The sequence below is a fragment of the Ranitomeya variabilis genome, chromosome 2, assembly GCF_051348905.1.
Source record: "Ranitomeya variabilis isolate aRanVar5 chromosome 2, aRanVar5.hap1, whole genome shotgun sequence".
NCBI classification, from domain to species: Eukaryota; Metazoa; Chordata; class Amphibia; order Anura; family Dendrobatidae; genus Ranitomeya; species Ranitomeya variabilis.
In genome coordinates this window covers 233459222-233747579 of record NC_135233.1, presented here as the reverse complement: position 1 = coordinate 233747579, position 288358 = coordinate 233459222, and the positions used below count along the sequence as shown (strand labels likewise).

The following is a 288358-nucleotide window of genomic DNA, read 5'->3' as shown; positions in this document are numbered from 1 at the left end:
AATGATTCAAAAACTGATATTGTAAATAGTTTGCACCTTCTTAAAGGTGCTCTCTACTGGTTTTATACAAGAAAAGGACTCTTTGCGAAGATACTGTTTTTGAAGACATTACCGGAGTCCTTATTGCGAACAGACTTGCAGCTTGAGAAGTTGCACTACCTCATAGAGACTTGGTCCCCTCTTAAAGGGGATGTTCATTGATAGTACTTAGAGAATGACGATGCTCTAAAAGGAAAAGTAATAATGCTGATATGTGAAAGTTAAATGTAGCTAACTAGTTGATTGTAAGAAATGTTTAATAATGTTAATAGAAGAACGAGGACAGGAAGTGAACCCGTACGGGGTTAGTTAGTGAGTCCTCCTAGGAGCCATACAGAAATGGCTCAGTGATCCTGAATTGAAAGAAAAATGATATGTTCTATATTGTGTATAGTAGTGGAAGGACAGTAGGCCCGGGCGGAAAGGGGCGGTCCTGTACAGAAAGGAGAGGCAGTAGGTCTGGAGCAGTTAGGACAGGCGGTCCTGCAGACGTAAAGAAGGAGAATGCATAAAAGTTGATTAGCCTTATAATGTGATTATAAGAAGGTCTTTAGTGGATTTAGCGAGAACGTCCTTAAAGGCAATGTTAAATTATTGTTCAAAGATTTTGCACTTAGTAGAATACCCGGTTGGGTAAGAAAAGTTATTCATAGTAAGTTAGTTAAAGTATTTAACTATGTTTGTAACGTTCAAGTGTCCTCACCTCCCATAAAGGAAAACTCTGTTAAAAAGTTTACTTGTACTTGCATTTTCAAAATTGTATGTCTTTTTGCTGACATGTATTGTTGTTTTCTTCCCAGTCCAGGAGTACTGGATTTAACCGGGGGGGAGTGCAGCGCCCCAGAGTCCTGGTCGTTGCAGTACTGTGGCTCCGCCGCTAAGGGGGGCTATGGTACGTCTGATGGCACTGAAGGAGTTCATCTGACCAGGTATCACAGACACCAATACATTTCCCAGTCTGGCCTCCAGGGGGAGCTAAGGGTACTATTCATTAGGCCACTCCTCACAGTCTGGTAAAACTGGGGGTTAGATAGGAAGTTAGAGAGAAAGCTGACTGGGTTGGAACCAGGCAACACCTTGTGGCAGAGGGTGTTGTAGGGGAAGATTCAGAGGGGTCCCTGTCAGGGGTGGGATCCTGACAGAGGCCTAGCAACCAAAGAGAACGTTACGGGACCGCGCCTGCACGATATAGCGGCGGTACCCCAAGAAAGGACAAGAAGCGAGGTTTATTGTGCTGAGTGAGAAACGAGATCAACGCAACAAGGAGAATACCAGTAGGAGTCGTGCTGTAAGACGAGGCAACATCCTATTGAGGCGCATAACCGGTGGCCGGAACGCCGAGGAAGTATAGAGCTCCAAGCCAAACTTCAAACCTACGGCAGGACAGTCAGTTACAGGCGGGCTGTCTCACCCAGACCCAGGAAGACACAGGGGGGTAACAACAGGAGTGGGGCGACGCTGGAGTCCCGGAAGAGCTCCGAGCCTCCCCGTCATACGGGTGCGTCCTAACCGTAAGATCAGGGGGACGTAGAGGGAGAACATCAGATTGAGTTGTGAGGGAACACGAGAAACAGACACAACAGTTGTGGGGTACTATCCCGTAAGCACAGCAGGGGAGGACCACAACACAAGCGCAGGAAGGTAGGCACAAATTTCCACCTGCAAAGGGAACTCTGGAGGTGCCATCGGACCGGCCAGACTTGCGCAGCCCTGTTAACCGTATTCCGGATTGAGGACTCAGAAGCCTTCAGTAAAGAGGTAAAGAGACTGCAACCTGGTGTCCTCGTTATTGACCGCGACCGGCACTACACCGCACCATAACATCAGCACCATACCACCACCTTTCACTGTGCACCCCTCAGCAGGGTCACGGACCGGGTCTAGCCACCGTGACAACCCCAGAGCAGAGACTCAAGAGGCCCGGTACCGGGTACCCCTCGGCCCTGCGGCAGTGGGGGCGCTACAAAGGCAGCGGAAAGCGGTCCGCCCGGTGATCCGGTGGGATCAAAAAGACATTGGTTTGTGGCTGCAGGTAATGGGGCCCACAAAATTCGGTCATTCCTTTCAAGGGGGGGCCGGAAAAATGCCGGCCAGTCCGCAGGGCAAAGCAGTTCTTCAGGATCAGGTAGTCAGTCTGGCCAATCGAGCCAAAAGCACGGCTTGTGCTGGCAGTTCAACGACGGCCAGTGCAAATTTGGGGCCACCTGTAAGTTCAAGCACGCTTGCTCGATTTGCAGTGGATCCTCCCATGTTGCCGCGATGTGCTTCAAGGAAAAGTCTAAGCCCGATGGCAATTCAAAAGGGGGTGACGCCAGTGAGGTTGGACGCAATGGCCCCCTTTCTAAATAGGTTTCCGGATAGGCCGAAAGCGGAGTTGTTGTTTTTAGGTTTTCGTGAGGGTTTTCGGATACCTGCCCCTACTTTCGCTATTCCGCAAGTTTTGAGGAACTTGAGATCGGCAGTGTTGCACGCGGCTGTGGTGTCGGAAAAGTTGAACAAGGAAGTGGCGATGGGTAGGATGTCCGGTCCTTTCCCTATTCCACCCCTTGATGATTTGGTTATTTCCCCGTTGGGTGTGGTTCCGAAGAAGGAGCCTAATAAGTTTAGGCTAATCCAACATTTGTCTTACCCTAGGGGGCGGTCTGTGAATGACGGAATAGATCCGGAGCTTTGCTCTGTGGCTTACACGTCTTTTGACGAGGCTACACGCTTGGTACGTAGCTGTGGTAGGGGCGCATTGTTGGCTAAGACCGACATCGAGTCGGCTTTTCGGTTACTTCCTGTTCACCCGGATAGCGTGAGACTGTTGGGTTGTTATTGGGACCAGGGGTTTTATGTTGACAGATGTTTGCCGATGGGCTGTTTGTTGTCTTGCTCTTACTTTGAGGCTTTCAGTTCTTTTCTGGAATGGGTCGTTCGGGATGTGTCTGGTTTGGACTCAATCATCCATTATTTGGATGATTTTTTGTGCATCGGGCCTGCTCAGTCCGGTTGTTGTGAAATAGCCTTACAGACAGTAATTTGGGTGGCTGAGCGGTTTGGCGTTCCTTTGGCGCCTGGAAAAACCGAAGGGCCCAGTACATGTATTTCATTTCTGGGCATTGTCATTGATTCTGTTGCATGGGAGTTTCGGTTACCTGAGGACAAGGTGGTTCGAGCGATTCGCTTTAAGAAGTTGCCCTTGCGGGAAGTTCAGTCCCTTCTTGGCAAATTGAACTTTGCGTGCAGAATTATCCCAATGGGGAGGGTGTTTTCTCGGAGGCTGGCGGGTGCTACAGCAGGGGTCAAGGACCCCATCATTTCGTGCGCTTGTCTGGCGAGCACAAAGCTGATCTCGAAGTGTGGGATAGTTTCTTGGCACAGTACAATGGCCGATCGTTGCTGATGGAGGAGGTGGTGGGCAACTCTGACTTGGATTTATTCACGGAATGCGTCGGGTGGGGTCGGTTTTGGTGCCTTTTTTGGCGGGCGGTGGTGTGCCTCCAGGTGGCCAGATGACTGGTTCGGTGCCAGCTTGGTTAAAAACGTGACTTTGTTGGAAATTTTTCCTGTTTTGGTTGCCGTTTATTTGTGGAAGGAAGATTTGCGCAATCTTCAGCTTGCTTGAAAGAGTTGGTGTGAAGCTCAGTGAGATTTGTACATCGGGCTTTGAGGTGGCAGTTTTCCGTTTAGCATTTTCCCTGGCATTCTTTGGTGCGTTGCGGGTCGGTGAGATCGTGTCTCCTAACACGTACAGGCAAGGGGGGCTCTTGGCTACGGACGTGGTGCTTACTGAAAGTGGTTTGCAATTTTGGCTGCGTAGGTCAAAGACGGACCAGGATGGTAGAGGTAAACGTGTGGTTTTGGGTGCTGTTGTGGGATCGCTCATGTGTCCCGTCAGTTGCTGGCAGGTTTTTAATGGTTTTCAGCCGCCTAGGGATGGACCTTTGTTGTGTCACGACGATGGGTCCTTTTGTCTAAGTTTCAGTTCGTGGCGGTACTTAGGAAGGCGCTGGGGGAGATGGGTCTGGATGCTTCTCATTTTGCGTCTCACTCCTTCCGTATTGGGGCCACGACTGAGGTGGCTTTGGGAGGTTTAGCATCGGAGGTTGTGCGACGGATTGGGAGATGGGAGTCGGGGCGTTACAGGAGCTATGTTAGACCCTAAAGCTTGGGTGGGGTTGTTTACGTTGTTTTGTTTTGTGGTACAGTTGTGGAATTTAAGTTGTTTGTATTTTCAGGTTCCAATCCCCTGTTGGTCTGGATCGTCGGCCACTCGTATGTGTATTGGGGCGCGAGACGTGCAGACGTTCGGCGTGACGGTCGTCAGCTCGGGTTTTCCTAAGAGGTGGCCGTGGTCAGGTGGTTGGGTTTTCGGGGATTGGGCTGGAACGGGGTTATGCGGGAAGTGCATAACGGTGCTCGTTTGGACAGACCTCCGGATATTTTGGTCCTACATGTTGGAGGAAATGATTTAGGGGTCCGCCCTTGTCGGGAGCTGATCCGGGATATCAAGCACTACCTTCTTAGGTTATGGGTGTCTGTCATGATTCCCAATGGCAGGGACATGGGCAAAAACGGACTAGCTCTAGGAAGATGGTATCTCAGGTAACCACGATGCTGAACCTAACACGCAAATAGAAGTAGCCAGGGGGTGTGCCTACGTTGTATCCCTAGACACCTCGCGCCAGCCGAAGAGCTAACTACCCCTAGAAGAGGAATACACAGACCTGGCTTGCCTCCAGGGAAACCCCAAAAGTTATAGTAGCCCCCCACATGTAATAACGGTTAGGCAAGAGGAAAACACAAACGCAGTATGAATATAGTTTCAGCAAAGTGAGGCCCTCTGACTAGATAGATGAAAATACAAAAGAGGACTTCGCGGTTACCTCAAAACCCTAAGCAGCCATCCTGAAACTACCTTGACTCCGTTATCAACTCATGACACCGGAGTAGTAATTTCAGATCACTAGAGCTTCCAGCAGCACAAGAAATATAAATGCATGCTGGACAAAACAAACACAAAAAAAGCCAAAGATTCAACTTAGCTGAATTGCAGACTTGGAGCAGGTAGCAAGCAACAGAGATGCTCTGGTAACATTGATTGCCGGCACTAGAGTGACTGAGAAGCCAGACTAAATAGGAAACTCCCAATTTCCTGATGAAAACAGGTGCACTGGAAACACAAGACCAAAGTCAACCAGTACCACCAGTAGCCACCAGAGGGAGCCCAAAAACAGAATTCACAACAGTACCCCCCCCCTTAAGGAGGGGGCACCGAACCCTCATGAGAACCACCAGGGCGATCTGGATGCGCCCTATGAAAGGCGCGAACCAAATCAGAGGCATGAACATCAGAGGCAGTCACCCAAGAATTATCCTCCTGACCGTATCCCTTCCATTTAACCAGATATTGAAGTCTCCGTCTGGAAATACGAGAGTCCAAAATCTTCTCCACAACATACTCCAATTCACCCTCCACCAGCACAGGAGCAGGAGGCTCAACAGAAGGAACAACCGGTACCTCGTACCTCCGCAACAACGACCTATGGAAGACATTATGAATGGTGAAAGATGCTGGAAGGTCCAAACGAAAAGATACAGGATTAAGAATCTCCAAAATCTTATAAGGACCTATGAACCGAGGTTTGAACTTAGGAGAAGAGACCTTCATAGGGACAAAGCGAGAAGACAACCACACCAAGTCTCCAACACGGAGATGATGACCCACACGACGATGACGATTAGCAAACTGCTGAGTCTTCTCCTGAGAAAACTTCAAATTGTCCACCACATGACTCCAAATCCGGTGCAGTCTATCCACCACAGAATCCACTCCAGGACAATCCGAAGACTCCACCTGACCAGACGAAAAACGAGGGTGAAACCCTGAATTGCAAAAGAAAGGAGAAACCAGAGTAGCAGAACTGGCCCGATTATTGAGGGCAAACTCTGCCAACGGCAAAAAGGCGACCCAATCATCCTGATCAGCAGACACAAAACACCTCAAATACGTCTCCAAGGTCTGATTAGTTCGCTCCGTCTGGCCATTAGTCTGAGGATGGAACGCAGATGAAAAAGACAAATCAATGCCCATCCTGGCACAGAACGCTCGCCAGAACCTAGACACAAATTGAGATCCTCTGTCAGACACGATGTTTTCCGGGATACCATGTAAGCGAACCACATTCTGAAAAAATAAAGGAACCAACTCCGATGAAGAAGGCAATTTGGGCAAGGGTACCAAATGAACCATCTTAGAAAAACGGTCACACACCACCCAAATGACAGACATTTTCTGAGAAACCGGGAGATCCGAGATAAAGTCCATAGAGATGTGCGTCCATGGCCTCTTCGGAATAGGCAAGGACAACAACAATCCACTAGCCCGAGAACAGCAAGGCTTGGCCCGAGCACAAACATCACAAGACTGTACAAAGGTACGCACATCCCGAGACAGGGAAGGCCACCAGAAGGACCTGGCCACCAAATCTCTGGTACCAAAAATTCCAGGGTGGCCCGCCAACACAGAAGAATGAACCTCTGAGATGACTCTACTGGTCCACTCATCTGGAACAAACAATCTCCCAGACGGACAACGATCAGGCTTATCAGTCTGAAACTCCTGCAAAGCACGTCGCAAGTCTGGGGAGACAGCAGACAAAATCACTCCATCCTTAAGGATACCCGTAGGCTCAGAATCACCAGAGGAGTCAGGCTCAAAACTCCTAGAAAGAGCATCTGCCTTCACATTTTTCGAGCCCGGCAAGTATGAAACCACAAAATTAAACCGAGAGAAAAACAATGACCAGCGCGCCTGTCTAGGATTCAGACGCCTGGCGGACTCAAGGTAAATCAGATTCTTGTGATCAGTCAAGACCACCACCTAATGTCTAGCACCCTCAAGCCAATGACGCCACTCCTCAAATGCCCACTTCATAGCCAAGAGCTCCCGATTACCGACATCATAATTTCGCTCGGCGGGCGAAAACTTTCGAGAGAAGAATGCACATGGTCTCATCACTGAGCAATCGGGACTTTTCTGCGACAAAACCGCCCCCACTCCAATCTCGGAAGCATCAACCTCAACCTGAAAAGGGAGCGAAACATCAGGCTGGCGCAACACAGGGGCAGAAGAAAAGCGGCGCTTAAGTTCCCGAAAAGCCTCCACAGCTGCAGAGGACCAATTGGCAACATCAGCACCCTTCTTAGTCAAATCAGTCAGAGGTTTAGCAACACTTGAAAACCCAGTTATAAATCGACGATAGAAATTAGCAAAGCCCAAGAACTTCTGAAGACTCTTCAGGGAAGTAGGCTGCGTCCAATCACAAATAGCCCGAACCTTGACAGGATCCATCTCAACAGAAGAAGGGGAAAAAATATACCCCAAAAAGGAGATCTTCTGAACCCCAAAGATACATTTTGAGCCCTTTACAAACAGAGAATTGGACCGCAAAACCTGAAAAACCTTCCTAACCTGTTGAACATGCGACTCCCAGTCATCCGAAAAAATCAAAATATCATCCAAATACACAATCATAAATGTATCCAGGTATTTACGGAAAATATCGTGCATAAAGGACTGAAAGACTGAAGGAGCATTAGAAAGACCAAAAGGAATTACCAAATACTCAAAATGGCCCTCGGGCGTATTAAATGCAGTTTTCCACTCATCTCCCTGCCTAATCCGCACCAAATTATACGCACCCCGAAGATCAACCTTAGAGAACCACTTTGCCCCTTTAATACGAGCAAATAAATCAGTCAATAGTGGCAAAGGATACTGGTATTTGACTGTAATCTTATTCAACAGGTGATAATCAATACAGGGTCTCAGGTAGCCATCTTTTTTACCCACGAAAAAAAAAACCTGCTCCTAAAGGGGATGAGGATGGACGGATATGTCCCTTTTCCAAGGACTCCTTAATATACTCTCGCATAGCAGCATGCTCAGGCACAGATAGATTGAACAAACGACCCTTGGGAAACTTGCTGCCCGGAATCAAGTCTATAGCACAATCGCAATCCCGGTGAGGGGGGAGAGAACTAAGTTTAGGCTCCTCAAAAACATCACAATAATCAGACAAAAATGCCGGAATTTCAGAGGGAGTAGATGAAGCAATGGAAACCAAAGGTACTTCCCCATGAGCCCCCTGACATCCCCAACATAACACAGACATTGTTTTCCAGTCAAGGACTGGATTATGAGTTTGCAACCATGGCAATCCAAGCACTAAGACATCATGCAAGTTATGCAACACAAGGAAGCGAATCACCTCCCGATGGTCAGGAGTCATACACATAGTCACTTGTGTCCAGAATTGTGGTTTATTCCTAGCCAAAGGTGTGGAGTCGATACCCTTCAGAGGGATAGGAACTTCCAAAGGCTCTAGGCTAAACCCACAACGTCTGGCAAAGGACCAATCCATAAGACTCAAGGAAGCGCCAGAATCCACATAGGCATCCACGGTAATAGATGATAATGAACAGATCAAAGTTACAGACAAAATAAACTTAGACTGTAAGGTGCCAATTGCAAAAGACTTATCAACCTTTTTTGTGCGTTTAGAGCATGCTGATATAACATGAGCAGAATCACCACAGTAGAAGCACAACCCATTTTTACGCCTATAATTCTGCCGTTCACTTCTGGACAGAATTCTATCACATTGCATAATCTCTGGTGCCTGCTCAGAAGACACCGCCAAATGGTGCACAGGTTTGCGCTCCCGTAAACGCCGATCAATCTGAATAGCCATAGTCATGGATTCATTCAGACCTGTGGGCGTAGGAAACCCCACCATGACATCTTTAACGGCGTCAGAGAGACCTTCTCTGAAATTCGCCGCCAGGGCGCACTCATTCCACTGAGTAAGCACAGACCATTTTCGAAATTTTTGACAATATATTTCAGCTTCATCATGCCCTTGAGAGAGGGCTATCAAGGCCTTTTCAGCCTGAATCTCCAAATTAGGTTCCTCATAGAGCAACCCTAGTGCCAGAAAAAACGCATCCACATTAAGCAGCGCAGGATCCCCTGGTGCCAATGCAAATGCCCAATTCTGGGGGTCACCCCGCAACAAGGAAATAACAATTTTAACCTGCTGAGTGGGGTCTCCAGCGGAGCGAGATCTCAGAGAAAGATACAATTTACCATTGTGCTTAAAATTCAAAAAGCGAGATCTATCTCCAGAAAAGAACTCAGGTATAGGGATCTTGGGTTCAGACATAGGAGCATGTATAACATAGTCTTGGATATTTTGAACCTTAGAGGCAAGAGTATTAAGATTTGAAGCTAAACCCTGGATATCCATTTCTCAACAACAGAGGTTTGAGCCATTCAGGGGTTAAGAGGAGAGGAAAAAAAAAACAGCAGATTGCAATTATGGCTAGACAGAACCTCTGAGTAAAAAAAAAAAAAAAAAAAAAGTGTCAGAAACTTCTTTTTTCTCTCCTTCTTTAGCCAATACCTTTAATACATTATGGCCGGCAATTCTGTCATGATTCCCAATGGCAGGGACATGGGCAAAAACGGACTAGCTCTAGGAAGATGGTATCTCAGGTAACCGCGATGCTGAACCTAACACGCAAATAGAAGTAGCCAGGGGGTGTGCCTACGTTGTATCCCTAGACACCTCGCGCCAGCCGAAGAGCTAACTACCCCTAGAAGAGGAATACACAGACCTGGCTTGCCTCCAGGGAAACCCCAAAAGTTATAGTAGCCCCCCACATGTAATAACGGTTAGGCAAGAGGAAAACACAAACGCAGTATGAATATAGTTTCAGCAAAGTGAGGCCCTCTGACTAGATAGATGAAAATACAAAAGAGGACTTCGCGGTTACCTCAAAACCCTAAGCAGCCATCCTGAAACTACCTTGACTCCGTTATCAACTCATGACACCGGAGTAGTAATTTCAGATCACTAGAGCTTCCAGCAGCACAAGAAATATAAATGCATGCTGGACAAAACAAACACAAAAAAAGCCAAAGATTCAACTTAGCTGAATTGCAGACTTGGAGCAGGTAGCAAGCAACAGAGATGCTCTGGTAACATTGATTGCCGGCACTAGAGTGACTGAGAAGCCAGACTAAATAGGAAACTCCCAATTTCCTGATGAAAACAGGTGCACTGGAAACACAAGACCAAAGTCAACCAGTACCACCAGTAGCCACCAGAGGGAGCCCAAAAACAGAATTCACAACAGGTGTCCTTTAGGTACTTGCTGGTAGTATGGTCGGATATTGTCCCGAGGAGGTGTTGGAGGCACGCCAGATCGGTGGATAAGGTTAATAAAGTTAGGATTAAGGTTAATTGGGCGGTTTCTAAGTTTGTGGTCAGGAATGGAGGTTTGTTTGTCCGTCACCTTGAACTTGAACAGGGTGGGGATGATTTTCTCTTGGGTGATGGTGTTCACCTGAACACTGTGGGCATCGATTTGTGGGCCCTGGGTTTGCAAAACGGTATTGAAAGGGCCATATCGGTGAAGTGTGGGGGGTCTCGGGTATTTGAGGTGAGCAAATACCCTCGTTGTGGCGGTGGGAGGGGTCCTTGGAGTTGGTGATAAATTGGCCTGGGGGATCCGTCGGGGTACGGATCCTTCAGTTGGTGTAAACTTTGGTTTCAGGTCTGGTGGTTCGGGAGGGGGGATCTGTTATGACCCCAATGGCGAGGGTCTCAGAGAAACAAGTAAGTCTGCGACGTACAAAAATCCAGCTCATAGGGCAGTGGTAACTGGGTTGACCATATATCTACTCCTAACGCCAACACTAGCAGTAGCCGGGGAACATGCCTACGTTGGTCGCTAGATGTCTCGCGCCAGCCGGAGGACTAACTACCCCTAGAAGAGGAAAACAAAGACCTCTCTTGCCTCCAGAGAATAGACCCCAAAAGTAGGATAGAAGCCTCCCACAAATAATAACGGTGAGGTAAGAGGAAATGACAAACACAGAGATGAACTAGATTTTAGCAAAGAGAGGCCCACTTACTAATAGCAGAATATAGTAAGATAACTTATATGGTCAACAAAACCCCTATCAAAATCCACGCTGGAGATTCAAGAACCCCCGAACCGTCTAACGGCCCGGGGGGAGAACACCAGCCACCCTAGAGCTTCCAGCAAGGTCAGGAAACAGATTATACACAAGCTGGACAAAAATGCAAACAAAAACAAATAGCAAAAAGCAAGAAAGCGGACTTAGCTTAATCAAACAGGAACCAGGATCAGTAGACAAGAGCACTACAGATTAGCTCTGATATCAACGTTGCCAGGCATTGAACTGAAGGTCCAGGGAGCTTATATAGCAACACCCCTGACCTAACGACCCAGGTGAGCATACAAGGGATGAATGACATACCCAGAGTCAAATCACTAGTAGCCACTAGAGGGAGCCAAAAGGTAAATTCACAACAGGGATCTTGGCAACGGTGGGCGGGATCCCCAGGTTTGAATCCATTTATAATCCAAGTTCTGAGTCTGTCGTTATTTGGTGAGGGGTCATCCGGCAACAAATGCCGGAATTCAAAATATAAAGGCGGCGTAATTCCTTCTAGGGATCGACTAATAGCAATGTCATGTTGAACGTGCAAATGTTAAAAAAGGGCATGTCAGCATGTTTTGCCCGCAGTCATACGGCAGACGAAAACGCGCTGACATGTGCATAGATGACTGTGTCTAAGTTTGTCAGTGTCTCCGGGACATGTGAAAACTTTCATCACACATACCGGACACACTGACATGTGAAAGAGCCCTAATGACATTCAACTCAAAAATTAGTTACTTATCGCAAGGTGATGAGCAGCCTTTCCTCAGCAGAGATGGCCTTCCTCATAAAAGTGTCATGCAGTGTGAGATGGGGCGAAACTATTGCCAGAAGTCGGTCGAACGCCGGGATGGGTAGACGGCAGAATTATATGAACTTTTCAGGGTATCTGAAAATGTAAAAAGAAAACAAATGGTTATGTAACATCATAACATTTGTTGAAAAACATAATTTGTCTTTTCATGTATTTCAACTTACTTCCTCAAATCATCAGGACATAAAAGTGGCCCTTTTGTGTACGTTCGGTGACAAGCGGTGCACCCAGAGTCTTTTCCGTAAACGTCTTCTCTCCTGCTGCTGCTGCCTCTAAAATGAAAAAAAATATATATTTTTTTTTATAACACAACACTGTGAAAAATAATTTTAAAAAAATTAAAAAAATAGATGTCGGTAAGGCGCTGCAGAATATGTTTAGCGCAAAAAAAAAAAATGCACTTCAGCTTACCTGCTGTCTATGATTATTCAAGATTTGCAGCAGCAACCCCAGCATAAGTATCCAGTGCGGCCTGCGGAGCTGTATCTGCGGCATGCTTTGGTTACTTCCACTTATTTTTATGTTGGCACAACATGGAGGATGAAAGAAGAAGGGGTTGGACAAGGAAATGACATCATTTTTTTTTTTTTTGTTCCTGAAGTTTGTCAAGTTGCAAAAGCTTTATTTATGTCAAAAACGCAGACAATCTGCAGAGAAAACCGCACTGAAAACCGCACTGAAAACCGCACTGAAAACCGCACTAAAAACGCACAAAAAACGCACCTGCGTTTTCTGCCAAGAGCTGTGGATTTAGTGCAGAAAAATCCGCAGGCAAATCTGCAATGTGTGCACATAGCCTAGTCCCTGAAACCACCAGGACTCGAAAACACAGATTTTGCTTCATTGTCAAACAACCGGCAACAAAAACAATATATGCAATCTCCAACCGTGGAGTAAACAAGCCAGTCTCGTAAAACCTTTATTCCAGTACCCATCAACCTGTAGTAATGGGTAGAAGCGAAGCGTCTCTTTGAACCATCCGAAAAGTCTGTGAGCAGGAAATTTTCCAATCTCACTTGTTTGGGGCCCCTTTTTATTGCCTGGCATCTCAGCACATCAGAAATTATATCAGGCCATTCAGCTGGATCATCGGTTAGTTCTGGCCGAGGTTCAGAAAGACTGAGGAGTTGCTGATGTGAAGAATCTTCAATTTCTTCAGTAATTTCATCAGTGCTGGAAAATGCTTCCACAGAGACACTCGAACTTGGTTGAATTCCTGATGTAGTGCAACTGGTTGACTCTCCACTGTCCTTTTGTGTAGACTTCCTAAAAAAGTGATCAATGGTAGTGAGCTTCTTAACTTTCTCTTCCAATAACTGTTTCTCTTTTCTTTTCTGACTTCCAGACTTGTGCTTCTTGGATGGAGGTTCCTGTTCATCTGAAAGTTCTTTGGCTTGATCACTACTTTCCATTTTGGCCTAAAAATGCTGTGAAATCAAGAGCATTTTCTGATGTCAACTTTATGATCTTTATAGCAACTATCGGCCATGAGCATTAACCGGGCCTCTCGTGTGGCTGATAACTGCAGCATGTTAAGGTCTCAGATGATTGTTGCTATTTATGCAACTATAAAAGGAAGTAGGGATTGACTGCAATTTTCCCAAACAGGAAGATAAGCAGTTGGGGGTCGAGACCAATGATTGCAGTAAGGCCGGAGTCCCACTTGCGAGAGCGATGCGCGAGTCTTTCAATGCATCACATCATGGAAAATAAGTCCTGATAGTGGCGTTTCGGCACTGTGTCACTCTTGGGAGTAGGTGACATGTAGATCCTGTGCTTAGCAGGTGGCTAACTCTGGTTATCTAAGGTCCACAGGTCTCAAGCTCAGGGTATCAGTACCTGTAATATTAGAGGCAAATCAACATTGATAAATGTACCATACACTAGTAGAAACTGTCCTGAGAAGTGCACCCTTTACAAAAACGGTGACCCGCCAAACCATCTATTTATTCCATGTTGAACCTGCAAATATTCCTTCATTGACTGTAATCGACGCTTTCTCCTGCTATACAGGGGATTCACACAGCTGTTTATAGACTGGTCAGAGAGCAGGCCTCCCAGTCCCTTCCCCCCTCCATAACAGGAGGTTTACACACTGTCAGCCTCCGGGTAGAGCTACGAGTGGCTGTGCGGCCCCAATGAGGACATCAGGTTCGTCCTTCTTTCAACATTTTATGTATAATACTCACATTCCCTGATTCATGACTTGTAACTACTGCATGATTATTAGTTTTTGATTATAGGCTACAATGACAAGATGGGCCGTTAGCTAGACAAAAAGCATTTTGTGGTGCGGTAACTGCTCAGCCTCACCTGATCAAAGTGTGAGAAAGCACAACTAGAAAGGCTTAGAAACACTGGGTCCAGCTATTGGTGCTCCGCTGATTGGCAAAACCAATGTTGAAATCGAAATGGTGTAGCGAGGTGGCTATGCTGCGCTGCCAACGTCTCAATAAATAAGGATGTCCAGAATCGAAACCTACTTCTTCATCAAGAGAAACACAAATTCTACATATTCTACTAATTTAAATCTATTCTGGACTTCATTCATTGAGGCGCCAGAGCACAGCCCACCCCACGTAGTATATAACACAGCCCATGTAGTATATAACACAGCACGCGCAGTATATAACACAGCCCACGCAATATATAACACAGCCCATGCAGTATATAACACAGCCCATGCAGTATATAACACAGCCCATGTATTATATAACACAGCACGTGCAATATATAACACAGCCCACGTAGTATATAACACAGCCCATGTAGTATATAACACAGCCCACATAGTATATAACATAGCCCATGCAGTATATAGCACAGCCCATGCAGTATATGGCACAACCCATGCAGTATATAACACAGCCCACGCAGTATATAGCACAGCCCACGCAGTATATAACACAGCCATGCAGTATATAACACAGCAAACGTAGTATATAACACAGCCCACGCAGTATATAGCACAGCCCACGTAGTATATAACACAGCCCACGCAGTATATAACACAGCCACGCAGTATATAACACAGCCACGCAGTATATAACACAGCCCATGCAGTATATAACACAGCCCACACAGTATATAACACAGTGTCAGGACTCTGAACATTTTTTTATTACCTTTTTGTGCATTACTGCCCTTTTCCAAGATGGCGTCTTTGGTCTCACGTGCACTGTGTCTTCCTGCTATAAAACTCCACCCCAGCCTTCAGTCTGTGCTAGGGTATTCTGCCTTGCATCCAGCTCCTGACCTCTGGTGACTCCCTGGCTATATACCTGCTCCTGTGAACCTGTGGGGTTATCATGCTACTCCTGCTCTGCAAGAACCTGAGACTATTACCCAGACCTCCCAGGTTGAGCTAAGATATTATTTGAACTGCCTTATAAGCATATCTATCTGTGTTTTGGACTAAGCAAGGACTTATTCGTGTCAACTATCCTCAAGAATGATTGTGCTTCATAGACTTTCTGCGTGATTGCATTTTCCTCTGAAGTTTCCTATAGACTGCTGAGCTGCATTTGATATTTGCACCAAGTGTTGTGGACTTGAATTTCTCTCTGCACCTGTTTGAATCACCGTGTGATAATATAGACTTTACCACTTATAAAACTGTGTCCTGTAGTTGTCTTGTTCCACGCTAAGAGTCTCCTGAGTTATCCCTATAATTATTACAGGATACTCTAGCCTAAAAAAAAAAAGGAGACTGCTGGAACAATGACTGCAGAAAGCAGACTAGAGCAGGTGTTTTCCATAATTAGATCACTGCAGAAAGATGTGGAAGGTCTGCAAAAGAAGTTTGGAAGCTTTGAACACAATCAACAAGTGTTTGGGCAAACTTTGCAGGACTTAAGCACCCGCATGGCAGCCCAGGAAAATAAACTTGCTGGCATAGAGTCCCAGTATAGACGGGCTTTTCAGGACATAAGCACGCAAATAGCTGCACAAGCGACTTTTCCCTCTGGGCAACCGCCACCAGCTAGGCCACCTAAGTTGCCCCCATTCAGATTTAATAGTGATCGCGACAAATTTCATGGCTTTGTGAATCAATGTATGCTATATTTTGATGTGCATGCTGACCGTTTTCCTAATGATAGATCCAAAGTATTGTGTGTAATAATGCTGCTGACCGCACGAGCGCTCACCTGGGCAAATCCGATGATTGAGTCTCGTGGCCCACGGTTAAATAACTTGGATGATTTCTTGGCCACTATGGCATTAATGTTTGATGATCCTAATCGCCGTGCAACCGCTGAATCTGCTTTATTGTCTTTACGCCAGGCAAAACGTTCTGTTATTGAGTATGCTACTGAATTCAGGAGATTAGCGGTAGATACCAATTGGGACAGTTATGCACAATTGCCTATTTTTAAAAGGGGTCTGTCTAGTATTGTAAAAGATGAACTAGCTCGCTCTGAGTCACCACAAGAGCTAGAGACATTTATACAGCATTGTGTGCGCATTGACATTCGCCTTACTGAGCGTAGGCAGAAGAAGTTTGCTGCATATAAGCGTATTTCTAACTTTTCCCTTCCTTCCAAAGAGCCTGCAGGTAAAACATCTCGAGAGGTGGAGGAGGTGCCCATGCAAATTGATTCCGTTCAGAGGCGCGAGATCAATGAGCGCTGGGAGCATCGCCTTCGTGAAAGTCTATGTTTCTACTGCGGGCAGTTTGACCACTTCTTGATCAATTGTCCTAAGTGTCCTAGACCTAACAAGGTGCTAGCAGCAGTAGGGGAGTATGACAACTGTGATGATGAATCTGACATCTCTGAATGTAGCCTGCCTTTAAACGCTGTATTCCATTCACTTTCTATGACTTCACCCTCCAAGGAGCTTAAGGAAAAGAACTCTCACTGTTCTCTCCCTATTAAGATCCTGTGTTCAGGACAGTGGATTTCCAGTGCAGCTATGATTGACTCTGGTGCAGGTGGCAATTTCATGGATATTGCATTTGCCAAGGAACATGGTATTGAAATTCAGCAAAAAGTCTCTCCAATTACCATGGAAACAGTGGATTGGTCACCTTTAATCTCTGGGCCTGTGGATCAGGAGACCGTACCCCTTGAAATTTTGTTGGAGCCTAATCATCAGGAGCAACTTTCTTTCTTGCTAATTTCTTCTCCTCATTTTCCTGTGATTTTAGGCATTCCTTGGTTGCGTTCTCAGAACCCAATTATCAACTGGGAGACCAAGGAGATTATCTTTCCAACAAGGAGCAACTCAGCGTTAACAGAAGCTGTCCCTGAGTCCACGGCTACGGAACCACATGTACAGGTATTTTCTTTACCTCCAGCATATAAAGATTTCTCTGACATCTGTGACAAGAAGAATGCAGATCAGCTTCCTCCACACAGGCATTATGACTGTCCCATTGAGTTGCTTCCTGGGGCAGCTATTCCTTTTGGTAACATATACCCTTTGGCGGCACCTGAGCTTCAAGCCTTAAAGGAGTATATTGATGAAAATCTGGCCAAAGGCTTCATACGTCCTTCCTCACCAGCAGGGGCACCTATCTTTTTTGTAAAGAAGAAGGATGGGACCCTGAGACCCTGTGTTGACTATCGGGAACTCAATAAGGTAACCCTACAAAACCGTTACCCTTTGCCTCTGATTCCCGAATTACTGGAAAGAGTCCACCATGCTACGGTGTTCTCTAAACTGGATCTTCGTGGGGCTTATAATTTGGTGCCTATTCGTCCAGGGGATGAGTGGAAGACAGCATTCAGATGCCGGCCGGTAAGGACACTTTGAATCTCTTGTGATGCCCTCCGGGCTTTGTAACTCCCCTGCAACAATTCAACACCTTGTTAATGACATTTTCATAGATTTGTTGGACCAGTTTGTAGTGATCTATTTGGACGATATACTAATCATTTCTGACTCTCTACAGGAACATGTCAAAACTGTTTTAAGACGTCTGAAAGAGAACCATCTGTATATTAAGCCGAGTTCCATCGTTCTGAGATACAGTTCTTAGGTTATATCATCTCTCCCCAGGGGCTGAACATGGAATCTGGTAAGATTGAGGCTATCCTTGACTGGCCGGTACCCAAGAACGTTAAGGAGGTCCAACGTTTTATTGGTTTTGCAAATTTCTACAGACGCTTCATTCAAAATTTTTCTGATATTGTCCATCCCATTACTTCCTTGACAAAGTAGGAAAATCCCTTTAAGTGGTCATCACAGGCTCAAGAAGCTTTTGATCGGCTTAAGACCTGTTTCACATCAGCACCGCTGTTGATACACCCAGATCCAACACTTTCTTTCATTGTGGAGGTGGACGCTTCTGATAATGCTTTGGGGGCTATTCTCTCCCAAAGAACTGCAGAGAAGGGTCTGCTACATCCTTGTGCTTTCTTTTCCTGTAGACTAACCTCAGCAGAGAAGAATTATGACGTGGGAGACAAGGAATTGCTGGCTATTATTGCGGCTTTCAAAGAATGGAGGCATCATCTGCAAGGAGCTGCACAACAGATCATAGTGCTAACTGACCATCGCAATTTAGAGTTCCTTAGATCCGCTAGATGCCTTTCTCCTCGTCAGGCTCGTTGGAACTTATTTTTAAATCAATTTAACTTTGTTATCTCGTAAGGTCCAGGTTCTCGTAATGGGAAGGCTGATGCTTTACCCCAAATCCATGCTGCGGATTCCGTACCTGGAGCCCCATCCAAGACCATTCTATCTGATGCCAATTTCATCGGAGTTATCCATGATCAGGACTTGTGGAAGGAGTGCAGGGAGGCCTATGACAGTGATGTATTTCTGGCCAACCCACCTGTGGATATTAATCTTGTCTTTAAGGGTGGCATGTGGTTCAGAGATCGACGTATCTACGTCCCTGAGGTCGTCCGTCTGCAGATCCTCAAGTTGGTACATGACTCCAAGTTGGCTGGTCACAGGGGGGTACAGAAGACACAAGAGTTTCTGAGCCGATTCTTCTGGTGGCCAACTTGCCTGAAGGATACCAAGGACTATGTTCTCTCTTGCGAGGTATGTGCTCGTTACAAGACTCCTCATGTGGCACCTACGGGTCTTCTACAACCATTACCTGTTCAGTCCCGCCCTTGGGGGTCTATATCAATGGACTTTATTGTGGAGCTGCCTACATCGGGGGGCATGAATACAATCATGGTGGTAGTTGATCGCCTGACTAAAGCCTCTCATTTTGTTCCGTGCACCAGCCTCCCCTCAGCTAAAGATACAGTGAACTTGGTTATACAGAATGTCTTTCGGTTGCATGGGGTTCTGGATGAGATCATCTCTGACCGTGGAGTGCAGTTCACTTCAAGATTCTGGAAGGGGTTTTGCTCTGCACTCAATATTAATGTCTGTCTCTCTTCCGCTTACCATCCCCAGACAAATGGTCAGACTGAGCGTACCAACCAGACGCTGGAACAATATCTAAGATGCTATGTCAGCCATCTCCAGGATGATTGGTTGGAGTTGCTGCCGTTAGCCAAATTTTCATATAACAATTCTCAGAGCGCCTCCACTAAATTTACACCTTTCTTTGCCAATCTGGGTTATCATCTGTGTATCTTACCTAGGTCTCCAATTAATTCTCCGGTTCTGGCAGTGGAGGAAAGGCTGACTGCGATGAGGCAAAATCTGGAGGTTCTGAAGGAATCCCTGACCACAGCTCAAGATTGTTATAAGAGATCGGCTCAAAGATTCCGTAAACCTGCACCCATGTTCAAGGTAGGAGATTCCGTGTGGTTATCAACTAAGAATCTGAAGTTAAACGTTCCTTCACAAAAACTTGGACAGAAATTCATTGGCCCTTTTAAGATCAACGGTATTGTGAGCTCTGTGGCCTGCCGGCTGAAGCTGCCTAGGACTATGAAGGTACACCCAGTTTTCCATGTATCTTTACTAAAGCCTGTATCTCCTAATACCTTCCAGGGACGTGTTGTGCCACCTCCGCAGCCTGTGGTGATTGATGGGCAAGAACAATTTGTGGTGGAGGAAATTGCTGATTCCAGGATTCGCAGGAATCGGCTCCAATATCTAATAAGATGGCAGGGATATCCCCCTGAGGAAGACTCTTGGGAACCTGTGGAAAACATCAATGCCCAACAGAAGATTTCTCGTTTTCATCAGAGATTCCCTGAGAAACCAGGTCCAGGATCGTCCTGAGGCCGCTTCTAAGGAGGGAGTAATGTCAGAACATTTTTTATTACCTTTTTGTGCATTACTGCCCTTTTCCAAGATGGCATCTTTGGTCTCACGTGCACTGTGTCTTCCTGCTATAAAACTCCACCCCAGCCTTCAGTCTGTGCTAGAGTATTCTGCCTTGCATCCAGCTCCTGACCTCTGGTGACTCCCTGGCTATATACCTGCTCCTGTGAACCTGTGGGGTTATCCTGCTACTCTGCTCTGAGTTCCTGCTGCATACACCAGTTCCAGTAATCCTCCTTCATCTGCTGCTCGTGTTTACTTCCATCTGCATTTGCTGGACATGTAAGCCTTTTGCTGCTCTGCAAGAACCTGAGACTATTACCCAGACCTCCCTGGTTGAGCTAAGATATTATTTGAACTGCCTTATAAGCATATCTATCCGTGTTTTGGACTAAGCAAGGACTTATTCGTGTCAAGTATCCTCAAGAATAATTGTGCTTCATAGACTTTCTGCGTGATTGCATTTTCCTCTGAAGTTTCCTATAGACTGCTGAGCTGCATTTGATATTTGCACCAAGTGTTGTGGACTTGAGTTTCTCTCTGCACCTGTTTGAATCACCGTGTGATAATATAGACTTTACCACTTATAAAACTGTGTCCTTTAGTTGTCTTGTTCCACACTAAGAGTCTCCTGAGATATCCCCTTTAATTATTACACACAGCCCACGCAGTATATAGCACAGCCCACATAGTATATAACACAGCCCATGCAGTATACAGCCCAGCCCTCGTAGTATATAACACAGCCCACGTAGTATACAGCACAGCGCATGTAGTTTAGCACAGCCCCGTGACGTAGTATATAACACCGCCCACGTAGTATATAACACAGCCAGTCATTTAGTATATACAGTAGTCTATGACTACAAGTCCCAGCATCGCTAACATACCATATTGTAGCACAAGTCCCAAACAGTACTGTCTGTCTTGCAAGTTGCAGAGACCATGATCCACTCCCACCGCCACCTGTACGGGTCGTACCTTGTCCTCAGGAGTCGGCTCCCAGGCTCAGCAGGCTGCATCCCCCCGCCCCAGCAATGCGTTGGGACTGAAGACTCACTCACTCACTGCTTCACGCGGCGCCGATGCCCCCGTTGTGGACACAGGGACAGGGTACATGCACCGACCGACCGTGCACCTGACTGCAGCTGCTGCTCGTCTTCTGCTTGGCACTCCCGCTGGACCTGTCCTGGACGGTGGACGTGGAATGGATGATCTTCTCTGAGCTCTTGCCTTTTAGGATGACGAGCTCTAGTCTCACCCGACTGGAAGTGACAGGACAGATGACCGCCGGCCCGGAAGTGACTCTTTTCGTATCCATGGTGACAGCAGAGGTGAGTATTGCAGCTGCGCAGCGCCAGCGAAACCCTCAGAGAGCTCTGGGATGATGGATGTGCTCCGCCAGGCTCCGAGTCCTGGCTGGGAGAGGGATTTGAATGACTGTCACCATGTAAGAGTCACATACAGCAGGGATGTAGTCCGGCTGCGGGGCCCCCAGGAGCGCATGTGTGTGTACAGTACTTGTACGTTACTACCATAAATGGGCCCCCCCGTCTCGCCAGGGCCCCGGCACTTGCCTGGGTGCGGCGGGTGCTGACGCCGGCCCTGCCCAAAGCACACATCCAAACGTACACAGGAATGGTTGAAAAATAAAAAACTGACCATTTTAGAATGGCCAGCAATGTGTCCTGACCTCAATACCATTGAAAATATTTGGCATGAGCTAAAATCTGCTCAAACATTGGGGAAAAAGAACCAAGCAAACATTCAAGAGCTCGAAAAAACTGCCAAGGGAGAGTAAGAGAAAATATCATCCGAGAAGTGCAAGAAGCTTATTGATGACTACAAGAAATGTTTGGAGGCTGTTATCAATGCCAAAGGGTGTGCAACCAAGTATTTATTGTTGCACATCTGTTTATTCTGTTTCTTCATTGAAATTGCAACATGTAACTTAAAAAAATAATGTTTTATTGTTGTATTACTTTGGACCACTATCTAAAGAATCCTGAGGATATAACTATGGCACATTTCCATTTATTTCTGAATATATTATACAGTCTATTAAAAAAATGAAGGGGTGCCAGTAATGGTGGCCGGCACTGTAAGATATGCACAGTTGTGTTTAAAACAGCAAGGCATGCATCTAACAGGCATTTAAAGGGGATGTGCATTATTAGAAAAACATGACTGCCTTCATCCAGAAACAGTGCCACAGCTGTAAACAGGTTGCGTCTGGTATTACAATTGATTCACTTCAATACAGCAAAGTTGCAATACCAGACACAACCCCTAGTGGAGTGTTTTGCTGTTTTTGGAAGAAATTCTTGAAAATCCTCATGTCTAGGGTTGCACATGGTTCTCTGCATACTTCTAGCACACGTATGAGGCTCATCTGGGGAGAAGCTGCTTCCTAAGGGTATGTGTCCACGGTCAGGAAACGCTGCTTGTTTGACGCTGCGCAGAGCTGCAGCGTCAAACAAGCAGCGTCCAGATGTTCCAGCATAGTGGAGGGGATTTTATGAAATCCCGTCTCCACTATGCGTGGAAACCCGCACGCGGCGGCCCTGCGACTACGGACATGCTGCGGGTCTTTTCAGATCGCAGCATGTCCGTACACCTTGCGGGGACGCAGTGTCCCTGCAAGGCATATCACAGGGCGCTATGGGAGAGAGCGATCATCCCGGATGTGAAGAGTTAACACATCCGGCATGATCGCGTCCCAGAAAGGGGGCGGGGCTTAGCGCCAAGCGGATTCGCCGCTGCGGCGATACCGCCGGCCATCCTGACCGTGGAAACATACCCTAAGGCTATGTGCACACGTCAGGATTTTGTCAGGATTTTGTCAGGATTTTTCCTCAGGATTTGTAGCCAAAACCAGGAGTGGAACAATTAGAGGAAAAGTATAATAGAAACATATGCACCACTTCTGCATTTATCACCCACTCCTGGTTTTGGCTACAAAACCTGATGAAAAAGCCTGACAAAATCCTGACGTGTGCACATAGCCTTAATGTTACAGCATATTTTCTCTACATAACTAGAAATTAGTTGCTAACAGCTTGCCAACTTTTAAAGGGGTTGTCCAGGACTTTGAGGGTATGTGCACATGCTGCGGATTCTGTTGCGGATCCGCAGCGGATTTCCCAAAGTTTACAGTAGCATGTAAACCTATGGGAAAAAAAAACCGCTGTGCACATGCTGCGGAAAATTCCGCGCGGAAACGCAGCGGATTATTTTCCACAGCATGTCACTTCTTTCTGCGGAATCCGCAGCGGTTTTCAACCAGCACCAATAGGAAAGTGCTGTTGAAAACCCGCAGAGGAATCTGCAGAAGAAACCGCAGGAAAATCCGCAGTGAAAACCGCAGTGGTTTTGCACTGCGGATTTTCCAAATCCGCTGCGGAAAAATCCGCAGCAGAATCCGCAACGTGGGCACATACCCTCACACTGATGGCTTATGAATAGGCCATCAATGTCTGATCGGAGGGGTGCGACACCCAGTATCCCAGCCAATTAGCTCTTCCCTGTGTTGGCGGCGGTTGGAACTGTTGCAGAGCTTCATCGTATATATAGCGGCAGTGGCCGGGTACTGCACATCCACACCCACACCCTAATGATTTGAATAGGGGACAGATGTGCAGTAAGCAGATGTGGCCACTATACAGTCAACTGAGGCATGCCGTGCAGCTCCGTAACCGAGCAGTTCTGGCAGCAACCAACACCGGATACAGCTGATCGGCGGCAGTGGGGGGGGTGCCAGGTGTTGCACCCACACCGATCAGACATTAATGACCTATTCTAAGGATAAGCCATCAATGTTAAAGCCTTGGAAAACCCCTTTAGGGCATGTTCACACGATGCGGTTTTCGCTGCGGATCCGCAGCGGATTTGCAGCTGCGGATCCGCATCCTTTTTCCATGCAGGGTACAGTACAATGTTACCCTATGGAAAAAGAAAACCGCTGTTCCCACGTTCCTTTTTTCCGCTGGAAAATCCGCGCTGATTTTCTGCGGGAAAAAAAGAAGTACCATGTCAATTCTTTCTGCGGATTACGCTGCAGGTTTCCACCTGCACCAATAGGAATATGCAGCTGGAAACCCGCAGTGGAATCCGCAGTAGAAAAAGGACTGAAAACCGCAGTGAAAACCACCGCAGGTTTTGCAATGCGGTTTTCCCAAATCAGGACCTGAAAATTCCGCAGCGAAAAAAGGATTGTGTGAACATAGCCTAAATGGCCACACAGTTTACCACTAATTGCTTGGCTGCCACTTTTTCAAAATCCAATGGAGCCCAGAAAATAGCAGCAAAATATGGGCACTACCAATAAAGCATTTGTCATAGTATCCCAATTCTTTCCTGAAGCCCAATTATATTTAGCAGTTTCCCCATTATTATGTCCCCTATAGTCTTCTAAAATCGCCCCTTTAGACACTTTAGAGACAAGGGTGGACAAAAGGACATGGAAGCTGCTAAACAGCTGATGAAGGAAGGGCCCAAATATTCTGCTTTATGGGGCCACAAGTCCCTTACTGTGCTAATAATGCCCAGACGTTCTAATCTGTGATACCACATAAACATGTCTGGTGTATTCTACTAGATGTAGTCATCATTCTCACCATTGTCAGGCTGCCAGCCAAAACCTGTATTACTGGTCTATAATCGGCTTATTATTATTATGTTATAACTCTAGGGCAAAAACACTGAGAATTCAGATTTCACCTTGTTTATTCTGTCCCCAAAAAACACACTCAAATTCTTCCCTACCTAAGGTAACACCTTGTGGAGAATAACGAAAAGTTTTTCAACTGTCTTATAGATTTTGTTTTTCAATTCCTCTGAATGGGGACCGAAAGAAACAGAAATCCTCGACAGACCTGATATCACCAGCAGCACACATTCCTACACTGTTCTGACAGTTTGTTACAATGTATCACAACAAGTTCAGAGCATTATTTAGACTGGCTGCAACTGTAACAAACTCACAGCTGTTAGTATATTACACCTGTTCTGTTTGCTGTGAAAGAACAGGAACACTCTCTACATGCACTTTCTGTAACCAGATCAGATGTGATACTATTCGCAAAAATGAGGTAGCTACAATTGTATCCAGACTATACAAGTATCAGAAGCTGGCAGCAGCACCAAATCCTCTCCTTCCCAATTATTTGGCAAGCCATCAGTGCAGATGCAACTTTATTTTCACTTCCTACTTCAGAGGATTTGGTACAATGTATCCAGTCCAAGCAATCCAGTGAGAACTGAGGCTGCCGTCACACTAGCAGTATTTGGTCAGTATTTTACATCAGTATTTAGCCAAAATCAGGAGTGGGTGATAAATGCAGAAGTGGTGCATATGTTTCTATTATACTTTTCCTCTATTTGTTCCACTCCTGGTTTTGGCTTACAAATACTGATGTAAAATACTGACCAAATACTGCTAGTGTGACGGCAGCCTAAGGCTGAGCACAGCAGCTGTGCATCCTTCCCCCACCCCAGTTTCCCACAATGTATCAGTGCTGACTGTTTTGAAAACAGAGGATTGTTTACAGTAGACTGGATACAACTGTAACACACCCTCAGCATTGGGTAAGATCCAATCAGGACGGGATGTCTCTCATTACGTGGACTACAGGTCTCAGCAAACATGGCATCTAAGGTCTTACCAGTGAATGGCGGCTGCCTGCAGCAGGGGGGCAGGACCTACCCAGCAAGATAACTACTCGCCTCCTACCACAGGAGCAGCTCAGATCTGTGGCTGACTACACACCAGGATCAGGTAAGATCCAGCTGCTGACCCTAAACCATGTCATACTCCATACAACTGCTGTCTGTATGTGCCGACTCTCCCTCACTGTCAGCTCTGTGGCTGTCTTTCCTTTCTACCATTTTCTGTTTATTCTTATTTTCTGTATTATATGCTCAGCACTACTACCCTCATTCTGCATGCTGGATGTATCACTTCATTGCTGTCTTTTTTAGGGTCCATATAATGGTTTTCTAATTTTTTTTCTCCCCCTTATTTTGTATATAGTTGTAATATTCCCTGTATTACATTTCCTGTCCTTCAGAATGCCTATGTCCTAATTCCACATAATAATTATAATAATAATCCTTCTAAAATGTAATCCTACTGAGGCCACATTCACATGTTCAGTATTTGGTCAGTATTTTACATCAGTATTTGTAAGCCAAAAAAAGGAGTGGGTGATAAATTCAGAAGTGATGCATGAGTTTCTGTTACACTTTTCCTCTGATTGTTCCACTCCTGGTTTGGCTCACAAATACTGATTTAAAATACTGAATGTGTGAACATGGCCTTAAAGAGACTCTTGTCGGCACAAATGACTGTTGAAGTTCAGGGGCTCGGTGCACCCTTGTCAAGCATTTAAACACATCTTCCCACCTGCTTGGTTTCTATCTGACGCCACCCTTTTCTGGCTCTATAAAGCCCAAGCTGTCAATCAAAGAAGAGGCAGGGTGGAGAAAGTGGAAAATAAGCAAGTGGAAAGGGGCATTTATATTATTGGGCCCGCCATGATGCACCAAGTGGCGGTATTTAGTTTGGACAGTCATTCTGTCCTGACAGAGTCCCTTTAAAGAGACTTTGTCAGCACAGAATGACTTTTCAAAGCAACTACAGGTGCTCAGCAATTCATGGCAGAGACAATCCTTTAAATATATTTTCCCACCTGCTTGGTTTCCATTTATCTCTGTTTCCCTCTGTCCCTATAAAGCCGGAGCTGTCAATCAAAGAAGAGGGGGTGGAGATTGAAAGAAAAAAAGCAGGTGGGACAGTGTATATATAAATGATTGGCCCTGCCATGATGCACTGAGCAGCTGGACATAGTTTGAACACTCATCATGGGTTGACAAAGTCCCTTTAAATTGGACCTGTCAGGAGGGCAAAAGTGGCAAATTTGTGTTCTTTTTTGCTAATTTTTATGGTTTCGGCCAAAGGGGTGTGGCTCACAGGGGTATAATGAAGGGCAGCCTAAAGATACACCTCTAGAGCATTCTGTGAGCCTTGCCCCTTTGGAAAGACCATACAAAGTAGCACTAAATAATAAGGACCATATCTCTAGAACTGTATGGTGAATTTAAGAAAAACAAAGACCAGCATACATGGGGCAGCAGTGGGAATAAATAAGAGCAAAACTGGCCACTTTTGAACTGATGATATTCTTTAACAAAGGTCTAGAGAAGTAATGCTGAGCATGTCTAAGTTGCAGATGGTCTTTCCCTTAGGAAATAATTAGTGATGAGCAAATATACTCGTTGCTCGAGATTTCCCGAGCACGCTCGGGTGTCCTCTGAGTATTTTTTAGCACTCGGAGATTTAGTTTTTAGAGCGCAACTGAATGATTTACATCTGTTAGCCAGCTTGATTACATGTGGGGGTTGCCTGGTTGCTAGAGAATCCCCACATGTAATCAAGCTGGCTAACAGATGTAAATCATTCAGCTGAGGCAATGAAAACGAAATCTCCGAGCACTTACAAATACTCGGCGGACACCCGAGCGTGCTCCGGAAATCTCGAGCAACAAGTATACTCACTCATTACTAGAAATAATGCCTAAACTCAGGGCGGTATTTAGAGTTTCTGCTGCCCTAGGCACTTTTAGCGCTGCCTCCCCCATTGGTGAGTATGACACTATCGGCAGTGACTTTGGCAAGAATTGCTGTTGTGAAAGTAGCCTTTTGCAGCAGATCGGGCAGTTTTTTTCGCATCTGCCGTGTAACGGATCACTTACGGCAACACTGCGTTTGGCTTCATTCATTCCCTATGGGATTTGCAGCACTTGCTGTGATCTGGCAAATGCGGTACCATACCTCCCAACTCTTGAAGGGAAAAAGGCATAAAGGTTGCGGCGCACGTACGCCGCGGCAAATTTTAGGCCACGCCTCTGACCACACCCATTTCACAACTAGTCACACCTATATCCAAATCCCAACCACACCCATTTAGCACTGCTGATCACACTGTTTCATATACAATAATTATCACCCCAAAAAAAATATGGCCACACAATGCTCCATACTGTATAATGACCCCTCATGATGTTCAATACTGTATAATGGCCCCACATGATGCTCAATACTGTATAATTGCCACACATGATGCTCCATACTGTATAATGACCACACAGTGCTCCATACTGTATAATGACCGTACATGATGCTCAATACTGTATAATGGCCACACATGAAGATCCATACTGTATAATGACTGCACATGATGCTCCATACTGTATAATGACCCCACATGATGCTCAATACTGTATAATTGCCACACATGATGCTCAATACTGTATAATGGCCACACACGATGCTCCATACTTTATAATGGCCACACATGATGCTCCATACTGTATAATGACCACACAGTGCTCCATACTGTATAATGACCGTACATGATGCTCAATACTGTATAATGGCCACACATGATGCTCCATACTGTATAATGACCACACATGATGCTCCATACTGTATAATGGCCACACATGATGCGCCATGCTGTATAATGGCCACACAGTGCTCCATACTGTATAATGACCACACATGATGCTCCATACTGTATAATGACCCCACATGATGCTCCATACTGTATAATGACCACACAGTGCTCCATACTGTATAATGACCGTACATGATGCTCAATACTGTATAATGGCCACACATGAAGATCCATACTGTATAATGACTGCACATGATGCTCCATACTGTATAATGACCCCACATGATGCTCAATACTGTATAATTGCCACACATGATGCTCAATACTGTATAATGGCCACACACGATGCTCCATACTTTATAATGGCCACACATGATTGTCATGATCTCTGCAGGCAGAGATCATAGCAAGCCTATAGAGGGACAAGCTCTCGGAAGATGGAACTATACTGACCATGAACTAAGCCTGCCGCGCAACTAGAAATAGCCAGGTAGCATTTCCTATTTATCGCTAGATGCCCAGCTCTGGCCTAAGACCTAAATAGCTAGCAAAGGGAAATATAAGACCTGGCTCACCTCTAGAGAAATATTCCAAAGAAGACAGTAGCCCCCCACATATAATGACGGTGAGTTCAGATGAAACAACAAACGCAGCAGGAAAATAGTCTTAGCAAATTTGAGGTCCGCTTACTAGATAGCAGAAGACAGATAGTATACTTTCATGGTCAGCAGAAAAACACTAACAAAACACCATCCAGAGATTACCTTAAACTCTGGCATTAACTCATAACGCCAGAGTAGCAATCCCTGATCAACGAGAGCTTTCCAGACACAGTAACAAAACTTCAGCTGTGAACTGGAACAAATAGGCAAAACAAAACATGGACAAAAGTCCAACTTATCTAGTAGCTGTCTAGAAGCAGGAACAAGCACTGAGAGGCATCAGATAACATTGTTGACCGGCAAGAAACCACCAGAGAAATGAGCTTAAATAGCGACACCCACTACTGATGGAACCAGGTGAAACAGGAAAGAGGATGACAAGTCCAATTCCACAAGCGGCCACCGGGGGAGCCCAGAATCCAAATTCACAACAGTACCCCCCCCTCAAGGAGGGGGCACCGAACCCTCACCAGATCCACCAGGGCGACCAGGATGAGCCCTATGGAAGGCACGAACAAGATCAGAAGCATGAACATCAGATGCATTGACCCAAGAATTATCCTCCTGGCCGTAACCCTTCCAGTTGACCAGATACTGGAGTTTCCGTCTGGAAACACGAGAGTCCAAAATTTTCTCCACAACGTACTCCAACTCACCCTCAACCAACACCGGAGCAGGAGGCTCAACTGAAGGTACAACAGGTACCTCATACCTGCGCAATAACGACCGATGAAAAACGTTATGAATGGAAAAGGACGCAGGGAGGTCCAAACGGAAAGAAACAGGATTAAGAATCTCCAATATTCTATAAGGGCCGATGAACCGAGGTTTAAACTTAGGAGAAGAGACCCTCATAGGGACAAAACGAGAAGACAACCACACTAAATCTCCAACACAAAGCCGAGAACCAACACGACGACGACGGTTGGCAAAACGCTGAGTCTTCTCCTGGGACAACTTCAAATTGTCCATAACCTGCCCCCAGATGTGATGCAATCTCTCCACCACCGCATCCACTCCAGGACAATCCGAGGATTCCACCTGACCGGAGGAAAATCGAGGGTGAAACCCCGAATTACAGAAAAACGGGGACACCAAGGTGGAAGAACTGGCCCGATTATTGAGGGCGAACTCTGCCAATGGCAAAAAAGCAACCCAATCATCCTGGTCAGCAGAGACAAAACACCTCAGATATGTCTCAAGGGTCTGATTAGTCCGCTCGGTCTGGCCATTAGTCTGAGGGTGAAAAGCAGATGAAAAAGACAAATCTATGCCCATCCTAGCACAGAATGCCCGCCAAAATCTAGACACAAATTGGGTACCTCTGTCAGAAACAATATTCTCAGGAATACCGTGCAATCGGACAACATTCTGAAAAAACAGAGGAACCAACTCAGAAGAAGAAGGCAACTTGGGCAGAGGAACCAAATGGACCATTTTAGAGAAACGGTCACAGACCACCCAGATGACAGACATCTTCTGGGAAACAGGCAGATCTGAAATAAAATCCATCGAGATGTGTGTCCAAGGCCTCTTAGGAATAGGCAAGGGCAACAGCAGTCCGCTAGCCCGAGAACTACAAGACTTGGCCCGAGCACAAACGTCACATGACTGCACAAAGACTCGCACATCTCGTGACAGGGAAGGCCACCAGAAGGATCTTGCCACCAAATCCCTGGTACCAAAAATTCCGGGATGACCTGCCAATGCAGAAGAATGTACCTCAGAGATGACTCTGCTGGTCCAATCATCCGGAACAAACAGTCTATCAGGCGGACAACGATCCGGTCTATCCGCCTGAAACTCTTGCAAGGACCGCCGCAGATCAGGAGAAACGGCCGACAAAATTACTCCCTCCCTAAGGATACCTGTGGGTTCAGAATTACCAGGAGAGTCCGGGTCAAAACTCCTAGAAAGGGCATCTGCCTTAACATTCTTAGAACCCGGTAGGTATGACACCACAAAATTAAAGCGAGAAAAAAATAAAGACCAGCGCGCCTGTCTAGGATTCAGGCGTCTGGCAGTCTCAAGATAAATCAAATTTTTGTGGTCAGTCAATACCACCACCTGATGCCTAGCCCCCTCGAGCCAATGGCGCCACTCCTCAAACGCCCACTTCATGGCCAAAAGCTCCCGATTCCCAACATCATAATTCCGCTCTGCGGGCGAAAATTTGCGAGAAAAGAAGGCACAAGGCCTAATGACGGAGCAGTCGGAACCTTTCTGCGACAACACTGCCCCAGCTCCGATCTCCGAAGCGTCAACCTCAACCTGAAAAGGCAGATTCACATCAGGCTGACGCAACACAGGGGCAGAGGCAAAACGGCGCTTAAGCTCCTGAAAGGCCTCTACAGCATGAGGGGACCAATTAGCAACATCAGCGCCTTGTCTGGTCAAATCAGTCAGTGGTTTAACGACATCCGAAAAACCAGCAATAAATCGGCGGTAAAAGTTGGCAAAGCCCAAAAATCTCTGAAGACCCTTAAGAGAGGAGGGCTGAGTCCAGTCACAAATAGCTTGCACCTTGACGGGATCCATCTCAATGGAAGAGGGAGAAAAAATATACCCCAAAAAGGAAATTTTCTGGACCCCAAAAACGCACTTAGACCCCTTAACACATAAAGAATTAGACCGCAGAACCTGAAAAACTCTCCTGACCTGCTGGACATGAGAGTCCCAGTCATCAGAAAAAATCAGAATATCATCCAGATATATTATCATAAATTTATCCAGAAAATCGCGGAAAACATCATGCATAAAAGACTGGAAAACTGAAGGGGCATTAGAAAGACCAAAAGGCATGACCAAATACTCAAAGTGGCCCTCGGGCGTATTAAATGCGGTCTTCCACTCATCCCCCTGCCTGATCCGCACCAAATTATACGCCCCACGAAGATCAATTTTAGAGAACCACTTAGCACCCTCTATACGAGCAAACAAATCAGTAAGCAATGGCAATGGGTATTGATACTTAACAGTGATCTTATTCAGAAGCCGATAATCAATACATGGTCTCAAAGAGCCGTCTTTTTTTGAGACAAAGAAAAACCCAGCTCCCAAGGGAGAAGAAGATGGACGAATATGTCCCTTTTCCAAAGACTCCTTTATATATTCCCGCATAGCAGCATGTTCCGGCACAGACAAATTAAACAAACGACCCTTTGGATATTTACAACCCGGTATCAAATCTATGGCACAATCGCACTCACGGTGCGGAGGTAACGACCCAAGCTTGGGTTCGTCAAAGACGTCTTGATAATCAGAGAGGAACTCAGGGACTTCAGAGGGAATGGACGACGAAATAGAAACCAAAGGTACGTCCCCATGAATACCCTTACATCCCCAGCTCAACACAGACATTGCTCTCCAGTCCAAGACTGGGTTGTGAGACTGCAACCATGGCAATCCCAGTACCAAATCGTCATGTAAATTATACAGCACCAGGAAACGAATAATCTCCTGGTGATCAGGATTGATACGCATGGTTACTTGTGTCCAGTATTGTGGTTTATTATTAGCCAATGGGGTGGAGTCAATCCCCTTCAGAGGAATAAGAGTCTCCAAAGGCTCTAAATCAAAACCACAACGATTGGCAAAGGACCAATCCATAAGACTCAGAGCGGCGCCAGAGTCAACATAGGCGTCCGTGGCAATGGATGACAAAGAGCAAATCAGGGTTACAGACAAAATAAACTTAGACTGAATGGTGCCAATGGAAACAGACTTATCAAGCTTCTTTGTACGCCTAGAGCATGCTGATATAACATGAGTAGAATCCCCACAATAGAAACACAATCCATTCTTCCGTCTAAAATTCTGTCGCTCGCTCCTGGACAGAATTCTATCACACTGCATACTTTCTGGCGTCTTTTCCATAGACACCGCCAGATGGTGCACCGGTTTGCGCTCCCGCAGACGCCTATCAATCTGAATAGCCATAGTCATGGACTCATTCAGACCTGCAGGCAAAGGGAACCCCACCATAACATCCTTAACGGCATCAGAGAGACCTTCTCTGAAAGTTGACGCCAAGGCGCACTCATTCCACTGAGTAAGCACAGACCATTTACGGAATTTTTGGCAGAAAACTTCAGCTTCGTCTTGCCCCTGAGATAGTGCCATCAAAGTTTTTTCTGCCTGAAGTTCCAAATGAGGTTCCTCATAAAGCAAGCCCAAGGCCAGAAAAAACGCATCCACATCGCGTAACGCAGGATCCCCTGCTGGCAATGAGAAGGCCCAATCTTGAGGGTCACCCCTGAGCAAGGAAATCACAATCCTAACCTGCTGAGCAGGGTCTCCAGCTGAACGAGACTTCAGGGACAAATAAAGCTTACAATTATTTCGGAAATTCTGGAAGCTAGCTCTATTCCCTGTGAAGAACTCCGGCAAAGGAATTCTCGGCTCAGATACCGGAGCATGTACCACAAAATCTTGTAAATTTTGTACTTTCGTGACGAGATTATTCAAACCCGCAGTTACACTCTGGAGATCCATTATTGTCAGGTGCACACAGAGCATACAGAGATTAGGAGGAGAGAGAGAAAAAAGACTGCAGCAAGGCAGACTGGAGGGGAAAAAAAAAAAAAAAAAAAAATTCCAGCAGACTTCTTATAACTCTCCTTTCTCAACCTGGGTCTTTAACACTTTATGGCCGGTCAAACTGTCATGATCTCTGCAGGCAGAGATCATAGCAAGCCTATAGAGGGACAAGCTCTCGGAAGATGGAACTATACTGACCATGAACTAAGCCTGCCGCGCAACTAGAAATAGCCAGGTAGCATTTCCTATTTATCGCTAGATGCCCAGCTCTGGCCTAAGACCTAAATAGCTAGCAAAGGGAAATATAAGACCTGGCTCACCTCTAGAGAAATATTCCAAAGAAGACAGTAGCCCCCCACATATAATGACGGTGAGTTCAGATGAAACAACAAACGCAGCAGGAAAATAGTCTTAGCAAATTTGAGGTCCGCTTACTAGATAGCAGAAGACAGATAGTATACTTTCATGGTCAGCAGAAAAACACTAACAAAACACCATCCAGAGATTACCTTAAACTCTGGCATTAACTCATAACGCCAGAGTAGCAATCCCTGATCAACGAGAGCTTTCCAGACACAGTAACAAAACTTCAGCTGTGAACTGGAACAAATAGGCAAAACAAAACATGGACAAAAGTCCAACTTATCTAGTAGCTGTCTAGAAGCAGGAACAAGCACTGAGAGGCATCAGATAACATTGTTGACCGGCAAGAAACCACCAGAGAAATGAGCTTAAATAGCGACACCCACTACTGATGGAACCAGGTGAAACAGGAAAGAGGATGACAAGTCCAATTCCACAAGCGGCCACCGGGGGAGCCCAGAATCCAAATTCACAACACATGATGCTCCATACTGTATAATGACCACACAGTGCTCCATACTGTATAATGACCGTACATGATGCTCAATACTGTATAATGGCCACACATGATGCTCCATACTGTATAATGACCACACATGATGCTCCATACTGTATAATGGCCACACATGATGCGCCATACTGTATAATGGCCACACAGTGCTCCATACTGTATAATGACCACACATGATGCTCCATACTGTATAATGACCCCACATGATGTTCAATACTGTATAATGGCCCCACATGATGCTCCATACTTTATAAGGGCCACATATGATGCTACATGCATACTGTATAATGGCCCACCCCCCCTCCCATCCTGTATGCATGGCTCATCTCCCCCTCCCTGTATGCATGGGTGGCTCAGGCTCATCTCCCATCCCCCCCTGTATGCGTGGCTCATCTTCCCCTCCCTCCCTGTATGCATGGCTGGCTCTGGCTCATCTCCCATCCCCCCCTGTATGCGCGGCTCATCTCCCCCTCCCTGTATGCATGGGTGGCTCTGGCTCATCTCCCATCCCCCCCCTGTATGCGTGGCTCATCTCCCCCTCCCTGTATGCATGGGTGGTTCAGGCTCATCTCCCATCCCCCCCTGTATGCGTGGCTCATCTCCCCCTCCCTGTATGCATGGGTGGCTCTGGCTCATCTCCCATCCCCCCCTGAATGCGTGGCTCATCTCCCCCTCCCTGTATGCATGGGTGGCTCAGGCTCATCTCCCATCCCCCCCTGTATGCGTGGCTCATCTCCCCCTCCCTCCCTGTATGTATGGGTGGCACTGGCTCATCTCCCATCCCCCCCCTGTATGCGTGGCTCATCTCCCCCTCCCTGTATGCATGGGTGGCTCAGGCTCATCTCCCATCCCCCCTGTATGTGTGGCTCATCTCCCCCTCCCTCCCTGTATGCATGGGTGGCTCTGGCTCATCTCCCATCCCCCCCCCTGTATGCGTGGCTCATCTCCCCCTCCCTGTATGCATGGGTGGCTAAGGCTCGTCATCTCCCATCCCCTGTAGGCTGTATGCGTGGCTCATCTCCCCCTCCCTGGCTGTATGCGTGGCTTATCTCCCCCTCCCTCCCTGTATGCATGGGTGGCTGGCTCATCTCCCATCCCCCCCTATGCGTGGCTCATCTGTTGTGAATTTGCTTTTTGCTCCCTCTAGTGGTTACTAGTTTTTTGACTCTGGTTTTTCTGTCATTCCTTTTATCCGCACCTGGGTCGTTAGTTAGGGGTGTTGCTATATAAGCTCCCTGGACCTTCAGTTCTATGCCTGGCAACGTAGTTATCAGAGCTAGTCTGCTGTGCTCTTGTCTACTGATCCTGGTTCCAGTTATATCAGCTAAGTCTGCCTTTTGCTTTTTGCTATTTGTTTTGGTTTTGTATTTTTGTCCAGCTTGTTCCAAAACTATATCCTGACCTTTGCTGGAAGCTCTAGGGGGGCTGGTGTTCTCCCCCCGGACCGTTAGACGGTTCGGGGGTTCTTGAATTTCCAGTGTGGATTTTGATAGGGTTTTTGTTGACCATATAAGTTACCTTTCTTTATTCTGCTATCAGTAAGCGGGCCTCTCTGTGCTAAACCTGGTTCATTTCTGTGTTTGTCATTACTGTTATGACCCCAATGGCGAGGGTCTCAGAGGAACGTGGAAGTCTGCAGAATACAAAAATCCAGCTCATAGGGCAGTGGTAACTGGGTTGACCATATATCTACTCCTAACGCCAACACTAGAAGTAGCCGGGGATCATTCCTACGTTGATTCTAGATGACACGCGCCAGCCGGAGAATCTAGCTACCCCTAGTAGAGGAAAACAAAGACCTTTCTTGCCTCCAGAGAAGGGGACCCCAAAGCTGGATAGAAGCCCCCCACAAATAATGACGGTGAGGTAAGAGGAAATGACAAACACAGAAATGAACCAGGTTTAGCACAGAGAGGCCCGCTTACTGATAGCAGAATAAAGAAAGGTAACTTATATGGTCAACAAAAACCCTATCAAAATCCACACTGGAAATTCAAGAACCCCCGAACCGTCTAACGGTCCGGGGGGAGAACACCAGCCCCCCTAGAGCTTCCAGCAAAGGTCAGGATATAGTTTTGGAACAAGCTGGACAAAAATACAAAACCAAAACAAATAGCAAAAAGCAAAAGGCAGACTTAGCTGATATAACTGGAACCAGGATCAGTAGACAAGAGCACAGCAGACTAGCTCTGATAACTACGTTGCCAGGCATAGAACTGAAGGTCCAGGGAGCTTATATAGCAACACCCCTAACTAACGACCCAGGTGCGGATAAAAGGAATGACAGAAAAACCAGAGTCAAAAAACTAGTAACCACTAGAGGGAGCAAAAAGCAAATTCACAACACTCATCTCCCTCTCCCTGGCTGTATGCGTGGCTCATCACCCCCCCCTCCCTCCCTGTATGCATAGGTGGCTGGCTCATCTCCCATCCCCCCCTGTAGGCTGTATGCGTGGCTCATCTACCCCTCCCTGGCTGTATGCGTGGCTCATCCCCCCCCCCTCCCTGTATGCATGGGTGGCTGGCTCATCTCCCATCCCCCCCATGCGTGGCTCATCTCCCCCCCCTCTGTATGCATGGGTGCGGGCGGCTCAGACTCGTCATCTCCCATCCCCCCCCGCCCCCCCCCAATGCGTGGCTCATCGGCTGCCCCGCCGCTCCCCATCCACGGTCCTGCTTCATCCTCCCCAGCTCCCCTCGTCCTCCCTGGCTGACGGCTGTCATCATCATACTCACCTCACACAGCGCAGAAGAACGGAATCCCGGCCGGCTCCACCTCTGTCCCGACTCCCAGCGGCGGCGCAGGACCCTCGTCCTGTGTGAGCGCCGCGGTCAGGTGGTACCGCTCATTAAGTTCATGAATATGCATGCATATTCATGAACCTTAATCAGCGGTACCATGTGACCGCTCACACAGGACGAGGCGAGGGCGTGCAGTCACTGAGAGCAGACCAGGCATCGCTGGAGCAGGTGAGGTGAGTATGATTGTATCATGATGTCTTCAAGGGGGCAATGGGGCAGCGGCGGGCGGGGAGGGGTTGCTGGGGGTGACCCCGGCCGGACCGGACTCTATTAAAAAAAACAAAAACAAACACATACCTGCTCAGGTGCCGCCCCCCCCGCGTCGCCCCGCCCTAGGCACATGCCCTCAAGTGCCTAGTGGCAAATACGGCCCTGCCTAAACTACTTCACCAGATGTACAGGTGCTTCTCACAAAATTAGAATATCATCAAAAAGTTAATGTATTTCAGTTCTTCAATACAAAAAGTGAATCTCCTATATTCTATAGAGTCATTACAAATAGAGTGATCTATTTCATTTGTTTATTTATGTTAATGTTGATGATTATGGCTTACAGCCAATTAAAACCCAAAAGTCATTATCTCAGTAAATTAGAATACTTTATAACACCAGCTTGAAAAATGAAATGATTTTTAAATCTGAAAATGTTGGCTTACTGAAATGTATGTTCAGTAAATGCACTCAATACTTGGCCGGGGCTCCTTTTGCATCAATTACTGCATCAATGCTGTGTAGCTTGGAATCTTGCCTTGCGCAGGCGTGTACTATGGAGGACAGAAAATGAACTTCAATCCCATATTGCAGCCAGCGAGTAAGGAAAGGGTGAATCAAACACCCGAAAACCCCGCCCCTATGGCTAAAGAGTGTTCCCTCCAAATTCAGGTGACAGTGTCCCTTTAAGAGAAATTAATATTCTGAATATTAATTTCTCTTAAGTATTGGCACACGTGACCGCCGCCCAGGCAGGAAGCAGTATAGAAGAACTGAAATAAATTAACTTTTTGATATTCTAATTTTGTGAGAAGCATCTGTATATGATGGATACAAATGTTCCTTTATCTCTACATAGGCCTAGTCTATAAATCAAGTACAACTTCACTACTTATATACTGTGGACACAATTCTTAGTGCCTATAATTATGATTATTATTCTGACTCATGGGTATGTAGAACGCAGTGGTGCCTGGATAGACCTATTCTTTTGGGCGCTTCCGTATTGACCTGTACTCACGTTCATACCGATTTATCAGATAGCTTAACTCAGCCACGTTCTCATGTAAGAAGACTCCAGGAAAAGAAGATTGCTTTAACTGAAATTCTTGTATTATGATGAAAGCAGCAGGTAAAAAGGAATATTCAACAGAGGACATGTAGTAGGATACATACAGATGGAGGAATGATGACAAAATGGAGAATAAGGGCGTGAACAAACATACATCACAGGACTACAGTGAGAGAGTTGGGACAAAATACAGGGAAAGGCAAACTTCTGCCTAGAAAGAGGGATTGAACACAAGCAATGCAAACATTGAATGATTTCTCAAGTCGTGAGACATGACAATTATGTTCCCAGGTTATGATAGATGCAGCTCATATCTATCCTGCATCATTAGGTCAGACTCTATGCCCTGTACAACTTCTTTACTTCTATGTGATGGATATACTGTAACTCTTAATATCTATGCTTTATCATACAGGCATAGGTATTATGTAGTAGTTGTAGCTGCAGTTTCAGCATTGCACTTATCTATTGCTTTCTGCACACTTTAGTAAAGGTACCTTCACACGAAACGACTTTGTAACGATATCGCTAGCGATCCGTGACGTTGCAGCGTCCTCGCTAGCGATATCGTTTAGTTTGACACGCAGCAGCGATCAGGATCCTGCTGTGATGTCGCTGGTCGCTGAATAAAGTCCAGAACTTTATTTGGTCGTCCGATCGCCGTGTATCGTTGTGTTTGAAAGCAAAAGCAACGATACCAGCGATGTTTTACACTGGTAACCAGGGTAAACATCGGGTTACCAAGCGCACGGCCGCGCTTAGTAACCCGATGTTTACCCTGGTTACCAGCGTAAAAGTAAAAAAAACAAACAGTACATGCTCACCTGCGCGTCCCCCAGCGTCTGCTTCCTGACACTTACTGAGCGCCGGCCCTAAAGTGAAAGTGAAAGCACAGCGGTGACGTCACCGCTGTGCTGTTAGGGCCGGAGCTCAGTCAGTGTCAGGAAGCAGAGGCTGGGGGACGCGCAGGTGAGTATGTACTGTTTGTTTTTTTTACTTTTACGCTGGTAACCAGGGTAAACATCGGGTTACTAAGCGCGGCCCTGCGCTTAGCAACCCGATGTTTACCCTGGTTACCCGGGGACCTCGGCATCGTTGGTCGCTGGAGAGCGGTCTGTGTGACAGCTCCCCAGCGATCAAACAGCGAAGCTGCAGCGATCGGCATCGTTGTCGCTATCGCTGCAGCGTCGCTTCGTGTGAAGGTACCTTAAGATAGATCTGTATTTTGCATGTAAGTAGGGAAGTGCACAGTACAACTTCTCTGGATCAATAATTAACCTTGCACATATTATTCTATTATCTTGACAAGACACTTGCTTATTGTCCACACTCCTATATATCACTTCCGTCTCCCAGCAATGGAAACTGACTCCTTTAATTAGTAGAAAGCTGCAAGAGTATTTTTAGAACTTGATGTGTATATCCCATGTCATAAATGATAGATAAAGTAGTTTTCACAATAGCCAATCAGGATGCAGCTCTCACTTTGCTATGGCAGGTGACTATGAAAAAGCAGCAACCATATTGGTTGCCAGGGAGAACTTACTTTTTCTTTGTAGTTTATTAAAAGGTTATAAAATGCAAGGGATATTCCAGTCCAAGACAGTTTTCCATTCACTTACCCACTGCTGGGACCCCCACTGACTGTCAGTTAAGGGAACTTGAGTCTCCAGTCAAAAGTCTTATAGAAACATAGTTACCCTTTATGAGAAGCAGCGCTGCAGTATAAAGCAGTGGAACCCCTCATCTCAGAGATTTTAGAATTATGTGGATTATGGCAAGCACCCAGTCAGACTACAGCTCTTACAATGAAATTGGGACTGGTTGCTATGAAGAAGACCTCGCATTTAGGAGTTTCAGATGTTACTTTTTCATTCTCCTAATAGACCTGGAATCCAATTTGTGATAACCAAGATGGCCACCATTAAAGCTGTCACAGGCAGTGTCACCCAGCTTTCGTGTACTCATCTGATCATATGGTGGCCCATTGGAGGGACAATAATCAGATGTAATCTGTGGGAAAGCGTGAAAGTGTTGAGTTTCCCTGCAGCACCCCCATAGGTGAAATGGAGTATTACATGGTGTCTGTATAATGATGGGTGGTAACTACTGTGGAAGCCATAGAACAGCCCTGATATTTTTATACTTCCCATAATTCTCTCTGCAGGATATATCGCCGGTAGATGATATCGCCCTAAGATTGGCAGTAGATGATGCCTCCCATACAGTCCAAGATTCTGCTCATCCAAGATGAAGAGGAAAGTGCAGACTCCCTCCAGCTCGTCTCTAAGGCGACATGTTATTACCATAGCCTTAGCCCGAGGTGCTTGTTGGCAGTGGTGATGGCGGCCATATTGGTCATTGTGTTTATGGTGATGTTGCTCCTATGGAATTACAAGTGCATTGTGATCGATCACCTCTGCCAGGGAATTAAAGAGTTGGAGACCCCAATATTTACCAATGACTAAATCATGGACAGAAGGAAATCCATTTTACAGCGTGTCAACGTCTGAGGAGTAAAGGATCTGAAATGACAGCAGCTGCTCTAAAGCTGGACAGCAAATCTGTGTCTGACAGCTGACAGCTCTGATTCTGGGCCAGTATTTCCATGAGGAAGGAAAATTAGAGGCTGCCAGACCCTATTGATGCCGCTTTTCGGGGGGGGTTAACAAATAACTCTTGACGGATAAAATCCTATCTTTCTGAATCTTTGAGAAATGTAAAGAATTAGGAAAACACGGCTGATTTATTTCCAAAACATCCCCCTCACTATAGGTTGTGTGTGATACCACATCTCAGCCCCCTTAGCAATTCCAGATACAACCTGTGAACAGATGTGGCGCTGTGTTTGGAAGAAAGCACCTAGGTTTTTCTAATCCTGGACCACCCCTTTTGATGGCAAGATAACTTAAGAATTCGGCTGTTTCCTTCCTGCAGTCACGTGACCTACCTGTTCAGCACTAAGTGTGTGTCTTCAGAGATCCCACCATGAATCTGAATTTCAGGCCTGAAAAAAGAATAAAACTTCATATAATTAAAAAAGAAGAACAACGAGTGGAAGCTACAGACCTGGAAAGATATTCAAAACTCACTGCAGATTAAATTTGCGAATATATTATGGAAACGTAGAGTGTTCCTTTAAATCACTAATGTAGTCCTGGAACACGGCGGAAAGGGGAAGTCAGATTTTACGCAATTAAAATGATTCCATTTTCAACGTTTGTGTCCTTTTGTGGTCTGTCCAATGAGAAGGAATAGAAGTCTAGCGCCACTTATCTCTGGAGGACTGAGCATTACAAATCCCCCCTATCCAGTCAATGTCTCTCTTACAGCAGCGGAGATCATAGAAATTCGATCCCTTTGCTGACTATACACTTTAGTTCACCAGCTGGGTCAGATGTGCATAGGAGACAAGCGGCTGCCAACACATCTGGTGCCGCATATCTCTGGGGAAAGCAACTGAAACCCTTCAGCTTTATTTGGCTTTTGATGCAAGGATTTGGTGGGGGTCTTCAAGCCTTTAGAGACATTAAATTGCTAGATTTACAGAAATAGATCCTGCTTCTACAAAAGCCATAAACATCTTGTATGATCTTTTCAACAGTGTTGCTGACACCTGATTTTCATACACCTGCAGAGAGAAATAATGTTCTGCAATGATTATTTTCTGAATATATCTACCGTATATATTAGTTGGAACTCTGATAATGATACAGAGCACCAAACCATCTCCAGAGTAAATGATAAAGTTCTGCCTGCAGCCACCACTAGAAGGAGCTCAGGAGCTTACTGCAGACTGTTATCAGTGACTGCAATGTACAGACAGTAAGAATGAGGCTCCCCCTAGTGGTGCCTGCTGAAAAAAAATCTTATCATGTATCCCTGTAGATAAGGAGCTCCCCCTAGTGGTGGCTGCAAACAGAATCTTATGTATCTCTGTATACAGGGAGCTCCCCCTAGTGGTGGCTGCAGACAGAATCTTATGTATCTCTGTATACAGGGAGCTCCCCCTAGTGGTGGCTGCAGACAGAATCTTATATATCTCTGTATACAGGGAGCTCCCCCTAGTGGTGGCTGCAGACAGAATCTTATGTATCTCTGTATACAGGGAGCTCCCCTAGTGGTGACTGCAGACAGAATCTAATTATGTATCTCTTCATGCAGAGAGCTCCCGCTAGTGGTGGCTGCAGACAGACACTCTTATCCTGTATCTCTGTAAGCAGGGAGCATTCCCTAGTGGTGGCTGCAGACAGACAGAATCATATCCTGTATCTCTGTATACAGAGAGCTCCCCATAGTGGTGGCTGCAGACAGAATCTTACAATATTTCTCCATATGCAGAGAGCTCCCCCTAGTGGTGGCTGCAGTTAGACACTCATAGCCTGTATCTCTGTATACAGGGAGCTCCCCCTAGTGGTGGCTGCAGGCAGAGTCTTATCATGTGTTATAACAAAAGAGAAAAAAAATGTAACAAAACCAGCTCACCTACTAGGCATTTGTTGTGGGGAAGCCCGGATAACGTGCAGTCTTCACGTGAGGCAATAGAACAAATAGAGGAGAAAATCCAGCTTCCAAAAATATCAAAATTTATTGAAGATAAAATCCAAGATCCAAAAACATGGTTCACAGGAGAAGAAATGGCAGCATGCTACATGTTTCGAACAATAAGTTTTGAAAAAGAACTTATTGTTCGAAACATGTAGCATGCTGCCATTTCTTCTCCTGTGAACCATGTTTTTGGATCTTGGATTTTATCTTCAATAAATTTTGATATTTTTGGAAGCTGGATTTTCTCCTCTATTTGTTCTATTCTCTTATCATGTGTCTCTGTATTCAAGGATCTCCTCCTAGTGGAGAATGCAGTCACATGTTTATATTATTTCTGCAGAGGATTTGAAGCTCCATTTTAGAAAAATGGAGGCATTGAAGTTAGATGTTAAAAACATTCACCTGTAATTGGCATTTTTACAGTGCTATGCATGATAGAGGTTTATGACCCTATTACATGTGCTCAGTGGAGCCAGCAGAATACAACAGATGGTGTTATAAATCTGGTCATGGAGCTGATGGAAAAAAAACTCTATGGTGACAACAGAAATAGGAATTTAATTGGTGGAAATTTACTGTAAATTCAAGTCATTATCTAAGCTGCTATGATATAGCAAATATCATATAATTACAGTTGTGCTCAAAAATTTACATACCCGAGCAGAATTTTTGCTTTCTTTTCCATTTTTCAGAGAATATGAATGATAACACCAAAACATTTTCTCCAGTCATGGTTAGTGGTTGGGTGAAGCTATTTATTGTCAAACTACTGTGTTTTTTCTTTTTAAATCATAATGACAACCCAAAACATCCAAATGAGCCTGATCGAAAGTTTACATACCCTGGTGATTTTGGCCTGATAACATGCGCAGAAGTTGACACAAATGGGTTTGAATGGCTATTAAAGGTAACATCCTCACTTGTGACCTGTTTGCTTGTAACCAGTGTGTGTGAATAAGAGCTGAGTGAGTTTCTGGGATCCAGACAGACTCTTGCATCTTTCATCCAGCCACTGACGTTTCTGGACTGTGAGTCATGGGGAAAGCAAAAGAATTGTCAACGGATCTACGGGAAAAGGTAGTTGAACTGTATAAAACAGGAAAGGGATACAAAAAGATATCCAAGGAATTGGTAATGCCAGTCTTCAGCGTTCAAACTGTGATTAACAGATGGCAAATCAGGGGATCTGTAAAAACAAAACCACGGTCAAGTAGACCAACAAAAATGTCATCCACAACTGTCAGGAAAATTGTTCGGGATGCAAAGAAAAACCCACAAATAACATCAGGTGAAATACGTGGACTCTTTGAAAACTAGCGCTGTGGCTGTTTCAATAAGCACAATAAGGAGGCACTTGAAGAAAAATAGGCTAAATGGTCTCATCTCCAAAAGAAAGCCATTACTGCGCAAATGCTACAAAGTATCTCGCCTACAATACGCAAAACAGCACAGCGAAAAGCCTCAAATCTTCTGGAACAAGGTAATTTGGAGTGATGAGACCAAAATTGAACTTTTTGGCCACAACTATAAACGTTCATTTGGAGAGAGGTCAACAAGGCCTATGATGAAAGGAACACCATTCCTACTGTAAAGCACGGAGGTGGGTCGCTGATGTTTAGGGGTGTGTGAACTATATAGGCACAGAAAACTTGATCAAAGTTGAAGGAAAGATGAATGCAGCATTTTATTATTTTTACTTATTTATATAGCACCGTTAATTCTATTGTGCTATACATGAGAAGGGGTTACATACAAATTACAGATATCGCTTACAGTAAACAAACTAACAAACACAGACTGATACAGAGGGGTGATGACCCTGCCCTTGCGGGCTTACATTCTACAGGATGGTGTGGAAGGAGACAATAGGTTGAGGGTTACAGCAGCTCTGATGTTGGTGAGGTGGTAGCTTTGGTAGTGGTGAGGAGGCAGCAGGGTCAGTGCAGGCTGTAGGCTTTCCTGAAGAGGTGGGTTTTCAGGCTCCGTCTGAAGGATCCGAATGTGTTTGATAGTCGGAAGTGTTGAGGCAGAGAATTCCAGAGGATGGGGAATATTCGGGAGAAGTCTTGGAGGCGGTTGGATGAGGAGTGAATAAGTGTGGAGGAGAGAAGGAGGTCTTGGGTGGACCAGAGATTACGTGACTGAAGATATCGGGAGATTAGTTCAGAGATCTATGGAGAAGACAGGTTATGGATGGCCTTGTAGGTCAGTATTAGTAATTTGAACTGGATACGCTGAGGGAATGGGAGCCAGTGAAGAGATTTGCAGAGGGGGAAGCGGAGGAGTAGAGAGGAGAGAGATGAATTAGTTGGGCATCAGAGTTAAGGATGGACTGGAGAGGTGCAAGGGTGAAGCAGGGAGGCCACAGAAAAGGATGTTGCAGTAGTCGAGGCGGGAGATGATGAAGGCATGCACAAGCATTTTAGTAGATTGAGGGTTGAGCAAAGGACGGGTTCTGGAGATATTTTTGAGCTGGAGGCGACAGCAGGTGGAAAGAGCTTGGATATGCAGTATGAAGGGCAGGGCAGAGTCAAAGGTTACTCCAAGGCAGCGGATTTCCGGTATGGGGGTAAGCGTGATGTCGTTAATTGCGATAGATAGGTCAGGTAAGGAAGATCTATGAGATGAAGGAAAGATGATAAGTTCAGATTTGTCCACATTGAGTTTGAGGAAGCGAGAGGAGAAGAGAAGGATATGGCTGATAGACACTCTGGGATTCTGGACAGCAGAGAGGTGAAGTCTGGGCCAGAGAGATAGATCTGAGTGTCATCAGCATAAAGGTGGTACTGGAATCCATGGGACTTTATGAGTTGTCCCAGGCCAAGTGTATAGATTGAGAAGAGTAAGGGCCCTAGAACAGAGCCTTGGGGGACTCCAGAGAGGGTGGGATGAGGAAGTAGTGTGGGAATGCGAGACGCTGAATGTGCGGTTGGAAAGGTATGAGGAGATCCAAGATAGGGCGAGGTCTTTGATGCAAAAGGAGGAGAGGATCTGTAGTAGCAGGCAGTGGTCAATTGTGTTGAAAGCAGAGACAGGTCTAGAAGGAGGAGTATAGAGTATTGTCCGTTAGCTTTGGCCGTAAGTGGGTCGTTAGTAATTTTGGTCAGGGTAGTCTCAGTGGAATTATAGGGACGTAAACCAGATTGTAGATTGTCAAAGAGCAAGTTAGATGAGAGGTGGGAGGAAAGTTTAGCATGGACGTGCTGCCCCAGGAGTTTGGAAGCGATAGGGAACAGCGGTATTGGGCAATAGCTGGACATAGCGGTTGGGTCTAGGGTTGGCGTTTTAAGGATAGGCATGACTGTGGCATGTTTAAAAGCAGATGGGAAGGCACCAGAAGTTAGTTATAGGTTGAAGAGATGGGTTAGGGATGGGATAAGTATGGTGGTGAGTTTGGGGAGGAGGTGGGATGGGGTCTTATGCACAAGTGGTGAGGTGTGATTTGGAGAGGAGACAATTAAGCTCCCCTTCAGTGATGTTGGACAGGGAAGTTATGGGGTTTGGGCATTGGTCTGGTATACAAAGGGGTTGTGGAGGTTGAACAATAAAGACTTGCCTTGTTTGGTCGATCTAATTTTTGAAGTGTGTGGCAAAGTCCTCAGCAGAGATGAGGGAGGTTGGAGGGGGCAGTGTGGGGGGCGGAGGACGGAGTTAAAGGTTATGAATAACTGTTTGGGGTTGGAGGATAGGGAGGATATAAGGTTTGTGAAGTAGGCCTGTTTAGCAGAGGTGAGAGCAGATTTGAAAGCGAGTGCTGCCTGTTTGAATGTAGTGAAATCATCTTGCGAATTTGTTTTCTTCCAATGCCGCTCTGCAACCCTGGACACTTGCCGGAGCTTTTTAGTGATGATATTGTTCCAGGGTTGCCTATTGATATGTTGCATTCTTCCATGAACAAGAGGGGCAACCATGTCAATAGCTAATGTGCGTTATCAGCAAATACTGGAGGCAAACTTGCACTAATCAGCCCAGAAGCTGCACGTGGGAAGTACTTGGACGTTCCAACATGACAACGATCCAAAAAACAAGGCCAAATCAACCTGACATTGGCTACAGCAGAACAAAGTGAAGGCTCTGGAGTGGCCATCTTAGTCTCCTGACCTCAATATTATTGAGCCACTCTGGGGAGATCTCAAGAGCGCAGTTCAGGCTAGACAGCCCAGGAATTTACAGGAACTGGAGGCTTTTTGCCAATAATAATAATAATTTTATTTATATAACGCCAACATATTCCGCAGCGCTTTACAAATTATAGAGGAGATTTGTACAGACAATAGACATTACAGCGTAACAAAATCACAGTTCAAAATAGATACCAAGAGGAGTGAGGGCCCTGCTCGCAAGCTTACAATCTATAGGATAAAGGGAGACACGAGAGGTGCCGAGAAGAGTGAGCAGCTTTACCGTCTGAGAAAATAAAGAACCTCATCCAAAACTACCACAAAAGACTTCAAGCTGTCATTGATGTTAGAGGGGACAATACACGGTATTAACAAATGGGGTATGTAAACTTTTGATCAAGGTCATTTGGATGTTTTGGGTTGTCATTATGATTTAAAAAGAGAAAACACAGTAGTTTGACAATAAATGACTTCACCTAACCACTAACCATGAGTGGAGAAAAAGTTTTGGTGTTATCATTCATATTCTCTGAAAAAAGGCCAAGAAAGCAAAAATTCTGCTGGGGTATGTAAACTTTTGAGCACAATTGTATGCTCTGCTATGGAGCCACTGCTTCCCTATAATATGTTGTACAGTCAGGTCTCAAATATTTCTAGTATTTGAATCCTAAATCTGGGGAAATTAACAACAAGCAATCAGAAATTGGAAGGAAAGCTGCAGTGTAAAGCATAGGGAAAGTCATCATCCACGTCACTTCATTCCTTTATTCCATTTCTTTTATGTAACATCGCTTTTCTATCTATATACTGGAACCCCCCAATTTCTAGGAAGCATGAATAAAATAGAGGGGTTCTATTATCCATGAACCTCGAGACGGGAAGCAATGGGTTAAGGCTGGAATAAGTTACAGTCAGTATCTCATTGCAACTATTTTCACACATGCATGGAAGGTTTAGAAACAAACATGTCAGATTCCGGCACAGTGCTGAGCTGGACAGGGTTCAGCAGGGAAGGTATTTAGGACAGGCATATCATACTGGGCTGGAAGCAGGGGCCAGCTGAGGACAGCGCAACATCGATACACTGTATGACTACATATACAGGCAATATTAAGCTCGTTACTGCAGCAAAGACATACAGCAGGTGAAAGATGGGGGAGTCAGCAAGGATCCTTATTCAGGGTCTTCCCCATGTGTAGATGCCTAAAATGTGGCATGGAGGGAGCTCGATCGTCACTGGCAATTAGCAAGGGTTCATGATGGCACAACCTTGATTTTGGAGGGGTTTGTTGTGTATGATTAACACAAATAGCTGTGTTTATTAAATTTTTCTGGATGATGATAATCTATGCAACATATCCTGGTTCTTTCCAGAAAGTTCTGAAATAATTGCACCATACAGTACTGAAATAATAGTAACATATAGTGCCAACATAATAGTACTATAGAGTACTAAGATAATATTACTATATGGTGATAACCTAATAGTACTACATGTTGCTAACATAATAGTACCATACAGTTCCCAAATAAAAGTACCATGCAGTGCTAAGAATGAATACCACAGAGTGCTGAAATAGTAGTACCGAACAGTGCCAAAATGATAGTACTATACAGAGCTATAAAAGCAGCACCATACAGTTCTCAAATAACAGTACAACAAATAGAACACTTTCCAGCTGATTCTTGGTTAAAATGTTTCAAAAACTTTTATTCCATATTGTAAAAATTGGCACTTACAATAAATCCAAGCAGGCTGTAGTTTCCTATACATTTCAGATTAAAAAATAATCCTCAATCATGGATGATGATTAAGAACATTTTTTAGGCCGGAGTCACACTACCATAGAATACGGACGAGTGCTATGCGAGAAAACCTCACACACACTCGGCCCAGTGTAAATCTATGGGGCAGCTCACATCACCGTATTTATTCTCATGCGTATTCTACGTGCGTGTAAAATCGCAACATGCTGCGATTGTACGCGTATATCGCCCGAGACTCGCTAATGCAAGCCTATGGGTGGGAGGAAAAAATGGACACCACATGGTCCATCAGTGTGACTTGCGAGAGATACGCAACCATTTTCCTCATTTCAGCCCATTGAGCTATTAAATTTAATGGGGAAAATCAGTGAGAAATGTAAAGCCATATACATGCCATATGGATACATAGGTGCGAGAAAATCGCATCATCGCATTGCAAACGCATTACACATGGATGACCATACGGAGATCATTTGTGCGATTCTCAGCAGGGAGACTCAGACCGCTTTTTTTATATGTACATCATGCTGGGATTTTCTACTTGTTATGCTGTCTTTGGCCACAAGGGGTAGGAGTGCCATTTCTGTGCTGAGAATCATTGAAAGCCTCAGCCAAGGTGAGCTGGACAACTCCTGTTTGCATTTGACTAAGGCTACTTTCACACTAGCGTTAACTGCAAACCGTCTCAAATCGTCTTTTTTGCAGAAAAAACGGATGCGTCAAAAAAGTGAAAAACGTATGCAACGCATACAGCATTTCGACGGATCCGTCGCAAATCCGCTAAACGTTTCCGTCGAAATACTGGATGCGTTTCATACGTTGCATCCGTATTTACGACGGATCCGTTTTTAAAATGGGAGGCTCCCAAATTTGATTGGCTACTGGAAAATATGGAAAACTATATAGTTACTGTTTTTACAGCCCATCTTTGTGGGTTTTAGTTTTGTGGCAGCGATGGAAGGTGTTCTTGGGAGGATTGCTAGTTTGGTTACCGACGTTATCTTTGAGACGAATCGCCTGGATATCATAGAGCGGGAGAAGGAGGCGGCAGCGGAAAGATGGAGGATGCTTCTGCAGCAACGGAGACGGAGGCGACTCTGGATACATCCGATTAATCAACTACGGATGACCCGGGGTGTCCAGTCCACTCTGTACCTGGAGTTGCGGCACAATCCAGACAAATTTTACAATTACGTGCGGATGAGGATGGAAAATTTTGACTTTTTGCTTGAAAAACTGGAGGATGTCATCCGAAGGCAGGACACAAGGATGAGGCTTGCCATCACACCGGCGGAGCGGCTGATGGTGACCCTGCGGTAAGCCTCTTTTTTTTGTCATTGCTCATATTTAATGTTACATTACATGCTACAGACAATACTGCGCTGACATATTGCGCACTATTTTCTGCAGCATGTAATTTTTGTTTTGTTTGTGGCCATTCCACTGTTTTTTTTTAATGTCATTGCTCATATTGAATGTCCTATAACAGACTGCAGAAAATACTGCGCTGAAATATTGCGTTGCATTTTCTGCAGTTTTTTTTTTTTTTAGGGGGGGGGTTTGTTGACATGCAACTGCTTTTTTTTCTGTCATTGGTCATTTTTAATGTTATATTACATGCTGCAGACAATACTGCGCTGACATATTGCCAGTGGCGTAGGAAGGGGGGTGCGGGGGGGGGCGGGCCGCCCCGGGCGGCACAATGCGGGGGGTGGCACAATGCGGGGGTGAGGTCGTCAGTCTGGCGTATCTAGGGGGGGGGGGGGCAGCCGGGGCATGCGCCCCGGCCGGGCGCAGCCGGCAGGGGGGCGCAGTCGGGCCGCCTAAAGCGGCGGTCCGCAGTGTCCCCCCCGGCGGCTGCATTCTGCCGCCCCCGCACTGGGAGTCGGCTGTTCGCTGTGCCGACTGTCAAGCTGACAGCCGGCACAGAGAAGCTGCGGCGCGCCGGCTCCCAGTGTTCAATTGTACTGCATCTGAGATGCGAGTACAATTGAAGCTCTGACTGCCGGGTCAGAGCGACGCCAGCAACGTGATCAGGTCATGTGATCACGCTGCTGATGTCACTCACCTGCGCGGCAGAAGCAGAGCAGGAGACACAGAGCGGTGCTAAGTGCTCCAGTGGAGCTGAAGACACCGAAGGTGCAGGGGGGGATTTACTGTGAGTGGGGATGGGGGGGGGGATATATTGTGGGGGGATTTACTGTGAGTGGGGATGGGGGGGGATTTACTGTGAGTGGGGATTTACTGTGAGTGGGGATGGGGGGGGGGGATATATTGTGGGGGGATTTACTGTGAGTGGGGATGGGGGGGGGATTTACTGTGAGTGGGGATGGGGGGGATATATTGTGGGGGGGATTTTATGTGAGTGGGGATGGGGGGCATATATTGTGGGGGGATTTACTGTGAGTGGGAATGGGGGGCATTTTATGTGAGTGGGGATGGGGGGCATATATTGTGGGGGGATTTACTGTGAGTGGGAATGGGGGGGATATATTGTGGGGGGATTTACTGTGAGTGGGGATGGGGGGATTTACTGTGAGTGGGGATGGGGGGGATATATTGTGGGGGGATTTACTGTGAGTGGGAATGGGGGGCATATATTGTGGGGGGATTTACTGTGAGTGGGGATGGGGGGGATATATTGTGGGGGGATTTACTGTGAGTGGGAATGGGGGGCATATATTGTGGGGGGATTTACTGTGAGTGGGGATGGGGGGGATTTACTGTGAGTGGGGATGGGGGGGATATATTGTGGGGGGATTTTATGTGAGTGGGGATGGGGGGCATATATTGTGGGGGGGATTTACTGTGAGTGGGAATGGGGGGGATATATTGTGGGGGGATTTACTGTGAGTGGGGATGGGGGGCATATATTGTGGGGGGATTTACTGTGAGTGGGGATGGGGGGCATATATTGTGGGGGGATTTACTGTGAGTGGGGATGGGGGGCATATATTGTGGGGGGATTTACTGTGAGTGGGGATGGGGGCATATATTGTGGGGGGATTTACTGTGAGTGGGGATGGGGGGCATATATTGTGGGGGGATTTACTGTGAGTGGGGATGGGGGGCATATATTGTGGGGGGGATTTAATGTGAGTGGGGATGGGGGGCATATATTGTGGGGGGATTTAATGTGAGTGGGGATGGGGGATATATTGTGGGGGGATTTAATGTGAGTGGGGGTGGGGGGATATATTATTGGATGGGGGATATTTAATATGGGTGGAGATGGGATTTATTGTGGGGGGAGATTTAATGTGAGTAGGGAGGGGGGATTTATTGTGGGGGGGGATTTAATGTGAGTAGGGAGGGGGGATTTATTGTTGGGGGAGATTTAATATGAGTGGAGATGGGGGGATTTATTGTGGGGGGAGATTTAATGTGAGTGGAGATGGGGGTATTTATTGTGTGTGGGGAGAATTGGAGTGGAGATGGGGGATTGAATGTGTGTGGGAGGAGATTTGTCATGGGGATGGGGGGATTTAATGTGTGGGGGAGATCTAAGGACACAAAATGAAGAGCAAAGGGGGAGATGGGGGGGCATATATGAGGAAACAGTATGGGGGGATGGGTGCAGACAGTTTGGGGTCAAACGGGGGAATGTATGCGGACACAGTATGAGTAGCGATGTGAAAAACTTATGTGGACAGAGTACGGGGAGTGAGGGTGTTGGGATGTGTGCATGCGTAGCATGGGGGACAGTGTAAGGGCACAGCCAGGAGGGGACAGTATACCAAGGAGGGGGAGTGTGATGAGAGAGTACAGTTTAAATACTGGGCCCTATAGGGGGGACTCAGTGTGAGAGGACAGTGTGAAGAGGGGTCCGGTATAGAAAGGGGAGGTCAGTGTGAAGAGCATGTACCATAAGAGGGACAGTGTGGGGGTCATATTTTATGCAGACAATATAGTGAGGGGCAATTTTTTATTCAGGAGCATTATAATGACACTTGTATCTTTAAGGGCGTCATGTGGAGATTTTCTGCAAAAGAGCAGAGAAGATGGAAGTCTGCAGAGACGGCTGTGGATGAGAAAACTCATCATGGGGTCTGGACAAGATGAAGAAAAGAAGGAGAACGACTCCAGAGACGACATCATCTATAAGGTACCTGGATGTAAAGGTTATGTGTGATACTGACTAACTCATGTTTTTATTTATGTTAGGAGCATTAAAGGGGATGTCCAGGTTTGTGATGAGTCTGCAGTCATTCTTTGTGACTGCAGACTTCTGAATTCTCCCAGTGCGCCCTGCACACTGTCAGGATTCTCTCGTGCCGGCGATTTACATACATGCAGTCACGTGCTGACTAGACATGTGTGGCCTCACTCAATGAAAACGAACTGAGCGAGGCCGGGCACGTCTAGTCGGAATGTGGTCAGAAGTATACAAATCACATACTTGTGCTGACATGACCGTCCACCGGCAAGGGAGAATCCTAAAAGTATGCAGTGCATTCGATGTGAGAATTCAGAAGCTGCGATGTCAGGATTCAGCTCTGCAGGTTCCAGTCGTCGTCACATGGACACTTCACTCATATGCGGCTTTCATACTCATGGTCCTGTAACAACAAGCTTCTCTTCTGCTTCTCTCAGTTTTTACTGAACATTGGGAGCTTAAGGGAGAGGAGCTCGTCGGTACATGACTAAGGCTACTTTCACACTAGCGTCGGGAAAGACCCGTCGCTGTGCGTCGGGCCGACGTTCCCGACGCTAGCGTGGTCTCCGCCGCACAACGGGGGCAGCGGATGTATTTTTCCAACGCATCCGCTGCCCCATTGTGAGGTGCGGGGAGGTGGGGGTGGAGTTCCGGCCGCGCATGCGCGGTCGGAAAAAGCGGACCGTCGTGAGCAAAAAACGTTACATGTAACGTTTTTTTTCTCACGACGGTCCGCTACCACACGCCCAAGCGTCGCAAAACGGACGCGACGTTTGGCAATGCGTTGCAAATGCGTCGCTAATGTTAGTCTATGACGAAAAAACGTATCCAGCAAGAACTTTTGCTGGATGCGTATTTTCGGCAAAACGACGCATTTGCGACGTATTGCAGTTAACGCTAGTGTGAAAGTAGCCTAAGTGTGCAAATCGCATACATTCTGGGGGGGGCGCCAAACTCGGGAACAGCCCCGGGCGGCAAAAGCTCTAGCTACGCCCCTGCATATTGCACACTATTTTCTGCAGCATGTAATTTTTGTTTTGTTTGCGGCCATTCATGCAGGTTTTATTGTGTGTCCCGTCCTAAAAAAAAATTTCACAGTGCCATTTATTGAAACTTGTTGGTCTGTGCAATTTTTTCTAACATTTTTTTTTTTTTTTTTTTTAAAGTTTCCTAGCTACGGGTGAATCTATGACTTCGCTCCATTACCAATTCCGGCTGGGCATTTCCACTATTTCAGGAATAGTGAAGGAGACATGTCGGGCTATTTGGACCACTTTGCAACCAGAGTATATCCCCCAACCATCCATGGACATCTGGTTGAGAAGTGCAGAATAGTTTCAGCAAATTTGCCATTTCCCAAATTGTGTGGGTGCAGTTGACGGGAAACACATAAGGATTGCGAAACCGGCAGGAACAGGATCGGAGTACTATAATTACAAGAAGTACTTCTCCATCGTCCTTATGGCTATTGCAGACGCCAACTGCAAGTTCCTTGCCGTGGACATAGGAGCGTATGGACGGTCCAACGATTCGCAAGTTTTTAAAAACTCTCCAATGGGTCGTTGCCTGTATGGAGAGAGCTACGATTTCCCGTCAGCCAGACCACTGCCAGGAACAAGTGAACCAGCCCTGGAATATGTCTGTGTAGGTGATGAAGCCTTTCAACTCTCGCCGCACCTACTGAAACCGTATAGTAGCCGGAACTTAACCCGTACCAAGCGGGTCTTTAATTACCGGCTTACTAGAGCACGAAGAGTAGTGGAGTGTTCTTTTGGTATATTGACGGCGAAGTGGCGAGTTCTGCTGACGGCAATCAAACTGAAAAACACAACTATAGATGAGGTAGTTAAAGCCTGTGTGGTGCTCCACAACTTTGTCCTTTCAAAGGAGCCCGTTTCCTTGGATGACAAAGAATTGGAGACAACCTTGTGGGACTACCACAGCAGCTCGGTTCGCTCCACAGGTTCTGTTACAAGGATGAGGGACCAGTTTGCCGATTATTTTATGTCACCTGTCGGGCGGATCCCATGGCAAGACATCATTGTGTGACCTGTTTTCCATGTGTTTTGTTTATGTAAAAAATGTTTCCCCCCAAAAAAAAAACAACAAAAAAAAACAAAAAACCCAAAAGCGTGGTTTTCTTGCTACTAAAACCAATATTTTATACCTTTCACACGTCTGGTGTTTATTTTTATTTTACCTTTTTAGTTACCATATTACCTTAATAAATCCACACACACACAAAGAGTAGAATTTTAATCAGACAGAATTTTATTTGAACTCTTTTTTTAAATTGTTTTTTTTTTCTTTGCAAAAAAACATATTTGTTATTATCAAATTTTTTTTTTTTTTAAATTTTCAAATTATTTTTAAAAAATTTAACATTTGAACATAAAACTTATAAAGCTGATAAATGGCAAATGAGCTTTAATGGGGATAAATGTAAGGTCATGCACTTGGGTAGAAGTAATAAGATGTATAACTATGTGCTTAATTCTAAAACTCTGGGTAAAACTGTCAATGAAAAAGACCTGGGTGTATGGGTGGATGACAAACTCATATTCAGTGGCCAGTGTCAGGCAGCTGCTACAAAGGCAAATAAAATAATGGGATGTATTAAAAGAGGCATAGATGCTCATAAGGAGAACATAATTTTACCTCTATACACGTCACTAGTTCGACCACACTTAGAATACTGTGCACAGTTCTGGTCTCCGGTGTATAAGAAAGACATAGCTGAACTGGAGCGGGTGCAGAGAAGAGCAACCAAGGTTATTAGAGGACTGGGGGGTCTGCAATACCAAGATAGGTTATTACACTTGGGGCTATTTAGTTTGGAAAAACGAAGGCTAAGGGGTGATCTTATGTTAATGTATAAATATGAGGGGACAGTACAAAGACCTTTCTGATGATCTTTTTAATCATAGACCTGAGACAGGGACAAGGGGGCATCCTCTACGTCTGGAGGAAAAAAGGTTTAAGCATAATAATAGACGCGGATTCTTTACTGTAAGAGCAGTGAGACTATGGAACTCTCTGCCGTATGATGTTGTAATGAGTGATTCACTGCTAAAATTTAAGAGGGGACTGGATACCTTCCTGGAAAAGTATAATGTTACAGGGTATATATATTAGATTCTTTGATAGGGCGTTGATCCAGGGAACTAGTCTGATTGCCGTATGTGGGGTCGGGAAGGAATTTTTTTCCCCATGGTGGAGCTTACTCTTACCACATGGGTTTTTTTTGCCTTCCCCTGGATCAACATGTTAGGGCATGTTAGGTTAGGCTATGGGTTGAACTAGATGGACTTACAGTCTTCCTTCAACCTTAATAACTATGTTACTATGTTATAAATCTTCAAAGTGTGGGGTGGAGATACGAAGGGAGGAGGGGCTGGAAGGTTGGACCACGTCGATAGGTGGGGAAACCCTACTTGGTTGGGGTGCAGTGGAAGGGGGGGTAAAACCAGGAGGCTGACCAGAGGGGGGTGGTGTTGGGGTAGGGGGAATACTTACTGGGGAAGATAAGCTGGGCAAGGAAGAAAACATTGGGGAAGGAATTTGGTTTGGGGGCCGGGATGGGTATGGGGACTGGGTTGGGTGTTGGGACTGGGTTGGGTATTGGGACTGGCGTGGGTATTGGGACTGGGTTTGGTAATGGGGCTGGGTTTGGTAATGGGGCTGGTGTGGGGATTGGGGCTGGGTTTGGTTATGGGGCTGGTGTGGGGATTGGGGCTGGGTTTGGTATTGGGGCTGGTGTGGGGATTGGGGCTGGGTTTGGTAATGGGGGGTATGGTGTGGAAATGGGGCCTGGGGTGGGGCATGGTGTGGAAATGGGGCATGGGGTGGGGCCTGGGGTGGAATTGTAGTGGATGTGTGGGTAGATTGGGGTTCGTTAAGGGCCTTCAGTAGAGCATTATGGCAGGTATTCATTACCCGCATTTGTTGCTCAAAAGAAAGCTTTTCCATGCTCCTGAGCATGGATTTAAAAAAAAGATTAGCCGGAGACTGACTTACATCTGAATGCAGCCTATCCAAGCGACTGCTGGTTTCATGGCTTGTTTCACTGATGCGGGATTGCACCATGTTGAAACCAGCAGTCACTTGCTCTCCCAAAATTTTGAAAGAGCCTTGAAAGGATGCATTCAGATGTAAGAATTCAGGAGCATAGCTCCTTTCCTGACCCCTCTGTCGCTGCCGCCACGAACCTAATGGTGGTCTAGAGGTGGCAGGATCAGAGGGGTGGGGTAAAGGGAACGCTATCTGTTCAGCATCAGATGCGAGCAATGAAGGCTGCAATAATGCTCCACTGCTTGGGGCGGATGAAGTGGAGGGGACAGAGGGGTCAGAGGAGGGGTCAGTGGTGTGGGGTCTACCGACGTGGCCCTCAGTGGCGGACTCAGGAGGGATCGCTCCAGAGGGCGCAGAGGAAGATGCAGGCGCCCGGTGGCTGGAGAAGGTGCTGTGAAAGAAAAAACAAAAGAAATTAATATATTGATATGAAAAAGCCCTGACTGAAACCAAACTAAGTTAGACAGGTTAACATGGTTATTAGTGGACTGTAGAATACTTACACTCTACTCAGCATGGTTCGCCTCAGGAAGGAGAGGGCCTGGCCGTGTTTATATCTGCTCCTCTTCCTTCCTGCTGAGCCACTCTGGGCCTGCATTTCCCTCTTAAAGCGATCCCTCAGTGACCGCCACCGCTTCCTAACCTTTCCACCTGTGAAGACAAGACTAAAAAGAAAAAAAAAAAAAAAAATTGGTAAATGCAATACATTACAGTCAGCTCAATACATCACTGAAAAGTGAATACTTACATAGTTTGCTCTGCTGCTGTGGATGAAGGTCCTCCCACCTTGGAAAGATGTTATGACACACTTCGTCCCAGAGCCGACGGGTTACACCGCTATCGGCATGGCTGCGGTCAGCCATGTTCCACAGCGGCTCCCGCTCGCGAACCTCCTCGATGAGACTGTCGATGTCAATGTCATCATCAAACACCTCTGCGGGAGCACGCTGTGAAGCCTGTGCAAAAAAAAAGAAGAAGAAAAACAAACAAATTAGTACACTGAAACACTAAAGTACCAATAGAATCCCCCTAAAAAAAAAAACTCACTGATGGCCGACCGCGGCGACGATTACGCCGACTCTGGGAGCGGCTGGGAGAACCTTCACAATTTGCTGACTGATCAGCAGCAGCAGCAGCAGCAGGAGACTGAAATAAAGGAAACAAATTCTCTGTAATGTAGGCATGTTTTCGGTGTTTAGTTATGTATGAAAATCTGTTTTGTGTATGGTGCAGTGTGATGTGTGAAGCAACTGTTTCACCACTACTTACACTTGGTTCCTCCTCCACTTGCATCTCTCCACCTGTCTCGCCCCCTTCTGACAGCTCCTCATCTGATTCAGCTTCCTGTTTAAACATAATTTATGCATGTAGTGATCAACAAAACATGTAAATTAAAAAACCCAAAAAAGAAAAAAAAAAAAATTTTTGGGTTAACTTACCGATACACGCTGTTGCTGTGGAGGAGGGCTGTCAGAAGAGGACATTGTTGCGTGCCAGGCGGCGGCTGTGGTCCTGGTGTCTCTGTAAGTTAAAAGACACTTGCAATCTGCTCTACACATTGAAGTAGCAGATTTGGGGTCTTCAAAACTTACTTTTAAAGATTGGTGGCTGTGGTCCTGGTGGGCTGGTCCTTGTTGGGACTAGAGGCGGCGGCTTGCTGCGGCTGTGGTCCTGGTGTATCTGTAATAAGTATAATGGATTTATAGTTAGACCACCCCCTGAACTAGGTAATGTTTAAGATAAACACCCTGCTGAATTGATGTGAGAAATGGTCATTAAAGGTGAACACCAAAACCCCAAAACAGGTGCACGTTATACCATTCATTTCCATGTCCCAAAAAAAATATTTTTAAATGTGAACCCACCATGTAAAAATATATTTACCACATTTTATTTTCAAAAATCACCTCCCCCAAAAAACCTTTAAAGTATAACCTTTATTAAAAAATGAGATGTCAACCAACTCTTTATTGCATGTGTAACCATTGGTACATACACCAGTTTTAAATTAACCTTTCTGAAATGATACTACGGACATTTTTTTAACAAACATTTTATTATTCTTTTTTTTTTTCTCATCACAATTGGGAGCTGAAATGCTCTTTATTTTAAATACAAGTACGGTACATCAACTGCGAATGGTTTCAACAGAAAATCAACACTTTTAAATAGAAAAAAAAAAAAAAAAAACACACACACATTCAAACCACAAGCTGCAGACTAGACTTTGCAAAAATACATCCGATTTAAAAAAAATAAATAAATAAATAAAATAAGATAAAAAAAAAAAAAATACACACATTTAAACCACATGCTGCACAGACCACTATACTTAGTAAATACATCAGAAAAAGGCAATTAACCAATTAGGCATGGACAAATGCACATGCAATCAACAAGATGCACACAAACATGCCTGGTATGTGTCCACGTTCATGATTGCATCAGGATTTGATAAGGATTTTCCATCAGTATTTGTAATCCAAAACCAGGAGTGTAACAATCAGAGGAAAAGTATAATAGAAACATATGTACCACTTCTGCATTTATCACCCACTCCTGGTTTTGGCTTACAAATACTGATGAAAAATCCTGACCAAATCCTGATGCATTCCTGAACGTGGACACATACCCTCCCACATGAACAGGCATAAGATTGGCGAAGGCATAATAAGGTGCAGGCACATGAAGACATACATACAAAAGCACACAGCCGTACAAAAATACACACACACACACACACACACACACACACACACACACACACACACACACACACACACGCACATAAGCTTTATGCAAATACACATATTTACAACAAAGGCAGAAAGGTGGACCCAATCAGAAGACGCATACGCACACACATTACACACACACACACATTACACACACACACGTAAAAAAGGCTGACAATCCTCCAGCTGGAGCTGCAGGTCTTCACAGTGGCTGGCATCAGGGTGGATCTGGACTCTAGCATGGCACTGGCTGTTGCAGGACGATGACAGGCCTCAGGTTCTCTTCAGGTTTTAAGCTCTTGCTGTAGTCAGTACCTCATACATACACACACAAATGCACAGGCACACAGATGCACACAAAAATTGCAATACTCACACTGGCTCTATGGTGGCTGGAGTCTTGTGGCAGGCTCCTGCGGCAGGCTCCTGTGGCAGGCTGGGGTCTTGTGGCTGGCTGGGGTCTTGTGGCTGGCTGGCTCTTGCTGGCAGGCTTCTTTCCTTCGCTGGATCTTGCTGGCATATGTGGGGTTGAAGGCCCAGGCCAGGTTTATATAGATTTGGGGGTGTCTGGCCAATTGGCAACAAAATCCAGCTTCTGAGCATGCTCAGTGTAAAAAAATGTATTGCAGCGCTGCAGTGCGTCGTACGACGTGTCCCGACACATCCGTCGCTCACAGGCTTCCATTGTAGCCAACGACGTATGCCGCAGGATGCGACGCGACACGTTTTTTAGGCGGAGGCAAAAAACGTTACAATCAACGTTTTTTGCCGACGACGTGTCGCCAAATTTCGACGCATACGTCGTACGACGTACACGACGTATGCCAATCCGTCGCAATACGTCGCCAATACAAGTCTATGGGGAAAAAATGCATCCTGCAAACACTTTTGCAGGATGCGTTTTTTCTGAAAAAAGACGATTTGAGACGGTTTGCAGTTAACGCTAGTGTGAACGTAGCCTTAAATAACAGTACAATAGCAACCTGAAATAAAAGTAGCATACAGAGCTAAGAAAAATTCTAAACAGTGCCAAAAATAATATAAAAACAGAACTGTACCACGATAACAGTGCCAATATAATATTATTACAAAATACCCAAATAATATTTCATTGCAAAAATAACAGTACAATAGATTGCTGAAATAATAGTACCATACAGTGTTAAAAATGTTTATATATATATATATTACTACATAATATTATCAGTGTCCAAATAATGGTAATATTCACTGGTATGGTAACAGTATCACACAGTGCTGAAATAATAGTATTATAGGGGGCCAAACAGTGCCATGCTAAACTGAGATAACTATGCCATACAGTACTGAAATAACAGTACCTTACAGTGTTGAAATAATAGTACAAAACTTTGCTGAAAAAACAGTGCCATAACGTGCCAAGATAATGGGACTGCACTGTGCTGAAAAATTCCACATAGTTCCAAAATAATAGTATTATACAATGCTAAGGTAACAGCACAGTACTAGGCTAAAGTGGCATTAAAATATATTGTAAAAAATAATACTAAACAGTGTCAAAATAATAGTACCATACTGTGCTGAAATGTACCATGCAGTGCTAAAATAATAATACTATACAGTGCTACAGGTAAGGTAAAGGTACAGGTAAGAGTACCATACTGTGCTGAAATAACAGTGCCATACCAGGCTGAAATAACCGTACCATACACTACCACTCCCATAGGCATCTGAAATAGCGATCAGCAGCCAACTAAGCCATGTCATGCAATCCAGAAGTCTTTGACATGTAAGTGTGTCGTGTTTGCTTCCTTTCTCTCTTTTTATATACTTTTGACAGTATTGTAAGGCTGTGTGCACACGTTGCGGATTTTTCACGTTTTTTCGCGTTTTTTTGCTATAAAAATGCATACATTATGCATCCCATCATTTAGAATGCATTACGCAATTTTTGTGCACATGATGCGTTTTTTTCCGCTAAAAAAAGCATCGCGGTAAAAAACACAGCATGTTCATTATTTTTGTGGATTTTTTGCGGATTTCCCAGTATATCATTGCATTGGGAAAAAAATGCAAAAAATCCGCAAAAAAAAAACGAGCGAAAAACGCGAAAAAAAACGCATGCGGATTTCTTGCAGAAAATGTCCAGTTTTGCTCAGGAAATTTCTGCAAGAAATCCTGAACGTGCGCACATAGCCTAAAGAAAAATAGCTCATTGCACTGTGGCTGCATAACCAGAACATGACCACAAGATGGCAGCATTACAATAGATGTCTATGACTTAGGTGTTACTTTTTGTATATTGATTGCTCAGTGGGAAAAACAAAAATTATCTGTATAGTGTCACAATTTGTGAATCCTAGAGGAAAATGTGGCAGAAAAACCATAGATATAACAAGACTGTCTGTTGTTCACTGGGCACACAATCTGGTATTTTCATACAAAAAGTGGTACAACTGATGGTCCTTTATTGATCTAACATGATGAAAATTTCTCACAAAAAAAATTAGCATGATCCAAAAATTATATAAAGGTAATTAATAATATAATGTGTCCATAATGCTACTATGTACTTAAGACTGAATAAGGACAGATCATCATGGGCATATGTACAGAAGAGGAGGAGAAAAAAGACGATCAAAGACTCCCAATGTAATATGATTTAACTAATCTTTATTTCAACAATAAAATGTACAGGTAGGGAAAACATGAAACATACATACATATGAAACAAGTGTGAATGGGACACATGGGCAAGAAGCTGTTCCATATTATTTACCACTAAGTAACTGGCAGTATGGCATGTATAATGATATATGTCATTATAAGTAACCCTGCGACTTTTACCAAATTATGTGGTGTCAGGAGAATCATATAAACGTGAGCGACATATCACCAAACTTAGGCCAGAAGATTGAATGGTAACCCTGTACATACAGGTGCTTCTCACAAAATTAGAATATCATCAAAAAGTTAATTTATTTCAGTTCTTCAATACAAAAAGTGAAACTCATATATTATATAGAGTCATTACAAAGTGATCTATTTCACGTGTTTATTTCTGTTAATGTTGATGATTCTGCCTTACAGCCAGTGAGAACCCAAAAGTCATTACCTCAGTAAATTAGAATAAGTAACAAAAAACACCTGCAAATGGAGCACCCCCTAGGGCCCTGGGGTACTCGGTACCGGGTCTGGCACGGCAGTTCTTAAAGGGGAAAATCACGGCAGCAGTGACCCGGTCCGTGGCCCTGGGCATCCATGTAAAAAATTATAAAATAAAGGGGAGAAATAAAGTTTATAATGGAGATTTGGGAAATTGTTCGTGATACTGCCCGTGGTGTTCGGCAATGAGATGATGGCCGACGCTGCAGTCAGATCCTCTGGGGCGATGGTGGCGCAACAAAAATGGTGCAGCTACCCACGGGTAGAGCTAGCCCCAGGGCAGTTGTAGGGTTAAGTGTTAAGATGGCGGTTGTGGTTATTCTGGGCAGGTGACGCAGCAATAACTAGGACACAGTAAGGTGCAGTTTCCACTTTTACTTACAGGTTCCAGTCCACAAACACCAGTTGGATGCTGTGTTCCCCAGGTCAGTGGTCCACAGCAAGCTCCCAGGTAAATTGGGGTGCACCTTTCCAAGACTCCTTTCTTATGCCTTTCTCTGGCCATCTCACTACACTGGCTTCCACCTCTCCTGCCCAGCGTCTTACCCACAGTGTCCCAAGCCAGCAGCCATGAACCTGGTCGGGCGATGTCCTCTGAGTCCCCAGGATTCTATCTGGCTGCCTTTTTGGCGGGTTATGGGTGGATGTGGCTGTGACTCCTACAGACGTTACAGCCTCCGATTTCTTAGATGATTCTTGAAGATTTCCACTAAATTAGGGCCTGTCCCCTGACTGCAACCTGGTCCCTCTACCTGGTGATGGTCAGCGTGGATGCGGGTCCCACGGGTGGCTTCTGCACTTCCCGTGCCCCTAGGACCCCTTCTGTCCTCCCGGAAGCTTCTGTCTCCCCCTCACACTTCTCTCTTCAGGCTGTCAGGAGCTGTAGACCCGGTCCCTCACGTCTGCTCAGCTCCACTTCTCCTCACAGATTCCTCTGCACTGTCCCTCCTGCCTTCTAAGCCCCTCCCCCTTTTTCCTACCTACACCACCAATTCCTATCCAGCCTGCGATGAGGCCTTCCTCCTTAAGGGTATGCCCAGGTGCCCCGACTGAACTGGTGTGTGTTGGGTGTGAGTGTTAGGCAGCTTTCACACTAGCATTGTACGACGCACGTCGCAGTGCGTCGTTTTGGAGAAAAAACGCATCCTGCAAAATTGCTTGCAGGATGCGTTTTTCTCCATAGACTTGCATTAGCGATGCATTGTGACAGATTGCCACACATTGCATCCGTCGTGCGACGGATGCGTCGTGTTGCGTCGGCACAAAAAAACATTACATGTTTCACAAGATTCACAAGGAGTGGACTGCTGCTGGAGTCATTGCTTCAAGAGCCACCACACACAGAGGTATCCAGGACATGGGCTACAAGTGTCACATTCCTTGTGTCAAGCCGCTCATGACCAATAGACAACGCCAACGCCAAGGAGAAAAAGAACTGGACTGTTGCTCAGTGGTCCAAGGTGTTGTTTTCAGATGAAATTCAATTTTGCATTTAATTTGGAAATCAAGGTCCCAGAGTCTGGAGGAATAGTGGAGAGGCCACAATCCAAGCTGCTTGAGGTCTGGTGTGAAGTTTCCACAATCAGTGATGGTTTGGGGAGCCATGTCATCTGCTGGTGTAGGTCAACTGTGTTTTATCAAGACCAAAGTCAGCACAGCCGTCTACCAGAAAATTTTAGAGCACTTCATGCTTCCCTCTGCCGACAAGCTTTTTTGGAGATGGAAATTTCATTCTGCAGCAGGACTTGGCACCTGTCAACACTGCCAAAAGTACCAATACCTGGTGTACAAACAACAGTATCACTGTGCTTGATTGGCAGCAAACTCACCTGACCTTAACCCCATAGAGAATTTATGGAGTATTGTCAAGAGGAAGATGAGACACCAGACCCAACAATGCAGACGAGCTGAAGGCTGCTATCAAAGCAACCTGGGCTTCCATAACACCTCAGCAGTGCCACAGGCTGATCGCCTCCATGCCACGCCGCATTGATGCAGTAAGTGATGCCAAAGGAGCCCCGACCAAGTATTGAGTGCATTTACTGAATGGTGTTATAAAGTATTCTAATTTACTGAGATAATGACTTTTGGGTTTTCATTGGCTGTAAGCCATAATCATCAACATTAACAGAAATACACACTTGAAATAATCACTCTGTAATGACTATATAATATATGAGTTTTACTTTCTGTATTGAAGAATTGAAATAAATTAACTTTTTGATGATATTCTAATTTTGTGAGAAGCACCTGTATAACAAAATAATATGGCACAAAGAGGACATATGAGAATAAACAGGGATCACCACACATTGGCAGTCAGTCAACTGGTATATTACCTGAAAAAACACCAATGAATGCAGGGGCTCCAAGATACCCATGTGTCCACTCCAAAGCGCATTTCGGAAACCAACCTTCGTCAGGGGGCATAGTAGGAGTGAAGTGCAGAGGATTTAAAGCAGAGAGGGACCAAAACTACTGGTGCCGCGGACTGGAAGTGAAGCGTCTGTTCCTGTGGCAGCCACGAGGCCGCCTGGCATCAGCATCATGAGCTTGGTTACGTCAGACTCACACGACGAGCATGTGACCTGACGACAGCCACCACATCTAGACACCGAAAGCCGGTGGGGATAGCAGGGACAGGGCCCACATGCGTGCAGGACAGCGGCAGGTAATAGGATTTTTCCATGACACCTACTAAGGCATGTATGCCAATGGTTCACAATCAGCCAGGTGCTGGATGAAAACGTATGGATCTTATACAAACAATAATATATAATTGATCCTATAAATCAACCGAGAGCATAATGCCCCATAAATATTCATAACATCCACAGTTTCATATGAAATATATAAATTTTATTCACATTTTACAAAAACAGAAAGTAAAAAAAATCAAATAATACCAGTGATGAGGATAAGGTAGATGACTGAAAGACACCAACTACATGAAGACACACATTACACATGTAAGGGTGCCAACAAAAGCAGCATATGAAGTAAATACTCTATTGAATAGGGCAAAAACAGTGCAAACACTATTCGGGTAGGAGGGGATGCAGTAGTCTTAGGCTAAATAGCCAGTAACCCATAAGCATAGCTCTGCCGTGTCCCTTCTAAATCCACCCATATTGAAATATGCCCATAAGGTGCAAATCTAACTAAGTAACATGCCGTATGTTATGCTTACCCATGTGTGTGGTCTCCTGCTAGAGGTGTCAGACAGATAGCCCCGACGCGCGTTTCGCATTCTGAGCTTCCTCGGGGGGCTTTGTGGATGCTGGTAAAGGAGGGTTTTATACATTTATGCTACATCTGCTGCTAATTACCACACGAGTCATGTGGCGCATGAGGGCGGATCTTCCTGTCGGTGCTGCGCTCCTTCCGGCCTTCACAACGGCGCACAGAGAGGGAGAAAAGCTCCCGTGATGTCAGAAGTCTGGGCGTCGCTGTTTACAGATGCCTTAGGGGGCGCAGTGTACCCGGGAGTCCATCACGCATGCGCACTACTACGGCGGCCATTTTGGACCAGGGAAAAGATGCTGGCAAGCCAAAGCTGCAGGTAACGTGTATCAAAAGCGTTACAAATGTACAGTTATACACGCTACTCCTCAGGGGCATGCAGAACATACAAATATTTGTTCCCAACACCACGGAAATAAAGATCAGCAAAGTGCAACGTGCAATATCTTAACAGAGTCCGTATCTTCATGTATATGTCACAGCAGTAGTGTCAGGATCTCTGTGATGACCATAATAGAGATTTCAATGCCACATCTTCTTTAACTGATTATGCAGTCCACAAACGTCCATGAAGCAAATATGTCAATACAGGGTAAATGTGAGTATGAATTCATCAATGCAGGGTAAATGTGGGTGCGAATTACAACAACTGAAACAAAAAAAAGACAAGACAAATTAATAAAAGCACAATAATAAATAAAAAGTAAAAATAAGAAACCAGAGAGAAAATGATTCATATTAAACCACGTCTATAGAAATGGGACAAAGGACAATTTTTCTTTAAGACCATTTGGGGCCATGGTCCCCAATGATACAAGCCACCGGCATTCTATTTGTGCCACTGTGCGTTTGAGGTCCCCACCCCTGATGCCGGAGTGGACCCGATCAATCCCCCGTACTTTAAGTGCATCCGGGTTACAATCATGATGCAGCCTGAAGTGTCTCGGAATGGTCTTAAGTTCCGAGACACTGTCGGCGTCCCTCGCAGCTATAATATCTCTGACATGCTCTCGGACCCTGACACGGAGTTCACGAGAGGTGAGGCCAATGTAAATCAAATTGCAGGTACACGTAGCATAGTATACTACATAAGCAGTACTGCATGAGATGTAAATTGTAATCCGATACTCCCTACCGCCCCCCGCCACCGAAAAAGTAGTGGCCCGCAGAATGTTCCTGCATGCCTTACAAGAGCCACATGGAAAGCAACCCCACTTCTGTAGTCCCGATCCAAACATACTGGGGGGAGCTGGGACATAGTGACTCCTTACCAACTGGTCTTTAAGACTCCTCCCCCTTCTAGCCGTAAGGAGGGGACGGTCGAGCAGAATCTTGTTTAGGATGGGTTCTGTTTTTAACACGGACCAGTGTCTCTGCAGGACCTCCCGAATGCTATCCCACTTGTTATTAAATGTGGAGATAAATCTAAGTGGCTGATCTCTCTTAATGGGGGTAGACACGGAAGGCCTGCAGAGCAGTTGGTCTCTAGGAGCCCTCCTGGCACGAAGGTAACCCTTTTTGATAACTCTCCTGCTGTACCCCTGATCCTGGAAGCGACTGGTAAGGTCCCGAGCCTGGCGACCGAAGACCCCATCCGTTGAGCAGATCATTTTCATTCTTAAAAACTGGCCTATTGGTATGGCACGTATTGTAGACCTAGTATGTGCTGAGGTGGAATGCAGTAGGGCATTGACTGATGTCTCTTTCCGGAACACGTCGGTCTGTACCCCGCCATCTTTACACCTAATGATCTTAATGTCCAGAAAGTCAATATCATATGTGGCTACCCTGTGTGTAAGACGAACATTACGACTATTCTGATTTAGTCCACGGATTAAGTCCAAGAACGCAGGCCAAATCAAAAACACGTCATCGATGTAACGATACCAGCACTGCACACGGGAGGCGGCGCATACGCCCTCCCCAAAAATCTCCCTCCCCCACAATCCGAGAAAGAGATTAGCGTACAAGGGTGCACACGCTGCGCCCATGGCAGTGCCGCGGTTCTGTAAAAAGTATTGATTTTTGAACGTGAAGAAGTTATGTGTCAAAATAAAATGAAGTAGCTCCAGGATCAGGGTACGCATCGGGGAATCAAGGTTACTCATGCCTAGGAAGAACTCAATGGCCTCTAACCCATCATCATGCTTGATACTAGTGTGCAAAGATTCTACATCGACCGTTGCAAACACCATGTCTGGCTCTAAAGTAAGGCCATCAAGTTTCCTCAGGATGTCCGTAGTGTCTCTGACATAGGAGGGGAGCGACTCAACTAAAGGATGTAAATAATATTCAATGAATTTGCAAATAGGGTCGCATAGCCCTCCCATGCCAGAGACAATCGGACGCCCCGGGGGTTCCACTGGGTCATTGTGGACTTTCGACAGCAGGTAGAAGGTAGGGACAACCGGATACTTAACAGTCAGGCCTTCAAATACCTTCTTAGATCAAAGTTCTAGAAAAATCAGATAGTGGATTACATGACAGAGATATGTATGATTCACGATCTCTTAACTGGCGAAAGGCCTCCCTCTCATACTTTACCGTCGGCCAGATGACCACGTTCCTCCCCTTATCCGCCGGTTTAATTACAACTTCATGCATGGACCCCAGCTCTTTAAGGGCCCTGCGTTGTGCTAATGTCAAGTTGTCACCCTTTTTATCACTTGGGATTTTTAAAAAATCCTCCAACACAAGTTTGTTGAAAATGTCAATCTGGGGACATAGAGAAAAGGGGGGAAACGTGGTACATCTCGGCGTGACGGAAGCAGGAAAGGTACCTGTAGCCGGTGGGTCATTTTCTCCTGCGAGTTCTTCCAGGGCAGCCAATGCCTCCTGTTCCAGGGCAGAGCTATGCTTATGGGTTACTGGCTATTTAGCCTAAGACTACTGCATCCCCTCCTACCCGAATAGTGTTTGCACTGTTTTTGCCCTATTCAATAGAGTATTTACTTCATATGCTGCTTTTGTTGGCACCCTTACATGTGTAATGTGTGTGTCTTCATGTAGTTGGTGTCTTTCAGTCATCTACCTTATCCTCATCACTGGTATTATTTGATTTTTTTTACTTTCTGTTTTTGTAAAATGTGAATAAAATTTATTCGTTTCATATGAAACTGTTGATGTTATGAATATTTATGGGGCATTATGCTCTCTGTTGATTTATAGGATCATATGTATGTGGGAGTTCTGCCCCTCCCCTCCCTTGTTGGAGTTCAATGGGCACGTTCTGTAGAAGGGATTGTTACATCAATAACTATATCCGCAAGGTCGGTTTTTGTAATACAATAATATATAATGTAGATATCTGCATGATCAATCAATAGTGTGCCAATAAAGTGGGTCAACTGTTTACCTGTAACAGCACATTAATATACAAATGTACCCACATATGCATGTAAGGCAATAATATTGCACTACATGAAGAAAAAATACTGTACATAGATAATATCTGCAAAGTGTGCAATATTGTAAGGATGTAATGTAGTGCACCTGTGCATACTGGAAAGCATATATACATACATATGCATACAGGCTAAAGTGGTAGTGTCATTCTAGGCTAAAATGACAATGAAATATATTGCAGATATAATACTAAACATGGTCAAAATAATAGTACCATACTGTGCTGAAATGTACCATGCAGTGCTAAAATAATAATAATACTATACAGTGCTACAGGTAAGGTAAATGTACAGGTAAGAGTACCATACTGTGCTGAAATAACAGTGCCATACCAGGCTGGAATTATAGTAACATACAGGGCCACAATATTACAGTGCAATGCTGAAATAACCGTACCATACACTACCACTCCTATGGACATCTGAAATAACAATCAGCAGCCAACTAAGCCTCAACAGGAATCATGCAATCCAGAAGTCTTTGACATGTAAGTGTGTCGTTGCTTGCTTTCTCTCTTTTTATATACTTTTGACAGTATTGTAAAGAAAAATACCTCATTGCACTGTGGCTGCATAACCATAACATGACCACAAGATGGCAGCATTACAATAGATGTCTATGACTTAGGTAGAATAATATTTGGAATTGAGAGTCCTCAGTGGTTGATACCTTTTAATGGCTACCTGAAAAGATGGTAACAAATTGCAAGCTTTCGAGATTACTCAGGTCTCTTCATCAGGCATAGACTAATACATCTGAAGAATCACATATTTATGCACAATACAGCCCAGAAATAATGCCATAGATAAGACAAGTGACGTGAAGTAGAACCACCATTATGTGAGTGATAAACACTTGTGGCCATAAATATTGGAACAGTTCCTAGATTAGGATATGACTTAGGTGTTACTTTTTTGTATATTAATTGCTCTCAGTGGGAAAAACAAAAAAATATTTGTATAGTGTTACAATTTGTGAGTCCTAGAGGAAAATGTGGCAGAAAAACCATAGATATAACAAGACTGTCTCTGTCGTTTACTGGGCACACAATCTGGCATTTTCATACAATAAGTGGTACCACTAATGGCCCTTCATTGTTCACACGCTAAGCGCGCCGCAAAATAAGGAAATACAGTACTGCCCCAACACTAATGTCATGGTGTAGTTTTCAATGTATTTTGGACTATGTGCTTTATTTTGAAAGATAAATTCATGGCTGTTTGACCTTTCCCCAAAGGGTGTCCCCAGCTCTTGGACTGGCATTCATGATATACCCAAGACAGAAAAAAAAATATCATGGAGTTTCCCCTTAAAGAGAAGTTTCATGGAACAAGTCTGCCCCCTAATGGAAAAATGTAAAACAACACAATGTGAGAATAGGAAGATGGGATAAAATTCTGGTAATTCAGGGTCTGGATTACTGGAAATGCTAAATTATTGGATGTATACAATAAGTCAACTAGCTCCACTTTACATGCAACTGTTCACCTCAATCCAGACACTAAATATTAGAAGTCTAGACAATGTCATCTGACAAAGGGATTATACTACTGATTCTGAATTATTGGAATTTTGTATGATTGGGTTTCTCATTAATGGCATTATGGGGAGGTCTTTTGTAAATGTTTCCATGTCTGAGTAATGCAGCTAACAGGTTAATAGATTTTTCCCACGGTTGTTTTACGTGCCCCCCTCCATCAATCTGTTGTCAGATGTAACAGGTTGTTGTGAGGGCTGCCCCGTATCAACTTGGTTGGGGCGTCAGTCTTGTCAAGTTGTCTGACTTTACTGCCAATGTCAACTCTGCTACGAAAGCAGAGAGATGGCTCAGAGAAGTCTGACACTGTAATGTGACCCCCTACCTACGTCACACCGAGGATCTTTATAGAGTTGGGGGCCTGGAATGAGAGTGTGCAGACTCCGGCAACTGCAGAGAGAAAGTGTCAATCACCTGACCCGGGCTCAGATGAGGTTACACTTGTCCATGTCCAGCGACGCCAACAAGCTGTAGGATTTGCTGTTGCAATGAATTCATAAGTACTGCATGTATACATGCATACTGCATTAACAAGAGAGCAATGTAGTTAAGGAATACCCAGATATATTTGATGTTGCCTTTCTCAGGGTCGTATAATAAGGGGTGGGGTCTCCATGACTGCCCCACCCATGAGCAAGATGTGAGTCTCACCTTATGTGACTTAACCTGCTCGGGAATAAGGCAATGAGGTGGCACTAGCAGGAGCGTAACTACATTGCTCAAAAAAATAAAGGAACACTAAAATGCCACATACTAGATATCACTGAATGAAATATTCCAGTTCTAAATCTTTATTCATTACATAGTGGAATGTGTTAAGAACAATAAAACATAAAAATGATCAATGTAAATCAAAATTAATATCCCATGGAGGTCTGGATTTGGAATGATACTTAAAATCAAAGGGGAAATTAGAGGCTGATACAACTTCAATGGAAATTCCTCAAGACAAGGAAATGATGCTCAGTAATGTTTGTGGCCTCCAAGTGCGTGTATTACCTCCCTACAATGCCTGGGCATGAGGTGGTGGATGTTCTCCTGAGGGATTTCCTAGAAAACCTGCATTAAAGCATCAGTCAACTCCTGGACAACAGTCTGTGGTGCAGCATGGCGCTGGTGGGGGGAATGAGACATGATGTCCCAGATGTGCTCGATTGGATTCAGGTCTGGGGAACGGGCAGGCCAGTCCATAGCAACAATGCCTTCATCATCCAGGAACTGCTGACACACTTCAGCTACATGAGGCCTAGCATTGTCATGCGTCAGAAGAAACCCAGGGCCCAGTGCACTTGCATATGTTCTCACAATGAGTCTGAGGATCTCATCCTGGTACCTAATGGTAGTCAGGGTACCTCTGTCTAGCAAATGGAGGGCTGTGAGGGCCAGCAAATAAATGTCTCTCCACACCATTACTGACCCACTGCCAATCTGGTCATGCTGAAGAATGTTGCTGGCAGCAGAACGTTCTCCAGGGTGTCTCCAGACTCTGTCACGTCTGTTACATGTACTCAGTGCGAACCCGCTCTCATCAATGAAGAGCACAGGGTGCAAATGTAAAATCTGCCAGTCTTGGTGTTCTCTGGCAAATGTTAATCGCCCTGCATTGTGTTGAGCTGTAAGCACAACAACCACTTGTGGACGTCAGGCCCTCATACCACCATCATGGAGTCTGTTTCTGACAGTTTGAGCAGCAATAAGGATATTAGTGGCCTGCTTGAGGTCATTTTGCAGGGCTCTGGCACTGCTACTCCTGTTCCTCCTTGCACAATGGAGGCAGTGGCCCTGCTGCTGGGTTGTTGCCCTCCTACAGTACCCTCCACGTCTCCTGGTGTACTCGCCTGTTTCCTGGTATCTGCTCCATGTTCTGGATGCTGTGATGACAGACACAGCTACCCTTCTTGCCACAGCTCGCATTGATGTGCCATCCTGGATGAGCTGCATTACCTGAGCCACTTTTGTGGGTTGTAGACACCACATTATGCTACTGTACAGTACCTCTAGTGGTGATAGCGATGACAAAATGCAAAGGTAACCAAAACAACCAAAAAGGATGAGAACAGAGAAATGGTCTGCGGTCACCCCCTGTAGAACCACACCTTTATAGGGGTTGTATTGCTTATTTTGCACTGGGGCCCACAAGTTTCCAGTTACGACATTGGGCAACAGTAGTGTCACAAGATATAGTAGCATCTCAGAGTTATGATGAGGAGGAGTTGGAGCTGTGATAAGTTTTCGACATGGGGCTAAGATATTCAGGGATGGGGTCTGAAAATTGAGAAGGCTATGCAGAAAACTTGAACAATTTCAACCTTGCCCTGTTATCAAAACTTACAGTTACTACAATATAAAAGTGAAGAATTGCCTGCCCGGACTGTACACTAGAGGGGTGGGGGGCTCCAAGAGAGAATTCAGATTTCTATTGCTGTTTAGAAAATTGTCAAAACTGATACACTGGAAAGGGAAGCAATACAAGATCAGAATGAGTTGTCAGGTATTGAATGTGGCCACTCACTAACAGCAAGCAAAATTCTTGAAAAAAAGAGAGAGAAAAATTGCATATTTTATACAAATGTATGTAATGTATCTATTAACAACCACATGCACATTTTATATCAGAAAAAGGGATGAAGCATCCAGGATCCTGGGACTCGGGAGACTTCAAAAGCAATCCCGCACATGTGAGTAAAAATTCATTATTTATTAGTTAAAATGGGACAAAAACAAATCATCGATAACAGTAATATATTCATCAAAAGTTGAAACCTACGTGTTTTGAACAATATAGTTCTTAATCATAGCAGGATATTGTCAGGATCCTGGATGCTTCCTACTTCTTTCTAGTTTCACTTGTGAGCCAGCAGGTTCCTTGCACTGTGCATGTGTGAGATGCCTAAGGAATTATACTGGTGAGCTACATCCTTTTCTTTTGCACATTTTATATAATCTTGTGCGTGTGTACACAAGAGGTGGGGCCTCCATGACTGTACCTCCCATGAGCAAGATATGCACCTTTCCTTAAGCTAAGGAATGGGGCAAAAATGGTGCAACTGTATTGTTACAAAGACTCCTTTAAGAATAGTGTTGTACTGTACTGTAGGTATTGTAATGCAACTGCGGGGCAGTTGCACTCAGCCAAGACAAGGGGGCGCTGTTACGGGAAAAAGGGTCACACTTACTGTGCAGCACTTCAGTGCAGGAGTGCAGGCCGCCATCAGGAGGCGGCAGAGTAGTCAGACAGGCCGAAGTCAGCAACAAACAGGGAGATGATGTACCAGAGGTCACAGCAAAGCACGAGGTCCAGAGTGGACACACCTGATAACTGCTGTGAAGGACAGACAGCAGCGCTACCATTTATAACCACCGGAGGGAGCCCAAGAACAGAATTCACAACACGCGGTATCCAAAACGTGGGACAGTAAGAGGAGTCAAGATACAATCCAGAGGGTCAAAAGCCAGTCGGGGAACGCAGTACCAGAGACAGAAAAACCTAAGGCGGAGTTCAGAGTTCAAGCCGAGTCATACACTGTAGGGAAATCACCAAACACACACTGAGTCAGGGATAGGGAACAGGTCAGACACTCACACACACACACGGGAAGGCAGAGGCACAAGGATCACTAGGGTATAAGGATCAGCTGCTCTAGCCAAGGACCAGAACTATCACTGACAAAGGCTACCAGAAATAGCACCAATAAATAGCCACCCAAGAACCAAAGAGAGGCAGGAAAGTTAACCTCTCCATGACCAGGCTGGAAAAAGAGAAGCAAGAAGCAAACTCCGACCTGGATCATGACAGGTATGAGAAGGAGCAGTTTTGGATGCATGACGAAGAGGGGTAGTTATGGAGGTGGTGGAAGGTTAAGCAGAGGTGGAACATAATAAATGAGAAGCCATGCAAAGGCTGTGCAAAAAATGGCTTAGAAAAAGTTACAAAATCAACCTCGTCCTGTTACCACAGCTCATTTTTTGCTACAATGTACTAGTGCAAGGAGAAAATAAAGATTCCTACTGTTTCTGTGTTTAGTATATTCCTTAAACTGATACACTGTGTCAGGGTTCACACCGTGCTGCCAACAATATGTCATGGATCCCACCAATAGGTCAGGGATCCCGGCGAGGATATCTTTATCATCCCCACTACTCACACCAATTTGTCACGAACCGGGGTGGTTTGGTTGCCCCTGGTTCCTTCTGAAGGGGATTTTCTATATCCCACATCCCAGTTCTGGTTTGGAACTTGCAGCTCTCTGGCGCCCCCCTTACCCTAAGATCAGATTAGGTGCTGCACCTAGGGTAATTAGTCGCCAGAAAGGCTGCCTGCTATGTACTGGCTATTGGGCACACTGCAGCGAGGGCAATATAACTACTCCCACACAGGTGGGAACAATAATTATCAACGCCACCGTCGCTACAAAGATTCCCAATCGCACAGAACACAGTATGCTGCCACCAGCTCCGATTCCACAAGTGTTAACAGGTCTGGAGCCAACCCAAATCAGTAGCGTAATTCACTTCAGAGGATGCGACAGTTCGCTTATAGAGCATGAAGAGACAAGCTAGTAAATTATATATTTTACTCCATAAAAAGGTAGGCAGTGTTTACAAGGTATAAAAAGATATTATAAAGAAGACAAAATCATGTGTACATTACAGATTACAAATAAAATAGGATTAACATTGAAAAGAGAACTTACAGGTCGTTCAGATCATTTCATAATCATCACGGCGGCCGTGTGCTAAGGAGATACATCCAGGTGCATTAGAACAGCTTGCTTCCTGGGCCAAGACCAACTCACAACTCAGCAAGTGTAAGGTATGCCCTCTTGTCCTGACATCACTAAGTGGGCTGAGTTATGACATGCACTCCTCTTTTCTCAGAATGTGAAAACAATTTTTTGCATATCTCACTGTATGAACCTCATGTAAGTAAGACACGATGCTCATGATGTTCCCGACATCAGGGGAGTTCTTTTAAGGGTAAATACGGAGCAATTACCTGAACCGCTTACTGAGAAATCCACACTTTGCACTTGTTGCGTTTAGCTGCTCGTGCTTTCAGTGGGTGATAGGTCTACTGATGGACAGCCGGAATATATAATTCTTATTTGTCTCACCCAAATCGGTGCCGTGATATATCACTTTAATAGAACAAAGAAGCTCAGGGCTTTCACACCAGTTTCAACTAGTACTAAATTGGAGGAGGGATGAGTAGTTTTCACAGTCTGGTATTTACAGGGTAGAACCATAAAACTTCAGTGATTCTAGTGGGGGTTTTGAGTTACACACATACAAGCAGGCAGAGAGAGAAGAGGGGGGGGGGGTCGGAATGGCCCGCAGCGTATGTCTCTGTGCCATGTACCTTCTAGAACTAATCTCACATTATGACATTCTTACATTATTGTGACACACTGTAACAACCCCTGTGCGACTGTGGGGGCCATGCAAGTCATCATGAGTTGTTGGGCTCTGAGTGTAACCAAGAATATTTCCATTCACTAACAGCCATCCAAGATCTCGGAAAAAAAAGAGAAGAAGAAAATGAAGTGTATTGTAAAGTTTCAGAACTTTTCAATGATTAAAGGGCTACTCTGATGCCGCTGAATTCCACATCAGGTGGTGGGCGCCACTGATGATGTTGGATCTTCACGTACCTGCCAGGACGCCTCCAGATATCCTGCACCTGCTCTACTCATTAATATAGGAAAAGTGCACAATACCTGGCTTTGTTTATCTACAGTGCTAAATGTAGAATCCAGCAATCCCGTGTTCTGGAATGTTCGCAATAGTATTCCTGTCACAAGAAATAGTGTTTCCTAAGAGGCACTTTAAAAAAAAATCACTCAGACATCATTACAAAAAAAAAATCAATGCAAAGGGTCATAATTCCCTCCTCATGCAGGTTTGGAGTCTTGATTGTCAGTATGAGAGGCCATAGATCACTTGAATAGGGACAAATGAGGTTCCTTGGGAAGAAATAGATGATAACCTTTGCAGAAGCAAACACAGCAGGGTCAACAGGAGCCAACATGAACAATTAGCCATCACTTCACACACATCGGTGTCACCAACAGTTACAGGCCCAATAATTCCCCCCTGTCCTGCTATGTGCGGCCTTCACATTCTGCCCATTGTCAAGACAAAGTTATGACATTGACGATAGAACGCGGATAAAGACCCCATACCGGAGAGTTACCAGGCAGCGCGGCGTGTGAAATCTCCGCCAAGGGAAGGGTAATTAGCGTTGAAAGATCAAAAGGCCTGTGCAAATATCAGGCGTGTTTAAGGCGTCAATGTGCTGAGAAAACGACCTTCAAAGAGGCACAATGGCGAATGCTGTGACTTAGCTGGTGAACTGTAAATATAGTAGGTAAGGCTAGGTTCACATTGGGACATTGAGGGCAACTGAGAAATTGGGTGAGGGCAAAAATTGGGTGCTTTTCCTATAAATGGGTTGTCTTCTGCGGCCAGTGATTGGCTGCAGTGGTCACATGTCTGTCTGGACAGAGGAGTAAGCAGGAAATATGGCAATCCAGGGAAGCATTGGCGCCAGAAAGATGCCGAGAATGTAAGCAGAGTATTACTACTTGTCATATCATATTTTACATAACAGTTTTTACTTTTTTTTAATATTAAAATATTTGAAGTGCGTAGACAAACCCTTTTAGGAATGCTTCCCAACACACATAAAAATCCCTTTAGCTTGGAAGTCTTCTGAAAATATAAGAATGACAGAATCATCTAGGGCAGAGATCCCCAGTGATCTGCTGTGATCTCTGCAAGAAAAATTGCAGCAGTGGTTTTATTCCTTTGCCGCACTCCCCACCCCACCACCACAGCTGAAGAGGTGCAGCAGTCTCCATGGCATATTGGGGTCCATGTATGTCTTAAATCTGGGGACGTCCTAACTCCTGCAGCATCAGCTTCGTTTCAGTATCTGTGTAGTTTATGTAGAGTTTGTGAATGTCAAGAGAGTGCTGAGTGAAACAAGCTGTCACATTCATCTACTGGAAAGAAAAACATAAATTATCATCGGCCACCCATCCACAGAATAAATGATGTACAAATCACAGGACAGATATGGTCATCTGCTCAGAGCAACATCATAGATCCTGCTCTAATAGAAAGCACATGTCTGTGATAGCAGATAAATATCAGCAGATGAGTCAAGAGATGGAGAAATCCAACAGAACATCACCATTGTGAAGCAAATACAATCATATTTCTGCTATAATATTGATTTGCTTCAGTAAATCCATAGGAGTAATATAATACTATTTACATCCTTGCACATAGAGGCAATATTGTAGTAGTTATATTCGTGTATATAGGTATATAGGTGGCAGTATTATAGTAGTTATATTCTACATATGAACAGTATTATAGTAGTTATATTCTTGTACATAGGGGGCTGTATTATAGTAGTTATATTCTTGTACATAGGGGACAGTATTATAGTAGTTATATTCTTGTACATAGGGGCAGTATTATAGTAGTTATATTCTTGTACATAGGAGCAGTATTATAGTAGTTATATTCTTGTACATAGGAGCAGTATTATAGTAGTTATATTCTTGTACATAGGGGACAGTATTATAGTAGCTATATTCTTGTACATAGGGGCAGTATTATAGTAGTTATATTCTTGTACATAGGAGGAGTATTATAGTAGTTATATCCTTGTACATTGGGGGCAGTATTATAGTAGTTATATTCTTGTACATAGGGGACAGTATTATAGTAGTTATATTCTTGTACATAGGAGCAGTATTATAGTAGTTATATTCTTGTACATAAGGGGCAGTATTATAGTAGTTATATTCGTGTACATAGGGGCAGTATTATAGTAGTTATATTCTTGTACATAGGGGACAGTATTATAGTAGTTATATTCTTGTACATAGGGGCAGTATTATAGTAGTTATATTCTTGTACATAGGAGGAGTATTATAGTAGTTATATCCTTGTACATTGGGGCAGTATTATAGTAGTTATATTCTTGTACATAGGGGGCAGTATTATAGTAGCTATATTCTTGTACATGGGGTAGTATTATAGTAGTTATATTCTTGTACATAGGAGCAGTATTATAGTAGTTCTATTCTTGTACATAGGGGCAGTATTATAGTAGTTATATTCTTGTACATAGGGGCAGTATTATAGTAGTTATATTCTTGTACATAGACGTAGTATTATAGTAGTTATATTCTTGTACATAGGGGTCAGTATTATAGTAGTTATATTCTTGTACATATGGTGCAGTATTACAGTAGTTATACCGTGTATAGGGGCAGTATTGTAGTAATTTTATTCAACTCATATTACAGCCATGTGTCATTAATTGTAATCGTGACCAGGTTATGTACAGTATTAGACCCTTTTCATGATCCTAAACATAGGTCATTAGATGACTAGTACAAATGGCTTGTTAAGAGCCCTGATGACGGACCTGTCATTAATACTGCTCACATTACACTGTTGTTCGGCACTTTTGGCCTGAACTGTGGATTTGAGCTTTTGTTCTCATACTCACAGCAGATTGTGAAAGGATGAAGGATGGCAAAGGACAAAGTAAAAGTTGTAAACACGATGTAATCTACCACACAGAAAGGAGCAAAAATAGCAGGCAGCCATAAAAAGTTTTGTCTTCGGAGCCTTGAAAGGAATCTGCCATAGGAAACTACAAGCATGTTAATCATCCGTAATGCAAACATCTCACCCTGCACTTAGCAACGTATAAACTGCGGCATCAGCAAACAATGCAGACGAGAGGCCATTATCACACGAGGAAACTTACCGCCAGAGTACAAAAGGCTTCAGGATTTATAGAAAACAAGACTTGTTGGCACGCTTGCAGCTTAAGAAATGTCTTTGTTATTTTAGAAACCTGTAGGAGTGTTCGTCCTGAGCTTTCGGGTTCATGAATATAATGCTGGATTTACAGTAGAGACTGACACGTAGTGTAAAGCAGAAGAGAGAGTAAAATATGAAATCTTTCCCAGGATCCTTAAAAATTGTAATTTAAGTAGCACCTCCTATGGGCATTATAATGGTAACCATTTGTCGCTAATTTGGTAAGAGACCGATACAAATCAAATCATCTGGACTTCTTTTCCAAAGGGTTCGACCCCTGAGACCACCACCAATCCTGGAAATTAGGGGTATAGTGCTGTATTACCTTCTAATTTTTATCTGGACAGAAGTCCTGGATATCTGGTTGTGCAGGGAGCTGCAACTGGCCTCAGTCATGGCTGATACGGCTGCGCTGCAGTTCCCTGCACAGGTGGGTAGCCAGGGACAAAAGGGTCAAGGACAAATTTTGTGGACTACCCAAAGATCAGACACCCACCTATCAGAACGTGATACTATATTGTATTGATCACTAAACGGGGTAGTGAGAAAAAAAAGTCAAAACGCCAGAATTACGTTTTTTTGGTCGCTGCGACATTGCATTAAAAAGAAATAACGGGCAATCAAATCTGCACCAAAATGGTATCATTAAAAATGTCAGCTTGGTACGCAAAAAATAAGCCCTCACCTGACCCCAGATCACGAAAAATGGAGACGCTACAGATATCGGAAAATGGCACCATTTTTATGTATTTTTTTTAACAAAGTTTGGATATTTTTTTTCACCACTTAGATAAAAAAGAACCTAGACATGTTTGGTGTATGAACTCGTAATGACCTGGAGAATCATAATCGCAGGGCAGTTTTAGCATTTAGTGAAGACAGTAAAAAAGCAAAACAAAAAACAACTTTGGGATTTCACATTTTTTGCAATTTTTCCGCACTTGGATTTTTTTTTCTCGTTTTCCAGTGCAAGATATGTTAAAACCAATGGTGTTTTTCAAAAGCACAACACATCCCACAAAAAAACAAGCCATCACTTTGCCATTTTGACCAAAAAATAAAAGTTATGGCTCTGGGAAGAAGGAGAGCAAAAAATGGAAATGCAAAACCAAAAATACCTCTAGTCGTTAAGGGGTTAAAGTTAACAATATTCATCCCCCCCCAAAAAAAAAAAAAAAATGGAACCTGAGTACCCCTATCAAAACTAATAATGTCCTCATTTCTAATAAATAATGTCCTCTAAGTGCACACACAGCTCTGTATATACAGAATGATGGTCCTACAGCCCCCAATACACAATATGATGGTCCCCAAAGCCCTTTATTATACACCGAGGACACCAGAACTCCCTATATACAGTAAAATGGCTACATAGCCCCTATATACAATATGATGTCCCCGCTGCCCCATATGTACAGTTTGATGGCTCCACAGCCCGTTCATATAAAACGGGTGGAGAACTTTTTTTCCAGCCGGGGGCCATTTGGAAATTTCTACCATCATTCGGGGGCCACTCAAAAATGATCACCTTGAAAATTACCCCGGTATATTTAGTCAAACAATTAATTACAGGAACTCACCCTAAGGGCTCCTTCTCACTTGCGAGAAATACATCCGAGTCTCGCAGGTTAAGACCCTGCTTTGGCGCCGGCACTCCAGAACGGAGCGTGCAGCTCCATGTATTGCTGTGCGGCCGCACGCTTCGCTCTGGAGTGCCGGCGCCAGAGCAGGGTCTTAGGCCGGCGTCACACTAGCAAGTTTTACGGACGTATGAGAGGTGCAGAAAATACGGATTGCATACGGTACAATGATTCTCTATGGGGCAGCTCCTATCAGCCGTATTTTACTGATCCGTATTATACGGTCTTGTACGGGCTTAGAAAATCGCAGCATGCTGCGTTTGTCACCGTATTGCGCCAAAAAATTGCCAATGAAAGTCTATGGGGGCGAGAAAAATACGGATTACACACGGACCATGAGTGTGACTTGCGAGAAATACGCACCGGTGTTCTCTAGAAAAGCCGGTAATTCAGTGCGGTGTACAGTAAAAGCCCCAGGCTCGAGTTCATATGAGAACATCCAGCAGGGGGCGCATCACTGCGACTCAAGGTAACTACAGGACATTCGCCTGCACTCCATTCATTCACAACATTTTACAGACAGGAGCGACTGCATTAGCAGAACTCCTGGCTGTAAAATGATTTAACCCCTTCAGGTGGATTTACATCGTGGGACTGACGGAACGACGGAAGGTATGGGATATTGTTGATTTTTTATTTTACCTTTTTTACAGGACGAGGGTCTTCAGGTGGATTACCAGTATAATCAAATATTAAAACACCCTGTGTCTTTATTTCATTAAAATACTTTTTAATAATGTGTGTGTGTTTTATTAACCATTTCATAGTGTTGGATTAATAATGGATAGATGTCATAATTGACGCCTCTCCATTATTAATCTGGCTTAATGTCACCTTACAATAGCAAGGTGACATTAACCCTTCATTACCCCATATCCCACCACTACACGGGAGTGGGAAGAGAGTGGCCAAGTGCCAGAATAGGCGCATCTTCCAGATGTGCCTTTTCTGGGGTGGCTGGGGGCAGATGTTTTTAGCCAGGGGGGGCCAATAACCATGGACCCTCTCTAGGCTATTAATATCTGCCCTCAGTCACTGGCTTTCCCACTCTGGCGGAGAAAATTGCGCGGGAGCCCACGCCAATTTTTTCCGCGATTTAACCCTTTATTTTAGCAGCTACAGAGCCCAAATTTTGCACATACACACTACTAACATTAGTAGTGTGGAATATGCAGAAAAAAAAGGGATATGAGATGGTTTACTGTATGTAAATCATGTCTCATATCCTGTCGGGTTTGTGAAGGAGAAAGAAAAAGCCGGCAATTGAAATACCGGCTTTTCACATATCTCGCGCTGAATTAAATATAAATACTGTATATATATATATATATATATATAATGTGTGTGTCTCAATGACATTTATATATATATATATATATATATATATATATACTGTATATATGTTTTAACGAACATTTGAGGCCATAAATCCATTAGATGTCGGTTTTGCAAGCCTGCGAGAAAATATCGCAGTACGGATGCCATACGGATTACATACGGAGGATGCCATGCGCAAAATACGCTGCCACACCCTGCCTACGGATGACATACGGATCACTATTTTGGGAACATTTCTGCGTATTACGTAAAAACGGACCATATTTTCATACGCTGAGTGTGACGCCGGCCTTAACCTGCGAGACTCGGACGTATTTCTCACAAGTAAGAAGGAGCCCTTAGTGTGACGGCTGGAGCTGCTTCTCTTTGGTCCAGCTGTGATATTAGGTGATACTGATCACGTTGCTTCTCCCACGTGCTTTTCCAGGTTTACGTCAGCCAGGAGAGCAGTCAACTTTTTGTCATACGTTTGATTTACTATTTTTTTATTTTGATCACTGTGATAGGGTCTATCACAGTGATCAAAATGAACCAATAGGAAAAATCTCCTATTGTTGGCAGGTACCGGCTGGCAGATCTCGCTGGGCGCACTGAGCATGCGCCCGCCATTTTCTTCCAGGAAGAAGACGCCGAGGACCGAGGGACAGAGCCAGAGGGTCCAGAGAAGGTGGAGGTACTAGGGGGAAGGGCTCAGGGGACCCCATTTCTCTCTCCTCTGGAATGCTAGATCATATCAGAGGAGAGAGAAATGAATGGAAATTTAGACTTTTTTTTTCTCGATCGCCGTTATTCGGTGAATAAGGCCGGGGTCACACAGAATGTATAAAACAGCTGTCCAATTTTGTCTGCTGAGAATCATACAAATGTTCTCCGTATGGTGATCCGTATCTCATCCGTGTGCAATGCCAGGATGCGTTTTTTTCCTCAAAAAAGTATCCTTGTGTCATCCGTATGGTGAGATTTTCTCCCAAACTTGCAAAATGAGCAAATAATGGCTGAGCCTTTCCTGTCACCTGCCCAATGCCTGAGAATTTCTCGCAAGTTACACTGATGGTCCGTGTGCTGTGCGATTTTTTTCTCACACCCATAGACTTGCATTGGCGTTTCTCAGCTGAGATACGCGGAAAATCGCAGCATGCTGCGATTTCACTTCCAAGTCTATTACGGATGAGAAAAAAACGGATGATGGGAGCTGCCCCATAGATTAACATTGGGCCGAGGGCTATGCGATTTTTTTCTCGCTTAACACTCATCCATATTATGCTGTAGTGTGACCCTGGCCTAACAGCGATCACAAGACTGGGGATGGTAAAAATCATTTTCCGACGCTGGGGGGCGCTATACCCTTATTTCTCAGTGCCATTAAAAAGCGGTGTTGAGGAATAGGTATCCTTAATTGCTGCTGTTAAAAGGTGTATCGATGGTCGTTAACCCCTTAATCCCATATGATGTACTATTCTGTCGAGGTGACCTGGGACTTAATTCCCAGGGACGGCATAGTACGTCATAGTCAATCGGCCGCTCTCACGGGAGGAGCATGGCCGATCGCCGCCGGGTCTGCTGATTATTACAGCTGACATCCGGCACTATGTGCCAGGAGCAGTCACAGACCGCTCCCAGCACATTAACCCCCGGAACACTGCGATCACACATGATCGCAGCGTTCCGTCGGCATAGGGAAGCATTGCGCTGGGAGGGGGCTCCCTGCATGCTTCCCTGAGACCCTTGGAACAACGCGATGTGATCGCACTGTTCAGAGGGTCTCCTACCTCCTCCTCCCTGCAGGCCCCGGATCCAAAATGGCCACAGGGCTCCTTCCGGGTCCTGCAGGGAGGTGGCTTGCAAGCGCACTGCAAAGTGGCAGATCAGCGATCTGACACTATATAGTGATGTCCCACCCTGGGACAATGTACAAAAGTAGAAAAAAAAATATTTACATGTGTAAAAAAAAAAAAAAACCTAAATAAATTAACAAAATATATACAGTATATATTATTCCAATAAATATATTTCTTTATCTAAATAAAAAAATTAAAACAATAAAAGTAAACATATTTAGTATCGCCGCGTCCGTAACGACCCGACCTATAAAACTGTCCCACTAGTTAACCCCTTCAGTGAACACCGTAAAAAAAAAACGAGGCAAAAAACGCTTTATTATCATACCACCAAACAAAAAGTGGAATAACTCGCGATCAAAAAGACGAATATATAAATAAACATGGTAAAGCTGAAAACATCATCTTGTCCCGCAAAAAACGAGCCACGATACAGCATCATCAGCAAAAAATAAAAAAGTTATAGTCCTCAGAATGAAGCGATGCAAAAATAATTATTTTTTATATTAAATATTTTATTGTATAAAAGCGCCAAAACATAAAAAAATATATAAATGAGATATCGCTGTAATCGTACTGACCCGAAGAATAAAACTGCTTTATCAATTTTACCAAATGTGGAACGGTATAAATGTCCCCTCAAAAGAAATTCATGAATAGCTGGTTTTTGGTCATTCTGCCTCACAAAAATCGGAATAAAAAGCGATCAAAAAATGTTACGTGCCTGAAAATGGTACCCATAAAAACGTCAACTCGTCCCGCAAAAACAAGACCTCACATGACTCTGTGGACCAAAATATGGAAAAATTATAGGTCTCAAAATGTGGAGACGCAAAAACTATTTTTTGCAATAAAAAGCGTCTTTTAGTGTGTGACAGCTGCCAATCATAAAAATCTGCGAAAAACCCGCTATTAAAGTAAATCAAACCCCCCTTCATCACCCCCTTAGTTAGGGAAAAATAATAAAATTTAAAAAATGTATTTATTTCCATTTTCCCATTAGGGTTAGGGTTGGGGCTAAAGTTAGGGTTAGAGATGGGGCTAAAGTTATGGTTAGGGTTGGGGCTAAAGTTAGGGTTAGGGTTGGGGCTAAAGTTAGGGTTAGGGTTGGGGCTAAAGTTAGGGTTGGGGCTACAGCTAGGGTTGGGGCTACAGTTAGGGTTAGGGGCTAAAGTTAGGGTTAGGGTTGGGGCTAAAGTTAGGGTTAGTGTTGTGAACTCTATTTTTGGGCTCCCTCTAGTGGTCACAAGCGGTACTGTGTAGTGTTGTCTTTCTGCAGGTGGCCTCATCAGCTGGTTCGTTATCCTTGGTTGGTTTCCTATTTAACTCACCTGGATACTCAGTTCCTTGCCTGCTATCAATGTATTCAGTGCTCTTCAGATTCCTTGTGACTACCTTGCTCCCAGTCTCTCCAAGACAAGCTAAGTCCTTGTTTGTTCATTTTCTGATTATCAGCATTCATCATGTTTTTTTGTCCAGCTTGCTAAAATGTGATTTCTTACTTGCTGGTTGCTCTAGGGGACTGACTTTCTCCCCCCACACTGTTAGTTGGTGTGGGGGTTCTTGAAATCTAAGTGTGGATATTTTGTAAGGGTTTTTTACTGACCGCATAGACCCCTTTGCTATTTTCTGCTATCTAGAATTAGTGGGCCTCATTTGCTGAATCTGCTTTCACCCCTGTGTATGTGCCTTCCTCTTACCTCACCGTTATTATCTGTTGGGGGCTTCTATATCTTTGGGGATTATTTCTCTGGAGGCAAGAGAGGTCTTTCTTTCTCTCTAGGGGTAGTTAGTTCCTCAGGCTGGCTAGAGACGTCTAGGATTTTTAGGCACGTTCACCGGCTACTTCTAGTGTGTTTGGATAGGTTCAGATTTGCAGTCAGTCCAGTTTGCCACCTCCCTAGAGCTTGTCTTATGTTTTGTTACTTAGCTGGAGTAATTTGTGATCCTCAACCACTAAGGATCATAACAGGTTAGGGCTACAGTTTGGGTTGGGGCTACAGCTAGGGTTGGGGCTACAGTTAGAGTTAGGGATGGGGCTAAAGTTATGGTTAGGGTTGAGGCTAAAGTTAGGGTTAGGGTTGGGGCTAAAGTTAGGGTTAGGGCTACAGTTAGGGTTGGGGCTAAAGTTAGGGTTAGGGTTGGGGCTAAAGTTAGGGTTGGGCTAAATTTAGGGTTAGGGTTGGGGCTAAAGTTAGGGTTAGGGCTACAGTTTGGGTTGGGGCTACAGCTAGGGTTGGGGCTACAGTTAGGGTTAGGGTTGGGGCTAAAGTTAGGGTTGGGGTTGGGGCTAAATTTAGGGTTAGGGTTGTGGCTAAAGTTAGGGATACAGTTAAGGTTGGAGCTACAGCTAGGGTTGGGGCTAAAGTTAGGGATAGGGTTGGGGCTAAAGTTAGGGTTAGGATTGGGGCTAAAGTTAGGGTTAGGGTTGGGGCTAAAGTTAGGGTTAGGGTTGGGGCTAAAGTTAGGGTTTGGATTACATTTACGGTTGGGATTTAGGTTGGGATTAGGGTTAGGGGTGTGTTGGGGTTAGGGGTGTGTTGGGGTTAGGGGTGTGGTTGGGATTAGGGTTAGGGTCATGTTCGGGTTAGGGGTGTGGTTAGGGTTATGGTTAGTGTTGGGATTAGGGTTAGGAGTCTGTTTGGGTTAGGGTTTCAGTTAGAATTGGGGGGTTTCCAGTGTTTAGGCACTTCAGGGGCTCTCCAAACGCGACATTGCGTCCGATCTCAATTCCAGCCAATTCTGCGAAAAAGTAAAACAGCACTCCTTCCCTTCCGAGCTCTCCCGTGCGCCCAAACAGGGGTTTACCCCAACATATAGGGTATCAGCGTACTCAGGACAAATTGGACAACTTTGGGGCTCCAATTTCTCCTGTTACCCTTGGGAAAATACAAAACTGGGGGCTAAAAAATAATTTTTGTGGAAAAAAAATATTTTTTATTTTCACGGCTCTGCGTTATAAACTGTAGTGAAGCACTTGAGGGGTCAAAGTTCTCACAACACATCTAGATAAGTTCCTTTGGGGGTCTAGTATATGGGGTCACTTGTGGGGAGTTTCTACTGTTTAGGTACATCAGGGGCTCTGCAAATGCAATGTGATGCCTGCAGACCAATCCATCTAAGTCTGCATTCGAAATGACGCTCCTTCCCTTCCGAGCTCTGCCATGCGCTCAAACGGTGGTTCCCCCCACATATGGGGTATCAGCGTACTCAGGACAAACTGGACAACAACTTTTGGGGTCCAATTTCTCCTGTTACCCTTGGGAAAATAAAAAGTTGGGGGCGAAATATCATTTTTGTGAAAAAATATGATTTTTTTATTTTTACGGCTCTGCATTATAAACTTCTGTGAAGCACTCGGTGGGTCAAAGTGCTAACCACACATCTAGATAAGTTCCTTAGGGGGTCTACTTTCCAAAATGGGGTTACTTGTGGGGGGTTTCAATGTTTAGGCACATTAGGGGCTCTCCAAACGCGACATGGTGTTCTATCTCAATTCCAGTCAATTTTGTATTGAAAAGTTAAATGGCGCTCCTTCCCTTCCGAGCTCTGCCATGCGACCAAACAGTGGTTTACCCCTATATATGGGGTATCAGCGTACTCAGGACAAATTGTACAACAACTTTTGGTGTCAATTTCTCCTGTTACCCTTGGTAAAATAAAACAAAATGGAGCTGAAGTAAATTTTTTGTGAAAAAAAGTTAAATGTTCATTTTTTTAAAACATTCCAAAAGTTCCTTTGAGCACCTTGAGGGGTGCAGTTTTTAGAATGGTGTCACACTTGGGTATTTTCTATCATATAGACCCCTCACAGTGACTTCAAATATGATGTGGTCCCTAAAAAAAATGGAGTTGTAAAAATGAGAAATTGCTGGTCAACTTTTAACCCTTATAACTCCCTAACAAAAAAAATTTGGGGTTCCAATATTGTGCTGATGTAAATTAGACATGTGGGAAATGTTACTTATTAAGTATTTTGTGTGACATATCTCTGTGATTTAAGGGCATAAAAATTCAAAGTTGGAAAATTGAGAAATTTTCAAAATTGTCGCCAAATTTCCATTTTTTTCACAAATAAACGCAGGTAATATCAAAGATATTTTACCACTATCATGAAGTACAATATGTCACGAGAAAACAGTGTCAGAATCATCAGGATCCATTGAAGCGTTCCAGAGTTATAACCTCATAAAGGGACAGTGGTCAGAATTGTAAAAATTGGCCCGGTCATTAACGTGCAAACCACCCTTCAGGGTTAAGGAGTACAATATATTAGAAACATGAGTTTTCTCTTTTCTTTTTTTCTACATTTAAATTTAAAAGAGACCCTGAGGCTCAAGATACAAATATTAAATATATAAACATACCATGAAAATTTTGCAGGAAACTGAGAAGAGGAAAGAGAAAACCAGAGAGCGCTACCTAAGCGCAATAAATGACATATAGAAAACAATCGTGAGATATATATATATATATATATATATATATATATATATATATATATATATATATATATATATACACTCACCTGTGGGGGTTGTGCAGGATAGGCACAACGCTATGTAGCAATTTGATCTCAAATGGGGATCCAACCTCGCGGTATGCCGCCCTTCCGATTGGTGTGGAGTTGTCTTGGTCTTGTTGCATTCACAACGCCAATGTATTTGTGAAAAAAGAAATCGGAGGCGCTCCCCTTTGGTGGAATGAATCCCCAAACAGATGTCAGATGTGAACCACTCCTTGTCCAGAATGGCGAAGAGACTTTGTATTTGTCAAATTGAATTTATTTAAAAAACATGAGTAAAAGATTTTTTCATGATTGTGATAATTAAAGGGAACCTGTCACCCCCAAAATCGAAGGTGAGCTAAGCTTGTCTTCACGCTCCGGCGCTGGTGTACTTTGTCTGCCCTGTTGAGGGCAGAGCAAAGTACTGCAGTGCGCAGGCGCCGGGAAAGGTCAGAGAGCCTCAGGTGTATAAACATACCTTGACATACATAGTACTCCAGCAATATTGTGGCGTGTTATGTAAAAACTGTGTCTTAATACACAATTGTAATTAGCTTAGAATCTATAGGTTAGCCGATAAATAGGAACGATCTCACAGATATTCTGCAGTGATGTCCACACACTGGAATCCAGATCTGCTGTTTACATCAGAATAGCAGATCCTATTTGGCAGTAAGGAAGGGGGCATTATTCAATAGCCACACACTACCTCACCATAAAAAAAAAATCCCATAGGATCATAGAAAACAACGCCCCAGAATACTTCCGACGAGTTTCATATGGCAAATCATCAGGGGAGATAGAGACCAGAAAAAAACTTACGGTATATAGGAATGTGATATGTCAGCCGTTAGGGCTGAAGAGATAGGCGATTCTTCATCTTATTTGTGGGAAAAAGAGATCTCTTTGCAGATCTCTTTGAGTCCTAGGACACATGATCATGGGGGGGGGGGTAGGGAGGTATTTGTGGATAGAGTAAAATGCATCGTAAGGGACAAGGAGTTTAGGGTGAAGCACATAGTTTTTCTATACACAGTTTACGGTGTAAACCACAACCCAAAAGTTTTGGGAATATCTATCACTTTCATGGTCTATGGTCTTCCAGTCAGGAAGGGTTGATGTGTGTAGACGTTGCTCGTGTTCAGGTGTTGTATCTGGTCTTGTTCAACAGGGAAGCATTACACTGATCCGCTATACTGTGTAATATATACATCCCTCCTAACAAAATATTTGGTGACCCTAATGCATGTGATGACAGTTCTAATGAAGGGCATCTTCGCTGTCTTTGTGCAATGCTGTGTCAAGCCTTGGCTTGGTGAGTGTGTGTGAGCGGTGATCATGTGGCTGTTATTCTTGATGGTGACTAAACACGGCTGGTAGCATGTCAGCTATTTTAATAGGTCGTATCAGCTATAGATTACAACTAAAAGCATAAGCATATGAAAAACCCAAGAAAAGAATATATTAAATGCCAAAATAATTTAATTTTAAACAATACATACAAGTATATACTTTAGATATATGATACATAAAAACACAGTTCTGCTATAAAATGCAGGGACATGTAGTGAAAAGCCCAACTAATTCAGTGCAACTGTTGTGGCAAAGAACACAAGGAATTCCTTATAGTGTGTGGGGAAAAGCCCATCCGTGGGGGCTAAATAGGTTGTCCTGCTAATACTGATAGTAACACAGTATGGCACTTACATGTGTAAAATGTTGGTTAAACGTGGCATCCCCGATACCCCAACGTACTTTTCTTCTTTCATCAGGAGGTGTATCAGCTATAGGTAGAGAGCATGCTACTAGTACCAGCACCTGTAGACTGTGAGCCCTCGCTGGCAGGGTCCTCTCTCCTTCTGTACCTGTGTGTGCCTTGTATTGCTCATGTTTATTGTACTTGTCTATGTATGCCCCCTTTTTTCACATGTAAAATGCCATGGAATAAATGGCGCTATAAAAATGAATAATAATAATAATCTGGTGTCTGATCTACCAAACATAGCTAGCTATAGGGGATGCAGAGGTAGCAGTTACACTTGTGCCTGACACGTAATAACACCAAATATGTTAATTGGATGCTAACAGATGGTGGATAGACTTCCTACAAGAGTTGTCAACTTTCCTAGTTGCCACTGAAACCTCCCGGAGAGCAGAGCTCTCGAAACGTCTCTTGAGCTTAATGCTGGGATGCTTCATCATAAGAGTCCCAGCGTCTAAACGCACTCTCGAGGGGAAGTTAATTGGATGGGTGGAGTGGGGCATGGGCTGAGCAAGGACATGTGGCTATGAAAGCCCAGTTCAAAAATTTACCAAGTGTGATTATAAAAAACATATAGTGGGCTGGAGGAGGAACAGATTATTTATTTGGTTGCAGGAGAAAATTTGAAACCACAGATGGTCACTGGAAGAGCAGATTAGGGGCCCAAAAAGAGTCAAGGGCTTAAGTGCTCTTTTCATTTCATAAAGCTCATGCCTCATTTTTGTCCTCAACTTGGAAATTTACAGGTTGCCATGAACTTTCTAGGTTTCAGTGCCCCATCTTCTGTTTCTTGGCCATCACCGCAACAAGACGGGTATGGAAGGGAGGTATGGTAGGGAGGTATGGCAGGGAGGTATGGCAACATTTCCTAAGCTATGTTTCCCTTACTAATCCTAAACTTCACCACAGTACCCCCTTCTAATCCTGCCTCATGTGAGGAAGTGACCCCTGTTACAGCTAGGGGGCGCTGTTTGTGCTCTCCAGAATGCGCACAGAGGTGTAGTGAGGCCATGAGGGCATATGGCAGTCACAGGTGTGGCTGTGATTAGAATGGTGAAGCAGTGACTGATTAAAAAGCCCTGTAGTAGAGGGGGAGGTGTGTCAGTGTTGGTCTTGGAAGCAGACAGAGAAGTTGTCTGCAGAGCTCTTTCTGTGTGGAGCAACACAGAGGCAAAAGGAACCGAAGAGACTGACACCCTGTGTCTCGGGCTGTCTTTTGCTTACCAGGCTGCAATCCAGAGGATAGTGTGTGGTGCACGGCGTGAGTAAAGAGACTTGGTAACGGCGTGCGGTCGCCCAGGGAAACTGGACAGAGGGAAGTCCAGCCTGTTTATTGACTGCAAACTAAAGCCGTGTATTGTGTATTTCTAATGGACTGTATGAAGAAGCCGTGTACTATGTATTTCCATTGGTCTGGATAAAGAAGCCGTGTATGGTGTATTTCTAATAGACTGTGTGAAGTAACACAGTAAAGGAAAGTTATGTTTGAACTTGCTTGGGTCACTGCCGTTTCACTGCGTACGGTGCTACCGCTGCATCACACTGACCACCGTTATCCATTGCCTTGTTTGACTACTTTACATCTAACTTCTTTGTAGCAGATATCTAATCCTGCCAGATCTCCATTAAGACCAATGGCCTATTTTACTGGGTCCCGTTTTGCCCAATTCACCAACCCTTCCTTGTACATTCTTTTACCAGTACCTTTCCCACTGTATCTTCTGTATCGGTAGCATACCTTGTACATCATTGAGTTACCTGGAGGAACCCTTGAATTTTTAGTTTCATAGCTGAAATTAGGGCTTCACGGTCTATAGTATGGTGTTCTACCTCTTTGGCAGGTATTGTTCAAACCCAAACACTAACTCACCAAGTATTAAGTCACATTCCCAAACATTAGACAACCAGAACTGGTTACCATTCTGAGTGATGGACCACCATTTTTTGTTCCAAAGAAATTTCTGTGCGTGTAAACATTAAGGGTCTTGTTCTGTACAAAACACCCCCATCACCCTCATGCACCGCCAGGTTGTGATGAGAATTGTCAACAGCACCTGTCTGGAGTGTGTACAAAACAAAGGCCTTACCATGCAACGGCCCCCCGCTACAGTCACAGTTGTCATGCATTCCTTAGGGGTGAACATGACAGCGCAGGAAGACTATCTGAGGAATGGGCTATATCTTGCTGGGGCGAAGCAGGGGTTATCAGCAACGTAAACAGGAGTCTGTTGGCAGAAGCCGTCCGGCCTTTGGAATGGCATTCATCCGGCAGAAAATGAATTGTTACTAGACTAATTTGGGGCTGATAGCAAGTGAAATGTCACGTGACGCCTTCCATTACTAGCCAACATGACCATGACCTGATATAGATCGTTACCAGTGGCACCCTGTGTTCGACATGTAGAATTACCACATCCCAAATAGGTCTTATATGGTAAAGCTCTCAAATTAGGAGTTAGATTGCCCCAACTTATACCGGTGATGAATCATTATTGGTAAAAGCTCCAAGCCATAGGTGACAATGTTAGACCATCATAGCTTTTTGGAGAGCTGGTGTTGAACGTTCATACAGGCCTTTCTCCCTTCCAATCCTAACTTATGGAAATGATGGCGAGGCTCAATTGCTGAATATTTGATTGCGGAGGACCCATGAGGTCTGTGGGGCAAAGGGAATATACATTTGTAGATATTTTCACAGGGAGATGATTTGCCGATATGGGAAAATTCTCCTGATCAGAGCCTACAATCTGATTTATTTCTGGCTGAAAGGCAGCTTGCTGCTGCAGAAACCTACCTCCTGCTACATTCCAACAATAAAAAGTGAGGACTGGTCCAGGAGGGAAGATGGATCTCTTGTTTCTCTACTGTATTGCCACGAGGCAAGAGAACAAATGATCATGCATTCTTAGTGAATTGGCCTTGAGCCTTTCAAGAATTTGGACTGACAACTTCATACGCCTTAAGAATTTTTAAAATTGATGAAAGAGGGACTTTTGCATTTTTTTAATGTCCAATCTTCTGTGTCACAGAATTTGAAATCGGTGTTAGAGGTGAACATACACCGTGATGCTTATGGGGGGACATTACGTCGCCATCAGATACCATCGTCGGCAAAGTGTGACCATCTAACAATCTCACTGCTTCTGTCTATCTTCCTCTCTATCTGTTTACACCACACAGATCTGCGTACAGGAACATGTACTTAGGCCTAAACACATATAGCTGATGCAAAACTGCAACTCCAAGCATGCCCTGACAGCCTGTGGAAGAGTAGCTGATGACTTATATCTACAGGGAATGGCAGCAGCAGTGAGGCAGGGGAGTATCAGGTATATCACGGGTGCTGGACCTGTTATGATCTGAAGGGTGCTGAGATGGGTCCGACAAGAACAAAGAGATGTTGATCTGTGCCTTGGTGAAGGATGAGGCCAGGCAGAGGCGTATCTAGGGAGGGGCAGCTGGGGCATGTGTCCCAGGCGCAGCCGGCAGGGGGGCGAAGTCAGGCCGCCCAATGCAGCAATCCGAAAAGTCTTCCCTGGCGGCTGCATTCTGCCGCCCCAATCCCCCCCCCCCCCAACTGGGAGTCGGAAAGTCTTTGAGCTGACTATCAAGCCTTCACTTTGTGTGTGTGTGTGTGTGTGTGTGAGGGTAAGTACTGTGTGTGTGGGGGTATTTACATTGTGTGTAAGGGTGGTATTTATTGTGTGTGAGGAGGGTATTTATTGTTTGAGTGTGTGTGGGGAGCTACTTACTGTGTAGGGGGGGAGTTACTATAACGGGGCTAAAGGAAATTTACTGTGAAGGGGGTATTTAGAGTAACAGGGCTGGGTGAGATTTCATGTAACGGGGGATAATTTGAAGAGTTTTGGGAGCAAGACAGGTGCAGACACAATATGCGTAGCGGGAAAAATTTTAACATACACAATATGAGGAGGAAGGTATGAGATGAAGGGCATGTATGGGGGATGGGTGCAGACACAGTATGAGGGGGAGGGGAAAAAGTATGGGGAGTGAGGGTGATGGGACAGGTGTGGACACAGTATGGGGAGTCGGAGGGATGTGTGAGGAGGCAGTATGGAAAGTGAGACAGTAAATGTACGAGGAGGGAGGGAGAACCGTGTGAGGAGACTATTGAGGGCAATAGTGTGAGGAGACAGTATGGGGGAAAAGTGCGAGTGGGGACAGAATAGAGACTGAGTAGTGTGGAGGGTGTAGCATGGGGGAACAGTGTAAGGGCACAGACAGGAGGCGACAATATACCAAGGAGGGAGAGTGTGATGAGGGGGGCACAGTTTAGATACTGGGCCCATTAGGGGGGAGTCAGTGTGAGAGAACAGTGTGAAGTTGTGGGCCCAGTATGTAAAGGAGGGGGCAGTGTTGAGAGCATGTACCATAAGAAGAAGGCCGGGGTCACACTTAGCGTAGGGAAATACAGTCCGTTTGTTACAGGCGTAATACGCAGAAAAGTTCCTGAACAGTGATCCGTATTCAACACGAGGATGAGATTTTTTTCTCTAAAAATTATCCGTGTGTCATCCGTATGGCATCTGTACAGCGAGCTTTTCTTGCCGGCTTGCAAAATGGACATAGAATAGATCCATGGGCTCAAATATTCGTGAAAACATATATACAGTTATATATATATATATATATACACTCACCGGCCACTTTATTAGGTACACCATGCTAGTAACGGGTTGGACCCCCTTTTGCCTTCAGAACTGCCTCAATTCTTCGTGGCATAGATTCAACAAGGTGCTGGAAGCATTCCTCAGAGATTTTGGTCCATATTGACATGATGGCATACACAGTTGCCGCAGATTTGTCGGCTGCACATCCCAAAGATGCTCCATACAAGGCAGGATGGATCCATGCTTTCATGTTGTTTACGCCAAATTTTGACCCTACCATCCGAATGTCGCAGCAGAAATCGAGACTCATCAGACCAAGCAACGTTTTTCCAATCTTCTACTGCCCAATTTCGATGAGCTTGTACAAATTGTAGCCTTAGTTTCCTGTTCTTAGCTGAAAGGAGTGGTACCCGGTGTGGTCTTCTGCTGCTGTAGCCCATCTGCCTCAAAGTTCGACGCACTGTGCGTTCAGAGATGCTCTTAGGCCTACCTTGGTTGTAACGGGTGGCGATTTGAGTCACTGTTGCCTTTCTATCAGCTCGAACCAGTCTGCCCATTCTACTCTGACCTCTGGCATCAACAAGGCATTTCCGCCCACAGAACTGCCGCTCACTGGATTTTTTTTCTTTTTCGGACCATTCTCTGTAAACCCTAGAGATGGTTGTGCGTGAAAATCCCAGTAGATCAGCAGTTTCTGAAATACTCAGACCAGCCCTTCTGGCACCAACAACCATGCCACGTTCAAAGGCACTCAAATCACCTTTCTTCCCCATACTGATGCTCGGTTTGAACTGCAGGAGATTGTCTTGACCATGTCTACATGCCTAAATGCACTGAGTTGCCGCCATGTGATTGGCTGATTAGAAATTAAGTGTTAACAAGAAGTTGGACAGGTGTACCTAATAAAGTGGCCAGTGAGTGTATATATATATATATATATCAGTGAGACACACATATACAGTATATATATGTATTTATATTTCATACAGCACTACATAGCTTAAAAGCCGGTAATTCAATTGCCGGCTTTTGCTATCTCCTTATCAAACCCGACATGATATGAACATGGTTTACATACAGTAAACCATTTCATAGCCCTTATTTTTTTACATATTCCTCACTACTGTTAGAAATGTCTGTGTGCAAAATTTGGTGGCTCTAGCTGTTAAAATAAGGGGTTAAATCAAGGAAAAAACTGGCGTGGGCTCCTGCGCAATTTTCTCTGCCAGAGTGGGAAAGCCAGTGACTGAGGGCAGATATTATTAGCCTAGAGAGGGACCATAGTTATTGGCCCCCCTGGCTAAAAACATCTGCCCCCAGCCCCCCTAGAAAAGTCACATCTGTAAAATGCGGTAAAAGTGGTACCCACAGCCTGTCAGGAGGGTGAGAAAGTAGTATCCCAGTTACTGACCCAGAGTAGGTCTCAGAGGGTTCCTGTGAGGTTGGGGCTGTAACGTCGCTTCTGGCTACCTCTAGACAGGAGTTGTCTTGAGGATCCGAGTGATCTCACAGAGAAGCCTATCTCCGAGTACAGTGTGTCTTGGCCACCATTTGTCATCCTATTTAAAGGTGTCTCCGGCCTCATGGGTTAGTCTTAATCTATGTTCTAAGTTACATTCTTTGCTTATTTCCATAATTCATCTTCTGGCTCATCCTTTTACCCACTTTACTTGCCTGTAGATCTTAGGGATCCGGGTCCTAAGGCACCACTGATTGAACAAAAGATTTCTGAGAAGTACTCTACTCAGGGGATGGGAGCGAACAGCTGATGCCCAAGCGAGTGTTCAAAGCGACATTTTGAGCCATCACTGGCGGTCTTAGGACCCGGTCCCTTACCACCGATCTACAGGCAATTAAAATGGTCGAAAAAAAATAATGTGCTAAACGTTTACTTACTCTTTCAAATTATTTTATTACATATATTTAATGCAGGAAATTATCAAAAAATTATTAACTTTGAATGATTATTTCATAGGAAACTAATCCTTTATTATTGTACATGACCTGTGAAATGAATTAAATGAACTTTGATTATTAAAATATTATTATTATAGAATTTAGAATTTGTTTGGTTTCATTTAGAATCTGACTGAGTTACCTGAACCCGACCCTTTGATTTTTTGGCCAGTGATTACTCGTATGTTTAGGCACCTCTGAAGAAATTTACATTAGTTTATGTCATGGGAATGTCTTTGGAGGATGAGATAGCTATCTATGGGTGACTAATGAGACATTTCGGAGACTTCCCTTCGCACAGTCCCATTATTTCTGAATTATTTTTAGAAGCTGGTATCATGTAATTCCCCCAACCTTTCTGATTCAGTTTTTTAGGATTAGTCATGTGTGTCATCAGTCAAGGAGTCTTGATCGTCTTACTGAAGATGTCCGGATTTAATTTTTGCTCACAACCAAGTGTAAATTTGATCCCACACTACCAAGGAATGAGAGGCAAGCCAAAACCAAAGGATCGAGTTCCAAGGAAGAATGTACTTTGGGGCCATTGCAGGGACAGTGTTTATCCCACTCACTATACTTATGTGTTGGGGTACCTGCACTCCCCTCTACAGAGTATATCAGGCTGGTCTCTGAGGTGTCCCATATCCTCTCCCAACACTCATAATTTGCGAGACCCACCCAAGACTTGTGTTTGTGCCTGGAATTGAGAAAGATTACAAGCTACAGGGGTCTGGTCTGGGGACTGTTATTTTAGGGGTCTATTGTCTATATTAGTTTTTGAGGTTCTGATCTCTGTATTTGCATAGAGGGTCCAGATTTACATTGGAGTCTGGGCTGGGGGGAGGGGGGGTATATTAGTTTAGGGTGTCTGGTCTGGGGTCTATATTTATATAGGGGTCTGAAGTCTGTATTTGTTTAAGGGGTCTGATCTGGGGTCTTTATTATTTTAGGGGGGTCTGTATTTATATAGGAGTCTGGCCTGAGGCCTGCATTAGTTTAGGGGGTCTGTATCGGTTTAGGAGGTCTGGTCTGGGGTCTGTGTAAGATCAGGTTTGGAGTATATCTTTATTTTGGAGTGTAATGAAGGGGGTCATATCCACTATATATGATACAAATACGATAGCATAGGGAGGTGTCTAATAAAATGGCCGTTGAATACTTTTCCTAATATCCCTGTTGTCCCTGACAGAGGCAGCAGATTAGGCTACTGGAGAAACAATTACCGAGGTGGCAAACCTGGCACCATAATGAGGTGGACAAGTTCCATCGCTGCTTTGAGGCCTCTTTTATTCAGATCACATCTCCCTACATTCTAAGTGCAGAAGTTTCTAGAACAATAGATGTCCGCGTCTGTAGGCAACGTCCATGCTTTCCATAGAAGCTTTTGGGTGTAGAAGACGCAGGTGTGTCTGTGGGAAGGAAAGCGCTGGTGCCATGATGGTATTTTCCGAAACATTTCTATCAGGGGTCAGGAATTGTAATAAGGTGCGAGCGTATAAATATCGGCGGGTCTCAGAAATGCTACATGGAGGATTAACGCATGGATGTTCCACATTACAATGGAGGGACAAGTAAAAAGGATCTGATCCAAAGACATCACTTTACTCTTGGGTGTTGTGTTCTGAGGAAGCGCAGGGTGCAAAACCCAATAGGGCGATGCTTAGTGTCTCCATTCCCCTCCCGCTGGGCCTCTTATACCGTTAGTTGTGGTTTATATAGAATGACGCGTATCGGGCCTTATTCATCTGAACTGTCAGTAAAGTTGTCTGTATTGCCCATAGAAACCAATCAGAGTTCAGTTTTCATTTTACCACAGCAACCAATCAGAGCTCAGCTTTCATTCTACCAGAACAACCTATCAGAGTGTTCAGCTCTCACTTACCAGAGCAACCAATCACAGCTCAGATATCACTTACCAGAGCAACCAATCAGAACTCAGCTTTCATTCACCACAGCAACCAGGGCTGATTTTTGTTTTTACCCCAGCTACCAATTAAAACTCAGCTTCATTATACCAGAGCAACCAATCATTGATGAGATTTCATTTTACCATAGCAACCACCTTTTTACCACAGCAACCAACCGGAGCTCAGCTTTCATTTTACCTCAGACAGCAGTGTAAGAGATGTCTCAGGCCGTCGTCTGCTTCCTGTCAGCCGGGCGGTTCTAGGTTAAGGACAGTGGTGTTGTGAGTACAGCATGGTGTCTTGTGATAATGGTGGCGATGTTCACACAGGAGCAGTCACAGAAACACACAACTGTTCTGCTGGTCAATTTACGGACCTACCCTCTCATAGCAGCATACATGGCAGAAATGGTCCGAAAGTTGCTGGGCAAGTGCCATATGGTGGCGCCAAAAATCACGTCCTCTGCTAGAGTTTCCCTTTAGCTCAGGCACATGGCACCACTTAGGAACAAATGGGAGAGAAATGCTGTTTGCCTTGCTTTACTTGTGCAGGGATTCCCAGTGTAACATTTGGATGGGACAGGAGGAATGCGGGGGCCACTGTATGGACGATTTTGGTTCCCATAGCTGACCTTTTACCTCTCCTGTGAGGGGCGGCAGCTGTCCCAGCCGAGCGATGGTAATGGGGGCGATGGCTAATCTATATCTACTGGTCCTGGAAAGAAGAGAAGACGCTGCCGCAGGTCATGGGAAAGACCTTGTCCGTGTCGTTTACCTGCCGACCATACAGAGGAGCTCAGGGCCGGGACGCCACTCATATCTCTGAGGTGGGCACTGTGCCATCCTACTACTGGCTAAGGAGACCTATGTGATATTCAGAAACAGAAAAGAATTGTGTGACTACCTGTAGGCAAAAAGAAACAGAGGGCACCACCAAATAATGGATCAGCCACATGTCAGGAACAGATATCGGGAAAGAAAAGAAAATGAATCATGCCATGTACACAGGGATCACCAAAAATAATTATCCTTTATTGGTAGAAATGAAACAAAAAGTTTAAAAACAATTAAAAGTAAAAAATGACAAAAACGTAAATCCACAATAGGGCTGTAAGCCAAACACATGACACTCTCACTACTAACTACATATTGTATATAGTAACTAGTGATGTGTGAACGTGATCGGATAAGGCATTATCCGCCATGCTTGGGTGCTAACCGAGTGACTTCAGTATGCTTGAAAAATATGTTCAAGTCCCTGCGTCTGCATATCTCGCAGCTGTCAGGCAATCCCTGCATGCGTTGCGGCTGTCGAACAGCCGAGAGACATGCAGGTGAGGTGACTCGAACATATTTTTCAAGTACGTCAAAGTCACTCTGTTAGTACATGAGCATGCTTAGATAACACCTTATTCAAGCTCATCACTAGTAGTAACATGTTACAATAAGGTAATTAGGACCGTACTAAAAAGTAAGAGACCATGTGATCAGCACCTCTGTATATAATGGCCGTTGGACAGATTTCAGATGTGCAAAGAATGCCAAGATGTTAAAAAAAAAAATGCCCATATACTGTATATTGCAATCACCAATGATGCATTTTCCTTAGTAATGTTATAATATAAACCAACCATGTGACTAGACCAATTGAAAAATCAACATTACCTTTAGCATGGTCCCAATTACCTTATTGTAAGATGTTATTATACACAATATTTATTAGCGAGTGTGTCAAGTGTTATTTGGTTTACAGTCCTAGTGTGAATTTACATTTGTCATTTTTGACTTTTGTTTTTAAACTCGTTATGGCTCATTTGTACCAATAAAGGATAATTATTTTTGGTGATCCCTGTGTATAGTGCATATTTTTTTCTTCACTTTTCTGGTCCCTGTAGACAAAACTACTACAAGATGCACATTATTTTGCAATGTCCAGTTGTTGGTGCCAACGTTCCCAAGAGTACGTCACCACAGACGCCCCTCGTCTACTGATAGATTTAAGCACAACTGCCCTTGGCACCAGATGACTCATATATACCAGGGCAGATGTCGGCATGTTAACTACAGATGCCCCAAATATGCCAGACCCTTGTGTCCCTCATATCCTCTAGAAAGAATAAAATGTACACATCACAGATCCTCTAGAGTTTGCTATCCACAGTTGCCCAAATTTTATTCACAGATGGTTCAATATGCCAGACCTCTGAATTGCACAGAAGTCTTCAATATCACCCATCACAGATGCCCCTACAGTGTCACAGATCTCCTTGTTTGCCTACTACATTGGACGTATTGCATAGTACTCATCACATATGCCCTTATAATGCCACCATAGATCTCTCAAAGTGCCTGCCTCAGACAGCACTATATGCCAGATCTTCAAACTGCACGTCTTCTACCGTACCTATCAAAGATGACTCTACAGTGCCAACCACAGATCTCCTAGACTGCCAACCACATTTCCTACATTTGCCAACCACAAATGCCTTCAAGAGTGCCATACACAGTCATCTGTTGCCACATTTTTAACCACAAAGGCCTTCATTTCAACAATAGATTATGCCCTTATATAAAAGATCTTTGCATCACATAGTGCCAGTAACCATTGCCCCCAAGCGTGCATAGCAAATACATCCCAACTATAAGCACATTTACCTCCTTTTGCCAGCCACAGATGCCCTCAGTAGTGCCATGCACAGACATCCACTATGTTATCACATCTAACCCAACTCCAACCATACATGATCTCCATAGTATATGCAAGCCACAGAATCATTGCAGTGCCCACCATGTTTCAACCCCCATTTTCTGGACATAGGTATACTGTTGGGTCTGTGATTGGCACTATAAGGGTAATCTACCAGTGGCAGATCTTAAAACTTGTGTGCCCTAATGCAAAAATCTCCAATAGGCCCCTGAACTATCAAGGGTCTTTAATAGTATTGGTCTTCTCGCATGGGCTAAAGGGACCATTTTATGCCCCCCTTAACGCAAGTACAGCCCTGCACCCACTACAGTTTCCCTCATGGTGCCTACCACAGATTCCCTTATATACCAGAACTTTAATTATCAGTTGTTCGCTCTAAGAAACATGGGCCACCCACTCAGTATTGGCGGCCATATTGGTTGTCATCCATCGTCCGCTCACTAGGATGACAACTCATTGACTTCCATGTGCTAGAGATGATCCATGAATAGCACAGAAGTGTAGGACATATTTGGACATTTTCCTGGAGATCCCCCCTTAATGACAGACTTTTCCCACAGATACCCGGTTCCCAGCCCTGGCGGATGTGATTTTTTTTTGTGAAGTGAGGGGAAAGCTGGTATTCACCTTGACGCAGCTGAGATTCAGTGTGAGAAACAGAAAATGGGATCTGGTGCTGGAATTCCCAGAATTTCAGAGAGAGGTGAGATATTTGCAATGGACACACACTCCTGATGGTGGCAGCTGCTGGTCTGACTCCGCAGAGCCGGGCACCGGCAGCACATGCCTACAACCCATATATGTGAGTGATTTCTGCCACTCCTCTAAAGTCACTGCTAGAATCTTAAGCTTTTACTGGAGACACATTAAAAGTTAATTTTCACATTTTATGTGCTCTTCCCCTTAAAAAAAAAAAAATAATAAAAAAAAAAAATTATAATATATATATATATATATATATATATATATATATATATATATAGATGTCCTGGTATGCTGTAACAAGTCCTGCACCTGGCATTAGGATGCTTCCTGACTATGTATGCGAAGGAGGAAGTTTCCATTCACCAACAGCATGCAGAGATTTTGACAAGAATGAAATTATATATTTATAATTATATAACCACCAAGTGGTAGAAAGTTGCAAACATTTTTGCATTAGGAGTATCATATCAGCTCAACATTTATGACCTTTGCTTCTCCTCCATGCGTTTGGTTACATGCAATAAAGTTTGATCAGTCGAAATCGGCCGCTCTTAACTCATGAAATATTACGACTGGCATCACATTGTCAAGTGTAAACATCTATTAAAGGGACATTACAGCCAAATCTCCCCCCCCCCCCCCCCCCCACACACACACACACAGTTCCTGTGCAGTTGAATGCAATCTATTGTTTTCTGTTATCAGCCTTTTCAAGCTGAGTAGAGGCTGGAGTAGTGTTCTTCAATGGGAGGAGTATAATGTAATTTTTTTTCTCTTCTAGAGAAATACACTTTGGTGACTAATTGATTCATATTTTCTATAACTTATTATGTGTGTGCTCCTTAAGAATTGCCCTCACTGCTTATAATAAGGAAAGAAGTTTTCTTGAACGGACAAATAGTTGAAGACTATTTTGACTGTATAATAAATAGAGTTGAGGAGATTCATTATTGCCGATTTTTGGCCTTGAACCACTGGGTAAAAATTTTATAGGGAGCTCAAATCTGTTGGAAAGGCACTGGAGTCCTTCAAAACCAAAATGCAAGCCTCACCCGGTCTCACAGAAATCTGAAATCAGAAAAAAAACAAAACAAACAAAACACCCAAGTTACACCTATATATAAATGATATAGTATATGTGTCCATGTACCTTGAGCAGAGATACCTTTAATTATACTCTATGGTCTGATCTACCATTCAGAAATCCCCCAAATCAATAACTAAAAAACCCCACAATGAACGTTTATTTTTCTTTGTATTTATTCCGTTTTACATATAAAAGCTGGTAATACTGCCGAACATACAAGAAACGTATACATAAAAGGGTTCAACACCTATGTACAAACCAAGCTCTATCAGGCGCACCTCACCCCGAGCCACCCCCTATAAAGGGAACGGTTATTACACAGAAATAAAAGTTGTGTAAGGAGCTGTGGCTTAGTAGTCCTGCTGCTCCCAACCAAAGGGATTACAGCTCTATTCACACCAACCATACCTGTCCATAAATTGCTATTCAATGGTCGTCGGTGGGATAGTACGGCCGGGCTTATGCTAATCAGCGTCCCTTTAAATAGTAGAAATATGTAAATTATGTTTAACCCTACAATGGGAACACAATGAAAACCATCAGTGTATGAATGATAAGTAATGACAGACAATATATATATATATATATATATATATATATTATATATATATATAGATGGGAATGAACTAGAACAAAAAACACAAAAAAGAACACAAAGTGTACAATGCTACCGACAAGCAAATATTGCTTAGTGAATGATGCGTCACAAAAAGTTACAATTTATGACATAATGCAGGCAGTGATATCCACCTTCGCTCAACTTTCCTAAAGGTAAAAATACCCTGCTACCTCTACCTTATGCTGTGGTTACAAGCAGCAAAAATATGAGCATCCCTGTGTGGAACATTTGGCAGGCAGCAATACTGCTTGCGTGGGGACTTGACCACCCTTGAAAGTTCTGACCACCACTCATATCTCTGTGCTGCATCGTTATAAAAGCATGCTAATCATTTCACTCCTCCCTTAAAGGGTGTTTTGGAGGATTAATAAGATTTTTAGCTAAAAGATGTAACCAGGTTCCTTTACTAAATTAATACACTTATCCATAGGTTTGTCATAAAAATATGTTACCGCTCGACCTCCTTTCAATGAGGAGAACGCTTCACCCAATACGGAATTAGAGCCATCAGCCACTGCAGTCACATGATGGGTAGTTCATGTGATAACTGGACATGGGGGCAGGGTTCACAGTGGAAATGGTTACATCATGCGTAATGAAACTGTTTTATTGGTGATGGCCAGGGGTAAACATTTAGGTACTCATTTAGGGGGTTAAAGCTATGCATTTCATACTGCTCGTGGTAAAGCCCTTTAAGAAATTTTCATTCACCTCAGCCTTTAATAAGGTCACAGCCTCTAAATACTTTAATTGGCTGGGATCTCTGAAGTCACTGAATCATTGAGCATTGATTGGCTATGTTATCTGTGAAGCCATTAGTTCCTACATACGTAGGTAACAAAGCCCTATAGGACCGCTGTCACGCACTGCAGTTGTATCGTTTTTTTGGGGAATGGGAGAATGGAGGAATTAAAATGCTTTGGAAGGCCATGCCTGACTACATAATGTATGGGTTTCACACCATTTATAAAATGTAGCAATTTTTTTTGTACTTTTGCTATCAGTATAACAAATACTTCTTTGGTTACTCCTTGGCCACAGCACGGCTGTCAATTTGTCTCTAAAGCGTCACCCTACAGTGAATATCCACTACCTGGTTCAGAGGGGCAAACAAACTAATTAGTTTTAAAAAGCAGCAAGTTATCAATATTTTTTTTTTAAAGTGCCATTCTGATAAACTACTGAACTAAATGGTAGTTTATAATTCCCTTATTTCCTGTTTGGGAGAAGACCACCAATGAGACCATACAATAACTGGTTCCTCTCCAACAATGACCACAGAAGTGCTCATCTTGAAAGACAGTGGGTGAAATAAACTAGAACATAGATTAACCCTCAATAATCTAGGAGTTATCCCCAACAGACCCATTTTCAAATTAATGGTAGTCCATGAAGTTCTAAAGATCTTCATGTTGTCTTGTTTCATGCCCAAAAATTGATTTTGAGACAAGTCCTGTTACTAGATGGTCTTAGGGTTACCACCTGTTTGACTATTGTTATAGGCGTCAGGTCTATGACGCTCACCTTGTAATTCGGTCCGTCTGGGTCTTTTCAGGATACATCTTAAGTCATGATCAACAAGATCTGCGTTGATAATGGTTGTCAATCCAACTAATCCTCTTATCTACACTACATTTATCTAACATTTCCCAGGCACTTATGGGAGACCACATTAACATGAGATCTCTTCCTGGGCTGAAGTCAGAAGACCGCTCACAGTGTTCTCAAGGGTCAAGTCAGTACCACCACGGCTCCCGACATCAAATTCTGAGAATCTGGCAAGGCCGTGAGTGTTTTGGTGGATGTCTGCAGTTTATTATGTAATACTGCTCCGCTGTAGTCCACACAGTCAAACTGTACAGATACCTTGAATTCCCCCATGACCAGGAGTCCTCTACAATCTAATGGTGCTGCACTTTTACAGCTAATGTATCTTTTCGCCCACAACTGGAGTAAATCTGCCTCTCTACCTTTGCTAAGCCTGCGACAAACGCCACTCTTCTGTTTGATGAAGTTTTCGCAAGAGAGTCAATGATAAAGTTGTACATCACTAGACCACGTGATGCATCATCCACTATATCACCACCCAGTTTTGGGTGATCAGACCCTGTAAGTTGGAAACATTTTGAAGGATGGGGGAACCTTTTTTTTTTTTTTTTCATGGCCACCACCCTTATAAGTCTGAAAGAAAAAAAGCCATTCTGGGCAGCTCAGTCTGTGAATTTGTGGATATCATTGTGTAATCGGTAATGGGGGTAAGATAGCTCGCTGTGATAGGGGCAGTTTTGATGACACCTGCACTTTTCAATCCACATCATGCTTTTCTGGAAAGTGTCTCCATCGTCACAACGGAAGCGGACCCTCATGGTTCTGGTCTTGGATGGGGTGCAGCACCGGCCGTCTGTGCAGGACCCGCAGTAATTTGGCTTGTACCTTCGCACACTGTTGCATCCAGCATAGGTGAAATGCATCGCCTGCTTGGCTTTCTTAGTTCTGGTGCATTTCTTGCCATTCTAAATGGAAAAAGGCACCAAGTTACAAAAGAATGTAAACATCAACCAACAATCTATTTGTTCAGACCCTGAACTAGTATCCTAGAAAGCCCAGATGACTAAGAATTTTGTGGTGTATGGGATTAAAAATATAAAATGTTGATGGTCAAATTCAAAGTCATGGGCCCAACAGTCAGAACAATGGGCAACTTAATGACCCTAAAATCAGGTCAGAAGAAACTTTCCCTACTCCTTTCATGGGTTGACTTTACAGGTCCATAAAGTACTTCTTCAGACATATCATTCACTTATTGTCTTGGGTTATGAGAAAACATTGGCAAATCAAGAAAGCTGTAGTCCTAGCTTTGTGCTCTAAGCTTCCACTTGCCCAAGCTGGTACTCAAATTTTCCCTGCCTGTAACAGAGTACTGTACCACTCCAATGAAGAAAAATGAAATACTTTACCTTGGGTTTGGATGGTAACGGATCTTTGCAGAGTCGGATTTGACACAAGCGTGTCTCTTTCATGAGCTTGCATTGAGGGTTATCGTTGGTTATCCTGGCAGAAAGTCCCATGCCACAAGATTTGGAGCACTGTGACCATTCAGTGGTTTGAATAGCACAACTGGAACGATCTGGCTGAGGATGAGGACCCAGACCTGCAAAATGCCGAATTAAAAAAAAAAAAATATATAATGAAAAGTCATCCTGATAGAAAGTTCTTTCTACACAGATATTTTATCACTTCTCTAAAAATGTATGGATTGAAAACACGTCAACCATGAGAAGTTGTCCAATGGGAATCATGAGTCTAAGCATTTTATTGCACCACATGACCATCTAGAATATGGAAAAAAAAAAACACTAAGTTCACCATAATTGATAATAGGTGATGCTGATTCCATAACTGCTAAAGAGACTCCCTACCGCTTACCAGTCTCCACTTTGAATCCATTTCGGACCAAAGTAATGAGCTCGTTGCTGGATACGGGTTCCACGTCCTCCTGATCTAAATGTTCTTCAGATGACTTCAAAATATCATCTAAGTCTCCCATAGTGGTGTCACCCGAGTCTTCTGAGATGTGGTTGCTATCACACATCCACTCCTCACAGCACTGTCCAGGGACCTTGACAAGTCTTGGATTAATGCAGTCCACGCTAGGCAAGGCCATCTCCTGAGGACACAGAGGCATACATCCCACCACTCCATCCATGCAAGAGCACTGATGCTTGCAGTTGGGTTGAAAGTTCTCCCCATTCTGATAGATTTGACCGAAGAATTCACAAGGACGACCTTCAGACTTTGCTGTAGAAGATAAAAATATTGATATTAGAACAGGATCAACTGCAAGTACTGGAAAGAAGACTGAATAAGCCATAATATTAGTGAACAATTGTGCCTCCTTAGTCAGTATGAGCCCCACTGCGACCAATATGGCTAGACCTAGTTTTAAAAACACATAAAAAAACGCATACATATGCATCCCATCATTTATAATGCATTCCGCAATTTTTGTGCATATGTTGCGTTTTTTTCTGCGAAAAAAAACACATCGCGGTTTTGTTCAGGAAATTTCTGCAAGAAATCCTGACATGTGCACATAGCCTAAAGATGGATACTTTGGCACTTCCTTTCTTTGGTTGCATCCTCCCAAAAAATTAGGCATCTTCTTTTCAGGTGCCTATACATATGAGACAAGAGCTTTAAGACATTTGGCAGGACCAGAAGACTTAGGCTACTTTCACACTAGTCCGTCGCAAATCGTCGACCTGACGTACAGTGTGTTAAAGTAGCACAATGTGGGCAGCGGATGTAGTTTTACAACGCATCCGCTGCCCATTGTGAGTTCCGGGGAGGAGGGGGCGGAGTTTCAGCCGCGCATGCGTGGTCAAAAATGGCGGACTCGACGCACAAAAAAGTTACATGGAACGTCTTTTGTGCCGAAGGTCCACCAAAACACGACGGATGCGACGTGTGGCCATACGTCGCAATTGTAAGTCTATGGGGAAAAAACTTTGACAAGTTTGACTCAGACAACTTTGCAGGATGCGTTTTTTTCTCCTAAACGACGCATTGCGACGTAGGCAAAACGACGCTAGTGTGAAAGTAGCCTAACTTAGGTATATTCAGGGGCCTCACAATGTTTCTCTGACGGATGATGTCAGAAGAAGATAGATCGGTGTTGATTTCTACACCCAATTCTCAGGCAAGATGAGCCGCTGCCTGAAGCCTTAGGCAGCGTCTTACTCTTCGATTCCTACTTGAGAGCATGTGCACACATGAACTGATGCACATGTATGGGGGAGTGAGGATGAACATTGATATCAGCAGGTTGAACAGGAGTCTTGAGATACCCCATCAAAGGGCGTCAGATTTCTGGCACTTCCATGATTAGCTGATCATGTCACTCCAGCCAGCACCATGTCTTCTTCATAGCGCTGTACAGATGATTGATATGAGAGTTCCAGAAGTTGGACCTCCATTGATCAGAAATTGAGGGTCTATCGTAATGAAAGCCCCTGTTAAATTAATTTGGTAACTCTGAAGAGTGGCTTGAACCCTTTCTTAATTAGTAACTCGTGTACAGCTTCATAAAACCAACCCTCCTAATAAAATGTCCATAAAACTGTCTTGGAATTTTTCAAGGTGGCCATCAAATAGGCGTCCCAAGTTAAAAAAAACAAAAAAACAACTAACTTTTTATATTTTAGCATACCTCCCAACCGTCCCGATTTCAGCGGGACAGTCCCGCTTTGGCACCGGGGTCCCGCTGTCCCGCTTCGGGCATTTAAAATCCCGAATTTGCGGCCGCCGGTGAAGCCCCGCCCACTTCCGGGACGTAGAGAGAGCCTGTTTTTTTTTTTTTTTTATAAAAGCTGCCCTCTGACCGCCCGCGCAACACCCCCCCCCCCTCCCGCCCCCTGTGCGGCGCTGCCACGCTGAAGGAGAGAGCCTGCAGCAATCAAGAAGAAAGGTCAGCGATTCACTACCTCTGGCTGTGTGTGCACGGAGCTCCGGCTTCTGCTCTTAGCTGCTATCCCGGCAGAGAAGGAGAGGCGGGGGAGGTGCCGGGATAGTGCAGAGCTGTGAGCAGGAGACTGAAGACTTCAGCAGAGAGCTGCACATGGACATCAGCCGCCCCTGCATCACAGAGGAGATTGTGTGTGTGTGATGTGTGTGATGGCTGCGTGTGTGTGTGTGATGGCTGCGTGTGTGTGTGTGATGGCTGCGTGTGTGTGTGTGATGGCTGCGTGTGTGTGTGTGATGGCTGCGTGTGTGTGTGTGTGATGGCTGCGTGTGTGTGTGTGATGGCTGCGTGTGTGTGTGATGGCTGCGTGTGTGTGTGTGTGATGGCTGCGTGTGTGTGTGTGATGGCTGCGTGTGTGTGTGTGATGGCTGCGGGTGTGTGTGATGGCTGTGTGTGTGTGTGTGATGGCTGCGTGTGTGTGTGTGATGGCTGCGTGTGTGTGTGTGATGGCTGCGTGTGTGTGTGATGGCTGCGTGTGTGTGTGATGGCTGTGTGTGTGATGGCTGCGTGTGTGATGGCTGCATGTGTGATGGCTGCGCGTGTGTGTGTGATGGCTGCGTGTGTGTGTGTGATGGCTGCGTGTGTGTGTGATGGCTGCGTGTGTGTGTGATGGCTGCGTGTGTGTGATGGCTGCGTGTGTGTGATGGCTGCGTGTGTGTGATGGCTGCGTGTGTGTGATGGCTGCGTGTGTGTGATGGCTGCGTGTGTTTGATGGCTGCGTGTGTGTGTGTGTGTGTGTGTGATGGCTGCGTGTGTGTGTGTGTGTGATGGCTGCGTGTGTGTGATGTCTGCGTGTGTGTGTGATGGCTGCATGTGTGTGTGATGGCTGCGTGTGTGTGTGTGTGTGATGGCTGCGTGTGTGTGTGTGATGGCTGCGTGTGTGTGTGTGATGGCTGCGTGTGTGTGTGATGGCTGCGTGTGTGATGCATTTGTGTCAAAGCTGCATGTGTTTGTGAGCTGCGTGCGTGTGAGCTGCGTGCCTGTGTGTGAGCTGCGTGCCTGTATGTCATTATACAGTATGGAGCATCATGTGTGGTCATTATACAATATGGAGCATCATGTGCGGTCATTATACAGTATGGAGCATCATGTGCGGTCATTAGACAGTATGGAGCATCATGTGCGGTCATTATACAGTATGGAGCATCATGTGCGGTCATTATACAGTATGGAGCATCATGTGGGGTCATTATACAGTCTGGAGCATCATGTGCGGTCATTATACAGTCTGGAGCATCATGTGCGGTCATTATACAGTATGGAGCATCATGTGCGGTCATTATACAGTATGGAGCATCATGTGCGGTCATTATACAGTATGGAGCATCATGTGCGGCCATTATACAGTATGGAGCATCATGTGGGGTCATTATACAGTATGGAGCATCATGTGCGGTCATTATACAGTATGGAGCATCATGTGTGTTCATTATACAGTATGGAGCATCATGTGCGGTCATACAGTATGGAGCATCATGTGCGGTCATTATACACTATGGAGCATCATGTGCGGTCATACAGTATGGAGCATCATGTGTGTTCATTATACAGTATGGAGCATCATGTGCGGTCATACAGTATGGAGCATCATGTGTGTTCATTATACAGTATGGAGCGTCATGTGTGTTCATTATATATTATGGAGCGTCATGTGTGGTCATTATATATTATGGAGCGTCATGTGTGGTCATCGTACAGTATGGAGCATCATGTGTGGCCATTATACAGTATGGGGCACTGGGTGGCCATATTTTTTTGTTTATAATTATTGTATATGAAACAGTGTGATCGGCAGTGCTAAATGGGTGTGGTTGGGATGTGGATATGGGTGTGACTAATTATGAATGGGTGTGGTCAGAGGCGTGGCCTAAAAATTGCCGCGGCGCGCAAAGCGCGCCGCAAACTTTGTCCCTCTTTCCCATCTTCAAAAGTTGGGAGGTATGATTTTAGGCATGTCACTTTAAGACTACCAAAGTACCAGAATTACTTGGAAGTCACCACGGGTCACACGGTTATGATCTGCCAACCTCGTAATGTGATCTGCAGTAAACTTCTACTCCCACAAGAACATTCTGTCAAATCAATACACGCCTCTCGGACACACCACGCTCGTTAGAGGTGATATAAAATGTGATGGTAGTACCAGCAGATCAGAATTACTCGCCAAGTGTTTCCAGTTCCCGGGTGGGTTATCTGCAGACAGGCAGACTATAGTTGGCGCGACATCTTGCCAGGTGCGGTGTTGATTTAAATTATATCTGCTTTTCAAAAAAACATCCCTGCTGACAGCAGTACCGAGGCCAAATATCAGCTCATTGCCTGGCGGACATCGCGCTCATCTTCTGCTAATGAGTTCTGATAGGTAAGGGAGAGAGGTGCAAATATAAATGCAATTACACCCCAATCTGGGTCACCAGCCAAGCTGAAATAAGGAGCCCTAATTAGTCTGGTTCATTACCTCTGTACACACAATGTTATTGCCAATCTTTATGGGTGATACACATTGCTGGAAGTTTGCCCAAAGCAAAGGATTCTGGGCATGACTGCTGCCATAACTGTGCCTACAGAAATCAGCACAGTTCGGTATGGTGCAATTCCAGATAAAATGTGCCCAAAGACCAGTTTAAGGACAGGCCTTTCTTGAAAACACCCTAATAGAGGCGAACTACTGGCTACAATTGTTTAGGTGACTACTTACCACGGCAGATGCCTTTGATAGAAGAGGAGTCAGCACCAAAGTCGCAGTGCAGCCCCTTTATGTGGTCACAGGGGTGTCTCAAATCGCAGTCCTGGTTGTACTGACGGGCACACACTTTGCAGCAGTCGCAACTGTCCGCTACAAGACTGATGCCAGGGGCACACGTAGATGTTTCTTTGGGGCAGATGCAAGTTGATGGGCATGATGGTTCTCCCTAGAGAAAGCACATAACATCTTGAGTTACAAAACAACTGTAAGGCCGGGATCACACATGCGAGAAATACAGCCGAGTCTCGCATGGTAATACCCAGCATTGCCGCCGTCTCTCTGGAGTGGAGCATGCGGCTCCATGTATTGCTATGCGGCCGCACTCTCCGCTCCTGAGTGACGGCGGCAATGCCGGGTATTACCATGCGAGACTCGGCCGTATTTCTCGCATGTGTGATCCTGGCCTTACTGTTCGTGCTCAAAGTGCTCACAACTCCCTGTAGCCCGTACCGATTCAGCATCTCTGCACAAGTGCATTATAGAAGTACAATAGAGTACTATAACATTACATGGCGTCATTTTGCGGCCATCTATTACCATTACAGTGACTGACAACTTGGCACACACATTCATTCACACTGTGCTAGGGATCCGTACAGTGTTTCTAAATCCACAGGAGTTATAATTGATTAGGATAATACATTACAATATAATGTCAGGTCAGAGTGAATATTTCTTACAAACAAGGCCAAATAACTCATTGCACACAGCCCGAACAATAAATGTATATCCTTATCTGAAAAATATTTAGAATTGAGAGTCCTCAGTGGTTGATACCTTTTAATGGCTAACTGAAAAGATGGTAACAAATTGCAAGCTTTCGACACTACTCAGGTCCCTTCATCAGGCATGGACTAATACAAATTCTGAAGAATCACATATTTATGCACAACACAGCACAAAAATAATGTCATAGATAAGACAGGTGATGTGAAGCAAAACTACTATTATGGGAGAGTGATAAAACAGTTATGCCCATAAATATTGGAACAGTTCATAGATAAGGAGTGTGAATGTTTTATTGTCCTCTGATTGGGGTCTGGTTCTGTGTTGTGATGCCCCACATGGTTTGAGAAGAAAATTCCTTAATTGATGTATCCAAGAAGTATCGTTTCTCCTTGCGGAGAGTGACATGATAAGCATGTCGAGGTGAGGAGACTTAAAGCCGCAATGCTCCTCTGGGAAATATGCAAATTGTCTCTTCAGAACTCTAGTGCCACCTATTGGAAGTAGCAATCCTAACAGTCAATGTCGACCCTTTAACGAGCCTTGTCACATGACTTAGGATCATATTTCCTAGAGAAGCATTGCGGCTTTAAGTCTCCTCATCTCGCCATGCTTATCATGTCACTCTCCGCACAGAGAAACGATACTTCTTGGATCCCGGTCAGACGCCTCTCAATCAGCCAAACCAGATCTCCACTTTGCACTGACGAGGGGCAGCACCCCGAAACACAGTGTCTGCAAATTGAGATTCTGGTTTGGCTATTATCCTAAGTCATGTGACAAGGCTCGTTAAAGAGTCGACATTGACTGTTAGGATTGCTACTTCCAATAGGTGGCACTAGAGTTCTAGTCGTCTTCCTCTCTGAAGAGACAATTTGCTTAATTGATGTAAAAAGACATAAATCCAGGCGACACATTCATTCCTGCACTGAGAGTGTCCATGGTACTCATAAGCATATACTCCCAGACTCTTCTGTCTCTCTGAGATTTGAAATTACCCTTTATTACAAGTAATTTCATGTCCATGATGCTGTGATCTGGGATACAAAAATGTTTTGCCACAGGTAGAGCCATTCTTTTTTCACAACACATAACTCTCCCATAATGGTAGTTTTGCTTCACGCCACCTGTCTTATCTATGATATTTTTTCTGTGCTGTGTTGTGCATAAATATGTGATTCTTCAGATTTTGTATTATGCCTGATGAAGAAACCCAAGTAGTCTCGAAAGCTTGCAATTTGTTACCATCTTTTCAGTTAGCCATTAAAAGGTATCAACCACTGAGGACTCTCAATTCCAAATATTTTTCTATCTACTGGCTAACACGGAACAAAGATATACTGTATATATATATATATATATATATATATATATATATATATATATATATATATATATATATATATATATATATATTATATATATATCTTTCCTGTATCCTTATTTGAGAAGTCTGTATTATAGTAGTTATATTCTTGTACATAAGGGACAGTATTATAGTAGTTATATTCTTGTACAATGGGGGGTCAGTATTTGGAATCTGTGCTGAGATATGATGGGATAAAATGAATGATTTAGAAAGAAAATTTCTTTCAGTCTTTACTACTGATGAACAAACGTGTTAGGATAAGGTATTATCCCAGCATGCTCTTGTGCTAGCAGAGTGACTTCGGCATGCTCGAAAAATATGTTAAAGCCCCAGCGGCTGCATGTCTTTCGGCTGTTAGGCAATTCTTGCATGTGTTGCGGCTGTCTAACAAACATATTTTTCGAGCAACCCGAAGACACTCGGTTAGCACAAGAGCATGCTGGGAAAAATACTTTATTCAAGCAGGTTCGCTCATCACTAGTGTGATGACAGTGTGATCATCATTGTGGTGACAGGCGTTTCCTGCACGTTTCATATGAATATTAACCATAAATGGAGCTGCCCTTTGGATACCATTTTATTACATTATAATGGCATCAAGAGAGATAAAATGTTATAAATGGTAATCCAGACTGAAGTTTAAAGGAAGAGAACCGCGTTCTCAGAAAGCTCCGCCATAAAGATGGACTCCGCCAAGAATTTTTATTCTCAGTTTGTGGTGCTCTGCTGTGGATCTCACAGATTTAGTTAATGTGAAATCTGTAAATTCTCTCAGGTTAATCCTCAAATTACAGCTAATTCCTGGACGGGCAGGCAAAGACTGGCATAAACAAAGAGGCACGTGACCCACTGACTCACAGCAGCTCTGCCTTAGACCTGGCATCACTCACAGGATTTGGACAGGGCAGGAGCTGTGACTCTGGGATTAACAGAGCGCCACTTTACTACTCCTGTTATGATAACCAGTTCAGGATTGGAAAAAAAAAAATGGTCCAAAAGGGGGAAAGATGAGGAAAATATTTACTTCAACCGCACAGCTCTGCCATTATTAAAAATAGCATCCAGCGGTTTCCAGCAAACATCACTGAGATGCATATATTTAGCTGTTGTATCTAAGCCTAGTCTGTGTGATTCGGTCTTCTGAGCTGCTGTATCTCATATGTGCAATGCTCTGGTGAGCTGCGTATCTAAGCCTGCCATGTATGATCATGTCTGGTGAGATGGTGTATCTAAGCCATTCAGGTATTATACTGTTTTATAAGCAGCTTTATCTAAGCCTATTAGATACAGCAGTTTATCACACAGTTTGATACCTGATCGACTTAGATACACCATCTCCCCAGACATGGTCATACATGACTGGATTAGATACAGCAGTTTATTAGGAAGTATGATACTATTTGCTGAGCTATGTATCCAAGCCTTTATTATTTCTCACTAGATTCGTACTGCAGCATTATTCTACTATCCAAACAGAGTTAAGCCCCCGTCTCACATAGCGAGATCGCTAGCGAGATCGCTGCTGAGTCACAAGTTTTGTGACGCAACAGCGACCTCCATAGCGATCTCGCTATGTGTGACACGTACCAGCGATCAGGCCCCTGCTGCGAGATCGCTGGTCGTGTCGGAATGGCCTGGACCTTTTTTTGGTCGTTGAGGCCCCGCTGACATTGCTGAATCGGTGTGTGTGACACCGATCCAGCGATGTCTTCACTGGTAACCAGGGTAAACATCGGGTTACTAAGCGCAGGGCCGCGCTTAGTAACCCGATATTTACCCTGGTTACCAGCGTAAATGTAAAAAAAAACAAACAGTACATATGAGAAGTGAGAGCACAGCAGTGACGTCACCGCTGCGCTCTGCTCTCACTGTACGGCGGCTCAGTCAGAGCAGGAAGCAGACGGCAAGGGACCTGGACACCGAAAGGCGAGTATGTAGTGTTTGTTTTTTTTGGTAACCAGGGTAAATATCGGGTTACTAAGCGCGGCCCTGCGCTTAGTAACCCGATGTTTACCCTGGTTACCCGGGTGCTGCAGGGGGACTTCGGCATCGTTGAAGACAGTTTCAACGATGCCGAAGTCGTTCCCCTGATCGTTGGTCGCTGGGGAGAGCGGTCTGTGTGACAGCTCCCCAGCGACCACACAGCGACTTACCAACGATCACGGCCAGGTCATATCGCTGGTCGTGATCGTTGGTAAATCGCTTAGTGAGACGGGGCCTTTACAGTGGTGACGACCACATAACCGCCCACACTGGCAGTGATACATTGCACTCCTGGGTTCTTCAAAAAGACACTAATCCTTCCTGATCTTCCTTCTCACATGAACCATGAGCCAGAGATTAGCACATAATGATATATGATATTAGATCTTGTGAAAGACGTATAGCACAAGCTAAACATTTAGTACATTATTAGATTTTCTATCACTTTACATTGGAAAATCCAATGGTCTCAAAGATGTATGTACTGCCATACTGAGTCTACACAGTATGGTCATACCCAATCAGTATAACAGTGCCGTGCACTGGCTGTATATTAATGCAATATCCATAATGTGTACTGTACAGAGCCTACACAATTGTATCCCACCCAAGCATGACCACTGCAGATCCACACAGAGCTTGGCACATCAATACAGTACCAGCAAATAAGTATTGTACTAATAGTGCCTACAAAATACAGTTATATCCATATATTCTACCATAGGTCCTACCAAAAATGCCAGACAATAACGCAGTGCTGTTCCTACACAATGGTGCCCAACAGCAATGCCAAGGAGAACAAAATATTGCCATATAGTGAAAACATAGCATTAGTACAGTGCCTGTATATTATCAATGAGCTGCTGCCATGCCTGGACATCATTCATAGCTGCCAGCCACAAAGTCCTGAGGGCATTCTGCATGCAAGACAAAACCCACCTCACCAGAAATTTGGAGATAATCCAGGGCCAGTGGCAGGGCACTTTTCTCTAATGCCAAGTATGGCATTTACCCTCCCAAGCGCACAGGCACGCGGCAGGCCAGTCAGTAAAGGGTAACCCCACCCCATAAAATGTATACCAATCCTATGATCTGCGGCACCACGCTGGACAGAATGAGGCATGCAACACTCGCTTCTCTTACTTTTTCTCTGTATGGCATCGGTCGTAGTTGAGCTGCACCATATTAACCCAGAACAGAAAGAATGCAGGATTTTAGGGTTTGTGGAAAGCTGGATGCGATAGATGCCTTTAGTAGTTGTAGGAGGCCAGAATTATAGACAGACCGCCTTTAGTAGTTGTAGGAGGCCAGAATTATAAAGAGGCCGCGTTTGGTAGTTGTAGGAGGCCAGAATTATAGACAGGCCGCCTTTAGTAGTTGTTGGAGGCCAGAATTATAGACAGGCCGCCTTTAGTAGTTGTTGGAGGCCAGAATTATAGACAGGCCACCTTTAGTAGTTGTAGGAGGCCAGAATTATAGACAGGCCACCTTTAGTAGTTGTAGGAGGGCAGAATTATAGACAGGCCGCCTTTAGTAGATGTAGGAGGGCAGAATTATAGACAGGCCGCCTTTAGTAGTTGTAGGAGGGCAGAATTATAGACAGGCCGCCTTTAGTAGTTGTAGGAGGCCAGAATTATAGACAGGCCGCCTTTAGTAGTTGTAGGAGGGCAGAATTATAGACAGGCCGCCTTTAGTAGTTGTAGGAGGGCAGAATTATAGACAGGCCGCCTTTAGTAGTTGTAGGAGGACAGAATTATAGACAGGCCGCCTTTAGTAGTTGTAGGAGGGCAGAATTATAGACAGGCCGCCTTTAGTAGTTGTAGGAGGGCAGAATTATAGACAGGCCGCCTTTAGTAGTTGTAGGAGGGCAGAATTATAGACAGGCCGCCTTTAGTAGTTGTAGGAGGGCAGAATTATAGACAGGCCGCCTTTAGTAGTTGTAGGAGGGCAGAATTATAGACAGGCCGCCTTTAGTAGTTGTAGGAGGGCAGAATTATAGACAGGCCGCCTTTAGTAGTTGTTGGAGGCCAGAATTATAGACAGGCCGCCTTTAGTAGTTGTAGGTTGTAGGAGGGCAGAATTATAGACAGGCCGCCTTTAGTAGTTGTAGGAGGGCAGAATTATAGACAGGCCGCCTTTAGTAGTTGTAGGAGGGCAGAATTATAGACAGGCCGCCTTTAGTAGTTGTAGGAGGGCAGAATTATAGACAGGCCGCCTTTAGTAGTTGTAGGAGGGCAGAATTATAGACAGGCCGCCTTTAGTAGTTGTAGGAGGGCAGAATTATAGACAGGCCGCCTTTAGTAGTTGTAGGAGGGCAGAATTATAGACAGGCCGCCTTTAGTAGTTGTAGGAGGGCAGAATTATAGACAGGCCGCCTTTAGTAGTTGTAGGAGGTCAGAATTATAGACAGGCCGCCTTTAGTAGTTGTAGGAGGGCAGAATTATAGACAGGCCGCCTTTAGTAGTTGTAGGAGGGCAGAATTATAGACAGGCCGCCTTTAGTAGTTGTAGGAGGGCAGAATTATAGACAGGCCGCCTTTAGTAGTTGTAGGAGGGCAGAATTATAGACAGGCCGCCTTTAGTAGTTGTAGGAGGGCAGAATTATAGATAGGCCGCCTTTAGTAGTTGTAGGAGGGCAGAATTATAGACAGGCCGCCTTTAGTAGTTGTAGGAGGGCAGAATTATAGACAGGCCGCCTTTAGTAGTTGTAGGAGGTCAGAATTATAGACAGGCCGCCTTTAGTAGTTGTAGGAGGGCAGAATTATAGACAGTACGCCTTTAGTAGTTGTAGGAGGGCAGAATTATAGACAGGCCGCCTTTAGTAGTTGTAGGAGGGCAGAATTATAGACAGGCCGCCTTTAGTAGTTGTAGGAGGTCAGAATTATAGACAGGCCGCCTTTAGTAGTTGTAGGAGGCCAGAATTATAAAGAGGCCGCCTTTGGTAGTTGTACGAGGCCAGAATTATAAAGAGTTATAAAAAATTATAAAATTAAATTATAAAAAATTATAGACAGGCCGCGTTTAGTAGTTGTAGGAGGTGTGACAAAGTCACTGTTAAGGTAATAGAGGGGCGATATGGGTCACATGGTGTTTAATGGCGTCAGTGATATGAAACCAGAGTATTTTCCTCCAGCACACTATGTGTTATGAGGGTTAAAAGTTAAAGTTGCATAATGGGCTGGTTTTAGTGGACTTTCATAGAGCAGGAGGGAGAAGGTCTACCATATTTCCACATGCAGAGCTGCCAGGACCTGTGTGATGTCATGGTTATGTGGTCAGTCACATGATGGAAAGTGTCAGATGATCTTGGGTTTATATAACTATGCTCTTGAGACAGTCTTTGGTCAGCAAGATTGGAGAGAGGAGTTTTCAGTGGTTTTGTGTTGTGGAAGAAAGACTGAACCTGTGTTGCTCCAGAGCAGGATGTTACCTGTGTAAGTATGGACTGTGTTGCAGCGTTGTTATTTTTCTTTATTGTTTTCCTGTTTTAGCGAAAAGGGTGTGTTTATTTTCCCCTCTTATTGGTTTATGCCGCATAATAATAATAAACCAACCAACGATTTAAAGAGACGGTGTTACTATTTTCTACCTCAATATAACGCCACGTGAGTTGAACTACCACACAGTCCAGAATTATAAAGACGCCGCCTTTAGTAGTTGTAGGAGGCCAGAATTATAAAGAGGTCCGCCTTTAGTAGTTGTAGGAGGTCAGAATTATAGACAGGCAGCCTTTACTAGTTGTAGGAGGCCAGAATTATGGGTAGGCCGCCTTTAGTAGTTGTAAGAGGCCAGAATTATAAAGAGGTCGCCTTTAGTAGTTGTAGGAGGCCAGAATTATAAAGAGGCCGCCAGAATTATAAAGAGGCCGCCAGAATTATAAAGAGGCCGCCTTTAGCAGTTGTAGGAGGCTAGAATTATAAAGAGGCCATCTTTAGCCTGACTAAATGTTTGACTTCTTATGGCCATCTTATGTTTGACTCCGATCTCTCCTTCACCTCCCACATACAATCTCTTGCCCACTCGTGCCGCTTACACCTAAAGAACATCTCTAGAATCCGCCCTTTTCTCACCATGGAAACAACAAAAACCCTCACTGTCGCCCTGATCCACTCCCGCCTGTACTACTGCAATGCTCTATTAATTGGCCTCCCCCTTACTCGACTTTCCCCTCTCCAGTCCATCCTTAATGCGGCAGCTAGGGTTGTCTATCTAGCTAATCGTCACTCCGACGCGTCTGCTCTTCGCCAGTCATTACACTGGCTGCCCATTCATCGGATACAATTCAAAGCACTTGTTCTCACCCACAAAGCTCTCCACAGTGCGGCACCCCCTTACATCTCCTCCCTCATTTCTGTCTATCGGCCTAACCGACCTCTGCGCTCTGCAAATGACTTTCGACTAACCTCTGCACTAATCCGTACCTCCCACTCCCGACTCCAAGACTTCTCCCGTGCTGCACCAATCCTCTGGAATGCTCTACCCCAAGATATTAGGACCATCCACAATTTACATAGTTAGGCGCTCCCTCAAAACACATTTGTTCAGAGCGGCCTATCACGTTCCCTAATCAAAGTAATTTTATGTCTGTGTGTGTGTAGCCCATTCACTATCTCCATCTATCCCCCATCCCCTGAAGATGGCTGGACCATCAATGTAAATACATCACTGTAAATACACATCTGTACTTTGTATCTTCCCCACCTCATTGTAGAGTGTAAGCTCTCACGAGCAGGGTCGTCTTATTGTGCTTTAATTATTGTATTGCTAACGTTATTACTTATGACTGTTGTCTTTGAAACTGTTAAGCTGTAAAGCGCTGCGGAATATGTTGGCGCTATATAAATAAAGATTATTATTATTATTTAGCAGTTGTAGGAGGCAGAATTATAAAGAGGCTGTATTTAGCAGTTGTAGGAGGAAAGCATTAAAAAAAATCTTCAACTGCTCTCAAGGGATTTGTAAAATCTGATAAAACATGAGGCTATTAACAATTTTAGTATCCAAAAAAGTGAAAAAGGTGGCACTCACCAGATAAAATCCATGCTTTATTAGACAAACTTGTAAAATTACATCTTAAGCTGGAGGGAGGGGGGTGGAGTGCGAGGACATTAACAATTTTAGTGCTGATCTCCCATCGTGTGTTTAGTGAGTGAGACCCAGCATTCAGGAAGCCTGGACCATGGCCAGCCGAGTACAGAGGCTCAGTGGGGTCACTCCTGGAGGACCCGAGAAAGGGGTCACTCTGGGCAGAATACTATGGCACTTTGGATTCATTGTCAGTCATACTGGTTCTCACCCAGCTTTCCCAGTACAATAACCACACACACACACACACACACACTTGCCATGCAGGGTGCTGGGAAAGTTATGACAGCTTAAGTCAGAGCTAATGGTGGCCATAGTGGTTATTACCCAGTTTGAAGCAATATATTCAATGAGCTGATGGGACTGTGCAGTTCTTGTGGAGCCCACAGCCTATAGCCCCCCTCTCAGTCAGTCACTCAATGCAGGAATGAGGGGTCTGCACATGGGATGTTTTCCTTCACAATCCCACATGGAGAAGATCACGCCAAGTCCCTTGAAATGTGATATTGGCAGGGAGGTTATACATAAACATCCCGGGATGTGGAGAGCACCCACTGTTTACAAACCTGACGCCGGGTATTTATAGTGGGCATGAATTATAAGGAGAGCCAGGAACCACCCAACTTTTATTAAAAGGGGCAGACCCTTGAATTTAGGCTGGATTATTATACCACTTAGGCTAACTAATAACATGGGGGATGGCGCACCAAAGGAGTCTTAATGGGGTTCTGGGTGGTGGTGACCCTTTAGGCCAGTGTCACACTGGCAACTGCAATGCAATAAACTCGCGAGAGTCTCTCCACTCAATACCCAGCACTGCCGGGACCGGAGTGTGTGGCTGTATGTATTTCTATGGAGCCGCACGCTCCAGTCCCCAGTGCCGGCGGCAGTGCCGGGTATTGAGGCGAGAGACTCGCATGAGTTTCTCACATTGCACTTGCAAGTGTGCCCCCTGCCTTGGAGTTATACTGCGCAATGAATGTGCCCCCCACATAGGCCATCCTAGCCATCATTAAACACTATAATGCCACCCTTGCCAGCTGGCACAGTGACCTCCTTTAGCACACTGGTAAATGTTAGTGGATATATCCTGACAAAATGCAGTACCAAAATACATTACCATTCTGTGACTGACAGAACATGCTGGTACTTGTGGTTTCAAGCCAAATGCTAAGCTGAAGGTTAATTCTTCATGCGGTAGGCAATATACAGAATACCATACCTGCCCCACCAGGGGGCATCACTCAGCTTTCCCAGGTACAGATATTAACTAGAACCCAAACTCGCACTGAAATGACCCAGCCAAGGGGTTAATGGGCACCATTCTTCATAGCCTCCCACCGCCCATATCCCAGCTCTCCGCCAGCCCTGGACCAATCATCGGCCGTAATAAGGAGACTTTGATCTCAGCATCACAACAAAGTCATTGATTATAATAAGGCTGGAGAGGAAATCACTAATGGCCGAGCAGAAAGAAGGGATTGTTCCCCATCATCTCCCAGCAGACATGTGGGAGGGGGAACTGCAAAGAGTATGCCCCCCGATTCATCCAGACTAGTATCCGAGTGCAAGCTCTGCAGCCCAGCACATCTATGGCCACTACACTGCAACCCCCAGCACAGGAGGAATGGAGAGTGCAGGGATGACAGGAGTAGTAATCCCCCGCTGCACAGCTCTATCTAGGTTATAAGTAACTAGAACTCCCAGCATGTCCATGTAGCTGGTTACAGGGCAATGCTGGGATTTGTAGTTCTTTAAGGCTTATTAGAAATGATGACACCTCAGGTCCAGTATATCATCATAGCATGCTATGCTGCTAGGGAACTACAGCTCTCAGGAGGTCAATGTAGCAGGATACAGTAATTCTACAACTCTCCCTATGAATGCAAATCGATGTAAAATCATGTGAAGGGGGCGGTAATGCTGGGATTTGTGGTTCCATGGCGCTCATTAAAGGATAACATTTCAGATCTAGTATAGCAATGCGGATGAGGAACTGCGAATCCCAGAATGCCTGTGCAGCTGGATACAGAGTAATGATGGGATTGCAGTTCTACAGCCAAACGTTGTGGGATATCACGAAGAACTACAACTCCCAGCTGCATGGAAGATGATGAATAGGGGGTTGCAATGCTGGGACTCATAGTCCTACAACATTTCAGTTCTAAAATATCAGCATAGTTCTAGGAACTACAACTCCCAGGATGTCAATTCAGTTATAGATGAATAGATAGTTCTGCTGGGATTTGTAGTTGTACAGCACTCTCTTTAGACATGAAGGATATCTATGTAGCAATGAGCGGATCTGTCATCTCACCCAGCATGCATTGCAGCCACCCCAATGTCACAGTGGAGACCCCCCCACACACTTACCATCTTCACAGAGCAGGCAGTTCCCAGGAATGCAGCAGCCAGGAGCAGAGAGCCAGCAGACATGGTCCAAAGTGAGTGTAGTATCATGTGGAGCACCAGGTGGAGGGGTGACAGCTGTGTGGGGCAGTGCACAGGACCAGGGATCCTCAGTCACACTCAGGTGGGGGGTGCTTGGTATTTTTTAGGGGGTTGAGCTGGTGCCTGGCTGCTTAGAGCCACAGATCACCTGCGAGTCTCAGCTGTTCATTGACAAAACTCTGCCAGCTTCTACCTTATATACAGGGCAAGCAATAGCCCCGCCCCGCCGTGACGTCACCGCTCCTGGCACAAACTGAGAGAACTTGGCAAAGCAGTCTCAGCGCTGCCACCTGCAGGCCATACGGGGAAAGTGCAGCACATTCCCCCCACTAAGAATAGCAGCAAGTCAGAACACAGTTGTCAACTCTCCTTGAATTCCTGACCGTCACTAGTTTTTTTCTCTTTGCCAAATGCACAGTTCTGCTAATGAATATAGAGGGATCAGCTACCTCGGTGATTTCTAATGGAGTCGGCACATGCCTAGTGGCCTATTATCCCCTAATTAACTTTTATTGACTGTCACTGAGAGATAAACAGGAATTAAGTGCAATATAAAGACCAAGGGTAAGTGATAAAATATTGACAGCCTGCAGTCACAGCTGGGGGTCGCTCATTGCATATGGATTTCAACAGCTAGTAAGTATGTCCGTGAGCTCCCTCTGGCGGTGGCTGCAGGGAATTGCTGCGGGTGCTTGAATCTGTGGAAACTGTATATTGAATCTGTGGAAACTATATTTCACGGATCCGTACATTCCTAAACCAAGAATCTGCAAAAACCCTAGTCCATGCCCTCATCATCTCCTGCCTCGACTACTGTAACCTCCTGCTCTGTGGCCTCCCCTCTAAGGCTGCCGTCACACTAGCAGTATTTGGTCAGTATTTTACATCAGTATTTGTAAGCCAAAACCAGGAGTGGGTGATAAATGCAGAAGTGGTGCATATGTTTCTATTATACTTTTCCTCTATTTGTTTCACTCCTGGTTTTGGCTTACAAATACTGATGTAAAATACTGACCAAATACTGCTAGTGTGACAGCAGCCTAACACCCTCGCACCCCTCCAATCTATTCTAAAACTCTGCTGCCCGACTAATCCACCTGTCCCCCCGCTATTCCCCGGCCTCTCCCCTCTGTCAATCCCTTCACTGGCTCCCCATTACCCAGAGACTCCACTACAAAACCCTAACCATGACATACAAAGCCATCCACAACCTGTCTCCTCCATACATCTGTGACCTCGTCTCCCGGTACTTACCTACACGCAACCTCCGATCCTCACAAGATCTCCTTCTCTACTCCCCTCTTATCTCCTCTTCCCACAATCATATACAAGATTTCTCTCGCGTATCACCCCTACTCTGGAACCCTCTACCACAACACATCAGACTCGCCTACCATCGAAACCTTCAAAAAGAGCCTGAAGACCCACCTCTTCCGACAAGCCTACAACCTGCAGTAACCACCGATCGGCCAAACCGCTGCACAACCAGCTCTATCCGCACCTACTGTATTCTCACCCATCCCTTGTAGATTGTGAGCCTTCGCGGGCAGGGTCCTCTCTCCTCCTGTACCAGTCGTGACTTGTATTGTTCAAGATTATTGTACTTGTTTTTATTATGTATACCCCTCCTCACATGTAAAGCGCCATGGAATAAATGGCGCTATAATAATAAATAATAATAATAATAATAAAACTGTTCAGTGCTGGGCCCTCTATCACCAGGGTGCAACATTGCACTTACATAGCCACTGACAACGGGTTACTCTCATAAGATTTAATTTATATATTATTTCAGTAATTCATGTTCTCTTTCTGGGAAGGTTCCTAAATGACAGCTACATTGGAGAGTTGGGTGGCATCTCCTCTGAGGCTACTTTCACACTTCCATTTTTTTAGCTACATCACAATGCGTTGTTTTGGGAAAAAAACGCATCCTGCAAATGTGCCCGCAGGATGCGTTTTTTTCCCATAGACTTGTATTGCCGACGGATCGCGACGTATGGCCGAACGTCGCGTCCGTCGTGCACTGGATGCGTTGGTATTTGGCGGACGTTCAAGGGAATGTTTTTTCGTACGTCGTGTCCTGCATTTTAAATTGCGCATGCGCAGCCGTAACTCCACCCCCTCCTCCCTGGGAGTTTACTATGGGAAGCCGATGCGTTGAAACACTGCTCAACAAAAATAGCAAGTAGTCGACAGCACATCAGACACGTAGATGCAAGTCCTAATTCCACTGGACCCCATGGAAAGTGTACATACCAAAAAAGCAATGAAGCACAGCATCCAATCCAGGTGAAATGTACATTGTTTTTGTACATTTCACCTGGATTGGATGCTGTCCTTCATTGCTTTTTTGCGTTGAAACACTGCCTCCGCTGCCCAAGTTGTGCAGAAAATCACCACTGTCCGTCGGTACGTTGCGCCGACGCTTTGTGACGGCCCCGCACCGACAGGAGTGTGAAAGAAGCCTAAGTTGTACCCTACGATCACCAATCTTTGCCACCTGCAGATAAGAATTGGATGAACAGCATCATTAACAACCTGTGGGCGACTCACAGGCTCAGCATAAGCGTCAAGTTGGAGCGCCCTACTAGGGCAGCGGGGTACTCGGCACTGGGTCCTGTCTCTCTTAAAGGGGATGTCACGCGGCTGCGACCCGGTCCGTGGCCCTGGGCGTCCAATAAAAGGAGAGCGGACTTTAAAGGGAAATTGTAAATAAGTCTGTCATGACGCCACCTGTGGTGTTCGGTCAATAGTGGGACCGACGCTGCGTTAAAGGGGTCTTCTGGGGGATGTTGTCGCAGCAATGATGTTAACGCTTCCCACAGGTGAAGCAGGGTCCCCAGAGGTCCCAAAGTGTATGGTGATGATGGTGTAGGCTGGTAAAATGAGTAAAGAACACAAGTTCTACCGTAAGTCTTTACCTGGTTTACTGTAGTTAGCAAGCCACAGTCCAGGGTACCAGGCACGGGTGATGGTATGGCCCGGCCGGCTCGGAGGCAATGGAAGATTCCCTTTTTCCAGTCGAGGTCCGTGAGCCTTTCCAACTAGTGCTTGCTGTATATGAAGTCCCTGCTGCCTGAAGCTTTCTGCAGAGTCCTCTATTCCCCCTGTCCTGAGACAGGTACCTGCATGACATGCAGCTTGAGCCTTTTTATAAGGACTCTATCATGTCCCGGGCTCCTCAGGTGCTGCTGCGTCTTCGGTGAGGTGTGGGCCAATCACATAAAGCTCTGAGCCCTCTGGTTATGCCAAGTGTCCTACAGTTCCACTAAGGCCTCGGGCTCCCGGTACCCGGTACTGCGCTTCGGCTCTGAGGGTGCCCGGTCACGGTACCCCTCTGAGCCCTGTTCCTCTCATCTGCTCCTTCCCTCTGAAGCTCCACCACATACAACCCTTCGGGTCTTTCTCCTTCCAGAGGCTGCAGCTCCCTTGTGGCTGCCAGGCCTCTGTCTGCTCTCTCAGACTTCCTTCTCCTTCAGTATCTCTATCAGACTGGCTAATGCCTCCTCCAGAGCCGGACATATATCCATATTTGAGGGAAGCTTCCCTGAATCCGGGTCCAGAGCTCCCCCTCTTGGCCTGGATTCAGAATGTGTTGCACGTGGGTCTTACCTGGTGGAGAGAACTCCATTGCCTCTGAGCGTGATATTACCCTCCCCGAAGGGAAGGCAACATCACTATAACAACTGGTTACCTGGAGTGTTACACAAGCAGCTGTGAAGACTGATGTATCTCTTTTGTGACCTATAGACCCCTGAAGTGAAATATGGGGCAATATACAAAATGCTACAGACAGCACCCCATATAGGATGGCAAGGACAATGGCATAAGCACATTTCCGCATTTATCTATCTGTTCTTTCCCTTTTACTCACTCGTCCTCTGCTGATTCAATTTCAGCGTTCCAAATTATTATTCAAATATTCTTTTTCTCTGATTTTCCTAAATGGTGGATACCAATGAGTCAGTATAATGATGTTCAAATCAACTACTGGTAGAGCACAAATCACATTTTATTGGCCAAACCTTCCAATGATAACAGGATTTTGTTCAAAACAAAATAATCTCAACATGCACTGTTCTAAAATAATTCTGCACCAGAAAGCATTTGCAGCATTACGAGGTCACATTTATTAAAGTCAAAAGCTTTTTCAATCAAAAACATTTTAAAAGGCCAAGTTACATGTTCACATAGGATCCCTATGATATCACCTTCACAATTCTGGCATCCATCGAACTTGTGAGTTTTTGGAGAGTTTCTGCTTGATTTTCTTTGCAGGATGTCAGAATATGCTCTTAGAGCTTCTACAGGTGCTTCTCACAAAATTAGAATATCATCAAAAAGTTAATTTATTTCAGTTCTTCAATACATAAAGTGAAACTCGTATATTATATAGAGTCATTATAGAGTGATCTATTTCAAGTGTTTATTTCTGTTAATGTTGGGATTATGGCTTGCAGCCAATGACAACCCAAAAGTCATTTATCTCAGTAAATTAGAATACTTTATAACACCAGCTTGAAAAATGATTTTAAAATCCGAAATGTTGGCCTACTGAAATGCATTTTCAGTAAATGGACTCAATACTTGGTCAGGGCTTTTTTTGCATCAATTACTGCATCAATGCGGCGTGGCATGGAGGCGATCAGCCTGTGGCACTGCTGAGGTGTTATGGGAGCCCAGGTTGCTTTGATAGTAGCCTTTTACTCATCTGCATTGTTAGGTCTGGTGTCGCTCATCTTCCTCTTGACAATACCCCATAGATTCTCTATGGGGGTTAAGGTCAGGCGACTTTGCTGGCCAATCAAGCACAGTGATACTGTTGTTTGTAAACCAGGTATTGGTACTTTTGGCAGTGTGGACAGGTGCCAAGTCCTGCCGGAGAATGAAATTTCCATCTCCAAAAAGCTTGTCGGCAGAGGGAAGCATGAAGTGCTCTAAAATTTCCTGGTAGACGGCTGCGCTGACTTTGGTCTTGATAAAACACATCCTACACCAGCAGATGACATGGCTCCCAAACCATCACTGATTGTGGAAATGTCACACTAGACCTCAAGCAGCTTGGATTGTGGCCTCTCCACTCTTCCTCCAGACTCTGGGACCTTGATTTCCAAATGTAATGCAAAACTGACTTTCATCTGAAAACAACACCTTGGACTACTGAGCAATAGTCTGGCGTTGTCTATGGGTCATGAGTGGCTTGACAGAAGGACTTCGACACTTGTATCCCATGTCCTGGATACGTCTGTGTGTGGTGGCTCTTGAAGCAATGTCTCCAGCAGTAGTCCACTCCTTGTGAATCTCCCCCAGATTTTTGAATGACCCTTTCTTAACAATTCTTTCAAGGCTGCGGTTATCCCGGTTGCTTATGCACCTTTTTCTACCACACTTTTTCCTTCCACTCAACTGTCCATTAAAATGCTTGGAGACAGCACTCTGTGAGCTGCCAGCTTCTTTAGCAATGACCTTTTGTGGCTTACTCTTCTTGTGGAGTGTGTCAGTGACTGCCTACTGGACATCTGTCAAGACAGCAGTCTTCCCCATGATTGTGGAGCCTACTGAAACAGATTAAGGGACCTTTTTAAACGCTTAGGAAGCCTTTGCAGGTGTTTTTTGTTAATTATTCTAATTTACTGAGATAATGACTCTTGGGTTTTCATTGACTGTACACCATAATCATCAACATAAACAGAAATAAACACTTGAAATAGATCACTCTATTTGTAATTACTTTATATAATAAATGAGAACATCTACTTCTCCATCCATCTGGACCATCCATGATTGCATGGCATTCATCAGTAAACAAAACCATTTCTGCTTGTGAGCACTGTTTAGGGGCAGCCAAATAGTAGATTTATGCACAACTACAAGCCTCTAGATCTTACACATTCAGGTTCCCGCGTCTCCAGAGGCATCACAGCTTCAAATATCTGTTTACTGCTTTATAATGGTATTTTAGCATCTGCTCTCTTAATCTGATCAATTTGTCTGGCTGAAACCTAACTCATTATGCCATTATCTGCACAAACCCATCTGTTCTCTGTATCAGCCACAAATCTCTTCACAGTACGTTGATTACGTTAAGTTTTTGTGAAATATATGATGATTTCATACCTTGTACAGGGCATTGCACTGTTTCACGCTTTTCGGCAGCAGATAGATCTTTTTCCCCCCATATTGTTTGAAACCTGCTTAATAATGTTGAATGTCCTCCTTATGTAGTTTTCCTTTAATTGGGCTCACCTGGAAAACTAATTATCACAGGTGTTTGAGATTGATTTCAGAGATCCAAACACCCCGAGACACAAACCATGCAGGGGATGATGGGAAAAAATAATCTTTATGACACTTAAATCCAATTTACATAATAATTTGGAATGCGGTGTACATTTGCAGTCTTTCCCTATTTTCTCTTCATTGATCCCTGGTTCTTTTCATCCAAGTCCCTATTTTTCATTCACCCTTTCATTCATTTTCATTTATTCATTCCCTTGTAACTGTTAACTTTTCATAATTTAAGTATTCCATCACAATCCCTACCTTTGTAATCTTTTCTCTTTTATTCCTGTATGCATTCATTTTCTCATCCCCTGAATTCTTATTATTTGTTCACCTCCTTACAATCCCTACATCCTTTTTCATTCTTTAATAACATAATCCCTACCTTTTTCCTTATGTATCCGCTGTGAATTCCTCTGTAGTCCTTACTTTACCCAATTTCACTCTCTTACTTATTACCAATCAATTCGACTTTTTATTCACCTTTTGTTTATTCCTTCTCAGATCATTTAATAACAGTCCTTACCTTTCCCTCATTCATCTTCTATTCATTCCATACAGTGCAAACCTGTTTATTATTTCACAATCTCACCTTTATTTGTCATCCTATCTTGCTACCTACTGTGAAGCAGTGACGGGTATAATATGCGAGGGACACTATGTATCCCCCCAGGATGCGCATAGAAGCGTATTGAGGCTGCTTGAGTGTATTGTAGTCACAGATATAACTGTGATTGCAATGCAGAATAAAAGTACCGTATATACTCGAGTATAAGCCGACCCCCCTAATTTTGCCAAAAAAACTTAATGACTCGAGTATAAGCCTAGGGTGGGAAATGCAGCAGCTACCGGTAAATTTCAAAAGTAAAAATAGATACCAATAAAAGTAAAATTAATTGAGACATCAGTAGGTTGTGTTTTTGAATATCCATATTGAATCAGGAGCCCCATATAATGCTCCATAAAGTTTACGATGGGCCCCATAAGATGCTCCATATTAAAATATGCCCCATATAATCCTGCATAAAGGTTAATAATGGCCCCATAAAATGCTTCATATTAAAATATGCCCCATATAATCCTGCATAAAGGTTAATAATGGCCCCATAAGATGCTCCATAGACACATTTGCCCAATATAATGCTGCACAAATGTTGATTACGGCCTCATAAGATGCTCCATAGAGATATTTCCCCCATATAGTGCTGCACAAACGTTATGGCCCCATAAGATACTCCATAAAGATATTTGCCCCATATAGTGCTGCACAAACCATATGGCCCCATAAGATGCTCCATAAAGATATTTGCCCCATATAATGCTGCACAAACATTAATTATGGCCCCATAAGATGCTCCATAAAGATATTTGCCCCATATAGTGCTGCACAAACGTTGATTATGGCCCCATAAGATGCTCCATACAGACACTTGACCCATTTGCTGTTGCTGTGATAAAAAAAAATCACATACTCACCTCTCCGTCTCCATTGCTCAGGCCCCTGGCACTTTAAATATTCACCTTTCCTCTTTCCGGCCGCCGCTCTGTCTTCAGCGTCTTCTGCACTGACGTTCAGGCAGAGGGCGTGATGACGTGGTTAGTGCGCGCCCTCTGACCTGAGCGTCACTGCAGAAGACGCTGAAGACGGAGCGGCGGCCGGAACGAGGAGCAGGTGAATATCGCGCAGCGCTCAACTCCCCGTTATACTCACCTGCTCCTGGCGCGGTGCAGTCCCTGCTTCCCCGGCGCTGCAGCTTCCTGTATTGAGCGATCACATGGTACTGCTCATTACAGTAAGTAATATGCGGATCCACCCCAATGGAAGGTGGAGCCGCATATTCATTACTGTAATGAGTGGTACCATGTGACCGCTCTGTACAGGAAGAAGCTGAGGCACCGGGAGAACCAGGGACCTGCAGGGACCACGCCAGGAGCAGGTGAGTATTATTAGACAGCTCCCCCTCCCCTTCCGACCCCTGGGTATGACTCGAGTATAAGCCGAGAGGGGGACTTTCAACCGAAAAAAATGGTCTGAAAATCTCGGCTTATACTCGAGTATATACGGTAAGTTTGGTCTTGAACAAGCTGTTTGCCCAAGGCAGGTATAAGAAAACCCGGCATGGGCTTTTAATTTTGGAGCGAACTACAGGATGGTAGTGGGTCAGTTCGCTCCCTCCAGGTCGGGTCTTACAAGTGGCCCATGGCAACAGGTTCTATTTAAAAAACCCTGCCGTAAAGGGTTCGGGTGTGTCAGTGTTTGTTTGCAAGTGGCAGAGCAGGTGGCTCTGCAACGTCCAGCTTGTGTGAGGTAATACAAAGCCAAGAGCAGCAAACGTCTGGCATCCCTCAGTCTCGGATATGGACTGTTGTGACGCCCGGGCTGCGATACCGCATGCTTTTCGTTTTGTGTGAGTTTTTGGACATTAATCCCTTAGTGACAGAGCCAATTTGGTACTTAATGACGAGCCAATTTTTACAATTCTGATCAATGTCACTTTATGAGGTTATAACTCTGGAATGCTTTAACAGATCCCGCTGATTCAGAGAATGTTTTTTTTGTGACATATTGTACTTCATGTTAGTGGTAACATTTCTTCAATATTACATGCGATTATTTATGAAAAAAACGGAAATATGACAAGAAATTTATAAAATTATGCAATTTTCAAATTTTTTATTTTTATGCCCTTATATCAGAGAGATATGTCACAAAAACTAGTTAATAAATAACATTTCCCACATGTCTACTTTACATTAGCACAATTTTGGAAACAATATTTTTTTTTTTGTTAGGGAGTTATAAGGGTTAAAAGTTGACCAGCAATTTCTCATTTTTACAACACCATTTTTTTTTTAGGGACCACATCACATTTGAAGTAATTTTGAGGGGTCTATATGATAGAAAATAACCACGTGTGACACCATTCTAAAAACTGCACCCCTCAAGGTGCTCAAAACCACATTCAAGAAGTTTATTAACCCTTTACGTGCTTCACAGGAACTGAAACAATGTGGAAGGAAAAAATGAACATTTAACTTTTTTTTGCAAACATTTTACTTCAGAACCATTTTTTTTATTTTCTCAAGTGTAAAAATAGAACTTTAACCATAAATTTTGTTATGCAATTCCTCCTGAATACGCCGATACCCCATATGTGGGGTGCACCGCAGAGCTTGGAAGAAAAGGAGCGCCGTTTGACTTTTTCAATGCAGAATTGGCTGGAATTGAGATCGGATGCCATGTCACGTTTAGAGAGCCCGTGATGTGCCTAAACAGTGGAAAGAAATTGAAAAAGAAATGTGGCACTCACCCCAAGGCACTGCTGAATTAGAAACCTTTATTCATCTTAAAATCAGACAAACGTCATATGGAGAGGCGGCTGGGAACGGGAAACGGTGCAAAGAGGAGAGGAAAAGGACGACGGCCGTTTCGCGCCGATGCGCTTCCACGGGTCCAACAGTGGAAAGGCTCCACAAGTGACACCATTTTGGAAACTAGACCCCTTAAGGAACTTATCTAGATGTGTGGTGAGCACTTTGAACCCCCAAGTGCTTCACATAAGTTTATAACGTAGAGCCGTGAAAATAAAAAATCGAATTTTTTTACACAAAAATGATCTTTTCGCCCACAAATTGTTATTTTCACAAGGGTAACAGGAGAAATTAGACCACAAAAGTTGTTGTGTAATTTGTCCTGAGTATGTCGATACCCCATATGTGGGGGTAAACCACTGTTTGGGCGCACAGCAGAGCTCGGAAGAGAAGGAGTGCCGTTTGACTTTTTCAATGCAGAATTGGCTGGAATTGAGATTGGACGCCATGTCACGTTTGGAGAGCCCCTGATGTGCCTAAACAGTGGAAACCCCCCACAAGTGACACCATTTTGGAAACTAGACCCCTTAAGGAACTTATCTAGATGTGTGGTGTGCACTTTAAACCCCCAGGTGCTTCACAGAAGTTTATAACGTAGAGCCGTGAAAATAAAAAATCCTTTTTTTTTTCCTCAAAAATGATTTTTTTAGCCTGCAATTTTTTAGTTTCTCAAGGGTAACAGGAGACATTAGACCCCAAAATTTGTTGACCAGTTTTTCCTGAGTATACTGATACCCCATATGTGGGGGGGGGGGCACTGTTTGGGCACACATCGGAGCTCGGAAGGGAAGAAGCGCGGCTTGGAATGCAGACTTTGATGGGATGGTCTGCGGGCGTCATGTTGCATTAGCAGAGCTCCTGATGTACCTAAACAGTAGAAACCCCCCACAAGTGACCCCATTTTGGAAATTAGACCCCCCAAAGAGCTTATCTAGATGTGTGGTGAGCACTATGAAGCCCCAACTGCTTCACAGAAGTTTATAATGTAGAGCCATGAAGATAAAAAAAATCATATTTTTTCCACATAAATGATCTTTTCACCCCAAAATTTTTACTTTCACAAGGGTAACAGGAGAAATTGGACCGAAAAATTTATTGTGCAATTTGTGCTGAGTAGGCTGATACCCCATATGTGGGGGGGACCACTGTTTGGGCGCATGGCAGACCTCGGAAGGCAAGGAGCGCCATTTTGGCATGCAGACTTTGATAGAATGGTCTGCGGGCGTTATGTTGCGTTTGCAGAGCCCCTGATGTACCTAAACAGTAGAAACCCCCCACAAGTGACCCCATTTTGGAAACTAGACCCCCCAAGGAACTTATCTAGATGTGTGGTGAGAACTTTAAATGCCCAAGTGCTAAACAAAAGTTTATAATATAGAGTCGTGAAAATAAAAAATATTTTTTTTTCCACAAAAAAGATTTTTTAGCCCCCCAAGTTTTTATTTTCACAAGGGTAACAGGAGAAATTAGACCCCAAAAGTTGTCCAATTTATCCCGAGTACGCTGATGCCCCATATGTGGGGGTAAACCACTGTTTGAGCGCACGGCAGAGCTCAGAAGGGAGGGAGCACCATTTGACTTTTTGAGCGCAAAATTGGCTGTGGCGTTTGGAGAACCCCTGATGTACCTAAACAGTGGAAACCCCCCCAATTCTAACTCCAACCCTAACCCCAACACACCCTTAACCCTAAACCCAACCCGATCCATAATCCTAATCACAACCCTAACGATAATCACAACCCTAACCCCAAAACAACCCTAATCCCAACCCTAACCATAACCCTAATCAAAACCCTAAATCCAACACACCCCTAATCCTAATCTCAAACCTAACCCTAATCCCAATACACCCCTAACCATAATCCCAAACCTAACCCTAATCCCAAACCTAACCCTAATGCCAACCCTAACCCTAATACCAACCCTAATCCAAACCCTAATCCCAACTCTAACCCTAACTTCAGCTGCAACCCTAGCCCTAACTTTAGCCCCAACCCTAGCCCTAACTTTAGCCCTAACCCTAGCTCTAGTCCTAACTTTACCCCCAACCCTAACCCTAACTTTAGCCCCAACCCTAACCCTAGCTTTAGTCCAACTCCTCTAGCTGCCGGGCGGGCAGATCATGATGGGCGCACTGCGCATGCGCCCGCCATTTTCTTACCAGATGATGCCGGTGGCCAGGAGGCGATGCAGGAGGACCCAGGGACACCGGTAAGCATAACAGGGTCCCTGAATCCCCCTATTTCTGTTCTCTGATGTGCGATCACATTGGAGGACAGAGAATGACACATCGCTTTTTTTTTTTTTGCGGCCGCCGGTAAACAGTTAATTACCAACGATTGCAAAACAAGGGTCGGTAAAAACCAACCCCGATCATGTTCTTTGGGGTCTCGGCTACCCCCGGCAGCCGAGACCCCACAGATCTTCCGGGTGCCTGCCATTTTTTGTCCGGAACAAGATGGCGGCGCCCATCGGGGAGCCACGAGGAGCACCGGGGGAGACATGTGAGTATCGGGGGGAGATCAGGGACCCCATTTCTCTGCCCTCTGATGTGCGATCACATTGGAGGACAGAGAAATTAAATGGGAAATTGCGTTGTTGTTTTTTTTGCAGCCACCGGCAAACGGTTAATTACCAACGATCGCAACTCGGGGGTCGGTAAAAAAACCCCAATCATGTTCTCTGGGGTCTCGGCTACCCCCGGCAACTGAGACCCCAGAGAAAATCCGACTCTGGGGGGTGCTACTCACTTTTTCCACAGTGGTTTAAGTACCCTTAACTGCCGCCGTTAAAAGGCGTATCTGCGGTCGTTAAGGGGTTAAACACGTTTGCTTTGAACTTTCCTGGGTCACTGCCTCATTACTGCACGGTGTGGACACCGCTGCACTACACTACACTATTTTCATTCACTCTCCATTCCATCAAAATTCTCATCCCCCTTTCTGTTAGTTCGCTACAGCCCAATCTTCTCTTCATCAATCCCCTATTTATTCCCCATTTTCTTAATTTATCTTCTCTTCATTATCATAATCTCTATTTCAATTCATTCTCTCTACATTCCATCATAATCCCTACCATTTTCTCGCTCTTTCTGTTCATTTTCTAGGCCTACTATTTTTTTCTCCTGACATTCTCTGTATATAATTCCTAATTTTCTGTATTTAACTTCTGTTCATTTCTACAGTCTGTCCTGTTTCTTGATACATTCATACATTCATTCATTCATTAATCCATCATGCAGAAAATTCCCTTCAAAATACCTACCTCTTTTCATTCACATATCCCGTTCACAATGCCTAACATTTTCTCGTTAATTCATTTAATTCTCAGTCCCTACCTTTTCCTTGTTCATTCACTCAGACAATTCCTTTCACAATCACTACCCTTTCCCCATTTACTCATTTCCTCACAATCTCTACTTTTTATTCATTAATTTGGTAATTTCTTTCACAATTTTTACCTTTTCCTCATTCATTCACTTATTCCCTTCAGATATTCCTCCCTCTTTTTCAGTCATTAAGTTGTCTTTGCAATCTCTACGTTCTCCTTGCTCATCCACTCAGATAATTCTCAGTACAATCCCTAACTTTCTTCATTCAGTTAATTCCCTTCAACATCCTGTCTTTTTCTTCTGAACCCTGGTTTCCATAAGTTATTTTGGACCTCAGTCGTTTACCCTGTCACCACAACACTGTCCATAACCCCGCATCTTCACCTGCAGCCCACCCCTGGATGCCCATTAAATATAGTCCTTGTTCTAAGTGTATTTTTGGCCTCTTTCCTATTTGAACAAAATGAATCCATCTACCGGCCGTCATGGGACGTCGCTTTATAACTAAATATGACCGTGATGAATGTGGGTGGGACAGGGGGTTGATATGGGGGAGGGGGTCAGGCCGTTGCCACAACTTGATGGCATCATCAGTAAATATGCAGTTGTCCGCACCTGGCTCAGCGATGACATGAGGCTCATTCTAAAACATCCGCCTCGTCGTGACAATGGCCAGTGCCACCAGTGAGGGTAGAAGCTGTGGTCCCAGTAAGCCCTAGAGTTGTTCAACCATCTTATTGGTTATATCTGTGTAATCAAAAGTTGGGTGACGACCGACAGGATCATAATTGTGACTCCTACATGGGTTGTCACACAGCTATCCTGGAGTCCTGACTGTAATAGCAATAAGGAAGAAACAGATCTATTGTAATGATGTAATAATGCAGATTCCCATCATATTCAGCAAAGCAAAGATCTCTGGTTTGTCTTGTGCAAAAAAAGAAGGGTCCTGGTCCAGACAGCTACATAACACGTGCGTAGTGATGTTGGTGCAGACACTTTAAATAAACAGCAACTGTGTGAGATCAAACTGTTTCTGGTTACACTACATTATAGAACGCAATAATACCGCTAAGACCATAAAAAGAATAATGGGAGCGGGTATGTGCACACGCTGCGGATTTTGCTGCAGATCCACAGCGTTTCCGCAGCTGCGGGTCCGCAGCGGTTTCCCATGCGTTTACAGTATAATGTAAACCTATGGGAAACGAAAGCCACAGTGCACATGCTGCGGAAAAAAAACGCGCGGAAACACAGCGGTTTACATTCCGCAGCATGTCAATTATTTGTGCGGATTCCGCTGCGGGTTTACACCTGCTCCAATAGAAAACTGCAGGTGAAAACCCGCAGCGGAATCCGCAATAAAAACCACAATAAATCCGCAGTAAAAACCGCAGCGGTTTTGCACTGCGGATTTATCAAAACCGCTGCGGAAAATTCCGCAATGGAATCCGCAGCGTGTGCACATGGCCTTATAGTAAATATTTTCTTATATCTAGAGGGCAGTAATATAGTAGTTGTATCCTTATACATAGGGGCAGCATTATAGTAGTTATATTCTTGAACATAGGGGCAGTATTATAGTAGTTATATTCTTGTACGTTGGAGCAGTATTATAGTAGTTATATTCTTGTCCATAGGGGCAGTATTATAGTAGTTATATTCTTGTATGTAGGGGCAGTATTATAGTAGTTATATTCTTGCACATAGGGGCAGTATTATAATAGCTATATTCTTGTACATAGGGACAGTATTATAGTAGTTATATTCTTGCACATAGGGAGCAGTATTATAGTAGTTATATTCTTGCACATAGGGGACAGTATTATAGTAGTTATATTCCTGTACATAGGAGCAGTATTATAGTAGTTATATTCTTGTACATAGGAGCAGTATTATAGTTGTTATATTCTTGCACATAGGAGCAGTATTATAGTTGTTATATTCTTGCACATAGGGAGCAGTATTATAGTAGTTATATTCTTGCACATAGGGGACAGTATTATAGTAGTTATATTCTTGCACATAGGGGACAGTATTATAGTAGTTATATTCTTGTACATAGGGGGCAGTATTATAGTTCTTATATACTTGTACATAGTTGCAGTGTTATAGTAGGATAAGCAATAACCAGTCACTTCTGGTATCAGGTATATTTTGGAGTTGCTTTTTGTGTAATTTCTTTATTTATAGATTCATCTGGACCCGGGTTTTCAGGGAACATATGAGGTCAATGCCATGTTATTGGGTAATGTTATTGCCCTCAGTCCTGCGCTACGGCTGTACATTTGATAGTAATCTTTTTCTCCTTAGATATTGGCACCAATCTTCTGCCACATTCAGTAAACAGTCGGGCAAATGTTTCTGAGCTGAAAGATTTACGTCAGACTATTAATAAGGTACAGTAGCTGTCTGTTTAATATCCAATTACTGAGTTGCATTCCTGCATCGAGCTGGAAAATCAGGCTGTTGATGCTTTGAGATGAGGATAGCGCTGAGAGGAGGAGCAGGGGAGACCTCAGCAAGACCCTAACAGAGGCTACCAGCTTTTGGTATATCCACTGGCACCAAAGTTTATGCATCACAACTGTCAAATAGCCACATCCTTCCAGAACCAGAAGCCATGGGCAGAAAATAAGGAAACGTGCAGGATGAGCAGATCATGCTGTACAATTGTAGCCCCTGTTCATGCATGATGAGGCTCTGGATGAGTATATACAGTATATAGGTGATTGGAAGACCCGAGTAACAGTTAGGTGGACCCTACTTAGCTGTATAAGGTTGGTTTGTCATCTGAGTCACCAGTTTCGCTCTCACCGGTTCCACCTCCACTTCTGGCTCCTAAATCTCCTTTTTCTGAAATATGATTCATACCGTGTCTTCTAGTGAATAACATCAAAGAGCCGTGTCTGTGCCTCCATCCTGGAACAGATCTCTGGCACGTGTCTTCAAGGCTCAGCATCCCAGTACTTTATCCTCTTACATCTCCTGGGCGATGTCTTGGAGGAAAGTCAAACTATTGGTGTAACTCCTGATTCATTGCACTCATAGACCTGTTCCTCAAGCTATCTCCTCTATACCACAAGTACACTGAAGATCAAAGAGAACCCATTTCCACCAATATTATATTTTTTTTTCTCTATTCGCATCCAAAGCTGCATTCAACAGTTTTGTTTCCGATTAATTGCCAGACTTTTGGGGACTTACAATTCTCTACTGTCCCCTGTATGTGGGGTGCTGTTTGCACAGAGCATACATATTTGTGGTTCTTTGAAAAAAAATGTCCTAGAATGCACTCCAGTATTTGCATTCTTCACAGATTTTGCATATAGGGGGTAACCTAGACACAGGGCTGCCACTAGGAATTTCGGGGCCCCATACTGGCAACATTTTCGGGGCCCCCTTGAGACTCTGCCCAGGCTCCACCCCAGCCCCGCCTCCACCCCTAGAACTGTCCACAGTCCCACCGCTGCCTCTTGGAAAATCTCCACTTCTCACCAATCACACATTAACAGTTCCAATCACCAGATCACACATATAGCCAGCAGCTTTTGTTTTGGTCAAAAGATTTTTTTAAGCTGCCACCACGAGAAGCTAGACTCTTTTGGCCAAGCACTACTCTAACTTATTAATCATTTGTTAAAATATCCAATACAATTTAGGTATATTTTTACTTATTTCTCAAATTTTAAAATGACCAATAATATCACATACAGGGGACAAATACCACCGCACCATGACCAGACACCATATTACCACCACATAGTGACTTATAATACCACATACAAGGAACAAATACCGCCACACCATGTCCAGACCACATATTACCACTACAGTGACCGAATAATATCACATACAAGGGACAAATACCACCGCCCCATGTCCAGACCACATATTACCACCACATGGTGACCAATAATACCACATACAAGGAACAAATACCACCACACCATGACTAGACCATATATTACCACCACATATTGACCTATAATACCACATACAAAGAACAAATACTGCCACACCATGACCAGACCACATATTAAAACCACTGAATACTACAACACTGATCAGTAATAAAAAAAACACAATACTAATATCACCATAAGTGCCATTATACACAGGAGATCTGTACTTAGTATGCAGTGTCTGTGTACAGGTAATACATGTGATCACTGGTGACATTATACACAGGAGCTCTGTATATAGTGTCAGTGTACAGGTAATGCAGTTATTACCGGTGACATTATACACAGGAGCTCTGTGTATAGTGTAATACAGTGATCACTGGTGACATTGTACACAGGGCCGCTGTATACAGTATACAGTATATAGTGTCAGTATTCAGGTAACACTCTGACTCAAAAGTGACGTTTCTAGGTGAAGTCCTTCATCTTCGCTTTTCATCTTCATCCACCACAGACCGCCGTCACTTCTTCCAACCAGGGCTCGTCTCTGCAGGACATAACAGTTATCTAGAGCACCGCTTGCAGAACACATTACTTATTTTGTTCCCAAATTCTAAACTACACCACATGAAGAAAAAAAGGCAACAGTGTTGCTCTGCACAATAACAGGACCGCCTCCTCCATTTAAAACAGTATCCTCAAAAAATAAAATAAATACATCACTGCAGTAATAATATCCCTTAATTAGCCCCTATGGTAATAATGTCCCCCATCCTGGCCCTCGTGTGTCTCATTCCTGGCTCCAGCCATATGTTCTCCCATCCTGGCACCATATGTTTTCCCATCCTGCCCCATCTGTCCCATGATCCTGCCCCATCTGGCTCCATTGTATCCATCCTTCCCCATGATCCTGCCCATCTGTCTCTATTCTGCCCCATGATCCTGCCTCATCTGTCTCCATCCTGCCCCCGTGTCTCCGTCCTGCCCCCGTGTCTCCAGCCTGCCCCCGTGTTTCCATTATGCCCCTTGTCTCCATCCTGCCCCATATTCCTGCCCCCTGTCTCCATTCTGCCCCATATTCCTGCCCCTGTGTCTCCATTCTGCCCGTGTCTCCATTCTGCCCCGTGTCTCCATTCTGCCCCATGTCTCCATTCTGCCCTGTGTCTCCAATCCTGCCCCATATTCCTGCCCTATCTGTCTCCATGCTGCATCATGTCTCCATCCTGCCCCGTGTGTGTCTATCCTGCCTCCTGTGTCTCCATTCTGCCCTGTGTCTCCATTCTGCCCTGTGTCTCCAATCCTGCCCCTTGTCTCCATTCTGCCCCCTTGTCTCCATTCTGCCCCCTTGTCTCCATTCTGCCCCCATGTCTCCATCCTGGCCCCTTGTCTCCAATTCTGCCCTCATGTCTCCCATCCTGCCTCTGTGTCTTTAGCCTGCCTCCGTGTCTCCATCCTGTCCCTTGTATCCATCCTGCCCCCTTGTCTCCATCCTGTCCCCTTGTCTCCATCCTGTCCCCTTGTCTCCATCCTGCCCCCTTGTCTCCATCCTGCTCCCTTGTCTCCAATTCTGCCCTCGTGTCTCCATCCTGCCTCCGTGTCTCCATCCTGCCCCCTTGTCTCCATCCTGCTCCCTTGTCTCCAATTCTGCCCTCGTGTCTCCCATCCTGCCTCCGTGTCTCCATCCTGCCCCTTGTCTCCATCCTGCCTCCGTGTCTCCATCCTGCCTCCGTGTCTCCATCCTGCCCCTTGTCTCCATCCTGCCCCCTTTTCTCCATCCTGCCCCCGTGTCTCCATTCTGCCCCGTGTCTCTGTCTGCCCTCGTGTCTCCCATCCTGCCTCCGTTTCTTCAGCCTGCCCCCGTGTCTCCATCCTGCCCCCTTGTCTCCATCCTGCCCCCTTGTCTCCATCCTGCCCCCTTTTCTCCATCCTGCCCCATGTCTCCATTCTGCCCCGTGTCTCCATTCTGCCCCTTGTCTCCAATTCTGCCCTCGTGTCTCCCATCCTGCCTCCGTGTCTTTAGCCTGCTCCCGTGTCTCCATCCTGCCCCTTTTCTCCATCCTGCCCCCTTTTCTCCATCCTGCCCCCGTGTCTCCATTCTGCCCCCGTGTCTCCAATTCTGCCCTCGTGTCTCCCATCCTGCCTCTGTGTCTTCAGCCTGCCCCCGTGTCTCTATCCTGCCCCTTGTCTCCATCCTGCCCCCTTGTCTCCATCCTGCCCCCTTGTCTCCATCCTGCCCCCTTGTCTCCATCCTGCCCCTTGTCTCCATCCTGCCCCCTTGTCTCCAATTCTGCCCTCGTGTCTCCCATCCTGCCTCCGTGCCTTCAGCCTGCCTCCATGTCTCCATCCTGCCCCCTTGTCTCCATCCTGCCCCCTTGTCTCCAATTCTGCCCTCGTGTCTCCCATCCTGCCTCCGTGTCTCCATCCTGCCCCCTTTTCTCCATCCTGCCATTTCTCCATCCTGCCCCCTTGTCTCCAATTCTGCCCTCATGTCTCCCATCCTGCCTCCGTGTCTTCAGCCTGCCTCTGTGTCTCCACCCTGTCCCTTGTCTCCATCCTGCCCCCTTTTCTCCATTCTGCCCCATGTCTCCATTCTGCCCCGTGTCTCCATCCTACCCCCTTGTCTCCAATTCTGCCCTCGTGTCTCCCATTCTGCCCTCGTGTCTCCCATTCTGCCTCCGTGCCTTCAGCCTGCCTCCATGTCTCCATCCTGCCCCCTTGTCTCCATCCTGCCCCCTTGTCTCCATCCTGCCCCCTTGTCTCCAATTCTGCCCTCGTGTCTCCCATCCTGCCTCCATGTCTCCATCCTACCCCTTGTCTCCATCCTGCCCCCTTTTCTCCATCCTGCCCCCATTTCTCCATCCTGCCCCCTTGTCTCCAATTCTGCCCTCGTGTCTCCCATCCTGCCTCCGTGTCTTCAGCCTGCCCCCGTGTCTCCATCCTGCCCCTTGTCTCCATCCTTCCCCCTTTTTCTCCATTCTGCCCCCATGTCTTCCATCCTGCCCCCGTTTCTCCATTCTGCCCCGGGCAGGATGGAACCCCATGGTCCATGTATCTCCATCTTGCCGGTGAAACATATTGCGGCTTGACGCTTAAAATAATAATAATAATGGAAAAAAACCTTTCTTCTTACCTTGCCGTGCTCCTGCGGCGATGATCCCTTCAGGCGTTTCAAGCGCGCACTCGCCGACAATGACGTCATACGCCGACGACGTGCGCGCTGACGTCAGCTGCCAGTCTCCGATTGGCTGGTGCCTTTAACTATTGCCGTGTGGGCCTAAACGGCAATAGAGTAACTGAACCTGCGTCTCGGACGCATGTTTAGTTACTGCTTCGGCAGAATCCTGCCGCTGGGGCCCGATGCGGACCCCCTCTGCTGATCGGGCCCCATACGCCAATCAGGGCAGTAATGCCCTGATGGCAGCCCTGCCTAGATATAGTGCCAGGCTCCTGGAAGGAAATGAGAAGAAATCATCCCTCATCCTCATGGTAATTTTGATGCACAGCCAGGAATAACTTCTAGCCCAGTATAGCTGTATCCTAAAGTTAGGATGGAGATGGTTCATGCAGCCGAAGTATGCATTCTGTCAGCAGGAAGCAATGCACATTCCAGTCACCAGGGGTCAGTCCGGGCAGCATTCTCTTTGCCATGTATAGTCCATAGCTCGGCGTGTATCTATCTCTAGACTGATACATTAGTCCTAGTTTTAGCATAAAAAGTGAGATTGCACAAAGGACATCAGTAATTTCAGGTCGGTTAAAGCTGAGAGTCGAGAGTGACCCTGGGCCAAGGACGCTTAGAGCTTCATCATAACAGTGCCAACAAAGATGCAACAATAACAGTCACAGAGCCTCCATAACAGCCACAGCAACGATGGCCAAGGCTCCTTCATAGTAGTACTAGTCACAGTACCAATAAGAGTGATAGCAATGTTGCCCCCATATCAATTACAACTACAGTGTCCCCATGCAGTGAGCATTAACCCCCCCCCCATTATATTGACAGTCACAAAGACCCCATAATACTAATAGCCAAACTGCCCCCACCATACGAGTAACACCATCAGTGCCCCATAACTGTGACAGCTACAGAACCTCCAATACAGTGCTCCATAACAGTGGGTGCGGATGCAAAAGTTCCGGTCTGTTTTAGAACTTGGAACTGCATGGCTTTCAAAAAGTTCCTCTAACACCTAAGTAGCAGTAGTATAAAAGGCATTTGATACCTGGAGGGCCTAAGAAATCTTTTGCATTGGAGCTCAAAGGTGTCAAAGCTACATCATTTTGAATTTCCCATGCTGGCAAAATGGGTGAAATGACCCTTACACCAGTATAACGCTTGTTGGTTGGCTGCCATTGCAGTTCCCGAGGACCAGATGTAGGATCACTATCACACCATCTTTGGAGACTACCTCCACTGTACATGACTCATTGGACATAAGAGGGACAGAGGACAGTTTGCTCATTGCGAGTCTTTTTTTTTAAACGCTTCTTGACAGTGTCAGTAGAAATGATGAGGATGCTGTTATAACATTGTAGTGTAGTGAGATCAGACATTTCTACCCCAAACACTGCTGTCCTGGGACTACTTATGACCTAGTCCACCAACATCATCACATCACAATGTGGCTTCCAGGATCTGCCGTTGCTGCCCATGGTGTGCGATCATTAGGATTCCTCATAAAGTGTTTCACAGCAGCATTGATATGTATCCTCTCCTGAAGCTGAAATGTTAGGCTGATTTCATACTTACACCTGTCTCTCGGGAATGACATTCAGTGCTCAGATTATGAAGATCTGACCAAACCTGATATCCGATCCTCAATGTTACTGCAGAGAACAGAAGAGTGACCGCAGACATACCACCACTTTTACTAGGGAGAACAAGAAGTGAGGGGCTGCCCTTTAAGGAGCACATAAATGGATGTACTAGTTATTTTAGAGGACATATAAATCTTTAATCCTTCCATCTCAACTAGGGCTCATTGTACCATCTGGTGTTATAAAAAATGGCTTCAGGAACAGTATTATAGTAGTTATATTCTTGTACATGGGGGCAGTATTAGAGTAGTTATATTCTTGTACATAGGGGCAGTAATATAGTAGTTATATTCTTGTACATAGGAGCAGTAATATAGTAGTTATATTCTTGTACATAGGAGCAGTATTATAGTAGTTACATTCTTGTACATAGGGGCATTATTATAGTAGTTATATTCTTGTACATAGGAGCAGTATTATAGTACCGGTAGTTATATTTTTGTACATAGAGGCAGTATTATAGTAGTTATATTCTTGTGCATAGGAGCAGTATTATAGTAGTTATATTCTTGTGCATAGGGGCAGTATTATAGTAGTTATATTCTTGTACATAGGAAGCAGTATTATAGTAGTTATATTATACATAGGGGCAGTATTATAGTAGTTATATTCTTGTACATAGAGGCAGTTTTGTAGTAGTTATCTTGTTCTTAGGGGGCAGTGTTATAGTAGTTTTGTTGGTTCACTTTGGGGATATATCTCCATCATACATGCTCTTCCTGTGAATGTCAGTCATTTTTTTATTTAGGCCATGTTCACACTTTGCGGTTTTTACCACGGAACCGCCGCGATTTTGATGCTGCGGGTCCGCAGCAGTTTCCATAGCGTTTCCATTTACATGTAAACCCTATGGAAACCGCAAACCGCTGTGCACATGCTGCGGGAAAAACCGCGCAGAAACGCAGCGGTTTAAAACCTGCAGCATGTCACTTCTTTGTGCAGAATCGCAGCGATTCTGCACCCATAGGAAAGCATTGAACCGCTTACTTCCCGCATGGGGCTGTGCCCACGTTGCGGGAAGTAAGCGGATAATGTGCGGGTGGTACCCGGGGTGGAGGAGAGGAGACTCTCCTCCAGGCCCTGAGAACCATATTTGAGGTAAAAAAAAGAATAAAAATAAAAAATCATGTTATACTCACCTCTCAGCGCTGCACGCGGCCGGCCGGTCAGAGTTGCTGTGCGAACAGGACCTGCGGTGACGTCGCGGTCACATGACCGTGACGTCGCGGTGACATGACCGTGACGTCACGAAGGGTCCTTCTCGCACATCATCTTTGGAACCGGACCGCCGGGTGTAGCACCGAGGAGATCCGGACATCAGAGGGTGAGTATAACCAATTTTTATTATTTTTAACATTACTATTGATGCTGCATATTGCTGCATATGCAGCATCAATAGTATAGGCGGAAACCCGCAGCGGAAACCGCGGAACAAACCGCGATAAATCTGCAGGGATAACCACAGCGGTTTTGCCCTGCAGATTTATCAAATCCGCTGCGGGAGAACCCGCAGAGGTCACCTGCAAAGTGTGAACATGGCCTAAGGCATTGGACAGTGTAAAGACACCTGCCTTTTTTGGGAGAGAATAAAAACAATACGTTCACCACTATCACTGCTATTGTCTTTTCAAGGTGATTAGTTAATCACAATTACCAGCTGACTGTTTATCTTTGCTATGCCAAGTATTTGTGATCTGTGCGCTCTCCGCAGGTACTCTCATGTAATCGGTACATGCCTGGCTCTGTATCATAACCCTGGCAGCTTCCTCTATTGTTCTCACCAGGAAGTCTGCATCAGATAGTGAGCGGATAACTGTCCCTGATCTGCTGCCACCTCGATATTCACATATTTTCCTTTTATGGCGGGAAGTATGGCCGATGTATCAAACATTCTTCAGTGCCTCATGAATGCATGGAATTCGGTGGGATATAGAAGGGGAACTTGTCACCAAGAATTTGTTTATTCTTAATTTGACTCACTGTACTTAGAGAAAAACACCAGTTACATATGAAATTATCTAAATTCTTGAAAACAGGATCTGTAATGAATTAGTTATGTAGGGTTGGTCATCCCCTTGCAGATATAACAGCTCCTGCTCTTCTGGGAAGGTTTTCTACAAGAGTTTCAAGATGACTGTGTGCAAATTTTTGTGAGGTCAAAAAATTGATGTTGAGGAGAGGCTCACAATCTCCGTTCTTGGATGGGATTGGTGTCTCAGCACTGTGCGACTGGCCATCTTCAATACCAAACATCCCCCCCAACCATGCTTTATGGAGCTAGCACACTGGGCACAGTCATGGGGAACAGAAAAGGGCCTTCCCTAAACTGCTCCCACAAAGTTGGAAGCTACAATTGTCCACAGCATGTGTACTAAAGCAGTAAAGGGGTTGTCTACTACTAGGACAACCCCTTCTTGATCTAAATGTTTGGCCCCTTTAAAATAAAAACGCTTACATTCTCCTCCCGTGCCGGCGCCATTCCGAATTGAACATGAAGAGGAAGTCCGATCAGTCGCAGCCCGGACTTCTTCATGTTCAATTTATATGAAGGCGGGGACAGTAACACCAGCTCTGATTGGGCACCGGGCACCACGTGTCATGCAACCACATGAGAGACCGCGAGTGCAGACACCGCTGGAACGGCGCAGACACGGGAGGTGAGTATAACCTTTTTTTTTTTTATCGGGGCCAAACATTCAGATCAAGAGGGGGTTTCATAGTAGTGGACAACCCCTTTAAGATATCATTTCACTGAAACTAAGGGATCAAGGACGACCCCTGATAACAAGCCCATAGCATTATCTCTCCTCCCTCAAACTGCACAGAGGGTACAATGCAGTCAGACGGGTAACGTTCTCTTAACATTCACCAAACCTAGACTTGTCCTGCAGATGCCAAATAGAGAAGTGTGATCCATCACTGCACAGAACATGTTTCCTCGTGAGTCCAGAGGTGGCGGCTTTACACCACTCCATCTGATGCTTGGCATTGTGCTTGGTTATATAAGGCTGAATGCAGCTGCTCGGCCAAGGAAACCCATGTCATGACGATGTTAACACCAGGAGGGAAGAAATGTCATTAACTGACTTGTTACAGCGGTGTCTCCTATTACAGGACCGCACTGGTATCAATGAGCTCTTTATCACCAGGCATTCTGCCACATGTTAGTAAAAGGCAAACAGCATGGTGGGGGGGGGGGGTGGATGTTATATATCGGGGGCAGCAGAGGTTAAAATCCATTGATTAAGGGTACCGTCACACAGTGCCATTTTGATCGCTACGACGGTACGATTCGTGACGTTCTAGCAATATCGTTACGATATCGCAGTGTCTGACACGCAGCAGCGATCAGGGACCCTGCTGAGAATCGTACGTCGTAGCAGATCGTATGGAACTTTCTTTCGTCGCTTGATCACCTGCTGACATCGCTGGATCGTTGTGTGTGACAGCGATCCAGCGATATGTTCGCTTGTAACCAGGGTAAACATCGGGTAACTAAGCGCAGGGCCGCGCTTAGTAACCCGATGTTTACCCTGGTTACCAGCGTAAACGTAAAAAAACCAAACAGTACATACTCACATTCCGGTGTCTGTCCTCCGGCGTCTCAGCTTCTCTGCACTGTGAGCGCCGGCCAGCCGGAAAGCGAGCACAGCAGTGACGTCTGACGTCACCGCTGTGCTTTCCGGCTATGGCGCTTACACAGTGCAGAGAAGCACAGCGCCGGGGGACAGACACCGGAATGTAAGTATGTACTGTTTGTTTTTTTTACGTTTACGCTGGTAACCAGGGTAAACATCGGGTTACTAAGCGCGGCCCTGCGCTTAGTAACCCGATGTTTACCCTGGTTACCCGGGGACTTCGGCATCGCTCCAGCGCCGTGATTGCAAAGTGTGACCGCAGTCTACGACGCTGGAGCGATAATCGTACGACGCTGCGACGTCACGAATCGTGCCGTCGTAGCGATGAAAATGGTACTGTGTGACGGTACCCTAAGATATGCGACTCAATACTTTTCTTTATATAGTGTATATTCTTTATAATGGGCAGGATTACAATATTTCATTTCAGGTTTATGTATATAGCAACCAGTTATATATTATTTATATTTTTATTTATTTAAACACTGCAGTTTTGCATTAATATAATATATTAGTTTCCATTGGAGCTGTATGAATATAATTTATTTAATAAAATATTATTTTCATCAGTAAGCTGTGATATTTTGCCAGGGGCTCCAGGAATAGTTCTTGTCTTGATAAAACTACATCTATAGGGAAAATAATGCACTTAGCTTAATTTAGAAGTTCTTGGACCGTACCATGATCTGCGGCTTCTGATTCACACATATTCCTCGAGTGAGGCCACAGACACCATATGTTAGGAAGAAAGTCAATTGTCACCACTGAGTGATGTGATATTCGGATTGAAGGTAACTCACTGAGAATGACTGAAATAAAATGGAGGGATCAATAAGACCTGGGTAATGGTCTGTGGGACCAAAGCATAAATTGCCCAAGTGGCATTTTTGTGGTGCCTAGTTGAACTCCTCTATATTTTTGAAAACAGCAGATCTTATTGGAGAAGGTAGAAAATGTTTTCATTTTCCCACTACTAAGATCTAATCTCATATTTGCCCAAAAATACTTTATAAAAAATTGACCCGGTAACCCCAAAATAAGTTTTTATTGTATTTGTCATTGTAATATTTTCTAATTCTGCCCATCTCATAGAAGTCAACCATCACTCGTCAAACTGATTTCACAATAAAAAGTATTTTGATAAATATTACAAAATTTTATACAAATACCGTAGTTACAATTCTGGAAAAAAAGATGGTTATGGTTACACCTTATCAGCAAGTCCTCAATTCTGATGAATTTTTCAGTAGCTGTCAACATCTTTACCAAGATGGCATCTTAGAAACTGTTACAACCATAGAGCTCACCTTAGCCTTCCCAAAATTGATTAAACATAGAGAAGAAAGTGTTTAGGCCTTTTTAAAACTAATCAACCATGGAGAAGAGCTTGCTTATTCCTTCCCGAAACTGACCAATCATGGAGATAAACTTATACCATCCCACCACTAAGCAACAATGGAGAATAACTTGCTTAGGTCTTTGCATCCACCAATGCTTTTTGGAGGCAATCATACATATCAAATCATTAGTCAAATTCATGTAAGAAGATATGAGGTCATCAATGGAGATCCATCACTCAAAACCCTTGTTGGTCACTACAATAAATGGATTGCTGTCCTCATGGCTCCACTGGCTATTTCAATGGTTTGAGTTGAAAAGCATTCTTTCAAGCTATTGAGGGTCTTGGCTTATTGATCTCCACTGATGACTTCTAATATGCCTGAAAAACATTATAAGAGCTGTGGCAGAATGATGATCAACATCACCGTTCTCACATTTTCCAAAAAGGTCTTTCCCTCAACTTTTATACGTTGGCCTCATCTACCATGACATCATCCATGGTTACAAAACAGTGATAGATATTAGGAACATACGGTTTTTATTGACCTGTAGCAAATCTTTTGTAGTTGCTTTAATCATATTTGTGCAATCCCAGATCAATTGTCCAATTCTGAAGGACAAGTACGTTACCGTAAATCACGGAGTTTATTAGTTTTCTCAGAGTAGAAGTCACCGCAGGAGGCAATGAGAAGAATCTCCTCTCAAATATCTCTTCTAGTCATAACCTAAGTCTTCAAACACACAGTATATGTATCTTGTGTTATATCTAGATATATATTCATGCTGGAGATCTTTCTCAAGTATTTGATGTTGAATGGACTGTCTGTCGTAATTTATGATAGGCCCTGCCACCCACGGCCGGCTCGAGTTATGAGCTATCAGATTGCCAAAAATCTGTAACATTGGTGGGGAATATGTGTGTCTATAAAACAGATTAGATGTAATCTTAAACAGATGAGCTTGTTAAATTTTCCCGAGTCACTAATACGAGGCCCTGTGTGAATGTGTGAAGGGCGCTGGTGGTCTACCACTTTCCTTTAGGGATAGAGCTGCGAAGCGTCAAGCAACCACAGTTCCACCCAAGATGCCTGGCATATTTGTGGTCTACCACGAGGACATGGCAGAAAGACACCTGTGTACCAGGTATAGCTGAAAGAGAGTAAAGGAGGAAATTAGCCTCATGTGATAATGGAGATTTCCACTTTTTATATAAATGTAAAAATGTAATAGAGTGAATTTATTGGGTGGATTTGTGATTATCCCATTGGAAAATATTGGATTGTTTGTGGTCCAAACTTATGCCCAGGTAGCTAGTACAGGGCATGTGGGGTGGTGGGGGCCTAATCTCAAGTAGTTTACCAAGGCCGTAACAATAAGTCACTTTGCCTTGGTCAGAGAACAAGGCAAGGGCAGTGAACTGAACCTTTGCTAATAGTTAAGGATAGTCTTAGCTTTAGCTTTCAGTTAAAATGTCATAGAGCTATTCTTGTGGATGGTAACATCATAGGCTGAAATAGCATTACATGTGTACTTTGAAATAAGGGCAAATTATGCCACATTGTTTTTTAAATGTAAAGGGAATATTAAGCCTTCCTTGGTTGGTGGAAGTGTAAATTGAAGGTCCTGGACACCAATGAAAAATCTGTAGTAGTGCTTCTACTTATGGTGGGCCATTTACTATACTGGTGTCTTCTCTTGAGGGGTGCTACTGCTACCTTTGCACTGTCTATACATACTTCCTGTAACTGTCACTATTTGTAACATCACCCACCAGTCATTGTCCACAAGTGGAACATCACGCTCTGTGGACTCTGCTATTTAACCAGGTGTGGGTTAATTGATGGGTGAGTATCCTCAGCCCAATTGTTAGGCTACATTCCCACGATCAGGAAGTAGCAGCGCTTTGGATGCAGCGTATTTTCGCTGCATCCAAAACACTGTGTTCTAATCACGCAGGTAAATCTGCATGTGTTCACTGAGCCATTCGGATTTAACCGCATCCGACTATATTGTATTGTTGAAATTGCTGTTGAGGAGACTAGCGTCTCTGCAAGAGAATTTGACATGCGGCGGCTTGTAAACCTGCGATACATGTTGGTTTCCGCAGATGATCCACAGGTGCACATACACGCATAGTGGACATGGGATATATGCTGTAACATCTGGCCGCTGTGTTTTTGACGCTGCATAAATACACAGCGTCAAAGCTGAAGCAATTCCTGAGTGTGGGCACATATCCTTAAATACTTCCTCGGACTTTCCATTCTTTATTGACAACAGAAGGAATATTCACAATGGCGAGAAGGTTGTCTACGGATGGTGGGATGGTTTAGGCCAGAAAATAACTATTACTGATTCTTTTAGGTTTCCCAATTAATGAATGGTTTCCTTATTTTTTTTTCATTTTGGCTGAATTGAACACTTCATCACTGTTCGTCATGATGTCAGATCACTGCATAGCCCCAAATTACCTGTTGTTTGCCTGATTGAGAAACTCCAGATTGCAGAACCACGTTGCTTCCATTTTTGTTTTTCCTGCTCAACAGGATCCTCCAGATCCTTCCTGGCATTAGGAGACTCAAAATGTGAGCAATATTTATGCGTCTGGACAATGTTTTCCTACTTCCTCACTGCCTTGCGGTTTTCTTGAAATGAATGTTATGCCTACCCTTTACTGGAATCTCTCTCACAGGCATTTTTGAGGAAGGGTAGAAGGTTTTTGGATTGTGCACTTTGGATTTTAACCACTTCCTTGCTAAATATCTATGCAGTATCCTTTACTAGGGCATTCTTTTTAGTAGAACTTGTAAATGTTTGGGTTATGCCGACATAGGATATTTTTGTTAACTTTTCCCTCGGAAAGCTTTCTAGTCATGGTACTGCCAAGGGGTCCAATGACTCCAGTAGAGGGCAGAGTGGTACAAAGACTGCAAATGCCTATTCAAGATTTGGAAATCAGGTTCACAATATTTTTTTATGTATATAAGGAGAGGTGTTTGCCCTGAAAATATCTCAGCATCCCTCAGGATATGAGGGACTGGACTATATTCAGACCTGAATTTTCGGGTCTTCAGTGTGTCACTTACTATAAATATGCATTTTTATTTTTCACCTGGTGTAAATGCCGCACTGTTCTCTTGAATTCGTTGTTGTTTCTCATTAGTTCCTCATTCTCTCCATTCCTGAGATATGACCCTATTTTCCCGCTATATAAATCTAGGGAAGGGGGTCTTTAGTCAAGTACAGTAGGTGTGATAAACTCTTCTCTGGTCATTTTTTTAGGACAACGCCCAGTTGGCTAAAAAGGCTAGCATTATGTACATGATAGAGGGGTCATTTCTCAGGACTGAAGTGACACAGAAACACAAGAAATACAATGCTGAATTTAGGACATCAGCAGCATTTACATGGTAATTGACAGGTTCCCTTTAAGTCAGCAGTTTTCACCATGTATTTCACAACAAACCTTATTCAGACACAAACGACAAGGGGGTGTCTCTTTACTGAATTTTGCTCATTATTACAGGGCGGCTCAGATTTCCCAACTTGCAGTTGTCAATGCAGAACAGCACGCACCCCTATGGCCTGAAATAGAAAGCTCCCACATAGCACCTTACTCCTTAGAGAGTCTGATTTGGGCCACTGGACCTTTACCAAAGGACCTGGCTAGACACTCCTCATACACATCTCATTCATTATGTCTATGGAGAGCTAACAGGTTTCAATTCGCCCTACAATCCTATCCATCACCACTTTTGAGACTGTTTAATAATCCCATGTTTCCCCCCAATCATACTTGGTGGAAACAAAATAAGATAACTAGGTTGCAGCGCTTAACTACCCATTTTAAATGAATGTGGAAACAAACGTTCATTATGAAACACCAAGTACCAATGTCCGAAAATATTAGATTAGAACAAATATTTAATTTTTTGCAAACCTTAACCATCAACACGCTAAATCCAAAACCAACTGATTACGAACTGAAATGCTTATATGACCAATTGGGAAAGGGCCTCATATCACAACTATACACTACACTTAATCAACCCAGAGATGGCTCGAAATTAAAAACCGTGGAACAATGGGAAGAAGACCTGCAAATCACCCTTTCACCTCAGAGATGGTATAAATGTTATGAAAACATTTTAAAAGGAAGCAATCAGATCACGCTCACCGAAACATCTCTTAAATTACTCCATAGAACGCACTATGTTCCCAGTTACCTACACAATATCTATCATACAATTTCAGACAAATGCTTCAGGGGATGGGGATGTGTTGACGTAGAAGATACACTTCACACCTGATGGATATGCCCCATAGTGAAATCTCTTTGGAAGGATGTAATAAAATGAATTAACATAGTTCTGAAAGAGGAACAACCCTTTACACCTACAGTACTCCCTTTAGGTGACAGACCAATAAACGCCAATAATAAAACTTGTCGTCTTATTGATTTTATTACCATGGCAACTAGAAATCACATTTGCTGGACAATGGGGAACCAATACATTGTCAATAAACCAGGTGAAAAGACAAATAAATCTAATAATGTTATATGAAAAAATTGAAGCCACTAGATCCGATTCTCTTGAAATCTTTCGAGGTATCTAGGACCCATGGATCCAATCACAGACTGATGGCGAATTTACCAGAATAATGTCACTATCTGTATAAAATATAACACAGACACCACTAACTGATGGCTACGACTTATGAGTTACACGAATTTTAGATTTCATCAACTTAACTCCCATCATTATCACCTAAGGTTCTATATCCCCCCTCTTCCCTTTCCCCTCTTTTAACTGTCGCAACACAGTTGAGTTCATGTTGATGTGTATTTGTTTTCTACAACTAAACTCAATAAGTCAAGGATATTGTTTTTCTCCTATGTAGTCTGCTATATTTCCCCCTGCGAGGGGATCCTTGTACTACATATTCTATGTCATTCATGTTGTTTTGATGTTATCTGCAATAAAAACTGTTGAAACTAAGTCAGCAGTTTTCAACATTACCACTAAACCCACGGCGGAAGGTAAGTACATGACTCCCATCAGACTAACAGCTTTTTGGAGGATGGCACTCAAACCGTTAAGAGTAGTTTCCTAAATTCTAGAGTACAGTCCGTCCTGCGCTAAATTTATTCTAAGCACAAAGAAAACCCTTTTTTTTAACGTAAGATTGTAACAAAAATAATCCTCCAAAAATATCTGAGAATTGCTGGGATAGTTCACTTTTCGTCACTCATCACTTTGTATACTTCATGAAGGAATCTGCCTAGGAGGAAGAACAGTTTATTCCATGTTAAGTGACCTGCGCTGTAGCTTCTTAACCCCTTAAGCCCCGAGGGTGGTTTGCACGTTAATGACTGGGCCAATTTTTACATTTCTGACCACTGTCCCTTTATGAGGTTATAACTCTGGAACGCTTCAACGGATCCCGGTGATTCTGACATTGTTTTCTCGAGACATATTGTACTTCATGATAGTGGTAAAATGTATTTGATATTACCTGCGTTTATTTGTGGAAAAAAAAGAAATTTGGCGAAAATTTTGAAAATTTCGCAATTAATTTTTATGCCCTTAAATCACAGAGATATGTCTCACAAAATACTTAATAAGTAACATTTCCCACATGTCTACTTTACATCAGCACAATTTTGGAGTTATAAGGGTTTAAAATTGACCAATTTCTCATTTTTACAACACCATTTTTTTTAGGGACCACATCACATTTGAAGTCATTTTGAGGGGTCTATATGATAGAAAATAACCAAGTGTGACACCATTCTAAAAACTGCACCCCTCAAGGTGCTCAAAACCACATTCAAGAAGTTTATTAACCCTTCTGGTGCTTCACAGGAATTTTTGGAATGTTTAAAAATGAACATTTAATTTTTTTTTCACAAAAAATTTACTTCAGCTCCAATTTGTTTTATTTTACCAAGGGTAACAGGAGAAAATGGACCCCAAAAGTTGTTGTACAATTTGTCCTGAGTACCCCGATACCCCATATGTGGAGGTAAACCACTGTTTGTGCGCATGTCAGAGTTCGGAAGGGAAGGAGCGCCATTTGACTTTTCAATGCAAAATTGGCTGGAATTGAGATGGGATGCCATGTTGCTTTTGGAGAGCCACTAATGTGCCTAAACATTGAAACTCCCCACAAGTGACACCATTTTGGAAAGTAGACCCCCTAAGGAACTTATCTAGATGTGTGGTGAGCACTTTGACCCAAAAAAATGCTTCACAGAAGTTTATAATGTAGAGCCGTAAAAATAAAAAATAATATTTTTTTCACAAAAATGAACTTTTCGCCCCCAATTTTTTATTTTCCCAAGGGTACTAGAAGAAATTGTACCACAAAAGTTGTTGTGCAATTTGTCTTGAGTACGCTGATACCCCATATGTGGGGGGGAACCACCATTTGGGTGCATGGCAGAGCTCGGAAAGGAAGGAGCGCCATTTGGAATGCAGACTTAGATGGATTGGTCTGCAGGCATCACGTTGCATTTGCAGAGCCCCTGATGTACCTAAACAGTAGAAACCCCCCACAAGTGACCCCATATTGGAACCTAAATCCCCCCAAGGAACTTATCTAGATGTGTTGTGAGAACTTTGAACCCCCCAAGTATTTCACTACAGTTTATAATGCAGAGCCGTGAAAATAAAATATAATTTTTTTCCTACAAAAATGTTTTTTTAGCCCCCCCAAATTTTTATTTTTCCAAGGTTAACAAGAGAAATTGGACCCCAGAAGTTGTTGTCCAATTTGTCCAAAGTAAGCTGATACCCCATATGTTGTGGTAAACCCCGGTTTGGGCGCATGGGAAAGCTTGGAAGGGAAGGAGCACTGTTTTACTTTTTCAACGCAGAATTGGCTGGAATTGAGATTGGATGACATGTCGCGTTTGGAGAGCCCTGAGGTGCCTAAACAGTGGAAACCCCCAATTCTAACTGAAACCCTAACCCAAACACACCCCTAACCCTAATCCCAACCACACCCCTAACCCCAACTCCAACACACCCCTAACCCTACTCCCAACCATAACCCTAACCACACCCCTAACCCTGACACACCCCTAACCCTAATCCCAACCGTAAATGTAATCCAAACCCTAGCCCTAACCCTAGCCCTTACCCTAACCCTAATGGGAAAATGGAAATAAATACATTTTTTTAATTTTTTTATTTTTCTCTAACTAAGGGGGTGATGAAGGGGGGTTTGATTTACTTTTATAGCGAGTTTTTTAGTGGATTTTTATGACTGGCAGCCGTCACACACTAAAAGACGCTTTTTATTGCAAAAAATATTTTTTGGCGTAGCCACATTTTGAGAGCTATAATTTTTCCATATTTTGGTCCAGAGTCATGTGAGATCTTGTTTTTTGCAGAACGAGTTGACGTTTTTACTGGTAACATTTTCAGGCACGTGACATTTTTTGATCGCTTTTTATTCCGATTTTTGTGAGGCAGTATGACCAAAAAACAGCTATTCATGAATTTCTTTGGGGGGGGGGGGGGGGGCATTTATACCGTTCCGCGTTTGGTAAAATGGATAATGCAGTTTTATTCTTCGGGTCAGTACGATTACAGCGATACCTCATTTATATCTTTTTTTATGCTTTGGCGCTTTTATACGATAAAAACTATTTTATAGAAAAAATAATTATTTTTGCATCGCTTTATTCTGAGGACTATAACTTTTTTATTTTTTCGCTGATGATGCTGTATGGTGGCTTGTTTTTTTGCGGGACAAGATGATATTTTCAGCGGTACCATGGTTATTTATATCTGTCTTTTTGATCGCGTGCTATTCCACTTTTTGTTCGGCGGCATGATAATTGTCATGATTCTCAATGGCGAGAGAACATAGCCCAGCATATATGAGAACTAGCTCTTGGAAGATGGAAACTATACTGACCATGAACTAAACCTGCCGCACAACTAGAATTGGCCGGGTAGCATGGCTACGTTTTTTTTATCCCTAGATGCCCAGCGCCAGCCGGAGAACTACCTAATCCTAGCAGAGGAAAAGACAGTCCTGGCTCACCTCTAGAGAAATTTTCCCAAAAGGCAGACAGAGGCCCCCACATATATTGGCGGTGATTTTAGATGAAATGACAAACGTAGTATGAAAATAGGTTTAGCAAAAATCGAGGTCCGCTTACTAGATAGCAAGAAGACAGAAAGGGCACTTTCATGGTCAGCAGAAAACCCTATCAAAACACCATCCAGAAATTACTTTAAGACTCTAGCATTAACTCATAACACCAGAGTGGCAATTTCCGCTCACAAGAGCTTTCCAGACACAGTAACGAAACAGCAGCTGTGAACAGGAACAAAATGCAAAAACACACAAGGACAAAAGTCCAACTTAGCTGGGAGTTGTCTAGTAGCAGGAACATGCACAGAAAGGCTTCTGATTACATTGTTGACCGGCATGAAACTGACAGAGGAGCAAGGTTATATAGCGACTCCCACATCCTGATAGGAGCAGGTGAACAGAGGGGATGATGCACACAAGTACAATTCCACAAGTGGCCACCGGGGGAGCCCAGAATCCAATTTCACAACAGTACCCCCCCCTCAAGGAGGGGGCACCGAACCCTCACCAGAACCACCAGGGCGATCAGGATGAGCCCTATGAAAGGCACGGACAAGATCGGAGGCATGAACATCAGAGGCAGTGACCCAAGAATTATCCTCCTGACCGTATCCCTTCCATTTGACCAGATACTGGAGTTTCCGTCTGGAAACACGAGAGTCCAAGATCTTTTCCACAACGTACTCCAACTCACCCTCAACCAACACCGGAGCAGGAGGCTCAACGGAAGGCACAGCCGGTACCTCATACCTGCGCAACAATGACCGATGAAAAACATTATGAATCGAAAAGGATGCAGGGAGGTCCAAACGGAAGGACACAGGGTTAAGAATCTCCAATATCTTGTACGGGCCGATGAACCGAGGCTTAAACTTAGGAGAAGAAACCCTCATAGGGACAAAACGAGAAGACAACCACACCAAGTCCCCAACACAAAGCCGAGGACCAACACGACGACGGCGGTTGGCAAAAAGCTGAGTCTTCTCCTGGGACAACTTCAAATTGTCCACCACCTGCCCCCAAATCTGATGCAACCTCTCCACCACAGCATCCACTCCAGGACAATCCGAAGATTCCACTTGACCGGAGGAAAATCGAGGATGAAACCCCGAATTACAGAAAAACGGGGACACCAAGGTGGCAGAGCTGGCCCGATTATTGAGGGCGAACTCCGCCAAAGGCAAAAAAGCAACCCAATCATCCTGATCCGCAGACACAAAACACCTCAAATATGTCTCCAAGGTCTGATTAGTCCGCTCGGTCTGGCCATTAGTCTGAGGATGGAAAGCAGACGAAAAAGACAAATCTATGCCCATCCTAGCACAGAATGCCCGCCAAAATCTAGACACGAATTGGGTCCCTCTGTCAGAAACGATATTCTCCGGAATACCATGCAAACGAACAACATTTTGAAAAAACAGAGGAACCAACTCGGAAGAAGAAGGCAACTTAGGCAAGGGAACCAGATGGACCATCTTAGAGATACGGTCACACACCACCCAGATGACAGACATCTTATGAGAAACAGGCAGATCCGAAATAAAATCCATCGAGATGTGCGTCCAAGGCCTCTTCGGGATAGGCAAGGGTAACAACAATCCACTAGCCCGAGAACAACAAGGCTTGGCCCGAGCACAAACGTCACAAGACTGCACAAAGCCTCGCACATCTCGTGACAGGGAAGGCCACCAGAAGGACCTTGCCACCAAATCCCTGGTACCAAAGATTCCAGGATGACCTGCCAACGCAGAAGAATGAACCTCAGAGATGACTCTACTGGTCCAATCATCAGGAACAAACAGTCTACCAGGTGGGCAACGATCAGGTCTATCCGCCTGAAACTCCTGCAAGGCCCGCCGCAGGTCTGGAGAAACGGCAGACAATATCACTCCATCTTTAAGGATACCTGTGGGCTCAGAATTACCAGGGGAGTCAGGCTCAAAACTCCTAGAAAGGGCATCCGCCTTAACATTCTTAGAACCCGGTAGGTAAGACACCACAAAATTAAACCGAGAGAAAAACAACGACCAGCGCGCCTGTCTAGGATTCAGGCGCCTGGCAGACTCAAGGTAAATTAAATTTTTGTGGTCAGTCAATACCACCACCTGATGTCTGGCCCCCTCAAGCCAGTGACGCCACTCCTCAAAAGCCCACTTCATGGCCAAAAGCTCCCGATTCCCAATATCATAATTCCGCTCGGCGGGCGAAAATTTACGGGAAAAAAAAGCACAAGGTCTCATCACGGAGCAGTCGGAACTTCTCTGCGACAACACCGCCCCAGCTCCGATTTCAGAAGCGTCGACCTCAACCTGAAAAGGAAGAGCAACATCAGGCTGACGCAACACTGGGGCGGAAGAAAAGCGGCGCTTGAGCTCCCAAAAGGCCTCCACAGCATCAGGGGACCAATCAGCAACATCAGCACCCTTCTTAGTCAAATCAGTCAATGGTTTTACAACATCAGAAAAACCAGCAATAAATCGACGATAAAAGTTAGCAAAGCCCAAAAATTTCTGAAGACTCTTAAGAGAAGAGGGTTGCGTCCAATCACCAATAGCCTGAACCTTGACAGGATCCATCTCGATGGAAGAGGGGGAAAAAATGTATCCCAAGAAGGAAATCTTTTGAACCCCAAAAACACACTTAGAACCCTTCACACACAAGGAATTAGACCGCAAAACCTGAAAAACCCTCCTGACCTGCTGGACATGAGAGTCCCAGTCATCCGAAAAAATCAGAATATCATCCAGATACACAATCATAAATTTGTCCAAATAATCGCGGAAAATGTCATGCATAAAGGACTGGAAGACTGAAGGGGCATTTGAAAGACCAAAAGGCATCACCAAATACTCAAAATGGCCCTCGGGCGTATTAAATGCGGTTTTCCACTCATCCCCCTGCTTGATTCGCACCAAATTATACGCCCCACGGAGATCAATCTTAGAGAACCACTTGGCCCCCTTTATACGAGCAAACAAATCAGTAAGCAGTGGTAACGGATATTGATATTTAACCGTGATTTTATTCAAAAGTCGATAATCAATACACGGCCTCAAAGAGCCGTCTTTCTTAGACACAAAGAAAAAACCGGCTCCTAAGGGAGATGACGAAGGACGAATATGTCCCTTTTCCAAGGACTCCTTTATATATTCTCGCATAGCCGCGTGTTCAGGCACAGACAGATTAAATAAACGACCCGTAGGGTATTTACTACCCGGAATCAAGTCTATGGCACAATCGCACTCCCGGTGCGGAGGTAGTGAACCAACCTTGGGTTCTTCAAAAACGTCACGAAAGTCAGACAAGAATTCAGGAATCTCAGAGGGAATAGATGATGAAATGGAAACCAAAGGTACGTCCCCATGAGTTCCTTTACATCCCCAGCTTAACACAGACATAGCTCTCCAGTCGAGGACTGGGTTATGAGATTGCAGCCATGGCAATCCCAGCACCAAAACATCATGTAGATTATACAGCACCAGAAAGCGAATAACCTCCTGGTGATCCGGATTAACACGCATAGTCACTTGTGTCCAGTATTGTGGTTTATTACTAGCCAATGGGGTGGAGTCAATCCCTTTCAGAGGTATCGGAGCCTCCAATGGCTCCAAATCATACCCACAGCGTTTGGCAAAGGACCAATCCATAAGACTCAAAGCAGCGCCAGAGTCGACATAGGCGTCCGCGGTAATAGATGACAAAGAACAAATCAGGGTCACAGATAGAATAAACTTAGACTGTAAAGTGCTAATTGAAACAGACTTGTCAGGCTTCTTAGTACGCTTAAAGCATGCTGATATAACATGAGTTGAATCACCACAATAGAAGCACAACCCATTTTTTCGTCTAAAATTCTGCCGCTCGCTTCTGGACAGAATTCTATCACATTGCATATTTTCTGGCGTTTTCTCAGTAGACACCGCCAAATGGTGCACAGGTTTGCGCTCCCGCAGACGCCTATCGATCTGAATAGCCATCGTCATGGACTCATTCAGACTCGCAGGCACAGGGAACCCCACCATAACATCCTTAATGGCATCAGAGAGACCTTCTCTGAAAATCGCCGCCAGGGCGCACTCATTCCACTGAGTAAGCACAGACCATTTGCGGAACTTTTGGCAGTATATTTCAGCTTCATCTTGCCCCTGAGACAAGGACATCAAGGCCTTTTCCGCCTGAAGCTCTAAATGAGGTTCCTCATAAAGCAACCCCAAGGCCAGAAAAAACGCATCCACATTGAGCAACGCAGGATCCCCTGGTGCCAATGCAAAAGCCCAGTCTTGAGGGTCGCCCCGGAGCAAGGAAATCACAATCCTGACCTGCTGTGCAGGGTCTCCGGCAGAGCGAGACTTCAGGGACAAAAACAATTTGCAATTATTTTTAAAATTTTGAAAGTGAGATCTATTCCCCGAGAAGAATTCAGGCAAAGGAATTCTAGGCTCAGACATAGGTGCATGAACAACGAAATCTTGCAAATTTTGTACCTTTGTGGCGAGATTATTCAAACCTGTAGCTACACTCTGAAGATCCATTTGAAACAGGTGAACACAGAGCCATTCAAGGATAAGAAGGAGAGAAAGAGAGGAAGGCTGCAGTATAGGCAGACTAGCAAGTGATTCAATTAAGAGCACACTCAGAACTAGAGGAAAAAAAAAAAAAAAAAAAAATTGTAGCAGACTTCTTTTTTCTCTCCTTTCTCAGCCAGTAATTTAACCCTTTTTTTTGGGCCGGTCAAACTGTCATGATTCTCAATGGCGAGAGAACATAGCCCAGCATATATGAGAACTAGCTCTTGGAAGATGGAAACTATACTGACCATGAACTAAACCTGCCGCACAACTAGAAGTGGCCGGGTAGCATGCCTACGTTTTTTTATCCCTAGATGCCCAGCGCCAGCCGGAGAACTACCTAATCCTAGCAGAGGAAAAGACAGTCCTGGCTCACCTCTAGAGAAATTTTCCCAAAAGGCAGACAGAGGCCCCCACATATATTGGCGGTGATTTTAGATGAAATGACAAACGTAGTATGAAAATAGGTTTAGCAAAAATCGAGGTCCGCTTACTAGATAGCAAGAAGACAGAAAGGGCACTTTCATGGTCAGCAGAAAACCCTATCAAAACACCATCCAGAAATTACTTTAAGACTCTAGCATTAACTCATAACACCAGAGTGGCAATTTCCGCTCACAAGAGCTTTCCAGACACAGTAACGAAACAGCAGCTGTGAACAGGAACAAAATGCAAAAACACACAAGGACAAAAGTCCAACTTAGCTGGGAGTTGTCTAGTAGCAGGAACATGCACAGAAAGGCTTCTGATTACATTGTTGACCGGCATGAAACTGACAGAGGAGCAAGGTTATATAGCGACTCCCACATCCTGATAGGAGCAGGTGAACAGAGGGGATGATGCACACAAGTACAATTCCACAAGTGGCCACCGGGGGAGCCCAGAATCCAATTTCACAACAGATAATAAAGCGTTTTTTTGCCTCTTTTTTTTATTTTTTTTATGGTATTCACTGAAGGGGTTAACTAGTGGGACAGTTTTATAGGTCGGGTCGTTACGGACGCGGCGATACTAAATATGTTTACTTTTATTCTTTGTTTTTTATTTAGATAAAGGAATGTATGTATTGGAACAATATTTTTTTATTATTATTATTTATTTAGGAATATATTTTTTTTTTCCTTTGCCCCAGGAGGGGACATCACAGTAAAGTGACAGATCGCTGATCTGACACTTTGCTGTGCACTGTGTCAGATCAGCGATCTGACATGCACAGCAGGGAGGCTTCCCGGCGCCTGCTCTGAGCAGGCGCCGGTAAGCCACCTCCCTGCAGGACCCAGATGCAGCCCCGTGGCCATTTTGGATCCGGGGCCTGCAGGGAGAAGGTAGGAGACCCTCGGAGCAACGCGATCACATCGCGTTGCTCTGAGGGTCTCAGGGAAGCTCGCAGGGAGCCCCCTCCTTGCGCGATGCTTCCCTATACCGCCGGAACACTGCGATCATGTTTGATCGGTGTGCTGGGGGTTAATGTGCCGGGGGCGGTCCGTGACCGCTCCTGGCACATAGTGCCGGATGTCAGCTGCGATAGTCAGCTGACACTCAGCCGCGCTCCCCCTGTGAGCGCGGCTGATCGCTCTGGACGTACTATCCCGTCACGGGGAATTAAGTCCCAGGTCACCTTGACGGGATAGTACGTCCAATGGGATTAAGGGGTTAAAGGGACAGTTTGGGAGAAAAATGTTCCCATTACCCTTTTTGGTTCCTGATGGAGTTTAAATCCTTCATCCCGAAGCCTGTTTTCACCTTCCTGACCAGGCAAATTTTGTCATTTCTGACTATTGTCACTTCATGAGGTAATAACTCTGGTACTCTTCAATACGGATCCCACTGATTCTGACACTGTTTTCATGTGACACATTGTACTTCATGATAGTGGTAAAACTTGTTCAATACGATTTGTGTTTATTTGTGAAAGTATTGAAAATGTGGCGAAAATTTGGCAATTTTCAAAGTTTTAATTTTTACTCCCTTAAATCAGAGAGTTATGTCACACAAAATAGTTAATACATAATAATAAATAACATTTCCGACATGTCTACTTTACATCCGTACAATTTTTTAAACAATCTTTATTTGTTAAGAAGTTATAAGGGATCAAAGTTGACCAATGATTTCTAATTTTTCCACCAAAATTTACCAAACCATTTCTTTTAGGGACATCATCACGTTTGACGTGACTTTGAGGGGTCTATATGACAAATATTTTACTTTTAGACCCAATTTTTTCTTTTCACAAGGGTAACAGGAGAAAATGGACCCTAAAAATTGTTCTGCAATTTCTTCTGAGCACGCCAATACCCCATATGTATGGAAAAACTGCTGTTTGGCCGCACAGCAGGGCTTGGAAGGGAGGGAGCGTCATTTGACTTTTTGAATGCAACTGCAATCATTAGCGGATGACATGTCGCATTTAGAGATTCCCTGATGTGCCTAAAGAATGGAAACCATGTACAGGTGACCCCATTTTAGAAACTAGACCCCTCAAGGAACTTATCTACGGTAAATGTGCGTTGAGCACTTTTAACACCCAGGTGCTTCACAGAGGGTTATAACGTTAAGCCATGAAAATAAAAAATCATATTTTTCCAACAAAAATGTTCTTTTAGCCTAAATTATTTTATTTTCACAAAGGCAAAGTACGCCTATACCCAATATGTGGAGAAAAACTACTGTTTTGACGCATGGCAAGGCTCAGAATGGAAGAAGTGCCATTTGACTTTTTGAATGCAAAAAATTGCTGGAATAATTAGCTGACACCATGTCACGTTTGTTTTAGCCCCTGATGTGCCTATACAGTGGAACCCAGCCCCACAAGTGACCCCATTTTGGAAACTAGACCCCTCGAGGAAGTATCTAGATGTGTGTGGTGAGCAATCACGTTGTGCCAGTGGGAGCAGAGAGGGTGCTCCCTCCCTTTGCGAAGCCCATTGATGTCACTGTCACTACTGACAGCGGCATCAGAGGGGTAAAAACGCCCGCAAATGGTGCTAGCAGTATATGACTATTACCAAATTTGTATAGTTTTATTATTATTATTATTATTATTATTATTATTATTATAGTGACTTAAAACATTCTAAACTTCTGTGAAAAACATTTGGTCTGTGTTGCCATTTACTGATATTCATAACTTTTTTTTACTTTTTCCAGCAGTGAGGCTCTATTGAGGTGTTTTGTTTTTTCGGTTTTTTTTTTTTTAAACATTGTGAGCTGCTGTTTTTAGTAATACTATTTTGTTTAATATACAACATATTGATCGCCTTTTATTATTTATTTTTGGAAGGTGCTTTAACCAAAAGACAGGAATTTGGGCATTTTTTATTCTGACTTTTTCACTTTATGAAGTTTACCTTATGGGTTGAATAATTTTATACTTTGACAGATCGGTCTCTTACAGACGTACTCATTCTGAATTTGTTTTTTTTTAATGTCTTTATTTTTCAATGCAGAGAAGGGAAGTGATTCAAATTTCTATGTTTTGTAAAAGATTTTAAATGCCGCAGTCAGTGACTGACAGCAACATTGAGGGTATGTGCACCCATCAGGATTACTTGCAAAAAATTCCTGAAGAAAACCGGACATTTTCTGCAAGAAATCCGCATGGGTTTTTTCCCGCGTTTTTCTCGCGCTTTGTGCTTTTTTTCCGGAGCTTCCCAATGCATTAAATAGCAGGAAAAATGCGAAAAATCCGCAAAATTAATGTACATGATGCGTTTTTACAGCGATGCGTTTTTTTTGCGGAAAAAAACGCATCATGTGTACAAAAATTGCAGAATGCATTATAATTGATGGGATGCATATATATGCGTTTTTATAGCGAAAAAACGCAAAAAAAATGCAACGTGTGCACACAGCCTGAAGTGGTTAAACAGCAGAGGATTGGAGCTGCTGTTAAAGATAAGTGGTGGATGTGTAATACAGTGGCACATGCTCTATAAGGAGCTTAGCTCCTGAACACGCTCTGTACACTCACTTGCTTCATTACCTAATAAAATTCCGTGTAGCGGGAAGAGGTTAACAGTACTGGTCTTCTCATATTGGTGGAGTCACCATTGGGGCCCCCCAGGCTTCAGGGTCCTGTTACAACTGCAACCTCTATCCCTGCTCATCTCTTGAAATACTCTGTGCAGCTGCAATGATTAATCCCATGATCTTATGTATGATATTATATATTGATATAACACCTGCACTGGGAACTGTCAGGGCAGCTACTGGTATACTGTGATTTACAGACACTAAGAAGAGCTTTGCAGCTGCTGTTAAACGGGGACCTACAGACATTAGCAGATTTTCCTCTGAGCTGCAGTGGACTACAATTCCCAAGGACCCTTGGACTACAATTCCCAGGGATCCTTTTTTCAGTCAGATGACACAGCCTGGATTGGATGAGGAGGGACTTGGAGGGAGGAGCTGGGCAGAAAGTGAAAGCAAGAATTCAGAGAAAGAAAAGAGCGTGTCATTTTGCTGGGAGAGACTGAGTATGGTGGATTTGCATCGCACCACGCTGCAGGGTTGATGTCCCCTCGGATATACCCGCGCTGCTGGAGAGAGCGCGGCTTTGTTTTACCCTCTGGAGCAAGTTGCATCAAGAGCTTGGAGAGTTCTGCCGGCACTCCCACCGTATAAAGGACTGAATCCGGCCTCCCCCAGCTGGCGTCCAGAGAACCATCCGACCGTTGGAGACGCGCAGTGAGTGCCCTTCTGAGACTTGTGGTCCTACCAGCGCTATTTACAGTGAGTACATTACAGCCCAGACTATTGCCATTAATATTCGTCTAAGTGCACCAACTGTTCTAATTTGTGCGCAACATCCGCGGCAACTGGGCCCCAATGTTTGGACTGAGTTAAACTAGAAGAAACAAAAACCCTGCTACGTTATACTTGCAGGGTTGAAGTAGAATTAGAGTGTGATGTGTATATGACTTTGACAGAGCACAGTTACTTGTATTGCATGTTATTCTTTTAAATCCATCTCATTTATGCTGCATAGCAATAAACCTGTTAAACTGTTTTACTCCTGATCCCTGTGAGTGTGAACTGAGTGTGGCAGGGGCTTCCCGAGTCAGCCCCTGGCAGAAGATAATAGTCCTTCTGCAGTCCCAGAGAGAGCTCCAATCAAGATTCGGGTGGAGGCATTGCTCCCTGGAGAGGTGAGACCCCCATAACACCCAGTGTACCGTGGTTGCCCTAAAGGGGTGTTACAGTGGAGGCACTGCTGAGATACAGAACTAACACAGGAGTATTTAATATGGAGACTTTAACAGAACGAGAAGTGTATTTGTGGTGTGAAGAGATGGATGTTCCCGCCAAACAAAGCTTTGCAGTGAGTGGTGAGCTCTGTGATGCGTCTGATGAAGAGATACTGAAAATAGTTAACCGACTCACTGAACTTGCCCACCCTAAAGTGGTCGACGGCCGGAAGGAAAAGGGGGGACAGTTACCCACAGCCCTGATTTCAACCGGGCAGATCTTGAGAAAAGAATACTTCCCATCCATGGTAGTCGTGTCTTCAGAGTATGGGCGACAATGGCAGATCACTTGGCCTACTGAGTCCGAAGTTGAGACCCGGGAACAGGAATCAACCACTCAGCCTAGAAAGACTAGTATATATCCACCCTCTACTCCACCTAGCTTCCGTCCTGAAGAGACAGCGGCCCCTGCTGATGTGCTTATGACAGCTATGGAAAAGTTAGTCAGTCAGTTTGCCAAGATGCAGCCAGAAGGGAACTACCGTCGTCTAAGAACTTTCTCGGGTGCCCTCCCCACCCCTACTGGATAAGAAGGATATGATACTTGGAGGGATGTCACTTTACAGTGCCTAGAAGAGGCAGTGCACTGATACTGTAAAGAAGCAGAGAATAGTAGAGAGCTTGAAGGGTACTGCTATGGAGGTAGTGCAGGCTGCTTGGCGGAGCAAGCCTCTGGCAACTTATCAAGATTATATGAGTGCTTTAGAAGATGCTTTTGGATCCCCTGAAGATGCTACTGATCTACTCTATGAACTCCGTACCACCTACCAACAGCCAGATGAGAAGATGTCCGACTATCTATATCGACTAGATAAGCTGGTTCATAGAATAGTATCTAAAGGTGGCATCAGCCCTAAAGAAGTTGATCAGTGTCGCCTGGAACAAGTACTCAGAGGAGCTCTCACTCATGATCCAATTGCCCAGTGGATGAGGTCTTGTGATAGAGAGAAGATTCCTGGTTCTTTTCATGAGTTGCTTAAGGAAGTTCGGAAGCAGGAGGTTATTTTGGCCGCAAGAGAGAAGACATCCCCTCGGGTGACTACTGTTGCCTTGAAGCCAGCAGCCGACTGCCGAGAGATAGAACTGTTGAAAGTCATCGAGAAACAGGGGGAGCAGATTACACAACTGTTAAGTGCTCAGGCCAAGACAATACAGCGGCTACAAAGTGCTGCGGAGGTAGCCGAGACGCAAACCCTGGTTTCAGGAAGAGAGAATGATGACCTCGGTAGAGTAGAGAGTAGGAAACCAGAAGGGTGTTTTGTCTGTGGGAGTCCAGGCCATATAGCTCGTCAGTGTCCGAAGAGGTGGAGCCCAAAGAACTCTTCACATCTTCCCAATCACCCTCAGGCAGTCGGGAAACGGGGCCAGTAGAACCCCATACTGAGCCCCCATCAGCAACTAAGACCTACTCTACCGCCCCATCCAATAGTGCATCATCGAAAACCCTGCCTGAAGGTTTAGTGGGACCATCCCCACATGTCCCCGCATATATCAATGGTCAACCTTGCACAGTATTACTGGATAGCGGGTCTCAAGTATCCATCATCTTTGAAGGATGGTATAAGAGATATTTATCCAACGTGCCTCTAAAACCGTTGTCTGGACTCGTGGTGTGGGGACTGAGTGAGCACAGCTACCCCTACAGAGGATACGTGTCCGTGACGCTACGATTCTCAAAGACTGTTGGAGTGGATAAAGAGATGCCCATCATAGCGCTAATCTGCCCAGAGGCCGAGGCAGATGAGAGACCAACACCTGTCATAGTGGGAACAAATGCCAACATCTTCCATACGTTAGCTCAGTGGTGTCGGGAAGTTGGGGGAGAAAATTACTCGCAGACCCTATCCATCCACCCAGTCTGCCTGGAGGCCTATGTGAGAACGGAGGAGGAGAAGAGGGAACTACGGCCTGAAAGCTTTGACCCTTGTTTTGAAGGAAGCGAGCTAAAAGGAGAAGAGAGGGGGTTGGTCATTGATGGCCTGATGATGCGAGGTGCAGTTTTTTCTCTAGGTGAATGGGACATGGGCCTCGCCCAAGGAGTGGAGCATTGCATTCGGTTGAAGGATCAAAAGCCTTTTCGAGAGAGATCCCGAAGATTGGCCCCGGCGGATATCGAAGATGTCAGGCAGCATCTACGCGTTATGTTAGACACAGGAGTCATCATAGAGTCTAGTAGCCCCTATGCTTCCCCCATCGTGATAGCTCGAAAGAAAAATGGAGCTATTCGGATGTGTGTGGATTATCGTACCTTGAATAAACGTACGATCCCCGACCAGTACACTGTGCCCCGAATCGATGAAGCTTTGGATTGCCTGCAAGGGAACCAATGGTTTTCTGTGTTAGATCTCCGGAGTGGCTACTATCAGATACCCATGTCAAAAGAAGATCAAGAGAAGACCGCTTTTATCTGCCCCATTGGGTTCTTCGAGTTTCAGAGACTGCCTCAAGGACTGACAGGTGCTCTGGCCACTTTTCAGAGATGTATGGACAAAGTAGTGGGGGACATGTATTTACGTGAGGTCCTGGTTTATCTAGATGATTTAATTGTTTTTGGGAAGATTCTGGAAGAACACAACCAGCGGTTGTTCAAGGTGCTGGATCGGTTGAAGGAGGCTGGGTTGAAGTTGTCCCTTGACAAGTGCCGGATTTGCCAGATGACTGTGAAATATGTGGGGCACATAGTCAGCAGAGAAGGAATTTCCACCGACCCCGCCAAAGTGGAGGCTGTTTGTAAACTGGCCTAAACCCACCAAACTGAAGGAGCTTAGGTCCTTTTTAAGATTTTGCGGATACTACAGATTTGTACCCCAGTACTCCCGGATTGCGAAGCCGTTAACTGCCCTTACTCAGGGGTATCCCCCTTCCGGGAGGACAGCCCACTCCTCAAGGTCAGGAAAGAGGGTCTATTTCAAAGTTAATGAACTTTTTGGGGATAGATGGACACCGGCATGCGACGAGGCATTCGAGAAACTGAAGTCATGCTTGACCAAACCCCAGTGTTGGCCTATGCAGACCCCAGTAAACCATATGTGTTACATGTAGATGCTTCTCTTGATGGACTAGGAGGGATTCTCTATCAAGACCATGAAGGCTGTCTGCGTCCCGTCTACTACATTAGTCGAGGATTGACTCCCAGTGAACGCAACTACCCAGCTCACAAACTGGAGTTTCTGGCTTTGAAATGGGCTGTAGTGGACACGCTGCATGACTAACTCTATGGGGTACCCTTTGTGGTTCATACCGACAACAATCCATTAACCTACGTGAGAACCACGGCAAAACTGGATGCCACGGGGTACCGGTGGCTTGCCGCACTCTCTTTGTACAATTTCAGCTTAAAGTATCGACCGGGGATCAGTAACATTGATGCAGACACACTCTCTCTCGCCTGCCTAGGGAACCCTTAAATGAGGAAGAAGGAGGATGGATAGAGGTCCCTGTCCCTGAGGTGAAGGCTCTGTGCCATAGACATCAAACTAATGCTCTCCCTATGCAGGGTTGTGCTGAATTCTTAGGAGTATCCAGTGAAGCGCTCCCATTGTTGTACTGCCGAGTGACAAATGTAACCCCAGACTTTCTCCCTCAACTGACTCATAATCAAGTCCAAAAGGCGCAGCAGGAGGATCGATCAGTGGGGGTCGTCCGATGGTGGGTTAAGAGGGGCTGGAGGCCCGAAAAGAATGCATTACGAACAGAGGAATCTGTCCTGCTGACTCGGCAGCTAGAGTCTCTGGTAATAAGAAATGGACTACTATACCGGGAGGCAAAGCGCCAGAAGGGAGGAGTCCGCCGACAGCTGGTGTTACCCACCCAATTTCGGAGGATGGTCATGAAGTCCCTGCATGATGACCATGGACATCTTGGCATCGAAAAGACCACGAGTCTTGTGGCTGACCGATTTTACTGGCCTCGGATGGAAGCGGATATTGAAGAATACTACAAATCATGCTCCCGGTGTGTGTTGAGAAAAACCTTGTCTTTGAGAACAGCCCCCCTTGTGAACATTACCAGTGATGGCCCACTTGAGCTAGTGTGCATTGATTTCCTCTCCATCGAGCCTGATGAAAGCAATGTCAGTAATGTGTTAGTGGTCACTGACCATTTCCCCCGATATGCCCAAGCCTACCCCACCAAAGATCAAAGGGCAACTACTGTAGCAAAAACACTATGGGAGAAGTTCTTCGTGCATTATGGGCTGCCTGCCCGCATCCATACCGATCAAGGAAGAGATTTCGAAAGTAGACTAATCAAGGAGCTATGCGCCATCTGTGGGATCAAGAAATCCAGAACCACCCCGTATCACCCCCAAGGGGACCCTCAACCTGAGAGGTTCAACTGTACCCTTCTGAACATGTTGGGCACTTTGGATCCCAGGAAGAAGGAACAATGGAGCAGGCGTGTGAGTCAGTTGGTTCATGCCTACAATTGCACCACAAATGAGTCAATGGGATACTCGCCTTATTTTCTCATGTTTGGAAGAAAAGCCCAGCTACCAGTGGATATTAGTTTTGGGACATCCTTTGACAATTCTAATGGGAAGACCTACTTAAAATATGTGTCCCAGCTAAAAGAAGATTTGAAAAAAGCTTACAGATTGGCAGAGCAGGCCTCTGGTCGATCAGGGAAGCGCAATAAGACTCGCTACGACTGTAGAGTTCGGGAGCAAGTTTTACTGCCTGGCGATAGAGTCCTTATCCAACTTCTAGGTCTTCCTGGGAAGCACAAGCTTGCTGATCGGTGGTGTCCTGACCCCTATGTGGTGATGGAGAAGCTGCCTGGTGTCCCGGCCTACAGAGTGAAGCCCGAGAAAGGGGGTGGAGCTGTCAATGTCAAAACCTATCATCGACACCATTTGTTGCCTGTGGGAAAAAACATCCCGTTACCGCCATTGCCAACCCAAGGAGGTCATACAACCCTTCCATGCAATAGGAGAAGTCGTAGGTGTCAACAACCACCCCAGCCTGGAGTTGCTTCAGGAGGAAGTGACAGCGAGTCCGGGGATGAATGGGGACCCGACAGTCAATGGAGCTACAGGTGGACTGAGGACCTGTGCCCCATAGGCAGGGGCCCTGAAAACCAGACTCCTGAAGTGGAAGCACAAAAAAGGGACATTTGTCAGGAGGTGAGTGCGCTCTGCCCACCATTAGGGGAGAGTTCAGAAGAGGGACATTTATTAAATGAAGAGATCCACCTGGAGGAGCCCGTTCTTGACAGACAAGAATCGGGGGCTGAGGAGGGGGCCCCCTCAGTACACACTCGTCCCAAACGGGACACTAGGCCACCCATGATACTGACCTATGATAAAATGGGACATACCACTGAGGTCCCGAGGCTGATACACTTTAATTCAAATTCTGTTTGGCCTTATTTCCCAGTATCTCCCATGTGTCCAGGAGGTGGTTTGTGTGCATGTAAATTTGGTGTTAGTCAGGATGCTTTAACCCCCATTCATGTTTCAGGTGGTGAGTCCTCATGTCGTGATGGGACACTTTCAATGACTCACCAGGGGGAGAATGTAACACCTGCACTGGGAACTGTCAGGGCAGCTACTGGTATACTGGGATTTACAGACACTAAGAAGAGCGTTGCAGCTGCTGTTAAACGGGGACCTACAGACATTAGCAGATTTTCCTCTGAGCTGCAGTGGACTACAATTCCCAAGGACCCTTGGACTACAATTCCCAGGGATCCTTGTTTCAGTCAGATGACACAGCCTGGATTGGATGAGGAGGGACTTGGAGGGAGGAGCTGGGCAGAAAGTGAAAGCAAGAATTCAGAGAAAGAAAAGAGCGTGGCATCTTGCTGGGAGAGACTGAGTACGGTGGATTTGCATCGCACCAGGCTGCAGGGTTGCTGTCCCCTCGGATATACCCGTGCTGCTGGAGAGAACGCGGCTTTGTTTTACCCTCTGGAGCAAGTTGCATCAAAAACTTGGAGAGTTCTGCCGGCACTCCCACCGTATAAAGGACTGAATCCGGCCGCCCCCAGCTGGCGTCCAGAGAACCATCTGACTGTTGGAGACGCGCAGTGAGTGCTCTTCTGAGACTTGTGGTCCTACCAGCGCTATTTATAGTGAGTACATTACAGCCCAGAATATTGCCATTAATATTCGTCTAAGTGCACCAACTGTTCTAATTTGCGCGCCAACATCCGCGGCAACTGGGCCCCAATGTTTGGACTGAGTTAAACTAGAAGAAACAAAAACCCTGCTACGTTATACTTGCAGGGTTGAAGTAGAATTAGAGTGTGATGTGTATATGACTTTGACAGAGCACAGTTACTTGTATTGCATGTTATTCTTTTAAATCCATCTCATTTATGCTGCATAGCAATAAACCTGTTAAACTGTTTTACTCCTGATCCCTGTGAGTGTGTACTGAGTGTGGCAGGGGCTTCCCGAGTCAGCCCCTGGCAGAAGATAATAGTCCTTCTGCAGTCCCAGAGAGAGCTCCAATCAAGATTCGGGTGGAGGCACTGCGCCCTGGAGAGGTGAGACCCCCATAACACCCAGTGTACTGTGGTAGCCCTAAAGGGGTGTTACATTGAGCTGAAGTATCTAAGCCTGCCATGCGTAGTACTTCCTCTTGAGATAGTGTATCGAAGTCATTTCTACATTTTGCAAAACTAAACCCAGCCTGTTAACAACTTGAATTTCTTTACATACAGTGTGGATCATCTATAGAAGTTACCAGTTCTGTAGACTGATCCCACTGGTCTGCCCTTTCTCTAAAGCGAAAGCAAGTGGAAAACACAGACAAGGAAGGCTATGCACATATATAAATATACACTCTGTACATCAACATTCCGACCGCATCCTCACATCTCGCTACATTTCAGGTCTCCTGAACCCCAAGGAGATAATTTGGTACAAGTTGCTCAGAACTGATTATTTTTCTTCCTGTGTATCAAAGTGTCCAGGAAATAATGCTTCATTTTCCTCCTTGTTATCCTCGGCTGCCTGAAATTCACTGTTGGATGTGTATTTAAGGGATACACCAGGTTTCTTGAATACTCCTCCTGCCAGAAAGCATGTCAAGCATGCCTGGAATCCCGTATACCATGATACACTGAAACCTTGTTGTCCTAGCTTATTTTTGGACTGCAGAAATCTATGTTAACCTTTTTGGTACCAGCCGACTGCAAAGCATGGATTGCATTATTTTTGGTATATTTAACAAGAACTATACAAATATTATGAATAAGTCCTTCAGATCAGTGAAACAGCTATAATTTTACTTAAAGGTTAAATCCATTTTATTTACTAAGGAAATTGGCTCCAAACTGCAAGATGTCATATTTCTGAGAATGTACATAAGTACAATAGTCTAGGGTTTAAACTTAAATTATTTCCTATAACACTACACTGATGTACACCTATGTGCAAGAATATAGCTACCACAATACTGCTCCTATGTACAAGAATATATCCACAATAATACTGCTCCTATGTACAGAATATAACTACTATAATACTGCCCTCCATGTACAAGAATATAATTACTATAATACTGCCTCCTATGTACAAGAATATAACTACTATAATACTGCCTCGTATGTACAAGAATATAACTATTATAATACTGCCTCCTATGTACAAGAATATAACTACTATAATACTGCCTCCATGTACAAGAATATGACTACTATAATACTGCCTCCATGTACAAGAATATAACTACTATAATACTGCCCCCTATGTACAATAATATAACTACTATAATACTGCCTCCATGTACAAGAATATAACTACTATAATACTGCCCTCTATGTACAAGAATATAACTACTATAATACTGCCCCTATGTACAAGAATATAACTACTATAATACTGCCATTATGTACAAGAATATACACTGTGTGCAGAATTATTAGGCAAGTTGTATTTTGATCACAAGCTACTTTTTATACATGTTGTTCTACTCCAAGCTGTTCAGGCTTGAGAGCCAACTACCAATTAAGTAAATCAGGTGATGTGCATCTCTGTAATGAGGAGGGGTGTTGTCTAATGACATCAAAACCCTATATAAGGTGTGTTTAATTACTAGGCAACTTCTTTTCCTTTGGCAAAATGGGTCAGAAGAGAGATTTGACGGGCTCTGAAAAGTCCAAAATTGTGAGATGTCTTGCAGAGGGATGCAGCAGTCTTGAAATTGTTAACCTTTTGAAGCGTGATCACCGAACAATCAAGTGTTTCATGGCAAATATCCAACAGGGTCTGAAGAAGCGTGTTGGGCAAAAAATGCGCAAAGTAACTGCCCATAAATTGAGGAAAATCAAGCGTGAAGCTGCCAAGATGCCATTTGCCACCAGTTTTGCCATATTTCAGAGCTGCAACGTTACTGGAGTAACAAAAAGCACAAGGTGTGCAATACTCAGGGACATGGCCAAGGTAACGAAGGCTGAAAAACGACCACCTTTGAACAAGAAACATAAGATAAAATGTCAAGACTGGGCCAAGAAATATCTTAAGACTGACTTTTCAAAGGTTTTATGGACTGATGAAATGAGAGTGACTCTTGATGGGCCAGATGGATGGGCCAGAGGCTGGATCAGTAAAGGGCAGAGAGCTCCACTCCGACTCAGATGCCAGCAAGGTGGAGGTGTGGTACTGGTATGGGCTGGTATCAACAAAGATGAACTTGTTGGACCTTTTCGGGTTGAGGATGGAGTGAAGCTCAACTCCCAGACCTACTGCCAGTTTCTGGAAGACAACTTCTTCAAGCAGTGGTACAGGAAGAAGTCGGTATCGTTCAAGAAAAACATGATTTTCATGCAGGACAATGCTCCATCACATGCCTCCAACTGCTCCACAGTGTGGCTGGCCAGTAAAGGTCTCAAAGAAGAAAAAATAATGACATGGCCCCCTTGTTCACCTGATCTGAACCCCATAGAGAACCTGTGGTCCCTCATAAAATGTGAGATCTCCAGGGAGGGAAAACAGTCCACCTCTCGGAACAGTGTCTGGGAGGCTGTGGTGGCTGCTGCACGCAATGTTGATCGTAAACAGATCAAGCAACTGACAGAATCTATGGATGAAAGGCTGCTGAGTATCATCAGAAAGAAAGGTGGCTATATTGGTCACTAATTTTTTGTTTTTGCATGTCAGAAAAGTTGGTTTCTAAATTTTGTGCAGTTATATTGGTTTACCTGGTGAAAATAAACAAGTGAGATGGGAATATATTTGGTTTTGATTAAGTTGCCTAATAATTCTGCACAGTAATAGTTACCTGCACAAACACATATCCTCCTAAGATAGCCAAATCTAAAAAAAACCCACTCCAACTTCCAAAAATATTAAGCTTTGATATTTCTGAGTCTTTTGGGTTGAGAACATAGTTGTTGATCAATAATAAAAATAATCCTCTAAAATACAACTTGCCTAATAATTCTGCACACGATGTAACTACTATAATACTGTCCCCTATGTACAAGAATATAACTACTATAATACTGCCCCCTATGTACAAGAATATAACTACTATAATACTGCTCCTATGTACAGGAATATAACTACTATAATACTGTCCTCTATGTACAAGAATATAACTACTATAATACTGCCCCTATGTACAAGAATATAACTACTATAATACTGCCCCCATGTACAAGAATATAACTACTATAATACTGCCCCCATGTACAAGAATATAACTACTATAATACTGCCCCCATGTACAAGAATATAACTACTATAATACTGCCCCCATTTACAAGAATATAACTACCATAATACTGCCCCCATGTACAAGAATATAACTACTATAATACTGCTCCCTATGTACAAGAATATAACTACTATAATACTATGTACTATAGCATTTAGACCGTAGCATGTGGAGCGCCCCCACGTAAGGGCAATGGGGTACTCGGTACCGAGTCCTTCAGTTCAGGGGATGTCACGGTGGCCCGACCCGGTCCGTGGCCCTTTGAGGGACGTCCAATAAAAGGGAAAGTTTGTTTAGTGTTCGTGACGCCACCTGTGGTATTCGGTCAGGGTGACCGACGCTGCTTAGGGGTCCGCTGGGGTGATGTGATGGAAGCTAGATGGTATACCTTCCCACAGGTGAAGTGTGTCTCCAGGGCTTCCCAGAGTGTGGGTGATGGAAGATGTAAGGCGCAGTGAATAACGAGGACACAAGGTTGCAGTCTCTTTACCTTTTACTGAATACTTCAGCATCCACAGTCCAGGGTACAGACCACAGGGTAGGCAGAGTCCAGCCGGTCCGAAGGCAAATCCAGAGTCCCCTTATCCAGGTGGAAATCAGTAGCCTTCCTCTAGCGCCTGTGTGTTGTAGTACCTCCCTGCTGAGCTTCTCGGTAAGGTCCTCACAACTGTTGTAGATGTTCTAGATGTTATGTCTTTCTCTCTGTCCCCCAGATGGTATGGATAGGACAAACCCGTATGACTGGTGGCCTGAGGCTTTTTACAGGTACCCTACGATGCCCCAGCCCCCACAAGTTGCCACCGTGCCTCCTGGGTATATGGTCGGGCAGCCAACGTTGAAATGACTGTCCTGCCGGTCTCTGGAGCAAGGCTTAGAGACTGTTGCTCCCTCTGTGTTCCGGCCACCGGCTTCTGCGCCTCAGAAGGAGGCAGCCTTTTGCAGGGCAGAACTCCCTCTGGTTTTCTTCTCCTTGTGCTATGACTTTGTTTCTCACCCGCTACAATACAATTCTCTTTCGTGTCCTTCCTTAGGATGCTGCCGCACGTGGGGCAGGCGCAGCTCTGTGGCCTTCTGTCTAGGCCTCTGACACGATCCCACCCCTGTCAGGGACCTCTCTGTCTGCAGCTCTGTGATGTTCCTCCTTCCCCTCTGTCTGCCTGACAGGGACTGCCTGGGTGAAGCCCAGCCAGCTTCTGACTCGACACTGCCTGGGTGAAGCCCAGTCAGCTTCTGACTAACTTCCTATCCAGCCCACCAGTTTTACCCTTCTGTGAGAAGTGCCCTAGTAGATAGAAGCAAGGCTCCCCCTGGTGGTCTGGAGTGTGAAGTGTGGTGTATGGTTTGTGATACCTGGTAAGAAGATCTCCTTTATTGCCATCAGACGCAATATCACTCACCCTGGTGGAAGAATAATATTACTGCAACGACCAGGATTCTGGGGCGCTGCACATGTTTCTAGGGGACTATTATGTGCTGTTGGTCGGACCCATTCTCTCTCACACTTTTTCATGCTGACATGTGTATACTGGATGTGTAAGCTCTGGCAACATGTGGGCACAAATATGTCTGGCCCTTCAAAAATACCAGATAACAATTCAATTCGCTTCCAGAACAAATATTAGGAGACATCAGTTGTCCGGCTGAAGCTGGGAGAGGAACTGCTCAGAACAAGTGTGAACACTGATTTCATGAGTGTTTGCAATAGGAAAATAAATGTATTGCTTTGATGCAGATTACAGTTGCAGATAGTACAGCTCCGTATCTCATGTATGAGTCACGTGACATGGCATTCTAACACAAGAGGGGGGTGATTCAGGAAACCCCCTGATGTCATTCCCTATGAATAACCATATGCTGCTGGGAATGCACAGTCTAAGGAGCAGAAAGCACTCATGCTATTTGCACTAGTCAAAACCTTACCAATGCAACAAAGGGGGTGTATAATTCATGACCCCTGACCACAAAAATATAAAGGGGATGGCAGGCCATGGTACTCTAGGTGCTGGGGCTAGTAGATGTGCAACAGTATTAATATGTTGTGGTAAAGGATAGTGCACAGGAAGGAGACATGATGTCATCAGAATCTCTCAGTGCAGCTTCAGCCTTTGGGCCTATAACTTTAAATGGTCATATCGAAGATATCACAGCTTAGTTGTAAGATATTTCCAATCTGTCTGCACATTTTTAATGTACAGTGGGTACGGTAAGTGTTGTGGATTCTGTTTGTGGGCTCCCTCTGGTGGTTACTGCTGGTACTGGGTGACTTTGGTGGGTTGCGGCCTTTGGTTTCCACCTGTCCATCAGAGGCTGGGTGTTTCCTATTTTACCTGGCCTTTCTGTCATTCCCTTGCCGGCTATCAATGTATTCAGATGTGCTCTGTTTGGTTCCTGCCTACCTGCTCCCAGATCTTTCAGGATAAGCTAAGTGCTGCTTTTCAGTTGTTTGGTTTTTTGTCCAGCTTGCTTATTATGTCTCTATGCTAGCTGGTAGCTCTAGTGGACTGAGGTTCTCCCCATGTGCCATGAGTTGGCACATGGGTTCTTGTAATCTCAGGATGGTTTTTTTGATTAGGGTTTTTTGCTGACCGCTCAGTCCCCTTTTGTATCTTTCTGCTTTCTAGTTTACAGCGGGCCTCAATTTGCTAAAGCTATATATATCATCTCTATGTGTGTGCCTTCCTCTCATTTCACCGTCAATACATGTGAGGGGGCAACTATATCTTTTGGGGTTCTTTCATGGTTCTCAATGGCAAGAGACCGTAGTAAAGCATACAAAAAGGACTAGCTCTTGGAAGATGGGAACTCGAGCTGACTGTGAGCTAAACCTACCGCACAACTAACAGTGGCCGGGTAGCATGCCTATGTTTTTATCCCTAGACGCCCAGCGCCAGCCGGAGGACTGACTGACCCTAGCAGAGGAAAATACAGACCTGGCTTACCTCTAGAGAAATTTTCCCCAAAAGGCAGACAGTAGCCCCCACATATATTGTCGGTGATTTTAGAGGAAATAGACATACGAAGTATGAAGATAGGTTTAGCAAATTGAGGTCCGCTTACTAGATAGTAGGAAGACAGAAAAGGGGACTTCACAGTCAGCTGAAAACCCTTTCAAAACACCATCCTGAAATTACTTTAAGACTCTAATATCAACTCATGACACCAGAGTGGCAATTTCAGCTCACAAGAGCTTCCAGCCTCAGAAAATATTCAAACACAGAGAACTGGAACAAAAATGCAAAACAAACTTAGGACTACAAGTCCAACTTAGCTGATAGTAGTCTAGGAGCAGGAACATGCAACAGAAAGGCTTCTGGTAACATTGTTGGCCGGCATAGAAATGACTGAGGAGCAAGGTTAAATAGAAAACTCCCACATCCTGATGGAAACAGGTGAACAGAGGAGATGAAGCACACAAGTGCAGTACCACCAGAAACCACCGGGGGAGCCCAGAAACCAAATTCACAACAGTACCCCCCCCTCAAGGAGGGGGCACCGAACCCTCACCAGAACCACCAGGGCGATCAGGATGAGCCCTATGAAAGGCACGGACCAAATCGGAGGCATGAACATCAGAGGCTGTCACCCAAGAGTTATCCTCCTGACCGTAGCCCTTCCACTTGACCAGATACTGAAGTCTCCGTCTGGAAACACGGGAGTCCAAGATCTTCTCGACAACGTACTCCAACTCACCCTCAACCAACACCGGAGCAGGAGGCTCAACGGAAGGCACAACCGGTACCTCATACCTGCGCAACAATGACCGATGGAAGACATCATGAATAGAAAAAGATGCAGGGAGGTCCAAACGAAAGGACACAGGGTTAAGAATCTCCAATATCTTGTACGGGCCGATGAACCGAGGCTTAAACTTAGGAGAAGAAACCTTCATAGGGACAAAACGAGAAGATAACCACACCAAGTCCCCAACACAAAGACGAGGACCAACACGACGACGGCGGTTGGCAAAATGCTGAGTCTTCTCCTGGGACAACTTCAAATTGTCCACCACATGCCCCCAAATCTGATGCAACCTCTCCACCACAGCATCCACTCCAGGACAATCCGAAGACTCCACCTGACCGGAAGAGAAACGAGGATGAAACCCCGAATTACAGAAGAAAGGAGAAACCAAGGTGGCAGAACTAGCCCGATTATTGAGGGCAAACTCCGCCAAGGGCAAAAAGGCAACCCAATCATCCTGATCCGCAGACACAAAACACCTCAAATAAGTCTCCAAGGTCTGATTAGTTCGCTCGGTCTGGCCATTAGTCTGAGGATGGAAAGCAGACGAAAAAGACAAATCAATGCCCATCCTAGCACAGAACGCTCGCCAAAATCTAGACACGAATTGGGTTCCCCTGTCAGAAACGATATTCTCCGGAATACCATGCAAGCGCACCACATTTTGAAAAAACAGAGGAACCAGCTCGGATGAGGAAGGCAATTTAGGCAAGGGAACCAAATGGACCATCTTAGAGAAACGGTCACACACCACCCAGATGACAGACATCTTCTGAGAAACAGGGAGATCAGAAATAAAATCCATGGAGATGTGAGTCCAAGGCCTCTTCGGAATAGGCAAGGATAACAACAATCCACTAGCCCGAGAACAACAAGGCTTGGCCCGAGCACAAACATCACAAGACTGCACAAAACCTCGCACATCTCGCGACAGGGAAGGCCACCAGAAGGACCTAGCCACCAAATCCCTGGTACCAAAGATTCCAGGATGACCTGCTAACGCAGAAGAATGGACCTCCGAGATGACTCTACTGGTCCAATCATCAGGAACAAACATTCTACCAGGCGGGCAACGATCAGGTCTATCCGCCTGAAACTCCTGCAAGACCCGTCGCAAGTCTGGGGAAACAGCAGATAATATCACTCCATCCTTAAGGATACCTGTAGGTTCAGAATTACCAGGGGAATCAGGCTCAAAACTCCTAGAAAAGGCATCCGCCTTCACATTTTTAGAACCCGGTAGGTAAGAAACCACAAAATTAAACCGAGAGAAAAATAACGACCAGCGCGCCTGTCTAGGATTCAGGCGCCTGGCGGACTCAAGATAAATCAAATTCTTGTGGTCGGTTAATACCACCACCTGATGTCTAGCCCCCTCAAGCCAATGACGCCACTCCTCAAAAGCCCACTTCATAGCCAAGAGCTCCCGATTACCAATATCATAATTTCGCTCAGCGGGCGAAAATTTACGAGAAAAGAACGCACAAGGTCTCATCACGGAGCAGTCGGAACTTTTCTGCGACAAAACCGCCCCAGCTCCGATTTCTGAAGCGTCGACCTCAACCTGAAAAGGAAGAGTAACATCAGGCTGACGCAATACAGGGGCGGAAGAAAAGCGGCGCTTAAGCTCCCGAAAGGCCTCCACAGCAGCAGGGGACCACTCAGCAACATCAGCACCCTTCTTAGTCAAATCAGTCAACGGTTTAGCGACATCAGAAAAACCAGTTATAAATCGACGATAAAAATTTGCAAAGCCCAAAAACTTCTGAAGGCTCTTAAGAGAAGAGGGTTGCGTCCAATCACAAATAGCCTGAACCTTGACAGAATCCATCTCAATGGAAGAGGGGGAAAAAATGTACCCCAAAAACGAAATCTTTTGAACCCCAAAAACGCACTTAGAACCCTTTACACACAAGGAATTAGAGCGCAAAACCTGAAAAACCCTCCTGACCTGTTGGACATGAGAGTCCCAGTCATCCGAAAAAATCAAAATATCATCCAGATACACAATCAAAAATTTATCCAAATATTCACGGAAAATGTCATGCATAAAGGACTGAAAGACTGAAGGGGCATTTGAAAGACCAAAAGGCATTACTAAATACTCAAAATGGCCCTCAGGCGTATTAAATGCGGTTTTCCACTCATCCCCCTGCTTAATTCGCACTAAATTATACGCCCCGCGAAGATCAATCTTAGAGAACCACTTGGCCCCCTTTATTCGAGCAAACAAATCAGTAAGCAGTGGCAAAGGATACTGATATTTAACCGTGATTTTATTCAAAAGCCGATAATCAATACACGGCCTCAAAGAGCCATCTTTTTTAGATACAAAGAAAAAACCAGCTCCTAAGGGAGATGACGAAGGACGAATATGTCCCTTTTCCAAGGACTCCTTAATATATTCCTGCATAGCAGCATGTTCAGGCACAGATAGATTAAATAAACGACCCTTTGGAAACTTACTGCCCGGAATCAGATCTATAGTACAATCGCACTCTCTGTGCGGAGGTAGTGAACCAATTTTAGGCTCCTCAAAAACGTCACGATAATCAGATAAAAATTCCGGAATCTCAGAGGGAATAGATGACGAAATGGAAACCAAAGGTACGTCCCCATGAGTCCCCTGACATCCCCAGCTTAACACAGACATTGCTTTCCAGTCAAGGACTGGGTTATGAGATTGCAGCCATGGCAATCCAAGCACCAACACATCATGTAGATTATACAACACAAGGAAGCGAATAATCTCCTGGTGATCCGGATAAATACGCATAGTTACTTGTGTCCAGTATTGTGGTTTATTACTAGCCAATGGCGTGGAGTCAATACCCTTCAGAGGTATAAGAACTTCCAGAGGCTCTAAATCAAACCCACAGCGTTTGGCAAAGGACCAATCCATAAGACTCAAAGCGGCGCCAGAGTCGACATAGGCATCCGCGGTAATAGACGATAAAGAGCAAATCAGGGTCACAGATAGAATAAACTTAGACTGTAAAGTGCCAATTGAAACAGACTTATCAACCTTCTTAGTACGTTTAGAGCATGCTGATATAACATGAGTTGAATCACCACAATAGAAGCATAACCCATTTTTTCGCCTAAAATTCTGTCGTTCGCTTCTGGACAGAATTCTATCACATTGCATAATCTCTGGCGCCTTCTCAGTAGACACCGCCAAATGGTGCACAGGTTTGTGCTCCCGCAAACGCCGATCAATCTGAATAGCCATTGTCATGGACTCATTCAGACCTGTAGGCACAGGGAACCCCACCATAACATCCTTAATGGCATCAGAGAGACCCTCTCTGAAATTTGCCGCCAGGGCGCACTCATTCCACTGAGTAAGCACAGACCACTTACGAAATTTTTGGCAGTATATTTCAGCCTCATCTTGCCCTTGAGCCAGGGCCATTAAGGCTTTTTCAGCCTGAATCTCTAAATGAGGTTCCTCATAAAGCAACCCCAAAGCCAGGAAAAACGCATCCACATTGAGCAACGCAGGATCCCCTGGTGCCAAAGCAAATGCCCAATCCTGAGGGTCGCCCCGGAGCAAGGAAATTACAATCCTGACCTGCTGTGCAGGATCTCCAGCGGAGCGAGATCTCAGAGACAAAAATAATTTACAATTATGTTTGAAATTCTGGAAGCGAGATCTATCCCCGGAGAAAAATTCAGGTAAAGGAATTCTAGGTTCAGATATAGGAGCATGAATAACAAAATCCTGTAAACTTTGAACCTTCACAGCGAGATTATCCAAACCTGTAGCTAAACTCTGAGGATCCATATTAATCAGGTGAAATCAGAACCATTCAAGGATTAGAAGGAGAGAGAGACGAAGGCTGCAGTAAGCAGAGATGCTAGTGAATCAACTAATGAGCAAACTCAGGAAAAAAAAAAAAAATTCTCTGCAGACTTCTTTTCTCTCCTTTCTTCTGCCAATTATTTTAACCCTTGGCCGGCCAAACTTTCATGGTTCTCAATGGCAAAAGACCGTAGTAAAGCATACAAAAAGGACTAGCTCTTGGAAGATGGGAACTCGAGCTGACTGTGAGCTAAACCTACCGCACAACTAACAGTGGTCGGTGTTGTGAAATTGGATTCTGGGCTCCCCCGGTGGCCACTTGTGGAATTGTACTTGTGTGCATCATCCCCTCTGTTCACCTGCTCCTATCAGGATGTGGGAGTCGCTATATAACCTTGCTCCTCTGTCAGTTTCATGCCGGTCAACAATGTAATCAGAAGCCTTTCTGTGCATGTTCCTGCTACTAGACAACTCCCAGCTAAGTTGGACTTTTGTCCTTGTGTGTTTTTGCATTTTGTTCCTGTTCACAGCTGCTGTTTCGTTACTGTGTCTGGAAAGCTCTTGTGAGCGGAAATTGCCACTCTGGTGTTATGAGTTAATGCTAGAGTCTTAAAGTAATTTCTGGATGGTGTTTTGATAGGGTTTTCTGCTGACCATGAAAGTGCCCTTTCTGTCTTCTTTCTATCTAGTAAGCGGACCTCGATTTTTGCTAAACCTATTTTCATACTACGTTTGTCATTTCATCTAAAATCACCGCCAATATATGTGGGGGCCTCTGTCTGCCTTTTGGGAAAATTTCTCTAGAGGTGAGCCAGGACTGTCTTTTCCTCTGCTAGGATTAGGTAGTTCTCCGGCTGGCGCTGGGCATCTAGGGATAAAAAAACGTAGGCATGCTACCCGGCCACTTCTAGTTGTGCGGCAGGTTTAGTTCATGGTCAGTATAGTTTCCATCTTCCAAGAGCTAGTTCTCATATATGCTGGGCTATGTTCTCTCGCCATTGAGAATCATGACAGGCCGGGTAGCGTGCCTATGTTTTTATCCCTAGACGCCCAGCGCCAGCCGGAGGACTGACTGACCCTAGCAGAGGAAAATACAGACCTGGCTTACCTCTAGAGAAATTTTCCCCAAAAGGCAGACAGTAGCCCCCACATATATTGTCGGTGATTTTAGAGGAAATAGACATACGAAGTATGAAGCAAATTGAGGTCCGCTTACTAGATAGTAGGAAGACAGAAAAGGGAACTTCACAGTCAGCTGAAAACCCTTTCAAAACATCATCCTGAAATTACTTTAAGACTCTAATATCAACTCATGACACCAGAGTGGCAATTTCAGCTCACAAGAGCTTCCAGCCTCAGAAAATATTCAAACACAGAGAACTGGAACAAAAATGCAAAACAAACTTAGGACTACAAGTCCAACTTAGCTGATAGTAGTCTAGGAGCAGGAACATGCAACAGAAAGGCTTCTGGTAACATTGTTGGCCGGCATAGAAATGACTGAGGAGCAAGGTTAAATAGAAAACTCCCACATCCTGATGGAAACAGGTGAACAGAGGAGATGAAGCACACAAGTGCAGTACCACCAGAAACCACCGGGGGAGCCCAGAAACCAAATTCACAACAGGGTTCATTCCTCTGGAGGCAAGTGAGGTCTTATTTTCTCTGCAGTACTAGTTAGCTCTTAGGCTGGTGCGTAGCGTCTAGAACCAACGTAGGCACGCTCCCTGGCTATCTCTAGTTGCGTTTGTCAGGCGTAGGGCAGCGGTCAGCCCAGGTTCCATCACCCTAGAGCTCGTCCGTTATTACTTTGTACTTTGCTTGTCCTGTGCTATCCCTAGCCATTGGGGATTCATGACAGGTAAGTATTCAGACCACTTTAACCCCTTTGTGACATCCGACGTACTATCTCGTCGAGGTGGTCTGGGCTCCTATGACAACCGACGGGATAGTACGTACGGCAGTCACCGATCAGCCGCGCTCACGGGGGAGCGCGGCCGATCGCAGCCGAGTGTCAGCTGACATCCGGCACTATGTGCCAGGAGCGGTCACGGACCACTCCTGGCACATTAACCCCTGGAACACTGATCTAACATGATCGCAGCATTCTGGCAGCATAGGGAAGCATCGCACAGGGAGGGGGCTCCCTGCATGCTTCCCTGAGACCCTCAGAACAACACGATGTGATCGCGTTGTTCCGAGCGTCTCCTCCCTGCAGGCCCCGGATCCAAAATGGCCACGGGGCTCCTTCCAGGTCCTGCAGGGAGGTGGCTTGCAAGCCTTCTGCAGTGCCTGTTAGATCGCTGATCTGACACAGTGCTCTGCAAAGTGTCAGATCAGCGATCTGACACTATACCATGATGTCCCACCCTGGGACAAAGTAATAAAAATATTTACATGTGTAAAAAATAAGAAAAAGAAAATTATATATATATATATATATATATATATATATATATACAGTATATATATATATATATATATATATATATATAGTTCCAATAAATACATTTCTTTATCTAAATAATAAAAAAAACAATAAAAGTACACATATTTAGTATCGCCCGTAACGACCCGACCTATAAAAGTGTTCCACTAGTTAACCCCTTCAGTGAACACCATAAAAAAAAAAACGAGGCAAAAAACAACACTTCATTATCATACCACTGAACAAAAAATGGAATAACGCGATCAAAAAGACAGATATAAATAAGCATGGTACCGCTGAAAACGTCATCTTGTCCCACAAAAAACGAGCCACCATTGTTATGACCCCAATGGCAGAGGGTCTCAGGAATAAATACCAAGTCTGCAAACACAAAAAACCAGCTCATAGGGCAGTGGTAACTGGGCTGACCGTATATCTAATCCTAGCACCACAAATAGCAGCAGCCGGGGAACGTGCCTACGTTGGTTCTAGACGTCTCGCGCCAGCCGGAGAACTAACTAACCCTAGAAGGGAAAAGATAGACCTTTCTTGCCTCCAGAGAAAAGACCCCAAAAGTTGGATACAAGCCCCCCAACAAATAATAACGGTGAGGTAAGAAGAAAAGACAAACGTAAGAATGAACTAGGCATTTAGCAAAGAGAGGCCCACTGACTAATAGCAGAATATAGTAAGATGACTTATACGGTCAGCAAAAACCCTATCAAAATTTCCACGCTGGATATTCAAGAACCCCTGAACCGTCTAACGGCCCGGGGGGAGAATACCAGCCCTCTAGAGCTACCAGCAAAATCAGGAATCACATTTAGTACAAGCTGGACAAAAAATAAAAGCAATGCAAATAACCAAAAAACAAGGAAGCAAGACTTAGCTTAATTTTGCAAGAACCCGGACCAGCAGACAGGAGCAAACAGAAAGAACTGATTACAACGATGCCAGGCACCAGACTGAGAATTCAGGAAGTTCATATAGCAACACCCCTGGACTAACGACCCAGGTGGGTGCCAAACTGAGGAAAGACAATCCCAGAGTCATATCACTAGTGACCACAAGAGGGAGACAAAAAAGTCTAATTCACAACACACCATACAGCGTCATCAGTGAAAAAGTAATAAAGTTATAGTCCTCAGAATAAAGCGATGCAAAAATAATTATTTTTTTTATATAAAATAGATTTTAACGTATAAAAGCACCAAAACATAAAAAATTATATAAATGAGGTATCACTGTAATTGTACTGACCCAAAGAATAAAACTGCTTTATCAATTTTACCAAATGTGGAACGATGTAAACGCCCCACCCAAAAGAAATTCATAAATAGCTGGTTTTTGGTCATTCTGCCTCACAAAAATCAGAATAAAAAGCGATCAAAAAATGTCACGTGCCCGAAAATGATACCAATAAAAACGTCAACTCGTCCCGCAAAAAAACAAGACTCACATGACTCTGTGGACCAAAATATGGAAAAATTATAGCTTTCAATTTGTGGAGACGCAAAAACTATGTTTTGCAATAAAAAGCGTCTTTTAGTATGTGACAGCTGCCAGTCATAAAAATACGCTAAAAAACCCGCTATAAAAGTAAAACCCCCTTCATCACCCCCTTATTTAGAGATTAATAGTTAAATAAAAAAAGTATTTCCATTTTCCCATTAGGGTTAGGGTTGGGGCTCCAGTTAGGGATGGGGCTACAGTTAGGGTTCGGGCTACAGTTAGGGTTAGGGTTGGGGCTAAAGTTAGGGTTAGGGTTAAAGTTAGGGTTGGGGCTAAAGTTAGGGTTAGGGTTTGGATTACATTTACGGTTGGGATTAGGGTTAGGGGTGTGGACTGGTTAGGGTTAGGGTTGGGATTAGGGTTAGTGTTATGATCTGGTGACCTTGGAGCCGCATGAAACTTTCTCTGGAGTCGGTGGCACCTGTACTGACCGCAATCCTGAACTAACACTGCAACTAGAAGTAGCCGTGGGGTGTGCCTAACATACCCTAGACACCTCGACACAGCCGGAGGACTAAATACCCCTATAGATGGAAATAGGAATGCTAGCTTGCCTCAGAGCAGACCCCCAAAGGATAGGCAGCCCCCCACGAATAATGACTGTGAGTAGGAGAGGAATAGACACACGCAGGTAGAAAACAGGATTTAGCAAAAGAGGCCACTCTAGCTAAATAGGAAAGGATAGGACAGATTACTAGGCGGTCAGTATTAAAACCCTTCCAAAAATATCCACAGCAGATAATACAAAAAGTTCCACAATCTAACTAAAGACATGGAATGTATATCTGCCACTCCAGAGAATCCAGCAAGACTGAGAAAATACTGACACAATCTAAGCTGGACAAGAAAACACAAAGAATAGCACTGAATTGTGAGGCACACAACATGTGTGCCACAGGAAAAAAAAAACAGACACTTATCTTTGCTGATTTGGCAGAAAGGCAGGAGGAACCAGGCAGAGGTCCTAAACCTCCCAATAACAATTGACAACTGGCAAGGACTAATGAATCCTGCACGCCTAAATACCCCAGTCAGAACTGCAATCAGCAGATACACCTGGCCAGGACTGCAACTCAGGGGCAACTGCATTACCACCTACAACCACCGGAGGGAGCCCAAAAGCAGAATTCACAACAGGTTAGGGGTGTGTTTGGGTTAGGTTTTCAGTTAGAATTGGGGGGGGGGGGGTTCCACTGATTAGGCACATCAGGGGCTCTCCAAACGAGACATGGCATCTGATCTCAATTCCAGCCAATTCTGCATTGAAAAAGTAAAACCGTGCTCCTTCCCCTACTCAGGACAAATTGTGCGACAACTTTTGGGGTCCAATTTCTCCTGTTACCCTTGGTGTAAAATAAAACAAATTGGAGCTGAAGTAAATTTTTTGTGAAAAAAAGTTAAAGGTTCATTTTTTTTTTACACAATCCAAAAATTCCTGTGAAACACCTGAAGGGTTAATAAACTTCTTGAATGTGGTTTTGAGCACCTTGAGGGATGCAGTTTTTAGAATGGTGTCACACTTGGGTATTTTATATCATATAGACCCCTCAAAGTGACTTCAAATGTGATGTGGTTCCTAAAAAAAAATGGTGTTGTAAAAATGAGAAATTGCGGGTCAACTTTTAACCCTTAGAACTCCCTAACAAATTGTGCTGATGTAAAGTAGACATGTGGGAAATGTGGGAAATGTTACTTATTAAGTATTTTGTATGACATAATATGTCACGAGAAAACAGTGTCAGAATCATCAGGATCCGTTGAAGCGTTCCAGAGTTATAACCTCATAAAGGGACAGTGGTTAGAATTATAAAAATTGGCCCGGTCATTAACGTGTAAACCACCCTTGGGGGTAAAAGGGTTAAATTCTTCACTCTTTGTTTCATTGCAGTCATTTGGTAAATTCGAAAAAGTTCCTTTTTTTCTCATTAAAGGGAATCTGTCACCTAATTTGGGGCCTATAAACTGCCACTGTCGTTGGGGGCTTATCTACCACATTCTGTAATGCTGTAGATAAGCCCCAGATGTAACCTGAAAGATAAGAAAAACAAGTTAGATTATGCTCACCCAGGGGTGGTCCCGGTCCGGTCCGATGTGCATTGCAGGTCCGGGTCCGGAGCCTCCCATCTTCATATGATGTCGTCCTTTTCGTTGCTTCCTGTCGCTGCTCCTGCACAGTCATACTTTATCTGTCCTGTTGCTGTAGATGAGCCCCTGGTGGCGGTGACTGCAGTTTATAGGCCCAAAATTAGGTGACAGATTCCCTTTAATGTACACTCTGCACCCCATCTTGACTGAGAAAATATAGAAATGTAGTAATTTTGCAAATTTATTAAAAAAGAAAAACTGAAATATCACATGGTTGTAAGTATTCAGACCTTTTGCTCAGTAGTGAGTAGAAGCACCTTTTGAGCTAGTACAGCCATGAGTCTTCTTGGGAATGATGAAACTCACACCTGGATTTGGGGATCCTCTGCCATTCTTCCTTGCAGATCCTCTCCAGTTCCGTCAGGTTGGATGGTGAACGTTGGTTGACAGCCATTTTCAGGTCTCTCCAGAGATGCTCAATTGGGTTTAGGTCAGGGCTCTGGCTGGGCCAGTCAAGAATGGTCACAGAGTTGTTGTGAAGCCACTCCTTTGTTATTTTATCTGTGTTGTTAGGGTCATTGTTTTGTTGGAAAGTGAACCTTTGGCCAAGTCTGAGGTCCAGAGCACTCTGGAAGAGGTTTTCATCCAGGATATCTCTGTACTTGGCCGCATTCATGTTTCCTTCAATTACAACCAATCGTCCTGTCCCTGCAGCTGAAAAATACCCCCATAGCATGATGCTGCCACCACCATGTTTCACTGTTGGGATTCTATTGGGCAGGTGATGAGCAGTGCCTGGTTTTCTCCACACATACTGCTTAGAATTATCCCCAAAAAGATCTAACTTCGTCTCATCAGACCAGAGAATCTTATTTCTCATAATCTGGGAGTCCTTCATGTGTTTTTTAGCAAACTCTATGCGGGCTTTCATATGTCTTGCACTGAGTGGCTTCTGTCGGACCTGACTGGTGGAGGGCTGCAGTGATAGTTGACTTTGTGGAACTTTCTCCCATCTCCCTACTGCATCTGTGGAGCTCAGCCACAGTGATCTTGGGATTCTTCTTTACCTCTCTCACCAAGGCTCTTCTCTCACGATTGCTCAGTCTGGCTGGACGGCCAGGTCTAGGAAGACTTCTGGTGGCCCCAAAAGTCTTCCATTTGAGGATTATGGAGGCCACTGTGCTCCTAGGAACCATGAGTGCTGCAGAAATTCTGTTGTAACCTTGGCCAGATCTGTGCCTTGCCACAATTCTGTCTCTGAGCTCCTTGGCCAGTTCCTTTGACCCCATAATTCTCATTTGGTCTGACATGCACTGTGAGCTGTGAGGTCTTATATAGACAGGTGTGCACCTTTCCAAATCAAGTCCTATCAGTTTAATTAAACACAGCTGGCCTCCAATGAAGGAGAAGAACCATCTCAAGGAGGCTCACAAGGAAATGGACAGCATGTGACTTAAATATAAGTGTCTGAGCAAAGGGTCTGAATACCTATGACCATGTGATATTTCAGTTTTTCTTTTTTATTAAAGGGAACCTATCACCCCGTTTTTTAAAGATTAGATAAAAATAGTGTGAAATAGGGGCAGAGCTGGGCTTTACATTAGTGCCTTTTTGGTGCCTTTACACCCCCGTTAGGCTGCCGAAATACCTTTGTGAAGTGGCCGTTTTGTCCTGTCACTCAAGTTGGTCAGGTCGGATGGGCGTGGTCACAGCGCTGTTTCTCCCCCAGATCAGGCTCATCATTACGTTGGTGGCGTAGTGGTGTGCGCATGTCCAAGGTCCCGAATCCTGCACAGGGGAGTGAAAATAGCAGCGATGTCCGTTATTTCATTGGTGGTCGGTGGGCGCGGCCATCTTGCTTTGGCCGCGCGTGCGCAGAAGCGGCGCTCTGCTGGCCGCGGCTTCAGGAAAATGGCCGCGGGCATCCGCGCGTGCGCAGATGGCTATCGCAGCGGCCATTTTCGTGAAGCAGAGTTCGCATCTCGGCTTCACGAAAATGGCCGCCGCGATAGCCATCTGCGCACGCGCGGATGCCCACGGCCATTTTCCTGAAGCCGCGGCCAGCAGAGCGCCGCTTCTGCGCACGCGCGGCCAAAGCAAGATGGCCGCGCCCACCGACCACCAATGAAATAACGGACATCGCTGCTATTTTCACTCCCCTGTGCAGGATTCGGGACCTTGGACATGCGCACACCACTACGCCACCAACGTAATGATGAGCCTGATCTGGGGGAGAAACAGCGCTGTGACCACGCCCATCCGACCTGACCAACTTGAGTGACAGGACAAAACGGTCACTTCACAAAGGTATTTCGGCAGCCTAACGGGGGTGTAAAGGCACCAAAAAGGCACTAATGTAAAGCCCAGCTCTGCCCCTATTTCACACTATTTTTATCTAATCTTTAAAAAACGGGGTGATAGGTTCCCTTTAAATATGCAAAAATTTCTACATTTCTGTTTTTCTTTCAGCCAAGATGGGGTGCAGAGTGTACATTAATGTGAACAAATTAACTTTTTTGAATTTACCAAATGGCTGCAATGAAACAAAGAGTGAAAAATTTCAAGGGGTCGGAATACTTTCTGTATGCAGAAGAGACTTTTTTAAAGATATTTTCTGGTAATCCAACTTTAAAGGGAAATCGGTGAATGTGATCATCAGACATCATACAGGTATCTCCGAGGATCATCGAGGAGAGCAAATTTAGAACCCAAAATATTAGACATCTGAGTTGGAAATACTTGTAATTCTCAATCTGTGTAAAGCCACAGACATGTCTCTATTACAAATCATGGGACCGTGAAAAAAAAAATTGTTTTACCAGAAGTTTCACATAAGAGAATTTGTCTTTGGTTCTAAAATCATTAATATAGGTAAATGAGCTACATCTTGTAATTACCCCTGCACACAGACTTCCTATACAATAGACATTTAATCAGGAGCCGCATATTCCGGGAACATGCGTTAATAATTACCCATCAATACTTCTCCAAATCATTAGCTCCTCTGATCCTGTGCCTTTGCTCTCCTCAAGGTTTATCATCATCCATAGTAAGTAAAGTGATTGCGCCTCTAAGTCTCTTGGCATGGCCTGTAATAACTTGTCACCCACAGTAAACGCTGCCTTATTAATTGGAGCCACTACAGTTCCATCCAAATTCCAGGGTCATTAGCTGGCCTATAACAGTACTCGTTTGTTGGGAAGCATTACCAAATGTTTCCATCCAATGTTTCTCCTCTTTCATCTGCTCTTTGTGATTGTGAGGCCGCGATATGTGAGACCAAACATTCTCAATGTGTCCCGTCGTTGCCTATAACCATGCATCCCCCCCCCCCCCAGCCTGTTCCCCAATGCGACATCTGCAGGAACTTTGATAAGGAATGGCCGGAAAACATCTCTACTGCTTTAGATTCAACAACTGGAATACGTACAGATGCTTAAAGTGGTCGTCCAATCTTGACCTTATCAATGTGTCATGTCGGACGCTGTTCAGACCAGGTCGTTCGACAGACAGCGGTAATTCCGCTTTTGACCACTATTTGCTCATTGGCGTCGGCTAGATTTTAGCTAGCTGTTCCGGGGTTAATTTACCTGATCCTCGGATTGGAAGCTGGGCCATGCCCATTACCTTTAAATAGTTCTCCTGATCATTGGGCGTCGCCGATTATAGCTTCTGTCTTGTGCGTTGTTATCTCGGTCTGGAGTGGAGAGCTGGTTGTTGGAGATTCGTTGCTGGTGGTGTATTTTCCTTAGTCTTATTTACTCCTTCCTATATTTGTCTTTATTTTGCCCTGCACATTTATAGTGTATTCCTGAGTGACTGCGGCGTGGTGTATATTTTCCTTTATCCTTGTCTGTGCTAACTGTGGGTATTGGTGTATTACCTCTTCACTGGGTGGTGGGCGAAGGTTTCAGCCTAGGGTTGAAACAGGAGACAGGGTGAGGTTCGAGGCCTGGACATGCACACCATCAGTGTAAACTCCAGGTAGAAGGTCAGTCAGGATTTCCCTAGTCTGAGGGAAATTACAGGGGCCCGGGTTATTAGCTCTCGCTCACCTAGTCTCTCCGTGACACAATGATATGCAAGTCATTATCTTTATATGATGATCACCTGCTATTTATATTCATCATTGTTGTCTTCCGGGCTGATTTTTAGCAAGTCTACATTAGGGTAGAGTTGTAATCAGAAAATGAGACAGTCCAAGACAGTCTAAGAAACCCCTCCACTCACCTAAGACATGTCTTCTGAGACACCACCTGAGACACAGCTTCTGAGAAACCCCTCTACTCACCCAAGACATGTCTTCTGAGACAGCACCTGAGACACGCCTTCTGAGAAACCCCTCTACTCACCCAAGACATGTCTTCTGATACACCACCTGAGACACGCCTTCTGAGAAACCCCTCTACTCACCCAAGACATGTCTTCTGAGACACCACCTGAGACAAACCTTCTGAGGAACCCCTCCACTCAACCAAGACATGTCTTCTGAGACACCACCTGAGGCACGCCTTCTGAGAAACCCCTCCACTCACCCAAGACATGTCTTCTGAGACAAATCTTCTAAAACACAACCCTTGAGACACGCCTTGCAATACAACACCTGAGGCATGCAGTCTGAGACACCACCGAGACATACATTCTAAGACACCCCTCAGGACATGCCTTCTGAGGCACACACCCTGACACATGCTTTCTGAGACACACCTTCTTACACACCCTGAGACACACTCCATGCCTCATCACAGTAGAGCTGACAGATTCAGTATACTTTACCTTACATGAAAGCTTGTATGTGCCCTAACTACAGACACAGAGATACATTTTTTGCAGGGGTTTTTATGGTCTAAAATGACTTGTGAATCCTCCCTGACTCTGGCGAATTCTCACAGTGCACAGTGCATACGCTGGGAGGATTCACAAGTCTGCAGTCTCGTAGAGTGACAGTAGACTTGTCTTGTCATTTTAGACTGGTCAAGCCCTTTAAATCAACTGCTGACCATTATTTAAATTCATCCTTCAATAAGAAATACTGTAGGAGAGAAAAGTGCGAATAGGGTCTTATCCGATGGAGATGACCGGGTACAGGGGCTGGCTGGCAAATTTTAGCCTGGGGGCAAGCACACAGCAGTGGCCCATGAGTAGCGGCCCATCGTTAAAGGGGTTGTCGAATCTTATGCTACATGTCTACAGTCACTATGTGTGAATCCTCATATCGTGCACACTGTGCGCTGTGAAGATTCTCTGGTGCCGGCGCCGGGAACAGGTGGTCTTGTGACCACAAGCATGCGATATATATATATTCCCAGCCACATTCCGACTAGACTGTTTCTGGCCTTGTTCAAGACAGTTGCATTAGGCCATGCAAGTCTAGTCAGCATGTGACTGCATGTATGCAAATCACAAACTTGCAGTCACACACCCGCTGAATAAGAACAGCACTGCGAGCAATGTGAGGATTCACAAGTCTGCAGCCACATAGAATGACACAGAGTGAATGCACCAATAACACAAGCACAGCCCCACTGTATAATACCACACACACCACAGTCCTTGTATCTGCGCTAGCAGTAAAACACTTTGTCTAATACTCCCTTCCCTCCTCTCCCCTTGTCAGGCCATGTAATCTTCAGCTCATATGTGGATCACTGCTCACCATTCCCGCTGTTCACCGCCCATACAGTACCTCCATAACGGCACCATACAAAACCTCCATAACATCACCATAGAGTACCTCTTTAACATCACCATACAGAACCTTCAAACAGGGCTGCCACTAGGAATTTTGGGGCCCCATACTGGCCAAATTTTCGGGGCCCATTGAGATTTTGCCGAGGCTCCAACCCCAGCCTCGCCTCCACCCCTCGAACTGTCCACAGTTCCACCGCTCTCTCTTGGAAAAACTCCACTTCTCACGAATCACACATTAACAGTTCCCATCACCAGATCACACATATAGCCAGCAGCTTTTGTTTTGGCCAAAAGATTTTTCAAATCTGGAACCACGACAAGGTAGACTCATTTGGCTGGGCCCTACTCTACGCTAACCTATTAAAAATGTGTTAAACTATGCAATACAATTTAGGTATATTTTTATTTATTTTTCATTTTTTTAAATGACCAATAATGTCACTTCCAAAGGGACAAATACCACCCTACCATGACCAGACACCATATTACCACCACAGTGACCCAACAATATCACATACAAGGGACAAATACAACAGCACCATGTCCAGACCACATATTACCACCACATGGTGACCAATAATACCACATACAAGGAACAAATACCAACACATGACCAGACCACATATTACCACCACATAGTGACCTATAATACCACATACAAGGAACAAATACTGCCACACCAGGTCCAAATCACATATTACCACCACAGTGAAAGACTAATATCACATACAAGGGACAAACACCATCGCGCCATATCAAGATCACATATTACCACCACATGTGACCAATAATATTACAGGGAACAAATACCGCCACACCATGACCAGTCCACATATTACCACCACAGTTACCGAATAATAGCACACACAAGAGACAAATACTGCAACACCATGACCGGACCACATATTACCACCACATAGTGACTGAATACTACAATACTGATCATTAATAACAAAAAAAACAATACTATCACCAAAAGTGCCACTATGCACAGGAGATCTGTACTTAGTATGCAGTGTCTGTGTACAGGTAATACAGTGATCACTGGTGATATTATACACAGGAGCTCTGTATACAGTGTCAGTGTACAGATAATACAGTGATCACCAGTGACAATATACACAGGAGCTCTGTATATAGTGTCAGTGTAAATGTAATACAGTGATCACTGGTTACATTGTACACAGGACCTCTGTATATAGTGTCAGTGTACAGGTAATACAGTGATCACTGGTGATATTGTACACAGGAACTCTGTATATAGTGTATAGTGTCAGTGTACAGGTAACACACTGACTCACCAATGACGTCTCTAGGTGAAGTCCTTCAGCTTCGCTTTTCATCCTCAACCAGCACAGACCGCCATCATATCTTCCAGCCAGGATGGATCTCTGCAGGAAATAACACAGTTATCTAGAGCTCCGCTTGCAGAACACATTACTTAATTTTTTCCCAACTTCTACAGTGCACCACATAAAGAAAAAAGGGTGACATAATGTCACTCTGCACAATAACAGGACCACCCCCTCATTTAAAACAGTATCCTCAAAAAATAAAATAAATACATCACTGCAGTAATAATATCCCTTAATTAGCTCCTATGGTAATAATATCCCCCATCCTGGCCCCGTGTATCTCATTCCTGGCTCCAGCCTTATGTTCTCCCATTCTGCCCTCATTAGGATCCATTCTGCCCCCATATGATCACCCCATCTGTCCCATCCTACCACCCCATCTGTCTCCATCGTATCCATCCTGCCCCATGATCCTGCACCATGTGTCTCCATCCTGCCCCATCTGTCTCCATATTCCTGCCCTATTTGTCTCCATCCTGCCCCCATGTCTCCCATGCCCCCGTGTCTCACATTCTGCCCCCTGTGTCTCCATCCTGCCCCGTGTTGTTTCCCTTCCTGCCCCCTGTGTTGTTTCCCTTCCTGCCCCGTGTTTTTTCCAATCCTGCCCCGTGTTTTTTCCATTCCTGCCCCCTGTGTTGTTTCCATTCCTGCCCCCTGTGTTGTTTCCATTCCTGCCCCGTGTTGTTTCCATTCCTGCCCCGTGTCTCCATTCCTGCCCCCTGTGTTGTTTCCATTCCTGCCCCCTGTGTTGTTTCCATTCCTGCCCCCTGTGTTGTTTCCATTCCTGCCCCGTGTCTCCATTCCTGCCCCGTGTGTTGTTTCCATTCCTGCCCCCTGTGTTATTTCCATTCCTGCCCCATGTCTCCATTCCTGCCCCGTGTCTCCATTCCTGCCCCCTGTGTTGTTTCCATTCCTGCCCCCCGTGTTGTTTCCATTCCTGCCCCGTGTTGTTTCCCTTCCTGCCCCGTGTTGTTTCCATTCCTGCCCCCTGTGTTGTTTCCATTCTTGCCCCCTGTGTTGTTTCCATTCCTGCCCCCTGTGTTGTTTCCATTCCTGCCCTCTGTGTTGTTTCCATTCCTGCCCCCTGTGTTGTTTCCATTCCTGCCCCCGTGTCTCCATTCCTGCCCCCTGTGTTGTTTCCATTCCTGCCCCCGTGTTGTTTCCATTCCTGCCCCCGTGTTTCCATTCCTGCCCCCGTGTTGTTTCCATTCCTGCCCCGTGTTGTTTCCATTCCTGCCCCCCGTGTTGTTTCCCTTCCTGCCCCCTGTGTTGTTTCCCTTCCTGCCCCCTGTGTTGTTTCCATTCCTGCCTCCTGTGTTGTTTTTATTCCTGCCCCCTGTGTTGTTTCCATTCCTGCCCCCTGTGTTTTCATTACTGCCCCATGTCTCCATTCCTGCCCCCTGTGTTGTTTCCATTCCTGCCCCCATGTCTCCATTCCTGCCCCCTGTGTTGTTTCCATTCCTGCCCCCATGTCTCCATTCCTGCCCCCCTGTGTTGTTTCCATTCCTGCCCTGTGTCTCCATTCCTGCCCCCCTGTGTTGTTTCCATTCCTGCCCCCTGTGTTGTTTCCATTCCTGCCCCCATGTCTCCATTCCTGCCCCCTGTGTTGTTTCCATTCCTGCCCTGTGTCTCCATTCCTGCCCCCCTGTGTTGTTTCCATTCCTGCCCCCTGTGTTGTTTCCATTCCTGCCCCATGTCTCCATTCCTGCCCCCTGTGTTGTTTCCAATCCTGCCCCGTGTCTCCATTCCTGCCCCCTTTGTTGTTTCCATTCCTGCCCCCGTGTCTCCATTCCTGCCCCCCTGTGTTGTTTCTATTCCTGCCCCCTGTGTTGTTTCTATTCCTGCCCCGTGTTTCCATTCCTGTCCCCTTGTCTTGTTTCCATTCCTGCCCCCGTGTCTCCATTCTGCCCCGGACTTGCCGCATTCAATAAAAATAAAAAAAACACCATTCTCCTTACCTGGCCACGATCCAGTGCCGACGTCCATCCCTTGCATTTCAGCGCGGACTCGCCGGCAACATGTGCGCTGATGTCAGCTGCCAGCCTCTGATTGGCTTGCACCTTTAACTGCTGCCTTGCAGGCACACGCGCACACACACACACTCACACTCAGGAAAACTCACACGCACACACCCCCACCAACACTCAGGAAAACACACACTCAGGAAAACACACGCACCTACACACTCAGGAAAGCACACACACACATACATACACACACCCACACACTCAGGAAAACACACACACACCCACTCAGGAAATCACACACACACTCAGGAAAACAGACCCACACACCCACTCAGGAAAACACCCACTCAGGAAAATACACCCACACTGTGCTGCTGCTTCAGTCTGCACGCTCCTCCCCCTCCAGGCCTGGCTAAGCAGACATCAGAGACAGATCTGCACACAGAAGAGGAAGAGGCTGCGTGCGATCACTATGTGAGTAACGCAGCCTCCTCCTCTTCTTGTATGCCAGGAGCTGCCCCCTCTTACCGCAGCGTGCACATTACTGAAGCCGGCCATGGCTCCAGCCACAGGTGCACGCTGCGTGTCCCGCCCTCATGTTCCTGCTCATCACAGGTCCTCCAGCGGCCCTGAGCAGTGGCTTAGGCACCGGCCCGGGGGGCAAATGCATTCCTGCCACCCGGCCTAGTTCGCCCCTGACCGGGTATACAATCAGATTGCACTCACCTGATGTGTCTTTACATCAGAGCATGGAAACTCATCAGAGTTGACAGGTGCTGCAGGTCCATTGGTCAAACCGATAACCAAGCAGTAATGTTAAAACTGGAAAAATTTGTGGGTATCACCCGCGCAGCTGTACAAATTACGGTCCACACGATGATTTTGGTTTATTTTCTCAACGCGTTTCAAAGTCACACAGCACTTCTTCTTAAGGAGAAGCTATAGATCTGTCCTGTGTGACTTTGAAACGCGTTGAGAAAATAAACCATCAATTCCAGCTAAAAATCGTGTGGACCGTAATTTGTATAGCAGCGCAGGTGATACAAATTTTTCCAGTTTTAACATTAAATTCCTCCTGATGAGGCTTCTTTTAGGGAGCAATGAAGAGAGAATTTAGAGTCTGGACACAGAGCAGATACTAGGTCATAGGGAAAGTGTTTCACCCGTTCCCTTCCATTATCAATTTGAAAAGGCTAATATAAGGGGTTATAGAATGTCCCACATATGACTTTAAAGCTACAGCTGAAAGCTCAGTACCTACCTTATTGCAGACACTATCACCTGTCATTCCATACATAGCAATGACGCGATGAATCCTGTATCGTTGGTGATACCATTAATTTCTGTTGAATTAGTAGTTGATATTTTTAGGAATGATGGAACATCCTCCAATATGGATCATTTTACAACTTGCATAGACATTAGTATGCTACAAATATAGATGACACAGTAGTCAAACACTTCTGCAGTAAGATTCATACTTTTGCATTTGGGGAAAACCACAGACCTGATTCCTCTGCTCCATATTAAGAATGAATGATTAAATAAATTGTCTGACTGCATCTGAATTAAATGTGACAATAAAAATCAAGCATATAACTGTTAGAATACTGCCTCCTATGTGCAAGAATATTCCTAATGTAATACTTTTGCTTGTGTGCAAGAATATAACTACTATAATACTGCCCCTATGTACAAGAATATAACTACTATAATACTGCCCCTATGTACAAGAATATAACTACTATAAAACTGCTCCTATGTACAAGAATATAACTACTATAATACTGCTCCTATGTACAAGAATATAACTACTATAATACTGCTCCTACGTACAAGAACATAACTACTATACTACTGCCCCTACGTACAAGAATATAACTACTATAATACGGCCCCTATGTACAAGAATATAACTACTATAAAACTTCCCCTATGTACAAGAATATAACTACTATAATACTATCCCTATGTACAAGACTATAACTACTATAATACTGCTCCTATATACAAGAATATAACTAGTATAATACTGCCCCTATGTACAAGAATATAACTACTATAATACTGCTCTGACGTACAAGAACATAACTACTATAATACTGCCCCTATGTACAAGAATATAACTACTATAATACTGCCCGTATGTACAAGAATATAACTACTATAATACTGCCCCTATGTACAAGGATATAACTACTATAATACTGCCCCTATGTACAAGAATATAACTACTATAATACTGCCCCTATGTACAAGAATAAAACCAGAGGTGTATCTAGCCTTACCAGCACCCGGGGCAAAGGATCAGTTTGGCGCCCCCCCCAACCCTCCCCCATTTGAACCTTAACTCTATTGAAACTGTATGACCAAGCCAAGGTACATTCCTGAATCTCCATAATGTTGAAATAGATACCAATAAAAGTAAAATAATTGAGACATCAGTAGGTTGTGTTTTTGAATATCCATATTGAATCAGGAGCCCCATATAATCCTGCATAAAGGTTAATAATGGCCCCATAAGATGCTCCATACAGACACTTGCCCCCATATAGTGCTGCACAAACGTTATGGCCCCCATATAGTGCTGCACAAACATTATGGCCCCCATATAGTGCTGCACAAACATTATGGCCCCCATATAGTGCTGCACAAACATTATGGCCCCATATAGTGCTGCACAAAGGTTATGGCCCCCATATAGTGCTGCACAAACATTATGGCCCCCATATAGTACTGCACAAACATGGCCCCCATATAGTGCTGCACAAACATTATGGCCCCCATATAGTGCTGCACAAACATTATGGCCCCCATATAGTGCTGCACAAACATTATGGCCCCCATATAGTGCTGCACAAACATTATAGCCCCATATAGTGCTGTACAAACATCATAGCCCCCATATAGTGCTGCACAAACATTATGGCCCCCATATAGTGCTGAACAAATGTTGTGGCCCCATAAGATGCCCCATACAGATATTTGCCCCATTTGCTGTTACTGCGATAAAAAAAAAAATCACATGCTCACCTCTCCGTCGCTCAGGCCCCCGGCACTTTCAATATTCACCTGACTTCGTTCCAGCCGCCGCTCCATCTCCCGCCTCCTCTGCACTGACGTTTAGGCAGAGGGCGTGCACTAACTACGTCATCGCGCCCTCTGACCTCAGGGTCACTGCAGAAGACGGACCGGCGACTGGAACGAGGAGCAGGTGAATATCGCGCAGCGCTCCCCTCCCTGTTATACTCACCTGCTCCTGGCGCGGTGCAGTCCCTGCTTCCCCGGCGTGGCGACGCTGCTGCTTCTTCCTGTACTGAGCGGTCACCGTTACCGCGCATTACAGTAATGAATATGCGGCTCCACCCCTATGGGAGGTGGAGCCGCATATTCATTACTGTAATGAGCGGTACCATGTGACCGCTCAGTACAGGAAGAAGCCGGGGCGCCGGGCAGCCAGGGACCTGCAGGGACTGCGCCAGGAGTAGGTGAGTATAATTAGACAGCCCCCGCTCCCTGGCCCTGCCAACCCCCTCCTTGGACCGCCACAGCATCAGGTGGCCCGCTGGCGCCCCCCTGTCGGCTGCGCCCGGGGCACATGCCCCGGCTGCCCCCCCCTGGATACGCCACTGAATATAACTACTATAATACTGCTCTGACGTACAAGAATATAGCTTCTATAATACTGCTCTGATGTACAAGAATATAACTACTATAACACTTCCTCTATGTACAGGAATATAACTATTACAAACACAAAACCCAGTTGCATTTTATATGCGGGAGGGGGATGTCACTCAGTGGTGGTCCACCTCAATTAAACTAACCCCAACTCCAAACACAAGCACAATAGATAGGAGAACACGGAGTACATAGGTGCATAAAAGGTCATAAATTTATTTATCTATATCAAACAATATAAACACAGTACAAAAGACACGTTCAGGAATGAACAGAGGTATTGAGGTCACTGTCTTTAGATCTATAATATTGCACGTATCGCACAGCAACAAAATCAAGTGGGTTTGGTAGTGTTATGTCAGTGCATAACTATAGGTCAAGAGCCACTATATCATAGAATCATAAATATATACTTATCGCGCAAAGTGTGCATTATTTTGAAACAAATTGTGACTCATACCTAATGGAATTTATCCCACAAGAGGCATGGAAGCACTGAAATCAGTGCCTATAGTAAAATTGCACATGCCCCACATAGTCCCAAAAGGAAAAAAAGTGCCACAGTACAGTTATATCAGGGGAAGGCCCTGTTTCCACAAAACCAACATCATTATATTTAGGCAAATTAATATTAATCCTATTTCTAACAGGTCCTTACCAAGATGCAAAGCAGTGATACCGTAAGTCAGATCAGGTGAAGCAATCCCAAGAATATAACTACTATAATACTGCCCCTATGTATAAGAATATAACTACTATAATACTGCCCCTATGTACAAGAACATAACTACTATAATACTGCTCCTATGTGGAGCGGCCCCCAGACGCAGGGCAGCGGGGTACTCGGTACCGGGTCTCTCGGTTCTGGGGATGTCACGGTGGCCTGACCCGGTCCGTGGCCCTGCTAAGGGGCGCCCAATTAAAGATGTAGGTGACGGTGTAGGTCGCAGTAAATAACGAGGACACAGGGTTGCAGTCTCTTTACCTCTTTACTGAAGGCTTCGGCATCCACAATCCAGAGCACTGCTAACAGGGCTGGCTGAGACCGGCCGGTCCGAAGGCACATCCAGAGTTCCCTTTGCAGGTGGAAATCAGTAGCCTACCTACTAGCGCCTGGGTGTTGTAGTACTTCCCTGCTGAGCACCACGGGATAGTCCTCACAACTGTCGTGTATGTTTCTGTTCTTTCTCTCCGTCCCCAGATGATATGGATAGGACGCACCCGTATGACGGGGTAGGCCTGGAGTTATTTTATAGGGACCCTAGAGACGCCCCTCTCCCACAATTGCCTCCGTTGTCTTCATTAGGTGTAAAAGGTGAGACAGCCAACCTAGAGTTAACTGCCCTGCCGTACTTCAAAGTAATGCGTAGAGTCTATTACTTCCTCGGCGTTCCGGCCGCCGGCTACGCGCCTCAGAAGGATGTTTCCGATCTCGGGGCACGACTCCTTCTGGTTCTATCGCCTTTGTGCTGTGATCTCGTTTCTCACTTCTCCACAATATACTTTGCTTTGTGTCCTTTCTTAAGATGCCGCCGCAATGAGGTGCAGGCACGGCTCCGTAGCGATCTGTCCTTTGCTAGGCCACTGTCAGGATCACACCCCTGACAGGGACCCCCCTGAATCTTCCCAAGCAACGCTCTCCTCTCACTAGATGTTACCTGGTCAAAACCCAGTCAGCTTCTCTCTAACTTTCTATCCAACCCCCAGTTTTACCAGAGTGTGAGGAGTGGCCTAATACATAGAACCTTTTGCTCCCCCTGGTGGCCAGAGTGTGAAGTGTAATGTGTGACTGTGATACCTGGTCAGGTGAACTCCTTTAGTGCCATCAGACGTAACATCGCTCCCCTTAGCGGCAGAGCGACGTTACTGCAACGACCAGGACTCTGGGGCGCTGCACTTGTACAAGAATATAACTACTATAATACTGCTCCGACATACAAGAATATACTGTAACTACTATAATACTGTCTGTCCGATATGTACAATAATATAACTACTATAATACTACCCCATGTACAAGAATATAACTACTATAATACTCTTCCTATGTACAAGAATATAACTACTATAATACTGCCCCCTATATACAAGAATATAACTACTATAATAATGCCCCTATGTACAATAATATAGCTACTATAATACTGCCCCTATGTACAAGAATATAACTACTATAATACTGCTCCTATGTACAAGAATATAACTACTATAATACTGCTCCTATGTACAAGAATATAACTACTATAATACTGCTCCTATGTACAAGAATATAACTACTATAATACTCTTCCTATGTACAAGAATATAACTACTATAATACTGCCCCCTATATACAAGAATATAACTACTATAATAGTGCCCCTATGTACAATAATATAGCTACTATAATACTGCCCCTATGTACAAGAATATAACTACTATAATACTGCTCCTATGTACAAGAATATAACCACTATAATACTGCTCCTATGTACAGGAATATAACTACTATAATACTGCCCCTATGTACAAGAATATAACTACTATAATACTACCCCTATGTACAAGAACATAACTACTACATTACTGCTCCTATGTACAATTATATAACTACTATAATGCTGTCCCCTATGTACAAGAATATAACTACTATAATACTGCCTCCTATGTACAAGAATATAACTGCTATAATACTGCCCCTATGTACAAGAACATAACTACTATATATCAGGTATTTGCTTAATTCTGTTATACAGTGTAATGTATAATACATGATAATAAAATAATAAATGTATACAAATATATTAAAACAAATACAAATATAGTTTGAGCTTAGCTACAAATTTCATGAAATTATCCTGGATGAATGTTTTTCATTTTTTAACCCCTTAACGACCGCCGATACGCCTTTTAACGGCGGCCGCTAAGGGTACTTAATCCACAGCGCCGTTAATTAACGGCGCTGTGGAAAAAGTGAATAGCGCCCCCCAGAGTCGGATTTTCTCTGGGGTCTCGGTTGCCGAGGGTAGCCGAGACCCCAGAGAACATGATTCGGGGGGTTTTTACCGACCCCCGAGTTGCGATCGCCGGTAATTAACCGTTTACCGGCGGTCGCAACAAAAAAAAAAAAAACGCGATTTGCCGTTTAATTTCTCTGTCCTCCGATGTGATCGCACATCGGAGGACAGAGAAATGTGGTCCCCGATGGCCCCCAATAGCCCCCCAATACTTACCTACCTCCCCCGGTGCTCCTCGTGTCTCCCCATGGGCGCCGCCATCTTTTTTCCGGGAAAAAATGGCGGGCGCACGCGCAGTGCGCCCGCCGCCCGGCACCCGGATGTTCTTTGGGGTCTCGGCTGCCGGGGGTAGCCGAGACCCCAAAGAACATGATCGGGGTCGGTTTGCACCGACCCCTGCTTTGCGATCGCCGGTAATTAACAGTTTACCGGCGACCGCAAAAAAAAAAAAAAAAAAAAAAAAAAAAAAAGCGATCAGTTATTTCTCTGTCCTCTGATGTGATCGCACATCAGAGGACAGAGAAATAGGGGGATTCGGGGACCCTATCATACTCACCCGGGGTCCCTGGGTCCTCTTCTGTCTTCTCCTGCCAGCCGGCTTTTTCATCATGGCGGGCGCATGCGCAGTGCGCCCGCCATCTGCTGCCATCTGCCGGCCGGCAGGAGAAGACAAGTTGGGGCTAAAATTAGGGTTAGGGTTAGGGTTAGGGTTAGGGTTAGAGTTAGGGTTAGAGTTAGGGTTAGGGTTAGGGTTAGAGTTAGGGTTAGGGTTAGGGTTAGAGTTAGGGTTAGGGTTAGGGTTAGAGTTAGGGTTAGGGTTAGAGTTAGGGTTAGAGTTAGGGTTAAATTTAGGGTTAGGGTTAGGGCTAGGGTTAGAGTTAGGCTACTTTCACACTAGCGTTTTTTGGCTTCCGTCGCAATACGTCGTTGGAGAAAAAACGCATCCTGCAAAAGTGCTTGCAGGATGCGTTTTTTCTCCATTGGCTTGCATTAGCGACGCATTGCGACGGATTGCCACATGTCGCATCCGTCGTGCGACGGATGCGTCGTGCTTCGGCGGACCGTCGACACAAAAAAAACTACATGTAACTTTTTTGTGCGACGTGTCCGCCATTTCCGACCGCGCATGCGTGGCCGGAACTCCGCCCCCGCCTCCCCGCACCTCACAATGGGGCAGCGGATGCGTTGAAAAAACAGCATCCGCTGCACCCGTTGTGCGGCGCTTACAACGCTAGCGTCGGTACGTCGGCCCGACACACTGCGATGGGCCGAGTACGACGCTAGTGTGAAAGTAGCCTTAGGCTTCTTTCACACTTGCGTCGGTACGGGGCGGTCGCAATGCGTCGGCCCGATGTACCGACGCACGTTGTGAAAATTGTGCACAACGTGGGCAGCGGATGCAGTTTTTAAACGCATCCGCTGCCCAGTCTATGTCCTGGGGAGGAGGGGGCAGAGTTACGGCCACGCATCCGCGGAAATGGCGGACGCGACGTACAAAAAAAAGGTTACATTGAACTTTTTTTGTGACGACGGGGGCTAAAGTTATGGTTAGGGTTGGGGCTAAAGTTAGGGTTGGGGCTAAAGTTAGGGTTAGAGTTGGGATTAGGGTTAGCGTTTGGATTAGGGTTGGGATTAGTGTTACGTTTGGGATTAGGGTTGGGATTAGGGTTAGGGTTGGGATTAGGGTTAGGGGTGTGTTGGATTTAGGGTTTTGATTAGGGTTATGGTTAGGGTTGAGATTAGGGCTGTTTTGGGGTTAGGGTTGTGATTATCGTTAGGGTTGTGATTAGGATTATGGATCGGGTTGAGATTAGGGTTAGGGCTGTGTTGGGGTTAGGGTTGGAGTTAGAATTGGGGGGTTTCCACTGTTTAGGTACATCAGGGGGTCTCCAAACACGACAGCCAATTTTGCGCTAAAAAAGTCAAATGGTACTCCCTCCCTTCTGAGCTCTGCCGTGCGCCCAAACAGTGGTTTACCCCCACATATGGGGCATCAGCGTACTCGGGATAAATTGGACAACAACTTTTGGGGTCCAATTTCTCCTGTTACCCTTGTGAAAATAAAAACTTGGGGGCTAAAAATCTTTTTTGTTGGAAAAAAATATATTTTTTTATTTTCACTACTCTGCATTATAAATTTCTGTGAAGCACTTGAGCTTTCAAAGTTCTCACCACATATCTAGATAAGTTCCTTAGGGGGTCTAGTTTCCAAAATTTGGTCACTTGTGGGGGTTTCTACTGTTTAGGTACATTAGGGGTCTGCAAACGCAACATAACGCCCGCAGACAATTCTATCAAAGTCTGCATTCCAAAATGGCGCTCCTTCCCTTCCGAGCTCTGCCGTGCGCCCAAACAGTGGTTTACCCCCACATATGGGGTACCAGCATACTCAGGACAAATTGGACAACAACTTTTGGGGTCCAATTTCTCTTGTTACCCTTGTGAAAATAAAAATTTGGGGGCTAAAAAAATCTTTTTTGTGGGAAAAAAAATATTTTTTATTTTCACTACTCTGCATTATAAACTTCTGTGAAGCACTTGGGCATTCAAAGTTCTCACCACATATCTAGATAAGTTCCTTGGGGGGGTCTATTTTCCAAAATGGGGTCACTTGTTGGGGGTTTCTACTGTTTAGGTACATTAGGGGTCTGCAAACGCAACATAACGCCCGCAGACAATTCTATCAAAGTCTGCATTCCAAAATGGCGCTCCTTCCCTTCCGAGCTCTGCCGTGCGCCCAAACAGTGGTTTACCCCCACATATGGGGTACCAGCATACTCAGGACAAATTGGACAACAACTTTTGGGGTCCAATTTCTCTTGTTACCCTTGTGAAAATAAAAATTTGGGGGCTAAAAAAATCTTTTTTGTGGGAAAAAAAATATTTTTTATTTTCACTACTCTGCATTATAAACTTCTGTGAAGCACTTTGGCATTCAAACTTCTCACCACATATCTAGATAAGTTCCTTGGGGGGTCTATTTTCCAAAATGGGGTCACTTGTTGGGGGTTTCTACTGTTTAGGTACATTAGGGGTCTGCAAACGCAACATAACGCCCGCAGACAATTCTATCAAAGTCTGCATTCCAAAATGGCACTCCTTCCCTTCCGAGCTCTGCCGTGCGCCCAAACAGTGGTTTACCCCCACATATGAGGTACCAGCATACTCAGGACAAATTGGACAACAACTTTTGGGGTCCAATTTCTCTTGTTACCCTTGTGAAAATAAAAACTTGGGGGCTAAAAAATCTTTATTGTTAAAAAATATATATTTTTTATTTTCACGACTCTGCATTATAAACTTCTGTGATGCACTTGGGCATTCAAAGTTCTCACTACACATCTAGATAAGTTCCATGGGGGGTCTAGTTTCCAAAATGGGGTCACTTTTGGGGGGTTTCTGCTGTTTAGGCACATCAGGGGCTCTCCAAACGCGACATGGCGTCCGATCTCAATTCCAGTCAATTTTGCATTGAAAAGTCAAATGGCGCTCCTTTGCTTCCGAGCTCAGCCATGCGCCCAAACAGTGGTTTACCCCCACATATAGGGTGTTGGCGTACTCAAGACAAATTGTACAACAGCTTCTGGGGTCCATTTTCTCCTGTTACCCTTGGTAAAATAAAAATTTGGAGGCAAAAAGATCATTTTTGTAGAAAAAATGCGATTTTTTTATTTTCACGGCTCTACGTTATAAACTTCTGTGAAGCACCTGGGGGTTTAAAGTGCTCACCACACATCTAGATAAGTTCCTTAAGGGGTCTAGTTTCCAAAATGGTGTCATATGTGGGGGGTCTCTACTGTTTAGGCACATCAGCGGCTCTCCAAACGTGACATGGCGTCCGATCTCAATTCCAGCCAATTCTACATTGAAAAAGTAAAACGACACTCCTTCTCTTCCAAGCTCTGCGGTGCTCCCAAACAGTGGTTTACCCCCATATATGGGGTATCGACGTACTCAGGAGAAATTGCACAACAACTTTTGTGGTCTAATTTCTCCTGTTACCCTTGTGAAAATAAAAATTTGGGGGCAAAAAGATCATTTTTGTAGAAAAAATGATATTTTTTATTTTCACGGCTCTACGTTATAAACTTCTGTGAAGCACTTGGGGGTTCAAAGTGCTCACCACACATCTAGATAAGTTCCTTAAGGGGTCTAGTTTCCAAAATGGTATCACTTGTGGGGGGTTTCCACTGTTTAGGCACATCAGGGACTCTCCAAACGCGACATGGCATCCGATCTCAATTCCAGCCAATTCTGCATTGAAAAAGTCAAACGGTGCTCCTTCAATTCCAAGCTCTGCGGTGCGCCCAAACAGTGGTTTACCTCCACATATGGGGTATCGACGTACTCAGGAGAAATTGCACAACAACTTTTGTGGTCTAATTTCTCCTGTTACCCTTGTGAAAATAAGAATTTGTGGGCGAAAAAATCATTTTTGTGAAAACAAATGCGATTTTTTATTTTCACGGCTCTACGTTATAAACTTCTGTGAAGCACTTGGGGGTTCAAAGTGCTCACCACACATCTAGATAAGTTCCTTGGGGGGTCTAGTTTCCAAAATGGTGTCACTTGTGGGCGGTTTCCACTGTTTAGGCACATTAGGGGCTCTCCAAACGCGACATGGCGTCCGATCTCAATTCCAGCCAATTCTGCATTGAAACAGTCAAACGGTGCTCCTTCACTTCCAAGCTCTGCGGTGCGCCCAAACAGTGGTTTACCTCCACATATGGGGTATCGGTGTACTCAGGAAAAATTGCACAACAAAATTTGTGGTTAAATTTCTGTTTTTACACTTGTGAAAATTAAAAAAAATGGTTCTGAAGTAAAATGTTTGCAAAAAAAAGTAAAATGTTCATTTTTTTCTTCCACATTGTTTTAGTTCCTGTGAAGTACGTAAAGGGTTAATAAACTTCTTGAATGTGGTTTTGAGCAGCTTGAGGGGTGCAGTTTTTAGAATGGTGTCACACTTGGTTATTTTCTATCATATAGACCCCTCAAAATCACTTCAAAGGTGATGTGGTCCCTAAAAAAAACATGGTGTTGTAAAAATGAGAAATTGCTGGTCAACTTTTAACCCTTATAACTCCCTAACAAAAAAAAAAATTGTTTCCAAAATTGTGCTGATGTAAAGTAGACATGTGAGAAATGTTATTTATTAACTATTTTTTGTGACATATCTCTCTGATTTAAGGGCATAAAAATACAAAGTTTGAAAATTGCAAAATTTTAAAAATTTTCGCCATATTTCCATTTTTTTCATAAATAATCGCAAGTAATATCGAAGAAATGTTACCACTAACTTGAAGTACAACATGTCACGAAAAAACAATCTCAGAATCAGCGGGATCCGATAAAGCGTTCCAGAGTTATAACCTCATAAAGTGACACTGGTCAGAATTGTAAAAATTGGCTCGGTCATTAAGTACCAAATTGGCTCTGTCACTAAGGGGTTAAAGAAGAAAAGCATCCTGTTCGCCAGACCTCGGCAGCTGTGTACACAGAAATGGTATTGTTTTATGAGAAGCTGGTGTTATATTGAGCTGTAACAAGTTAATGATACTGTAGTCCTTTTCAGTTGTCCATTTTGCAGGCAGCAGATGTCCCCAGTCTTTGTGTTTACTTTCCATCCGCTGCCAGGTACGATATGTGCATCATCATAAGTGACCAGTACTAGTGAATGTAAGACTCAGAAAGCTATTATGTCTGGTAACTGAAGAAAGCTGGATTTGTGACATCTAAGGGATTATATTGTGAGGAAATAAAATTTAGGAAATAACAGGAAAAGGGAAGCAAGGATTTCAAGAGGTTTGAAAGGTAAAGGGGAATGCAGATTGAGGACATTGTAGACCACTGATGAAATATAGAATTACAGCTTTCCTGAAAGCACCTAGCAGGGGAGTAACTCCTTGGTTAAATGAATAGTGATCATGCATAATTAATTATACTGGTGTCCTCATGTGGGACAGGAGTCATTTTGACCCCCTCATGTTTTAAGCTTGCTGCCCTCTTTATAGAATTATGCACTTCGCACTGAGAGGATTTACCCCCATTTAGAAGGAGGTTCAGCCAACATAATATACTATATGGAAACTGCGAAATGATCCCAAATGGGGATCCCATGGGTTGTAAGAAGCTCAGTTTTGGGTGCATGGGTCATGAATAGTGTTGAGCGATACCGTCCGATACTTGAAAGTATCGGTATCGGAAAGTATCGGCCGATACCGGCAAAGTATCGGATCCAATCCGATACCGATACCCGATACCAATACAAGTCAATGGGACTCAAGTATCGGACGGTATTCCTGATGGTTCCCAGGGTCTGAAGGAGAGGAAACTCTCCTTCAGACCCTGGGATCCATATAAATGTGTAAAATAAAGAATTAAAATAAAAAATATTGCTATACTCACCTGTCCGACGCAGCCTGGACCTCAGCGAGGGAACCGGCAGCGTTGTTTGTTTAAAATTCGCGCTTTTACTTGGTTATGTGAAGTCCCGGCTTGTGATTGGTCAGGGCGGCCATGTTGCCGGGACGCGGACCAATCACAGCAAGCCGTGACGAAATTACGTCACGGCTTGCTGTGATTGGTCCGCGTCCCGGCAACATGGCCGCCATTAACCAATCACAAGCCGTGACGTCATGGGAGGCTGGACACGCGCGCATTTTAAAATGTGCGCGTGTCCAGCCTCCCGTGACGTCACGGCGGCCATGTTGCCGGGACGCGGACCAATCACAGCAAGCCGTGACGTAATTTCAGGTCCTGCAGGATTTTAAAATTACGTTCCGGCGTTGTGATTGGTCCGCGTCCCGGCAACATGGCCGCCGCGACCAATCACAAGCCGGGACGTCACGGGAGGCTGGACACGCGCGCATTTTAAAATGTGCGCGTGTCCAGCCTCCCGTGACGTCCCGGCTTGTGATTGGTTACGTCGCCCATGTGACCACGACGCGCCCAATCACAACGCCGGAACGTAATTTTAAAATCCTGCAAGGACCTGAAATTACGTCACGGCTTGCTGTGATTGGTCCGCGTCCCGGCAACATGGCCGCCGCGACCAATCACAAGCCGGGACTTCACGTAACCAAGTAAACGCGCAAATTTTAAACAAACAACGCTGCCGGTTCCCTCGCTGAGGTCCGGGCTGCGTCGGAGAGGTGAGTATAGCAATATTTTTTATTTTAATTCTCTCTTTTACACATTATTACATTAATGTTGTTTCGATACCCGATACCCGATACCACAAAAGTATCGGATCTCGGTATCGGAATTCCGATACAGCAAGTATCGGCCGATACCCGATACTTGCAGTATCGGAATGCTCAACACTAGTCATGAATGTTTAAATGACACCCTACTCAAGGTGCATGCACTCATTCACACAGAGTATGGACAAAGTAAGTTTCTACTGTTACAAATGTTTACTCAATGGAGTCAACTGGCGTTGTGGTTTCAGTCTGTCAAACAGGGTGCAAGCTTGGTGGTTACACAGTACAATGACACAGAGCTTGGCAGCTGCACATGTCATAATGGGCCAGGGTTTGATGGTTACACACTGTATAGTGGCACAGAGCTTGGTAGTTGCACACAGGATACAGAATGGTATTTTGGCAGTGTTTGGCGGTTATACACCATCTAAAGACACAAAGCTTGACAGTTACACTTCATCATTACATGGCACAGAGCTTGGCAGTTGCACATAATAATGTAACGGCAAATATTTTCACACAGTATAGAAACAGAGTTCTGTGGTTACCCACAGTATATTGGCACATTTCTTGGTGGTTACACTTCAGCGTTGACGTACTGAGCTTGTTGATTATAAGATAAACTGTCTCTAGCACAGTTTACATCGTAACTCAGAGTTGCGGTTGCGTGGACATAATCAGGGTGCTTCAACTTATTCTCAGGTTACACAATTTAGGTTGGATGTGGTCTGCATAAACTAACAACATCCATGTCCACTTTTTACTCAGATATACCAGTATGTGTGACATTAGCATCAGTCCAGAGCAGATCCAAGGCGCTAGCAATAAACTATAACCACCTGGTCAAATGTCAGGGTACCTACTTCTTGTCAGCAAGCCCAATTCCAACTATGGATCCACTCACTGCGCTACCAGTGGAGTACTAAGACCAATACAAAAGGCGCTTTTGGCTCCTCCTTTTATAACCTGGCCATACCCAGAGCAGAACACTTGAGCACATTTGACCTCTGACTCGGCAAATCCCGTTTCACTTCCCACCATCTCAACGAGAGCCGTCCTTGCTTCTCTCAGTTGTTCCACCAGTCATGTTAGTCAGACGACTCCCTTACAAAGGATGAAGTGAAGATCTCATGATGTCATTGAATTCCATCCTTGTATGACATTCATTGTAACTCGGTTTTATGACCCCGATAATAAACAGAAATGTGAGTCATCTTTGGAGACATTTTCTGCATAGTAAATCTCAAAGAAACATATGGTTTGTGATGAAGATTTGTGTCAGGATGGAAATCTGTCCCATTGAGATAATAAACCTGTTTACAGGATAATATGTGAATGGGGGGGTGCACGTGCATGCAGGGGTTATAACACGGCAGGCTAGTGATCCATGACTGGGACACATCTTACTTATATGAGGAGAGACATATCAGCAGCTGGAAGAACCTTCTGAGACATTACCAGTTAACGACCATTAATTCCTGTCAATTTAGAGTGATACTACTGCAAGCTGCCAACATGGGAGACAATCATGTGGAACGCTAATATGAGTGTCCTATAATACTGCAGTCAATAGGGGTGGTGAAAGAGAATACCAACCACATCCTTGAGGGTTGGCATTGGTACCAGCCTTATTTTTTCACTTCTGCGCCAATGCATTGAGAACCATAACTTTTTATTTTCGCCAAGATGCAGCTGTATTAATTATTGCTTTTTTCCAGCATGAGAGGTATTTTTTTAATAGCACCATTTTTGGGTACATGTGAGTTTTTGATGACCCTTCTGGGAGGATCAATTGAAAAAAAAACAAACACTTTTTCCTAATCATAGGACATTTTGGTCAGGAATAGTTTATCTTAGACATTAGCAGAGCACTGAGTTTGTAGGGCACTGTTTGCTGTCACACTTTGGTCTGCCATTGAGTTGGTCAAATATTATTCTATTTCACACCTTGGTCAGCCAGTGTTTACTTTACTTATCTCACGAGTTAAATTAAAGTGTATTTTCCCAAATGCCATTCTTAGGTGAGGAAACCAAGACATAAACTTGGGAAAATCATGAAAACAAATGGGTTTCACATACTGCTCTACCTGCTTTTTAAAAAAAAAAAAAAAACACAGCAAAACCTGATACCTGCGTCTTTGCTGCGTTTTTGAACTTACTCATTCCTTTCTATGGGTGAAAAAAAAAAACTGCAAAAACCCTGAAAGAAGTGACATGCTGTAGTTTTTAAAAACGCAGGTGTTTTCCAGCTGTTGCTGTTACTGTAAAACGCAGCTTAAAATTTGCATGAAAAAACACTGTCAAAATGCCATATGTGAACATAGTCTTAAAGGGAACCTATCACCCCATTTTTTTCGGTATGAGATAAAAATACTGTTAAATAGGGCCTGAGCTGAGCATTACAATAGTGTAGTTTGTGGACCCCGATTCCCCACCTATGCTGCCGAAATACGTTACCAAAGTAGTCGTTTTCGCCTGTCAATCAGGCTGGTCAGGTCGGATGGGCGTGGTTTCTTCCCCCAGATATTGCGTAGTTTTCCGTTGGTGGCGTAGTGGTGTGCGCATGTCCAAGGTCCCGAATCCTGCACAGGGGTGTGAAAATAGCAGCGATGTCCGTTAATCCATTAGTGGTCGGTGGGCGCGGCCATCTTCCTTTGGCCGCGCGTGCGCAGAAGCGGCGCTCTGCTGGCCGCGGCGCTCTGCTGGCCGCGGCTTCAGGAAAATGGCCGCCGCGATATCCATCTGCGCACGCGCGGATGCCCGCGGCCATTTTCCTGAAGCCGCGGCCAGCAGAGCGCTGCGGCCAGCAGAGCGCCGCGGCCAGCAGAGCGCCGCGGCCAGCAGAGCGCCGCTTCTGCGCACGCGCGGCCAAAGAAAGATGGCCGCGCCCACCGACCACTAATGGATTAACGGACATCGCTGCTATTTTCACACCCCTGTGCAGGATTCGGGACCTTGGACATGCGCACACCACTACGCCACCAACGGAAAACTACGCAATATCTGGGGGAAGAAACCACGCCCATCCGACCTGACCAGCCTGATTGACAGGCGAAAACGACTACTTTGGTAACGTATTTCGGCAGCATAGGTGGGGAATCGGGGTCCACAAACTACACTATTGTAATGCTCAGCTCAGGCCCTATTTAACAGTATTTTTATCTCATACCGAAAAAAACGGGGTGATAGGTTCCCTTTAAGCAGTGCTGTGCCTCCCCCTCTCTCTACACCACAGTTTCCAAGCCTATTCTAGTGATGTAATTGTGGCTGCCCACAAGCTCCACCAAGGGGGACTTACTGAAGACAGAGTTAAAAAGCTTTTCCCACAAGTTCCTTCTCAGCTAGCTCCCCCTAGTGGTAACAATAATTTATCATTATTGTTCTATGTAAGTAAAGTAACGATTTTGGAGCCATGAATGCTATAAGGATATATTTTTACAAGGAAAAACCAACATTTTGGGGATTTATCCTCCTTAAGCAACCTACAAACTGAAAATATGCAGCCAGCAAACAGTCCCTTGTTCTTATTGGGAATTTCCATCCTAAGGACATGACATAGATATTGGACATAGCTCTGCAACACTCCATTTCCCCTGGCAGAACAGACACGTTCAGGACACCTTCAGTGAATCATCGTTTCCTCTAATTCTAAACAAGCAAAACTAAGAATCCGTTGAGCGCAGATGGAAAACACTTGACCTTCTTCCATATCATATGCTTCCTATGTGAAATGTTCTTCACCTCTAAATATTAACGTTGTTCCTGTTTATGGTGGGAGATAAGGTGATGCTCTGCACCATGAGGGGTAAACATGGGATAGACACGTAGGCCACATCTTCTGAAATACTTTATGTTGTTGGGCCTTCTTGATCCTCCCACTATCAGCCTCTGGCCTCAAACTTGTCCATTCATCTCCTTAGGCCAGGATCACACTTGCGAGTGCAATGCGAGAAACTCGCACGAGTCTCTCACCTCAACACCCGGCACTGCCGCCAGCACTCAGGACCGGAACGTGCGGCTGCATGTGTTTCTATGCAGCTGAATGCTCCGGTCCCGAGTGCCGGCGGCAGTGCCGGGTATTGAGGTGAGAGACTCGTGCGAGTTTCTCGCATTGCACTCGCAAGTGTGATCCCGACCTTACATAAAGAAACTGACCATTATGCTGCCCATGCAGTCCTGTTCTTACTAACATTATCATATGAGAGGAGTAGTGGAACTAATACATACAGTGACAAAAATGACAGTGCCCCCTAGTTGTGGGTCTAATGTACACTTCAATAAAAAAAAAGAAAGATCGCCCCTTGGTAGCGTTTCTACTGAATGCAGTAATCAATCTTCCAGTTTTATAAGTGTGGGTTGAGCGCAGGGAACTGACAATGAAAGCAGAGTGACTCCTTTAATGGTTATCTCCTGGTCACAGGCTCATGACTACTGAGACTTTCCGTCATCTCTTTCAGGATAATGAACATAAAGTTCCATTGATAATTCCTAGGATGCAATGGATGGAAACAGAGCACTATTCTTACCTGTCTGATGCTGGTGCCAGGTGTACGCACCTCTCTTGCAGGCCGCGTGGCTCTTACCCTGATTACAGTGGAGTGAGAGCACAGGTGGGGGATCATGCGAGGACAGATCTCCTTCTATCTGTCAGTGGATATGCTTGAACCCAATAAGTAGACATGAGATTACTATCACGCCACAGGTGCTGGTGTATCATCTCTGCCCGGGTACAATGTATACAGTATGTAATAGAGATAATATATGCTATACCACATACTCAGGTGGCCCTGGACATGGGGCAGTCATGCCATTATTACCAGGTCATCATAATCTTAGGACACCACTTCCAAAAAGTGGTATTTAATTTTACCTAACTGCTCCCTCCATCATAAAAGGAAAATCTCAAAAGAGAGAATTTGAATCCCTAACATTTAGGATGCATGTGGGCTATTGTGGCAGAAAATCCTTAGAAGAGGAGTCTGCATTAAAGAAGCACTGCCATCAAAGTGTTTATCCTCTTAATATATTGCAATCATAATATTACATAGTACTGTGTACTATGGATGGCACGGTGGCTCAGTGGTTAGCATTGCAGCGCTGGGGTCCTGGGTTTAAATCCCACCAAGGACAACATCTGTAAGAAGTTTGTATGTTTGCGTGGGTTTCTTCCGGGTTCTCCGGTTTCCTCCCACACTCCAAAGACATACTGATAGGGAACTTAGATTGTGAGCCCCAGTGGGGACAGCGGTGATACTGTCTGTAAAACGCAGTGGAATTAATAGCGCTATATAAATGAGAAAATAAACAAACTTACAATTTCTTATTTTGCCTTTCTATCCAGTAAATTCTTCTCTTTTCTCTGCTCTACGTAGAAACAAAGTCTCTTGTCCCTGCATTTATCATTTCCCTCTTCAACTCCTGACCCAGCTGCTCCCCCACTCCCCTGCCAGGGACTTTTGCAGTGACTTATAACTCATGCAGAGAAAATTCACCTCCTGTTTGTACATAGAAGTTAGAAGGAAAAAAAACAACCTACAAAAATTGGCAGAAGGCCAATGACCCTGAGAAATTATACTAATCATACTTTAGCCATTACAGCATATAAACACAACCTACAGGTATGATACCATAAGTCCAAAAAATGATTTTTATTAAATCAATGCATAAAGTGTACATATAATAAAAAGCATATGATAACACTACAGCCGTATATAACAATATTATAGTGCAGACTTGCTGCATATTACCTTGGGAATCACAAGGTAATATATGTCTGCGCTATAATATTGATATGTGGCTAATATGTGTCACTATAATGTGGATACCTTTCACATTATTGTCCTTATATACAGAGTGCAATACTATATGTCCTTTCTTTGTAACATTATCATCTGCTTTTTATTATATGTACATTTTATGCATGGATTCAATAAAAATAATTTTTTAGACTTATGTGGTCATACCTGTAGGTTTCATAGAGCTTAGAAGGACTCAGCTAGTCAGTTTTTAATCACGTGATGTCATAGACATAATGGAAAAGAGGAGAATTAGCTGGGTAGAAAGGTAAAATGAGCAATTGTAAGTACACAGTGCTACATAATATGATGATTGCAATATAGTAAGAGGATAAAACATTTGATGGGAGGAATGCTTCTTTAACCTAGGATGCATGTGGGTTATTATGTGGCAATAAAACTAAGCGGAGGAATCTGCCTATTACCCAGTATGCATGTAGGCTATCATATGATAGATTCTCCAAAAAGGAGGAATTTGCATGTATATTACCTATAGTGCATGTTGGTTGTCATGTGGCAAATACATCCTAAGAGAAGGAGGAGTCTCATTCCAATTATCCATGATGGATGTGGCCTGTCATGCTGCAGCAAATCCAAAGAGGAAGAATGTGCATTCCTAACAACTAGAGTGCATGTCGGCTGTCATGTGGCTGCCCCGACTGTACCAAAATAGTCTCAGAAGGCTGTGTGTCTGGGGATTTAGGTGGGTGCGAGGAGATGAGGGATTGGCCGGAGGTGAGCGTGGCATGTATACTGTGGCACCTGTTGTGACTGGGTGACAAAACCAATCTCACATAACTTAGTAAATAAAAACAACATCCCTATACAGCATGAAGAGCAGCTCTGTAGCACAAAATTCTGCTCAAGAACTGAAGGAGCAGAGGCCGAAAACATCAAATTGAGGACCTGTTCACATGCTGAAGGAGGTTCCACCGTCTTGTTTGTTTTCCTACATGTAGTGCCAGTTTCATGTAGACCCCCCAGCTAAGTAGTGATCCCCGTGGTGTCGCTCCTGGCATATGTTAACAAGTCTCGAATCCGCTGAACAATAGAAGAATGAATGTTATCATGGATGCACACATTTGCCCTCAGCAGTGCGCTGGCACACAGAAGACACATGACACCACACACAGGAATGTGTACTTGGGACATTTTATATTAGACATGACTCCATACACAAGCCATAAAGCTGTTTCAAACAATACAGCTACACAAAGCAAATACCACTGCACAACCATACAGTAGACAGCAGTGGCGTCACTAGAAAATGGCACCTAGGAACATACACCCTGTGCCCCAGGTCTCTTGGCACCATTTCACTTGTATGTGCTCCTCCCCTTCACCAGTTCCCCTTGGTACCCCATGTATTTACAGAACCTACCATTTCCTGATAAGCTGCATATGAGCCATGCTATATGGACAAAACCCAACACAGAAACAAAATAAATAAATACCCTGCTGTAAGTAAATAAGTAAAAGCAATAGTACCGTACATATAAATAACATTGGGTACGTTGGTCATTTAGTGCAGGTAAGGACTCTTTCACACTTGCGTCGTGTGACGTCCGTCACAATGCGTCGTTTTGGGAAAAAAATGGATCCTGCAAATGTGCCCGCAGGATGCGTTTTTTTCCCATAGACTTGTATTGCCGATGGATCGCGACGTATGGCCATACACCGCGTCCGTCATGCACTGGATGCATCGTGTTTTGGCGGACCGTCGTCACGAAAAAACGTTCAAGGGAACATTTTTTCGTACGTCGCGTCCGCCATTTCCTACCACGCATGCGTGGCCGGAACTCCGCCCCCTCCTCCCCGGACTTTAGAATGGGCTGCGGATGTGTTGAAAAACTGCATCTGCTGCCCACGTTGTGCCACATTTTCACAACGTGGGTCAGTTCGTCGCGCCGACGCTTAGTGTCGGACCCGTACCGACGCAAGTGTGAAAGAAGCCTAAGGGTGCGGCCTCCCTTCCTTTGAGCTGGATATCAAAAGCTCCTCACTAGCTGTGTGTCCATGTTTGGGACCCGGTCCTGCTCAGCCCTTATTAACACAGGACGTCACTATGACGTAGGGTACTATTAGATGTTGGGACATCCCAAACTTGGGTACAGCTTGACGTTGGTGGGATGGCTTTTACACTCTTTTTATTTATAAAAAACGGTGTTTACTAAGCACCCAAAGTAGTTTATATGCACTATTGCTTTTACTTATTTACTTACAGCAGAGTATTATTTTATTTTGTTTCTGTCTTGAGTTTTGTCTGTTTTTCGGCCAGTGTGAACATGCTCCTATTTTGTGTGCATTCCACCTTGACTCCAGTTCATTTCTTTCACTGAGGCTATAGGTCCGAAACTGCCCAAAAATCTATTATCATTTTACAGCTTAAATTTGTATAGTAGGGACAGCAAGGTAAGGGATGGACTTATCAGACAGAAAATTAATGCCATTAGCTAATAGCATCCGTTATTAGTTATTTCATTAATCCTGGACCAGTTACGCCAGAGAGTCCCGCCACATCTTAACTGTTTTTCTATGCCTTCCCTTAGGTCCAAGGTCCAAAGGTCCACTCCCACCTCATTCAAGTGTACCCCTTCCTTCCTCAGGAAATCCGGATCCGCCACCTCCAATTCTCTATCTCTCACGACCAGGCCCCCATTCCTTCGCTTGTTTGGTGCATTGTTAATCCTGTCCACCGAACAAGCGTTAAGTCATGTGAGAAGTGCTACCATTTCTGACCAAACCAGAATGGACTTCGGGAACAATGACTGTATACGAAGTACGTCAAATTTAATATCTCTAATCAAATCCCTGGATGACCGGGTTCTGAGATCATTACCTCCAACATGCAAAACCAAGACATCCGGGGAACGATCCAGTCTAGCATAATTATATAGCTAGGGGAGAACGCCCCTCCATAGCAACCCCCGGATCGAATCCAGTGCACGCTCACCTGGTTTCTGCCAAGTCCCAGTAATCTACCTTCCAGCCGTGCATACGCTCTAAAAGCCCCCAAGTATACGAATTAATAGCACACAATCCATACCAAGAATATATGTGTCTGCAGGAAGGGCAGGGAGGTAAAATACAAAATTAAAACATGATATACAACCAACAACTCAAATATAATTATATTTCACATATGCAGACAAACATAAGATTTATATTGGCGGGACTCCCAACGGCCTATCTGCTTGATCACCGTTTCACTTAAACCCGCCTTGTTGCCTCTGTGGCAGCCCCAATTCTGTCCAAGCTGCCTCATAACTCGTTCTAGTGCCTTCTCCTACCAATTGTAATATTAACCCCCAAACTATACGAAGGCCAGGCTCCAAACATGATCTGGCAGGGGGTGACAGACAGCTCTACGCTTGGGGCCAGTGAACGAAATCAATCCCACTGAAAGCGAGAAATGGAATCAGCTATTCAATTTTTAATATCTGGCACATGCTTGGCCTGCACCCATGTATTCAATTCCAGGTTGCGCAACTGTGACGCTACTCACTACTCACGGACTAACTGTGAGGCGGAGAAGTCAGATGTTCCGGCGTCAGTACTATGAGAGCACGTAGATAACCAAGGGAAAAGACAAAAGGTGTATGCCAGATCATGGTTCAAGGATCAAAATACCAGGAAATAGCGGATCAAACAAAAGGACAAGACAACAAGGTAGTCAGAACCCAATCCAAAATGTCAGGCAGCAGATCAGAACTCAGAACAACAGAATCAGGCAAACCCTCACCAGGAAGCACAAACTACATCAAATTGGCAGGGATCAGATAGACAGCTCAGTTAAATACCTTGGATAGCCTCCAGAACACAGAACACCTGGAGGAAGTCCCGCATCTCCCAGTCACAGATTGGATAGCCGAGCTGTGAATCAAAACTCTGACAGCTCAGCACGCCCATCACAACATTGGACAGCTGAGCTGTCAATAAAGACACAACTCAGCATGACCCAGCTTCCATAGAACAGTTTAACAGTCACTGAGCTGAGGAATCGTGAAAGTACCCCCTTTTCTAAGGCAGGGCCGGCTCCAGGTTTTTGTGGGCCCCTTTAACACATACTACTATTCATGATGCACAGATACGGCAGAGAAATATAGATATAGTACAATGACCAAGATTTCAGACTTACTTCTTACATTACGAGGGATATTTATTATAAATAGCTCAGAAACTGGATAGTATAGTCCTACATACAGTATAATGGGCACCACATAGTGCTCCATACAGAATAATGAGCCCCATATATTGCTCTATACAGTATTATGGGCACCACATAGTGCTCAATACAGAATAATGAGCCCCATATATTGCTCGATACAGTATTATGGGCACCACATAGTGCTCTATACAGAATTATGAGCCCCATATATTGCTTCATACAGAATAATGGACTCCATATATTGCTTCATACAGAATAATAGACCCCATATAATGCTCCACACAGTATAATGAACCCCATACATTGCTCCATACAGAATAATGAGCCCCATATATTCCTCCATACAGAATAATGAGTCCCATATATTGCTCTATACAGTATAATAAGCCCACTATATTGCTCCATACAGAATACTGGACCCTATATATTGCTCCACACAGAATAATGAGCACCATATATTGCTCCATACAGTATAATGAGCCCCATATATTGCTCTATACAGTATAATGGATCTCAAATATTGCTCCATACAGAATAATGAGCCCCAAATATTTCTACATACAGTATAATGAGCACCATATATTGCTCCATACAGTATAATGAGCCCCATATATTGCTCCATACAGTATAATGAGCCTCATATAGTGCTCCATTCAGTATAATGAGCCCCATATTTTGCTACTTAGATAATAAGCATCAGATATTGCCCCATACATAATGGGCCCCATATAATGCTCCATACAATATATCATGGGCACCATATATTGCTCCATATACGGTATGGGAGCAAAAGTTTGGACACACCTTCTCATTTAAAGATTTTTCAGTATTTTTGAAAATTGTAAATTCACACTGAAGGCATCAAAACTATGAATTAACACATGTGGAATTATATATTTAAAAAAGTGTGAAACAACTGAAAATATGTCTTATATTCTAGGTTCTTCAAAGTAGCCACCTTTTGCTTTGATGACTGCTTTGCACACTCTTTGCATTCTCTTGATGAGCTTCAAGAGGTAGTCACCGGGAATAGTTTTCACTTCACAGGTATGCCCTGTCAGGTTTAATAAGTGGGATTTCTTGCCTTATAAATGGGGTTGGGACCATCAGTTGTGTTGTGCAGAAGTCTGGTGGATACACAGCTGATAGTTCTACTGAATAGACTGTTAGAATTAGTATTATGGCAAGAAAAAGCAGCCAAGTAAAGAAAAATGAGTGGCTATCATTACTTTAAGAAATAAAGGTCAGTCAGTCCGAAAAATTGGGAAAACTTTGAAAGTGTCACCAAGTGCAGTTGCAAAAACCATCAAGCGCTACAAAGAAACTGGTTTACATGAGGACCACCCCAGGAAAGGAAGACCAAGAGTCACCTCTGCTTATGAGGACAAGTTTATCCGAGTCACCAGCCTCAGAAATCGCAGGTTAACAGCAGCTCAGATTAGAGACCAGGTCAATGCCACAGAGTTCTAGCAGCAGACACATCTCTACAACAACTGTTAAGAGGAGACTTTGTGCAGCAAGCCGTCATGGTAAAATAGCTGCTAGGAAACCACTGCTATGGACAGGCAACAAGCAGAAGAGACTTGTTTGGGCTAAAGAACACAAGGAATGGACATTTGACCAGTGGAAATCTGTGCTTTGGTCTGATGAGTCCAAATTTGAGATCTTTGGTTCCAACCACCGTGTCTTTGTGCGACGCAGAAAAGGTGAACGGATGGACTCTACATGCCTGGTTCCCACCGTAAAGCACGGAGGAGGAGGTGTAATGGTATGGGGGTTGTTGTGAATTTGCTTTTTGCTCCCTCTAGTGGTTACTAGTTTTTTGACTCTGGTTTTTCTGTCATTCCTTTTATCCGCACCTGGGTCGTTAGTTAGGGGTGTTGCTATATAAGCTCCCTGGACCTTCAGTTCAATGCCTGGCAACGTAGTTATCAGAGCTAGTCTGCTGTGCTCTTGTCTACTGATCCTGGTTCCAGTTATATCAGCTAAGTCTGCCTTTTGCTTTTTGCTATTTGTTTTGGTTTTGTATTTTTGTCCAGCTTGTTCCAAATCTATATCCTGACCTTTGCTGGAAGCTCTAGGGGGCTGGTGTTCTCCCCCCGGACCGTTAGACGGTTCGGGGGTTCTTGAATTTCCAGTGTGGATTTTGATAGGGTTTTTGTTGACCATATAAGTTACCTTTCTTTATTCTGCTATCAGTAAGCGGGCCTCTCTGTGCTAAACCTGGTTCATTTCTGTGTTTGTCATTTCCTCTTACCTCACCATCATTATTTGTGGGGGGCTTCTATCCAGCTTTGGGGTCCCCTTCTCTGGAGGCAAGAAAGGTCTTTGTTTTCCTCTACTAGGGGTAGCTAGATTCTCCGGCTGGCGCGTGTCATCTAGAATCAACGTAGGAATGATCCCCGGCTACTTCTAGTGTTGGCGTTAGGAGTAGATATATGGTCAACCCAGTTACCACTGCCCTATGAGCTGGATTTTTGTATTCTGCAGACTTCCACGTTCCTCTGAGACCCTCGCCATTGGGGTCATAACAGTTTGCCAGGCCAGTATTAAATGTTTAATGCATTGCAGAAGAGGGATTATAAGAAAGAAGATTCTGAGTTTTTTTTTTTCTCCTTCCCCTTTACCTCAGAGTGGCTATGCTTGCTGCAGACATGAATGTCCAGACCTTGATTACAAGTGTGGACCAGCTGGCTACTCGTGTGCAGGGCATACAAGACTATGTTATCAGAAATCCTAGGTCAGAACCTAAAATACCGATTCCTGAACTGTTTTCCGGAGACAGGTTTAAGTTTAGGAATTTCGTGAATAATTGTAAATTGTTTTTGTCCCTGAGACCCTGTTCATCAGGAGATTCTGCTCAGCAAGTAAAAATTGTTATTTCGTTCTTACGGGGCGACCCTCAGGATTGGGCTTTTTCGCTGGCGCCAGGAGATCCGGCATTGGCTGATCTTGATGCGTTTTTTCTGGCGCTCGGTTTACTTTATGAGGAACCCAATCTTGAGATTCAGGCAGAAAAGGCCTTGCTGTCTATGTCTCAGGGGCAGGACGAGGCTGAAGTGTATTGCCAAAAATTTCGGAAATGGTCCGTGCTGACACATTGGAACGAGTGTGCACTGGCCGCTAATTTTAGAAATGGCCTTTCTGAAGCCATTAAGAATGTTATGGTGGGTTTTCCCATTCCCACAGGTCTGAATGATACTATGGCACTGGCTATTCAAATTGACCGGCGGTTGCGGGAGCGCAAGACCGCAAATTCCCTCATGGTGTTGTCTGAACAGACACCTAATTCGGTGCAATGTGATAGAAAAACCGCAAATTCCCTCATGGTGTTGTCTGAACAGACACCTGATTTAATGCAATGTGATAGAATCCTGACTAGAAATGAGCGGAAAATTCATAGACGCCGGAATGGCTTGTGCTACTACTGTGGTGATTCTACACATGTTATCTCAGCATGCTCTAAACGTATAGCTAAGGTTGTTAGTCCTGTCACCGTTGGTAATTTGCAACCTAAATTTATTCTGTCTGTAACTTTGATTTGCTCACTGTCATCTTATCCTGTCATGGCGTTTGTAGATTCAGGTGCTGCCCTGAGTCTCATGGATCTCTCATTTGCTAAGCGCTGTGGATTTACTCTTGAACCATTAGAAAATCCTATTCCTCTTAGGGGTATTGATGCTACACCATTGGCAGCAAATAAACCGCAGTATTGGACTCAGGTTACCATGTGCATGACTCCTGAACACCGCGAGGTGATACGTTTCCTGGTTTTACATAAAATGCATGATTTGGTCGTTTTAGGGCTGCCATGGTTACAGACCCATAATCCAGTCCTGGACTGGAAGGCTATGTCAGTCTCAAGTTGGGGCTGTCGTGGTATTCATGAGGATTCCCTGCCTGTGTCTATTGCTTCTTCTACGCCTTCGGAAGTTCCGGAGTATTTGTCTGATTATCAGGATGTCTTCAGTGAGTCTGAGTCCAGTGCACTGCCTCCTCATAGGGACTGTGACTGTGCTATAGATTTGATCCCAGGCAGTAAATTTCCTAAGGGAAGACTGTTTAATCTGTCGGTACCTGAACATACCGCTATGCGTTCATATATCAAGGAGTCTCTGGAAAAAGGACATATTTGTCCGTCTTCTTCCCCTCTTGGTGTGGGATTCTTTTTTGTGGCAAAAAAGGACGGATCTTTGAGACCTTGTATTGATTATCGGCTTTTAAATAAGATCACTGTCAAATTTCAGTATCCTTTACCGCTGTTGTCTGACTTGTTTGCCCGGATTAAGGGTGCCAAGTGGTTCACCAAGATAGACCTTCGTGGTGCGTACAACCTTGTGCGCATTAAGCAAGGTGATGAATGGAAAACCGCATTCAATACGCCCGAAGGTCATTTTGAGTACTTGGTGATGCCTTTTGGGCTCTCCAATGCGCCTTCAGTTTTTCAGTCCTTTATGCATGACATTTTCCGGAAGTATCTGGATAAATTTTTGATTGTTTATCTGGATGATATTTTGGTTTTTTCTGATAATTGGGATTCGCATGTGGAGCAGGTCAGGTTGGTCTTTAAAATTTTGCGTGAAAATTCTTTGTTTGTCAAGGGCTCAAAGTGTCTCTTTGGTGTACAGAAGGTTCCCTTTTTGGGGTTCATTTTTTCCCCTTCTGCTGTGGAGATGGACCCAGTCAAGGTCCGAGCTATTCTTGATTGGACTCAGCCCTCGTCAGTTAAGAGTCTTCAGAAGTTCTTGGGCTTCGCTAACTTCTACCGTCGTTTTATCGCTAATTTTTCTAGCATTGTGAAACCTTTGACGGATATGACCAAGAAGGGCTCCGATGTAGCTAACTGGGCTCCTGCTGCCGTGGAGGCTTTCCAGGAGTTGAAACGCCGGTTTACTTCGGCGCCTGTTTTGTGCCAGCCTGACGTCTCACTTCCCTTTCAGGTTGAGGTGGATGCTTCGGAGATTGGGGCAGGGGCCGTTTTGTCGCAGAGAGGCCCTGGTTGCTCTGTTATGAAGCCTTGTGCCTTTTTCTCTAGGAAATTTTCGCCTGCCGAGCGAAATTATGATGTGGGCAATCGGGAGTTGTTGGCCATGAAATGGGCATTTGAGGAGTGGCGTCATTGGCTCGAGGGTGCTAAGCATCGTGTGGTGGTCTTGACTGATCACAAAAATCTGATGTATCTCGAGTCTGCTAAACACCTTAATCCGAGACAGGCCCGCTGGTCATTGTTTTTCTCCCGCTTTGATTTTGTTGTCTCGTATTTACCAGGTTCAAAGAATGTGAAGGCCGATGCTCTTTCTAGGAGCTTTGTGCCTGATGCTCCTGGAGTCGCTGATCCTGTTGGTATTCTTAAAGATGGAGTTATCTTGTCAGCTATTTCTCCGGATCTGCGACGTGTGTTGCAGAGATTTCAGGCTGATAGGCCTGAGTCTTGTCCACCTGACAGACTGTTTGTCCCGGATAAGTGGACCAGCAGAGTCATTTCCGAGGTTCATTCCTCGGTGTTGGCAGGTCACCCGGGAATTTTTGGCACCAGAGATCTGGTGGCCAGGTCCTTTTGGTGGCCTTCCTTGTCAAGGGATGTGCGGTCATTTGTGCAGTCCTGTGGGACTTGTGCTCGAGCTAAGCCTTGCTGTTCTCGTGCCAGCGGTTTGCTCTTGCCCTTGCCTGTCCCGAAGAGACCTTGGACACATATCTCCATGGATTTCATTTCTGATCTTCCGCTATCTCAGGGCATGTCCGTTATCTGGGTGATATGTGATCGCTTCTCCAAGATGGTCCATTTGGTTCCTTTGCCTAAGCTGCCTTCCTCTTCCGATCTGGTTCCTGTGTTTTTCCAGAACGTGGTTCGTTTGCACGGCATCCCTGAGAATATTGTGTCAGACAGAGGATCCCAGTTCGTTTCCAGGTTCTGGCGATCCTTTTGTAGTAGGATGGGCATTGATTTGTCGTTTTCGTCTGCTTTCCATCCTCAGACTAATGGACAGACGGAGCAAACCAATCAGACTTTGGAGGCTTATTTGAGGTGTTTTGTCTCTGCTGATCAGGACGATTGGGTGACATTCTTGCCGTTGGCTGAGTTTGCCCTTAATAATCGGGCTAGTTCCGCCACCTTGGTTTCGCCTTTTTTCTGCAACTCTGGTTTCCATCCTCGCTTTTCTTCGGGTCATGTGGAGCCTTCTGACTGTCCTGGGGTGGATTCTGTGGTGGATAGGTTGCAGCAGATCTGGAATCATGTGGTGGACAACTTGAAGTTGTCACAGGAGAAGGCTCAGCGCTTTGCCAACCGCCGCCGCGGTGTGGGTCCCCGACTACGCGTTGGGGATTTGGTGTGGCTTTCTTCCCGCTTTGTTCCTATGAAGGTCTCCTCTCCCAAATTTAAACCTCGTTTTATTGGGCCTTACAAGATATTGGAAATCCTTAATCCTGTATCTTTTCGTCTGGATCTTCCTGTGTCGTTTGCTATTCACAATGTATTTCATAGGTCCTTGTTGCGGCGGTACATTGTGCCTGTAGTTCCTTCTGCTGAGCCTCCTGCTCCGGTGTTGGTTGAGGGCGAGTTGGAGTACGTGGTGGAGAAGATCTTGGATTCTCGCCTCTCCAGGCGGAGGCTTCAGTACCTGGTCAAGTGGAAGGGCTATGGTCAGGAGGATAATTCCTGGGTGGTCGCCTCTGATGTTCATGCGGCCGATTTAGTTCGTGCCTTTCATGCCGCTCATCCTGATCGCCCTGGTGGTCGTGGTGAGGGTTCGGTGACCCCTCACTAAGGGGGGGGTACTGTTGTGAATTTGCTTTTTGCTCCCTCTAGTGGTTACTAGTTTTTTGACTCTGGTTTTTCTGTCATTCCTTTTATCCGCACCTGGGTCGTTAGTTAGGGGTGTTGCTATATAAGCTCCCTGGACCTTCAGTTCAATGCCTGGCAACGTAGTTATCAGAGCTAGTCTGCTGTGCTCTTGTCTACTGATCCTGGTTCCAGTTATATCAGCTAAGTCTGCCTTTTGCTTTTTGCTATTTGTTTTGGTTTTGTATTTTTGTCCAGCTTGTTCCAAATCTATATCCTGACCTTTGCTGGAAGCTCTAGGGGGCTGGTGTTCTCCCCCCGGACCGTTAGACGGTTCGGGGGTTCTTGAATTTCCAGTGTGGATTTTGATAGGGTTTTTGTTGACCATATAAGTTACCTTTCTTTATTCTGCTATCAGTAAGCGGGCCTCTCTGTGCTAAACCTGGTTCATTTCTGTGTTTGTCATTTCCTCTTACCTCACCATCATTATTTGTGGGGGGCTTCTATCCAGCTTTGGGGTCCCCTTCTCTGGAGGCAAGAAAGGTCTTTGTTTTCCTCTACTAGGGGTAGCTAGATTCTCCGGCTGGCGCGTGTCATCTAGAATCAACGTAGGAATGATCCCCGGCTACTTCTAGTGTTGGCGTTAGGAGTAGATATATGGTCAACCCAGTTACCACTGCCCTATGAGCTGGATTTTTGTATTCTGCAGACTTCCACGTTCCTCTGAGACCCTCGCCATTGGGGTCATAACAGGGGGTGCTTTGCTGGTGACACTGTTGGAGATTTATTCAAAATTGAAGGCATACTGAACCAGCATGGCTATCACAGCATCTTGCAGCGGCATGCTATTCCAACCGGTTTGCGTTTAGTTGGACCATCATTTATTTTTCAACAGGACAATGACCCCAAACACACCTCCAGGCTGTGTAAGGGCTATTTGACCAAGAAGGAGAGTGATAGGGTGCTACGCCAGATGATCTGGCCTCCACAGTCACCAGACCTGAACCCAATTCATCTCCCGCCTTGACTACTGCAACATCCTTTTCTGTGGCCCTGCTAACACCCTTGCACCTCTCTAGTCCATCCTTAACTCTGCTGCCCGACTAATTCTTCTCTCTCCTCGCTACTCCTCTGCTTCCCCCCTCTGTAAATCTCTTCACTGGCTCCCATTCCCTCAGCGTATCCAGTTCAAATTACTAATACTGACCTACAAAGCCATCCATAACCTGTCTCCTCCATATATCTCTGAACTAATCTCCCGTTCTCTTCCCTCACGTAATCTCCGGTCCTCCCAAGACCTCCTTCTCTCCGCCACACTTATTCGCTCCTCGTCCAATCGCCTCCAAGACTTCTCCTGAATATCCCCCATCCTCTGGAATTCTCTGCCCCAATACATTAGACCATCAACCACATTCGGATCCTTCAGACGGAACCTGAAAACCCATCTCTTCAGGAAAGCCTACAGCCTGCACTGACCCAGCTGCCTCCTCACCACTAACGAAGCTACCGCCTCACCAACACTGGAGCTTTTTTTATATATGTACTTGATCTCAAATACCATGGTTTTGTTTTGCTGCTAGCTGTACCAATTAGCACTTATTCAATCATTTTTACTGGGGCTATATATTTATGTACTTGATTTGTTAATTGTATAAAATATATTGTCCATTTTACCATTCCTTGGCACCACTGGCGTTGGTATCTAAATGCCTTATTGATTAGGACTAGGTAATATCCATGGTCCATTTAGATACTATAAGGGTATCATATGTAAATCGGTTATGGGTTTTGCGGCAATTCGCCGCGTTTCTTTGTATAAGTATCTTTTACTTGTGGTGGCCTCTACAGGGTTAATCACGTTGGTATACACTTTGATGGTCTATATGACTTCTGTCTGGGTGTGGGGGTGGTGTCTGTCGCCGTATTGTGATAAGATGGTTGCGTTGTAATGAATTAGGAGCGCTTATATATGTTTTTTTTGCATGCTTGTAATATGTGCTGTACTTTCTTAGGCTGGGGAGCATATTTTGGTAATTGCGCAGGCGCATTGAGAGGATCCGTTGGCGTCACTCCTCACTATGGAGATCTATGAGCTGAGACGATGTACCAGGTTCCTAAACGGCTGCAGAGGCACATAGTCACATAATCCCCTTGTCCGGCGTTGTTTCTCACCATGGGAGCCTTTAGAGCTAAGCGCTCTAAATAGCTTAATCCAGTTGGGTCTGTAAAGGCAATCATATGTACTCTCTAAGGCCGAGGAATATATCCTGGTGTTTGCGCAGGCCCATGGAGAGAAATTTTTATTGTCACTCCTCACCATGGAGACCTTTGCGCTGAGGTGCTGCACTGGGCCTTTAAACGGCTGCGCATGCGTACATGGACATAATCCCCTTGTTTTGCGTCGCTTATCACCATGGGGAATTCTGTAGCTAAGCGCTCTAGCGGCTGAACCCAACTGGGTCTGTTAAGGTAATTTGTACGCAGGCACATATGACCTGAACCAGAAGTACCTCTTTTGTACCGCACGCCGGGAGTTCCTGCACACTGTAGCAGCTTCAACAGGTGCTATATATTTTCTATTCTCTAGTTGTATACAAATTAGGCAGGGCTTGATCATTCACTCTATATTCCCCTGATGAAGATGCTTTGATAGCATCGATACGCGTGGGGCGTATGATCTCCCTAGGGACAGGGCATGGGTAACCCACCATTGCACTTGCAATAAGACCATATTGGTATAACTTTGTATGGCTCTACTCCGTGTTTATGCCTTAGGATGTTGGGTGTAGACCCCCTTATTGGGAAATGGTGATTATATGCATAGGCTTATTTGTTAGGCAGGATGACATAATATTGTTATATTATTGCCATTAGGCATGGGATCTCCAGCTAGCAATATGTGTGGGTTTGTTCTACCTCTGTCTACCTGGACGCATACACGCCATGGAGTATTGCATTATGATCACTTTTAGTGAATTTGGTATATACTTGTGTGGGTTACCTTTATATGGGTTGTTCTATATCTCTTGTTAACAGGGCAGTTGGCAGCAAAAATTTGGTGTTAATGCTGATATTTTTTCAACTGGCTGCGGATTAATGTCTATATACTTAATTGATGCTGTGTATATATTAACAAGAACTTGTCCTGTTTATTGCCTTGTGGAGATTTTTTCATGGTTCCTTTAGCCTTTTTTGGTGTTTTAAATTGTTTTAACTGTGTGTTCTGCTTTGGCTTTTTGTACTATTGTATTTAATAAAACTTTATTATTGAAGGTTGATCCCATTAGTTTGCATATCTTTCCTTCTTTGTTTTTTGTACCAACACTGGAGCTCCTGCAACCCTCAACCTACTGTCTCCTTCCCCATAATCCTGTAGAATGTAAGCCGGCAAGGGCAGGGTCCTCGCCCCTCTGTATCAGTCTGTAATTGTTAGTTTGTTTACTGTAAGTGATATCTGTAACTTGTATGTAACCCATTCTCATGTACAGAGGGGCGGACTGGGCTGGGTTGCAGGAATGCATTTTCCCCCCGGGCCGGTGTCTAAGCCACTGCACAGGGCCGCTGGAGGACCTGTGATGAGCAGGAACAGGAGGGCGGGACACGCAGCGTGCACCTATGGCTGGAGCCATGGCCGGCTTCAGTAATGTGCACGCTGCGGTGAGAGGGGGCAGCTCCTGGCACACAAGAAGAGGAGGAGGCTGCATTACTCACATAGTGACCGCACACAGCCTCTTCCTCTTCTGTGTGCAGATCTGTCTCCGATGTCTGCTTAGCCAGGTCTGGAGGGGGAGGAGCTACAGCATGCAGACTGAAGCAGCACAGTGTGGGTGTATTTTCCTGAGTGTGTGTGTTTTCCTGAGTGGGTGTGTGGGTGTGTTTTCCTGAGTGTGTGTGTGTTTTCCTGAGTGGGTGTGTGTGTGTTTTCCTGAGTGTGTGGGTGTGTGTATGTATGTGTGTGTGTTTTCCTGAGTGTGTAGGTGCGTGTGTTTTCCTGAGTGTGTGTTTTCCTGAGTGTGTGTTTTCCTGAGTGTGTGTTTTCCTGAGTGTTGGTGGGGGTGTGTGCGTGTGAGTTTTCCTGAGTGTGTGTGTGTGCGCGTGTGCCTGCAAGGCAGCAGTTAAAGCTGCAAGCCAATCAGAGACTGGCAGCTGACAGCGCACATGTCGCCGGCGAGTCCGCGCTGAAATGCAAGGGATGGACGTCGGCGCTGGACCGTGGCCAGGTAAGGAGAATGGTGTTTTTTTTATTTTTATTGAATGCGGCAAGTCCGGGGCAGAATGGAGACACGGGGGCAGGAATGGAAACAACACAGGGGGGCAGGAATGGAGACACGGGGGCAGGAATGGAAACAACACAGGGGGGCAGGAATGGAGACACGGGGGCAGGAATGGAAACAACACAGGGGGCAGGAATGGAGACATGGGGGCAGGAATGGAAACAACAGAGGGGGCAGTAATGAAAACAACACAGGGGGCAGGAATGGAAACAACACAGGGGGCAGGAATGAAGACACGGGGCAGGAATGGAAACAACACGGGGCAGGAATGGAAACAACACAGAGGGCAGGAATGGAAACAACACAGGGGGCAGGAATGGAAACAACACAGGGGGCAAGAATGGAAACAACACAGGGGGCAGGAATGGAAACAACACGGGGCAGGAAGGGAAACAACACGGGGCAGGAATGGAAACAACACGGGGGGCAGGAATTGAAATAACACGGGGGGCAGGAATGGAAACAACACGGAGGGCAGGAATGGAAACAACACGGAGGGCAGGAATGGAAACAACACAGGGGGGCAGGAATGGAGACACGGGGGCAGGAATGGAAACCACACGGGGCAGGAATGGAGACACGGGGGCAGGAATGGAAACAACACAGGGGGCAGGAATGGAGACATAGGGGCAGGAATGGAAACAACACAGGGGGCAGTAATGAAAACAACACAGGGGGCAGGAATGGAAACAACACAGGGGGCAGGAATGAAGACACGGGGCAGGAATGGAAACAACACAGGGGGCAGGAATGGAAACAACACAGGGGGCAGGAATGGAAACAACACAGGGGCAGTAATGGAAACAACACAGGGGGCAGGAAGGGATACAACACGGGGCAGGATGGAGACACGGGGCAGAATGTGAGACACGGGGGCATGGGAGACATGGGGGCAGGATGGAGACAAATAGGGCAGGAATATGGAGACAGATGGGGCAGGATGGAGACACATGGTGCAGGATCATGGGGCAGGATGGATACGATGGAGACAGATGGGGTGGTAGGATGGGACAGATGGGGTGATCATATGGGGGCAGAATGGATCCTAATGAGGGCAGAATGGGAGAACATAAGGCTGGAGCCAGGAATGAGATACACGGGGCCAGGATGGGGGATATTATTACCATAGGGGCTAATTAAGGGATATTATTACTGCAGTGATGTATTTATTTTATTTTTTGAGGATACTGTTTTAAATGAGGGGGCAGTCCTGTTATTGTGCAGAGTGACATTATGTCGCCCTTTTTTCTTCATGTGGTGCAGTGTAGAAGTTGGGAAAAAATTAAGTAATGTGTTCTGCAAGCGGAGCTCTAGATAACTGTGTTATTTCCTGCAGAGACCCATCCTGTCTGGAAGATATGATTACCTGTACACTGACACTATATACAGAGGTCCTGTGTACAATGTCACCAGTGATCACTGTATTACATTTACACTGACACTATATACAGAGCTCCTGTGTATATTGTCACTGGTGATCACTGTATTACCTGTACGTTGACACTGTATACAGAGCTCCTGTGTATAATATCACCAGTGATCACTGTATTACCTGTACACAGACACTGCATACTAAGTACAGATCTCCTGTGCATAGTGGCACTTTTGGTGATAGTATTTTTTTTTTTATTATTAATGCTCAGTATTGTAGTATTCAGTCACTATGTGGTGGTAATATGTGGTCCGGTCATGGTGTTGCAGTATTTGTCTCTTGTATGTGCTATTATTCGGTAACTGTGGTGGTAATATGTGGACTGGTCATGGTGTGGCGGTATTTGTTCCCTGTAATATTATTGGTCGCATGTGGTGGTAATATGTGATCTTGATATGGTGCGATGGTGTTTGTCCCTTGTATGTGATATTAGTCTGTCACTGGTGGTAATATGTGATCTGGACCTGATGTGGCAGTATTTGTTCCTTGTATGTGGTATTATAGGTCACTATGTGGTGGTAATATGTGGTCTGGTCATGTTGTGTTGGTATTTGTTCCTTGTATGTGGTATTATTGGTCATCATGTGGTGGTAATATGTGGTCTGGACATGGTGTTGTTGTATCTGTCCCTTGTACAATATGTGATATTGTTGGGTCACTGTGGTGGTAATATGGTGTCTGGTCATGGTACGGTGGTATTTGTCCCTTTGGAAGTGACATTATTGGTCATTTAAAACATTGAAAAATAAATAAAAATATACCTAAATTGTATTGCATAGTTTAACAAATTTTTAATAGGTTAGCGTAGAGTAGGGCCCGGCCAAATGAGTCTACCTTGTCGTGGTTCCAGATTAGGAAAATCTTTTGGCTAAAACAAAAGCTGCTGGCTATATGTGTGATCTGGTGATGGGAACTGTTAATGTGTGATTCGTGAGAAGTGGAGAGAGAGCGGTGGGACTGTGGACAGTTCGAGGGGTGGAGGCGAGGCTGGGGTTGGAGCCTGGGCAGAATCTCAATGGGCCCTGAAAATTTGGCCAGTATGGGGCCCCAAAATTCCTAGTGGCAGCCCTGTTTGAAGGTTCTGTATGGTGATGTTAAGGAGGTACTCTATGGTGATGTTATGGAGGTTTTGTATGGTGCCGTTATGGAGGTACTGTATGGGCGGCGAACAGCGGGAATGGTGAGCAGTGATTCACATATGAGCTGAAGATTACATGGCCTGACAAGGGGAGAGGAGGGATGGGAGTATTGGACAAAGTGTTTTACTGCTAGCGTAGATACAAGGACTGTGGTGTGTGTGTGTCATTATACAGTGGGGCTGTGTGTGTGTGTCATTATACAGTGGGGCTGTGCTTGTGTCATTGGTGCATTCACTCTGTGTCATTCTATGTGACTGCAGACTTGTGAATCCTCACATTGCTCGCAGTGCTGTGTTTATTCAGCGGGTGTGTGACTTCAAGTTTGTGATTTGCATACATGCAGTCACATGCTGACTAGGCTTGCATGGCCTAATGCAACTGTCTTGAACAAGGCCAGAAACAGTCTCGTCGGAATGTGGCTGGGAATATATATATATATATATATATATATATCGCATGCTTGTGGTCACAAGACCACCTGTTCCCGGCGCCGAGAATCTTCACAGCGCACAGTGCGCACGATATGAGGATTCACACATAGTGACTGTAGACATGTAGCATAAGATTCGACAACCCCTTTAATTATGGGCCGCTACTCATGGGCCACTGCTGTGTGCTTGCCCCCCAGGCTAAAATTTGCCAGCCAGCCCCTGCATGTACAGCACCATGGAATCAATGGTGCTATATAAATAAATAATAATAATAATAATAATAATAATAATAATAATAACCCAATCGAGATGGTTTGGGGTGAGCTGGACCGCAGAGTGAAGACAAAAGGGCCAACAAGTGCTAAGCATCTCTGGGAACTCCTTCAAGATCGTTGGAAGACCATTCCCGTTGACTACCTCTTGAAGCTCATCAAGAGAATGCCAAGAGTGTGCAAAGCAGTCATCAAAGCAAAAGGTGGCTACTTTGAAGAACCTAGAATATAAGACATATTTTCAGTTGTTTCACACTTTTTTGTTAAGTATATAATTCCACATGTGTTAATTCATAGTTTTCATGCCTTCAGTGTGAATTTACAATTTTCATAGTCACGAAAATACAGAAAAATCTTTAAATGAGAAGGTGTGTCCAAACTTTTGATCTGTACTGTATAATGGGCCCCATATAATGCTCTGTACATAATGAGCCCCTTGCATTGCCCCACACTTAATGGGCCCCATATATTGCTCCATACAGTATATGATGAACCCCATATATTGCTTCATACAGTAATACAGTATAATAGGCCCCATATATTGCTCCATACAGTATAATGAGCCTCATATAATGCTCCAAACAGCATAATGAGCCCAAAATAATGGTCCATACAGTATAATGAGCCCCATATATTGCTCCATATAGTATAAAGAACCTCATATAATGCTCCAAACAGCATAATGAGCCCCATATAATGCTCCATACAGTATAATGGGACCCATATAATGCTCCATACATAATGGGCCCCATATAATACTTCATACAGTATATGATGGGCGCCATATATTGCTCCATGTATAATGGGCCCCATATAATGCTCTGTACATAATGAGCCCCATATATTGCCGCATACGTAATGGGCCCCATATATTGCTCCATATAGTATATGATGAGCCCCATATATTGCTCCGTATATAATGGGCTCCATTCAGTGTATGATGGGTCCCATATAATTCTCCATACATAATGAGCTCCATATAATGCTCCATATATAATGGGCCCCATATAATGCTCTATACATAATGGGCCCCATATATTGCCCCATAGAGTATATGATGGGCCCCATATATTGCTCCATATATAATGGGGCCCATATAATGCTCCATACAGTATATGTGCCCCATATAATCCTCCATGCAGAATGGGCCCCATATAATGCTCCAGTATATGATGGGTCCCACATATTGCTCCAAACATTAAAAAAAAAATGAAACACTCACCTATACCTGCTGACCGCTGCTCTGCTCCGGACACCTCAGCGTCTCCTGTTGTGATTTTGCTTTTTGCTCCCTCTAGTGGTCATTAGTGATTTGACTCTGGAGCGTCTGTCTTTTCCTATATCCTCACCTGGGCCGTTAGTTCAGGGGCGTTGCTATATAAGCTCCCTGGACCTTCAGTTCAATGCCTGGCATCGTTGAAATCAGAGCTAATCTGTTGTGCTCTTGTCCTCTGATCCTGGTTCCTGTTTTTCAAGCTAAGTCTGCTTCTTTGCTTTTTGCTTTTGTTTTGTTTGGTATTTTTGTCCAGCTTGTTCCTATCTGTATCCTGACCTTTGCTGGAAGCTCTAGGGGGCTAATGTTCTCCCCCCGGACCGTTAGACGGTTCGGGGGTTCTTGAATCTCCAGCGTGGATTTTTATAGGGTTTTTGTTGACCAGATAAGTTATCTTGCTTTATTCTGCTATTAGTAAGCTGGCCTCTCTTTGCTGAACCTGGTTCATTTCTGTGTTTGTCATTTCCTCTTACCTCACCGTTATTATTTGTGGGGGGCTTGTATCTTGCTTTGGGGTCCCTTTCTCTGGAGGCAAGAGAGGTCTTTGTTTTCTTCTCCTAGGGGTAGTTAGATTCTCCGGCTGGCGCGAGTCATCTAGCGATCACCGTAGGCATGATCCCCGGCTACTTCTAGTGTTGGCGTTAGGAGTAGCTATTTGGTCAACCCAGTTACCACAGCCCTATGAGCTGGATTTTTGTATCTTGCAGACTTACACGTTCCTCTGAGACCCTGTCCACTGGGGTCATAACAGTATGCCAGGCCAGTATTAAATGTTTAATGCATTGCAGAAGTGGGATTATAAGAAAGAAAATTTTGAGGTTTTTTTTTTCCCTCTCTCATTTTTTTTTTTTTTTTTTTTTTTCCCCCTTTTCTCTCAGAGTGGCTTAAGCTTGCTGCAGACATGAATGTCCAGACCTTGATTACAAGTGTGGACCAGCTTGCCGCTCGTGTGCAGGGTATACAAGATTATGTTACCAGAAATCCTAGGTCTGAACCCAAGATTCCGATTCCTGAACTGTTTTCAGGAGACCGATTTAAGTTTAGGAATTTCAGGAATAATTGTAAATTATTTTTGTCCCTGAAACCTTGTTCGTCTGGAGACTCTGCTCAACAAGTAAAAATTGTTATTTCATTCTTACGGGGTGACCCTCAGGATTGGGCTTTTTCGTTGGCGCCAGGAGATCCGGCATTGGCTGATATTGATGCGTTTTTTCTGGCGCTCGCTTTACTTTATGAGGAACCCAATCTTGAGATTCAGGCAGAGAAAGCCTTGCTGGCTATGTCTCAGGGCCAGGACGAGGCAGAGGTGTATTGCCAAAAATTTCGGAAATGGTCCGTGCTGACACATTGGAACGAGTGTGCACTGGCCGCTAATTTTAGAAATGGCCTTTCTGAGGCCATTAAGAATGTTATGGTGGGTTTTCCCATTCCCACAGGTCTGAATGATACCATGTCCCTGGCTATTCAAATTGACCGGCGGTTGCGGGAGCGCAAAACCGCAAATTCCCTCATGTTGTTGTCTGAACAGACACCTGATTTGATGCAATGTGATAGAATCCTGACTAGAAATGAGAGGAAAATTCATAGACGCCGGAATGGCTTGTGCTACTACTGTGGTGATTCTACACATGTTATCTCAGCATGCTCTAAACGTATATCTAAGGTTGTTAGTCCTGTCACCGTTGGTAATTTGCATCCTAAGTTTATTCTGTCTGTAACTTTGATTTGCTCACTGTCATCTTATCCTGTCATGGCGTTTGTAGATTCAGGTGCTGCCCTGAGTCTTATGGATCTCTCATTTGCTAAGCGCTGTGGTTTTATTCTTGAACCATTAGAAAATCCTATCCCTCTTAGGGGTATTGATGCTACGCCATTGGCAGAAAATAAGCCGCAGTATTGGACACAGGTTACCATGTGCATGACTCCTGAACACCGCGAGGTGATACGTTTTCTCGTTCTACATAAAATGCATGATTTGGTTGTTTTGGGGCTGCCATGGTTACAGACCCATAATCCAGTCCTTGACTGGAAGGCTATGTCAGTGTCTAGTTGGGGCTGTCGTGGTATTCATGAGGATTCCCTGCCTGTGTCTATTGCTTCTTCTACGCCTTCGGAAGTTCCGGAGTACTTGTCTGATTATCAGGATGTCTTTAGCGAGTCCAGGTCCAGTGCATTGCCTCCTCATAGGGAATGTGACTGTGCAATAGATTTGATTCCAGGCAGTAAGTTTCCTAAGGGAAGACTGTTTAATCTGTCGATACCTGAACATACCGCTATGCGTTCATATATCAAGGAGTCTCTGGAGAAAGGACACATCCGTCTGTCTTCTTCCCCTCTTGGTGCGGGATTCTTTTTTGTGGCTAAAAAGGACGGATCTTTGAGGCCTTGTATTGACTATCGGCTTTTAAATAAGATCACTGTCAAATTTCAGTATCCTTTGCCGCTGTTGTCTGACTTGTTTGCCCGGATTAAAGGTGCCAAGTGGTTTACCAAGATAGACCTTCGTGGTGCGTACAACCTTGTGCGCATTAAGCAAGGGGATGAATGGAAAACCGCATTCAATACGCCCGAAGGTCATTTTGAGTACTTGGTGATGCCTTTTGGGCTCTCTAATGCCCCTTCAGTTTTTCAGTCCTTTATGCATGACATTTTCCGGAACTATCTGGATAAATTTCTGATCGTTTATCTGGATGATATTCTGGTTTTTTCTGATAATTGGGACTCGCATGTGGAGCAGGTCAGGATGGTCTTTAAAATTTTGCGTGAAAATTCTTTGTTTGTCAAGGGCTCAAAGTGTCTTTTTGGTGTACAGAAGGTTCCCTTTTTGGGGTTCATTTTTTCCCCTTCTGCTGTGGAGATGGACCCAGTCAAGGTCCGAGCTATTCTTGATTGGACTCAGCCCTCGTCAGTTAAGAGTCTTCAGAAGTTCTTGGGTTTCGCTAACTTCTACCGTCGTTTTATCGCTAACTTTTCTAGCATTGTGAAACCTTTGACGGATATGACCAAGAAGGGCTCCGATGTGGTTAATTGGGCTCCTGCTGCCGTGGAGGCTTTCCAGGAGTTGAAACGTCGGTTTACTTCGGCGCCTGTTTTGTGCCAGCCTGATGTCTCGCTTCCCTTTCAAGTTGAGGTGGATGCTTCAGAGATTGGAGCAGGGGCCGTTTTGTCGCAGAGAGGCCCTGGTTGCTCTGTTATGAGACCTTGCGCCTTTTTCTCTAGGAAGTTTTCGCCTGCGGAGCGAAATTATGATGTGGGCAATCGGGAGTTGTTGGCCATGAAATGGGCATTTGAGGAGTGGCGTCATTGGCTCGAGGGTGCTAAGCATCGTGTGGTGGTCTTGACTGATCACAAAAATCTGATGTATCTCGAGTCTGCTAAACGCCTGAATTCTAGACAGGCCCGCTGGTCATTGTTTTTCTCCCATTTTGACTTTGTTGTCTCGTATTTACCAGGTTCAAAAAATGTGAAGGCCGATGCTCTTTCCAGGAGCTTTGTGCCTGATGCTCCTGGAGTCGCTGAACCTGTTGGTATTCTTAAGGATGGTATTATCTTGTCAGCTATTTCTCCAGATCTGCGACGTGTGTTGCAGAGATTTCAGGCTGATAGGCCTGATTCTTGTCCACCTGACAGACTGTTTGTGCCTGATAAGTGGACCAGCAGAGTCATTTCCGAGGTTCATTCCTCGGTGTTGGCAGGTCACCCAGGAATTTTTGGCACCAGAGATCTGGTGGCCAGATCCTTTTGGTGGCCTTCCTTGTCTAGGGATGTGCGGTCATTTGTACAGTCCTGTGGGACTTGTGCTCGAGCTAAGCCTTGCTGTTCTCGTGCCAGCGGGTTGCTCTTGCCCTTGCCTGTCCCTAAGAGACCTTGGACACATATCTCCATGGATTTCATTCCTGATCTTCCGGTGTCTCAGGGCATGTCTGTTATCTGGGTGATATGTGATCGCTTCTCCAAGATGGTCCATTTGGTTCCTTTGCCTAAACTGCCCTCCTCTTCCGATCTGGTTCCTGTGTTTTTCCAGAACGTGGTTCGGTTGCACGGCATCCCTGAGAATATTGTGTCAGACAGAGGATCCCAGTTCGTTTCCAGATTCTGGCGATCCTTTTGTAGTAGGATGGGCATTGACTTGTCGTTTTCGTCTGCTTTCCATCCTCAGACTAATGGACAGACGGAGCGAACTAATCAGACTTTGGAGGCTTATTTGAGGTGTTTTGTCTCTGCTGATCAGGACGATTGGGTGACCTTCTTGCCGTTAGCTGAGTTTGCCCTTAATAATCGGGCTAGTTCCGCCACCTTGGTTTCGCCGTTTTTCTGCAACTCTGGTTTCCACCCTCGTTTTTCTTCGGGTCATGTGGAACCTTCTGACTGCCCTGGGGTGGATTCTGTGGTGGATAGGTTGCAGCGGATCTGGAATCTTGTGGTGGACAACTTGAAGTTGTCACAGGAGAGGGCTCAGCGCTTTGCCAACCGCCGCCGCGGTGTGGGTCCCCGACTACGTGTTGGGGATTTGGTGTGGCTTTCTTCCCGCTTTGTTCCTATGAAGGTTTCCTCTCCCAAATTTAAACCTCGTTTTATTGGTCCTTACAAGATATTGGAAATTCTTAATCCTGTGTCCTTTCGCCTGGATCTTCCTGTGTCGTTTGCTATCCACAACGTGTTTCATAGGTCCTTGTTGCGGCGGTACGTTGTGCCTGTGGTTCCTTCTGCTGAGCCTCCTGCTCCGGTGTTGGTTGAGGGCGAGTTGGAGTACGTGGTGGAGAAGATCTTGGATTCTCGTCTCTCCAGGTGGAGGCTTCAGTACCTGGTCAAGTGGAAGGGCTATGGTCAGGAAGATAATTCCTGGGTGGTCGCCTCTGATGTTCATGCGGCCGATTTAGTTCGTGCCTTTCACGCCGCTCATCCTGATCGCCCTGGTGGTCGTGGTGAGGGTTCGGTGACCCCTCACTAAGGGGGGGGTACTGTTGTGATTTTGCTTTTTGCTCCCTCTAGTGGTCATTAGTGATTTGACTCTGGAGCGTCTGTCTTTTCCTATATCCTCACCTGGGCCGTTAGTTCAGGGGCGTTGCTATATAAGCTCCCTGGACCTTCAGTTCAATGCCTGGCATCGTTGAAATCAGAGCTAATCTGTTGTGCTCTTGTCCTCTGATCCTGGTTCCTGTTTTTCAAGCTAAGTCTGCTTCTTTGCTTTTTGCTTTTGTTTTGTTTGGTATTTTTGTCCAGCTTGTTCCTATCTGTATCCTGACCTTTGCTGGAAGCTCTAGGGGGCTGGTGTTCTCCCCCCGGACCGTTAGACGGTTCGGGGGTTCTTGAATCTCCAGCGTGGATTTTTATAGGGTTTTTGTTGACCAGATAAGTTATCTTGCTTTATTCTGCTATTAGTAAGCTGGCCTCTCTTTGCTGAACCTGGTTCATTTCTGTGTTTGTCATTTCCTCTTACCTCACCATTATTATTTGTGGGGGGCTTGTATCTTGCTTTGGGGTCCCTTTCTCTGGAGGCAAGAGAGGTCTTTGTTTTCTTCTCCTAGGAGTAGTTAGATTCTCCGGCTGGCGCGAGTCATCTAGCGATCACCGTAGGCATGATCCCCGGCTACTTCTAGTGTTGGCGTTAGGAGTAGCTATTTGGTCAACCCAGTTACCACAGCCCTATGAGCTGGATTTTTGTATCTTGCAGACTTACACGTTCCTCTGAGACCCTGTCCACTGGGGTCATAACAGTCTCCATCTTCCGTCTTTCCGCACTGTGACTGTTCAGATCAGAGTGTGCGCTATAGTGTCATTATTGCACCCTTTGACCTGAAAAGCACAGAGTCAGGGGACACGGAAGGTGCTGCAGCAGAGGAACGGGGAGATGTAAGTATTTCGTATATTCCAGGGTCCTGGACAAGCGGGGGCAGGTCACTCACGGGCATTGAACCAGGCCCCCATATCGCTCCAGTGTACCTGGCAGCGAGTGGGCCCCCCGCCTGCTCAGGGCCCCGGCACTTACCCAGGTGCTGACCCCATCCCTGGCCACCAGACCCCCAAGTTTCCCAGGAAAACTGTGATGGAAGGCCCTGACCAGACAATTAGCATTTATAGCTTGAGCAGGGACCCAGTATCTCTCTCCGTAAGCTCTCCAGTGAATGAGGTACTGGAAGGAATTATGGACTTTCTGAGAATCAACAATCCTTTGCACTTCAAACTCCAAACTGTCATTTAAAGAAACCAGCGGAGGTGGACATTAAGGTGTCACAACCAAAAGGGACAAAACTTTTAGCAGCGATTTATGGAATACATTTGGAATGTGAAAAGACGGAGGGAGTTTTAATTTGAAAGCCACTGGGTTAACAACCTCTAAAATTCCATATGGTCAAAAAAACTTAGGACCCAATTTTGCACTTTCAATTTAATATTTTTTTGGAAGAATCCCATACTTTATCACCAAAGTTGAATAAGGGACCCCCTGAATGTTTGCTATATGCCTTCTGTATCTCGCAATGCAGAGCCATCCCAATATTCTTCTGAACCTCCCTCTAGACATCCCCAAGTTTCTGTATGGCAAGTTCTTCTCTAGTACATCTAGTCATCTTTGAGAATTCTCAAAATGAGGATGAAAACCATGAATACAAAATAATGGCACGGTTCCAGTAGACTGGTTAATCTGACTGTTGAAGGCGAACTCTGCAAGAGGTAAGAATAAGGACCAGTCCTCCTGCTGAGCTGCAAGAAAATATATTCGAATTTCCTCCAACGACTGATTTGTCATCTCAGTGTGACCGTTGGTTTTAGGATGTGCCAAAACTACCATATGACATAACTACTGTGAAAAATGGAGAGCTTTGGGGAGCACCCAGAGTACTAAAATGACCCTGCAGCTGGGATTGAGATGATTGTAGCCTCTGGTGATCCTTGACCAGATCCTGAACCGTCTGGGTCAGATTCATCACCTGGTCTCAAATTGCACGAACTGGATCCATTGGTGAGTAAAAAAAGTATATGGCCAGACGTAATGTGATGCTAATCACTACTCATGGACACACCGTGAGGCAGAGAAGACAGACGTTATGGGGTCAGTACCAAGCACGTGCTTAGATAACAAAAGGAAAAGGCAAAGACGCAAGTCATGTCACGGTCCAAGGGTCAAAATACCACAAGATAGCTGATCAAGCAAAAGGACAAGACAAAGGTGTAGTCAGAACATGATCCAAAGGATCAGGCAGCAGAAGATCAGAACTCAGAACAACAGAATCAGGCAAACACTTACCGTGAGGCACAGACTACGTTTGACAGGGATCGGGGCAGACAGCCCAGTTAAAGAGCTTGGGCAATATTCAGAACACCGAACACCTGTAGAAAGTCACACACTTCCCAGTCACAGATTGGACAGCTGAACTCTCAATTGAAGCACCAACAGCTCAGTACGCCCATCACAAGATTGGACAGCCGAGCTGTCAATCAAAACAATGACAACTCAGCGTGACCCAGTTTCCATAGGACAGCATAACAATCACTCACAGAGCAGAGGAATTGTGACAGTTACACTAAATGTCTGGTCAAATTGACCATCGGGGGGGAAGATGTCCACAGACAGTTAATCACCTGTACCACCCCTAAGTTATCGCAGCAAAATGTAACCTTATTACAAAACAGTTCACCCCAAACTTCAATCCTTTCCACGATGGGAAGCTTCAACAATGCCATATTATACACCAGGCCCTTTGCTCTGGCTACGAACCTACAAACCACCTATCCTGAAAATAGTCACCAAACCCCTGCGAACCTGTTGCATCGGTAAACAACTCCAAAAAAGATGACCAAACTCTCAAATCAGCTTTGTGACTAGGCGGTGACCATATAAAATGAGCCTGGTTATGGATACCTGACATTGCTCCAGCTAACCTATTGCAAAAAATCCATCCCATTGGCATGATGCGGCATGCAAAGTATAATTTGCCTAGGAGGGACTGGAGCTGCCTCAACCTTATCTTTTTACTCTGTATCACAAGCCGCACCTCTGCCCTCAAATCCCACACCTTATCCATAGGTAATCGGCATTCCATAGACATAGTTCAATTCCTAAGGAACGCATCACTGTCGCTGGACCCTCCATTTTCTCGGAAGCTAAAGGAATCCTCAAATTCCTTGCCACCTGTTCAATTGTATGCAAAAGGATCGAAAATATTGTACAATCAGCAGGACCCAGACACAAGAAATCATCCAGGTAATGCAGCACTGACTGTTGGCCCACCTCCTGTCTAATTACCTATTCCACAAAAGTACCAAACGTCTCAAAATATGCACATGAAATTGAACGACCTATTGACAAACAGCAGTCTACAAAGAAATCATCACTCCACATTCAGACCAAAAGATGAAAGCAATCCAGATGTACTAGTAAGAGGTGAAAGGCGGCTTCAATGTCCATCTTAGCCATATGTGCCCCGCCTGCATATTCGCATCCAGTCAGCTGCCTTATCAAATGAAACATATAACACAGAGCCAGGTACGGACTAGGGCTTAAATTCAGTCCTGGCATTTGAAATCACACAGACCCATGTTGTCCCCATCCCCATGAACCAGATGGGATATATTACTAATATTACCCTGGATGGAGGAAAGGAACATTTTCTACAAGACCAATATTTCTAACGATACCCGTGGCCTGCTGGGGTAAGTGACGGAGTTAGTGACTTTATGCTCCATCACAACTCTTAACAGTATGGGTATCTTGAAAACACTAATTCTGTTAACAACGTAGCAGACAAGGCAGCCCATGACCAGAAAGGCCCTCCTGGCATTTGCCAGATGGCCAGTCCAGCCCTGCACAGAACATACATGGTTGCTGATCCCATCATTTACTGATAAACCCACCGGGTACGATAAATGATGTAAAACTATGTATATATATAAAAAAAAAGATTAAATAAAACCCCAGACCTGATTAAATTATAAAACATGATAAAAAGCAGAAATAAGACAACATATGATAAAATAACACTATAAAAAAACGACTTAAAAACAGAAATCACTTGTTAACCCTTTCAATGGTAAGATTTAACCCTTCAGGCGCCAGAGTCCCCAACTTAAAAATCCCAAAACTTTCCCTATTCATCAAGCTCCCATATACATTGTCTGGTATAAAATCTATAATCGTTAGTTTAAGAGATTCTAAATTTTTTTGGTGCTTGGTTAAAAAATGCTTTGATAGGCTGTAAAACATAAAACCATTCCTAATATTTTAGCGATGCTTGTTCAGTCTTGCGTGCATGGTCTGTACAGTCCGTCCAACGTATTGGAGCCCACATCCGCATTCTATTAGATATAGTACAAATGAGGATTGACAGTTAACATGGTAGTTGATTCTGTAATTAATATTAGTAGTATTGGATGTGAATTCTTTAACACCATTTCTGATGGAGTTACAACACAGACATTTTGCAGATCTGCAAGCAAAACAGCCGGGATTTTTTGTTAGCTGGGTCGCAGACATGGCACTGGGGCTAATAACTGTATTGCTGGGAGCGACTAGGTTGCAGAGTGTGCGATTCCACCTATAAATTATTCTGGGGTGGGTAGGGATGTGACCTGAGAATATAGGGTCACCTTCCAATATTATTATTATTATTTATTATTATGGCGCCATTTATTCCATGGCGCTTTACATGTGAGGAGGGGTATACATAATAAAAACAGGTACAATAATCTTGAACAATACAAGTCACAACTGGTACAGGAGGAGAGAGGACCCTCTGTCAATATTTGTTTAAATACCCCTTCCTGCTCTCCATTAATAAACTTCCACCTGATGAAGACGGTTTAACCGTTGAAACGCGTTGTGGTTCAACACTAAAATCCTTGTTTTGGTCTCATTTCCAGCGCTCCTAGGACCGTTATTACTATTCTTTACTGCAGCCTGTACCATGTCGGCATTGGCTGTCGTTAAACTGACAGCAACATCCTGGTTTCTGGTTGGCCGAAGGTGTCGACCCTTCAGTCAAACCCCCAGCCCCTGAACGAAAAGGCTGAGGAGCAGCATGGGCCATGACTATGAGGCGCATCCATAATGCGATATCCTTATAGTCCCCCATAAACTTGGTCTCATAGCTTTTCTCTGCCTAAATTGCTCGTTGTAACGAAGCCAAACATTGCCACCAAAAACCCTATAGGCTTCACCAATAGAATCCATATAGCAGAACAATGCAATTCTGGGGGGAGGGGGGCTTTTCCCCTATAACACCTGCTAAAATGGCAAATGCCTCCAGCCAATTTAAAAAGGTATGGAGTATTGACCTATATCGTCTTTTTTCTCCTCCTCTTTCTCACTCACCTCTGGCTTTACTTTGTCTAGGTTAAATTTCATCAAGGGGAGTAAGGAAAAAACACCCACATACTTGTCCATCCAAATTTTTTCCCTGGTCTCCTGAATTAGATGGGCCCCTAGAGTGGCATAAAAAAAACAAACATATACCTCTCCTCCAACTGCATCATCTAAACTAATACCATGGACGCCATGGTTGAAGCCGTCCCAGAGATGGCCAATCCCGATGGTATTGGGAGCTGATGTACCCCAAGCTAGCTCGCTAGGAACTAATGCCTGGGCGGTGGGTGCCCCCCCCTTACCTATGCACTAACTGGGCTCACTACCGGCTGTTGGGAGAATTGGGGCATTACATCTCTAAAACCACCCAAAAGTAGTTCCACAAACTTGCCAAAACCCTGAATGCTAACTGAACCACGTGAGGCAAATAAGGCAGGCAAAAGCTCCTCTATACTACATACATTAGACAAATTATAGGATGAGACAGACGATGACAAACATATATGAGGGTTCTCATCAGGCTGACTTTGGGCAGAAGCCGGAACAGCTGTCACACAGGAATGTAGCCGTTGTACGCCATTACTGCCACCGTCACTGTCTTTCTGGTTGTCATTGGCCTTCAAGAATTTTAAAGAGTTAATCCTCTGTGGAACAGTGCAGGGGAGCTGAGAACTTATAGCCCTTCCCATCGGTGTTGCAATGGTTGGTGTATTCCTTCAGGGCCTCCCTACTACCCAAGGAGTAATCCGAGGAGCAGTAGCTGTTGCCCCTGGTAAAGACTACAGTAGGGGTGATGCTAGCAACCTGAGGGGCGGAGCTGATCGCTGTCCCCGCACCACAGCAACTCTTCTAAAGCTGATCCCAGAGCCCTCAGCCTGTGGCTGCGGCCGGTTCCACATCACTTCATGGTGCTGGGCCACGTCATTACCCGGCGCTTCATGGTGCTGGGAGATGTCATTACCCGGCGGCCAGAAGTCCTGCCCCTCTCATGCTTTCTCTCCCCTACCTGGGTTCTCTGCGCCGACTTCCCGATCCGGAAGCACTTACCTGGTCTCTGGGTGGCCTCTGCTGGAGATGGTGGCAGGTTCCTCATCCTTCTGGATCCCATGCGACCTTAAGGCTTAGGCATTTTGGCAGTTGCTGGCGCCAAGCAGAAGGGCACGATGGATTGCTGAGCTCGCCCATCACAGAGTTCAGCTGTTCCTGCAGCCACTCATGGCCATGTCTCTCCACCACTTCTCTCAAGGAGGCCATCACATCTGGATCCATGGCGTCGGTCCTGGATGTGTCCTGGTCCTGTATCTTGAATGGCAGCCACACCCCTTGGATAATAATAATAATCTTTATTTATATAGCGCCAACATATTTTGCAGCGCTTTACAATTCAACAGTTCATATACAAGTCATAAGTAACAACGTTAAAGATAGTACAATAATTAAAGCAAAGATAATGATGACCCTGCCCGTAAGAGCTTACAATCTGCAATGAGGGGGTACTCAAAATACAAGTGCTTATTTACAATGATGGTCCAGCCATTTTGAGGGAATGGGGATAGATAAAGGCTGCATGAGGTTGTCACCAGCCAGTATGTGTGGTGCTATTGTGTTCAGTGGAGTTTGATGGAACATGATAGGTCGCTCTAAACAGATGTGTTTTCAAGAGAGTGCCTAAAATTGTATAAGTTGTGGTTTGTCCAGATTTCTTGGGGTAGAGCATGCCAGAGGATTGGTGCAACTTGTGAGCAGTCTTGGAGCCAGGAGTGTGAGATACGGATTAGTCCAGATGTTAGTCGAAAGCCACTTGCAGAACGGAACAAGCGGTTAGGTCGATAAACAAAAATGAGGGCGGAGATGTAGGGGGGTGCCGCACTGTGGAGAGCTTTGTGGGTGAGAACGAGCAGTTTAAAATAGATCCTATAATGTATGGGCAGCCAGTCCAATGACTGGCACAGAGCAGAGGCGTCTGAGTGTTGTGGATTCTGTTGGTGGGCTCCCTCTGGTGGTTACTGCTGGTACTGGGTGACTGGTGGGTTGCGGCCTTTGGTTTCCACCTGTCCATCAGAGGCTGGGTGTTTCCTATTTTACCTGGCCTTTCTGTCATTTCCCTTGCCGGCTATCAATGTGTTCTGATGTGCTCTGTTTGGTTCCTGCCTACCTGCTCCCAGATCTTTCAGGATAAGCTAAGTGCTGATTTTCAGTTGTTTGGTTTTTGGTCCAGCTTGCTTAGAATGTCTCTATGCTAGCTGGTTGCTCTAGTGGACTGAGGTTCTCCCCATGTGCCATGAGTTGGCACATGGGTTCTTGTAATCTCAGGATGGTTTTTTTTGATTAGGGTTTTTTGCTGACCGCTCAGTCCCCTTTTGTATCATTCTGCTTTCTAGTTTTCAGCGGGCCTCTATTTGCTAAAGCTATATACATCATCTCTATGTGTGTGCCTTCCTCTCATTTCACCGTCAATACATGTGGGGGGCAACTATACCTTTGGGGTTAATTCCTCTGGAGGCAAGTGAGGTCTTGTTTTCTCTGCAGTACTAGTTAGCTCTTAGGCTAGTGCGTGGCGTCTAGAACCAACGTAGGCACGCTCCCTGGCTATCTCTAGTTGCGTTTGTCAGGCGTAGGGCAGCGGTCAGCCCAGGTTCCATCACCCTAGAGCTCGTCCGATATTTGTTATACTTTGCTTGTCCTGTGCTATCCCTAGCCATTGGGGATTCATGACAGTATAGCCGGCCCACAAAGTGTTAATTGTTTGGGCTGAAGCAGGAGGAAAAGAAGTGTTCAAGGAAAATTTTTTTTTTTTTTTCCTTCAGAGTTTTGCTGCCTAGCCCTTAATTGCTGTCTAGCTGCTTCTTACCTCCTCTTAACCCTTGAATGGCTCTGATCTTAGCTGTTTATCATGGATGTCCAGAGTTTGGCTTCCAGCCTGAGTAATCTCGCGGCAAAGGTTCAAAATATACAGGATTTCGTTGTTCACACTCCCATGTCTGAACCTAGAATTCCTATTCCAGAGTTTTTTTTCTGGAGATAGATCTACCTTCCTGAATTTCAGGAACAATTGTAAATTGTTTCTCTCTTTGAAATCTCGCTCCTCTGGAGACCCTGCTCAACAGGTCAAGATTGTTATATCGTTCCTACGGGGCGACCCTCAGAATTGGGCATTTGCATTGGCACCAGGGGATCCTGCATTGCTCAGTGTGGATGCGTTTTTTCTGGCATTGGGATTGCTCTATGAGGAACCTAACCTAGAGATTCAGGCTGAAAAGGCTTTATTAGCCCTCTCTCAGGGGCATGATGAAGCGGAAATATATTGTCAGAAATTTCGGAAATGGTCGGTGCTTACTCAGTGGAATGAGTGCGCCCTGGCTGCAAACTTCAGAAATGGTCTTTCTGAGGCCATTAAGGATATTATGGTGGGGTTCCCTGTGCCTACAGGTCTGAATGAGTCTATGGCTATGGCCATTCAGATTGATCGGCGTTTACGGGAGCGCAAACCCGTGCACCAGTTGGCGGTGTCTTCTGAACAGGCACCTGAGACTATGCAATGTGATAGAATTCAGTCCAGAAGTGAGTGGCAAAATTATAGGCGGAAAAATGGTTTGTGTTTTTATTGTGGTGATTCAGCTCATGTTATATCAGCATGCTCTAAACACACAAAAAGGGTTGATAAATCTTTTGCCATTGATACTCTGCAGTCTAAGTTCATTTTGTCTGTGACTCTGATTTTTTCACTGTCTTCCATTTCCGTCGATGCCTATGTGGATTCAGGCGCTGCCCTGAGTCTTATGGATTGGTCATTTGCTAAACGCTGCGGTTTTAGTCTAGAGCCTCTGGAAGTTCCTATTCCTCTGAAGGGAATTGATTCTACACCATTGGCTATGAATAAACCGCAGTATTGGACACAAGTGACCATGCGCATGACTCCCGTTCATCAGGAGGTGATTCGCTTCCTTGTACTGTATAATTTACATGATGTACTAGTGCTTGGTCTGCCATGGTTACAAACTCATAATCCTGTCCTGGACTGGAAAACAATGTCTGTGCTAAGCTGGGGATGTCAGGGGGTTCATGATCATGCACCTCCGATTTCTATCGCTTCATCGACTCCTTCGGAGATCCCTGCGTTTTTGTCAGATTATAAGGATGTTTTTGAGGAGCCTAAGCTCAATTCGCTCCCTCCTCATAGAGAGTGTGACTGTGCTATAGAATTGATTCCTGGCAGTAAGTTCCCTAAGGGTCGTTTATTTAATCTGTCACTGCCAGAGCATACTGCTATGCGGAATTATATTAAGGAGTCCTTGGAAAAGGGACATATTCATCCATCTTCGTCCCCTCTGGGAGCAGGTTTTTTTTTCGTGGCAAAAAAAGATGGTTCCCTGAGGCCTTGTATAGATTATCGCCTTCTGAATAAGATTACAGTCAAATACCAGTATCCATTGCCATTATTTACTGATTTGTTTGCTCGCATTAAGGGGGCTAGGTGGTTCACTAAAATAGATCTTCGTGGTGCGTATAATCTGGTGCGGATAAAACAGGGTGATGAGTGGAAAACCGCATTTAATACGCCTGAGGGCCATTTTGAGTATTTGGTAATGCCTTTTGGACTCTCCAATGCTCCGTCAGTCTTTCAGTCCTTTATGCACAATATTTTCCGTGAATATCTGGATAAGTTTATGATTGTGTATTTGGATGATATTTTGGTGTTTTCTGATGACTGGGAGTCTCATGTTCTACAGGTCAGGAAGGTGTTTCAGGTTTTGCGGGCCAATTCTCTGTTTGTGAAGGGCTCAAAGTGTCTCTTCGGAGTCCAGAAGATTTCTTTTTTGGGGTACATTTTTTCTCCTTCTACTATTGAGATGGATCCCGTTAAGGTTCAGGCTATTTGTGACTGGACACAACCTACATCTGTTAAGAGCCTTCAGAAGTTCTTGGGGTTTGCGAATTTTTATCGTCGGTTCATTGCTAATTTTTCCAGTATTGTTAAACCTTTGACTGATTTGACTAAAAAGGGTGCTGATGTTGCTGATTGGTCTCCTGCGGCCGTGGAGGCCTTTCGGGAACTTAAGCGCCGGTTTTCTTCTGCTCCTGTGTTGTGTCAACCAGATGTTTCACTTACTTTTCAGGTGGAGGTTGATGCTTCCGAGATTGGAGGCGGTTTTGTCACAGAGAAGTTCTAATGGCTCGGTGACGAAGCCATGTGCTTTCTTCTCTAGAAAATTCTCGCCCGCCGAGCGCAATTATGATGTGGGTAATCGGGAGCTTTTGGCCATGAAGTGGGCATTTGAGGAGTGGCGTCATTGGCTTGAGGGTGCTAAACATCGCGTGGTGGTCTTGACTGATCACAAGAATCTCATTTACCTTGAGTCTGCCAGGCGTTTGAATCCTAGACAGGCTCGTTGGTCATTATTTTTTTCTCGTTTCAATTTCGTGGTTTCATACCTGCCAGGTTCAAAGAATGTGAAGGCAGATGCTCTTTCCAGGAGTTTTGTGCCTGACTCTCCTGGAGACACTGGGCCTGCTGGTATCCTTAGGGATGGGGTAATATTGTCCGCCGTATCCCCAGACTTGCGACGCGCATTGCAGGAGTTTCAGGTGGATAAACCGGATCGATGTCCACCAGAAAGACTGTTTGTTCCGGATGATTGGACCAGTAGAGTCATCTCCGAGGTCCATTCTTCTGTGTTGGCTGGTCATCCTGGAATATTTGGTACAAGAGATTTGGTGGCCAGGTCTTTTTGGTGGCCTTCCTTGTCTAGGGATGTGCGTACCTTTGTGCAGTCTTGTGAAGTGTGTGCTCGAGCTAAGCCTTGCTGTTCACGGGCTAGTGGGTTGTTGTTATCTTTGCCCATCCCGAAGAGGCCTTGGACGCACATTTCCATGGATTTTATTTCTGATCTCCCGGTTTCACAGAAAATGTCCGTTATCTGGGTTGTGTGTGACCGCTTTTCTAAGATGGTTCATTTGGTGCCCTTGCCTAAGTTACCCTCCTCCTCTGAGTTAGTTCCTTTGTTTTTTCAGAACGTGGTTCGTTTGCATGGGATTCCGGAGAATATCGTTTCTGACAGGGGATCCCAGTTTGTGTCTAGATTTTGGCGGACGTTTTGTGCCAAGATGGGCATTGATTTGTCTTTCTCGTCTGCATTCCATCCTCAGACGAATGGCCAGACGGAGCGAACTAATCAGACCTTGGAAACTTATTTGAGGTGTTTTGTTTCTGCTGATCAGGATGACTGGGTTGCTTTTTTGCCACTGGCCGAATTTGCTCTTAATAATCGGGCTAGTTCTGCCACGTTGGTCTCTCCTTTTTTTTTGTAATTCGGGGTTTCATCCTCGTTTTTCCTCGGGTCAGGGGGAATCTTCGGATTGTCCTGGAGTGGACGTGGTGGTGGACAGGCTACATCAGATTTGGAATCAGGTGGTGGACAATTTGAAGTTATCTCAGGAGAAGACTCAGCAGTTTGCTAATCGCCGTCGCCGCGTGGGTCCCCGACTTCTTGTTGGGGACTTGGTGTGGTTGTCTTCTCGTTTTGTCCCTATGAAGGTCTCTTCTCCTAAGTTCAAGCCTCGGTTCATCGGTCCTTATAGGATCTCGGAGATTCTTAACCCTGTGTCTTTTCGTTTGGATCTCCCAGCATCGTTTGCTATTCATAATGTGTTCCATCGGTCGTTGTTGCGGAGGTATGAGGTACCCGTTGTTCCTTCGGTCGAGCCTCCTGCTCCGGTGCTGGTGGAGGGAGAATTGGAGTATGTTGTTGAAAAGATCTTGGATTCTCGTGTTTCCAGACGCAAACTCCAGTATTTGGTTAAGTGGAAGGGTTATGGTCAGGAGGATAATTCCTGGGTGGTCGCCTCCGATGTTCACGCGACTGATTTGGTCCGCGCCTTCCATAGAGCTCACCCTGATCGCCCTGGGGGTTCTCGTGAGGGTTCGGTGACCCCTCCTCAAGGGGGGGGTACTGTTGTGGATTCTGTTGGTGGGCTCCCTCTGGTGGTTACTGCTGGTACTGGGTGACTTTGGTGGGTTGCAGCCTTTGGTTTCCACCTGTCCATCAGAGGCTGGGTGTTTCCTATTTTACCTGGCCTTTCTGTCATTTCCCTTGCCGGCTATCAATGTGTTCTGATGTGCTCTGTTTGGTTCCTGCCTACCTGCTCCCAGATCTTTCAGGATAAGCTAAGTGCTGATTTTCAGTTGTTTGGTTTTTGGTCCAGCTTGCTTAGAATGTCTCTATGCTAGCTGGTTGCTCTAGTGGACTGAGGTTCTCCCCATGTGCCATGAGTTGGCACATGGGTTCTTGTAATCTCAGGATGGTTTTTTTTGATTAGGGTTTTTTGCTGACCGCTCAGTCCCCTTTTGTATCATTCTGCTTTCTAGTTTTCAGCGGGCCTCTATTTGCTAAAGCTATATACATCATCTCTATGTGTGTGCCTTCCTCTCATTTCACCGTCAATACATGTGGGGGGCAAGTATACCTTTGGGGTTAATTCCTCTGGAGGCAAGTGAGGTCTTGTTTTCTCTGCAGTACTAGTTAGCTCTTAGGCTAGTGCGTGGCGTCTAGAACCAACGTAGGCACGCTCCCTGGCTATCTCTAGTTGCGTTTGTCAGGCGTAGGGCAGCGGTCAGCCCAGGTTCCATCACCCTAGAGCTCGTCCGATATTTGTTATACTTTGCTTGTCCTGTGCTATCCCTAGCCATTGGGGATTCATGACATCTGAGTACCGATTAGCCAGATAGACGACCCTGACTGCTGCATTAAGAATGGACTGGAGAGGGGAAAGTTGAGTGAGGGGGAGGCCAATTGTTAGAGCATTACAGTATTCCAGGTGGGAGTGGATCAGGTCAACAATGAGTGTCTTTGTTGCTTCCATGGTGAGAAAGGGGTGGATTCTAGAGATGTTCTTTAGGTGTAAACGGCAAGAGCCGGCAAGAGATTGTATATGAAGGAAAGACTGGTGTCAAACACTCAGAAAGGGTAACCTGCTGCCGGGGTGTTATTGTGGTGCCACACAGCTTCAGGGAGGTCAGAAGACGGCAGGAGCAGAAGAAGTTCAGTTTTGGAAAGGTTGAGTTTCAGATAGAGAGAGGACATGATGTTGGAGACTGCGGACAGACAGTCACTGGTGTTCAGTGGTACAGCGGGAGTAAGGTCACGGGATGACGTGTATAGTTGTGTGTCATCAACATAAAGATGGTACTGAAAGCCAAATTTGCTGATGGTCTGTCCAATTGGGGCCGTGTAGAGAGAGAATGAAGAGGGCCAAGGACTGAACCCTGAGGGACCCCAATAGTGAGAGGAATTGGATGCTCTTCTTATAAGGGTACTCAAATACATCCTTCCCTCACATCCTAATTAGCCAATCCTGATTCAGAATCCCCCCACACACTCCATGTGACCTGGCCTCTTATTCAACCATTCTACCCTCTGGTGTACAAACCCTTACCTAGCCTCTTATTTACAATCCCCTGTAATGGTCGGGCCTACACTAGCTGTGCCTGCTCCAGCCCTATCTGGATGTAGCTTAGGATCAGTACAGGATCAGTAATGGAATGTATGTACACAATGACTGCACCAGCGGAATAGTAAGTGCAGCTATGGAGAATAATACAGGATGTAACTCAGGATCAGTACATGATCAGTAATGTAATGTATGTACACAGTTACTGCACCAGCAGAATAGTGAGTGCAGCTCTGGAGTATAACACAGGATGTAACTCGGGATCAGTACAGGATAAGTAATGGATGTACACAGTGACTCCACCACCAGAATAGTGAGTGGAGCTCTGGAGTATAATACAGGATGTAACTCCGGATCAGTACAGGATCAGTAATGTAATGTATGTACACAGTGACTGCACCAGCAGAATAGTGCGTGCAGCTCTGGAGTATAATACATGATGTAACGCAAGATCAATACAGGATAAGTAATGCAACCTATTTGCACAATGATTCCACCAGCAGAATAATGAGTTCAGCTCTGGAGTATAACACCCAGGGGTAGGTTATGCAGACTTTAAAAGACAGGAATATACGTTTTGCTAACTGAGCCAATACAGTATAAGTGTGGTGTGTCCCCCACCGATCCCACTCTGTACATCCACACCTTTTATTCTGAAAGAAATTAGTTCTGTAATTTTCTGTAATTTGTGAGAGTACGCCTCTTCTGAAACCCACTTTATTAGCAGGGATTATGCAATCCATCGCCGCAATAAGGTAAATAACCTTCGATGTAAACACGTCAGGAGCAGCGTCCCCATGGAGGGGTCAATATTTCCACCTCTCCAACAATGTGAAACATTGAGAACGTTTTCTTTATCCCCCTCTGCTGACCTATGGAAATGAGTGAAAGGTAAATTCAGGGTTTTTTCTATTTTCGAGCCCATCTTTCCATTAACACCTTATAGAAAATAGCGGCGGTGATGAACAGAGGCTGCGGTCAGGGGAACGGCTGTCTGGTGTTAGTCTTTCCAGTGACGAGAGTGAATTCACTCTGCTATTTGGGGGCAAGAGAAAGGAAGATGTCGTATTTGCTCAGCTTGTGGAAAAAAAAAATCAAAGACAAACAGACCATTGGGAAGATTCTGGGTGAGGCCTCCTCCTCCTCCATGTTAGACTTTCCTGCAGGACTCCCGTACTGCTGGCCTGCCAGGCATGTACTGTACTCTGGGGTTTACTAATGTTTTGCAATCATTTATATTCATTTATATAAAGGGCTTACTGTGTGATGGCATAAACTGCACAAGATCCTATCAATGGGAAATGTGAGATTTGCTATTTCAGTTTAATTATTATATTTACAGCCCTTAATTACATTAAACCTGTGGATGTTTATTATGGCACTCAGCAATGAGTTAAAGGGGTTTTGCCATCTCTAAGATCCTGTCTCAATATATAGTAGGTGTAATAATAATATTAGCAAATATGCTCACCTGGCCCCATAGACACATTCGGAGAAGCCAGGTTGGGACAGTCAGGTCACCTGGCCACATACCTCAATGGACTGTCAGTTCCTAAGCTTGTTGTTACCTCCTCTCTCTGGATGCCCGCCAAAAGGGGGTGCCAATGGTGTGGGTAGCCGGCCCTGGAATGCCCAAAATCACAGCCCCTTTATTCCCGGAGAGCCAGCGGAAGGGGGAGACTATCTTTTGCACCATCTTCTGTATTTGCTAGGACTGTTCTATATGGTATTGTCTGTTGGTGGTTCAATAAATTATTGCCACACTGTTTTACCCTCACCTGGTTGTCTGAGTAGCATTCTGCCCATGGGAAAAAGAGCGGACATTTTGTGGGATGAGCCCTAGTTCATGCCGTCTTTCTAAAGACAGGCGGGCTAGTGGACGAGAGCACACACTTACCCTCATGTCTCCACACTTGGTGGTAGTGGTGGGATACTACTTAGCCCGGCTGATCCAGGGGAAATGCAGGGGACTGGTGTTCGTAGACACCGTCCAAGGGCTCCACAACCATGGAAGTATATAGAAAGACCCAGCAGACCATAGGTGATGCATACACAGGAGGTTTTGGGCACCACCATGTCCGACCCCTTGGGAGAAGGACCGGAGGGGATTTACAGCTGCAACAAGAAATGGCAACTACAAGAACTGTGCCGACTTTGATGGATCAAATACAGGACCACTGACACTCAGTCTGATTTGATACAGGAATTGGTCCTTTGGGATGCTCAGGACGTTGTGGAGGGTAATGAGTTTGACCAAGAAGAATTGAACTGTCTGCAAAATCAAGGATCAAGTGGCAGTCTGCAATCAAATATCCAGTAGTAAGTAGCCCGAATTCAGGAGTTGTTGGTCGCATTGGGACCCAGAGCCTCAAGTGGGAGGAGCTGGAAGAGTATTTATATTGGTAGGAGCAGATCCATACCATCAAGCTGAAGAATCATGGGGGAAGTGGTGCCAAACTGTTCTCCTTCATCAGCTTCGGGAACCACGGGATACGGAGGGCGCCATGTGTGGACGCAATCTATACAAGTTCAGTTCTCGATTACGTGAGGAGTTACCCAGCTCATGCTGGGGACCAGGAGAAGGATGATCGGGATTATCACATCTGGCTAATTAAGATGGGTGAGGAGAATGTGACGACATCACATGTATTCTTAATTATGCCAGACATATTTTCCAGTAAATCAAGAGACATAGACAGGGCCGGACTGGCCATCGGGCAGTTCTGGCAAATGCCAGAACGGCCGGTCCCTGTAGCTCGATCTTTTGCCCCCCTTCATACTGTCAGCTCCTGCAGTGAGAAGCGATCGAGCTGCTCTATTAAAATCACTGCCGCCACGCAGGATGAAGTTGGCGGCTGCCCTCTGATGTCCTGATCCCCAGCTGTGGTGTGCAGTGAGGTAACTGAGACAGGTGGGGGTGGGGGTGCGCGCTCTGCTCTTCTCTGCTGCTCTGACTCTGCCACTTGCACTTACTGCTGTTTGCTATCAGGACATCAGACCGCCCACTTCCTCCTGTCCAGCGCGGTGGCAGGGACCTGGGACAGAAAAGATTTAGGAGCTGCTGATAAACGAGTGTCCTGAGCAGAAGCACAGAAAGCCCCGGAGTTTTACCAAGGAGAAAAGAAGCTGTTTGAAAGGCAAGCATTAATAGAATTAAGAAGAAAAAAAAGCTGTGTCCACTCTGCTCCCACACCACTAAGGCTTCGTGCACACGCTGCGGTTTTTGCTGCGGATCCACTGCGGATCCGCAGCAGTTTTCCATGCGGTGTACAGTACAATGTTACCGTATGGAAAACCAAAACCGCTGTGCCCATGCTGTGTAAAAAGCCGTGCGGAATCGCTGCGGAAAAAAAGGAGCATGTCACTTCTTTCTGCAGATTCCGCAGCGGTTTTCAACATGCACCAATAGGAAAGTGCTGTTGAAAACCCGCAGAGGAATCCGCAGAAGAAACCGCAGGAAAATCCGCAGTGAAAACCGCAGCGGTTTAGCACTGCGGATTTTCCAATTCCACAGCGGAAAAATCCACAGCAGATTCCGCATCGTGTGCACATACCCTAAGGCTATGTTTCCACGGTCGGTATTAGCAGCGCTTCGGACGCAGCTCCATCTTAAGCGCTGCCAGCTTCTGTACGTGCGGTGATTCCGCATGTGTTCATACAACCGTGCGGAATCACCGCATCCTATACATTGGACTGTGCTATTTATCTTGCAGAGACTGAGCGTCTCCACAAGATAAATAGACATGCTGCGGTCTGGAAAGAAGCCCCGCATGTCCATTTACATAGGGAAGCTGGAGGCGTCTTTGTACACATAGTGGAGACGGGATTTCATAAAATCCCCTCCACTATGGTGTAACATCTGGACGCTGCAGATTGGACCCTGCGGCTGTACACAGCGTCCAATCCACAGCGTTTACTGACCGTAGAAACGTACCTAAACTCAAAAGAAAATCACCACTCCTGTGGTGAACTATAACTCCCAGCATGCCATAGGAGCTTCTGTACATGCTGGGAGTTATAGTTCTCCTCAAAAGGATAAGGATAATAGTCAACCATCTAATATAATAATCGCCAGTTAGGACTTCTGGCTGCTGTCCCCAAATCTCATAAGGCATTGCGGCAGTGTCACTCTGGCCTGGGCCCAACACCCTACACTGCAGTCCCCACTCACCTCACAGCCTTCTCCGCCACCACCAGCTCGGATACGGAGCCTGCGACACCTCTCGTCAGCCTCCTAGTGAAGCCACCTCGGTCTAGCGGGGGGAGGGGTACAAGCATCGCCTCTGCTACCCCGACCCGGCAATCTCACCGCCACCTCCCCCACTCAGTCACACTGCAAAGTCCTCAAAATCAGTCCACAATGTCCCGCGCTCCGCCAGCGGAACCAAGCGCCTCTGATGTCACAGGTCCTGGTACGTAACAGTCCCTCCTTTAGCTGCAGTTCTGTCTATGACTCCTCTGCTTCCGGGCAGGAGACAAAACCAAAATACTAGCAGGGCAAAATATGGTGGACGAGGGCCCAGCGAGATCCCACGAGAGGATGCTGTGCTGAAGAGACTGTCTCAGTGCTGTGCTGCCACCTGTGCAAGTGACATACACATCTCTGCTATTCCCACTGTGTCGTTACTACGCATGCTCGGGGATAGCGGTGACGTGTAGGTCACTTGTGCAGGTGCAGTTCATGGCCGCAAGGCCACGAACTGCGCCTGCACAAAAATGCAGAGGGATGATATAAAACAGATATGTTGGAAAGCGCAAACGGTGTGTGACATGCCCGCTGCTCCTGTCAGCACCACTAAGCAAGCACAGATGTTAATTTCACCGCACTCCTGATGCCATAGCACCTATGGAATCTTAAAGGGAATCTGATGGCTGATGCATGCTGCTGGTTCCACAGGCCGCACGTGTCAGACATTGGCTGTATGAGTCCAGAAAGGTATGTTTGACTCTGAAATGCTGCTGCGTTACAGGGAAAAACATACTTTAAAAGCCACCAAGGACCAAGGCCACATGGGTGACTAGTCAGACAGGCGGGTCCCTGGTGGCTTCTCCCCATCCGCTCCCACTGAGGGACAAGTTTCTTCCTGCGTGCGAGTACAGAGACACACCAGTCATTGGCAGCCGGAGGGGAGAAGGCAGACATGTTTTTCTCTGTGATGCCGCAGCATTTCAGAGACAAACATACCTGACTTAGATCATACAGTCAGTGCCGGACACATGCTGCCCATGGGTCACACAGCAGATATCAACGGTCAGGTTCACTTTAAGTGTACGTGTAAACATTCAGTATTAGGCAGCGCTTTGGACGCAGTGCATGTCCGCTGTGTCCAAAACGCTGCCGGCTTCTGAACGCAGGTGAATCCGCATGTGTTCACTGAACTGTGCGGAATCACCACGTCCAATACATGGTATGGGTGATATTTATCTTGTGGAGACTCACGTCTTGGCAAGAGAAATTAACATGCTGCGGTCTGGAGAGACACGCCACATGTCCATCTCCGCAGGGAAGGCGCAGGCGCCGGTGCACACATAGTGGACATGGGATTTATTGAAATCCCATCCACTATGCTGTAACATCTGGACGCTGTGGGTTGGACGCTGCAGGTATACGCAGCGTCCAACCCGCAGCGTTTACTGACGATGGGAACATACCCTAAAGTGTTTGTTCAGCGCTGCTTACTTCTGCATTGGGAGGTGAGCAGCATTGAAGACATTCTACAGATACCTGACAGGACAGATGCATGAATGGCAGCTATCATGGCCGTGTCTTGTGGGTATGGTTTCACACAGGATATCAGCACCAATCAGTTCCCAATGTGGAAATAAACAGAGCTGGAAAAACCCTTTAACCCAACTGTATAACAATAGCAACTCTAAACAGAAAAATTACAGTTAGTGGTCAATGATTTTTTTTTTCATTTCTTTTTTGTAGAAACGAAAAATGTAAAGAAAAATATAAAATTTATTTTGATATCTTTGTAATCGTATGAAACACCAGAATTAAGTTAACTTGTCATTTATACTTCACAGTCAGCTTAAAAAACAAATATATATATATATATATATATATATATATATATATATATATAGCATATATATTATATTGCACATACATATATACAATTGAAGTCTTACCCCTCTACAGTTTATTGTAAAAGAATACAAACTTCTGCTGCGCTGGCGTCTATTATTGTCTGCATCTCTGACATCACGTCGGTAGTGCTACAGAGGATTAGCTGCTGAGCTCCTGATTGGCTGCAGCACTATTGATGTGACATCAGAACTGTAGACACTGGATCTGCGGAGTGTGAATAAAGTGCAGTTTGTTTGGGGCGTAGTGCTATGTGATATTTTATCGTATAGCACTTGGCCCAGTGTTATTCTATGGGGCAGAGCAGTTCAGCGATTATTTTCTCATGCTGAATCGGCATGAGAGAACAATGGCAGCATACTGCGATTGGCAGCGCACAAATATATATTCACCATGCGACAAGTGGGCCTGTGTAACTTCAAATGCCAGGGCTGAATTTTAGTCCCAGTCCGGCCCTGGACATAGACTATAGTTCATATGAGTTTTACCTGTGACTCTTGTTGTAGATTGAATTGATGTTTGTGAATTATTGAATGGCTGCTGTTTACCTATTATATCAGCTCCTACAGTTTAATGTGCTACTATCCTTGGAGGACAGGGATGCAGGGTCATTGAAAAATCGATGTTTGCTTGTCCATGTAGCTTGTTAACCTTGCAAACAGTGAAGGACAAACTATGCATATTGATTAAATACTCAAACAATAAGAGTTGACCTCATTCCACCTTCCCGCTTAACTGTGGATGATGGCCTGAAGGACAGATGTGGGTATAAAAAAGGACCTTTATCCTTTGCAAAGAGACTCTACAGAATAGCAGCGAAGACTCCAACTGAAGGGATACAGATTTGAGACACTCCACAGGAAGTCAGCTTAAGGAACAAGGGCCCCAGCTAGAGGAATAAAGATCTGATCTTTGACCATCACTGGCCCCATGTAGACATTTGAAGAAGTCAGGTTGGGACCATCCGGTAACCTGGCCCCATGGACAGAGGAAAGGAGAGCGGGCATTTAGTGGAATGAGCCCTGCTCCATGCGGTCTTTCTAAAGGTAGCCGGGCCAGCGGACTAGATCACCGACTGACCCTCGTGTCTCCATAGATCTATACTACATTTCAAATTGAAGGTATTTTCTAATATTATTACACCTATTACATATTGGATAGAATCTTGGGGATGGGAATTCCCCTTTAAGTATCCCTTCTTTCCGCCCTCTGTAGTCAGATTGTGAGTTAGATTGAAAATATATGTTCTTTTCACCCAAGTGATCATAATATAATACTGTTACACTGTGCCAATTAATACTTCTGTACAGTGCCCTAACTTTCATTCTTTGGATCATACTACCATACAATGTCCATATAATAATACTTTCATACAATGCCAAAGAATACTTACATGCAGAGTTAAAACAATGCTAACATACCAATGCCAAATGATAAGTGCATGCAATGTTTAATAGTGCCTGTGCAATACCGACATTCAGTACTGACATTGCTAAATTATACTTCCATAAATTGCCAAATAATACTACTATATACAGTGTCCACTGTATACTGACATTCATTGCCCATATTATACTGCTATACAATGTCAAATTATACTTCCATATAGTAAGTATGAAATACAGTAATTCAGTTTCTAATTAATACTGCAAAACAATGTTAAATAATACTTCCATACCGTGTCCACATAAACATGACAAAATAATACTACTATATATATAATTCCTAAATAGTAAAGGAGTTAATTGTAAAGACCCTGGCAGTCAAGGGCAATAATAATTGTTGGCTTTATCTTCTGCACAGCCACAGTGCCATAAAGCAGTCTACATAAGATGGAAAGTTTCCAACCCACAAAGGAATTTATTTCCATGATGAGTTAGAGATGAGCGAACACAAATTGTACTGTACAGTTACTGTCCAATGCTAAATTCCGAACACGGACTTCTTCTGGAAGTCCGTTGCAATGTTTGAACTTCAAGATGAAGTCCACTGGAGAGAGAAATTGGAATTTTTTTCAAGATCCAAAGTTCGGGTTTCCATTGTTTTCACTGGGGTTCCAGTTTTGGTTCAAGTTCAAGTTCGGGTACCGTTCTGGTACCCAAACCGAACTTTAGACTTCCACGGGTCTGCTCATCCCTAGTGACTGTCATTCTGTGCGGATGAGAAATAGATATGTGAATGCGGTGTATTGTAAGGAATGTGGTTCTGAAAGGTCACTTGTAGGCAAAGGGCAAGCACCACGTGCCATCTATCTAAACCTAATGCATTAGCAATAAATACCTCATCTGCTGCAAATAACAGGTGCTGTTATTATGTCATTTAGGTTGTACAGGACGACTGACCAAGACAATTTACTGGAACCACAGACCACAACAGTGGCGCAGTGGTTAGCACAGCAGCCTTGCAGCGCTGGAGTCCTGGGTTCGAACCCCACCAAGGACAACATCTGCAAATAGTTTGTGTGCAAAGAGTTTGTGTTTGCGTGGGTTTCCTCCGGGTACTTCGGTTTCCTCCCACATTCCAAAGACATACTGATAGGGAATTTAGATTGTGAGCCCCATTGGGGACAGCGATGATAATATGTGCAAACTGTAAAGCGCTGCGGAATATGTTAGCGCTATAAAAATAAATAAATAAAGATTATAACCACATTATTGCCCCCTATATTGTAATACAGGTATTACTGGAACAAGAAATGAAATAATCTCCAGGAATAGTGTGCTGCTAAGCCAGTGTATCTAAACCTATCATGTCTTATGTTGTCTGCTTAGCCAGTGTATCTAATCCTATCATGTGTGTCACAAACACTGCCGACTCACTGCATGTGTGCCTCAGATAGAAGTGTAAATGGTTATTCAGTTTCTCACGCTCAGGCTGGAGTCACACCAGCATATCACATCTGATGCGAGTGGGAGCTGAGTGTCCTGCTACTGTGCTCTGATCCTCTTGCACAGAGAGGATCGGAGCTCAGCTGTGGAGGAGGTGGAGAAATTAATTTCTCCATCTCCTATGCTTCCGACGTCGGCATATACCGCACCACACTCGGGTGATATCTGAGTGCTGTGACTTAGCCAAGTCTTGCTGCCAATCACATCGTATAGCTATTGCTCTCGCCTGCCAATTCGGCATTAGATAATAATGGCAGATCTGAGCTGGCTTATATACTAATACTTGGCTGAGTGCTATGCGATGTTTTATCGCATAGCACTCGGCCATTTTGTACTGTACTTTTTTTTCGTGATCGCCATTATTCGGTGAATAATGGCAATCACGTGACAGAAGACCATAAAAAACGGCCCTGATCATGTTCTCCAGGGTCTCAGCTACTCAGCGAGATCTGAGACTCTGGAGATTTTCTGACACTTTTTTTCATTAAAAAGTGGCGCTGAGGAATAAGTACCCTTAGCTGCCATCGTTACAAGGCATATCGGCAGTCCTTAAGGGGTTAAAGCAGTCAGGGACAAACTTATATTTAATATATGAAAAAGGGTGCAGTGATTACACAATTATAAAAAGACGTATATGGAGCGCCCCCACTGCCGCAGGGCCGAGGGGTACCCGGTACCGGGCCTTTGAGTCTCTGCTCTGGGGTTGTCACGGTGGCTAGGCCCGGTCCGTGGCCCTGCCTGTCAGGGGGACGTTCGGAGAAAGTGTGGAGAATAATGGTGTAGTTGTGATATGCCGGTCGCAGTAAATAATGAGGACACCAGGTTGCAGTCTCTTTACCTCTTTACTGAAGATCTCTGGGTCCTCAATCCGGAATACGGTTAACCAGGCTGCGCAAGTCCGGCCGGTCCAATGGCACCTCCAGAGTTCTCTTTGCAGGTGGAAATCTGTGCCTTCCTGCTAGCGCTATGTGTTGTGGTCCTTCCCTGCTGTGCTTACGGAAAGTCCCCAAAACTGTTGTGTCTGTTTCTTAAGTTCCCTCACAACTCGATTAGATGATGTTCTGCTAATCTTCCGTCCCTCCCTGATGTTACGGTTAGGACGGCACCCGTATGACGGGTAGGCTCGGAGCTCTTCCGGGACCCTAGAGTCGCCCCTCTCCACAGGTTGCCCCCTATGTCTTCGTAGGTGATTTAGGTGAGACAGCCCGCCTATGACTGACTGTCCTGCCGTTGGTTTGAAGTATTGCTTGAAGCTAGATTTATGAATACTTCCTCGGCGTTCCGGACGCCGGTTGTGCGCCTCAGTAGGATGTTGCCTCGGTCTCACAGCACGACTCCTACTGGTATTCTCCTTGTTGCTTTGATCTCGTTTCTCACTCAGCACAATCTATCTCGCTTCTAATCCTTCCTTGGGCACCGCCGCTATGCTGAGCAGGCACGGTCCCGTGACGTTCTCTCAAGTTGCCAGGCCTCTGTCAGGATCCCACCCCCGACAGGGGCCCTACCGAATCTTCCCCCACAACACCCTCTGCCACAAGGTGTTGCCTGGTTCCAACCCAGTCAGCTTTCTCATCTAACTTCCTGCCTGACCCCCAGTTTTACCAGTATGTGAGGAGTGGCCTAATGAATAGAACCCTTAGCTCCCCCTGGAGGCCCGGCTGTGAAATGTATTGGTGTCTGTGATACCTGGTCAGGTGAACTCCTTCAGTGCCATCAGACGTACCATAGTTTCCCTAAGTGGCGGAGCCACAGTACTGCAACGACCAGGACTCTGGGGCGCTGCACTCCCCCCCGGTTAAATCCAGTACTCCTGGACTGGGAAAAAAACAACAATACAGGTTAGCAAAAAGACATACAATTTTGAAAATGCAATAACAATAAGTAAGCTTGAACAGAGCTTCCCTTTATGGGAGGTGAGGACACTTGAACGTTACAAACATGGTTAAACATTATAAATTACAGGCTATAAATAACTCCTGTTACCCAACCGGGTATTCTACTCAGTGCAAACTTTTGAATCATAAGTTAACATTGTCTTTAAGGACGTACACTTCCTATCCACTAAAGACTTACTTATAAAAACACTATAATACCAATTAACTTTTCTCTTTTATTCTCCTACTTTAAGTCTGCAGGACCGCCTGTCCTAACGGCACCAGACCTTCTGCCTCTTCTTTCTATACAGGACCGCCCCGTTCAGCCCGGGCCTACTGCCTTTTCAACTACTATACACAGTATAGAACATAACATTACTTTCAGTTTGAAATCACTGAGCCATCCCTTCATGGCTCCTAAGAGGACTCGCTGACTAACCCCGTACGGGTTCACTTTCTGTGCTCAGTCTTCTAGCAACATTGTCAACATTTCTTTACAATAAACTAATTTTCTACATGTAAGCATTATCATCACTTTCTCTTGTCAAGACATTATTGCTATCTATCTGTCTTAAAGCAATACCACTCTTTAAATGCAACAAGTGAACATCCCCTTTAAGAGAGGACCAAGTCTTTATGAGGTAGCACATCTTCTCAAGCTACCAGTCCGTACTCAGCAAAGGCTCTGGTGCGGTATCTTCGCAAAGAGTCCTTCTTTAAGTAAAACCAGTAGGGAGCACCTTTAAGAAGGTGCAAACTATTTACAAGCAGTTTGTATCATGCACTGTTCATGATTGCGGCAGTTCTTGATAACGAAGAAGGAAATAGAAAATAACCAAAAAGCAGTAGGGATCCCGGGTCAACAAAGGGATCCCTTTAAGAGTTAACCCTAGACGGGTTTAGCAGCAAAACAGTTAACTATGTACAGTTTCAGGTTTCCGAGGTTTAGTTGGACGGCTTCCAGGGCTGCACCTGGCACTTAACCCTTCCTGGCCTGGGAAAAGTGAGGTCCAGGGTTGCACCCAGTGCTGGACAAACGCCGTTAATCCGTCTTGCATGTATGGTTAAATCATGCGCAGCGATGGAGGTCTGCGCAGCTTGAGTATGGGCATTTGCTGCAGCAGAGGTAGCGGCTGCTGCAAGATCAGTCACTGGAAAGAGGTCAGCAGCTGTGGCACTAGCAGTCGCTGGAGGGGTGTCAGTTGTCAGGGCAGGGTCGTCCTTCATACCTGCTTCAGATGCGGTTCCTCCGGTGCCGGTCTGCTCTGCCTCCGCTGGGGTCTGGAACGCTGGTTGCGGGGCCTTGCGCTGCGGCGTTGTCATCTCCGTTTGCAGCATCTCGCTTTCCGGCAGGGCCTTGTGTAGCGCCCCCACTGCCGCAGGGCCGAGGGGTACCCGGTACCGGGCCCCTGAGTCTCTGCTCTGGGGTTGTCACGGTGGCTAGGCCCCGGTCCGTGACCCTGCCGAGGGGCGCACAGTAAATGAAAGATGTGGATGGTGGTGGTGGTGCGGTGCAGTAAATAACGAGGACACCAGGTTGCAGTCTCTTTACCTCTTTACTGAAGGTCTCTGGGTCCTCAGTCCAGAATACGGTTCACCAGGCTGCGCAAGTCCGGCCGGCCCAATGGCACCTCCAGAGTTCTCTTAGCAGGTGGAAATCTGTGCCTTCCTTCTAGCGCTAGGTGTTGTGGTCCTTCCCTGCTGTGCTTACAGAAAGTCCCCACAACTGTTGTGTCTGTTTCTTAAGTTCCCTCACAACTCGATTAGATGATGTTCTGCTAATCCTCCGTCCCTCCCTGGTGTTCTGGTTGGGATGGCACCCGTTTGACGGGTAGGCTCGGAGCTCTTCCGGGACCCTAGAGTCGCCCCTCTCCACAAGTTGCCCCCCAAGACTGCATAGGTGATTTAAGTTAGACAGCCCGCCTTAGACTGACTGTCCTGCCGCTGTTTGGAGTATTGCTTGAAGCTGAATGTTATGATACTCCCTCGGCGTTCCGGCCACCGGTAGTGCACCTCAGTAGGATGTTGCTTCGGTCTTACAGCACGACTCCTACTGGTATTTCTCCTTTTGCGTGATCTCGTTTCTCACTCAGCACAATCTATCTCGCTTCTAATCCTTCCTTGGGCACCGCCGCTATCCTGAGCAGGCACGGTCCCGATACGTTCGTTCAAGTTGCCAAGCCTCTGTCAGGATCCCACCCCTGACAGAGACCCTACTGTATCTTCCCCCACAACACCCTCTGCCACAAGGTGTTGCCTGGTTCCAACCCAGTCAGCTTTCTCATCTAACTTCCTGCCTGACCCCCAGTTTACCCACTATGGTGGGGAGTGGCCTAGTGAATAGAACCCTTAGCTCCCCCCGGAGGCCCGGCTGTGAAATGTATTGGTGTCTGTGATACCTGATCAGATGAACTCCTTCAGTGCCATCAGACGCACCATAGCTCCCCATAGTGGCGGAGCCACAGTACTGCAATGACCAGGACTCTGGGGCGCTGCACTCCCCCCTGGTTAAACACAGTACTCCGGGACTGAGAAGAAAACAACAATACAAGTTAGCAAAAAGACATACAGTTTTGTTGAGTGCAATAACAATAAGTATACTTAAACAGGGCTTCCCTTTATGGGAGGTGAGGACACTTGAACGTTACAAACATGGTTAGATATCATAGCAACATGCTATAATTAACTTTCCTTTTACCCAACCGGGTATTCTACTAAGTGCAAAATTGTTGAACAATAATTTAACATTGCCTTTAAGGACATACACTCTGCATCCACTAAAGACCTTCTTATAATCACATTATAAGGCAATTTAACTTTTTCATTCTCCTTCTTTAAATCTGCAGGACCGCCTGTCCTAACGGCACCAGACCTACTGCCTCTCCTTTCTATGCAGGACCGCCCCGTTCAGCCCGGGCCTACTGCCTTCTCAACTACTATACACAGTATAGAACATAACATTACTTTCAGTTTAAGAGCACCGAGCCATTTTTACATGACTCCTCTGAGGACTCAGGGTTCACCTTCTATCCCCACTATCTATCAACATTATCAAAAACAGTTTCTTTTATCGAACATTAAGCCTTCTCATTATCTTTCTCATTAACATGCATGCTGGACACCATGTCTACCCCTACGGGCCCACTGCATCCTTCTTCTATCTTTCACTTCCTTTCGGAGAACCTCATCAGCATTTCTTTACAATTAACTAGTTGGATACATATAACTTTCTCATATAAACATTATCATCACTTTCTTTCATCAAACATTATTGCTATCTCTTAGCCTTTAAAGCAATATCACCATTTAAGTGCAACACATGAACGTCCCCTTTAAGAGGGGACCAAGTCTCTATGAGGTAGCACGTCTTCTCAAGCTACCAGTCCGTACTCGGCAAAGGTTCCAGTGTGGTATCTTCACAAAGAGTCCTTTTTGAAGTAAAACCAGTAGGGAGCACCTTTAATAAGGTGCAAACTATGTACAAAAAGTTTGTATCATGCACTGTTCATGATTGCGGCAGTTCTTTTCAACTGAAAACTTGTGCAACAAAGAAAACTCAGAAAAATAAACAAAACAATAGGGATCCCGGGTCAACAAAAGGATCCCCTTAAGAGTTAACCCTAAACGGGTTTTAGCAGCAACATCAGGAAACAAACAGACAGTTAAGAAACTATGTACATATTCATGGTATCGAGGTTTATCCTTCTAAATCTGGGGGTGATCTTCGTTCCCCGGCCAACGCAGCACCTGTACTGGTAGTTGGTCTCTCAGATGCCATCAGATCAGCCGGGGTCTGGATTTGAAGGCTAATCCTGCTTGCAAGTTCGGTAGCCGCTACAAGGCGTACAGTGGTGATAGGAATAAGGTCTGGCAAATCGGGATCAGTCACGATCGGGGCAACAGGGGGCGCTCTCTCAGGTTCACACCGTCGAACGTTCCGGGCACACCATCCTCGTGCATTCCGATGACGGGTGTAGGTCACCTGATCCCCTCTTTGTAATGGGTCGCCATTTCGACTGCAGCAGGGGGTTTTTACGTTATAGCTAGTAACAAAGACATCAGTTGGTAGCCCCGGTTCCTGTATGGAGCCCCATCCCCTCTTCGGGTGGTAGGCCAGCACAGTTCCCCGCTTTACCACGTCCTTCCTGCCGGGAGCAGACTTCTTACGTTGTGTGTCAGGTTGTTCGGTCTCATCTCGATCTTTCCAGTGTTGTATTAGACATTGCTTATACTGTTCCCAGGTAAGTACCGCAAGGGTGAGGCCATCCTCCCGGGTCCCATCCGGCCCGGTCCAGGGGGTGTCCCACCGGAGGATCACCCCGTCTAGGCCCACATCTAGGGGTTCTCCCATCTTGGTTGGTAGCGGAGGCACTAGCTTCCCCATCGCGTTAGAGGTGAGGATGACCCGCTCCACCAAGAAGGAACGATCATTGCTGGGGTGAGGAGCGGTCACAGGAGCGGGATCGGTCAGGGGAGCCGGATCGGTCGGGGGAGCAGAATCGGCCAGGGGAGTAGGGATGCTGTCCATACCTGCGCCTGATGTGATTCCACCGATGTCGCTCCGGTCCGTTGACAAGGACACTGGAATCGGCTGCAGCCCGGACCGCGGCCCCTCCGGAGTCACCTCTTGATGTAACTCCGCCCTCCCTGGTTCCGTGGCTGGGATAGGTAGGCTCGACTCCTCCATTGGCGGCTCCAAGGAGTTCGGGTCCCTCATCGGCGGTGGACGCGAGTCCGCTTCTGATGGGTGAGGGCAAGCCAGGATCACCTCGCCGTTGCTCGGGCACTTGCTGCTCATCGTCGCTGTCTGGCATTCGGCGGCAACGCATGCACCTGGCTCCGCCATTTCTCCGAGGTCGGGCTCCTCCTTCACCTCGTTCCCGCCGTTGCAAATCAGGGGGCGGTTCTCCTCTGCTGCTGGGCAGGTCGTCCTCTCGCAGCAGGAGTTGAAGGGGGCGGTCACTACTTCTGGCGCCGCTTTGGTAGTCTCCTCCCATGGCACGCCCTTCTTCTCTCTCTGCGCTCCCTGTGACGCTGCAATGGCGGCGGTTTTTGGCGCGAACTTTTGGCGGCAAGTGACAATCCACAGTCTTCGTAATAAAGTACAGTCCAAGCACAACAAATCACAGTTCCAAGGCACACATGACCTGATTCGTCAGGCTTAAGTAGATCCTGTTCGTGACGCCAAGTTTTGTAGCGCCCCCACTGCCGCAGGGCCGAGGGGTACCCGGTACCGGGCCTCTGAGTCTCTGCTCTGGGGTTGTCACGGTGGCTAGGCCCCGGTCCGTGACCCTGCCGAGGGGCGCACAGTAAATGAAAGATGTGGATGGTGGTGGTGGTGCGGTGCAGTAAATAACGAGGACACCAGGTTGCAGTCTCTTTACCTCTTTACTGAAGGTCTCTGGGTCCTCAGTCCAGAATACGGTTCACCAGGCTGCGCAAGTCCGGCCGGCCCAATGGCACCTCCAGAGTTCTCTTAGCAGGTGGAAATCTGTGCCTTCCTTCTAGCGCTAGGTGTTGTGGTCCTTACCTGCTGTGCTTACAGAAAGTCCCCACAACTGTTGTGTCTGTTTCTTAAGTTCCCTCACAACTCGATTAGATGATGTTCTGCTAATCCTCCGTCCCTCCCTGGTGTTCTGGTTGGGACGGCACCCGTTTGACGGGTAGGCTCGGAGCTCTTCCGGGACCCTAGAGTCGCCCCTCTCCACAAGTTGCCCCCCAAGACTGCATAGGTGATTTAAGTTAGACAGCCCGCCTTAGACTGACTGTCCTGCCGCTGTTTGGAGTATTGCTTGAAGCTGAATGTTATGATACTCCCTCGGCGTTCCGGCCACCGGTAGTGCGCCTCAGTAGGATGTTGCTTCGGTCTTACAGCACGACTCCTACTGGTATTTCTCCTTTTGCGTGATCTCGTTTCTCACTCAGCACAATCTATCTCGCTTCTAATCCTTCCTTGGGCACCGCCGCTATCCTGAGCAGGCACGGTCCCGATACGTTCGTTCAAGTTGCCAAGCCTCTGTCAGGATCCCACCCCTGACAGAGACCCTACTGTATCTTCCCCCACAACACCCTCTGCCACAAGGTGTTGCCTGGTTCCAACCCAGTCAGCTTTCTCATCTAACTTCCTGCCTGACCCCCAGTTTACCCACTATGATGGGGAGTGGCCTAGTGAATAGAACCCTTAGCTCCCCCGGAGGCCCGGCTGTGAAATGTATTGGTGTCTGTGATACCTGATCAGATGAACTCCTTCAGTGCCATCAGACGCACCATAGCTCCCCATAGTGGCGGAGCCACAGTACTGCAACGACCAGGACTCTGGGGCGCTGCACTTGCTTCCCAGCTTCGGAGCGCTGGACCTTCTTTCCTGATCCGGACCAAGCGAGGCTGCCGACAGGCGTCTGGTGAGGCTCCCGATGATGGTCTTCTTCCACCCGGCCTCAGTGCTCAGCTGCGTCTGCAGGAGTTGGTGGATCAGCTCGTCCGCTCCGGTCTGCAGGAGGTCAGCGTCAACTGTGGAGGTCTGGCTGCGGTGCCTCTCCGGGTAGCTGGGGGAGTCCTCGGCTCCGACCCCACGCTCCCGCTCCGGGTGGCTCGCCATGGCGTCCTCCATGTCGCTGACTTCTTCTTCCTGGTCCTTTTCCCGCTCTCTCGTTCATGGGCGGTTTCGTTTTCGTTGTCTCCGCCCTCCATTGAGGATGAGGAGGCGGATCTCGGCTGCTGACAGACACGTCCTCAAGGGGCAGAAATACTTAGACTGGGCAGCCATTGTCTTTCGCGCTCTTCAGCTTGTTTACACCCACTTCCACGCCCTTCTTCTCCTGCGCTCCTCTTAGCGCTGTAATGGCGGCGGTTTTGGCGGGAACTTCTGGCGGCAAGTGGCAATACACAGTCCTTGTAATAAAGCACAGTCTAAGCACGATAAATCACAGTTCCAAGGCACACATGACCCGATTCTTCAGGCTTTAGATCCTGTTCGTGACGCCAAAATGGAGCGCCCCCACTGCCGCAGGGCCGAGGGGTACCCGGTACCGGGCCTTTGAGTCTCTGCTCTGGGGTTGTCACGGTGGCTAGGCCCGGTCCGTGGCCCTGCCTGTCAGGGGGACGTCCGGAGAAAGTGTGGAGAATAATGGTGTAGTTGTGATATGCCGGTCGCAGTAAATAATGAGGACACCAGGTTGCAGTCTCTTTACCTCTTTACTGAAGATCTCTGGGTCCTCAATCCGGAATACGGTTAACCAGGCTGCGCAAGTCCGGCCGGTCCAATGGCACCTCCAGAGTTCTCTTTGCAGGTGGAAATCTGTGCCTTCCTGCTAGCGCTATGTGTTGTGGTCCTTCCCTGCTGTGCTTACGGAAAGTCCCCACAACTGTTGTGTCTGTTTCTTAAGTTCCCTCACAACTCGATTAGATGATGTTCTGCTAATCTTCCATTCCTCCCTGATGTTACGGTTAGGACGGCACCCGTATGACGGGTAGGCTCGGAGCTCTTCCGGGACCCTAGAGTCGCCCCTCTCCACAGGTTGCCCCCTATGTCTTCGTAGGTGATTTAGGTGAGACAGCCCGCCTATGACTGACTGTCCTGCCGTTGGTTTGAAGTATTGCTTGAAGCTAGATTTATGAATACTTCCTCGGCGTTCCGGACGCCGGTTGTGCGCCTCAGTAGGATGTTGCCTCGGTCTCACAGCACGACTCCTACTGGTATTCTCCTTGTTGCTTTGATCTCGTTTCTCACTCAGCACAATCTATCTCGCTTCTAATCCTTCCTTGGGCACCGCCGCTATGCTGAGCAGGCACGGTCCCGTGACGTTCTCTCAAGTTGCCAGGCCTCTGTCAGGATCCCACCCCCGACAGGGGCCCTACCGAATATTCCCCCACAACACCCTCTGCCACAAGGTGTTGCCTGGTTCCAACCCAGTCAGCTTTCTCATCTAACTTCCTGCCTGACCCCCAGTTTTACCAGTATGTGAGGAGTGGCCTAATGAATAGAACCCTTAGCTCCCCCTGGAGGCCCGGCTGTGAAATGTATTGGTGTCTGTGATACCTGGTCAGGTGAACTCCTTCAGTGCCATCAGACGTACCATAGCTCCCCTTAGTGGCGGAGCCACAGTACTGCAATGACCAGGACTCTGGGGCGCTACATATATAAAAGGCAAAATCAGTGCAAATAATAAATGATACATACAGAAACAGGTTACATTTTGTGAGACCTTCTGGTGGAGGTGCCAAGGAAATTTGGTACAGATCTACGATACTCGTCATTTATCTTGAATCTGTTTCTTTGGATGAGAGATTTTAATGGGTCCAATCCACACCCCTTCTTCTGGTCAGGTGAGAGGAGGATGGTTAATTGAATGCAAGGAAAATTAATAACGAGGAAACATGCAAAGAACCTTTGGTCTCCATGTAGCTTGGCGGTGTAGGAAGATGGTCCAGAATAGTGGTCCCTCTTGCATGTCCGGGCCGGAACTGTCAGGACTGTCACCATTGTTGCCGGGGGAAGCACTTTTTGGCCGGAGTAGACCTTTGCACCTGACTGTTGGGGGCGGGTGTAATATAAAAGAGACTGAGCGCGTGGGAGCGGGGTTTTTGGCTGGTACCCAGAGTGTGCTACAGGAGGAGGTTGACTTCCTCTCTGCTGACCTACGCCAACTGCCAGGCCCGCTTTGCAGCGTTCCATCCCCCGCACATACAGACTGTGCATCTCCAGAGACCAACCCCCCATTATTCTCCGACCCTGACAGCACTAACCGGTCAGTGCATCGGACATCTGCTGACTCTCTTTGCAACGCTGAGCGTCATTGCACGAGGTGAGACTGCGGCCTCGACTCCAGGACTTTGTACATCTTTAGCTGTGCAGCAGACCTTTTCCCGTTCTGCACCTCGTTCTAGGATCACAAGACCACGTGATTTTCCAGCCACCATCGTCCAGGAACCAGACACTGATAAGTTAACCCGTTATTTTACCCCTTGTAGTTACTTTATTGCCGTATACACATTGTGGGCCTGTATATTTACACCCCCTCACTCCCTGCGTGGAGTATTTACTGTTGAGATAAATATATATACAGTATATATATATATATATATATATATATATATATATATATATATAAAACCCGTTAACTCTTGCTCTGCCTCCTGCTTGTCACATCGTCCCACGTTCCTGCTAGAACCTTACACTTGGCGTAGTCAGCAGGATGCAGACCAACAGCACGGAGACGGCAGACCAAGCAATTGGGGGAGGCCCTAGGTCCAGTATCTCGCTGGGGGCAATGTTGAACAATTTACCAAATTTACGGGAAATAACACCATGTTGTGGAGCTGCACTGAGCGTATAAGGGGTATGATGAGGATGCACCCCATGACCCCTGCATTGGAAGCTGAAGTGGCTATCATGGCATTTGAGAAGCCAGAGGCTCAGTTGTGTTGCAGATCCCTAGAGAGCGAGACACTTTTAATAAGGTGCTGCAAATTTTGGAAGAGACCCATGGGGATCCCACAGACATAGGGGAACTGAGGACCCGTCTCTTTAGTCGCATGCAGAGGGAGGGGGAGACCGTGAATCAGTACATGAACGCACTGCAGGAAATACACACTGCGATTGTTAGGAAAGAGGTTGTTAGTATAGGCCCTATGGACATAATGCTGCGAGACCTTTTAGAGACGGGTTTGCGGGACACAATGACGAAACAGAACCTGCGAGGTGTGCAGGTAAACCCTCGGGTGACTTTTTCTGAGATAGGAAGTGAAGCGCACACGCATGAACAGGATCACGGGGTGACAGTTCCGGTGGGGAAGGTCCGGAGCAGGGAGGTGTCCGTAAATGCAATCACCGAACCCCAATGGGTGGAAGAATTGAGGAGAGAACTTCTGAATATAAAAGGAGAATTGGCTGATGTTAAAAAGAAGTTAGAGATGGCCACAAATGCATCAGGGGACAGGGAAGGCCCGAAGTCCCGCCTTGACACTAGAATGCTTCGTCAACAGAGACCTCTCACTTGCTTTAATTGTGGCGAGAATGGACATATAGCTCGGGAGTGTACACATCGGGGAAGAGTTCCACTCCGTCGTCTGTTAAACTAACGGGCTCTGAGCCAGGGGGACGCTGCACGGAGCCAGTACAGATGCAGAGCAGTAGTGGAAGTCCAACAAGTCTAGCGTCAGCGTGTCCTCTAGTTTGGGTCGAATTTGATGGTCGTGCAGTGCGCTGCCTGGTGGACACAGGTTCACAAGTAACAACGATGCCAGAAACCTACTTCCGGTGTCATTTTCCTGAAGCAAAGCGGCGTGAGTGGGGCCCAGTGATAAAGTTAATGGCTGCCAACCAACTGACAATTCCGGTCGTTGGGGTGGCATGGATGCAAATCTCCATTTGTGGCAAAGATCTGGGATGCAAAAGTGTGGTGCTAACCCAGGGAGAAGTGAGTAGTGGACACAGTCACTCTAGGGATCATCAATGAACCCTCTAACGAGACTCTGAAACAGTGGAGTCCACATACTTCTCAGCGAAGAGTATTCCAACAGTCAGTGCATGCAGAACTGGAAAGTGAGGAGGTTCCCAGGTTCCTAGGCCTCGCCAGGATGGTGTTGGCATTGCAGGAGCAGGTACAAATCCTGACTCAGGGGGACATCTTTGGCCGATCCTGGGATAAGTGGGTCCGGTTACAACAAGAAGATAGATTGCTCTGCTTAGATGGTGTGTGACCTTAAAGAGACTTCCCAGTTTGGCAAAGAGAAATACCCTGTTCCAGGAGACTGCGGATTCTTCGACAGTGGGAACACCTTCAAATAAAGAATGGACTAGTGTTTCGGAAAGTGCAACTTCAGGCGGAGCTGGGTGCCACCTGGCAAGTCATAGTTCCAGAAGCGTTGTTGTTCGAGATAGCCACCGAAGCAGATGAAAAAGGAGCACACTTTGGTCAGGAGAAGACTTTTCAGTGGTTACAACGGTTCATATCGGTTCATGTAGAGCATGTCGGACATGTGAATTGGCTGAACCGCCAGTGTCGTGGTTCCCAATGGCAAGGGAACGTAAGAAACATATAAGTAACGAACGAGCTCTCGGGTGATGGAAACTCGAGTTGACCGTGAGCTAAATCTACCACACAACTAACAGTAGCCAGGGAGCATACCTACGGCTTCCTATATGCCACGCGCCAGCCGGAGGACTAACTACGCCTGGTAGAGGAAGAAACAGACCTGGCTTACCTCTAGGGAAATACCCCAAAAGATGATAGCAGCCCCCCACATGTAATAACGGTGAATTAAGAGGAAAAGACATACACAGTATGAAAGTAGATTTAGCAAAGAGAGGTCCACTTACTAGATAGCAGAAGGATACAAAAGAGGACTTCACGGTCAACTGAAAACCCTTTCAAAAACCATCCTGAAATTACTTTAAGACTCCTGTGTCAACTCATGACACAGGAGTGGCAATTTCAGCCCGCAAGAGCTTCCAGCTACAGAGAATTACAAAAACTGCAAACTGGACAAAAGGTACAAAACAAAAGGACAAAGTCCACTTAGCTGATCAGCAGACTAGTAGCAGGAACATGCAACCGAAGGCTCTGGTTACAATGATGACCGGCAAGGAAATGACTGGAGAGCAAGGCTAAATAGGAAACTCCCAAACACTGATGGAAGCAGGTGAACAGAAGCAGCAAAGTGCAAACAAGTCACCAGTACCACCAGCAACCACCAGGGGAGCCCAAAAAGCGGATACACAACAGTACCCTCCCCTTAAGGAGGGGGCACCGAACCCTCACAAGAACCGCCAGGGCGATCTGGATGAGCCCTATGAAAGGCACGAACCAAATCCGAGGCATGAACATCAGAGGCAGTTACCCAAGAATTATCTTCCTGACCATAGCCTTTCCATTTAACCAGATATTGAAGTCTCCGTCTGGAAATACGGGAGTCCAAGATCTTCTCTACGACGTACTCCAATTCACCCTCCACCAGCACAGGAGCAGGAGGTTCAGTAGAAGGAACCACCGGTACCTCATATCTCCGCAACAACGACCGATGGAACACATTATGGATAGCGAAAGATGCCGGGAGGTCCAAACGAAAGGAAACAGGGTTAAGAATCTCCAAAATCCTATAAGGACCGATGAACCGAGGCTTAAATTTGGGAGAAGAAACCCTCATAGGGACAAAACGGGAAGACAACCACACCAAGTCCCCAACGCGAAGGTGGGGACCAACACGACGACGACGGTTAGCAAACTGCTGAGTCCTCTCCTGGGACAATTCCAAATTATCCACCACTTGTCCCCAAATCCGATGCAACCGATCCACCACCGCATCCACTCCAGGACAATCCGAAGATTCAACCTGACCAGATGAAAAACGCGGATGAAACCCTGAATTGCAAAAGAAAGGAGAAACCAAAGTGGCAGAACTAGCCCGATTATTAAGAGCAAACTCCGCCAACGGCAGAAAGGCAACCCAATCATCCTGATCCGCAGACACAAAACACCTCAAATAAGTCTCCAAAGTTTGATTAGTTCGCTCCGTCTGGCCATTGGTCTGAGGATGGAATGCAGACGAAAAGGACAAATCAATGCCCAACCTGGCACAGACTGCCCGCCAAAATCTAGACACGAACTGGGTACCCCTGTCAGAAACGATGTTTTCCGGAATACCATGCAAGCGAACCACATTTTGAAAAAACAGAGGGACCAACTCAGATGAGGAAGGCAACTTAGGCAATGGCACCAAATGAACCATTTTAGAAAAACGGTCACACACCACCCAGATGACAGACATCTTCTGAGAAACAGGGAGATCCGAGATAAAGTCCATAGAGATGTGCGTCCAAGGCCTCTTCGGAATAGGCAAGGGCAACAACAACCCACTAGCCCTAGAACAACAAGGCTTGGCCCGAGCACACACATCGCAAGACTGCACAAAAACACGCATATCTCGAGACAGGGAAGGCCACCAGAAGGATCTAGCCACCAAATCTCTGGTGCCAAAAATTCCCGGATGACCTGCCAGAGTAGAAGAATGAACTTCCGAGATGACTCTAGTGGTCCACTCGTCAGGAACAAACAGTCTACCAGACGGACAACGATCAGGTCTATCCGCCTGAAATTCTTGCAAAGCACGTCGCAAATCTGGAGAGACAGCAGACAAAACCACTCCATCCTTAAGGACACCAGCAGGTTCAGAATTCCCAGGAGAGTCAGGCTCAAAACTCCTAGAAAGAGCATCTGCTTTCACATTCCTAGAACCCGGTAAGTACGAGACCACAAAATTAAACCGGGAAAAGAACAACGACCAACGTGCCTGTCTAGGATTCAGGCGCCTGGCAGACTCCAAATAAATTAAATTCTTCTGATCAGTCAAAACTACCACCTGATGTCTGGCACCCTCAAGCCAATGACGCCACTCCTCAAATGCCCACTTCATGGCCAAAAGCTCCCGATTACCAACATCATAGTTTCGCTCGGCGGCCGAAAATTTTCGCGAAAAGAACGCACAAGGTCTCATCACTGAGCAGTCGGAACTTTTCTGCGACAAAACCGCCCCCGCTCCGATCTCGGAAGCATCGACCTCAACCTGAAAGGGAAGAGAAACATCAGGCTGGCGCAACACAGGGGCAGACAAAAAGCGGCGCTTAAGCTCCCGAAAGGCCTCCACGGCAGCAGGGGACCAATTGGCAACATCAGCACCCTTTTTAGTCAAATCCGTCAGAGGTTTAGCAACGCCAGAAAAACCAGCTATAAATCGACGATAAAAATTAGCAAAGCCCAAGAATTTCTGGAGACTCTTCAGAGAAGTAGGCTGCGTCCAGTCGTAAATAGCCCGAACCTTGACAGGGTCCATCTCAATAGAAGAAGGGGAAAAAATATACCCCAAAAATGAAATTTTTTGAACCCCAAAAACACACTTTGAACCCTTTACACACAAAGAATTCTCGCGCAAAACCTGAAAAACCCTCCTGACCTGCTGAACATGAGACTCCCAGTCATCAGAAAAAATCAAAATATCATCCAAGTACACAATCATAAATTTATCCAAATATTCACGGAAAATATCATGCATTAAGGACTGAAAGACAGAAGGTGCATTAGAAAGGCAGAAAGGCATTACCAAATACTCAAAATGGCCCTCAGGCGTATTAAATGCGGTCTTCCACTCATCCCCCTGCTTAATTCGCACCAAATTATACGCCCCACGAAGATCAATCTTAGAGAACCACTTAGCCCCCCTTATGCGAGCAAACAAATCAGTCAGCAAAGGCAACGGATACTGATATTTGACTGTAATTTTATTCAGGAGACGATAATCAATACAAGGCCTCAGAGAGCCATCCTTTTTAGAGACAAAGAAAAAACCGGCTCCTAAAGGTGATGAAGAAGGACGAATATGTCCCTTTTCCAGGGACTCCTTAATATACTCGCGCATAGCAGCATGTTCAGGTACAGATAGGTTAACCAAACGACCCTTTGGAAATTTACTGCCAGGAATCAGATCTATGGCGCAATCACAATCCCTGTGAGGAGGGAGTGAACCAATCTTAGGCTCTTCAAAAATATCACGATAATCAGACAAAAATGCCGGAATCTCAGATGGAATAGATGACGAAATGGACACCATAGGAGTGTCCCCATGAGCCCCCCGACATCCCCAGCTTAACACAGACATAGCCTTCCAGTCAAGGACTGGGTTATGAGACTGTAACCATGGTAATCCAAGCACCAAAACATCATGTAAATTGTACAACACAAGGAAGCAAATCACCTCCTGATGGTCTGGAGTCATACGCATAGTCACTTGCGTCCAGAACTGTGGTTTATTACAAGCCAAAGGTGTAGAATCAATACCCTTCAGAGGTATAGGGACTTCCAGAGGCTCTAAATCAAACCCACAGCACCTGGCAAAGGACCAGTCCATAAGACTCAGAGCGGCGCCAGAGTCCACATAGGCATCCACGGTAATAACTGATAATGAACAAATCAAGGTTACAGACAAAATAAATTTGGACTGTAAAGTGCCAATTGAAATGGACTTGTCAACCTTCCTAGTATGCTTAGAGCATGCCGATATAACATGAGCAGAATCACCACAATAGAAGCATAACCCATTTTTACGCCTATAATTCTGCCGCTCGCTTCTGGACATAACTCTGTCACATTGCATTTTCTCTGGCGTCTCTTCAGAAGATACCGCCAAATGGTGCACGGGTTTGCGCTCCCGCAAACGCCGATCAATCTGAATTGCCATTGTCATGGACTCATTCAGACCTGTAGGCGCAGGGAACCCGACCATAACATCTTTAACGGCATCAGAAAGGCCCTCTCTGAAATTTGCCGCTAAGGCGCACTCATTCCACTGAGTAAGCACAGACCACCTACGAAATTTTTGGCAGTATATCTCCGCTTCATCTTGCCCTTGAGATAGGGCTATCAAAGCTTTTTCAGCTTGAATCTCCAAATTAGGTTCCTCATAAAGCAACCCTAAAGCCAGGAAAAACGCATCCACATTGAGCAACGCAGGATCCCCTGGTGCCAATGAAAATGCCCAATTTTGAGGGTCACCTCGCAGCAAAGAGATTACAATCTTAACCTGCTGGACAGGATCTCCTGAGGAGTGAGGTCTGAGAGAAAGGAATAATTTACAATTACAGTGGGGCAAAAAAGTATTTAGTCAGTCAGCAATAGTGCAAGTTCCACCACTTAAAAAGATGAGAGGCGTCTGTAATTTACATCATAGGTAGACCTCAACTATGGGAGACAAACTGAGAAAAAAAAATCCAGAAAATCACATTTTCTGTTTTTTTTATCATTTTATTTGCATATTATGGTGGAAAATAAGTATTTGGTCAGAAAAAAACAATCAAGATTTCTGGCTCTCACAGACCTGTAACGTCTTCTTTAAGAGTCTCCTCTTTCCTCCACTCATTACCTGTAGTAATGGCACCTGTTTAAACTTGTTATCAGTATAAAAAGACACCTGTGCACACCCTCAAACAGTCTGACTCCAAACTCCACTATGGTGAAGACCAAAGAGCTGTCAAAGGATACCAGAAACAAAATTGTAGCCCTGCACCAGGCTGGGAAGACTGAATCTGCAATAGCCAACCAGCTTGGAGTGAAGAAATCAACAGTGGGAGCAATAATTAGAAAATGGAAGACATTCAAGACCACTGATAATCTCCCTCGATCTGGGGCTCCACGCAAAATCCCACCCCGTGGGGTCAGAATGATCACAAGAACGGTGAGCAAAAATCCCAGAACCACGCGGGGGGACCTAGTGAATGAACTGCAGAGAGCTGGGACCAATGTAACAAGGCCTACCATAAGTAACACACTACGCCACCATGGACTCAGATCCTGCAGTGCCAGACGTGTCCCACTGCTTAAGCCAGTACATGTCCGGGCCCGTCTGAAGTTTGCTAGAGAGCATTTGGATGATCCAGAGGAGTTTTGGGAGAATGTCCTATGGTCTGATGAAACCAAACTGGAACTGTTTGGTAGAAACACAACTTGTCGTGTTTGGAGGAAAAAGAATACTGAGTTGCATCCATCCAACACCATACCTACTGTAAAGCATGGTGGTGGAAACATCATGCTTTGGGGCTGTTTCTCTGCAAAGGGGCCAGGACGACTGATCCGGGTACATGAAAGAATGAATGGGGCCATGTATCGTGAGATTTTGAGTGCAAACCTCCTTCCATCAGCAAGGGCATTGAAGATGAAACGTGGCTGGGTCTTTCAACATGACAATGATCCAAAGCACACCGCCAGGGCAACGAAGGAGTGGCTTCGTAAGAAGCATTTCAAGGTCCTGGAGTGGCCTAGCCAGTCTCCAGATCTCCACCCTATAGAAAACCTTTGGAGGGAGTTGAAAGTCCGTGTTGCCAAGCGAAAAGCCAAAAACATCACTGCTCTAGAGGAGATCTGCATGGAGGAATGGGCCAACAAACCAACAACAGTGTGTGGCAACCTTGTGAAGACTTACAGAAAACGTTTGACCTCTGTCATTGCCAACAAAGGATATATTACAAAGTATTGAGATTAAATTTTGTTTCTGACCAAATACTTATTTTCCACCATAATATGCAAATAAAATGGTAAAAAAACAGAAAATGTGATTTTCTGGATTTTTTTTTCTCAGTTTGTCTCCCATAGTTGAGGTCTACCTATGATGTAAATTACAGACGCCTCTCATCTTTTTAAGTGGTGGAACTTGCACTATTGCTGACTGACTAAATACTTTTTTGCCCCACTGTGTGTATATATATATATATATATATATATATATATATATATATATATATATAAAACCCGTTAACTCTTGCTCTGCCTCCTGCTTGTCACATCGTCCCACGTTCCTGCTAGAACCTTACACTTGGCGTAGTCAGCAGGATGCAGACCAACAGCACGGAGACGGCAGACCAAGCAATTGGGGGAGGCCCTAGGTCCAGTATCTCGCTGGGGGCAATGTTGAACAATTTACCAAATTTACGGGAAATAACACCATGTTGTGGAGCTGCACTGAGCGTATAAGGGGTATGATGAGGATGCACCCCATGACCCCTGCATTGGAAGCTGAAGTGGCTATCATGGCATTTGAGAAGCCAGAGGCTCAGTTGTGTTGCAGATCCCCAG

The 288358-nt window shown here is 45.2% G+C and overlaps 1 protein-coding gene and 1 long non-coding RNA gene across 2 annotated transcripts; one reads left to right on the top strand and one right to left on the bottom strand.

Annotated features, from left to right (window-relative positions):
* The first annotated feature begins 99993 nt into the window (after positions 1-99993).
* On the top strand, positions 99994-268360 carry LOC143809283 (uncharacterized). Its single transcript, XR_013222194.1, has 4 exons — positions 99994-100108; positions 103094-103236; positions 140126-140211; positions 268302-268360. It is a non-coding gene; the product is annotated as an uncharacterized LOC143809283 (long non-coding RNA).
* Positions 106104-124994, bottom strand: LOC143805127 (CCN family member 1-like). The gene is made up of 5 exons (XM_077284017.1): positions 124747-124994; positions 113164-113377; positions 108371-108742; positions 107902-108095; positions 106104-107457 (listed from the first exon to the last, which is right to left on the bottom strand). Exons 1-5 carry the CDS (start codon positions 124831-124833, stop codon positions 107155-107157), a joined length of 1170 nt encoding a protein of 389 aa, XP_077140132.1. The 5' UTR covers positions 124834-124994; the 3' UTR covers positions 106104-107154.
* Positions 268361-288358: the final 19998 nt, after the last annotated feature.

What these genes read in the sequence shown, in the direction of transcription:
- LOC143805127 (XM_077284017.1), bottom strand. Translation starts at nt 124,833, where the DNA reads ATGATACTACACTCACTTTGGACCATGTCTGCTGGCTCTCTGCTCCTG. An exon ending in TATCAAAGGCATCTGCCGTG is followed by an intron (nt 108,743 to 113,163) that starts GTAAGTAGTCAC and finishes TATCTTCTACAG; the next exon opens with CAAAGTCTGAAGGTCGTCCT. An exon ending in TGGATTCAAAGTGGAGACTG is followed by an intron (nt 108,096 to 108,370) that starts GTAAGCGGTAGG and finishes GGCATTTTGCAG; the next exon opens with GTCTGGGTCCTCATCCTCAG.